Source organism: Pinus tabuliformis, chromosome 8, assembly GCF_031772625.1.
Source record: "Pinus tabuliformis cultivar Carrire ecotype Pingquan chromosome 8, CPIR1, whole genome shotgun sequence".
In the NCBI taxonomy this organism is placed as follows: Eukaryota; Viridiplantae; Streptophyta; class Pinopsida; order Pinales; family Pinaceae; genus Pinus; species Pinus tabuliformis.
Genome location: NC_142294.1, coordinates 1,682,848,377 through 1,683,136,734, shown reverse-complemented (window position 1 = coordinate 1,683,136,734; position 288,358 = coordinate 1,682,848,377). Strand labels below are relative to the sequence as shown.

The 288,358-nt window shown below is 37.7% G+C and overlaps 3 protein-coding genes and 1 pseudogene across 4 annotated transcripts; 1 reads left to right on the top strand and 3 right to left on the bottom strand.

Annotated features, from left to right (window-relative positions):
* The first annotated feature begins 101,627 nt into the window (after positions 1-101,627).
* LOC149242704 (uncharacterized) lies at positions 101,628-102,311 on the top strand. Its single transcript, XM_089370954.1, has one exon. It carries the CDS (start codon positions 101,628-101,630, stop codon positions 102,309-102,311), a length of 684 nt encoding a protein of 227 aa, XP_089227080.1.
* Positions 102,312-122,345: 20,034 nt separating this feature from the next.
* LOC149242702 (uncharacterized) lies at positions 122,346-246,440 on the bottom strand. Its single transcript, XM_089370953.1, has 11 exons — positions 244,567-246,440; positions 214,028-214,073; positions 213,863-213,928; positions 189,120-189,577; positions 167,404-167,786; positions 144,185-144,323; positions 143,761-144,057; positions 143,510-143,659; positions 142,396-143,311; positions 141,861-142,005; positions 122,346-123,424 (listed from the first exon to the last, which is right to left on the bottom strand). Exons 1-11 carry the CDS (start codon positions 245,521-245,523, stop codon positions 122,965-122,967), a joined length of 4,017 nt encoding a protein of 1,338 aa, XP_089227079.1. The 5' UTR covers positions 245,524-246,440; the 3' UTR covers positions 122,346-122,964.
* Positions 123,387-125,337, bottom strand: LOC149242703 (uncharacterized). Its single transcript, XM_089374308.1, has 2 exons — positions 124,856-125,337; positions 123,387-124,765 (listed from the first exon to the last, which is right to left on the bottom strand). Exons 1-2 carry the CDS (start codon positions 125,196-125,198, stop codon positions 123,678-123,680), a joined length of 1,431 nt encoding a protein of 476 aa, XP_089230434.1. The 5' UTR covers positions 125,199-125,337; the 3' UTR covers positions 123,387-123,677.
* LOC149242701 (uncharacterized) lies at positions 228,753-271,605 on the bottom strand (annotated as a pseudogene). Its single transcript, XR_016246663.1, has 5 exons — positions 271,206-271,605; positions 268,509-270,057; positions 253,225-253,302; positions 242,922-242,984; positions 228,753-229,278 (listed from the first exon to the last, which is right to left on the bottom strand). The product of XR_016246663.1 is annotated as an uncharacterized LOC149242701 (transcript).
* Between the last annotated feature and the right edge of the window lie 16,753 nt (positions 271,606-288,358).

The window sequence follows — 288,358 nt, the reverse complement described above, 5'->3', positions numbered from 1 at the left end:
ATCGCTTCACCGTGGAGGAATCACCCAACCACTCAACGCTAAGATATCACGTTTAACGACGCCAGAACACGTCTCTAGCTTAGACCTCTATGTGTTTGCGTTATGTTTCAATGCGTTGTTATGTAAATTCAATTTATTTTAAGGTTGATCTTGTTTAGCAGTTTGCCTTTATGGATCACCACGAGATGTATAGTAACAATCCTAAATGCAGTCTAAGATGATAAGCAAGCTTTTCAATCTTTCAACTTTGAAAACCTTAACTACTGAGGGAAAAGAAAGATAACACCTTTTCACACAGATCATAGAGCACACACTAATGCATTTTTTCTAAATCAACATGCAAGCTGTCATAATGTACATGCACAATGCAAGTATTTCTTTTCTCTTTCTTAATGTTGGTGCAATACAAAAAGAAAGTTGTTGTATAATTTTGAATTCAATTTCAAGTGAAAGAAAACAAGCTTGTCCAAAATCAAAAGACACCTTAAGATTTACTTGTTCCGACACTAGAAATATATAAATTCAAACCATATGACGAAAGCAAAAGCTCAATCAGCTATGAACAGCAAACAAACTAACTCTTAAGATCAAAACGACACTTTATCACAGGTCTAGATCTAAGAGGCCACAGCAAGACTAGTTCACTTTCATTATGGGAAAATGTAAATGTACAAGAAATACACAAAGAACAAACACAATTTCTTTATACAACCGAGGCGGAATAGTGGTAAGGAAAGATGGTTTCAGATAGGCCCACTGACTGGTAACAAACAGCAAAAACAAGAGTGAAAACAGGGCAAGAAACAGCAGGAAACCCCAGTAGCACTAGGCAAGACTGGTCCAGCGCAAGTGGTACACTGCCTGTTTTACCTTCAGCGCAGGTAGCCCCTTCGGGAACTGCGCTGAAATGCAGACAGCCTTTGTACAGCCTGCACTGAAGAACGAAACTTTCGTTTCTCTCAGTTTCCGGGTCACAGATTGCTCAAGAATTCACAGTTTTTGCTCAAATCAGAAGCTATCAGTCAAGGACACACTAAGGGATGACAAGGAGGATGAAAAGCTATCACTAAGAGTTTATTAGAGTCTTTGTGGATCAGCTCTTCAAATCATAAACTTGCCCAGAAACTGAGCTAGAATAGCTGCCCTCTACTTTGCATTTGAAAGATTCAAACACAGTTCGATTCGGTACTCCCTTTGTTTATGAAATGAATAGCAAAAACACAAACAACCAACAAGATACGATCCCCAGCGGAGTCGCCAATTTGTTGTTGGGAAAAGTATCCAATACGGAATGACCCTATCCCACTCTAAGGGTGATAGTACCTCTGCAACAACTGAATGCAAAGCTATTCAAGATTACTTCTTTATGAGATGAGAGAGAGAAGAGAAAGGGGATCTACTAACCATTATCTTCCATTAATGGTCGATCCAATCTTCCCTCTTTGCTGCTTGCTCCTAGCTCCTTACTCTTTCACCGGCCCAGCTACACAAAGATCATGTAAAAGCACAAGAAAAGGAAACTACAAGAAGCATACATCCATAACTGATTCAAGGATTAGAATAAATCAAATATACAAGCATCAATTCACCATAGAGACACATGCATATAGAAGAACCTCAAATACTTTATTAATAGAAGAAGTAAAGTTCTGAGAGTGTTACAACCATAATAGGCTCAATCCAGCAACACCTCCCAGCAGAAAGAAATCTCCTCTTCACCTCCTTCAAAGCAATCACCCAATAGTTCTATCCTCAAACCAACAGCACTTCCTTACTTGCACAAAATTCCAGCCTCCATAGACCTCATGAGAGAGCTCTATATATAGAAGTTTTGGAGAAAGCATGAGTCAGCTTGAGATTGACATGAAGCTGACTAGTGTCCTCTCCTACTTCAGTTAATCTTCAGTTCTTGAGTCCACTTGGAGTCTCTTGCTTCCACTTGGAGATCTAGATCCTCTTACTCATCACAAGGCGAATTCCTTGATCCAAGTGTCATTTTGGAAGCTTCTTGGGCATTTGAAACCTTGCAGAATGACTGTGCCACTTGGCCAATCTCGCCCAGCGCAGGTAGCCTTCATTGATTTTGACATTCAGCGCAGGTACAGAGTGGAGCAGTTGACATTCAGCGCAGATGCTCAGTGGAGCAGCTGACATGATCCAGAAATAGCTTATTTTTTAGTGTTTTCAGGTGGAGAACTGATTTTTCAGTGCTGTGGTTTGCTGACCTTGTTCCTCTAGGGGTAAGAACAACATGTTTAGGGACTTTGGATCCCTCAGATTATTGACATTTCATGCTTCATGTTGTTAGGCACAAAAATGTCTATAACAGGTACCCGGATAATCCTTCCGTGAAGGAGTATGCTTCCTGCCCACCCACATTTCCTAGTACCTCATCCGTAAAAGGTGTTGGAAACAGATTTTTAACACAAGCATCATTGAGTTTCCACAGATCTAAGCAGATGTGGATCTCACCCTTCTGTTTCTTCTCCTGCACAACCATAGGACTTACCCAATTGGACTCCTCAACTAGTTCAATTATTCTTATTGCCAGCATCTTGTCCATTTCTTCGCAGACCTTGGCTTTGTATTTTGGATTCAGTTGGTAGGGTTGTTGTTTCACTGGCTTTGCATTTGGCTTCAAAGTTATTTTCATCATTCTTAAGTCTCCTAAAATCCCCTTCAGCTCCGTAATCTTTGTAGGTAATAAATCTTGGTATTCACAAAGCAATTCGATGACTTTTTCCACCGTGGCATCGTCCCAATAGTCCCCAAGCGTGGCATATTTGGGCTCTTCCTCTGTTCCGATATTTACCTGCTTTGTTTTCAAGGGCGTTGTGATGTCTGGATCTTCTACCTCGGGACCGCGCACCTCTCGACTCCCTTCGGATTCTGGTATATTGATGTTACGTGGGTCATCCTCATCATCTTCTATTTGTACATTATAACATGCTAAGGCCTGGCTCAGCTGTCGCGACCAGTCGGACAACACAACTTCTTCTCATTCTGACAGTGTTCTGAAGATGGCGGATTTTACTAACTGTAATGCGTTTTCGACAGTATCCATCCATTGATCTTCAAAGAGAAATGTCGTCAGAAACCCTTCACGCAGGATATCCCACTTGCCGGTGCCATGTCGGAGCTCTGTTTCTGTATACTAGTTCCTTGGAATGACATCCAAGGTATGATAAAATAAGTGCACCCATTCTGGTTGAGGCTCTGCACCATAAGCTTTGGTCCATTTGCTCAGGTGTATGTGCATATTCTCTCGTCCATCATATTTCTCCATTATTCGGAGCGCTGGCTTCCCAAATCTTATCTGCATCATGCGCTTACAGCTTCGCCAATCTTCGAAGGTTCCTTCATGGGTACCCCACCATCGTGCCGGTGTCATGTGCAATGCCCATTTGAGCGCATCAAACCGTTGGTACTTTGGTACCGTGCTTTCGAATTCAACGAGGAATTCATCCACTTCTGTCAAGCCATCATATATTGGCAGTTCGCGATTCTGAGCTTTAACGCAATACAGGGATTTCATCATCATATTACAGTGTAGCGTGGTCACCCCGTTCACCCTGTTTTGCCATCACTCATCTTCTTCGTCTGAATCGCTGGTGCATGAGCTGGCGTAATCCCACGAGGGTCTCCTCTCCTCCTTTTGCCCCTGTACAGCAACTTTGTAGATACAATCCAATGCATTGTCCCTCTCATCGTTCCACACAGTTTTTGCATAGAGTGGCCCTTCTGTGTGATCGAGCAGAATGACTACCCGGAGCGACTTCTTCTCAAATATCATCTTCCTCTATTTGAGGTCAATAACCCCATTCATGTTAGTGGCCCAATCTATCCCTAGCAATGTAGGATATGGGCTACTTTCTTCCATGATTTCAATAACTTCGAAATCCGTCCAGGTGTTAGTGTCAGTCTTTGAAGCCTTCCTCCAGTGATCAAACATGCTCTTACAAAGTGATTATAAGGTGTCAAGGTCAAATTTTGTCATTTCAGTGAGTCTTCAAGTAAAATTTGGTCACTAGGTATTAGGTATAGGGTTTGTTTTCACTCATTTCAATTTTTTCCAAGTTTCAGTCCATATCACCATTCGGGCGAGTGTACCATCATTCAAAAAGTTGTCATCATCATTTCAGGTTCCAATGGGTCATTTTACACCTTGTTTGTGCTTCAGTTGTACTTGGGTAAGGCTCATTTCCCTCTCCTAGGGTTTTGAAGGTAATTTCTCTTGGATGGTCAAATCATCAACAAAACTTGTATCCTAATGTTCATACACCTTCCCCTATCCTTAATGTACCTTATTAAACACTTCCCATCATTGATATCCCTCATTTTCCCACAAACCCTAGTTTCTTGCTACAATTTGATAATTTTCTAGGCTAACCCTGTGTTTTTCCTTTTTGAACCCCTTCCCCTCACTCAACATTTGAAATTCCACTTTCCCCTACTTCCTAACATCCCTCCCTACTTTTCAAAACTTTCTCAAGAATTTAGAAGCCCCTTATCCCCTTCATTTCACTTCATTTCGACAAATCCCCTGTTCCACACATCGGGATAGGTTTTACTCAAATGATGTTTCTGAGCAAGGAAAAATGAATTTGGAAAAAGTGAGAGATTTTTTTGTCCATAATAGGCCAAGGAAGAAAAACCTCCTTCACTTTTTACACAGGTGTCATGGTTTTAGAGAAATGTCAAAAATATAGTTGCCTCAGGAGAGTTGCTGCACCTCTGGAGTGACCTTAGGAAAATCAAGATTTCTTCTAGATTGGTTAGCCAAATGACTTTCTTGATGTGTGCAAGGATAACTATACACAAATATATTTCCAATGAGCTATCATGAGCTCAATTTGGAGTTGAGGAAGACCTTCAAAGGTTGACTGCAACAGCACTCTGCACTTAGGCAGCCTCATTTTGCACATTTTGACCAGTGTTGGGAGATTTGAATTTTGACAAGGCAAATGAACTCCAAATTGAAAAATTCAAGATTTTTTGGAAATAAAACTCAACAATATTTCCAAAAATCTATCTTGCACCCAATTTTGACACCGGGAAGGCCTCCAAAACCGGGTCTGAAAGCGGCGCTACGTATTAAATTTGTGGTGCTGCACATTAAATTTTTTGCACAGGGATTTCCAATAGGTGCGTAGCGCCACTGGCACTACGCTTTTGATGGGGAAATCCTCTTGAAAAAAGGCTTACATATTTGGAATCAACATGGAAAAATAAGTCGACTCAGAAATATTGAGAAATTTTGCACAAGGTCTTGGTCACCAAAAGGGCAAAAAACACCCAAAAAGTGCCCTCTCTACCACTTTTTTGCCACACAGTAACCAGTCTTGGGAGAATCAACTTTTTGAGGGGGAAATGAGCTTCAAATAAGAAAAATCAAATTGTTCCAGAAAATGGACAGGCAGGGCTTTCCAACAAGCCAACTTTCACCTGATTTGGACACTGGGAAGGCCTCCAAAACTGGCCCTGAAATGGTGCTACGCATTAAACTGATTTTGCCAGTTTTGCTTAAATTTCCGGATTTTTCCTAGTTTTCTTGGAAATTGAATTTTTCCTCATTCCTTGGTAAATGTATGCATGGTAAATGATGTATTTGATGTAAATATGGATGAAAAACACCTCATAGGGTAGATACATCAAGTTTCAAGTGGTTTTGATGATGAATGAATTGGTTTCCTAAGTTTTAGAGGCAAGTTGTTCCACTGCCTACTTTTGTGTTCCTAGTTTAGATATGGTTGAAACCACCCCTCTTCTCATGGATTCGACCCCTGATAGCTAGCATGAATGGTTTGATGCCTATATTATGTACTTTTTCAGTCATTTGTAAAGGTTGGACTCTTGTGGAAGCTCTAAACTCTATTGTGTATCTCTATAGCAGTTTGGCAAGGAATAAAACCTTGTTTTATAGCTATTTTTGTGGGATTCTTGTGATATTGAGTTTATGTATAGTTTATTCTTTGTAATGAGTTATTTTGATGTTTTATATGTATCCACATCTCTCTCTCTTTTCTAAACTAAATGAATCAAGGTGAATAGACAAAATACACTAGTTTACAGTGCTTTGTCTTGGGAATGTATTTGGTTTTTTGTGTTTTCAACGGTTTGAAGAGGATTCATGTTCTTCATGCCCTCCTTAACTCCTCAGCTGTCTTAAACTACCATCTCAATCCATTTCTAGTACATAAACCCTTGTCTACATCGCCCCACAGAACATGACTGTATCCCTGAGTTGATTTCCCGGACCCAATCTGCCTTCTCCAATTGATCCAGCAACCAAAACCTAAAAAACAAACCAGAAACCCTAAGCTACTATACCTAACCTAAAATATATATTCAATTTAGTCATCTCAAGTCAGAATCGCAACCATCCTACCTGAGATTGACAAGGAGAGAGCCCTCTCGCGACCTGGTAGGGCTAGCTACCAGGTTAAGCGTGGTTTGTAGTTATCTTAGGATTGCCTCCCTTTAGCCTGAGGTTGATCTAGGCTCTAACATAGTAGCAACCATACCGGGGAACATATTTTTATGTTCCTTAGCAAAATGTAATCAAGTTCAGATCTGATTGTTGATGGTGAACAACGATTAGACACAGCAAGGCTGAAATCATTCACCTGGCGACTCCAAATCAATTTCGAGATTAGATCCAAGGACTCCACTGGAGGATGAACCTGACCAAAGAAACATGAAAGGAAAATATGGAAAGATCAGGTATTCAAGTTGGAATTTCATCCAAGACATTATGTTCTTTGTTATAAATTATTTCTTCTCTTTTCCTGAGAACGTCAAGAAGGCTTTACAAAGTATATTGTATTTGATACAAGATCCTAGACCTGCATTTGATTCTTTCCCTTTGAAGATTGTGAATACCAAATATTTGCATGCCTTTGATATTGATCAAGACCGTTCTTTCAAATCTTATGATGACCGTATTCAAACTGATGAGCCTAAAGAGACCAAGACTGATTCTACACCTTCTGTACATACCCCTATACCTTGTAAAATTCCAGATAGATACAAGCCTTTGATTTTACCTCCTATATATCATGCTTTCCCTAAAAATGATTACCTATATCTACCAAGATTTTATGGTGAATGTGACAACATCACTACTGAGAGACATGTATTGAATTTTTAGTCTTTTCTTGACCTTTTTGAAGTTGATGAAGAGGATGTCAGTATTAGGCTTTTTGCTCTTTCTTTGCAAGGCAAAGTCAAGAGTTGGTTCAAAACCCTGCCTGATGCAAGCATCTCAGATTTCCAACAGTTCGTCAAAGTTTTCCTCGATAGGTGGGTGATCAGACAAAACCCTTTCTTGATTCTATAAGAGTATAACCAGTTGAAAAGGCATCCATGAGAAACAGTGCAACAATTTTCTGCCAGGTTTAATCAAGTCTATTTTTTGATGCTTGTTAATATAAGACCTCCTCCTGGATCCACTCTCTTGCACTACCCAGATGCTTTTGATCCGGAAATGGAGTTTCAGCTGAGGGAAAGGAACCTTGCAACACTTGAAGAGATGCAAAATAGTGCAGTAGATGTAGAGGCTAATTTGTTGATCAGAAGGGCAAAGTTGAACGAAGAAGAGGTGAAGAACATAGATCCAAAGGAATTGACATCTTTAGAGGTAAAGCTCGACATTTTGGTAAGTGTAGTGGAAGAGATGATGCAAAAGATCACCACAAGGAATGAGTATGATGTTCAAGACCATGGCCCGCTAATCAAGGAAAGACAAGTGGCTGATCCAAAACATTTTCTTTCTTATCCCAGTTGCATAGATTAGATAATGATAGTTTTATAGATCATGTTGGCGAAGAGAGATCTGTTGATATGACATGTATGCTTGATGATGTGTTTTATACTGATGATTTGCCTCAGTTTGATCAGTATGATGATGATTATGTTCTCCAAATAGAAGCTAGTCGTGTAGACAAATTAGCAGCTAGTTTGTCGAAGGAGGAAGTTCATTTTCAGCAGCTTGAATACAGTGATCAGCCGTTGTATATCAGCTATGGAAATGAGGAAGAAAGTGCAAAAAAATTTGAAGTAAGTGAATGATCTTTGCCTTTTTGTTTTGTTTCATTTCAGATCATCAGAGACAACTTTCATGTTATCAGAAATCAACCGTCAATAAGTTTCGATCTTGACCATCTAACAGGAAATGAAATCCTTGTTCAAGACTTGTCATATCGAGATTTGCAGCCACCGAATGACATTGATTGTCAAGTTGTAGACGAAGACTTTGAAGCTAGAACATATGATCAAATGATGCAATATGATTCTGTACCTTTCTGTTTTGAATCATTTCAGTTTTTGAAAGGAAATTTGCATAGTATATCTTCAAATGAGCAACCTGTAGAAAATCATGCAATCTCATTAGAACCAATAGAAAATGGGTTGCAACAGTCTTTTCAAGTTTTTCGCGATCCAATAGCTGATGTGTTGGATGATGTCTGCAGTCAAAGTCCTTCTCCACTAGCTAACTATGAGATTGAAACAAGTATTGATACAAACTTGATCCGACAGCTGGTTTCTTTGTCAGTTTCAGCAGGAGTCTCGTCACAAAGCTCAGATGAAAGTTTGCATTCATGGTATGAGGAGAAGCAAAGTAATCCATTGGATGAGCTAAGTCCTAGTGCACATGAATTTCAAGATCCTTATGCAGTATTTTTGGAGTCAGATAGAGAATCCATATTATTCAATGGATCTGTTTACAAGTTTTCATGGAAGTTGCCTTTCAATAGTTCTCTCTTGTTGTTCATAAGAAAGCGCTTGCGGAGAATTCAAACAACAGCCAGAATTCTAACTTGGTTGCATTGGTTGTTTCGTTTCACATGATCAAGTGATGAATGGAACAGTTAGATTAGGTTTTATTGAATAAGCTTCATTTTGATTATTTTTCCATTTTGTCAGTTGCGTTTTAGTATCGAGTCAGTTTTTTTAGTTGAGTAAAAGTCAAGTTGTGTCGTCAAGTCATCAGTTTTTAGCTACGCATTTCAGTTTGATTTTTTGACTCCATTGCCCAATGGATAAGGCTACTAGGTCTACGGTGTTCTTGGCACCTCCAAGGAGCTACCATCCCCATTGGAGCCAATGTTAGTGTCAGCCTTTGAAGCCTTCCTCCAGTGATCAAACATGCTCTTACAAAGTGATTTTAAGGTGTCAAGGTCAAATTTTGTCATTTCAGTGAGTCTTCAAGTAAAATTTGGTCACTAGGTATTAGGTCTAGGGTTTTTTTTCACCCATTTCAAAGTTTTCCAAGTTTCAGTCCATATCACCATTTGGGTGAGTGTACCATCATTCAAAAAAATTTCATCATCATTTCAGGTTCCAATGGGTCACTTTACACCTTGTTCGTGCTTCAGTTGTACTTGGGTAAGGCTCATTTCCCTCTCCTAGGGTTTTGAAGGTGATTTCTCTTGGATGGTCAAATAATAAAAAAAACTTGTATCCTGATGTTCATACACATTCCCCTATCCTTAATGTACGTTATTAAACACTTCCCATCACTGATATCCCTCAAATTCCTCATTTTCCCACAAACCCTAGTTTCTTGCTACAATTTGACAATTTTTTAGGCTAACCCTGTGTTTTTCCCTTTTGAATCCCTTCCCCTCACTCAACATTTGAAATTCCACTCGACAAATCCCCTGTTCCACACATCGGGATAGGTTTTACTCAAATGATGTTTCTGAGCAAGAAAAAATGAATTTAGAAAAAGTGAGAGTGGTTTTTGTCCAAAATAGGCCAAGGAAGAAAAACATCCTTCACGTTTTACACAGGTGTCATGGTTTTAGATAAATGTCAAAAATATAGTTGCCTCAGGAGAGTTGCTGCACCTCTGGAGCGACCTTAGGAAAATCAAGATTTCTCCTAGCTTGGTTCACCAAATGACTTGCTTGATGAGTGAAATGATAACTAGACGAAAAGACATTTCCAATGAGCTATCATGAGTTCAATTTTGAGTTGAGGAAGACCTTCCAAAGTTGACTGCAACAACACTTTGCATTTAGGCAGCCTCATTTTTCACATTTTGACCAGACATGGGAGATTTGACTTTTGATAGGTAAAATGAACTCCAAATTGAGAAATTCAAGATGTTTTGGAAAGTAGACTCAATAATATTTCCAGCATGCTATCCTACACCTAATTTGGACACCAGGAAGACCTCCAAAACCGGGTTTGAAAGTGGCGCTACGCATTAAATTTGTGGTGTTGCGCATTAAATTTTTTGCATAGGGATTTCCAATAGGTGCATAGCGCCACTGGTGCTACGCTTTTGATGGGGACATCCTCTTGCAAAAAGGCTTACATATTTGGAATCAACATGGAAAAATAAGTCAACTCAGAAATATTGAGAAATTTTGGACAAGGTCTTGGTCACCAAAAGGGAAAAAAACACCCAAAAAGTGCCCTCTCTGCCACTTTTTTGCCACACAGGAAGCAGTCTTGGGAGAATCAACTTTTGGAGGGGAAAATGAGCTCCAAATCAGAAAAATAAAATTGTTCTAGAAACTAGATAGGTAGGGATTTCCAACAAGCCAACTTTCACCTGATTTGGACACCGGGAAGGCCTCCAAAACTGGCCCTGAAATGGTGCTGCGCATTAAATTTTTGGCACTACGCATTAAACTGATTTTGCCAATTTTGCTTAAATTTCCGGATTTTTCCTAGTTTTCTTGGAAATTGACTTTTTCCTCATTCCTTGGTAAATGTATGCATGGTAAATGATGTATTTGATGTAAATATGGATGAAAAACACCTCATAGGGTAGATACATCAAGTTTCAAGTGGTTTTGATGATGAATGAATTGGTTTCCTAAGTTTTAGAGGCAAGTTGTTCCACTGCCTACTTTTGTGTTCCTAGTTTAGATATGGTTGAAACCACCCCTCTTCTTATCGATTCGACCCCTGATAGCTAGCATGAATGGTTTGATGCCTATATTATGTACTTTTTCAATCATTTGTAAAGGTTGGACTCTTGTGGGAGCTCTAAACTCTATTGTGTATACTCTACAGCAGTTTGGCAAGGAATAAAACCTTTTTTTATAGCTATTTTTGTGGGATTCTTGTGATATTTAGTTTATGTATAGTTTATTCTTTGTAATGAGTTATTTTGATGTTTTATATGTATCCACATCTCTCTCTCTTTTCTAAACTAAATGAATCAAGGTGAATAGACAAAATACACTGGTTTACAGTGCTTTGTCTTGGGAATGCATTTGGTTTTCTGTGTTTTCAACAGTTTGAAGAGGATTCATGTTCTTCATGCCCTCCTCAACTCCTTAGCTGTCTTAAACTACCATCTCAATCCATTTCTAGTACATAAACCCTTGTCTACCTTGCCCCACAGAACATGACTGTATCCCTGAGTTGATTTCCCGAACCCAATCTGCCTTCTCCAATTGATCCAGCAACCAAAACCTAAAAATCAAACCAGAAACCCTAAGCTACTATACCTAGCCTAAAATATATATTCAATTCAGTCATCTCAAGTCATAATTGCAACCATCCTAACTAAGATTGACAAGGAGAGAGCCCTCTCCCAACCTGGTAGGGCTAGCTACCAGGTTAAGCGTGGTTTGTAGTTATCCTAGGATTGCCTCCCTTCAGCCTGAGGTTGATCTAGGCTCTAATATCGAGTACTTGTGCCATCAATATCTACTGTAATTCCTTGCAACCTTCCCATGGGCAAGATCTTCTGTTGATTGGCCATCTGCAATTGAATAGGTGACCATTGTAGTGTAGGCTTACCCATGTGCTCCCACGTCTGTTTAGGTAATATGTTTGCATCCGAACCTAGGTCCAGAATGACCTGATCCATCTCGTAGTCGCCAATCTGCACCGTTAATCGCATCTCCCGACCCATTCGCGATGCATGTCTTCCTAATTTCCGAACCGCGCGAGGTTCACCCCACCCTGTGCACCTATTAATCACTTCTTGTAACCCTCTAACTGCCCTGTTGTCGCGAAGCAGTTTTATGCATGTCTCTAAGAAGGTAGTCAGCATTGAGGAATCCCTATCCGGCTCAGGTCGATCCCTACTACCTTGGGTAGAGACACTCGTGAAGCTTTCCCTAGCTTCCATATTGGTCACCCCATCATCCTCTCCTATGGCTACACCGCTCCGTAATACCATGTTTATCTTGGGTTCATCGTCGCATGGTTCAGATCTCATCATCTGTACGTTTTGCATTGTTGTAGGAGGCGCTGCCTTTTTGTCGCGGATCTGTGCTATCAACATGGGGAAATCTAGCAGCTCATGATCGAATTGCTCACAATAAGGGCATGACACTCAGGTTGGATTGGTACAATCCTGCGCGTAATGTCCTGGTCCCCCACAGTTGTAGCAGATTAGCTGCCCGCGACCCCTTCCTGGTCCCATTCTGCCTCGTCCTCGACCGCATCCTAGGAACCCACCACGTGCAAATGTTGCAGCTGAATCCTGACCTCGTCCCTCAGTCTGCATTCTGTAGGTCGGTGTCTGGTCCATCAACATTTGATAGATATGACAATCTCTTTCTTCGTGACCCACATATCTACAAAAGTTGCAAAAGAGCTGCTGGGGGGTCTGGTTGTATCTTGGCAATAGATGACAGTTATCAGTATTGTGCTTCCCTCCTACCTGACAGATTGCGCACTAGAGCGGGGCAATCGCGCTCAGTCCTGCCTGTACCTCTAGTCGCAAGGGTATTGGCCCCCTTGTTACCGCAAAATTCACTGAGACCGGACAGTGGTCTTTATCGTGTCCTTGGCTCCTACAGTTTATACACCATACTTCTTCCCAAAATTCTGGGCACAGTATCTGGTCTTGTTTTAACTTCTGTATTTCTAAACATAGATTTTGGACCTATGCTTGGATTTGCTGAAATCCCAACCCTGGGTCCTATACCGGGGTTTCGTGCAGCTGCATTGCTGCCTCCAACGCTTCCGCTTGGGTTGAGATCTTCTGTTGTGACAAGGCCAACTTCAGATATGGCGTTAGTGATGCAATGAACCAAGCGTGGTGTTGTGCATCCATCAGGGTCATGTTGGCTTCGCGAATAGTGCTTTTCAACCTCTGATCCAAATCCCACGGGGTCTACCCAGGCATCATCATGACCCACAGATCTACAAAAGTTGCAAAAGAGCTGCTGGGGGGTCTGGTTGTATCTTGGCAATAGATGACAATTATCAATATTGTGCTTTCCTCCTACCTGACAGATTGCACACTAGAGCGGGGCAATCGCACTCAGTCCTGCCTGTACCTCTAGTCGCAAGGGTGTTGGCCCCCCTGTTACCACAAAATTCACTGAGACTGGACAGTGGTCTTTATCGTGTCCTTGGCTCCTACACTTTATACACCATACTTCTTCCCAGACTTCTGGGCATGGTATCTGGTCTTGTTTTAACTTCTGTATTTCTAAACATAGATTTTGGACCTATGCTTGGATTTGCTGAACTCCCAACCCTGGGTCCTATACCAGGGTTTTGTGCAGCTGCATTGCTGCCTCCAACGCTTCTGCTTGGGTTGAGATCTTCTGTTGTGACAAGGCCGACTTCAGATATGGCATTAGTGATGCGATGAACCAAGCGCGGTGTTGTGCATCCGTCAGGGTCATGTTGGCTTCGCGAATAGTGCTTTTCAACCTCTGATCCAAATCCCACGGGGTCTCACCAGGCATCATCATGATTTCTTTGAATCCCACAACCGACTGTGCTTCTGACTTAGGCCGACTAAACTCCTTTTTTAATTTAGTATGGATGTCCGCTATCCCCGCCATTGGGTTGATGCTTGAATACTTCATGTACCATGTTAGCGCGCGATCCTGCAGTGCGCTGACTAAGATGGCTTTCTTGATATTATCATCCACGACCTGCTGCGCGTTCCATACTGATGTTAGTACAAACCAAAATTGTTCTGGGTCTTCGCCTCCTGCTCCTTTGAACACTGGTAACTGAATCGTGTTTTCCATAGTTACCCTTGTTCGTCCCTGATCCTTTTGATTTTCCCACGCTCCCTTCTATCGAATCCCCGCACTTCACACCAGACACCCCTTATGCAGATCCCGGCCCCGGAAACGGAAACATTTTTTGGCTTATATGGGCTTCACCCAGGTTCTGAAGAAGTATTTAACCCAAAAAATCCCATAGCTACCGGCCCTTTTGGCAACAGCCCGCGGAGCGTGGATTGAGGTCTCACCCGAGGTAGCAGGGGAGGGTGCTGGAACCAGGTTTCCACACCCTAGGGATGTCTAGGTGTGGTCTTGAGGTTTCGCGCACTGGTTTACAGCTTTGCGTTGCTCGGTTTTCACACAGATCCAGCTCAATTATCTCTTTCTTATTAGTGCGCTTCTCTTATTAGATGAAGTAGTTACCAATTACCAAGGTCTTTAAGCAAACATTTAATCAACACAGCTGATTTTCACATAAAAATGATCCCAAATTTACATTCATTTAAACCATAAACAGATTAAATCAAACAGATATTATGACAGCTCAAAAGAAACACAGGATTTCAGAAGAAACTTATCTTTATTTCCACTTTATTTTTAATACATCCAGATCTGCCCTGCGCACTCAGCTTTGGGGGTCTGCGCACACAGTTGTGGACTTTCCAGGCCTCTGCACACACAGCTGTAGAGCCTCTACCTACTACCCTTATCCCTCGACTCGAACTTACAGACACTTTCAATATCTCTACTTCAAGTATGCATTACATTTCATACTCTCCAGAACTGCCTTTCCTTCATAGAGCCATGCTCTATTTATACCCTTCCTTGGCCCGCGACCCCTGCACGAGCCGACCCTATTAACATTCCTTTACATTATTTTCGGGCGGACTACCCTTTGACTCAACCTATTACCATTCGCGCTCCGCATATTTCGGAGTTTTTACAATAATTTATTCCTACTTTTTGGGCTTTCTACCCCAAATCCGTTACACAGGACCTCTGCTACCCAAGGACCACTGCAGGCAACACCACACTACTAGACCTCCCACTAGTTCCTCCAATAGTTGGAACTGGTTTAACTGACTTTAACTTAGTTAAACTGAATTAATTAATTACAACTCAAAATAAACTCAACCAGGGATCCTATAAAGTAGGATACACTCTTCATGACTCAAGTTAGACCCTCAAATCGAATTAATTGAGCCAACTAAGTCAAATTAACTTAGTTAATTAATACAAGTTTTCGTGAGATGTGGAATTACAATTTTATTCCTAATTTAACTCAAGGAAGAAATTAAAATAATATTTTCTTGTTGCATTTTCAACACTCCCTCTCAACAAGAAAGGGATTATTTGTTACCCCAATCCTGCCTCAATGAAACTCGAATTTTCATCTTGACAAAGCCTTTGTCAAAAATATCTGCATCTTGTTCCTCTGTAGGAATGTACTCTAACAACATGATTCTCCTCTGCACACAATCTCATAGATGGTGATACCGAATGTCGATATGCTTAGACCGATAATGAAAAATTGGATTCTCAGAGAGTTTGATACAACTATGATTGTCACAATAAATCACTTAAATATCCATCTGCTGACCAAATAACCCAACAAGGATCTTCCTCATCCAGATAACTTCACAAGCTTCTTGACTAGCAACCATGTACTATGCTTCTGCTGAACTGAGTGCAATTGAACTCTGCTTCTTGTTGTACCAAGAAACTGATGTTGACCCAATACTAAAGATTCCCCGTGATGTGCTCTTCTTGTCAGATGGACTCCCTGCCTAATCTGTAACTCTGAAGCCTTGAAGCTTCACTCCCTATGTCCGCCTGTAGCAAAGACCAAACTGAGTGGTGCTTCTAAGGTATCTCAACACATGTTTAGATTCCTTCCAATAAAGTCTGGCTGGCTTAACCATTACTTGACTAAGCTAGTTAACTACAAAATATATGTATGGTCATGTGTTCACCAAATACATAGGTGAACCCACAAGCTACCTATAAATAGTAGCATCCACTACCTCACTTGAAGTAGCATCTTCCTTCCTCCAGTTCATTTGCCCTGAGAGACAAACAATTCCTCATCTCCTTTCCATACTTCCATACTAAGGAAATAATGTGTGAGCCCCAGGTCCTTCATCTTGAATTCTCTTACAGGATCCTCTTTTCAATATTTTACCAGCTTCTCATCACATGTTAGAATTAAATCATCGACATATAATACTATAATCAACAATTTACCTTCAACCACAATATGGTAAAGGTTTGCATATGTTTCACTTTTGGTGAATCCCAACCTCATGAAATAACTCTCAATCCTAGTCTACCAAGCATGGGGTGCTTGTTTCAATCCATACACTGCTCACTTGAGTCTGCACACATGTGAATCTTTGTTGAAGGTCTCAAATCCTTCCGACTGCTCAATGCACACCTCTTCCTCAATCACATCGTTGAGGAATGTTGTGTTCACATCTTCCATCCCATTTTCATTGAAGGTGCTAGAATAGATATGATTGAAGAGTACCTTGATACTGGAGCAAAGGTCTCCTCGTAATCAATTCCCTCCACCTGAGAGAACCCTTTTGCCACAAATATGGCCTTGTGTTTCTCCACACTCCCATTTGCTGCTTACTTTACCTTGTAAATCCATTTGGAACTCACCATTGACTTGTATGTTGGTCTTGGGAACACTTCCCAAACACTGTTTCTGATAATGGAGTCATACTCCTCTACCATGGCATCAACCTGTATTGGTTGTTGCACTGCTTGCTCAAATGAGGATGTCTCACTCTCTCTCTCATCAAAGCCATGTATCTAGTGTACCGATCTGGTGGCCTCCTCTACTTGCGCTGTGATGTGGGTGCTCCCAAATTCTCTCTAGCATCATGCATCAATTTTTCAGCCCCTCTAGTGTGCTTCCTTCCATATCTGGAAGCCTTTGCATGAGTGGGTGATTCCACTCTCTGCTCCTCTACATGTGGTTGCTCCACATCATTCTGAGGTTCTTCCTTTGGAGCTAAAAGCTCCTCATCTGCATGTAACTGAAGCTCCCTCTCAATTGAGCATCTCATTGTATTCTCTTCATCAAACTTCACATCTATACAAATCATTGTCATCCCGTTAGATGGAAGGTACACTCGATAGTCGTGAGGTGTATTAGTGTACCCCACAAATATGCCCAACTCAGCTATTTGTTCTAGCTTTTTCCTTTCATTCTTGGTAACATGACAGTGAACTAATGAACCAAAGATACTCAAGTGTGCCACATATGGTTTCTTAACTGAAAAAGATTCTTCTCATGTACTCATACTAGAATCCGATGAGGACTCCTGTTTTGCACATATACATATGTGTTGCATGCTTCATCCCACAACTGCAACGATAGGCTCTGATCAAGTAACATCGCCCATGTAGCTCCCACAATATTTTTGTTTTTCCTTTCAACCACCCCATTCTATTATGGTTATGGGGTGCTATTAACTCCCGTCGAATGCATTATGATGCACAAAATCTCTTGAATTCATTCCACATATATTATCTACCATTATCGCTCCTGAGAGCCTTCACTTTGCTGCCAGTGTCTTTCTCAACAAGTGCTTTAAATTCACAAAATTTAGCAAATGTCTGATCTTTCTTCTACATGAAGAATATGTAGCACTTATGAGAGAAATCATCTACAAATATTACATAATACCTGTACTTGGGCGTCGAGGCTGTCAAGAATGGTCCACACACATCTTATTGAACTCTTTCAATGATCGCTTGCACTCAACTATCATTATCATGAAAGGTAGCTTTGGTGTACTTCCCCAATGCACACGCTCTGCATGTATCTCTTCTCTAATGCACCCTTGGGAAGTCTTGTAGAAATATGTTGCATGATCTTCAAAGATCTGTGATGCAAGTGACCCAATATTCTATGCTAAAACTCATCGATGTCTTGGCTTTGCACCTTCTCTGCTTTTGTGCTCAAATAAACACATTCTTCTACATCTAATTTTTAGAGGTTCTTCACTTGAACCCTAATCCACTTCATTTGTCCTGAGTTTATGTGAAAAAAGAAAGCTTTCCTTTTCTAAATATCACATCGTACAACTGAAACCAAATTCTTCTTCAAACCTGAAACATACATGACATATTTTAATGTGAGAGGAGAACCAGACTCCCTCTGAAAAGTAAAATTACCAACGTTGGCCGCGCTATACCTTCCATCACCTCCCATTACGATTTTCATCTGGAGGTCCTTCTCCTCCAAGTCGTTGAATAATTCTTTGTTTTCGGTCATATGGAATGAGGCTCTACTATCCAGATACCACAAAATACCCATCACTATGTCACCATGCAAGTGATGAGGGTGAAATCCAACTCGAATTGTGAAGCAAGAGCTTCATCTGCCACTCCTCCTAAGGGCTTCTTTCCGACCTTCTTGCACGGACACTTAGAGTAATACTTTCCCAACTCATGATGGTGAAAACATTTAATCTTCGGCAAGTCATTCTTCTTGTTTCCCTGACTAGAATTTGATTTAGAATGGGATGACTTCCCTATCCCTTTCTTTACTTTTCTAGCTAAGGCACAGTTCTCCTCATCATTATGCTTGGATGAGGATCCATATCTAGCATTCCGCTGATTCTCTTCTTTCACCAAGTCGGACCACAAACGCTCCCACTCTGATAACTTTTCCCACCCATTTACCAAGTCCTCGTAGTTGTGCCAACTCTTGGGAAGTAATAGAAGTGCTAGGATGACCAGATAATATTCAACAACTGTAACATCAACACTTCCAATATCATCCCGACATTGGGCGAACTTGGTCAAGTACTCTGGTATTTTATTTCCCTTCTACATGATTTTTTTTATCTTTTCCTTCAGTGCCAGTTTCCTGTGGTCACTGTTGTTTTGAAACAAGTTTTTCAAGGCCTTCCACTTTACATATGGAGTCTCCTTACCGTGGAGGTATGAGACAATATAATCTCGAACTCCTTCTAGGATAATCCTTCTCGCCTTTGCAACATATTTTCTCCACTCTACTAGATCTTGAGCATCAATTGTTGGATGCTTAGGAATACATTTGTCTATGAATTCCTTAAGCCATTGTCTTCCAATACTACCTCCATGTTGTCCTTCCAAGTAATATAGTTTGAACTAACCTCAAGGGCATATTCAAGTCTCAATCTCTAGAACAACATCCTCCCAACTCTGAAGAATGATACTGCAAATTAGATTTCACCTGTAAAAGAAAAAATCATATTCTCCTCTTCTAGATTGATTTCTTCTTCGATACCATGTAGAATTTCCTTTTAGATTCGAGCTTATAATTGTAATTTACTAAAACAATAAAATTGAGTCTGCTCTACTCGTCAGCGGAAACAACTAATTGATTGTGAAATCACGAAGCATACAAGAGAAATAATTCGATCAACACATTACATAATGATTTCTTGGGGAAAGCCACAACTAAAATACCTACTATCTGTATATTGCATTAGTCAAGAAATATGAGAAGATTACAATGCTTTCCCGAAGCCCAAGCAACCTCCACACTTTCTCTATCTATCTCACTGCTTTCTGGACAAGCCCGGGCAAATACTTAATCAATTTCTCACTTTCCTAAGTCCCTATTTCCTTGCGATGTTTCCTTGGGAATTATCCCCCTATTAATTAGGGAAATTCCTCAAAGGAATCGTGAAATCCATCATAGTCCTTCCTCTGACTGCATGCACCACCTGTACAATTCAGAGGATTATGCAACTGATAGTACACTATCCCTAAACACCAATATCAATTGGGTAGCTCTCAAATCTGACATGCATGAGTTATTTATGAGTTAATCATTAGTTAATTGGTTGATCACTACAGGAAACACCACACTACTAAACCTCTAACTAGTTCCTCCAAGTTAAAACCTGTTTAACTGACTTTAACTCAATTAAAATTGAATTAATTAATTACAACTGAAAATAAAATTAACTAGGGCTTCTATAAATTAGGAGACGCCCTACATTACTCAAGTTAGACCCTCAACTCGAATCAACTAAGCCAACTAAGTCAAATTAACTTATTTTACTAATGCTATTTTATTAAATAATTAACTTATTTGTCATGAGATGTGGAATTGCAATTTTAATCCTAATTTTTTTTTTATCGTTAAAACTATGCTACGCTATTATTTACATTAAAACAGAAAACGGTTACAGCCATGAAGTCCTGTGCCAGAGGCCATGGATGGCACTCTGGACTTACAGCGCTCAAAAAACCACCCGTTTAGGGTCCATAGCACTCGAATGACTACCCACGCAGGGGCCTTGACATGAAAACTTTTCATCCACACAGTGGCAGCAACCTTGAGACCAAGCGCCCACGCAGGGGCACTTCCACAGAAATTGAAAGCCCACGCAGGGGCGCTACCACAGACATTGACTGCCCACGCAGGGGCTATAAACCTTAGAACATCAATGAGGGCAGAAGTGGACAAGTAAAAGAAAATTTTCATCAGACACCTTCGCAGGGGCGTGGAGACACCCTGAGCAGTAGAATTCACATACAAAACAGAGACATTCAGAACTCCACCCTGAGCAGTAGAATTCACAGACAAAACAGAGACATTCTGAACATACCAGCTGCCGTAGACAAAAACAGAGCATCTAAGACAAGGAGGAGAGTGAGTGAGCGGTCGATTAATCGTCCGGCTCCTCCTCATATATCCAGCACAATCCTTCCGGGGGGGCAATCTGCCTTAGCTTTCTTTGACGAGGGCTCTGGCTGAGACGCTGGAGGGTCAGTGTCTGGTCTTGGGCAGTCCTCCGGCAGTCCTTCAGCAGCTCTGGAACTCTCGGCCTGATGCAGCTGTGGGCAGGGCTGCTCCCCGACCTCCTCCACCGGTTCTTCCAGAAAAAGAACAGATACATGAGCATTGATGCACGAATTGGCCTGGGGGCTATTGATGGAAAAAACCGCAGTTCCAAACGCTGGGAGAGGATTGGAACCCGCTTCAGAGCTGCCAGCATCCATGAATTGGCGCGATTGCAAGGGGTTGGCTTCTTCAACTCGGTGACATAAACAGCGGCAGCAGCGAGAAGAGACATTCTCCACAGATGGGCGCGAAGTTCCGCCTCTCACTGAGCCTCTACGGCTGATGATGCATTGTCTGAGCTTGACCATGGTGGTCTTATATGCCAGATAGCGAAATGGAGCAGGGTGAACAGACACACACCCGTCGCCCACACCAACAGGCTTGCTCCCAAATCCAATTGCAACAGGGGTGCCTTGAGCCAGACCTCCGAAAATTGACACTCGAAATCCCAATTCCCTCCACTGTAAATGATCCACATCAAAACATTCCTTATCTGCATTGTATTTATGCCTCTCTGCCATGTCTCGGCCCTCTCCCTCCATAACTACACACAGCAACCAAGACTATGCTCCGGACTAGGCATTAATTTGTCGTCCCTTCCGTACTCAGCACCCACGCTTGCAGACCCCGCCGGCTGCTCGCAGTGAATGCTCGCCTTAAACCTGGTACCGCCCATGGTGACCAGGTGGTGGTCCCATGTCCTCTCCCGTGGCACCCGCATCCGGGGAATTTTATTCCTAATTTAATTCAAGGAAAAAATTAAATTAGGATTTTCTTGTTCCATTTTCAACAAAGGCTCAAGTATGCAATCCTATAAAAATTTCCTATGAACTTATTTTATGTTGAAAAACGTTGCAAGTGTATGAAGGAAAATGTTTTATCTATATCCAAAATTAGTAGCAAAGCAACCTCGACCTTATCTTGCAGATAACTTCACTTTTCCACCAACACACCTACATGTGTGGGAGAGGAACAAGACAAAAGTGAAGACAACTTGAGAAAGCGGGTTGTAATAATTTAGTAGTGATGGAGGACAATGAGTGCGAAGGGGTAAGTGAGGGCCAACTCAGTTAACTCAGAGAACTTTGAGTTTATTTTGCATTCTATGAAGAAAGAGAGAAAATTTTGAAAAAAAAAAGAAAAGAAAAAATAATGAAAAAATCAATAGAAAAATAAAAATAAAAGAATAAAAGTGTGGACCCACCACCTCTTGGCATACAAGGAATAACTGCTACAATATTCAGGTTGGTTGCTACAAGAGAAAATATAGCTACTAGAGGAAGAACAATTTTGCTACAGGAAGGACAAATTTTCTATAGGAAGGAACAAAGCTACTACAAGAGATAGACAGATTGCTATGGAAGTTAATAGAGGGCTACAAGAGAAAAATTTTGCTACTAGGGTGTTGGATAATGATTAATTAATTGCTACAAGGTACAAATAAACACAACAAAGCTGCAAAGGATTTTCTATAGACATGGTAAATTGTCCAAGGGTGAAAGGTATCCAAGTCACCTGTTTGGTCATCACACAATTCCTTTCTTTTGCTTCAGTTTATTGACCATCATTTCTCCCTCTGTAAGAAGAAATATCTCTTTGTTAAGTGTTTTAAATTCCATAATTTAATGAACAAAGAGAATTTATATTGCTAGTTAAGGGTGTTCATAATAATTTGATGGATAGTATGACGTGTCATGGCCAAGAAATTGTATCAACAGTAATAGGCTTGAACATCAATGAGAATGATATTGGTAATGAGGTAATGGATGCCAATAAATCCTTCTTTTCACAAGGAGAAGTGCCAGAGGAATACCAAGAAGAGAAACCTAAAGCAAGTTGTTTCCCTCACAAATAGAAACCATTACAATTAAAGAATCACATGAGAAAAATAAGTCACCTAAACCTATAGTATAAGTTCCATGGGAAACTGAGATAGGGGAAGAATAAAAATATGAGAGTAGAAAGAAGAGCAGTAGTAGGAGCAACACATGGACCAACAAACAGAGAATGAAATAAGCCAACATACATGAATAACCATGGCACAAGGAGGATGAATAGGTTGCTCAGAGGATGAGCAACAATTTCAGTAGGGGGGTATGATGGGCCTCCAAATTAGACACAAATTAAGGCCCATCTAACCTTTATTAGGCACATGAAGCCAATATTAAACCTCTCCTTCTACACTTAATAATATTTTTTTAGCTTTAATATGTTCTTAGGAAGGTTTAGAGATAATTGCATATTATGTGCCTAATATTATTTATTTTTGTAGAATATTGTGAGAATATTGGGCAGATTATGAAGATTTGGAGGAGGAGATAATCTAGGGACTTTCTCCCTACTATAGGAGGACCAATATTGGATAATAAATGAACAAAATATCATGAAATTATTGACAAATTTTGGAGCTCTAGTGATTGAGAAAATCTAGGAATGTGTTCCTTGTCATTTAATGCAAATTCCTAGTGTTGGGAACCAGATCCACTATTTGAGGGATTTTGGAGGGGAAAACTTCCTCCTTTCAAGGAGAATGCTTCCCCATCAATTTGTATAAGTACCAATTCTAATTTTCCTCTAGAGGCATGTATTTCTTAGTCTTCTTGTGGAGAAAACTTGTTATTTAACAACTCCACTTTCATTTCTAGCAGGGATGTACTTGGATTGATTCAAATAATGAAGTTTGGTGCCATTTTTAGCTTCTAAAGCTTGGTTTCCTTCATAGGACTCTTGTAGAATTTCTTTATTTCCTTTGAATATCGTTTTCTCTTGCATCTCTTATTTTTGCATTTACCATTTCATGCTTCTTTTGTTGTATGTCATATTGGTTAAATAAATGAAGTGAGTTTTTTTTTTTTCTCAGGTTATTTATAGAGTATCAAGCACGATTCACCCTTATAACAATTTTGAAAAGTAATATTCATCATTGAGCTACTTGGATTGGTGTACTAGTCCATAAATATAGAATTTATGGAAGTCCCTTGTAGAAAAATAGTAGTAATTTTCTGTTATTTTTTATAACATTTTAAGGAGCTTCATTTGAGTTGATTCCACTTGTATTGGGTCATAAAAAAATTCAAGTTAATAAAAAAATTCACCACATATCATTTACACTTGATTAGGTTAGGCATTTGGTAAGTTAACTAGATCACTAGTTCTTGAATTTCCAGTTTTTAGAGTAGTAATTTTCTGCTATTTTTGAGCACGTGTTAATAGGGGTATTTTGGAGAGATTCCACTTGGAATGAAGTCCTAAGACATCCTAATTAATAATAAAAAAATTCCCATCCTATTTTCATTTTATTTACTTGGGAATTTGGCAAGTTATCTCCTCCTGTAGCAAAACAAGGCCTCCTCTAACACCTATAACACTCATGTAGCGTGTGTAAACTTGACCAGATTTGCTCCAAAAGATTTCATTTGTCTCTTAGGATTGAATAATGATCCCTAGGATCTAAATCCATGATTGGGGAAGAATAAAAACCACTTAATACTTTCCTTTTTACAAAGTAGATTAGGCCTTATTTCTTTGAATTCATGCTCTTAGGATTTCAAATACAACTTGTTGTTCTTGCATAGGATTAGTTTCTTTTCAAGGCAATTTTTTACATTCTACAATTAGAATAATGATTGTCATTGTTGCAAATAGCACAAGGTTTACATTATGCAAATAGACAAGTACTTTTCATTCCTGCAAATAACATAACCTTTACCTTCTTGCAATTATCATTAGTGTTTAAATTTTAGCAAGTAACATTTCCATTTCTGCAATCAGTTTAGGCTTTGATTTCATGACATTCACTCCATTACATCATATCAATGAGAAAATGACACATTGTATGTTGCACATATAGTGCCGGCACCTCTTAGGTTTGTACGAACCCCGGGTTGATAAATAAAGTTGGTAGCCTTGAGAGTTGCAACATTCTCGTTGCAATACTGAGGCTCATCACTTTTTGGCACTGTTTCCAGGGAGGTGTCAAAGTGTGCATTATTTTCTTCCATAGTTGATTCATTTCTTTTACTTAATGCAAGAACAAAAAAAATCATTAGGCATATTTCATTTTAAAGACAAAAAAAATTACATTTCTTTAGCATTCTTATTCATTTTTTTTATTAAAAAAAATGTCTCCAACACCAAATCCCCCCATTTGTTCATGTGGTGCAGTAAGAACCACATCACCATCCACTTTTGTAGGTAGAAGAAGAAGAGGTGGCAGAGAAGGTATAAGAAATGGATGGAGATGATGACAATGAAGAAGTTCCTCTTGGATTTCTCATTCAAGATATTGATATCAATATTCATATGAAGAACATCCCTCCATCTTTCATTCCCAACTTCCATGGTATGAGGTTAGAGGATTCGGAAACCTTTCTCTTTGGATTTTAAATTGTTTGTAGATCTTATGGTTACTTATTAAACACTCAAAATTTGAGTTTTTTTCTGAAAACATTGAAGGATATAGCTCTTAAACGGTTCATGAGTTTAGGGACTAATTCAATAAGATCGTAGAATGATATGCAAAATATCTTCCTAGAAAAATATAAATACCATGATCTTAGGGAAGAAATATTTAGAATGACTCAAATAGAAGATGAAAGCCTTGAGGAACTAATAGATAAATTCATCTATAATGTTAAGAGGGAGAAATTAAATCATTTAGGATATGACACACTAAAACTCCTCTTACTTAGAACAATTAGGGATGAGTGGATTGATCTTCTTGAGCTCATGAGTAGAGGTGATGTATACATATTATCACATAAAGTAATTTGTAAGACATGCAAGTTGTTGAAGAAAGTGTAACTAGGTTCGGTCTTCATAAATGTACTTTTACTATTTGTATTTATTCAAGAAAAGAAATATTATCTTTGTTATATTTATCAATGAGTTTCTTGCTCATTGAAATAGCCTGTATAACACATGTTAAAGTGATATAGGTAAGTCAACGAGTCAAAAGAAATTTTGAAGACCCTTAAGGGCATGGTACACCATGTACATATGACCAGGAGCTCAAAATTATGCTCAAAAATCAAAGTGTCAGAATTTTGTTAAACTTAGCTTCAGATCGAAGTGCTCGTCATTCTAATTCCAACAGTGTGGACGATACTCAAATCCAAGCTTGTATGAAGAAGTTAAATCAAGTCAAATTACAAGTTTGACTTGTCTACATGGCAGGATTGGATGATGTGGCAAGGTCTTTAGCGAATGAGGAGGTGCCAACTGGTAGGCCACCATTGGCCCTAGCATATCACAAATCGCAATCACAGGCAGAAAGGTGTTACAGAATCGGCCCTCGAGCAGAGAAGGGTTGTGATGCGATAAATCACAAATCGTAGATCGGCAAAGTGAAGAACTACAAAAATTCCCCCCAGCGTACTCAGGTTGCGATGAATCGCAGATTGTAATCACACTTCACAAAAAATAGAGGCCTGTTTTATGACTACCTGTTGGTTCTCCGTCGATTGTGATAAGTTCCCAGATGTGATATATTTATCGGTTCCATTTTATAGTGTTGTTAGGTCCACTGATATAGCAATCGCAAATTGCCTTTTATTCAAAGACCATAAGGCCGCAACACTTGTCGATTCTGATTTACAATAAGATAGGATGACAGGTTATGGCCCGCTGCACAGTAAAATTCTCGCTCGGTTAGCAAATTTTAGAGCGAAAATGTGGGTCCCTATTAGTTTTGGAGCAATTTGTGGAATGAATAGTGGGAGAACTAGGAGAAGTCATAATTTCTCCAATTTTCCACCAAGTTGGTTGCAAAAAGAGGTTAGATAGCCATTTTTGAGGATTTTAAACTCAGTGAGATAGGTTTCAGAGGCATTTGAGCATTATAAACACACTTTTGTTGTAATTTGGAGCATAATAGAGAGGCCCAAGCATTGGAAGCTGGACCAAGGAGACGTAGTCTAGGAGGGGTGAAATCCTCATCAAATATCTGTGTTGTGTGTTGTATTTTGATGTTCTTTGTTTTTATTTTTCTGTTGTTTAGCATATGTTTTATGATAAATTGTTTATAACATTTACATAAGAAACTCTCATGGGAATCAGTTAATTAAGCCAAAATGTTGAATCCTTAAGCACTTGATAAGAAAATGATAAGCATATTGGGTTTTATTCTGAATGGGTAATTAGCATAGTATTACTAATATTCTCCATTTCAGATCAACGTATTTGTATAAGAGTCAAAGAATGTCCCTCCAAGAAAAGACAAGTCCTCTCCATGCAGCGATATCATCAAAGGAGAAAAAATGATGAAGGAAACTCAAGTCGGCCTATAGTCATCATGTCGGCCTCAAATCGGCCTAAAGGAGGGACAATCCTCTATATATATAGACTATCCACTCCCTAAAATGACAAGTAATCCACCTCTGAAATCAACGAGTAAGGAAGACCGAGAAAAGGTTGAAAAGGGACAAGTATATGGAGCCTCTAGTGCAACGAAGAAGTAGAAGTCATCACTGAAGGTTGAATGACAGTTTCTAGGGTAAAACATAGTCACACGTGTGAGAAAAGGAGGCATCTCTGCAGTCATAACAACAACAACATAACAATATCATACTTCTCATTGTTTGGGATTGAAACTTAGGCCTATAATTCCTCCCACTTGAGAAAATAAGAGACTCCCTCAATTGAAGAAGATAGGAACCAAATACTCAAGGAAGCCTCCCACACGTGTGATAATTTAGGGCTGCGGGAAATTCATATCAAGTCTGCAACTACACCTTGAAGAAGGAGCTCGGTTGGTCAATAGGAAGGAAGGGATTATCACAAGTAAAGGGTCTCACTAAAGATCAAGGATAAATGTCTCTTCTAGAGCAAGTGCAACAAGGACTATCAATAGTTGTAAGAAGAACGAAGTGTCGAAAGAAGGAGGATGAAGTGTCAAGGAGAAAAGTGCAGGAAGGAGGAAGGACTTGACTTGTGCTTGGAGGATATTCTTGTCAAGGGTCTAGGGTTTTTCATTGATCAATAGAAGCTTCAATAAGAGAAATTTATGAAAGGGTTTTCCTCTCAAAGAGAGAGAGAGAGATTTCCCTGGAAGAGAGCCAATATCTTATGTTCTTGTTTCTTATGTTTTGATAATAGTTTCATCAAGTAAACACACATACACTAATAAGAAGAGAAGAATATTAAGCTAACAAGTTGAATTTTAAAATTGATTCACCCTTGATTCTTCATTACCCTTGATTCTTCAACATGGTATCAGAGCTAAGGTTACACATCAAGGAAAGGGCATCTCAAGAGCACTCATAAGGTGACTCATCTAAGAAGGACATCTCAAGAACATCTACAAGGTTGAAGCATCAAGCCAAGAAGTCTCAATCACATCAAGGAAAAGAAAGGTCTATCATCTATCATTCATAAAGGAAAAGCACTACAAAGTCAAGTCATCAAGCAAGTCCATTTGGAGAAAGCAACTTCAAGAACATCAAGATCGAGGGAAGGCAAGCCATCAAGTCTTAAAAGAAGAAAGAAATTCCACTACATCTCAAACTCTATAAAGTAAGTATATGTCCGCTTCTGAATATACATCAATGTCTTTTTACAAGGAAAGCAACAAATTGGTTGGGACCAATAACTTCCTTGCATGGAAAAAGAGGATTGATTTACTTCTCGAAGAGAATGAACTTCTAGATCATATCAAAGGGAGTATCACTATCCCTGATAAGGAACAAAATCAAGCCTTAGCCAATTAAAATAAGGATGAGACAAGAGCTCAAAGGATTCTAATAGAATCTATCAAGGAATCTCTCATTCCTTATGTCTCCAAATTTGAGACATCAAAATAAATATATGATAAGCTAATAAAGCTATTCTTGGTAAGCACGACTGGAGAAGTGATATCTCTACAAAATGACTTGTACAAGATGAAGATATCAAAGGAAGGAATATATCCCTACTTCATGAAGATCTCTAAGATTAGGGATCAACTTCAAGAGATAGGATAAGTCATGTCTAACAGAGAAATGACAACTGTAGTACTCAATACTCTACCTGAGGATTGGGAAAACTTCACATCAAGCATATATACCAAGAAGGAATCTACCCCACTAAGTGAATTATGGTCTCTATGCAAGATAGAGGAAACTATACTCAAAGAAAAAGATGATGTGGGATCAAAGGAGCAAGCATTTGCTACCATGGTCAAGAGAAATGGAAAATTTGGTCCACGAAGATCAAGCAATAGAGATATGTCCAAAGTTCAATGCTTTGGATGCCAAGAATATGGACACTACAAAAGGGATTGTCCTCAACTTAATAATGAAAAAAACAAAAAGAGAAAAATGGAAGAATCTCATGTAACAGAAGAAGTGAAAGAATAAGACAAGAAGCATAAAAAGGAAGATCCTCCAGATCTGTACTATGACTAAGTCAACCTCTTTGCTTAAAGTATTCTTTCAAAGTTTTGAGTAGTATAAAAGCATATAGAAATATAATAGATTGCATGGTTAAATATATCTTCTATAATATAGGAGCATGGTGTATATATAGCTCAAGATATTCATATAGAAGGAGCACACTTATTATAGGACCTCATCCACAATGAATAATTTACCATGATTAAACTTCTTAGAAGGCCTCCATCATCAAAGGAAGAAACATTTTCAAGATAAGGGTCTTCAAGATCCACTGATAGGATCTTCAAAATAAGGTTCATAAATAAAATAAAATGTTTCATTGGGATTTCCCTTTATGGGATTCAATAAAGTATGATATGTAGGTAAGAAAAGATTAAGCAAGAAAGGCTACACCAATCAATAAGAACCATCAAATGAAGCCAAGATGATCAGAGGAGAATCAAGATGAGGTATCTATGCATCAAATTTAATTCATGTCATCATATATATTATTGGGTCATGGGAATAGTTCTATGGAATGATCAAGTATAAAAGGATCTCTTTCAGCAATGAAATTCTCGAAGGCATGTACTACAATCTAATGAAGGTTAACATGAAGAAATGATCTCATAAGGAGTATGCGGTTATTGACTAATCCAAGAAGCAGGTAAAGAAGAAGTGCTTTCATAAGGAGTATAAGGTTGTTGACTAAACAATCAAAGAAGAAGCAAATGAAGAAAGAGATCAAACATGTAAGAACACCATGGACATGAAGAATCATTATCTGACAAAGATCCAGTATAAGACATTTCCTGAAAGAAGGCATGACAACTCTGACAAAGGAAGGTAAAATATCAAAGGACCCTTGACACCTATGAAGGCCTTGGAGATATTAAGATACATATAATTGATTCAATGCTACAAAGATGTCATGATGAAGAAGTCATCCAACAAAATCATTATTTGATGTTGAAGCAATATCAAGATGTCGTCATGAAGAGCTACTAAATCAAAGTATAGGAATAATCAAGTACAACTAATCATCCATGTGAAAACTATTTTGAATCATAGAAAAGATGACCAAGGAGTAGCCAGATCACAATAGGACCTGATATATATCAAGAAGGTCACTTTCCATGAAGGGAGTAATGACATGACAAATCCGGAAGGAAAGTGATCAATGGTTGGTGCCCTACCAAGAAGAAGTTAAAACAAAGACTTCATGACATCGAAGGAAAGAAGGAGATCAAGCAGCTGAAGGAACCACAAAGAAGTTGTTGATGGACGCACAAGTCCCTAGCTAAGAGGGAGCTCTAGCAAGTTACCAACTACAAAGGAGCTTGGGAAAGTTCCTTGTGAGAGGAAACTTGGGCATGTCTTCCTCAATTAAGAGGAAGAGATAGACACAACATTCTTGTCTTCACTTGGGAAGAAACAATGGGAGGATTGGGTAATCATCTACCATATGATGCTCTTTGAGGATGTATAGGGCATCCAAGAGAGGAGTAGGCAAGAGGAACGATATTCTTTGAGGGTTAGGAGCCCAAGATAAGAATATTCCTAGAAGGTCATACTTAGTGAACACTCAGGTGGGTATGTACCTTGAGAGACATGACTAAGGTGTTTATAAGTCATTGGTCTCGCCAGAATTGTGCTCTAATCTTATGAGAGATAGATTTGTTAGTCAAGGCCTTGCTATGAACAATGTTAGTTACTATGATGTTATAACAGATGGATTTCCAATCCGGTTTCTCTTACATGAATTCTTCAAGATTTAAAAACAGCCAAACACCTTGTAATGATTTATGAATACATCCCTAGTTAAGAGGGAGTGTTGAAGAAAGTGTAACTAGGTTCGGTCTTCATAAATGTACTTTTGATATTTGTATTTATTCAAGAAAATAAATAAATATATATATTTATATTTATATTTATATTTATCAATGAGTTTCTTTCTCATTGAAATAGGTCTAGCACATGTTAAAGTGCTATAGGTAAGTCAAAGAGTCAAAAGAAAGTTTGAAGACCCTTAAGGGCATGTTACACCATGTACATATTTGTATAAGAGTCAAAGAATATCCCTCCAAGAAAATGCAAGTCCTCTCCATGCAACAACATCATCAAAGGAGAAAAATGATAAAGGAAACTCAAGTTGGCCTACAGTCATCATGTTTGCCTAAAGGAGGGAAAATCCTCTATATATAGAGGTTGTCCACTCCCTCAAATGACAAGAAATCCACCTCTGAAATCAGCGAGCAAGGAATACTAAGAAAATGGTTAAAAAGGATGAGTATAAGGAGCCTCTAGTGCAACGAAGAAGGAGAAGTCATCATTGAAGGTTGGAGGATGGTTTCTAGGGTAAAACCCTATCACATGTGCGAGAAAAGGAGGCATCTATGCAGTCATAACAACAACAACGTAATAGTCTCATTTTTCTCATTGTTTGGGCTTGAAACAAAGGCCTATAAGGCCTCCCACTAGAGCGAAGAAGAGACTCTCTCAATCAAATAAGAAGGGAACCAAATACTCAAGGAAACCTCCCACACATGCGAGAACTTAAGTCTGCAGGATAGTCATATCAAGTCTGCAACTACACCTCCCCGGATGCGGGTGTCAACATGCCAGGCAGTGAGGAGCCACATGCCAGACATGTGCCACCTCGTGAACGCAATGGGAGTTTAATGCCCCTCGCCGCCGAGGAGTTAAGATGGGAGGCGCAGAGCAGAGCTCTTAATGAGGAAGCAAGGTACTATGGCGAGTCTGCAGAGAGCAATTAAAGCGGGCAAGAATCGAGGGAATGTCTGTAGTTTTAAGTATGAAGGAATGTTGCGGTTTCAGACTCAGAGTGCAGAACACGCAGTTCAGATCTCTGAGGGTAAGTGTCTCTTTAAGGATTCTATTCTTGCTGGTAGTGACGGCATTCAAATTGCCAAAGAAAACTTCTTGCTTTATATTCGAGGGATTGCTACTTTTGTGCGGCTGAGCTCTGTCATGGAATAGTTTGGGGACGAAATTCAGTTGGCGGGCGACTCAAACCAGACAAGCCCTCAAGCGTTGCCCGGTTACAAACCGTTGGGGTCCCTACAACCATGGCACGACCCAGGGAGAGGATGCCAAGTAGAAGAGGTTCGGGGCGAGGTGGTTCTTCACGTCACCCTACTGCGGATGCCCACCATCACTGTTGCTGTTGTTATTGCTATAGAAGGGCAGGGGCCACTCCTATACAGGCCAGTCAATTCATGGAGGTTGGCAGTTCCAATGCTGGATCGCACCTTCTCCCAGCGTTTGGCTCGGCCATATTCACCCTTGGCAGCTCGAGGGACAATTCTGGCATTAACGCACACATATCGGTTCTTTTCACTAAGGCTCCTCCGGAAGATGACGAAGGAGCGCAACCGGGAATTGCAGAGGAACACCCAGAGGGCAGTGGGGAGAAACACCCAGTTGTGCAAATGGAAATTGCAGAGGAAGCGCCAGCGAAGGAACCTGAGCAGACCCCTATTCGACCTCAAGAGCAGAAGGCGTCGACATCCATGCAGAACCCCATGGAAATGTGGGAGGGCTACCCAGAAGGTCACGGGTGGTGCAGAATTATTGAGGAAAAGCTAGAGGAATAGCTTCCAGCGGCACACTCTGTCAACCATTTCTCTCATTCAGGTCTGGTATAGGTCCTTGGTCTCTGTTGGGGTCTGGATTAGGTTATATATCTATGTTTGTGTCTCTCTAGTCCTTGTTTATGTCCATGTTTACTATAGTCTGGGCAGCAGGCCTTGCAAGGATACTGTTACGAGTCTTTTGATGCCCCCGCGAGGGAGAAACTTTGTTCTGAAGCCCCTGCGCGGGATATTTTGGTATGGTCTGAAAACAATTCTGTGTTATGTCATGTTGGTAGCGCTGCCCTTGCGAGGGCGAATTCTGAGTCGATAAAAGCCACCCAAAGTGCCACGGTCGGCCCTGGGCAACCTGTATTTTTGAATGTAATGTTTTCCTGTACATAATATAATAGAATAGATATCTTTACCGAGAAAAAAAAAAAGTCTGCAACTACACCTTGAAGAAGGAGCTCGGTTGGTTAAGAGGAAGGAAGGGATCATCACAAGTAAAGGGTCTCACTAAAGATCAAGGATAAGTGTCTCTTTTAGATCAAGTGCAACAATGACTATCAACAGTTGTAAGAAGAACGAAGTGCCGAAAGAAGGAGGAAGAACTGTCGGGGAACACAGTGTAGGAAGGAGGAAGGACTTGACTTGTGCTTGGAGGATATTCTTGTCAAGGTTCTAGGGTTTGGAATTAATCAATAGAAGCTTCAATAAGAGAAATTTACTAAAGGGTTTTCCTCTCTAAGAGAGAGAGGTTTTTCCCTGCTAGAGAGCCAATATCTTGGGTTCTTGTTTCTTGTGTTTTAATGGCAGTTTTATGAAGTAAACACACATACACTAATAAGAAGAGAAAAAGATTAAGCTAACAAGATAAATTGTAAAAGTTCTTCACAAATTGTTATCAAGTCTAGAATAATCCTACTATACATAATTTCCCTTGATTATTCAACACAGGGGCATATAGAGGAAGGGAAAGAGTAAGTAAATCAACATCAAGATCAGTAAGTCAAGCTAAACTTGGAAATTTGCTTGATAACTTTAAAACATAATTTCTTAGCAATCTAAGTGAATAAGTAGAAATGTTAATAATGTAAGATGAGAAAAAAGAAGATGTTCATATTGATATTTGTGTTGTCCGTGCAAAATCACATGCTGTTAAATATTTCCCATCATTACCAAGGTTAAAGGAAGTTTACCAAGAGGAAAATGGAGCAAGTCAATCACCAAAGCAATTTATGTTATTTAGCTCCAAGAATACCATAGTAACCTATTCAACCTAATATGATGCAAGAGCCTAATTCACAATTTCAAGTTTATGCACATCCATCTCAAATTAATTGCCATAGATCCTTTCCTTGACAACCTTGGCCATCTCAACCCCAAAACCAATCTTGGCAACAAGGTTAGCAATAACTTTATGATATCAATCCACAATATCCTCAATATCCTCCATATCCAAATCCATGGTATCCCTACCATCCACCTCCAACACAACCACAACCTCAACCACACCCATCTCAAATATCCACTCCAACTAAACTACTTGTACAATCATTTCTAACCCAAATAGTCTAGTAACTCAACCCAATTACATTGTTGAGGTACAACACTTCCAAACAACTCCTCTTGAATTAAAATGGTATTCATTTTAGCTTAGAAAGAGCATTGGAAAAAATATATTTTCCTAATGGCATTGAAGAACAACATCTAGAAGAATCATGTATCACATTTTATGGAGAGTAACCATTGGAGCATGGGATTGAAGAGTTTCTGTTATGATTACCATTAGATCCTTTATGTGTGCAAGGGAATAATCAGCAAAAAATATAAGATTTGAATGGAAAATAAAAAGAAGACATGAAGAATGATCTAGATGAGCAAGCGAACCAAGGGCATAAAAATTATATTGAGGTTTGGTTTCATAAAATTAACAATATGGAGCATCACTCTCTTCTTCAACAGTGCTTGATATCATCAAAGTCAAAGCATTTTATCTCTAATATTCAGGTACATGTCAAAGCATATATTTCGAGCCTACATATGATTTTATCTATCATCTTGATGTGCACATGGCTCCATTGCAAGTATTCCTATACTTGAAAGAAATTTGTATTTTCAAGCAGAGTAGGATAGAAAAAAGAAATGAAAAATAAGAGGAAAAAATAAAATTTGAGGTGAAAAGCTCCTTTGAGGTGCCTAAGATTGAATCATTGATTGAAAACCTTGATGAGGCGTTCAATGGGTTGGAAAAAAAAAAAAAAAAAAAAAAAGACCCTAGGTGAAAACCTCCTTTGAGGCGCCTATGCAGACCTATTAGTTAAAAACCTCATTGAGGCAGCTATAAGGCCTAAAAGAAAAAATGAAAAGAAAAAAAATATATAAAAAAATTCCATGTATCTCTCTCTGATGAATGCAGGTGCTCTCCAACATTTGCAAGCAACAATAATAAGTTAGCACCAAAAAGAAAAAAAAATGATCAAAAACCTAGTCAAATAAAGTCAAACGTGGGTTTCTCCTCCTTTGCTCAGATGCTCCAACAAGACCAAGGCCATGTCAATCTATTGCCCTCATCCATTTCCAATATCCACCCATCATTTCCAAGCCTTTCCCATTCATTTTCATCATTGTCCTAAAATGCTACAGGAGGGTTATGTTTTGTTACAGGAGGCCAAAATACACATCGCAGAAAATTGTTTTTACCATATATTGAAAATTGTGCATCCATTGGCTGAGTTGTTTCATGGGAAGATGTATATGGATGATGATAACATGTTCAAGCAATTTCAACGAATTCCAGTGCACACATTTCGATAAATAGACCTCCATCACCTACAACCATTTTTATTTTTTCTCGATATTTGTGCATCCATTTGCCAATATATTTTATGGGGAGGTGCATAAGGATGATGGAAACATTATAAAAAAATTTCAGGTCAATCCAGTCTACCATTTTAGAGATATGGATAAAACAATTCTGCTACAAGAGACTATCCTGAAATGCTACAGGAGCAACCATAATTGCTATATGAGGGACCAAAATTGCTACAGGAGTGTGATCAGAATAAAGAGAGGGTTCAGATCCTATGTTTTTCTTGGGGTAATGAAGAAATAAGTCTACCATACCTCCATCATCCATCCTCCACACCATTTAGTCACTTCTCCATCCAAAAATTCATCTCTATCCATGAAAAATCCCCATTTTCACCCCTTCTTTCATTACTTTCACCACAACCAAGGTTTTTGATCCTTGTCCATAGATTGATCATGAATTATCAGTGTTTTTGGAAGCATTATCTGAAGGATATTTTTGTTATAGAAGGGTTTTTGTGACTGCTACAGGAAGAAATACATTCCTGTAGCAGCCTGCAATTACCTTACAAGACCACAATTGAGAGCACCAAAATGAAGAACCAATCATCATGAAGACATTGGAGAGTCATTTCCTCAAATTTTGGGCAGCTACAGGACCTCTACAGATTGCTACAAGATCACTATTCATCTCCAACAACAACACTTGATCCACCATAAAAAAACCTATGTTGACAAGCCTCTATCAATTAAGTACATGTCAAAAAATATTTCCAGAACAAAGCCAATGCACAGAGCAACAAGCATGGGAAGATAACACCACAAGGAGGCAAAAAATCAACCATTATTCCTAAAGCAACATACAAAGGCAATGATCTCTTAGAATATGCTCAAGAACATCCTCACTCATGTCCAGATCTACCATGCAACCATCAAAGGATCAACACATCAACAAGAAACCTCTGACAACAGGCATCAATGATGAATTAGGCCACCATGCAACACCTGCAACATAGTCTTTGGCTCTAGCATCACCTGCAAAAACACACATAGGGTAAGGTTGTAGAAATTCCTTTAGATTCAAACTGCTAATTGTAATTTACTAAAACAGTAGACTTGAATCAACTCTACTCATCAGCGGAAACAATTAATCGATCGTGAAATCACGAAGCATACAAGAGAAAGAATTCAATCAATACATTACACAATGATTTCCTTGGGAAAGCCACAACTAAAAACCCCTACTATCTATATATTGCATTAGTTATAAAATACGAGAAGATTATAATGCTTTGCTCAAGCCCAAGAAACCTCTGCACTATCTCTAGTTGTCTCACTACTTCCTAGACAAGCCCAGGCTAATACTTAACTAATTTCTCGCTTGCCCAAGTCCCTATTTCCTTGCATTATGTCCTTGGTAATTAGCCCTCTATTAATTAGGGAAAGTTCTCAAAGGAATTGTGCAATCTAACATAGGCCTTCCTCTGACTGCATGCACCACCTGTACAATTTAGATGATTATACAACTGATAGTACATTGTCCTTGAACTCCAATATTAATTGGGTAAATCTCATATCTGACATGCATGAGTTATTTATGAGTGAATCATAAGTTAACGGTTGATCGCTATAGGAAACACCACACTACTAAACCTCCTATTAGTTCCTCCAACAGTTGGAACTAGTTTAACCGATTTTAACTCAGTTAAAATGAATTAATTAATTACAACTCAAAATAAACTCAGCCAAGGCTCTTATAAAGTAGAAGACACTCTACATGACTCAAGTTAGACCCTCAATTCAAATTAACTGAGCCAACTAAGTCAAAATAACTTAGTTAACTAATACAAGTTGTCATGAGATGTGGAATTACAATTTTATTCCTAATTTAATTCAAAGACAAAATTAAATAAGGATTTTATTGTTGCATTTTCAACACTCCCCCTCAACAAAAAAGGGATTATCTACTACCCCAATCCTGCCTCTATGAAACTCGAATTTTCATCTTGACAATGCCTTTGTTAAAATATATACTTCTTGTTCCCCTGTAAGAATTTACTCTAGCAACATGATTCTCCTCTACACACAATCTCGTAGTTAGTGATACCAGATGTCGATATGCTTAGAACGATCATGAAAAACTAGATTCTTGGAGAGTTTGATACAACTCAAATTGTCATAATAAATCACTATAGGATCCATCTTTTGACCAAATAACCCAACAGTGACCTTTCTCATCTAGATAGCTTCACAAGCTACTTGACTAGAAACCATGTACTCTACTTCTGCTAAATTGAGTGCAACCGATCTCTGCTTCCTATTGTACCAAGAAACTGCTACTGACCCAATACTGAAGATTCCCCCTGATGTGCTCTTCCTATCAGATGGACTCCCTGCCCATTCTACATCTCTGAAGCCTTGAAGCTTCACTCTCTCTTTCTGTTTGTACCAAATACCAAACTGGGTGGTGCCTCTGAGGTATCTCAACACATGTTTATTTGCCTTCCAATAGAACCATTGCTTGACTAAGTTGGTTAACTGCAAAAAATATGCCCATTCGTGTGTTCGCCAAATACATAAGTGAACCCACAAGCTGCCTGTAAATAGTAGCCTCCACTACCTCACCTAAAGTAGCATCTTCCTTCCTCTAGTTCCCTGCTAGAGGAGTCTCCATGGGTTTGCTGCCCTCCATGTGCAACTTATTCAGTATATCGTTGGCATACTTTCCCTGAGAGACAAACAATTCCTCATCTCGTTGCCATACTTCCATACTAAGGAAATAATGCATGAGCCTCAAGTCTTTCATCTCGAATTCTCTTGCAAGATTTTACTAGCTTCTCATCACCTTTTATAATTAAATCATCGACATATAATACTATAATCAACAATTTATCTTCAACCACAATATGGTAAAGGTTTGCATCTGCTTCACTTTTGGTGAAGCCAAACCTAGTGAAATAGTTGTCAATCTTGGTGTACCAAGCACAGGGTGCTTGTTTCAATCCATACATTGCTCACTTGAGTCTACACACATGTGACTCTCTGTTGAAGGTCTCAAATCCTTTCGTATGGTAAATGCACACTTCTTCCTCAATCACATTGTTGAGGAATGTTGTCTTCAGATCCATCTGATGTATCTTCCATCCCATCTGCGATGAAAGTGCTAGAATAGATCTGATTGAAGAGTACGTTGCTACTGGAGAACATGTCTCCTTGTAATCAATTCCCTCCACCTGAGAGAACCCTCTGGCCACAAATATGGCCTTGTGTTTCTCCACAATGCCATCCATTGATTGCTTTACATTGTAAATCCATCTGGAACTCAGCACTGATTTGTCTACTAGTCTTGGGATCACTTCCCAAATATTGATTTTAATAATGGAGTCATACTCCTCTACCATGACATCAACCCATATTGGTTCCTTCATTGCTTCCTCAAATGAGGATGGCTGAATCTCTACATTCTCACTCATCAAAGCCATGTAGTGAGCGTGTCAATCTGGTGACCTCCTCTTCCTACGTTGTGATGTGGGTGCTCCCACATTCTCTCTAGCATCATGCATGATCCGAATTTAAACAAGAACGCAAAAAATTACAGATATAACCATATACACATAGATGCTACAAAAATAAAACCCCATTTCATTAATATCAAAGAACTCAAATATGCTTACATACATAATGGAAATAAACTAGCTCGGGCGATGGTAGCTTATCTCTGAGAAGATATGTGGCGGCTACATGCTTATGAACCATGTTACAATGAGGCTCGAAGGCCTATTTATTATTGAGAAACAATGGAAAACCCTGAACATCCAAAAACCTAACCCTAGGAGATGAAGCACCAAAACTATGGGCCTCGTTTGGGTAAATTGGTACATCAACTTCCTGAGGTTGTAATATTGGCATACGATCTTTGTTTGACACGCACAATACCTCATTAATATTTATGAGGACTAAAACTTCTTATTGGCCAACACGAATCAAAATTCCATGTTGGACCCAGTTTTCCCAAAAAACATTGTTTAGCGCCTCAAAACGGCTCCGAAAGTTTAGGACCCGAAAAACTACCAAAAATAGTAAACTTTGCTACAATTAAGGAAACTGAAAATTTGAAAGAAACAATGGTGGGGGTCCAAGTGGAATAGGAAAATGGCCACCAATATCCACCTTGATCAATGCATCAATCTGTTAGCCTCTCAAGTACGCTTCCTTCCATCTCTGGAAGTCTTTGTTATATACCTAGGGGGGTTAATATGGGGTACAAAGGGAGGTACCCAAGGTAATAATGTAATAATGGGATGGGTCATAGTAATAAATAAGGTGGTTAACCCATATCATGTAAGGGACCACAAGTAGTTAGTAATAATGTAATGGGCCCATGGTATTAGTTTGATGGTATGAGGGAACCATGGTAATGACCCATGGTATTATATGTATGAGGCCTATAAAGAGGCTAAAGACTCCACATGGAGAGATGTCAAGAATTATTGTATGAACAGGCATATGGCTTGTGGAGTGTTCTCCTTCCTTAAGGAGTGAATGTATGGTGTTGCCCTACCTTAAGGGTTTGATATTAATAAAGTGAATCATTTCTATCTATTTCGATCTTGTTATTCTTGGGTTATTTTCTATTCTCATATATTTAACAATGTAAACTTTGAAACGGGAACTGATACTGTTACCCATTTCGTAGAGATAGCAAAAAATTGACCCGATTTTGAAAAGGGGCGATGCAGAATACACATATTTTTTTTAGAACATAGTTTTTGGCACTTTAAATAACCGATACGATTACCCGTTTCATAGAGGTAGTAAAAACATGACCCGATTTTGAAAAGTGGTGATGCAGAATACAATAATTATTTTTTGGAGCATATTTTTGACAATTTAAATATTCTCATGTATCAAATATAAATATTCGTTTTTAAATGTTAGTGATTTTTATGCTGATTTTGAAACGTGTTGATGCAACGCGTTATACATCATACCTTTTTTTTTAGAGGACTTATTTTTCACACTTTAAAATTTATTATGTCCATTGTTTTTTTAAATTATGATTACTTAAAGAATTTTTAACTTGTTTTTTTTTATTTTTTTAAATGTTGATTACTTCAAGAAAGTCATATAAAAATATATATAAAATAAGACAAAAAAAAAAAATTTGTTAATAAAAAAAATTATCTCATAAACTATAAAAGAATTTGGAAAAAAAAAAAAAAAAAACATAATTTAATATATATATATATATATATATATATATGTCAAAATAAAAAAACTAAAAAAACATTAACAAAAACAATAAGAAAAAATAAAAAAATAAATGAAAACAAACTAGATTAAAAAAAAATAGAAAATAAAAATAAAAAACTAGTAAAATTAACATTAAAAAAAAACCTAAAAAAACAAAAATACGCTGAAATTTACAAAAAGAAAAACCATAAAAATACAGAAATTTTAGAAATATATGTTAAACAAAAAAAAAAAAAAAAAAAAAATTTAAAACATGTATTTAAAATTAAAAATTAAATTTTTCAAAAATCATGTATTTTCTATTTAAAAAATAAAACACAAAATTGATTAAACACACAATTAATTTTTTTTTTTAAACTTACCTTTTTTTATTTAAAACACCAAAAAAAATAATTTTTTTTATACAAATTTAATATTGATAAACAAATTTGTTTTTTTTTTATTATTTAAAAAAAACATTTATTGAATTTTTTTTTTTTAAACAATGTTTTTTGTTTTTTATTTTATTATTTTAAAAAAAACCAATTATTAATTTCTTATTTTTTTTAAACAATGTTTTTTGTTTTTTTGGGTTTTTTTTGTTTAATTTAAAATGAAAATTTTAATTAAAAAAAAAAAGTTTTAAAATGTTTATTTTAAAAAAAAAAATTATCAAAAAAAAAGTTTTTTGGGCCAGGGGCGATTCCGAGAATCGCCCCTCCACCCTCCGGGCGGCCCGCGGTGGCACGGCCACGGGCGGAGGGCCTGCACAAAAAAAAAAAATTAAATAATTTTTTTTTTAAATAAAAATTTTAAAACTCTTTTTTTTTAATTAAAATTTTCATTTTAAATTTAAAAAAAAAATAATAATAGGTTTTTTTTTTAAATAATAAAATAAAAAACAAAAAACAATGTTAAAAAAAAATAAAATTAATAAATGTTTTTTTTTAAATAATAAAATAAAAACAAATTTGTTTATCGATTAATTTAATTTGAAAAGGCATATTTTTAAATTTTTTGGGTTTTTTTTTATTTTAATTTAAGTGTATTTTTTTTTAAGTTTTTTTTAAATGTTTTTAATGTTAATTTTACTAGTTGTTTTTTTTTTTTTTCTTTTTTTCTTTTTTTTATATCTAGTTTGTTTTTATTTTTCTTCCTAATTCTTTTATATATATATATATATATATATATATATATATTAATTTTGTTTTTTTTTCCTAATTCTTTTAGGGTTTATGAGATAATTTTTCTTTTAACTTTTTTTTTTTTGTCTTTTTAATATATATACTTTTAAGTAATTAACATTTTAATCTTAATTTTAGTAGTTTTTAAATTATTATTTTTTTTGGTTAATTTTCTATGTTTTTATTAAATTTAGTATGTTTTTAATTTTCATTTTTTTTTTAGTTTTTTTATAATGTTTTTAAAATTTTTCTATTTTTACCTAAATTTTATAGTTTGTTTAATTTTATTTTTCTTTTCCATATATATATATATATATATATATTTCTTTTCTTTTGACAACTTTTTTTTTATTGTTTACAAGAATTTATTTTTTCCATTTTTTTAAATATGTTTTTTTACTATTTATTTGTTTATAATTTTTAAGTGTTTTTTAGTTAGCTTTTTTTTTTTTATTTTTTTTTTTTTTTTTTTAAATGTTTTGTTAATTTTTAAACTTTTTTGTTTTGTGTTTTTTCATTGATTTATTTATTTATTTATTATTTTATTTTTTTAATTTTATGTTTTCATTATTTGTTTGAAATTTTAATCTTTTTCAGGGTCATGATAAAATATTTTACACTATTATTTCGAAATGTTGAAATATTACCCTTAAAAAAAAAGAAAAAAAAAGTGTTATCCCAACGTTAACACTTTTTGTTTTGAAGGCGTTTTTGGGACAATTTTTGCATAAAAAATTGGTTTTCACCGCCATTTTTAAAACATGTTCAAAATTTACCCTAGAAAAAAAAATGTTATTCCAGCATCAACACTTTTTGTTTTTAGCACTGTTTTTTATGTTTTTAGGGGTTTTTTGACTAGAGTTCTCGTTTTGAGTTTACAGTTCCCGTTTCAAAGTTTACATTGTTATTTTTGGATCAGATCTATAACAAGTGGTATCAGAGCACTTTCTTGGGCAAAGCAGAGAATTTTTTTAGTTTTTACAGTATTTCTGGGGTGGCGAGTTTGCATATCAGATATCTACATTTTGGGGCAAAATCTGCAAAATCTAATTGCAGATCAGAATTCTTTGTGAAAAAATAGTTGATTTCAAAAAAAAAAAATCAGCCGAATCGGAGTCCGGATGAAGAAGATATCGCTGATTTAAAAATCAATGGTGTTGCAAACATTTTTCGGGGCAGCGAGTTTGCAGTGCAGATCTATACGTTCTGCGGAAAAATATCCAAAATCTAATTGCAGATCTGGATTCTTTGTGAAAAAATACATGATTTCAAAAAAAAAATCAGTGGAATCGGCGTCCGGATGAGGGAGAGATCGTTGATTTAAAATTAGCTTCTTCTTTCTTTCTTTCTTCTTCTTCTTCTTCTTCCTCCATTTTTTTTTTTTTTTTTTTTTTTTTTTTTTTTTTTTTTTTCAGAATTTTTGGTGACGACGGGAGAGTTGCAGCGCGGATCTGAAATTCTAGTGCCTGGATCAAGATTTCTATCACATGGGTAGATGCAAAATGGTTGTTCCATTTCTGAAAACAAGTCATAATAGAGATTCTGAGCAATATTGACGGAATTGTGGCCATTTCAAATTTTCACCAAGTAAGTGAATTTTTCTCAAACCCTCTTCATGGAAAATTTTACAGGAAAAGATGATAGCCCTACTATTGAAGAATTCATACAAAGACTAAAGTTCAAATATGGGATATTTTGGAGGTCTATAGTACCGATTAGTTTGAAAGAAGAGGCCGACATATGGTGGAACTCACTTGGCATCAAAGACTTGTCCAAATTTTCGAATGAAGAATTGGAAAAACTCCTTATGGACAAATGGTCTTGTGCTAGAAAAAAGAATGAGACACGTAAGAGGTTATTTTCTACTGGTGTCTCCTTATTGCAGGTTCATGGATTGATTCAGAAGGAGAAAATCATTTTTTCTATAAATCCGAGTTGCAAGCAAAATCTCATAAATATCAACCTGGCAAAAAAATTGCAAGTGCCAGCAAAACACATGGAGTACACATAGGTTAATAATGAGCAAGTGCAAGTTTATAAAGATTTGAAGATTTCTATGGACAAGTATGTATTGCATTCTGATTTTTATGCTTCAGATATGGCTAATGAGGATGTTGTTTTGGGATACCCATGGATGGAATCGGTGGGTACTATAAATATTAATGTGCAGAAGAAATTCCTGAAGCTCTGGTATAAAAAGAAGAAAATTACATTACAGGATATTTCTATCAATAAACAGGTAAAGTCCACGGAGGCTGAAGCAGAAGATGTTCTAGGGACTGACATATCAGATGATGAGCCATTGATGATCGACAATCAAACACAAACAGAGGCTGAAGCAGAAAAGGCTATAGGTGCTGATACATCAGATGAGGGCTCAGTGGTTGAAGTAATATTGGAAGATAAGACACCACAGCAAGCACCACAACATGCACCAGATAACAGTCAGGCTCCAGTAAAGGGTGAATTAAAGAAAAAGACATCGTGGGTTAAAACTTCAACATATCATCACCCACATCACCCCGCAAGAAAACAACCAACAAGATGGAAACCAATTAGCCACAAGGACAACAACCCCCGCATGACGGATAGCGAGGAGCGAAGATCCACCTACTACACATCAACATAGAAGAACTACCACGGTCAACTTCCATCTCAAGCGAGCGAGGCACCAGCGAGATCGAGGGTTCACCTTTCTCTTGGATGGCTAGATGCACGTGCATGGTACCAGTGGACTACTCTTTTGAGTAGATCTTATTATTTGTGTTCTTCCCATGTTTCGGGGACGAAACATGCTAAGGGGGGTGGAATGTTATATACCTAGGGGGTAATATGGGGTACAAAGGGAGGTACCCAAGGTAATAATGTAATAATGGGATGGGCCATAGTAATAAATAAGGTGGTTAACCCATATCATGTAAGGGACCACAAGTAGTTAGTAATAATGTAATGGGCCCATGGTATTAGTTCGATGGTATGAGGGAACCATGGTAATGACCCATGGTATTGTATGTATGAGGCCTATATAGAGGCTAGAGACTCCACATGGAGAGATGTCAAGAATTATTATATGAACAGGCATATGGCTTGTGGAGTGTTCTCCTTCCTTAAAGAGTGAATGTATGGCGTTGCCCTACCTTAAGGGTTTGATATTAATAAAGTGAATCATTTCTATCTATTTCGATCTTGTTATTCTTGGGTTATTTTCTATTCTCATATATTTTTGGATCAGATCTATAACAAGTGGTATCAGAGCTATAACAGTCTCTGCATGAGTGGGTGTTTCCACTCTCTACTCCTCTGCATGTGGTTGCTCCACATCATCCCGAGGTTCTTCCTTTGAAGCTAAAAGCTCATCATTTGATTGAAGCTTCCTCTCAAGGTAACATCTCATTGCCTTCTCTTCATCGAACTTCACAACTCTAAAAACCAATGTCATCATGTGAGATGGAAGGTACACCTAATAGTTGTGAGGTGTATCAACGTACCACATCTAGTTTTTTACCTGAAAAATATTCTTCTGGTGTACTCGTCCCAAGAATTTGATGAGGACTCTTATTCTGTACATATATAGTTGTGTTTCATGCTTCATCCCACAAGTGCAATGATAGGCCCTGATCATGTAACATCGCCCATACAACAACCACAATACTTATGTTCTTCCTTTTAGCTACCCCATTCTACTGTGGGTTGTGGGGTTCTATTAAGTCCCGTCGAATGCCTTCTAATGCAATTTTATTTTCTTTTTTTTCAACATATTCTCCACTGTTATCACTCCTGAGAGCCTTCACTTTCCTGCCAATGTCTTTCTCAACAAGTGATTTAAATTCACAAAATTTAGAGAATGCCTAGTATTTTTTTTGCATGAATAAAATCTAGCACTTACAAGAGAAAACATCTACAAATATTACATGATACATATGCTTGGCCATGGAGGCTATCGATAATGGTTCACACACATTTAAGTGAACTCTTTCAAGGATTGCTTGCGCTTGACTATTATTATCATGAAATTTGGTTTTGGTGTACTTCCCCAATGTACACACTTTGCACGTTTCTCTCTACTTTAGTGCACCCTTGGGAAGTCCTCTAGAAATCTATTGCATGATTTTCAAAGCTTCGTGATGCAAGTGACCCAATTACCTTGGAATTATTTTCCAAGAAATTTTGGAGATCTTGAGAAATAGATGATTTCGATGTTTGAACCTCTAGTGAGCATAATTATGCAATTACGCCCAGTTTATTTTTCTTTAGAAGTTTTTTCATGCCATTAGAGCTAGTTATATTTCCTAGTTTCCGTGTGATACCCCTTAATTCAAATTCCTTTCCTTCCCAAAAAAATTCAAGAAAAATTCTTGAAAATTAAAAGTTATTGTACCCAAAGATTGTAACCATTGGACTCCTAGTACAGCATCAACACCACCCATTGGAATGGAAAGCATTGGACTATTCAATACATATTCACCCACTGTTAGCTTGATATTATGGCACTTTCTAGAAAAAATTTATAGTTCTTCCATTTGCAACCATCACTTGACACTTTGGTGCTAGCTATAGGAAGGAATTCAATTCCTTGGCTATATTACAATGAATAAAATTATGTGTACTACCCGAATCAATCAACGCTATTACCTTTTTCTTCTTGATTTTTCCTTCTATATTGAGAGTTTGAGGAGTGGTAATTCCTACCAATGCATTACAAGATATGTTTGGATTCATTGCTTCTTTATCTAGGGTTGGTTCCTGGTGTATATCCTCTTCTTTTGATGTTTCTTGTTCCTTTTCTTCCTCCTCTTCACAATCTATGTAAAATAATTTCTTCTCAACACGCTTATGACCTTTAGTGTATTTTCTATCACAACTATAACAATGCCCTTTTTCTCTTTTTTATTCCAATTATTGTGGTCTTAACCTTGTAGGTTGTGGAAGTCTAGGAGAAACACTTACATCTTCGTAGTTGTGAGTGGCAGACTTCCTTGTTGTCATAATTTTTCTTTCAGCTTTCCTTGCCACCCGGAATGTCTTCTCCAATGAATCAAGTTCCCAAAGGAAAACCTCAAGTTTGATGCTATCCTTTAAATTCCTTATGAATACATCAATCATATGCTCCTCTGGAATATCATTTACCCTTATATTCAATTTTTGGAAATCTTCAATGTGCTCTGCCATTGAACCCTTTTGTTTGAGATTTATCAATTGGATAAGAAGGTGTTTCTTTTTTTATCCTCATAATGTGCTATCATTTCCTCTGTAAAAAATGATCAAGAGACAAGCGGTTTATGAGAACAAATCTATCGATGCCATACAAATTGATTTTGTTCTAAATATAAGGATGCAATGTGTACCTTTTGTGTGTTTGACACATCATGTAGATCAAAGAATTGCTCCATTTGTAGTATCCATGTTATGTAATCCTTGCTATCAATCTTCCTCATGTCAATATTTGGAATGTGGTTAGAATTCAACCCACTATGCCATCCTCTAAAATCATAATTTGTATTCCTTTTATCCTCATCATGATTTTCGTGGAGTACCTTATCACCACTAGGAAACATTTCTTGTAGCAATTTTGTCAAACCTTTCAAGTCCCTTTTCAAATATGTTTTTAAACCATCCTTACAACCTTCCATATTGACATTCATAATTTCTTCCATGCCGGATTTCCAACCATCCATATTAGCTTCCAGTTCATTTTTGGTTACTCTTTTTTAGAGTCAAATTTGTTGCACTTGATCTCGCAATTTTGACATATCATGATGCATTTCTTCCTCTTCTTCATGTGTCAAAGAAGAGATTTTTGGTTGCTTACTAGGTGTTTCCTTTTTTTTTGTTTCGAATTATTTTGAAATCAAACAATGATATCTATGCTTCATTATTCCCTTTGAATTACTTCAAACTATTTTTTCAAACAAAAGTTATGCAAAATTTTAAAAATACACACTTTTTTCTTGCTTTTTAGGAGCTAGATATTGAAGTTGTTGTATCTCTATAATTGTGAATATCCAAGATCTAAAATTTCATACTATAGTAGCCCTATGAGTCTTCTTTCCAACCCAATAAGTCATACCAATATTGGATTCTTCAAGAAAGCGTTATGCCCAATCTTCCATGATGACCTGATTATAGACTCGTTCAGTAGAATGACTTGTACGAATTGCCATGTGTCATTGTTCTACCTTTGGAACTGAAAATGATACTGAAAAACCTAAAGTTCGTATTATTTACGTCCCATATTACGAAATTCAAATCCGATGCTCAGAGATAGTGTTATGACAATTTTACCTAGGTCACTTGTTTGAGAGGGAATTCTAGAGCCTAGAAAAACCCTAACTTCCTCGGATAATTTCTCCGAAAATACAACGAGACAAGATCTGAAATTCGTACAAGAAGTTCACCAAGAGTTCAGCTTCATGTGGGTGAAATTTTAGCTTCTAAAACTTTGTAAAAAAAAAAGTTATAGCGAAAATTCTATAATGACCTATTTGAAGCAGCGAAACCCTAGAATCTAAAGCTCTGATGCCAAATGTTATGAAACCAGCTCACAAATAGATAGATCAACGACTTAAAAATTATCCTTTTCGAGGGGAAAACCTACTTTAAATTACATAAATGAACAATTCTTGGATGATACAAATGAAAATACCTCATTTCTATATATAGGAGTCTAAGGGGTCACAATATAATCAGAGCCTACATAACAATAATAATGTAAGGGCACAACAATAACAATAATGGGCTTCTATGGGGCACAATAATAATAATAATAAGGGGGCTACACTAGTATTATAGGGACCTAACAAAAATATTTGCCCATTTGGTTAAAAAATCATCTATTATATATATATATATATATATATATATATATATATATATATATATATTCACCAAAATTTTACCAATTTTAATAGTAAATTACATGTTTTTTTATTGAATATTCATTAAATTATATATGTATGACTTCTCAAACTAGAATAGTCACCTATGCTACTATAAATAGGAATAATATTTGAATCCTTAAAAAATACCCTTTAATTCAGGGAAATTATAGGTATGTGGAACAATTACCTGATAAAGGCTAGACTGGATGACTCAAAGAATATTATTCGAGTAACTTGAATGGTCAAGAAAAAAATTTCAAAACTCCAAAATGTCCAAGGAGCAACAAGAATCATATACTTCGACTTCTCTATCCATAAAGGGTGTACGAAAAAACACCAAAGAGATTGTAGGTGTTTTTGTTGATTTTAGGGTTTTCTCAATGTTTACAGTTTGAAATAAAGGACAAGTAAGAAATTTTGAATTATGAGTTACCCAGTAACTAAAGACAATGAACAGATGAATGTTGATGCAGAATTGAGAATGTATACTATTTTCGATTCTAGAGACAACCTCTTATTGCTACGAGACCAGTGCCTAGAACATCTAGATCTGACGTGTCTCTGATAGTTATTTAAAGAATAGAGACATCACATATAGATTTTCTTATATATTTATAGAATTTGATTGGTTCATTCATCAAAGAAAGACATAGTCCATGATTTCTTTGTACATTCACATATACATATGATACCCAGAAACATTAAGGATAAATCGAGAAGGCCAAACAACTCAAGGAATTACAGATCAATTACTTTAGTAGTAGTATGAAAGCAAACAGAAAAGAAAGAATAACCCATCACGTAGAGCTCAAAATATCAATAATTCTACACTTTTCTAAGTTAGGAAAGACATAATGGATAAGCAGAAGGAATGAATGCAAAGATTCATGGAGCGCAATTAAAGAGTTAGCTTGCAGAGACTCATACAGGAATTTGTACTAATATCTTAATTCAAATGAATCTGTAAGAAAACAGGAAACACATCTGGAAGCTACATAACGTGGAATCTGAGAATAACATGAACATTATGGAATTGTAACAGAGAGAAGACATACTGTAATCCTGGAACGAAGGAATCACCATGATTTTCATTAATAATCTCAGAGATACATTCTTCAAAAGGTAGAGACATTCTCAAATTATAACATAGAGTTTTATTTCACTAAATTTTGAACCCCTTTATCTTTGTCAAGAACTTCTATATACAAAGACCTTAAAATGTAGGCCGTTAAAGAAATATTCCTTCTTGATATTTGCAATCATTGCAAAAAATCACGTATCAAAATTAGAGCACAACCCTTCTAATCATAATAAAAAGTCTTGTTAAATTCATAGTGAAACATAAAGTAAAAATAACTAGAATGTAAAATATCAGGCCATAACTGGCATTATAAGCATGATCCTTAGGGACGTCGAGATGATGTTGATGCTTGGTGAGAAGATTTAGAACCCCATGGATGAACCATTTGAATTATTGGAGGGTTGGAAAATTGTTTGCATCGCTACCACGTCGCTGGAGGGGGAGGAGGGATAGAGTTGAACTACCGATAATGAAGTATGAGATTGATCACCCCTGCATAATCCAGTTTGCGCTGAAAGATACCCCTAACCATCTCGAGAAGGTGAAATTATTTCTCAAGGAAGTTCATTATGGTTGTTCCTTTAAGGACCAGTGTTTTCTCGAGAGTTGCACCAGTCCTGCTTTTAATCTCGGTCATTTTTTGGATGTATAATTCCTGTGTGAGCAACTCTCCATTGGCTCCCCACAAGTTAGGTAACCTGGCTTCAAGGAGCTGATTGAACTTGCCATCAAAGGTTTCCACCTCCTTTTGTAGCTTTGCTAAGATTTGTTCTGCTTTCGCTCTGGCTTCTTCTTTCGAAATAACCTTGGAAATCTCTACCATTGTTTCCATTCTATCAACTATGTCAAGTGGCCTTAACTCCTCGATTGATCTCTCAGTTAAGAACTGAATATACTTCTTAGCATATTGTGAGTTAGTGGTGCTAGCTTGCTTGCCATTCAGGAGAGAAGGGGAATATTCAACACTGAGCGTCTTTTGATCGTGTATCAAATCTATTTGTTCCCAACTTTGGTCATTCTCATGGATGATCTTATTTGAGACCACTTTCCTGGCTTCAATGAGAGTCAAGTTTCCTTCGAGTCTAGTCTTTAGGTCTCTGTTTTCTTGAGTAGCACTCTGTAGATCCCTCGTGAGATTGTCTATGTTTGCATTCGAAGCTTGGAGTAGCTTCTCTTTCTGGGCTACCTGAACTTTGGTTGCATCTAAATCATTCTGAGATTTTATCAACTCATTCTTAGATAGTGTCATCTTGGTTAATGCCTTGGAAAGGAGATATGTGGGGTTTTGAGGATCATTAGGGACGACTACTGTGTAGACATGTGAAGTGATTCTTTTATTTAAATTTTTCACTGTTAGCTCTAAGGAAATAACTTTGTCTTTGCTTTCGTTTAGCTCTTGCATTATAACTTCTTTCACTTTTTCGCTCTTGATCAACTCAGGGGTTTGGATGTGCTCACCCCCAGGCATCTTTAATTGTCGTCACAAATCCAGATTCTCCTTCTAAGTGGCCTATAAGATAGCTTCCACTATTGCATCATCTTCAAGATCCATTCCCATCTTCATGATCAGTTCTTTGTATACTTCTTTCTGTTGAAAAATAGCACAGGACCTGATCTTCTCAGTCTTTATCTTCTCGAATATTTTCTCCATATAGGCTTGACCCCGATCAATCATCTTTTTGTGCTTGTTGATGTCGTTGTAAAACATCTCTCCCACCTTCCTGTGTAGGTTGGCTTTGTTTGCTAGAGGGACACTAGTCAAATCCAGAGTCACACCCAAATCCTAGAAGTGGGGGCCAGAATGTAGTGTTTGGATGGATGGATGCTTCAATCTGATTTTAATCTCCTCCCTTTCTAATTCCATCATAGCTAATACCCTAGTGTGCCGAGGGGTGATTTTGGAGGCCATTTATTTGTGTAAATTCTCTTTTAATCTCTTGTTTCTTACTTGGATGACCATGCCCTATAACCAACCTATTATTGTAGCATAAAGACTTTCCTTAGACTTTGGGATAGCTACCTTGGTCAAGGATGTTGATGAGACCACTGGTGGTATTTCCAAGTTGACTTGAAAACCAGGATTATCATATACTTGTGCTTTAAGATGGATGCATTGTTCTTCCTCCTCCTATTCTTGTTCTTGCTTATGTTCAAGCCTTTGACTTCTAGCCATTTTATGAACTGGTCCTTTTCCCATGTCATTTGTCTCTGAAGTGTCAAGAATCCTTTTTTGTGCTTTGTCCATGCTGACTGGGGACTCGGTCTCCATATTAAGAGGCCAGGAATCAAAGTTAGCTTTCCATTCGACCTCGGGCTTAGGATCACACACATAATTTGAGGTTTTAATATTTTCCCTTCTCCGAGCAAGGAGGCCTTGGGGATCGTAATGCAAAATTTTTCCTTTCTCAAATTCCATGGCTTCGAGCAGGGCCTCAACTATTTTGAAGGCTTCTCTGGGACTTATCACGAAAGGACCTACCGGCTATCCCATTTTAAAAATGTAACCTTTCTTAGCCGGTACAAAGTGGAGCAGGTCAACACTGAGGATTTGCTTGATGAACTCGAGGGTGAATATCCTCATTGGAAGAAACACTGGAAACATGGTAAGGAAGGAGTTCACATCCATAAATCTGAATCTCTGCATGGTCCTTATAAAGGTACCAGTCTCCAATGGCAACTTCCTCATGGAGTTGGATGAGTTCCTTTTGCTTTGGGAAGATTCTTGGAGGTGGGACTCCATGGGTGATTTGGTAAGAAATAGCCATGAAGGATGAGAGGAAATGAGAGTACCCACCCAAACATGGCCTCTTCCTTACAAAGATATTCCATTCAAAGACTGAATTTCTCTCTTTATTGGGAGAAAACACATCCAGGTGGAGACATTGGAATTCCTCAATATGGGCATAGAGGAACAAGTAAAACAACAATGAGTAGTAGCGGAAGAAGGAGGAGACTCTGAAGTAGCTGAATTGGAAATGAATGGAAGTTGAAAGGTATTCTGGGATGTTCAGCTAGCATCCAGGCTGCTTCATCTTATGCAAACACCCCAAGGAAACCCCGTTTATTTTCAGGGTAGTGTCTTCACCTAATAGACATATGATGGAAGCTAAGACTGGCTGAAAAAAGGTCTTAAAGAGAGTTAATGGAAATTGAATATCTGGGGACAAGGTTTCGACCTCTAGAGCGGCAATTTACTTGAGGAATGCTTGTTGCTCTCCAGTTGGGAGTGTGGTGAAATAACTGTCTAGGGTTGCATTACTAGAGGTGTACATAGTGGGAGATGTAGGGAAATTGAGAGATCACTGGATTAAGAGGGGGGTTATCTCAAGGATTACCACCCCTCAAGTAGAAACAAAGTGTTTTTTCTCCTTTTGGTAAGAGTTTGCTAGCCAAGGTATGAATTCAGGGAGGTGATGGACTGGTGGGGCAATTTGATAGTACAACCCAGAAGTCATGACCCTAAACGAGTCCTCGTTCCTCACATGGTCGGTGAAAATTTCGTAACGGAGGTCTGTGAGTGGAAAGGGATAGACAAGGTCAGCTATTTGGGCTTCGGTGTCTGTTAAAGGCCCGACACCATGCTTTTGACCTCATGGGTGTTGGGGGTTGCAGGCGTCACGTGCTTCATCCCTCTGAATAAAACAAAAGAAATCAAACAATGAGGTCGGCGTTTCAAGCTACCTGGAGCCTGTAGGGGGAATGAAAATAACTTGACAAGGCATCTGTGACCTTGGGAGTGTGTACAGAGGAATCCTGCACTACTGTCTAGGAGAGAGGTTCTTTGACTGGGGCTGAAAGATCGTTTTCATGTGGTAGCTTTAGGGTTTTTAGAGGATTTATGCAAATGACAGGGATATATTCCCACGTGGCAAGAGATGGATGTAGGTGTGGGAAACACGTGATGGTCACAGATTGGCACAAGATGACGATGGATGAGCTTATGTACAGAGACAAGTAATTCCTAACTTCATCACTTACTTACCCATTTACCACTTTACCTAATACCTGATGTCTTCACATTGTCGAGAAAATAGGAGGATACCACCTGTCACGTGGTCCCTACCTTGTTATGGAGGAGTGTACTGTGGATTGGAAGAAACCTTTTCTAGGTGCCGAAATGGATTGGGACCATTGGGCAAGCATTAAAAATTCAACATCGAGGGTTTGTGCCTTTGTTAACCCCTTCACGTGTGTTCTACCATAGTTCCAGTTAGCTGTCAGCGGATTAGGATGGTGGGTGACCTAGGCCCTGAGTTGCATGGTTTACAAGCCACGATCAAACTTCAGAACGTTAGCTCGAACCTTTATTCATCACCTGAACCTTCTTCTATTACTTCTTCCCTTGCAGACTCGATATACATAACATTTGTGGGTTAAGGTACCTGAAACAAATCTCTCTTGCAACCCTTATATATCAACATCTCATCTCTTTTCTTGGAAGGGACCCTTGGGCGAGATGGAGATAATATTGGCTCCACCTTGGGATAAGGCATTGGATTCCAATGCGTCGAGAACCTGCAATCTCATAAATTTATTTCTTGGGCATGGTGTTTTATTCAACAAACAATTTTTTTTATGAAAGCGAATATTTAAAAGAAAACTTGAAACTTCAGAGGGTATTTACAATGCACACACCAGTATTTACAATGTGTGAGGGAGGAGTACCTTTAATTCTAAAAATAGAGTTTGAGGAACTGACCATTGACTGGTAGTTCCAATGACTCTCCTTCAAAATTCTCAAGCAGGTATGTATTATTTCCTTTCTCTTCAGATATTTTGAAAGGACCAAACCATAGTGGATCAAATTTCTCGTGCTTTTTTTTATCCTCCCTTCTAACATCCCATTGTAGGACCAAATTACCTGACTATAAAGGAAAGTCTTTGGCCTTCTTGTTGAACAAAGATTTAATTTTTTACTGATAATTTGCCAATTTTCCCCCTACTTGTTCCCTGCTCTCATGAAGTTCGACCAGTTGATTTATCATTTGGATCATGGTGTTTGGTTACTCTTCTGCTTCTTGCAGCAACTTTTCCACTGTCATTGCCAATTGGATTGGGAAGATTGCTGCCTTACCATATACCAGCTCGAAGGGTGACTTTCCAGTGGATCGTTTAGGAGTCACTCGGTTAGCCCAGAGAGAGAATTTCAATTGAGTATCCCAGTTTCTCTAATTCTATGTGATGGTTTCTTCAGCACTCTTACCAATGTTTTATTTGAGGGCTAGACTAACCCATTCCCTTGAGGATAGTAGGTAGTGGAATGTCCAATTATGATATTGAACCTCTGACAGAAACTAATCATTTAGCGGAATTAAAGACCTCGGCATTGTTTGTAATGATCTTGGTAGGGAAACCAAAACGTGATAAGATGTTTTCCTCCCTAAACTTAATCACCACGAAATTAGTAGCATTTCGGGTTGGGATGGCCTCTACCCACTTCGTGAAATAGTCTGTGGTAGTTAATATCCATTTATGTTGGCCACAAGAGGGAGGGCTTATCTTGCTATGAAATCTAGCCCCCATTGTCTAAAAGGCTCTTCCACATGTACTAGGGTCAGAGGGAGAGGGGCCAGTTTTTTCTTTTCAAAGGAGACTTGGCAATTTTCACATGCCCGGACCTGTGAATGAACTTCTCCAAAAAGAGTGGGCAATAGAATCTAGCTTTCAGGATTTTGTGAGCAGTGGTCTTCTAACTGTAATGACCTCCACAAACCCCTCCATGAAATTCTTCAATTACCTTGTGGGTTTCTCCCTCCACTAAGCACAACAACAGGATCCCCATAGGGTCCTTCCAATAGAGTTGGCCATTCGATATGATAAACTTTTGAGTTTTCAGTCTCAATGTTTAGTATTTGGACTTATCCATTCCTAGTGGACACCTCAGGAATAAGAGATAATGGATGATATTTTTATACCAAGCTGACATTTCATATTTGGCATAGATTTTTTGTTCTGAGGTTTTGATATCATTCTGTTGGACTTCTACTTCATCTTCGTCGGTTATCAGATTTATCCCCAAAGCTTGACAGTTGGATTCTGATAGGATCTTGGCCAGTCCCTGGCCTTTTATGAGCTTAGTAGGTTTTATGTCCAATTCATATTCCTGGATTTTAGCGATCTGCCTACTCCTTTTTCCCTTAGTGTCCCCTTGCACCAGGCTCTCTTTGATTGTTGTTGTTGGAACATATGTTGTAATATCTTACTGTAATACATATACTCTGAATGCCTTCAAAGCTTTGACTAGAGAATAGGCCTGTTTCTCTAAGATATTGTTTTTCAATTCGGCATCCCCCAAGACTTGGTTGAAGAAGGCAATGGGTTTCTCATAACCATCCTTATTTTTTTGTAACAAAATTGCAACAATAGTGTGAGGAGAAGAAAAAGAAAAGATATAGAAAGGTGTTGAGTAGTGAGGACTGGCTAGTGTTGGTTCTTCGGCAAAGGCTGCTTTGATCCTAGCGAAAGATTCCCGAGAAACAAGACTCCATTTGACTTCATTTTCCTTTTTCAACATATATGTAATACCCTCCACTATTTCTGCATAATTGGGTATAAACCTTCTCAAAAAATTGATTCTTCCCAGAAACACTTGGATCTCTTTCTTGTTTCTGGGTAGGGGAATGTGACTGATGGCCTCTACTCATTTAGGGTCGATTTTCACTCCTTCCTATGCCACTATGTGTCCCAGAAATTTTCCTTCACTTAAGGAAAATTGAGATTTCTTCGGATTCAGAGATAATCCATATCTCCTGCATTTTTCAAAGGTGAGTTTCAAGTGCATGATATGCTCTTCGTCAGTCTTGGAAAATACTATGATGTCATCTAAATATACCACTACAAACTTGTCTTGTTCCCCCACAAATTCTATATCCATAGCTCTTTGAAACATGGCTCTTGTGTTTATAAGACCAAAAGGCATGCAAGCATACATGAAAGTTCCCCAAGGGGTAGTGAACGTTGTTTTCTTCTCGTCACCTAGGTGGACTTCTACTTGATTGTAACCTAATAACCCATCCATCATGGACATTTTGGTTGATCCAACCACTTTCTGTAGTATGTAGTCCATATTGGGAAGTGGGTAGTTATCTTTCAACGATGCTCTGTTAAGGTTCTGAAAATCTACACATAACCTTATTTCCCCATTCTTTTTCCGGACTGGGACTAAGTTTGCTACCCATTCCAAATACCTTAGAGGCACTATGATTTTAGCTTGCAGAAGCTTCCTCACTTCCTTCTCAATAGAGGGGAGTAGGAGAGGATTAATCTGCCTGAGCTTCTGTTTACAAGGTTTCATTCCATTTTTTAAAGGGATCTTATGTTGTATAATGTTAGTATCAAACGTCTTCAAATCATCATAAGACCAAGCAAAAACATCTTTATAGACTTTGAAGAGATTTAAATACCTTTGTTTATATTGCGAGGGGATTCCCTTTGATAATTTGACCATCTGGGGTTCATCCTCTGAGCCAATATTGCAGTCTTCTACCTGTTCATCCATCCCTAGAGTTGTTGGTTTGGAGGCTACATCATTCTTGTTAAACAATATCTCAAGCGGAACTAGACCATGAGGAATGGTATTCCCCTTCAGTTGTAGGACTCTGTGCCCAGAAATTGTGTCTTCCCATGAGGTTGGCCCTTGGTCTGCCACTTTCTCCTCTTCTTGGTCAATAGTTGAGCTAGAAAATTCCCCAACTACTTCTATAAAGCATTTGATCTACTCATCATCCTCGAACACTTGCCAGTGCTTAACATTATCAGGTATAGAGGGCCTGTGCCTAACCTCCACCTCATACCTGAGAAGTGGGTTTTGAGGAGGTTTGAAGTTGCTTGTTGCTATAGCAAGGGAATCAACCATTATGTTTCCTTCCATGGGCAGAAATTGTACATTAAAATCCAAAAAGAATTTTTCTATTAAGTCCCATACCTCATTCCTATAAGTCCTCAATCTAGGGTGCTTAGCCTGGCACTGATTTCTAATCTACTTCACAACTAGATCGGAATCCCCATATATGGTCAAGCATTCAATATTCATGTTCCTTGTTGTTTGCAGCCCAAGGAGCAATGCTTCATATTCTACCATGTTATTTGTTGCTTCAAATTCCAGCTTAAATGAAAGTGGGATCAGGCTACCCTCAGGGGATACCAACAATACCCCTGCTCCATTTCCTTATTTGGAATTGGCCCCATCAAAGTATAATTTCCATACTTTGCCTTTATCTTTGTGTTGATCATCTAATTGGATCGCTAGATGTACTTGTGTTTCTTCTGAAATGATCTCATCTTCTTCTAGTAGCAGACAATAAAGGTCGCTCTCTTTCCCATATACAGGGGAATTCTTTGAGCCCTTAGCTTTGGTCATTGTTTTTACGAACCTTGACTCTTTGTACAACCTTCTTTCTTCACCTCCAAAGGTGGGAATGGTGGCATAAGTCAGATCTAACTTGATAGAACCCCCCACTTTGGAACCCCAGGACCTGGATAGAAGCATGCCGAATTGAGAAAGGATATCGGCTACCACTATATCCATTACTATGCTATTTATAGGAATCTGAGCTAGATTCACTACCAGGTCTTTTATCATTCCCGGGCATTTTACTCTCTTAGAGTTGAAGGAGTAAAGGTCCTTGTAGGGTCCGGTGATTTGTAAATCAATTTGCTCCATCACAGTTAAGGGCATGAGGTTATGTGAGGCTCCAGAGTCCAGCATATAGTTATGAAGTAGGAGGTCATGAATCACAAGGGTCACATAGAAGGGTGCAGTGGAAGGATCTATTTCTTCAACATGAGGTCCAAAAACAACCATGGGTCTTTCCTCTTGAAGGTTTAAACAGTCATGGGATGGTGTTGAGGTGGATGGAAGCATGAACTGAGAGACTTGAGCTTTGTAAGTGGGTTGTTTTAGGAGTTTGATTAGAGGAATAGGTATTTTTACCTTTTAAAGTTCCCTTTGAAGATTGACGACATACTGGTCTTTCTCCAAGCCCACAAGTTCTATTTGTTCTCTTTCTTTTTCACAGGCAGATTTCACCGAAGCTGGTGGATTATCCTCTATTTTTTCTTTAGATCATTGTCTTCCATTGTCTTCCCTTTCTCAGGGGACGTGGGAGTGCCTTGGGGAAAACTCCCTCTTGTTGGTATGGTTCCCTTGACCGTTTTCTTGAGGATTTGAGATCATACCTCCGATGTACCTATGCTTGCATGAAATCTACTAATTGTTTGCCATAGTCACCTATTTCCTCCTCATTGATTGTTTCATCCATATCGTGGTCTGTCTCATGATGAATTATGTTTTCTTGTTCCCCTTCTGAGAAGGAAGAGTACAAGTTACCTTGCATCTCATGGGTGTCTTGTGGTTGTTCATCTAGGTCATCTTCTATGTAAAATGGAGGAGGGATTTGATTGAGCTTTTATTTTCTTTCCCTTTCTAGTATCTGCAAAGGTGGGATTCTGTATTATGGATTATAACCTCAATTTGGACCTTTGGTATTATGTTTGGGGAGACTTTTGTTCTTTAGCTCAAGCTTTACTAATTTATGTGATAAGTTTTTAATCAATTTATCCATTTATTCGCACTTTAGTTATTGCGATTCTTTCACCTGACTAGAGGATGATGTTTCCTCTTTTCCCTTTTTCTTTTCCACAGGGTCAATCTTACCTCTTGACTTCCCTGCGGAAGTGAAATTTGCCTCTACCTCGAGAGCATCAATTTGGAGTTGGTCCAATGTGCGAGACTTCCTCTCTCTTAGAGTAAAACCAAATTATGACTCAAATTCTCCCACAAATACCACTCGAGTAGTAGCCTGAGGAGGTTTTATTTCAACAGGTAGGTTGTTATACTACTTGTTGAACCTTTTTATAAATTCTGAGATATCTTCATTTGGTTTCTTCTTTATAGCATTAAATTCTATGAGGACATATTTGTGATCTCTCTTTTCACCCCACTTCTGTGTGAAGGAGTTTTCAAGCTCTTCCCAGGTGGTAATGGAAGCATTTGGTAAGGCCTTAAACCATTTTCTAGCTTCACCATTGAGGGACTAAACAAAGAGCCTCAGAACAATGTCTAATTGTTCCACATTTATATTCTCTGCAAAGGCACAGAATGTTTCTATATGTCTCTGAGACGCAGTCTCATCCTCCCCATTGAACCTAGGTAAAATATTGAGGTAGTCCTAAGGCATGGCACTCGAGGGTTGAGGCAGGTCTAGAGGGGCATACTTATTCAGTAAGAAGCCCGGGACTGCCATCTATATTAATGGGGGTGGAGCGAGATTTACCAAAGATACTTGAGTTAGGATAACAAGAATAGGAGTAACTAAACTAGCAATAGTGGAATTTCTAGTGTGATGAATATGACTACTAGTGAGGACGACTTTACCTTTTCCAATTTGAGGAGGAGAAGGAAATGAAACAAATGGAGTAGTAACCGAGACTTCTTCTTCCTTGACTTCTGATGGAAGAATATGGTGTGGTAGATCATCTTCAGTAGGATATATTAGGACCTTAGGGGTAAAATCTGAACAATGAATGATGACGAAATAGTGTCGTCAGTAGTGGTGGTTTTATCCTTCCAAAATCTTCTGAAAATCAATTTATCTTGGCCAGATATAGATGGACTTCTTTGTTGCGAGGTATCTAAACAAGTGTGGGGCTTTCTAAAAGCCAAGATGATATTTGAGATTGAGATTTGTGGAGTCGCCAAGGTGATGAATATGTAATTGGGACATCTTTTCTCACCTTCAAAAGAGTGCCTCAATGTTGTATCCCAGGGGAAAATTCCTCTAATACAATCCCCGACAATGATGCCAAAAGATGTTGTCGATTCTAGAGACAACCTCTGATTGCTACGAGACTAGTGCCTAGAACATCTAGATCTGATGTGTCTCATCTCCTTCCTTATCTCATGCATCCTTTCACATTAACACCCTCTAAGAGGAGGATATCTATCCATGGCATGATTGTATCTAGGAATTTCCAAAATCCAGGACTCCAAGTATTGCTAGAATTAAGGCAACCACCACATGGGAAAAATAAAACAATAAGAGGATTGGAGGGACAAATCCTTTTCGAGTATTTGACAATTCCAATCAATTCAACAATAACTTGAAAGTCCAAATATAAACAAATATCTAAAATTACAAACTATACATACTTTAAACATGGAAAATGGGTTAATTACCATCCATAGTTTACCTCTAATTATCCATTAACCATTAGCCAATAGAGTAGTAATAGTAATAATTTTATTAGGGCTAGAAGCCACCACTGTAGATAATTGTATTTTTAAACATTTTTAAAATTTTCACATTGCATTCACCCAATATCATCGTAAGAAATTATATAAAGAGAACATTATTAATAACAATGCAGTGGAACAGTCCTAGGTCTGTCATGATATATCTGTCATAGGACTCAACATATCTCATTCATATCTCTTTCATAATATTTTATCATATCATAGATAAGAAGGCCCAAGGAGGCCATTGTCATACCCAAGAATGAAGACCCACTAGGGCACTATTACACCACAATATTGAGGCCCATTAGGGTGTTTGTGGTGTTATCATAAATAAGAAGGCCTAAGGAGGTCGTTGTCATACCCAAGAACTGAGGCCCATTAGAGTGTTGTTACACCACAATATTGAGGTACAATTTCACGGATCCATAAGATAGGATAATCATTATATCACTGTCAATTAATTACAGGTCCTGGTGTGCATTTATTTGAGGCACACAAACCCTTCCTTTTAAACTTTGAAATCCATGTAATTTGGACTATTCTTGAACAACATAAATATTGGGTTGTGTTATATTCTTTCCACGACTACCCCATGCACAGGGGTCAGTGACATTCCTTGTACGTTGCATCGGGCGCTACCGGCGGAACACAGGGGGGTATGTAGGGGGGCGGCAACCCCCCTACACGGGGTCCGCGTTAGTGCCCCGGGAAAAAAAATTGGACCTTATTTTAGGTTGGTGGACCTACCTATGGTTTTGTGCATTGATTTTGCACATGGTTTTGGGCATGATGGTTTACTGTCCATGGTATTTTGTAGATACGGTCAAGGGAACTACGGATATGTTCTAATCCAGGGTTAATGGATTGGGGTTTATGGATGCTTCGGCATGTATATATATGTACTGTAACATTGAAAGGAACATAATGAAAAATCAATCTGGTAGTCCCAGTTTTGGGGTCTAGGGGAAAATCTCTGTGTGTATTTGTTTTATGTTTTATTCACTCACCATTCTTTAGTTTCTGTTTTTAGAATTCATATGCAGATAATTTTTGTACAGGCTTAAAACCTACAATAAATATATATGTGAAAAATAAAAAATATTTAATTGTATTAATGCTACTTATGAGTAAATAAATACTCTCGAAGTAGAATCGTTTGATTTGGCCTTGAAATGAAGGTTGGGCATGCATTTTTTTGAGGTTAGCCAAAATTGTGTTTCACTAAAATGCACGCCTAGGCTTCATTTCTTGGCCAATTTGATTGATTCAAATTGTAGATTATTTATTTTATTGTTTTACACACTTTTACATTATTATATCTTTATTAACCAATAGATTAGTAACAATGCTAATTTTCATAGGGATAGAAGTCTCTGTTGTAGATAATTTCATTTTAAAACATTTTCACATTGCATTCACTCCATATCTTGATAATAAATTATGTAGTAAGAACATTAGCAATAACAATGTTGTGTAACAGTCATAGATATATCATGATATCTCTATCATAGGGAAAAACTTATCATATTCATATCTTTGTCATAACCTTTTCTCATATCACAGATAAGAAGGCCCAAAGAGGCCATTGTCATACGCACGAACTAAGGCCCATTAGGGTGTTATTACACCACAAGGCCAAGGCCCATTAGGGTGTTGTTACACCACAAGACTGATGTACAATTTTGCAGAACCATAGGATGGAATGATTATTATATCATTTCCAATTAAATACAGGTCTTAGTGTGCATTTATTTGAGGCACACAAACCCTTCCTTTTACCCTATGAAATCCATGCAATTTTGAGTATTATTGAACAACATAAATATATATGTGAAAAAATAAAAATATGCAATTGTATTAATGTTACTTATGAGTAAAGAAATACCCTCCAAGTTGAATCATTCAATTTTTCCTTGAAATAAAGGTTGGCCGTGCATTTTTGTGAGCGGGCCAAAATTTCCTTGCTTCACTAAAATGCACACCCACGCTTCATTTCTTGGACAATTTGTTTTATTCAAATTATAGATTATTTAGTTTATTATTTTAAACACTTTTATATTGTTATATATTTACTAACAAATACAGTAGTAACAATGTTAATTTTATGAGGGCTAGAAGTCCTTGTTATAGATAATTGCATTTTAAAACAATTTCAACATTTTCACACTACATTCACCCCATATCATCATAAGAAATTATGTACAAAGAAAATTAGAAATAACAATGCAGTAGAATAGTCATAAGTTTGTCATGATATCTCTGTCATAGGGCTCAACATATCTCTATCATAATATTTTCTTATATCACAAATAACAAGGTCCAATGAGGCCACAGTCATACCCAAGAACTGAGGCCTATTAGGGTGTCATTACACCACAAGGTCGAGGCCCATTAGGGCATTGTTACACCACAATACTAAGGTACAATTTCAAAAAACCATAGGATGGAATGATCATTATATCACTGCCAATTAATTACAGAACCCGGTGTGCATTTATTTGAGGCACACAAACCCTGCCTTTTACCCTGTGAAATCCATGCATTTTGCAGTATTCTTTAACAACATGAATATATTTGTGAAAAAATAAAAATATTTATTTGTATTAATTCTACTTATGAGTAAATAAATACTCTCCAAGTTGAATCATTCAATTTGGCCTTGAAATGAAGGTTGAGAGTGCATTTTTTTGAAGTGGGCCAAAATTTCCTTGCTTCACTAAAATGCACACCCAACCTTCATTTCCTGACCGATCTGATTGATTCAAATTGCAGTTATTTAGTTTATTATTTTAAACATTTTTATGGATATATCTTTACCACCCAGTAGAGTAGTAATAGTGTTAATTTTCATAGGGCTAGAAGTCTTTGTTGTAGATAATTGTATTTTAAACATTTTCACATTGCATTCACCCCATATCATCATAAGTAATTATGTACAGAGAACATTAGAAATAAAAATGTAGCAGAACAATCATAGGTCTGTATTGAGATATTTGTCATAGGGCTCATCATATCTCCTTCATATCTCCATCATAATATTTTCTCATAGCATAGATAACAAGGCCCAAAGAGGCCATTTTTATTCCCAAGAACTAAGGACAGTTAGGGCATTGTTACAACATAATACCGAGGCCCATTAGGGAAATATATGTTTTTTGTTGGCAAAGATTCACATTATATTAACATGGAAATATACATAGAGTACATGCAAAAAATCTTGGGGGGTCTTCTCCCATCACCCATCGAGGTTCTCTACCCTTGGAGAGAGAAACCAGAGAACCTTTCCAGAATTTCAAATCAAGTCTTGTGCAACACATCATCAGAACAATGTTTAAGATAAACATTACAAAATTCAAAACCCTTATTTTGTGGTGGGACTGAGCCACCGAGAGACATACCTTGAAGAAAAGATAAAACATAAAAAAAATGTTGTGTTATTATACCACAACAAAAAATGCAACTCGTCCATGAGCCACTCAATCCTTCTTCTATCCCCATGGATCTAGAACCTTTGTCCTTACTAAGGTTGTCTTCTTTCTCCTAATACAACAGGCACAAGGGTAAATAAGGAACCTAGTTTCCTTAGATCTCTTCGAACATACTAGGAGGGGTTAGCCACATCCCCCCTCCCCACAACGGTGATCTCCAAAAAAAGAAACATGACCACCACTATTGCTCTAGGTTCAGGTCCCATGCCTATCCCTGACCATTTCTCCTTTAGCCTTACTGTACCTACTCCTTCCTTTGGTGGGTAGTGGCAAAGATTTGGTCTTGCTTCCTTCTTCAAGATACTCTAAGGGTTACTAGTGTGGGGTGGCTCATAATTTTTCAACCATCCATCCCATTTCCTCAAAGTGATTCTAGCTCCTTCTACCCACCATAATAGGGATTCTTCCTAATTTCAAGTAACAGTTAGGGGTAAGGTTCCCCTGTCCTACCATTAAGCAACATTGGAAGAATCTTGTCCTATCGTTACAACTCCCAAAGTGGAAACTATCCAGCCACATTTCTTCCATATGAACTCACAAGGACTTCCTTTAAGGGGTGTTGGGATACATTTACTTTTCGGACTATAACATCATGCGAGAACCATATATGTGAGCGGAGGGTTCCCTTCCTGGTTCTGGCCACCCCTCACAACTTAACCACCTCCCATGGACGAAATCCACTTTTCTGTATCAGCTACTTCAACTCTTTTGACATAATCTCTTCTTCCATAACCTCATCACCTTATCATGGCCACTCCCTCAGGCCCCTTCTCTCATCATTTCCTCCATCTCTTTCAATTATCCTTTAGCTCTCTCATACTCCTTTGATTTGGCACCACTCTTGCTCTCCTTCTCCTCGTTCCAACTTAAACTATCCTCATCTTCTCTAATCCTCTAATACTTGAAGACTTCCTTTCACCAATTATTTCATTCCTAAATCGTCCCTTGGGTTGTATTTTATAATGTTTCACACTTCCCTCTCGTTAATCACGGTTTCTTGTGACATTGACTCAGCCATTATGGTTTTATGATCTAAATTACTCTGAGTCTGCACAAACCTAGTTTAAAATCTTCCTTCTAATAAACTCAATATGATTGTTCACATGTGCTACCTCCCTTGCCCCAGCCAGTCTTATCTTAGTTTATCTTTTTACCTTGGTATTAGCCTCATTAGTGTTCACCACCTCAGAATTCCAAGGTTTAATTTAACAACTGGAATGCTATCTTTTGCAACAAAAAATTGATTCAAAAATGCTCCTCGTTGCTTTCTTTTGCTTCAATGACAATTACAATGTAGGGAATGAATATTTTTGTGCAGCTCCAATCATGCACTCCTGACCTTCACTTGAGTTTCTGAGCTTTCACATGTTAAAGTATGACATCACTAGTGCACCTGGTCCAAAATATTGTGACTCTCGCCTTAATTTTATTGAATATTTTTCATTCAAATACCTAATTATCTTCTTAGCCTTCAGTACTTCTTTTGTACTTATTTCTTGCATAAATAAATTCGCATTTCTCATCCTCTTATCATAATATTTTTTTTGCAATTATATGAATATATTTTCATATAGAACTAACTTCTTGAATAATGTCATCCCAAACAATTTGTCCAGTCTTAATTAAAGAAATATTACCTTTCAAATTGGTTTTCAACTCTTTGATTTCATCTTGACCTTCCTTATACTTACTGATAAACTGATTGTTATTTTCAATTGCTATATTCAGTTGCCTCTCCTTTACATTGAATTGCTCCCTCACAATGACCAAACCATCTTGTGTTTTCTTTAGTTCAACTTCTGAAATTTTGAACTATGTCATGAGCTTTATCAATTTCTTTGAGGGGCATCTGATTCAACTAGAACCACAATGGTGCAAACATGATTTTTAATTGACTATTGTAGGCTCTGCACTTGTTCCTGCAAAATAACAATCTCTTTATTTCTGTCAACTAATTCTCCTATTAATAGCTCTTTTTCTTTTTCAACTTGAGCCAACTCAGTTATTTGAGCATGCTTAGTCCTAGGCAATTTTAACTTCTTCCTTAATGATAACACCTCAGATTTTGTGTTCTTCAACACGGTCTTGATGCTTTGTAAATAGAAAAGTAAAACATAGTGAACATATTGTTCATCTCAAGAAAATATAGTGACTTCAAAAAATTTCTTATTTTTATCCCATAATAGTATTATAATAGATTTTGAAATGGGTTATAAGTGTTTATATTCATCCTAAAAGAGAAATTCTAATTTTGGGACTTCATGTAATTCATTTTTGAATGAAAATATCCTTTGATCTAAATCCAACCCGTTATCCTTTGATCTAAATTGTATTTATAGGAGAGGAGAAGAAGTTGGAGATCCATTATCCATGGGATGAGATCCACAAAAATGGGGAATAGGTTCCATAATAAGTGGGATTGGATCCATCAATATTGGGATGAGGTCCAGATAGGTAGGATCTCGATTCCATGTTATTGGTATAAGATTCCTCAATAAGGCTTTTAGAATTTACTTTTTATTTTTACCCATGTAGAAAGAGTGCAGCGCCTTTTAATGTAGACAAGTGCGACAAGGTTAACAGTTTATGATGAAGAAACATGCAGTGTCACACATTTTTAATGGGAAAAGTGTGACACTAATTGAAATTACGGTTTGTTCACAATGTAATCCAGGATTGTTGTAATTCTCAGAATAGTTTTTCTTCTGGCTTTGTAGTGGATTTCTTACAAAGGTTCATCAAATAGAAAAAGATTTGTACTCTTTTTTTCATTTTCCTAAGTGTGACAAAATTACATGTAATAGTTACCCATGATCTAAGCAAAATAATTTCATTAGGAAATTCAAGATGAGCATTGGATAAAAGCATTGAATGAGGAACTAGATCATATTGAGAAAAACTTGACCTGGAAATTGGTTCTAGGATTAGTAAATAGAAATGTCATTGGCAAAAAATAGGTCTCCAAAAAAAAATCAATTGAGAATGGACAGGTGGTAAGAAATAAGGCTATATTAGTATGCAAAGTCTATGCTCAGATTGAAGCCATTGATTTTGAGGATATTTTTTCTCTTGCTGCAAGATTACATGAATTTCATTTATTTTTTAGCTTTTGTATGTTACAAATTTTTTGAAGTACATCAAATCGATGTAAAATCATCCCTTTTGAAAGGTCAGCTTGAAGAATTTTACATAGAACAACTTGAAATATTTCATCTATTAGAAAATACTAAGGAAGTATGTTGGTTGAAGAAGACATCGTATGGACTTAAACAAACACCCAAACAATGGTATTATAGATTAGACAAGTATAGAAAACAAGAAGGATTCGGAACAACCAATATTAACATATATATTTAAGTTGATAATGAAAAAAATTTATTTATTGTTGTTTATGATGATGACATCATTTTTGGTAGTGATGTAGGTTCAGTTAGTCAAAAAATTGCAGTAGATATGCAAATTGAGTTTGAGATGTATGTGCTTGGGGAACTCTCATTTTTTCTTGGATTTCATATTATTCAATTAAATAAAAGGTATATTCATTTCCGAAAGTGGGTATCTCAAATATATTGAAGAAGTTTTGGACGAAAGAATTATCTCTTGTAAATACTCCTATGGTCATTGGATGCAAGCTTAGGAAATATGATGATTCATGAGAGGTAGATACAAATTTGGTAGTATTTTACACTTACTTCCTCATGAATAGACATTATGCAATCTATTGGTGTAGTTTCAATGCATTAATAAACCCTCAAACAAAGTCATTTGTTAGCTCGCAAGAGGATTCTCACATATTTAAGAGATACAATAGACTATGGTTTATGGTATCCAAAGGGTCAATATTTTTTATTAACTACATACACAGATATTGATTGGGCTAGAAACGTAAATGATATGAAAAACACAAGAGATGGTGCTATATTTATTGGAAATCAATTAGTAGCATTGTTGAGCGAAAAGAAATCATCTATGTTCCTTTCTACTGTTGAAATTGAATATATATATAGAAGCTACAACTAGTTGCACTTGGAATTTGTGAATGAAACAAACTCTGCAAAATTTAAAAGTTACTTATGAGAAACCCATTACAATCATATTTTCTAAAACAAGTGAAATTAGAATATATAGTCCTATAAACCAACAATATCCCCATAAAGTACCAGTTTCTTAGAGAAAAAGTGGTTGATCAAATCATGAATTTAGAATATATCTCAAACAAGGAACAAGTTGTTGCTATATGCACCAAACCTCTTGCCCAATAAAATTTTGAGAACTGAAGGCAAAAGCTGAGAGTGATATCACACACTTTTCTTTATTAGATTACTTCACAAGTCATAAGAGGGTGGCCATCTACATATGTACAAATATGGCTATAAAGACTCAACAAGAACCAAATTAAGGGAATTCTATCAGCAACAAATTAATATCAACAAAATGTTATATACATTTAAGGGGAGAATGGTCAGAGGGGCAGTACCTAAGCCCTCTTCCATTAATTTCATAGGGGGAGAGTAATAAAACATTGGATAGGATACGAAATGTGTACATACATATTGAATATGTAGAGTGAGCAAGGGGGAGAGTGATCAATCATTGGCTCTTTAAAGCAATGTTTGGAGTGTTTCCAAGTGGTGGTGTTTCCATCTATGACCAACAATGTTTGGTGGACTTTCCATCAATGAAAAAGTGGGAGATTATTGAGCATGTTGGGACTTTTTGTCATTGATGTCACAAGTGGTGGTGTTGCAATCTATGACCAACAATGTTTGGTGGACTTTTCATCAATGAAAAAGTGGGAGATTATTGAGCATGTTGGGAGTTTGGCAAGTGTGTTATCATTGATGTGTTTATGTGTGTTGTTTCCTAGATTGAGGTCAAGGATGAAGGTAATATATTTTAAGGAATTTGTTTTCTTCAGTTCCTTAGCTCCAATAAGAAAAATAAGTTTTTATTTTGATATTCCTCTCCAAAACCTTTTTGATGGTATATGGCACTCGTTCTAACTCCCCATGAATAAAAATAAAACTAATGTTGAAGTTTGGAAGTTGAAGTAAGGTTCCAACAAATCATGATTCTAGTATGGGTCCCTCACTGGACAGATGCCAAATTTGAAAATGTGGAAGTGTGGAGGTAGCTATTAATGGCCTATAAAGCTTTTGGTCATAGCCCTTGGTCATAGACTTCTTATCCCAAGTACCCAAGTTATTATTAGATCACCATACCTAACGATGTGCAAATAGAAGCAATGGGTAACGAGCGATAGGTTGGAATAACATGGAAAGGAGATGATGTGGCTCAATGAGATCATGACAAATGGTGGTGGCATGTACAAAATGACATGTGGAACTCTATGGATGTCACACGTGGCAGGTGGATTTGGCCCTTTTAGGTGACCAATTGACACTTTTTGGGTCACACATGGCAACATCATGGCATGATATGTCATAGAAGGATGATGTGGCAATGACATGGTAGAGATGAGATAAAAAAATGTCACACTTGGCAGGTTCTAATTGGACCTTGAATTTTTAATGTGGTAGTCTTGGTACTTGCACCAAGGACTAGTTTTGTAAAGGTTTTTAGTGCATTTAACCCTTTAGTAAAATGATCGAGAACTAACAAATTGACCTATAAACAACATAATGCCAACTAATTGACATGTTATCAAAGCCATGGTGAATGAGGTTATGAGAGTTTCAATATGATTATAGTTTCCTTAAATGTAAATCCATATAAACACCATGAGAGGTATAGCTAATGGAGTGATTCATGAAAGAAAAGTTAGATCGTCATTGCCAATAAAAATTGCAAATCTACATCCATTAATGTGTGAGAGATATAGGGCATTGATGAGATTGTATGAATCTATTCAATTCTTCTTATTATGTTGGAAATTTTTTTATGTCACTCAAGTGTGTGATTTTTCATCAAGTCGTTGTGATGGATGTATAATAAGAAGTATTGTTTTCATATGTTTCTTCTATATCTTAAATCTAGGTTGTTTAGACTAGTCTTTGTTTAGACTAAGAGAAGGGTAAATCAATATTAGAGCCAATTTTAACTATTATAAATAATAACCAATATTTCAATTATTTAGAAATCAATCATATAAGCAACACATAGAAGCTCATAAGGACACCAGTTGTAGGTGGAAACCAATAAAGGGAGAAAACCACAAAAAAAAATATTGGAATATCATCATTACATCAAATTTACTAGCTCCAACTAGAAGGAGATGCCCATCCCCTAAATTTACAAGCACGTATTTGAAGGAAGCACCAAATTGTGTATTTTACAGTCTCCAACCTGAAGGAAGCACCAACTCCCTAATTTTTTACAAGATCCAGCCTAAATAAAACACAAACTCATTCATGTTTTACAGGCTCCAACCTAGTTTACCTAGAAGATCTTTCTTTCATAAAATTTTCAAAATTAGATCCACAAGTGTTCCTTATAAAAATTTGTTTTGTATAGTTACCCTATTCTGTGATTTAATACCTATTCCATGTCTTCTACTAGGCTACACAAACATTCTTTGGAAATCTTCTACAATTACACATCTTTAACATACTTCATTTCACCCCTTTAATTTGCTCCTTCGCGTCACAAAATATGGTAGACAGTCCTTTTCACAAACTTCATAGATGATTGAAGATTATTTCCCCCCCAAAAAATTTCCAATCTCTTTTTCAATTTTATATTTGATCAGATCGATCAATTAATATGGAAATACCAAGTCTCAACCTATATAATTTTAATTTTTTCTTACTATAAATATTTCCTGGATGACCTAGATATATAGCTTGATTCCTTGGATCTTTGGGGCTTAAATTGGACTGCATAAAACCATATTGTTAGCCCCCTAATTTTCTCTCTTTTGGCCATATTTCCCTTCCTAAATTATAACCATTTATCGTTGTTTTACCTCTCTTATACACCCTCATTTTGCACTAGTCCAAGAACGATGACATATTTCATATGAACTTTATATTTCATATTTTTAACTTAATTTAGCATTAATTAATTATTTATTACATGATTTCTTGCTTATAATCACTCTTGTAACTTATTGATATCTCCAATGTTTATTTGGTAGTCAAGTGCTTACCGTGACCGCTGATCCTAGTGCAGGATCAGATCTTGCACCGGTGCCAGCACAACGAATCCTTGCAGCAGATCCGGACCTCCTTGATCATCGCCTCGTTTTGCACAACTTCAACCATGACAACAGGATAGATCTGAAGGTAGTCAAGCTCCAGCGACGACAGCAAGGTCAATCTAAAGGCAACCAAGATCGAACTTATGAAGAATGAACAGCTGGAGATTGGCTACGGCCAGTTTTGTTGAACTGCCTAATTTTGAAGGCCGAGAAGCTAAATTCTGCATATCGGTTATGTAATTGGTTAAACGATCTTTTTGGCCTTCGGCCAAAGATCTATATAATGAAGAATGTAAATAGGACGAGATAGTTTTTGATAGAAATTTGTATAGAACAGAGATATAACCAGGGAGGCGGTAACAGACTTGTATTTTGTTATCGCTAGAATCTGGGCTGGACTATGTATTCACACATGTATTTTCATCAATGAATTAATAAGAAAGGGAGCTCCGCCTCATGTTTCATATATCGTATTTCTATGTTTGAAAGCTGATGAATTGATAAAGTACTGAGCAGCGTTTCTATTTGAAAGGGAAACGCGCTAGTTGGCTAGGGCCCAACCAACCCAACACATTTACCCTATTTTCTATTCTTGTAATTTATGCTTATATTGTCAAGTGTGATTTAATTTCCAGCACATGTATTCCTGTTTGAGTGAAAGCGGATCCACTATGTGAAGTAGTTAAATTTCATTTTCTTGCACTTGATTTCGGATTGGTTTTCCCGCCTGGTCCAAGCGGGAGAAATAAACCTGCACCAGTGCACATTGGTGTGCTATTCATTTTCCTGCACTTGATTTCAGGTTGGTTTTCCCCGCCTAGTCCAAGCAGCAGAAATAAACTTGCACCAGTGCACGTTGGTGTGCTATTCTTTTCCTGCACTTGATTTTAGATTGGCTTTCCCGCCTAGTCCAAGTAGGAGAAATAAACATGCACCAGTGCACGTTGGTGTGCTATTCATTTTCTGTAGTTTTGTTTGATTGGTTTTCCCCTCCTAGTCCAAGCAGGAGAAATGAACCTGCACACAGTGCACGTTGGTGTGATGCAGCAAGCCTTCTTAGTTTACTTCTAGTAGTTTTCTTACTTTCACCAAATACTTCATGACAGGATAAATTATATGGGTTGTTTCTCTATTTCTGCACTCTGTTAAAATCAGAAACATTCATTTTTATGTGTGCAATTTGATTTCACAGTGTAATACACTTGTAGTGACTAAACACTTATTTCAAGAATTAAATGCTAAGTGCAAGAAGCTCTGATTTGGTGGAAGAACTAGTTTCTTATCACAGGATCTGAGTGCTCTAAACCTGAAAAAGTTCAACCCCTTGCACGAAGTAAAGCGCTTTTAGTAAAGACACCATTTATACCCTCTACATAAATCTCTGTTCCTGCACAAGTGCAAGCAGACTGCGATAGTGCAGGACAGATTAGTGCAAGAAGGAAATATTTATATAAGCAGGTTTGAAGGGCCCATCTGATGAGACTGCTAAGTGTCTTTGCTAAAGAAAAACACACACTCAATAGTTAATCAATAGTTGGCTAGAGTGATTGCCCCTTTATTTCTAAATCCATTTTTGCAAATGCATTCTTCCTTGTTCCAATCTTAAATTATTTTGATGGTTCAAGTTGCCTTTTTCTTTTTAGTTTGACTCTACAATCTTTCCTTTAAAGAAAGTATGGTTTGACATTAGAAATATTCATACCATCTCTGGCATTGCCTGTGCTTCGTCTCTAAGTTTACGAATCCCCCAGGTTGACAATTTAAGTGATGAGGAGTTTGCTTAAGTATAATTCCTATACCCAACATTTTGGCGCCGTTACCGGGGAGGCAATTTGATTTGGTAAGAATTTTCTGATTATACAATAGAGGTAATTTTTCCTTTATTTTTTGCAGGAAAATCTTCTTTAAAGGAATTTTACTGGTGCTGATTGATTTCTGACAGCATTAGAAATTGTTTTGTTATTTTTCTTTCTTTTTTAAATGAATGCCTAGAAAAGGTAGGGGTTCAAAGCCCACTAAGGACCGAAAGAATTCTGAGAACAATTCTCATATTGGGTCTCCTTCTGTGAGCAAGAAGCCCAATCCAATTTAAAACATCATGCAGGAACAGTCCACCTAGATTCTGGTGACAATAGCTCAGCTGTGGTTCAGTCTGTTGGGAGCAAAAGGGAAACAATGGCAGACCATGAAGATCATGTGGAAGGGATTGGTGAAAACCAGGTAAGTGGGGAACAATCCACTTTTGTGTTTCCAATTGTGGACCCCGATACTGTGGCACAAATGAAGAATATTCCACCATCAGCTCTCCCTCATTTCCATGGTAAAGTTCATGAAGATCCTGACTCTTTTTTATTTGAGTTTGATATTCTGTGTAGAAGTTATGATTATTCAACTGATGCTCAGAAGCTAAGATTATTTCCTGTTACTCTCAAGGACTCAGCTTTACGCTGGTTTATGGGGTTAGGAGGAAACACTATAGCCTCTTGGGAACAGATGAAGAGAGTGTTTTTGTCTAAATATCAAGAATATTGAAAAACTCGGGACATGCAGGATGAAATTTTTACAATCATACAAGATGATGATGAAACTCTTGAAGATTACCTAGAAATATTTCTGTATATTTTACAAAGGTCGAAACTTAAGCTTGATTCCAGTACTATTAGAACCTTGTTCTTAAGAGGACTTACTGATAATGCTAGAAATAATTTAAATATGTTAGGACAAGGTGATATTTCTCAGCAAACTTTCGAACAAATTTGTGAATTGTGCAGGAAATTTTCAAGAAATCAGTATAGATCTGGTAGAGGAACTCGAAGCAGAAGTAAAAAAAACCGAATCTACTGATGCTATGATTATTAGACTAGAAAATAAAATGGAAAACATGAAAATTGATATAATGAATACTGTTACCAAACAGTTGGACTCTTTAAAATTTCAGCAAAAACTCATGAAGGAATAAGAGTCATTAAGTATTTTTTGTCCTAAATGTAGAGACAAGCATCCTCCTAAAGAATGTCCTCTTAATTTGAAAGAAACTAATAAGTGTGTTATTTGTGCAGAAGACCATATCATAGAAAAATGTCCCTCTATACCAAGACTTAAAGTTGTATTTACAGGGGGACAGCCTGAAGTTGAATACTTGTATGCTATGGGAGCAAAAAGAAATTGGCCTCAAGTAGGTGCAGGTATGGCTCCTGAATTTTCTCCACACTATTTTGGTTATAATTCACATGCATATTCTTATCATAACACTAATCAGCAGTGACAGTATGGGAACCAATATTAGCATGGGCAACCTTCTCAACCATGGCAACAAGGTTGGAGAGGGCCAACTCATTCTCCATATTCCTACCAACCACCCATGCAATCATATCCATCTACACATACACCTTATTCAATGCCTCAACCTCTGAGTCAGTCTACTCCACCATTACCTTTACCTCCACCTTTTCGACCTCCTCATTTGCCTGCTCAACCTATGCCCAATCCTAAAAACAATAAAGTAGTGCAAATGATCTATGTAACAAACCCACCTTTATTTTAGTACATGCTATTCCAGTTGGGGTTCATGATATTCAATTAAGATCGGGAAGGACTGTAACATCAGAAAATCAAAAGCAACCTAGAGTGATTGTTGAAGAGAGAGAAGATGAGGAAACTCTTAATCATTCTCCGAAAGCTGTCACTAAGCAACCCTTACCCTTTGAATCCTTGCCATATTCTTCCAACCAACCTCCCTTCCCAGAGAGGCTAGTAATGGAAAGAAGTGAGCCTATTTCTGAGACTAGCTTGGCATCAGAGCTTCAGAATCTTTTCATTAAGATACCTTTGCTCCAAGCCATCAAAGAGATCCCTATTTGTACCAAGATTATTAAGGAACTCTGTCTCAAGAAACCCGGGAGGAAGAGATTGGAACCCCAAACCATTCAATTTGTTGGTAGGGCAGCAGAGTTGATGACGGGATGTGTGTCTATGGAAAAATATACTAATCCTAGAAACCTTGTTATCTCAGTTCAGATTGGTAATGTCCTTGTCTCTAATGTTCTTATAGACCTGGGGGCAGCCATTAATGTCATGACTAAGAAAACCATGGATCAACTTCGGTTATCTCATCTTCGCCCTACTCCCACTATGCTTGAATTAGCGGATAGATCTAAAATTAAGCCAAAAGGAGTATTGGACGATGTGATCATCTCATTAGATTCTTGGGAATATCCTGCTGATTTCATTGTGCTTCAGCCAAAGAACCCAGTAGGAGGACATCCCTTGATCTTGGGTCGACCATGGCTTGCTACAACCGATGCATATATTGGATGTCGCTCCGGTGATATGTATATTTCGCATGGAGATTCTAGGAAGAAAGTTACCTTATACCCCCCTACCAGATCCATTCAGGACCTTCGAGATAATTTATGGTTGGATCAGAGCAGTGATGAGGAGACTTAGCCCATTTCCTTTATCCATCAGCATACTGGGTCTTCACAAGAAGATGAGATTCAAGATTTCCTGAATAATCTAGACACTATGCCTAATTTTGAGCTATTGAGCCAGATTTTCAGCCTAGATTTTCAAGATAACCATGATTCTCATTCTTTTGTACCGCTGCATTTTACCACCCCCTTGAGTACTCCTGAGCCTGATGCCACTCTTGTTGAGATTAGCCCGGTAAATCCTTGTATATTAGTTCATATTTGGACTCATCTCAGCGAGAGTAGCTTGTGAGTTTGTTGCAAAACCATCTTAGTGCCTTTGCATGGGTCTATGAAGATATGAAGGGTATTCCCCCAGAAACTTGTACACATCATATCTATATTCAGGAAGGGACCCGACCTGTCTAACAACCCCAGAGGCGAATGAATCCATCTCTGAGAGATATTGTGAAGGAAGAAGTACAGAAACTCTTGGATGTTGGTTTTATGTATCCCATTTCTGATAGTCAGTGGGTCTCTCCATTAGTGCTAGTACCTAAGAAATATGGAAGATGACATATTTGTATTGATTATGGAGAATTAAACAAAGCCACTCTCAAAGATTACTTCCTTGTCCCTTTCATTGACCAGGTGCTTGATACCCTTGCAGGAAAGAAATATTTTTCCTTTTTGGATGGCTTCAGTGGTTATAACCAGATACAGATTGCACCTGAAGATCAGGATAAAACTAATTTTACATGTCCATGGGGTACATTTGCTTATAGAGTGCTCCCCTTTGGTTTATGTGATGCCCTGACTACCTTTCAAAGGGCAGTCCTGGCCATTTTTTCTAATCTAGAATTTGTAGAAATTTATATGGATGACTTTTGTGTGTTTGGTGATTCTTTTCTGGAAACTCTCAAAAATCTGGAAAAGGTACTTCTTCGTTGTTAGGAAGCCCATCTCGCCTTGAGTGACAAGAAATGTAGATTAATGTGCAAACCGGGAGTGGTACTTGGCCATTTGATTTCTAGTAAAGGTATCCAGGTTGATCCAGCAAAGATCGAAATCATTCTACATCTTCCTGCACCCAAAACTCAAAGGGAAGTAAGAGGTTTTTTAGGACATGTTGGTTACTATAGGAGATTCATTGAAATTTTTTCTAAGATAACTGCTCCTCTTTTCCGAATTCTAGCTAAGGATAGTGAATTTTCTTGGACCACAGCTTGCCAACAGTCTTTTGAAACATTGAAGGAAAATTTAATACATGCACTAGTTTTAAGAGGTCCTAACTAGTCTCTGCCTTTTCATATTTCCTCTGATGCTTCAAATTTGGCTATTGGTGTAGCTTTAGGACAAGAGGAAAATAAACAATCCTATGTTATTTATTATATTAGTAAGAATTTGTCTTCTGCTGAATTAAATTATACAGTTACAGAGAAAGAGTTTTTAGCTGTAATTTTTGCAATTAATAAGTTCAGGCACTATATTACAAGATATGAAGTATTTGTACATACTGATCATTCCACGATTAAATATTTGATGAATAAACCATTAACTAGTGGTAGAGTGACTAGGTGGTGACTATTGTTGCAATAATTTAATATTACTATTGTTGATAAACCAGGAAAATCTAATGTTGTAGCAGATTTTCTTTCTAGATTAGATAATCCTGGTGAAGAAACTCCTGTTAATGATGATTTTCTGGATGAACATATTTTTGCTATGTCAAAAGATTGCCCGTGGTTTGCTGACATTACTAATTGCTTGGTTACTGGGAAAACACCACCCCACTTGTCCGCTCGTGAAAAGTGGAATATTGTTCAGAAAAGTGGTGCATATTCCTGGATTCAAGGAGATCTCTTTTACACTGGTCCGGATCTGATTATCCATAGGTGTGTAAGAGAGGAGGAAGTGTTTAACATATTGAAATCTGCTCATGATGAACCTTGTGGAGGCCACTTCGCTGATAAGCGGACTGCATATAAAGTATTTCATACTGGTTACTTTTGGCCTTCCTTGTTTAAGGATGCCAAATAGTGTGTCAGGCATTGTGATAGCTGTCAGCGAATGGGCCAGCCTAATCAAACCAATGAAATTCCTTTATGCCCCCAAGTTATGATTGAGCCATTTGAAAAATTGGCTATTGATTTTGTAGGGCAATAAATCCAACATCATTAAGTAAAAGGCATATCTTGGTTTGTACAGATTTTGTTACGAAATGGGTAGAAGCTAAAGCTGTTTCTTTAGCTACAGAAAAATTTGTTGTTGATTTTCTTTTTACTGAAATCTTTACTAGGTTTGGTGTGCCTAGAGAAATTGTTTCTAAAAATGGTATGCAGTTTATTTCTAATCTGGTACAGGGTGTGATGGAGAAATATAAGATCTGGCACAGGAAATCCACGCCGTATCACCCACAAGCAAATAGCCAAGTGGAATCCACAAACAAAGTGATCGAGTCCATTCTGAAAAAGACAGTAAATATGCATGGGAAGGATTGGGCTGAACGATTACCAGAGGTTTTGTGGGCATACAGAACCACTTGGAGAAATAGCACGGGACATACACCATATGAGCTGGTATATGGCAAACAAGTTCTGTTACCAATTGAATTCCAGATCAAAACTTTCAGAACTGCAGTTCAGTTAGGACTAGATCTCTCTGAGGCACAACAACAACGTCTTCTCCAATTAAATGAGTTAGATGAATTTCGTAGGGATGTTGTTCAGCAGAACATACTAATTCAGCAGCAACGTAAAAGGTGGCATGAAAATTCTATTCAAAAAAATCAATTCCAACTAGGTGATTGGGTGCTCCTTTATGATTCTAGATTTAAAATCTTTAAAGGAAAATTACATACATGTTGGATGGGACCTTATGAAGTGATCCGAGTATTTGAGAATGGAGCAGTAGAATTTAAAACTATTGATGGACAAAATTTAGTATTCTTGGTAAATGGACACAGGTTAAAGAAGTATTTTCAGCCACCTACCAGGAAAGATTTTACACAACAAGTCCAACAACAATTTGGGACGGTAGTGGTAAATGGTAATACCAACCTTTTGAAAACATGAATTCTCTTTCTTCTTTAAAAAGAAAAAGTAACTAAAAATTATTTTCTTGTAATTATGAAAATCAGTTCGCTAACATGATTGCAGAAGGATCAACCTGAAAATCAGCCTGCTAGCAGGAAGATCAAAAGTTTCTAATAAAAAGAAAATGTTGCTTGCTCTTTAGATATTCTAGCGACTACCAAGTAAAAGCAGGTTCAACAGAACCAACCTTTATACAGTTGGGGTAATTAGCATGGATATTTTTACTCCAGTAACGCTTAATTTTCGCTGCAGTTATTTTTTCTTGCACCAATGCAGGCAGACCTTCCAGAAATTTTTCTGCCTTTCTTCATATTCCAATTTTGTAATATCCCCTCAGTTTTCTTCTTCAGTCCCAGAATGATTAACATTCCCACATTCTTCTAAATTTACCCTGTCTGCTTCGGAGAAATCCCACTTACCCTTGAACTTTTTTTCCCTATCCCAATTCTATTTATTCCCTCTTTTGGTACTATTCCTGGAATCCCTGTAATAGAATCCCTTCCCATTCTGAAATCTCCCTTTTCCCACTTCTTTATTTCCTCATGAATTTATTGCAGGATCTCGCGCACAGAGAAAAAGGATATGCTCTGAAGCATCAAGAAAGGGTGAAGCAAATTTTTAGTATAAGTTGAGGAAGTCATGTGAAAATCCAGCCTATGTTATTTAAATTCTCTATTTTTAGATATTATGCTTGCACTAGTGCAAGCATGTTGTCCTATATGATAAAGAAGGCAGAATGGTACCAGTAGAATAGCATAATTTAAGCGGTGCAAGCAAACCAGTGCAAGCATGCACCCTGTTAGAAACATAGTACAAGTTATTTTTTCCATAGCATACGGCATAGGAAAGTGGTCATCATGGAAATTTATATGAATTCCTTTCATTTAGCCGACGAGTACTTATGCTATCATACTAACTAGGAGAAAATTATTTAAAGTACAAGGTGTTTTTAAGTTAGAAATGATGATAATTTTTTTAATGAATGCTAAGTTCTCTTTTTGAATTATGAAGGAATGAGGAAATGTTTTAACCGTTGCTTGGACATAATTACCCCTCTCTGCCATAATATTAAACGTCCTTCACTCGTAATGATTACCTCACCTAGCCGTTAAAATGCTGCCGCAAGTACCAATTCGACCTGACATCAAATTTTTCATGCATCTACGATGAATGAACGAGTGATAAGGTGGAAAGGATGGTGGAAAATTAGATCTCTTTATAAGAACCGATTTCCCCAGTATTGCAAGTAGAATTCTTAACTGTTCATAATCGTTAAGCAGCGATGTCACCTGTTCGGAACGAACCCTCGTCTCTCAGTAAGGTAGAGCAGACTGCCGAGTATTGCAATAGTCTTGCACTATTGCGAGACTTGGGTTTTCTTCAGTTTTTGCAGAAGTTTGACGGGCACGATAAAGAAGTGGCGTGATAGCTTGCCAGGAGTTTCAGAAACGGCCGAGTGAAAATTGGGCCTCTCAAATTCAAAGTCACAAAAGAATTTATAGCAGCAGCGACGGGCTTGGAGAACACTGGTGAACATTGGTTTAAAAATCAGAAGCTAGAAAGGAAGTGATGGCAGCGTTTCGTCACTGATAAGAAGATAGAGGTAGACTGGAAGGTAGGAGTTCCGCATAGTGCCCTGCTGGGTCAGTGGAAAGACCTCCTTTTCATCCTACAGAAGTTTGTGACCTGCGAGGGAAGATACACCCGCACCTTGGTATACCATTTTAGAATGCTGCAACATTTTGAAGTCGGCCGGCACGTCCAGTGGAGGATGAATTTCCCTTATTTTCTACTTAAGAGCTTGGAGAAAATGGCTAAAAGTGTGCAGGATGGACGGGCAGACCAGGTCGACACAAGGCTATATCACCACAGCCTGATAAAAATTTTGGTCCTGAAACAGCTAGAAGTGAAAGGTATGACATGGGAGGCATTGTTAAAACAGCTGCACAAAGGGACAGCCACTGGAAAGGAGATAGAGGACCCCGCCAGCACAAGCAAGGGCCCAAGTAAAAAATGAAAAGGGGAGTCCTTCTTGCACCAGTGCAAAAAGGAAACGATCTGAAAAAGCAGAAAAGGCCTCATCTTCAAATAAGAAGACAGTTAGTGCACCAGTTGAAGAGACCCCTTCTACGCCGCCAGTACAGACTCAAACTCCCAAAAATGACAACCTGACAGTCCTTGCGGACGCAACAAAATTTGCAGAGGTCGAAGACGATGCTCTGTTGGTTGATTTCATCAAAAAGCCCCGAAAAAAGAATAAAGTATCTGATGTAGGCAAAGAACCACAGTCCCCATAGGGCGTGGAATCCCCTCCTGCACCAGTGCAAGAAGAAGCACCAGTGCGAGAAGAAGAACTGGAAAAAGAAGCATCAAACGAAGAAGCAGAAGAAGAAGAGACGGGAGGAGAAGAATCAGACGACGAAGAAGCAGAAGAAGAAGAAGAAGAAGGAGGAGAAGAATCAGATGATGAAGAAGCAGGAGGACAAGAATCTGAAGAAGAAGAGGTAGAATCCAAAAAAGAAGAGGCAGAACCTACAGAAGAAGAAGTAGAAGAAGAAGAAGCAGAAGAAGGAGAGGCAGAAGAAGAAGAACCAGAGGATGAAGAACCAAAAGAAGAGGGATCAGAGGGAGAAGATTTTCCTGATGTAACCATGGCGGATATTGAGGTCCCTGAGGAAGACACAGCCCCTACCAAAACAGAAAAGGAAAAAGATTTGGTAACTCCTGTTGCTCGAGTAGTTGAACTAGAGCTTCAAGTGCAGAACTTAGAGCAGCTTGTAGCCAAAGCACAGGAGGATAAAGAACAAAGTAGAGGAGAATTGATGGCGGAGATCCAGAAAAAGAAAAGAGAAGTTAAAGTCTGGAAGTACTGAGCTGCGCAATGTTTCAAGCGACTTAAAAAGGTGACAAAGAAATTAAAGAACATCATAAAGAAGAAGTCTGAAACATTGCAGCCTGATGATAGTATGCTAGAGCAGGATTGAGCTGGAATGCAAAAAGTTTTGAAGCTTTTTGCAGAGGTAAAGATTTGTGTGAGGACACACAATAGTTTAGGGAGGGAGGATGTTAGCCCCCTAATTTGCTCTCTTTTGTCCATTTTTCCCTTCCTAAATTATAGCCATTTACCGTTGTTTTACCTCTCTTATACACCCTCATCTTGCATTAGTCCAAGAACGATGACATATTTCATACGAACTTTATATTTCATATTTTAAACTTAACTTAGCATTAATTAATTATTTATTACATGATTTCTTGCTTATAATCACTCTTGTAACTTATCGATATCTCCAATGTTTATTTCGTAGACAGGTGCTTACCGTGACTGTTGATCTTAGTGTAGGATCGGATCTTGCACCGGTGCCAGCACAACGAATCCTTGCAGCAGATCCGGACCTCCTTGATCACTGCCTCGTTTTGCGCAGCTTCGGCCACGACAGCAGGGTAGATCTGAAGGTAGCCGAGCTCCAGCCACGACAACAAGGTCAATCTAAAGGCAGCCAAGATAGAACTTATGAAGAATGAACAGCTGGAGATTGGCTACGACCAATTTTATTGAACTGCCTAATTTTGAAGGTCGAGAAGCTAAATTCTGCATATCGGTTATGTAATTTGTTAAATGATCTTTTTGGCCTTTGGCCAAAGATCTATATAATGAAGAATGTAAATAGGACGAGATAGTTTTTTATAGAACAGAGATATAACTAGGGAGGTGGTAACAGACTTGTATTTTGTTATCACCCGAATCTGGGCTGGACTATGTGTTCACGCATGTATTTTCCTCAATGAATTAATAAGAAAGGGAGCTCTATCTCATGTTTCATAAATTGTATTTCTGTGTTTGAAAGCTCATGAATTGATAAAGTATTGAGCAATGTTTCCATTTGAAAGGGAAACGCGCTAGTTGGCTAGGGCCCAGCTAACTCAGCACGTTTACCCTAATTTTTGTTCTTGTAATTTATGCTTATATTGTCAAGTGTGATTTAATTTCCAGCTCATGTATTCATGTTTGAGTAAAAGCAGATCCATTGTGTGAAGTAGTTAAATTTCATTTTCCTGCACCTGATTTCGGATTAGTTTTCCCGCCCTGGTCCAAGCAGGAGAAATAAACCTCCACCAGTGCACGTTGGTGTGCTATTCATTTTCCTGAACTTGATTTCAGATTTTTTTTCCCCGCCTGGTCCAAGCAAGAGAAATAAACCTGCACTGGTGCACGTTGGTGTGCTATTCATTTTCCTGCACTTGATTTCGGATTGGTTTTCTCGCCTGGTCCAAGCAAGAGAAATAAACCTACACCAATGCACGTTGGTGTGCTATTCATTTTCTACAGTTTTGTTTGATTGGTTTTCCCCGCCTGGTCCAAGCAAGAGAAATTAACCTGCACCAGTGCACGTTTGTGTGATGCAGCAAGCCTTATTAGTTTACTTCTAGCAGTTTTCTTGCTTTCACCAAATACTTCATGACAAGATAAATTATATGGGTTGTTTCTCTATTTCTGCACTTTGTTAAAATCAGAAACATTCATTTTTATGTGTTTCCATTTGATTTCACAATATAATACACTTGTAGTGAGTAAGCACTTATTTCAAGAATTAAATGCTAAGTGCAAGAAGCTCTGATCTAGTGCAAGAACTAGTTTCTTGTCACAGGATTTGAGTGCTCTGAACCTAAAAAAGTTCAAGCCCTTGCACGAAGTAAAGCACTTTTAGTAAAGACACCATTTATACCCTCTGCATAAATCTTTGTTCCTGCATTAGTGCAAGCAGACTACGATAGTGCAAGATAGATAAGTGCAGGAAGGAAATCTTTATAGAAGCAGGTTTGAAGGGCCCATCTAATGAGACTGCTAAGTGTCTCTGCTAAAGAAAAACACACACTCAGTAGTTAATCAATAGTTGTCTAGAGTGATTGCCCCTTTATTTCTAAATCCCTTTTTGCAAAAGCACTCTTCCTTGTTCCAGTCTTAGATTATTTTGATGGTTCAAGTTGCCTTTTTCTTTTTAGTTTGATTCTGTAATCTTTCCTTAAAGAAAGTAGGTTTTGACATTATAAATATTCATACCATCTCTGGCATTTCCTGTGCTTCATCTCTAAGTTTAAGAATCCCCCGGGTTGACAATTTAAGTGTTGAGGAGTTTGTTTAAGTATAATTCCTACACCCAACACATATGATGTGACCATATTCTATAAAAATCTAGATCCAAGACCTTGTGTGCATTGTAAATTACAGTACACATATTATTTTTGACTTGGATTACAACCTTTAGCACCAAAATTTATTATTTACCCCATAGGACCAAGAGCTGGTACCACATGCTAAAACAACTAACTATGACACCTAAATTTTGACCATATTATGAAGCTCAACAAAAGGGAGTTGTATGGGACAGAAGCCCCATTGAGAAAGAGAAAGGGTTACAAATGTTACAGTAAAAGAATATGCAAAATAACAGACTGCATTGATGTGAAGGTACATGAGGAATTGCCTCTCAAAATAAGGTAGCTGAGATTTATCATCCCACCTGATCAAACTAATAGTGAAGATGAAGTAAAACAACTTGAAGAATCAAGAGAAGAGGAAGAATCACAGGCATAATTATCTCACCCAAAAACTCCCTCAAGGTATGTACAACATAATCATCCCACCAATTAGATTGTTGTAGATGAGGAAGTAGAGATTTTGACTTGAAGAAGATTAATGAATTTCTTGAGCCAAACACACATTGCTATGTTATCCATGATTGAACCAAAATATTTTCGTTCGGAAAGTCAATATGAGTATTGGATAAAAGCTATGAATGAGGAACTGAATCAGATTGAGAAAAATCAGACTTCGGAATTGGTTCCAAGACCGATAAATAAAAATGTCATTGGCACAAAATGGGTCTTTAGGAAAAAGTAAAATGAAAATGGATGGGTGGAAATAAATAATGCCATATTAGTATGCACACGCTATGCTCCGATTGAATGAATTGATTTTGATGATACTTTTTTTCATGCTACAATATTATAGGAAAATAAAGTGCTTTTATCTTTTGTTTGTAGCAAAAGTTCTAAAGTATATCAGATGGATGTAATGTCAACATTGTTGAAAGGTGAGCTTGAAAGAGAAGTTTACATAGAACAACCTGAAGGATTTTATCTATCCAAAAATACTGAGGTATTATGTAGGTTAAAGAAGGCATGGTATGGACTTAAATATGCACTCAGGGCCCGGTATTCTAGAATAAACAAGTATCTATAACAACAAGGATTTAAAATAGGAACAACTAAAAGTAACTTGTATATTAAAACTATGAACGAAAATATTTTAATTAATGTTGTTTATGTCGATGAGATCATTTTTGGTAGTGATGCAGATTTACTTAGTCAAAAATCTATGGCATATATGCAAATTGAGTTTGATACTTGCATGATTTGGGAACTCTCATTTTTTCTTGGATTGGATAGTATTCAATCAAATAAAGGTATATCCATTTCCTAAGGCAAGTATCTCAAAGAAATGCTAAAGAATTTTGGGATGGAAGAATGTTATATTGTCATCACTCCTATGGTCATTGGATGCAAGCTTAACAAAGATGATGAGTCACCAGACGTAGATAAAAAATTGTATACATCAATAATAGGTAGTATTTTGTATCTAAATGTCTCACAAATAAATATTATGCAATATGTTGGTGTAGTTTCAATGTATTAGTAAACCCCCAAACAAATCCATTTGTTAGCTCCCAAGATGATTCTCAGATATTTAGGAGCTACAATGGACTATGGTCTATGGTATCCAAAGGGTCAATATTTTTCATTAACTACATACACAAATGCTTATTGGGGTAGAAAACTAGATGATAGTAAAAGCACAAGAGGTGGTGTTGTCTTTCTTGGGAATCACTTAGTAATTTGGTTGAACAAATAGTTATCATGTATCTTCCTTTCTATTGTTGAAATTGAATATATAGTAGCTACATCTAATTGCACTCATATTTTGTGGATGAAACAAACTATACAAGATATGAAAGTTACTTAAGATAAACCCATTCCAATCATCTATGATAACACAAGTGCAATTAGGATATCCAAAAAATCCTATTCTTCATTCAAAAACCAAGCATATCCCCCTAAAGTACCATTTTCATATGGAATAGGAGGTTGATGAGATCGTAAGTTAGAATATATCTCAACCAAGGAACAAGTTGTTGTTATCTTCACTAAACCTCTTGCACAATAACCTCGTGATTATTTAAGGAAAAAATTGGGAGTGATATCTCACTCTTCTCTTCATTATTTTTCATCACAAGCAATGGGGAAACCATCTAAACATGTACAAATATGGTTATAACCACTCAAGAAGAAATAAGTTTAGGAAGCCTATTAACAACAAATTAATATAAACATCATGTTATATCCTTTTAGCAGCAAAATGGTCAGTGGGGGGGTAACTAATCCCTTTTCCATTGATTTCAAAGGGGGTGAGTAAGAAAAAATTGGAGATGTGATGAAATGTGTGCATAGATATTGAATATGGAGAGTGAGAAAGGGGGAGAGTGATCAACCATTGGCTCATCAAAAACAATGTTTGGAGTGTTTCCAATTGGTGGTGCCATCATCTATGACCAACAATGTTTGGTGGAATTTCTGTCAATGCCAAAGAGGGAGATTATTGAGCATGTTGGTATTTTATGTCATTGATGTTAAGTTTAAAGTTCAAGGGGTCTAGCTTGGTAAGTGTGTTATCAATGATGTTTTGTATGTCTGTTGTTGCCTAGCATGAGGTAAAGGACGAAGGTAATATCTTTGAAGGAATTTTCTTCTTCAGTTCCTTAGCTCCAATAATAAAACTAGGTTCTTAACTAGATATTCCTCTCCAAGGCCATTCCAATGATATATGACACTCCATATAACTTCTTGCGGATAAAAATAAAACTAAGGTTGAATTTTGGCATTTCAAGAATGGTTCCAACTGATCATGATTTCGGTATGGGCCCACCATTAGACCAAAACCAAAGTTGAAAAGGTGGAAGTACAGAGGTAGCGAGTAATGGTTGGTAAGGCTTCCAGTCACAACCCCTAGTCATTGGGTGCTTGGCCTAAGAAATTTATTACTTACCAAATTATCGGGCCTGATGATGTCTAAACAAAACCAATGGGGAATGGGTAGTAGGCTACCATGACATGACAAGGAGATGATGTGGCCTAATGAGATGATGACACGTGGTGGTGGCATGTATAGGATGGCATGTGGCACCATACAAATGAGACACATGGTAGGAAAATTTAACCCTTTTAGGTGACCAAGTAGCTCTTTTTGAGTCACACATGGTAGCATCGTGGTATGATAAGTGGCAGAAAGATGACATGAAATATTATGTGGCAGTGACATGATAGAGATGATGCAACAAAATATTACATGTGGCAGGTTCTGATTTGATCTTGAAGTTTCAATGTGGCAGTCTTGGGACTAGCACAAGGGTCTAGTTTTGCAAAGGATTTTAATGTATATAGCCCTTGGATAAAACAACCAGGATCTAACAAATCAACCTAAAAACAACAAAATACAAAATTCCAAGTCATTCGGATTTCTAGTGATCCAAGAGGCTGGTAGTTTGTTGATTTTCAAGTTTTAATTTAGAATGGGTCCCAATTAAAATATTAAAAGAGATTGAATACATGGATATTCAGAGTCTCTGAAAAATCTAAGGGCATTCAGAAAGGACCGAATTTGTATTTCGAGCACAAAGGATCACTAAGCCATCTAACTATAATTTAATGATCTTTTATTAAATTATATATTTCATCTATTAAATAATAAAATAATTATAATCTCTTTAATTTAAATAAATTATTTTATTTAAGACATATTATTAAATCTACTTAATTACATTCTATTTAATCTTTAAACTTTGGCGTGCTCAACTCCAGAAATTTTCTTGGTCATAATGGCTCTTTCTATTCAAATTAAAAGGCCCAACAGGGTCGACTTAACCTTAACTTAAACGCCCAATGGCGCCGAATTTTCCAATTTAAAATTTAACCTGAAGGATTGGGTAGGTATAAGTATATCACCATTACCATTGAATTGGTGCATATTATCTCTGTTTATTTCTGCATATTATCTCTGAAATTTCCTTGTAAAATCTTAGAACTATTCTAGCAGGTTGGCCTCGTGGCCAGTGTTCGCATCTGCAGAGATGCCATGACCAAGACTTCTCTAGGGTATGGCTATGTCAATTACAACACACCTGAAAAATGAAAGCGATGCTTTACGCAGCTTGAATTTTACACCCCTTAATGGAAACCCTATTCGGATAATGTACTCACCCCATGACCCCAACATCCGCAACTCTAGATCCGCAAACATATTTATTAAAAATCTTCACAAAGCAGTAGACAATAAAACCCTCTATCACAAATTATCTGTTTTTGGACCCATTCTCTCTTCTAATATTGCAACAGATGCATCAGGGCAATCCAAAGGATATGGGTTTGTGCATTTTGAGAACGAAGCAGTAGCGCAAAATGTAATTAAATGTATGAATGGTGAGTTGATAAATGATACACAGGTTTATGTTGGAGATTTGGAGATCCCAATTACAGGGACAAACATGAGGCTCCTTACAAGGATGAGGCACGAGGAGAAAGAAGAACTTCGTGTTAATAACCAAAGCATAACTCAACCTTTGGAGGTTGTGCACGAACATTGATTTGCAGGCTCGAGATACACTAAAGGAGAGTGCTTGAAGGTGTCAGAGTCGTTGGAGACATCGACAAAATCGTCGAGGAAAGAGAATGATGGGAACACATCCCCATCATCCCACGATAGTGCCCATTATAGGGACAGAGCTGAGGCAATGTGTCATCGTCATACTGACATCAGAGAAAGCAAGGGAAGGTATAACCACTTTTGATCTTCGAATGTTCATTTTGATTGTGATCATGTTGTTAATAATGAAAGTAAAACATGGCATCGAAAAACATTTACCTTTTGTGGATTCCATAACCATACCTTTTCTAAGTGTTGGAAAAGGATGGCAGCACTCAAAAAGATGCGGCGTGAAAAACCCTCGTAACAACAGGTTAAGAAGATATGGAGGAAGAAAACCTACTGTAGTCATTGCGACAGAAATGGCCATCAAAGAGCCACTTGTTTGAGGCTCCATCCAGAGCAGCACCTTAAAGACAAAGCATCAGTGTGTGAACCAAGAAGAGCAGTTGTTCGACAAGCAAAATCACCTCAACGAGGTGACCCATTCACCTTGATAAGTGAAAAATGGTTTCTAGACATGTTGTCGTTTCATGGTCATTCTTTTGTAAATCATTTGTTGCATTTTAAAGTGTAAAAGTGATGATGTGTTTTCCATCACGTGTTCAGCAACAATGATGTCTGGTCATGTTTTGAGTCGTATTTTACACTTTGAAAGTGATGGTATGTTTCCATCACTTGTTGAAACAATAGTGTTTGGCCTTATGTATGTAAATCATGTGTTGCAGTGATGATGTGTTTTCCATCACTCTTTGAAGCAACAATGATATGTTGGCCTTGTTGTCATAGTTGGGGTATTACGTCCATCTTGTTGTAAACTTGACCACCGAGTATGTGTTATAAACTCGTGGCAGATGTGGGATGTTTGGGTCATTAGTTGTTCATGTCATTCAAGCATGTAACTTGCGAAAAAATGTACTACAGGTTGCAGAGGTAGCAGGTGTCCACTCGTCACTTAAGGCTCCGAAGAACAAAGGTGAAGGAGATAGAAGTGAGAACATTTCAGAATGCTTGTGATGTAGACAGGGTACAGAGAAAGTTGCAGATTAATTTTCATGCTTTTGGAGGACCAAAAGCTCCTCAGTGGGGAGGATTGATCCAGGTGGCTCCAGAGAGACACACAGGACAAAGAGGGATTATGAACGCTCAAAAATCAAAGTGCTCAAAATGACTTCGACCCAGGACCAAAGCATGTATCTCATCGTCCTGATTGTGGAGGTGCGAACAGTTCGTCATGTAGAAATTTGTAGAATTTTTCTACAAATCAGTAAACTTTGATACCATGTAGAACTTTTTCTACAAATCAGCTAGCTCTGATACCATGTAGAAATTTCCCACCTGTAGATCAACCTGGTAATGCAATGTACTAAACCAAAACATTTGATCTACTTCTAAAAACAATTTAGCGGAAGCTTAATCAACCATGACCAACATCAATAAGAACACATATAACTAATAAGAAGGAATCAATCACACATAACACAGAATAATTTACCTGGGGAAAGCACTTGCCTAAAACCCCATCTCTGTATCATCGTAGAAGTGGAAACATAGTCCGGATTACACAAAGCTTTAGCTCGGAAGCTATCTAGCTCTCATTATAATCCCTTTGCTACTCATATACAGTCAAAGGCTTCTCATAAACCTTCTCCTTTGCCCTCCAAGCCTCATATTTCCTTGTGTAGTTTCCTTGAGGTCCAATGTTGCCACCTATGTGAATTGGCCTCTTCACACACTCACTAACCTCTGATCTAACTGCACAAACTTGAAGGAGATAAATCCTCATCATGGATGAGCTTCCTTTATAGGAAAAATATTCATCCAACTGATAATACATTGTCCCTTCTCTGATCTCAACTAGGTCTTTGTCTGAACTGACATGCATGAGTTATTTAAGCTATAATATTCAGTTATCTGAAAATACCAGTTGTTACATGCATGCAAGCATTAACAAAATAAATCTCATTAATTTAACAACTTGCTAAATTAATCTAACTCGACTTGACTCAGTTAACTGAGCCAACTAATTACAACTCATCCTCATCCTTTAACTGATGGATAAATTCCTCAATTAATAGATAAATTGTTGCATGTCCTCACATAGACTTCAAGTTTGATTTTCCTTAACTAGTTAACTCAAGATGAATTAATTAATTAATTTTCAAACTGCTGTTAATATCAAATTCGAATTTACTTTCTATAGATAGACCAGGGACTGCTATAAATAGGAAGGGACCCAGAAATGTTATTTTTAGAAGATGTTATTTTTAGCAGTTTCACCTCTCACCCAAGGTGGCCAGAATCCAAGTTCAAAAATGTTTTTGTTAACAATTTATCAGAGTCAATGAATGATGAGGATTTGAGGAAATACTTTGATGAGTATGGAAAAATTATCAGTGTGGCAGTCATGAGAGATGCTGCAGGAAAGTCAAAGTGTTTTGGATTTGTCAATTTTGAGAATGAAGATGATGCACTTTGGCAATATAGAACCAGTTGGCAATATAGAACCAAGAGTTTGTGTGGGTGTCCCTATGTACAATCGAGAAGTTATGGGTATGGAACCCACAGTTTGTCTCAGTGTCCCTACATACAATCGCCAAGGTCCTACATCATATCATCCAATTGGCATGGTGCCTACTCCCAAAGGTCCTCTATCATATCATCCAATTGGCATGGTACCAACTCAGAGGGGTCCTACATCATATCATCCAATTGGCATGATACCACTGGCTCCCAGACATCCTACATTATATCATCCAATTGGCATGGTACCTACTACTTTTACTTGTGTTCCCATGTACAATCTTCCAAGTTATGGACAATACCAACTGATGTTTAATGGCCAAAGGCCACCTACATCATAGTTACTTTTCTTCTTCTTAGTGGTTAGTTATATTTTGATTGTGATATATATATATATATATATATATATATATATATATATATATATATATATATATATATCATTTAGTTTGCTTCATTGATTATGGTCATTGCTCTTAAAAATTGACATTTAAACGTGGCCTTGAGACTTGGATTTATTTCTTTCATATAAAGAAAGATAGTAAGGTTATGTTTTTATTTTGCTATCAAAACATATAGAGATATATTAAGGAATGAACAAAAATATGGATTGAGATCACCATTGCATATGCTAGTAATATTATTTATCAATTCTTATCAATCTTGCAATAATAACCTGATTTATCTTTGTGTAATGTTCATAGCACTCCCAAATTTCTTTTCTAATTAGTAATGTTCATAACGCTCCAACTTGATACTGATTTTAGAATTTGATTTAGTGTTAACTAGAAAATAGTGCTTTATTATTAGTTGGTTAGTCCATAAGTGTGTAGTTTATTGGTTGTTTGCTTGCAAGTACACTCAAGGATTGTTTGTGCGTATGTTGATACTTAGCCATTTCAAATTTCAATCTAAAAATCATTAGTATTTTTGGGAAATTTTTGTTTAAAAACTTTTGATTGTCTTATTATATTTAAGTGATGATTTCTAGATTAGTTTATTTATAAGTTTACATGATAAAATAGATGAACTTGAAAAAAAAGATGCATAATCTTAGAGTAAACTATGCACATTCCTAGCTTTAAGAATTTTTTTAATTTTTGGGTGGTTTTTTGTGTACCATTTTGGTGGTTTTCCACACATGGTTTTAGCTTTTAATGGTTTTGTGGTTCATGATGATTAAGCCCGTTGTTTTGTAATCTTGGTTAAGGAGTTACACTTTTATTTTATTATGCAGTTATTTTATACGCATATCCTTTTGCAACATTGTAAAGAACAATAAAAATATTTCTACTCTTCCAATTTTTGGGTTTCTAGGGAAAATTGTCCATGTTAATTTTTGTGTATCATTGCATTTCTTTTTTATTAAGAATAAAAACCAACATTATATTACAACTACGGTTATTTTTTTAATTTCTTAGGATGATCCCAGTGTATTGATGAGTTGTCATTTAAATTTAACCGATTTTTAATTATTTTTGTGATCCATCTTCATCTGAAACTTTAATTATCCTTTCAATGTGTTCTTAATATATTCATATTTCCATTAGGATATATCTTTCTGGAGTTGTTTGATTCATATTTCCATTAGGATATATTTTTGTTTCTAACTTGTATATTTTTACTTAGTCATGCATCTACTTCAAATTCACAAGGATTGTGTGTCAACTATGATATTTTCCTGACCCAAAGATTATTGATTTTTGATATGATGATGTATTTATCCCCTAAATTTATAAAAAAATCATTTTATCTTCAAAATTTGCAGAGAATTTTTTTTCCATGCAATCTAGAAACTACCTATATTCACAATTTTGAAGGGAATTGTAAAAAGATGATAATTCATAGCTTATTTAAACTATGACATTTCCATGTATAGTTTTTGGTTTTTTATTTCACTACATATTAGAATTATCAATCTATACTAAAATTATTGAATACAAAAGTTTTCGTAAAAACATATTATTGCCATTGGATTTTATTTTTATGTAACAAATTCTAGTTAATAGCTAAAATTAACCTTACTGATTATTTTAGGCCATTTTCAAAACCAAATGTAGTTGTATATCCTTGGGATGAATATGATTCAAATTATAATTTACATCACTATTCAATTTCAGGGATATTAATATTTTGCGGATCCTCATCCTCTTCTTCAGCAGTGACGTTATAGCGTTCCAGCGCGTGACTCAGCTGAGTATCCCACTCAGGCTAAATCAGGTCCAAGGGATCCTGTGGTATCCTAAAGATTGTTGCTTTCACCTCTTGTAGTGCCTCATCAATACAATCAAAACTGTCTTCAAAACTGAATGTCATTATGAATTCCTCGCGCAGAATATCCCATTCACCTGTACCATGGCGAAGCTCTGTTTCTACGTAACAGTTCATCAAAACGATGTCCAGGGTGTGATAGAACAAGTGCACCCATTCGGGTTGGGGCTTTTCTCCATAAGCCTGAGCCCATTTGGCCAAATGCGCACGCAGATCATCCTGCCCGTCATACTTGTCTGTCATCCACACTTTCGGCTTCCCAAAGCGTGTTCTCATCATCCTCCTACATTCGTGCCAATCATTAAAGCTTCCCTTATGCATACCCCACCATCTTGTGAGCATAGCGCGCAATGCTCAGTCTAACACCTGGAAGCGTTACTTTTCTAGTACCTCCCTTTCAAATGCATCCAAAAAGATATCTACATCATTTAAGCCATCATAAGTGGACAAATTCCTTACCTCCGACGACACACAGCACAGCAACCGGGTCATCATGTTGCAGCTCAGTGTAGTTACTTCATGTAATTGATTCTGCCAGCTCCCTAACTCTTCATCAAAGTCTGAGGTACAGAAACTCTTGCGATCCCATGTAATTCATCCATCCGTTGTTGGATTCACCCAATCTTGGTATCACACTGTTATCTTATAGATACAGTCTAGATCGTCATCGCTCTCATAATCGCAGACTGGTTTAGTATAGCGCGTTCCTTTAGTAGGATCTAGGGGTACTATTACGCTTAGTGATTTCTTCTCAAATATCATCTTTCGCTTCTTTAGGTTGATTAACCCGTTCATATCAATAGCCCAATCAATTCCCAGGAGCACAGGATAGGGGTCGTTGTCATCCACAATTTCTATTACTTCAAAGTCAGCCAGTGCGTTCGCACCTTTAATATCTACAGTCACCCCCTGCAGTCCCCCCATGGGGATGATCTTTTGCTGGTTCACCATCCTTAGCTAAATTGGAGACCATTGCAGCGTGGGTCTCCCCATCCGTTCCCAATTCTGCTTTAGTAGGACACCCCAGGTCCAAAATAGCCTGATCTATTTCAGACTCTCTTATCTGTGTGATTAGTCTCATCTCCTGTCCCATCCTTGTTTTATGGTTACCAATCTTTCGTACTACGCATGGCTCACCCAGAGCGTTTCTGGCACATCTATTTATGAGCTTTGGTAGCCCCTTCACAACCCTGCTATTGCACAATAACTTCATACAGGTTTCCAGGAAAGTTGTAAGCATATAAGGGTCCATCTCCTGATCAGGTTTATCCTTGCTTCCTAAGGTGGAGGCCTCAGCGAATTTCTTCTTAGCTTCCATGAATGTTTCACGTGCGCACTCACAATCGAACTCAGCCTCCTTCACCAAAGCTTTGCGAACCCATGCACTATCTTCGGGTTGTTTCCCCTTGTCATCTCCTGTTGTGATTTGACTTCGAAGCACTATATTCACGTTTGGATCCTCTTCACATAGCTCAAACCTCATCATCTGCAGGTTTTGAGCCGGTTGAGGTGGTAGCGCCCCTTTGTCACGTATCCTTGCTATTAGTGTGGGACAGTTTTCCGTTTCATGATCAAAGAGGGTGAAATATTTGCACGACGAACGTGTTGGGTTAGTGCAATCACGGGTATAATGTCCTGGTCCTCCGCAATTGTAGTAGATCAACTGTCTCTGACCTCTACCAGGTCCTCCTCCGCCTCGGCCTCATCCGCGCCCCTGAAAGCCTATCCGTGCCATCCCCGCGCTCTGATCAGGGGCTACGTTTTATGCCTAAACCCTATAGGTGAGAGTTCTATCCATCATCAATTCATAACTTCTACAATTACGCTCATCATGTCCTACCGACCTACAGAAGTTGTAGAACAGTTGTTGTGGCCTTTGTACAAACTTCTGCAGCAAATGAAAGTTATCCATGGCATGTTTTCCTGCTACCTGACATACAACACACCACAATGTAGGCCCTGCACTTGGTCATGCTTGAGCTTCCGGCCTCAAAGGCATCGGTCCCCCTCTTGAAATGTAGTTCACAAAGACCAGGCAATGGTTCTTGTCATGCCCCTGACCCTTGCATTTCAGGCACCATACCTCTTCGCGCACCTCTGGCTGAACTGTTTTGTCATGCTTCAAACTTTGCATCTCAAGGCAAATATTTTTCAACTGGGCATGGATCTGGTGAACCCCCAGATTTGGATCTTGCATCGGTGTTTCATGTAGTCTCATTGCAATCTCTAAGGCCTCCTCCTGAGTTGTTATCTTCTGTTGCGATAGCGCAACCCTTAGGTATCGCAGGAGCGAAGCCACAAAGCACTCGCGATGTTGTCCGTATGTTAGGTTCATATTAGCTTCAAGAATCTTACACTTCAACCTCTGATCTAATTCCCAAGGTGTCTCACCTAGTTGCATCGCGATTTTCTTGAACCCCACAATCGATTGTGCCTCAGACTTAGGCCTACAGAATTCTCTATCCAGTGTTGTCTGGATGTCTGCCACTCTGGAATTCTGGTTATCATTAGAGTACTTGATATACCAGGTTAGCGCACAATCCTGCAGAGCACTAACCAATGTTGCCTTCTTCATGCGATCATCTGTAATGCCCTGATCTTCCCATATGGCTTTCACAACGAACCAGAATTGGTCTGGGTCCTCATTTCCCGAGCCTTTGAACAAAGGAAACTTCACTAAATTTGCCATATTGAACTACGGTGGAGGTAGAGGTGGTACGGGTGAAGTCCCAGGCGATGGTGGTGAAGTTGTAGGTGGTGTGGGTGGGGGTGGCAGTCACGGGAATCCTTGTCTTATGAACTGAATATCACTTCGTGAAGAAGCCTGCGCTACTCCCTCTTCGTCACCTCACGGAGGTGAAATCAATGGACTATATTCAAGACCCTTTCTTCCTTCATTCTTGTAAGTTTTTCTGCTTCACGTAGCTCCTAACATCAAGGTAGCTGCATAACCCATTTTTCGCTCAATAGCATTTTAATCCAGGTATTCAAATATTTCAAGTACTTACCTCGTGAACCTTTGAAAAAGCATTACTCCGCCTCGATGTAGATGACTGAGGTGTCGACCACAAATTTAGTCACAAATCTTCCTATGATGCGATGGAGCCAATGATCGACAGCGCGGGCAATCTTTTCCTCAGATGCTTCCAATTTTTGTACTAGCTCCAAGGTCCAAACAATAGGACTGTCAAGTCTCCACCTTCCTTGGCTATCTGCTAGCTTCGCGATCGACTCGTATAGCTCAACCGGAAAGGAGCAGAAAAATATTCCGTGGAACTTTGTATATAGGTATCTGTCCAACCACTGTTCCTTTGTCAGTCGTGGGTTTCTGTCTCCTACGCCGCGAATTCGTGGATCTTCCTATCCAACCAGTCTTTGATCTCTTTCTTAGTTGGATTCCAGTGATAGGACATCACACATCTCTCATGCAGATTTTGGTCCCGGCAATGGAACCATTTGTTGGGTTATGGGGGTCAAGCCCAAGTTCAGTGTTAATTATCCAAACAAATCCCTACACTACTGGTCCTTTCGGCATCAACTCGCGGAGCGCGAACCGAAGTCTCACCCGAAGCAGTATGGGGGGATGTTGGAACCAAGTTTCGCACCCTAAGATGGTTTTGATGTCGTTTTATTCCTTCTATTTATGCCTTCACGCAGGTTACTTATATCTAGGGCTTGCAAGACTAGCTCGCTATTCCATCCTTCAGTACCTTTGCGAAAGGGTGCGATTGACCTTCGCGCAGCCCTAACCTATGGCTCAAGTACTTTCACATTGCTCTAGTAGCGTACCATGAAAATTTCCAAACTCATCCAAGTGTCTTACTTATTGCATTAAGAAATCATAGTTAGCACCGTGTAAACAGATGTTCTTACTTGCGTTCACTTAACCAACGTAATTACATACATTCACGCATCGTATAGAATTATAAAAGAAATTCATACATAACATGTCAAGATGTATTAACTAGAACAAAGACACAGAATTTGCAGAATACTTCTCTTTATTGATATCTTTTAAGTGATTACAGACTCTATCCACCCTGCACACACCGCTGTAGGGGTCCACGCACTCAGTTGCAGACTTCCACCCTAGGCCTCTACGCACTCAGCTGCAGAGCCTCTACCTATGCTACAACCCAAAACTTAGACTTCTTACTTCAGAGCTATGACTATCTTACTCAAAACCCATTACTCTAAAACTACTTAGAGCTTAGCTCCTTTTATATAATCCCATGGTCTGTGGATCATGGGTAAATCTCTTACAGCTGACTTTACTTTACAAAAACAAGGGTGGACAACCCTTTATGACTCATGACACCTTCGCGCTCTGCGACCACAAAATGCGAAGTCTTTACAAGTTTATTACAAAATTTGACCAAACATGGGATTTTAGCCCCAAAACTGTCCTTGGGGCATCCGTTCCCAACAAAGACTACTTGGGAGTGTATGGGAAATCTGAAGTTACAGTGGTCTCCAATTCAACTACACATGGCAAACCAGCAAAAAATAATTCCAATGGGTGCTTGCATGGAGTAACTGTAGATATTGAAGACGCAAGAGAAGTGGCTGATTTCGAAGTTATCGAGATCGTTGATCACAGTAATCCATACCCAACATTGTTCGAGATTGATTGGGACTTTTACATGAATGCAATCATTAACTTAAAGAAGCGAAGCATGGTATTTGAAAAGAAATAGCTTTGATTAATTGTCCCGTTGGATCCAGATAAAGGTGCGCGATACACAGAACCGAATCGTGACTATTATGAATATGAAGACATTGAGCACATATATAAGTTAACTACGCGAAATGAAGATTGGATCAATCCCACTGCGGATGGAAGGATCATCTAGGAGAAGGAAAGTTCCTTCCAATCAGACTCAGACAAGGAGTTATAAAATTAGTAGAATCGGTTGCATGAGGTCTCTACAATGTGATGTAATCAGCTTACAAAATCACTATGATGTGTATCTATTGAGGTACGTAAGTTACCTTATTATGATGGCTTGGATGATATCAATATATTTCTTGACCATTTTGAAAAGGATGTACCAGGGGAACATTGGTTCCAGGCCTTAGATCTAGCATTGAGATCTACGCCTGCAAGATGGTGGGGTACGCACAAGGATAATTTTTCTGACAAGAAGGAATATCGTAAAATGATGCGATTAAGATTTGGCTATGCGAACACTCGACTCACTGAAAAATACACAGGGAAGGATGATCCACGTGAACATCTTGCGAAATGGACTCATACATGGGGTGAGATACCTCAACTTGAGTGGGTGCATATCTTTATTCATACCCTGGATGTTATCCCAAAGAACTGGTATTTAAAGATGTAGCTGCGACACGGGACCACTGATTGGGACGAATTGTAGGAAAGTTTCTTGCTGACATTCAGTTTCGATGATGGCTTCGAATGTATCAATGAAGCGCTTCAGGAAATTAAAGCAACAACCTTCCGAGTTCCCATAGAGCCTATCACATGGGTACAGCCACAACATGCTTCAGAATGTTACAATGTCACAGTGGAGGAAGGTGATGAGGATCCGTGGAATATTAATATCCCTGAATCATAGGGAAAGTGTGAAGTTGGTGGACCTAATGCAGAGATCCCTGATATTTCACAACTAGTGCATACAAAATAGGTAAACATTGGTTCAGAAGCATAACCAAAATTTGCAAACATTAGCGACTATTGGGATGAAGATACAGTGGATAAGGTCACTGAATTATTACATGAATATCAGGATTTATTTCCAACTAAGTTCTCTGACTTGAAAGGGATAGTAGGAGATTTGGGTATGATGAAGATCAATCTGAAACCTGATGCGAAGCCAGTTAAGCAATGCCCATATCGGTTGAATCCCAAATACAAGGAAAAGGTAAGGAAGGAACTCGATAAGATGCTCGCGGCCATAATAATTAAGCCCATAGAAGAATACGAATGGGTCAGTCTTATGGTGGTCCAAGAGAAGAAAACGAAGGGGGATATCAAGATCTTCGTAGATCTGTGGAATTTGAATGATGCATACGTACATGATCCATTCCCTACGTCGTTTACAGATTAAGTTCTCAAGAATATTGGCGGACAGGAAGCTTATTCATTTAATGATGGATTCTCGAGATACCACCAAATTAAGATTGTGTCAGGTAATAGAAGTAAGCCTACCTTCGCTATAGAATGGGGGTCGTTCCAATATACAGTCATACCTTTTGGACTAAAAATTCTCCTACTATTTTCTCAAGGGTGGTTGTCACAGCATTCAAGGAATTCATTAATGAGTTTTTGGAAGTCTACTTCGATGATTGGACAGTGTTTGGGATGGTCAAGAAACATGTCTCTAGTCTATGCCTGATGTTAGATACATGTACGAAGTATCATATATCCTTGAACTTGAACAAATACATTTTTTGTGTACCTTATGGAATATTGTTAGGCCATGTTGTCTATAAGCAGGGATTGATCATAGACCCTTCTAATATCGGCATAATTATCAATCTCGAGCCCCCTAGGAACGTAAAGCAACTACGCATGACATTGGGTCATACTAGGTCCTATAGGAAGTTTATTAAGGCATGTGCACAGATCACTGCACCCATGGAGAAGTTGTTAAAGAAGGATGCTACGTTTTGCTGGGACGATGATTGTCAAAAGAGCTTGGATACTCTGAAGGAAAAGATGGTTACAGCACCAATCCTAGTAATATTGGATTTGGAAGAAGGAATTTCATGTGCATGTGGATGCATCTTGCATAGTGTTGGGAGTTGTCTTAACTCAACCAGGAGTAGGAGATATCGATCACCTGATTGCCTTCGCCAGTCAAAAACTATCTAAGGCCGAGAAGAACTACTCAACCATAGAGCACGAAGGATTGGCCATTGTTTATGCACTACATACATTCAGGTATTATCTGCTAGGTGTGCACTTTAAGATGTACATGGACCATTCTGCTTTGAAGAACCTAGTCATAAGCCTATGTTGTGGGGGGGGGAATCTGTAGGTGGTTGCTCCTTTTCCAAGAATATAATTTTGAAGTGATATTGAATCTAGGGAGATTGAATGTCAGACCGGACCACCTTTCTAGGATCGATAATGGTGAAGAACCTACAAATATTGATGAAGGATTACCTGACACGCAACTCTTTGCTATCAGGAATGTGAATGAGAATTTTGCAGACATTATTCTATTTTTATCTACTCACATAGCTCCTAAAGGTTATACGACACAGCATAAGAAGGAATCAGTTTTCAGGGCTACATATTTTTCTGTGATTGCAGGGCAATTGTTTAAGAAGGGGTCGAGTGAAATTCTATGCCGATATGTGCCTGAATATGAAAGACATAGTATTTTAGCTGAAGCACATGTTGGTGTCATTGGAGGACACTATGCAGGCAAGGAAACTACATAGAAGATCCTATGATCAGGATTATGGCAGCGGACGGTACATAAATATTCCAAGGAATATTGCAGTACGTGTGATGTGTGTCAAAGGACTGGGAGACCATTGCGAAGGGATTGAATTCCATTAAATCCACAAGTCACACTACAAGCATTTGATAAATGGGAAATTGACTTTGTTGGACCTATTCAACCACCAGGGAAGAAGACAGGAGCACGTTATATTATCATTGCGACGAAGTACTTAACCAGGTGGGTTAAGGAACAGCCTATGAAGGATTGTAGTGCAGACACTACTATGAGGTTCATATTCAAGTTTATTTGTCAAGGTTTGGATGCCCGAAGATTCTGATGAGTGACAGAGTTTCACATTTTTTGAATGAGACAATTACGACTTTAACAGAAGAGTTCCATATCTACCATCAGAAGAGTACGCCATACCATCCCCAGGCGAATGGCACTATTGAAGCTTTCAACAAGATCTTGGAAAATACCCTCTCAAAGGTCTACAATGTTAATATGAATGATTTGGATGTGCGCATACCAATGGTTCTATGGGCATATAGGACTACCTGTAAGAAATTGACTGGGAAAACAACCTTTCGACTAGTTTACGGACAAGAAGCATTAATTCCAATGGAATACATAGTGCCTAGCCTACGGATCACAACAGTAACCGAGATGGCATATCGCGACATGATGGAGGAATGCCTAGCACTGCTGCTTGCATTAGAGGAAGACCACTTTTTGGTTGGCTTTCATCAGCAGGTACAAAAAGCTAAAGAAAAGGCATGGCATGATCGTCACATTAAGCAGTGCACTTTCAAGACTAGCGATTTGGTCCTGATGTATGACAACAAGTTTACCAAATTTTTGGGGAAGTTTCATATGCACTGGCTAGGACTATATGTAATTAAGGATATTTCGGATGGTGGCACAGTTCAGCTCGCGAAGCTGAATGGGGAATTATTTACTGGTAGGATTAATGGAAGAAATTTGAAGGTTTACAGGGATGATCCCACCCCTGTGCAATGACCGTAGGAAATTCTTAGTACTTATGGAAGTTGAAAGAAAATGCAAGACTATAAACTACTCTTTTGAGGAAAAAATTTATCGAAGAAGGAAGGTTGCGCAATGTTTTGGAAGATGGTGCAGGTGGAAGCTGCGATGAGGTAGTTGTGCGAGAAGGGGGATTTCTGCACATCCTACCCAAAAAGTGATTGTTGGAACAACTACAGTTGATTTGACAGCGGTTTTTTCGTTAAAAGGAGCAGGGGAAATGCATTTAAGGCATAAATCTAGGAAAATATGCCGCCAAATTCACATTTATGAGGAAGATTTGAGGGGGAATGGACATTTTGAATTTTAGTTGGGTTATAAGAATGGCACCCCCCTCCACATTTAAAATTTTTTCTCTTTCAGAGAGCTTATGTTGTGATTTTGCGCCTAATTATGAGTCACACGAATTGTTGGATGTCTGGGTAGAATTGGGCAAAATTAGAAAGGGAATTCTTGCAGAGAGGCCTTGGACATATCATGACTATTACACAGCCTGCCCATACTACAACGTCGAGATCCCCTAGATGGCAGCCTGTTGCTTCAGTAATAATAGCTAAGAAGCAGAAAAAGTCACAACAGACCCTGGTTCGGCAATCATTGTGGAAAGTAAAAACTGAGGGGAGACAAAAGGGTAAGATGGATAAGAAGAAACAACTCATGGAACCACAGGACTTGGATGTGGAGGAGTTGGTCGGTGTCTTTGAAGACATCAACACAGAAGATGTAGAACTTGTTGCCAGGTTTCCCCCGTATATGCCACCATGGAAGTCAACATCCAAGGTCATGAAGGATCTAGATGTTTTTAAATATAATGTTTTCACTTCATTGTTACCTGAAGACATACCTATTAAGGGCGAATTGTTGGATCGAGTACTGTCCCTAAAGATGGAAAACTGGGATTTAAATTATCGCAGTAAATATCCCCAGTTTGAGCCCAGCCAATACCTCAAATCCGTCTATTATGAAGAAGCAGGTGTCACATGCGTTGAACCTATGAAGTGGGTTGCTGGAATTGAGCACGCGGGTTTGTTGAACATGTTGTATGTTCCCCATTTTGGGCGTAGTATCATCAACACTATTTGTGTGTGCCAATTGTTGGTGTTGGTCCATGATAGGTGCCTATGGCTGGGAGAGCCCATCCCTTTTGATGTGATTCTGATAAGATGAATTACCACGATGCCCTGTTAGGGGGGGAATCCAAATGATGCTTTTGTAGGCAAGTCACAAGAGAAGAAACTAGCAGATCAAATGAATAGTGACTTTGGCCTGATCAAGAAGTCTTGGGGCTACGTTGTTAGCTCTATCAACGATGAGGTTGTGCGGTTTTCCGCCTCTATTTTGGCAAGGAATATTATGTGAAAGTGTCATGTAGATGAAGTGTCATCCCCTGTTGTGTCCTTGGCCGCACAGTGCAGCCAGGGGGTCCAGTTTAACTGGGCAAGGTCCCTGTGCCAGGAATTCCTAGATGACTGCCGTGAAGCACAGGAGGAAGGAAATTCGTTCCATTATGCATGGATATTTCTTCTAATTGCGTTAATCGCTTAGAAAGCACCAGAGGAATCACAGTTCCCTGCGGTGGACCTAGATATCTGTGAAGATGCTCGATATGCCTCATTATGGACATCCAAATACCATACAAGGGCCATGGAGAATAATATCTTTTGGGTTTTGTTCGAAATAGAGTTGCGCATGGTGATTAATCAATGGCCACAGTTATCACCTGCCCTATTTGATCAATATTGTGATGTTGCGAAGTTTAAGGTTAATTTTCACAATGTCTATATCTGTGCCAAGAAGGATGTGACAGAAGAGTGGCATGCACTTCCATTCCTGGTAGCCGAAGGACATATTTTTGTTATCGTCAATAAGTGGTCAAGCAATTGGCTCACCTTGGCTGAGCCAACGACAGTAGCATGTAAAAGCAAGATCGTTGCAGAAACTGAGGCCGAGAAGAAGGATCCCATGAAGGATCCCAAGAAGGATTCCTAGAAGGAGCCTAAGAAATTCAAGATTGACCTAGAAGAAACCATTCTGCCAGAGACTAAGTGCACAGTCGGCACAAAAACTCGCGAGGAACAAGAGAGTGTCGAATACCCTTTTGTGGGAACGAAGGACTTCAAGTCTCCATTCATTATCAAGAAGCGGCAGAAGCAGAGCACTAGTGGTGCACAGAAGAAACAAAAATTGGACAAGCCCACCCGTGTAGAGTCACTGACCCATATGGAGGGGGATCTTAATGAAATTGGGGATATTATCCGATCTGCGATGGAAGACATATGGGGGAACATAGAAGAGAAATACCAGTCTGTCTTGACAAAAGTCTAATAGGGCCTTCAGGAATTGAAGGTGCAGACTAGTGTTCTACAAGCGAGCATGGGTCAAGCAAGAGTGGCTCAAGACAACCTAAAGCAAGCGAGTGTGATAGCCTTATAGGCAGAACTTACCACATACCTCCGCATAGTGCAGTTTCCAAAGGGATCATTACAAGTTGATACTTCAGAAGACAGGGCGTGCCTCCTACATATGAATAACTTGAGCCTGAACCTTGCAGCGCTCCCCACTCAGGCATTGCATGAGCAACATCAAGGAGTCTCGGATGAGCTTAGGGTTTGGGAACAGTAGGCATTACTGGTTATTATTGAATTCAAGACTACCAACCAGCAAATGTTTGAGGAAAATGCACAAGCACTCAAGGAATGAGAAGAGGTCATTGCGCGCAGTCAACAGCTAGAGGTGGAAAAAGTGTAGGTATGTAGTGACCTTCCAGAGTTCCAGATTTCAGCAGAGGTAGCTTCAGCCGAAAAATTACAGAAGTTGGCAGCCGCAGTCAAAGAATCTAAGGATGAGGTAGGAAAGGTGTGGTTTGAGTTACAGTTGCAGATCTCCGAGCTTTGGATGAAGATGTAGCCTGCCACCCCTCCAAAAGTCCAAAAGCAGTGCGAGGTTGTTATTAAAGATGATATGGAAATTCTTACCGTTGCAATTAACGATAGCAACCAAATTTTTTAAAGTACAATGGAAATGTGGGCCTCGATGCAAGAGGACCCACTTCTGCAGAAACTTGAAGTTGACATTCACGAAAATCAACTGCAGTTTGATGAGATCGGGGCGACAACGCAGACCTTAGCACTTGTGCAGAGGTTCACTAAACTCCAAGAAGGGATTGATGAGATACGTTAGAAGGCCTCTATCATTTCAGCAAGGACGCAACCATGGGTCAACAAAGCAAGTCAATTTTCACAGAATATCCAGAGAAAATTAAAATCCCTTCAGCAGACGCAAAGGACGATGATTTTAGCAGTTGCAGGGCCAACTATAGAAAAGTTGGTCGAAGATGTCTGGCAGACCACCGCGCAGAGTACAACAGAACTTCAAGCCTTGAAGTCCGAATTCAGTGGTCTCAAAGCACTCGTTGAGGATATACCAGGGGAATGACTCGAGGACGAGTCACATCTTTGTGTTGGGGGCCTATTGGGACAGGGTCCCCTGGGTCAAGTTTTGATAAGATATTGTAAAGTTTTCGCAATTTGAGGAGTGGAACACAAGTAGCGCAAGTCACTAGGAGTCAAGGGGCTTTAAGAAGGTCAAATCCCCTTAGTTTTTGTATTTTTTTAAGATCTGCACATGGTTTGCAGACCATGGTATTGTAATGGGAAAAGTATATAAAAGGGTGTCTTAGCGGGTCTAAGATAGAATCAATGAATAGAATGGGATTTTGATATGTTTTGAGTATGTAAAGGTACGATATTTCTGTATTTTTGGTGAAGGGGAAGGCTCCTACAACTGAGTGCGCGAAGACCTTGGTAAATCCTAGCTGAGTGCGCGGGCCCCTGCAGCTATGTGTGCAAGATTAGGAAGTTTGTATAAGGAAGATATGAAGTAATAAAGAATATTTGAAGCAATTTTGTGTCCAACATATATACTTGTGTGTTTTTTGTATTTATGCGCAATTGAATGCCATTTATCTCTATTTTCGTCTTAAGTGCTCTGCGAAGATCCGGATCTATTGTTTTATGTTATTTTGTGCATGACTAGACGTTTAACGAAGCTCATAACTCTGTTTAACTGAAAATCACTTTAAGTTTGGGGATTTCATGGATAAGGGTTCGCAAATGTTAGATCAGGCTTGAAACTGAAGAAACGCCCTAACCCCACGTCACATAGCCTTCTAGATGCAAAAACATTGTTCTAACATCCCCCAATACTGCCTCGGGCGACACTGTAGCCTACACTAAGTGGGTTGTTGCCGAAAGGGCGGTAGTGTAGGTTTTTGTTGGTTAACGCATCTAATCTAAACCTGGGTCCAAGCCCCCTCAAGCCAACAAAATTTCCTAGGTTAATTTCTAATGAACGCTAGTGTTTCTATGTTGTTATTGACCCCAAACATATTCTTTAACCATTTACTCATTGGTGCTATGAAATTAAATTTATCCTCATATTAAAAATGTATTTTACTTCATTGGAATTAGGCTATTCACCCACATAGTGTTTGAATTTGTTAAATTGTTCCTCTATAATTTATGAGATTCTTTGCATAAATTTAGGTAGAAGTAAAAAGTAAATATGTAGTATATTCTTTATATTTCCATAATTAGACATATTTAGCAAAAATTACTTCCCACCATAATTTATGGAATTCTTTGCATAAATTAGGTAGGAGTAAAAAGTAAATATGTTGTCACATAAATATTGTAACAACCCAAAAATTTAACACGTGTTTTTTCTTGCAAGATCTTTTGGCTCCGAAACCATGTTGAATTATTTCTTATTTCCAGATCTTGGTAATTATTGCCTTATAATCAATAATTACACTTGAAAAAATCTCAACCTTAATTGCTATTTTACGATTGAGTAAACATTAGTAGATTGATATAAGATATATGAGATATTGTTGATGTTTTATTATAATTGAGGATCCCCGTATATATACATAGTCGAGGTGTCTTGTCATGGATAGACATGTCTTTTCTCTTTTTTTTCATTATTAATTAATTACTTATTATTTATATTTATATATTATATTATATATATGATATAATATATAAATATATATTATTATACATAATAAAATATATATTATACATTGTTGTTCATTGTTGTTTGGAAGGAAATACCTTCTGCTGCTTTATAAAACATCAACAGTTATGGAGTCTACCATCCAAGCAATTTATCAACTGCTCTCTATTAATTAGCACCACAGGTCTCACCTCTCTCTGAAATTGATCACAGTGTTTCACGCAAGGCCCAACAGGGGTATTTCTCAGTTTTAGGAGTCTGGATCCACTATTTAGGAGGTTTATCAGCATTGTTTTCAAGGCAACCATTGTAAGATCATGTAGCCCATTGTCAAGGGTGTTTCTCAGCCTCACAACAAGCACCACAATGGTTCAACTCACCCTATCAAGTGGGTTATCAGCCTACAACAAACATCTGAGTGGTTTATCATCCCATTCAACAAGCACTAAGTGGTTTATAGCTTACTAAGTATGCACTTAGTGTTTGATCAACTTAGCAAGCACTCGTGGTTCAATGCTCCTCTAAGCCTCCCACTAGGTAGTCAAGCTTGGACATACACATTCCAACAACCTCAACACATTAATTAGGAGAAAAAATCCTAATTTCAGAGCACATGACTTATTTGCAACTCCGACATTGCTCCTATGGTCCATGTCCAATGTCCCAAAATTCTTTCTCTACCATCACCTCTTATTTTTTTGCTAGATTTTTCTTCTCACTTCCTATTTTTCCTTGAGTCCCTTCATATACTGCAAGATTGCCCCCGCTTCTCTTCCCTCATGTTGCAGAACAAGAAACATGGGCACTTTCCCCCTATCCAATCATGTCTTTTTCATTTGTTAGGTGGTGTGTCAATATGTTATGCCACCAGCTACCACTCTTCCACTTCCCCTCTCTCCCTCATGCTTGGATACATGTGTCCCTCCCTTTAGGCCAACATTTCATATTTTCTACTATTTTCAAGAAGGAAATTTTTTACAGAACTTGTCCTAGCTAGTCGTGGCTTCCACATTGGTCGTTACGATTATGATCACATATACGAAAACAGGGGTAGAAAGGTAGGACCGTTAGATTTTCCATGTGTTAGATGTATGGACATGCTAATCTTGGTGTCTCGGACTTAGAACGAGATAAAATTTACCAATCGAAAGCTCTTGACAAGTAGAAGATGATGGACACCTTAGAAGTGGGATTTAAAGCGATTAAAAGAAAGAAAAAAATTGATATCTCATTTCCTTACTCAAACATTAGGGACTAGGTATGCTTCTTTTTTTTCTTTTTTTTTCACAACTGGTTCACGGATACCCATGGTCAGTGGTTCTGCTACGTCCAGGATCGAACAATGCTAGGGTGGACCCCACCCGAAGGGAGTCACACCCCTCGGCCTATTGACTGATCTGACCCCAAGAGCTTTCGGGTTTCGACCCTGTGACCTCCCATTGGCGAGGCCCAGGCTTGACCGATTGAGCTAACCCTTGGGGCTAGGGACTAGGTATGTTACATATATGGCAAAAGACTAAATCAAAAACAAAGCTCTCATATCAAATGTGACAGCCGAATTTGGTTCACCAATTAGACATCCAAAATATTTAGATTATAAATATATCCATTTAAGATAACTAAATAATATATAAATGTATGAGTAAAAATGATATATAATATTATAAATGAAGATCTTGTTGAAAATATGAGGTGAAAGTTCCCTTTTGTTTAAGCTCACATATTTTCATTGGATCATGTCCTTTCACAAATATAAGTTATTATTATTTATGTTCATGCCTAGTTATTTAAGTATTCTTAAATTTCACAATGAATTGAAATTTCATTAAAATCATCCAAATTTTAAATAAAAGGTATTTTCAAAGTCACAACCATGAGTATTAAATTAATAATTTCCATCATTAAAATAAAACATTTTCATCCGGATTAACAAAAAAGAAAATTACAAACTATCCACAAATCCTACAATGCTATTTTCCAGAGGCTCAATTATAAACTTCCCTTGCAACAAAATGAATAAATAAAAAATGTTAATTATTTTGAGATTAATATACCGATGCCAATTTAATTTCTTCAAAAAATATCTTTAAAAAGCAAGTTGTCTGTATAAAAAAAAACATGAAGAATGGATAAAACATCGAAGGATACAAAACATCAAGATACATAATCACAAAATGCAACATTAAATACCAATAACCTCTCATGTATTCAATCAAATAAGTACATGTATCCTTTTGTTTATAGCATTTTAATCCCAAATTTAAATTTCCTTATGATGGATACATTTAAGAAGGAAAAATAGCATCATTGCAAAAATGTTTGTGACAAAGGTATCTTAAAATGTAAAATACTAATTAACCTTAGTTTTTGTGTTTGTGTGAAAGATACCTTGGGAACCAATAGCATGTGGTTTCCATCATTTTACATCATGGATACTCAGTCATATGACTCATTTCCTTAATTGGGAATTTTGTTCCACATTAATACTCCACTTCTCCACTTCTTCCTCTTGGAACCAATAATTTCCTTCTCACAAACAAACAAACTTTATTCATGAAAACAACATAAATGAACAAACAATTCCATGGCTTCCAAATACCATAGTGACGTTATATGATATCAATCATGATAACATTTATGATGATTTTTTTATGGGAATAAAAAACATATACTTTCTTCATATGACTAAGGTTTATTGAAGATGTCATACACTTGCACTAGAGTGCAAAGACAGTGGCATTGTCACTACAAATTACATATCCAAAGAACCATTAAGTTATCACTTCAATTGTGCTTCAAGGAAGATTTAAAAACATTAATAAATAAATAAATAAATCATTGTTAAAAATAGCAATAAGAAAAACTTGATTTAATTTGTCCTTGAATTAAATTAGGAATTAAATTGTAATTCTACTCTCATATCAACTTGTAACAATTAACTAAGTTAATTTGACTTAGTTGTCTCGATAAATTTGAGTTGGAAGTCTAGCTAGAGTCATGTAGAGTGATCCCTAAATTTTAGGGGCCTAGGTTGAGTTATTATTGAATTGTAATTATTTAATTCGGTCTAACTAAGTTAAATTTAGTTAAACTAGTTCTCATTGTTGGAGGAACTAGTGTGTGGTCAAGTGAATTAAATTGGATTTAATTCACATGTAATGATCAATCCGATAACTGATAATTCACTCAAAAATAACTCATGCATGTCAGTTCAGAGGAAGACCCCGTTGAGATTAGAGTTTAGGGACAGTGTACTATCAGTTGTAAAATCATCTAAATTAAACTGGTGATGCAAGCAATCAAAGGAAGGCCTATGGATGGATTTTGTAGTTATTAGTGAGGACTTTCCCAATTAAATATGGTCTAATTCCCAAGGGAATAGCGCAAGGAAGTAGGGGATTCGAACACAACAAATATGGCTAAGTATTGGCTTGAGCTAGTTTGTGAAGCAGTGAGATAGATTTCACTTGTGCAAAGATTGTTTGGGTTGAACAAGCATTGTATTTTATTTTCAGATCTTTTAGTTAATGTAATATACATATAGCGGAGATTTTTAGCTGAGGCTTTCCCCATAAAATTATTGTGTTATGTGTGATTGAAATTCTTCCTTTTCTGCTTCATGATTTCATCGATTAATTTTTGTTTCTACTGATGAGTAGAGTAGATTCAAGTCAATTTTTTTAACATATTACAATCTGCAGTTGAATCTACAAGAAATTTCTACATGGTATCAGAGCTTAAATCACTATAGAAGAGGATAATACGAATTTGTTGTGCAGGTGAAATCGAATTTGTAGTGTCATACTTCAGATTCAGCAAGATGTCGTTCTATGATTTGACACTTAAGTGTGCGCTTGAGGGTAGCTCGAATTACATAGCTTGGAAGGACAGGATGGAGGTAGTGTTGGAAGACAACAGACTGAAGGAATTCATAGATCATAATATCTCGAAGCCTCTAACATCTGATGCTAAAGATATGGAAGAATGGATAAAGTGTGTGGCAAAGGCGAGAAGGATTATCCTAGAAGGAATTTGAGATCATGTTGTCTCGAATCTCCACGGTAAGGAAACTCCATTTGCAATGTGGAAGGAATTGACGGGCTTGTTTCAAAATAGAAGTGACCGTAGGAAGCTGGCACTGAAGGACAAACTCAGAAAGATCAAGATGGAGAAGGGCAACTCAATTCCGAAGTACTTGACCAAGTTCACCCAATGTTGGAATGAGCTTGGAAGTATCAGGGTTACTATTGCAGAAGACGATCTGGTGAGCCTAACAATTCTAGGACTTCCCAAGAGTTGGCACAGCTACCAGGACTTAGTTAATGGGAGGGAGAAGCTACCGGAGTGGGAGCGATTGTGGTCTGACTTGGTATAAGAAGAGATTCGGCAGAACACTAGAGATGGATCCTCATCCAAGAATGATGATGAGGAGAATTGTGCCCTAGCTGGAAAGGCAAAGAAAGGGAAGAGGAAGTCATCCCATTCCAAATCAGATTCTAGTCAAGGCAGTAAGAAGAAGGACGTGTCCAAAATTAAATGTTTTCACTGTCAGGAGCTGGAACACTATGATATAGAGTGTCCACACAAGAAGGTCGGTAAGAATCCCTTAGGAGGAGTGGCAGGTGAAGCTCTTGCTTCACAATTCGAATTGGATTTCACTAGCATCGCTTGCATGGTGTCATCAGTGATGGGTAGTGTGTGGCACCTAGATAGTGGAGCCTCATTCCATATGTCCAATAATAAAGAGCTCTTCAGTAACTTGGAGGAGAAGGACCTCTAGATGTACATCGAGATGGGAGATGATGGGAGGTATAGTGCGACCAGCATCGGTATTGTTACCTTTCAGAGGGAGTCTGGTTCTCCCCACATATTGAGAGATGTCATGTATGTTCCAGGTTTGAAGAAGAACTTGGTTTTTGTTTCCATGTTGGAGGATCATGGCTATGATGTGATATTTATCAAGGGAAAGGCTTTACTTCGTCACATAGCCATGGGACAGGTGAAGAGGATCAGGGTTCAAGTGAATAACCTCTACAATTTAGAGGTAGAAGATTGCGCTGCTTTGAGCACTAAAGTAGAGAAGGTGCAGAGTTGAGACATCGGTGAGTTGTGGCATAGAAGATTTGGTCAATTGCACCACGGAGCCTTGAAGATCATGTAACAAATTTCTACAAGACTTCCCAAGGGTACACTAGAACTGAGAGACACATGCAAAGGGTGTACATTAGGGAAGTACACCAAAGCTTCCTTTCATGACAAAGACAGTCGAGCGTAAGCAATTCTTGATCGAGTTCACTCAGATGTGTGTGGACCATTCTCAACAGCATCCACGGCTGAGCATAGGTATTATGTAATATTTGTTGATGATTTTACTTGTAAGTGTTGTATTTTCTTCATATAGAAGAAATATCATGCGTTTACTAAATTTTTTGAATTTAAAGCACTTGTCGAGAAAGACACTGGAAGGAAATTTAAAGCTCTCAGAAACGATAACAGTGGAGAATATGTGTCGAATGAATTTAAGAACTTTTGTGCATCAGAAGACATTCAATGAGAGTTGATAGCATCTCATAACCCACAAAAAAATGGGATGGATGAAAGGAAGAACAGAAGTATTGTGGGAGCGGCACGAGTGATGTTACATGATCATAGCATATTGTTGCATTTGTAGGCTGAAGCATGCAACAGAATTGTTTATTGAAGAACAAAATCCCTCATGAATTCTGGGGATGAGTACAACAAAAGAGGCTTTTTCAAGTAAGAAACTAGATGTGGCACACTTCAGGATCTTCACTTCATCAGTCTACTATCATGTTATCAAGGATGCATGGAAAAATATAGATCCAACAACTGAGTTGGGCATATTTTTGGGGTACACTGATACACCTTACAACTATCGGGTGTACCTATCATCCAACAGAATGACAGTGGTTCGTAGAGATGTGAAGTTCGATGAAGAGAATGCCATGAGATGTTCCCTTGAGAGGGGGCTTCAGTTACATGAAAATTAGGAGCTTTTAACTCCAAAGGAGGAACCTCAAGATGATGTGGAGCAACCACATATAGAGGAGCAGAGAGTGGAAACACCCACTCATGTAGAGACTTACATAGATGTGAGAAAGCGCACCAGAGAGGTTGACATATTATTGCATGATGATAAATAGAATGTGGGAGTACCCACATCACAACGCATGCAGAGGAGGTCACCAGAGAGGTACACTGGCTACATGGCTCTGATGAGGAAGAGTGTAGAGATTGAGCCATCCTCATTCACAGAAGCAATATAGTAACCAGTGTGGGTTGATGCCATGGTTGAGGAGTATGACTCCATTATTGGAAACAATGATTGGGAGGTAGCCCCAAGACCATCAAACAAGTCAGTGGTGAGTTCCAAATGGCTTTACAAGGTAAAGCAAGCAGCAGACGAGAGTGTGGAGAAACACAAGGCTGGATTTGCGGCCAGAGGATTCTCTAAGGTGGAGAGGAAATTGATTATGATGATACCTTTGCTCCTGTAGAAAGGTACTCATCAATTAGATCTATTCTAGCACTGTCAGCACAAATGGGATGGAAGATACATCAAATGGATGTAAATACATCATTCCTCAATGGCATGATTGAGGAAGAGGAGTATTTTTTAGCAGTCAGAAGGATTTGAGACCTTCAACAGAGAGTCTCATGTGTGCAGACTCAAGCGAGAATTGTATGGACTAAAACAAGCACCTTGTGCTTGGTACACTAGGATTGACAGTTATTTCACCATGTTGGGCTTCACAAAAAGTGGTCGAACCTTTACCATATTGTGGTCGAATGTAAATTTTTGATAATAGTATTATATACTGATGATTTAATTCTGACAGGTAATGAGAAGCTGATCAAATCTTGTAAAGAGGAACTTGTAAGAGAGTTCAAGATGAAGGACTTGGGGTTGATGCATTACTTTCTTGGTATGGAAGTATGGCAAGGAGATGAGGAATTGTTTGTCTCTCAGGGCAAGTATGCCAACGAGATACTGAAGAAGTTCCACATGGAGAGAAACAAACCCATGGAGACTCTTCTAGCTGGTAACTGGAGGAAGGAGGATGTTACTTCAGGTGAAGTAGCAGAGCCTATTATTTATAGACAGCTTGTGGGTTCACTTATGTATTTGGTGAACACATGACCAGACGTGTTTTGCAGTTAACCAGCTTATTCAAGCCATGGTTAAGCCAACCAAACTGTAATGGAAGGTAGTAAAACATGTGTTGAGATACCTCAGAGGAACCACTCAATTTGGTCTTTGGTACAAACGGACAGAGGGGGTGAAGCTTCAAGGATTCAGAGATGCAGATTGGGCAGGGAGTCCATCCAACAGGAAGAACACAACAGTGGGAATCTTCAGTATTGGGTCAGTGGTAATTTCTTGGTACAGCAAGAAGCAGAGATCAGTTGCACTCAATTCAACAAAATCAGAGTACATGGCTACTAGTCAAGCAGCTTGTGAGGCTATCTGGATGAGGAAGATCCTTGTTGGGTTGTTTGGTCAACAGATGGATCCAATAGTGATTTATTGTGACAACCAAAGTTGTATCAAACTCTATGAGAATCCACTTTTTCATGATTGGTCTAAGCATATTGACATCTGGTATCACCATCTACGAGATTGTGTGCAAAGGAGAATCATGTTGCCGGAATACATTCCTACAGAGGAGTAGAATGTAGATATTTTGACAAAGGAATTGTCAAGATGAAAATTCAAGTTTCAGAAAGGCAGGATCGGGGTAGAAAATAATCTCTTTCTTGTTGAGAGGGAGTGTTAAAAATAGCAACAAGAAAATCCTAATTTAGTTTGTCCTTGAATTAAATAAGGAATTAAATTGTAATTTTATTCTCATGGCAACTTGTAATAATTAACTAAGTTAAGTAGACTTATTTGGCTCAGTAAATTCAAGTTTGAAGTCTATCTAGAGTCATGTAGAGTGGCCCCTAATTATTTAATTCAGTTTAACTGAGTTAAATTTAATTAAATTAGTTCTAACTGTTAGAGGAACTAGTGAGTGGTCAAGTGAATTAAAATGGATTTAATTCACATGCAGTGATCAATTAGATAACTGATAATTCACTCAAAAATAACTCACGCATGTCAGTTCAGAGGAAGACCCAGATGAGATTAGAGTTCAAGAACAGTGTACTATCAATTGTAAAATCATCTAAATTAAACCGGTGATGCATGCAATTAAAGGAAGGCCTATGGATGGATTGCGTAGTTGTTAGCGAGGAATTTCCCAATTAAATATGGTCTAATTCCCAAGGGAATAGCGCAAGGAAGTAGGGGCTTGGCAGGGAACAAATATGGCTAAGTATTGGCTTGAGCTAGTTTGTGAAGCAGTGAGATAGATTGCACTTGTGCAAAGATTGTTCGGGTTGAACAAACATTGTATTTTCTTCTTAGATCTTTTGGTTAATGAAATATACATATAGCAGCAGTTTTTAGGTGAGGATTTCCCCAGAAAATTATTGTGCTATGTGTGATTGAAATTCTTCTTTTTCTACTTCATGATTTCATTCAATCAATCGTTTTAACATATTAAAATCTATAGTTTGAATCTACAAGGATTTTCTACAATCGTTACATGCTTAATCAATAATAATTTGTAATTTAAAATAAATCAAAACAATAAATAGATTTTTAATAATACTTATTGAAAGTATACAAGTTCCTTCACCTCTCAACATAATGAAAAAAACATGAACTTTGAATACAACCTCTTCCTAAATTGTTGCAATATTCCTATGATTTATGAAAAATTAACCATTCTTATATGTTAGAATATCAAGAAGTACAAATTCCAAATTGTTCTTTTCTTTTAAAAAACTAAACGATACTCAGCCATAAAATTTTGTATATATTCAAAATACCCATTTGAAGGAAACATGGGCACTTCCCCTCATTTTGAGGAATGTTTTTAGGGTAAACTTTGCTGGTTTACAAACAATGCAACAACTATTTGTTGCATATCTAATTGAGGATTTGAACTTGGGTTGCTGAGACTCAAATATCTACCTCCACCAATCAAGGTAATTGCCCTTGACTTGCCAGAGCCATAATATGAAAATACAGAAATTAAATTAATTGGTATCAACTTTTAAGGGATTCTCAAGACATGTCATTTTCTTATAGCTCTCTAAAAGTCATGTTATATAAACTTTAGCACTTTGAATTTTCCTAGTAAACTTTCCAACAAGTTAGAAAGCAATGCTAATTTCATCCTCTTAACAATTTACCCTTGGTCCAAATAGAGAATTTTAGTGTATTCAACCATGCTTTTAAAGCCTTTCTGTTTAATTGTTACATTGTAAACATATAAACATTAATTTGCCTTAATAAAACATGTACCAATATTATAGTGAGTGATCAATTGGTTAGGAAAAGAAGATGGTATGAGGATTGTATAAGTTGGAATTGTTTTAATTTGGTTGGGGTGAGAATGTCATAGATTGTTCCCCAAAAATTTCATGTGTATTGATTCTCTTTGTTCGTAGGAGGATTCACACACAACCTTCTATGCATGTATCAATTATCTAATCGTCACTTTGTACATATCATAAAAGGCCATCCAACCTCAGCCACATAAGAGAAACCAATAATACTATGGCATAAACATATCCTTCTAAAACTTGTTAGTAAAGTCAAACAAATATTTAGTTTTATATGTGAGGTAAACACTACTAGATTTTTAATTAATTCTTGTTGTCATATTTTGTCTACAAGAAATTTAAGTTGGATTTTGAACACAATTGTGACCACAAAAAATGAATTCTAATAATAACCACGTGCAATCCCTACTCTAATAAGTACATTTGCAGGCATCTTATAGCAAATTAGAAAAATAGTGTTTACAAAAAAGCCTTGAGAAAGTTATTTGTTGTACAGTTCACTTTCTAATAATTATTGAGAAAGTTATTTGTTGTCAAGTTCACCTTCTAGTAATTCATCGTTGATGTGACTAGTCCTCATTCAATATGGGTGCACTTGTTTTTAAAGTGTCTACATTCTCGTTGAGATAGCTACTTCATCACAAGTTTCCTTTTTAATTTTACATGTAGGTGCATGCTTTCATATATGATATCTATCAACAAAGAGTTGCCTAAGTTTTTAAAACCTACCTTGATAGTTTAATTTATCAAAAAATGCATTTTTATGTTTGCAGATGTTATGCTCATTCAAGTATAGAATATGAAAAGATTGTATTATGCACAAACTCGTTTGTGAAAGAAACCCTATCACAGAATTTATTTAATGCAATAATATAGGGCATTGATGACAGAAAGCAGATCAATGTATAAGATAGGAAAATATAACATTATGCACAAACTCATTTGCCAAAAAAACATTGTCTCAAAGTTTCATTGAAATATTATTAATCCAACATTGATGATAATAGGCTATCGCATGAAAGATTTTACTACAAAAATCAGAAAATTGAATATATTAAATCCTATTTCCAATTAATGATAGACAAGGAAATTTTCTCATTTGTAAGAATCCAAATAAAGAAACTAAGATTTTACTACAAAAATCAGAAAATTGAATATATTAAATCCTATTTCCAATTAATGATAGCCAAGGAAATTTTCTCATTTGTAAGAATCCAAATAAAGAAACTAGCGTACGTTTAAAATGGATAGCTCACATTGGAGTTTTTTACATGTCAAATATTTTTAAATGTTTGATCAAGCTCCTCTTTGAGACATAATTCGGAGGTGAAACTAGAACTTTTACTTCTTATCTTGCTACATAATTTTATATCATCAACCTGGCTTGATGTTGGACTGAACAATTAATGTTTTTTGCTCAATTTTTGAATATATCCACCAGAATTGCATTATTATTTTTGCTGGTGCAATTCCTGATTTGTGTCATTTTATGTTGCATTCGTTGCCCATAACATTGTACTATCCTCTCCTCTCTGGCTTTCTCTCATTCTGAATCTCTGTGTGGATCATAGCATTAACCAGGTTGCAAATTTGACAATTTCATGGGACACTTAAATTAGAGTATCTTTAGACTTAACAATTGAATCTGCTGGAGGAAATTGTCCAGAACAATCTTCTACATCAGAAGGTAGTCAACAGCCTTCTGGTGTTGAAAATGTAGGTATAGATTCATGGTGTTCCACTTCAAGAACAAAAGTGGCCTTTTACTTTTTTGCGAAGTTGACAGAGTCTACAGATTTAAATGTGATTGAGGTGCCTTATCCAGGGCATTGATTGACTAATCAACAGGTAATTTCTTGCTGAGAGTTGTAACCAGAGTTGCCATGAATTTGACGGACATTATGAAGCTCTTTATAATTGTCGAATTCCCCAACTTGTGTAGATAAGACTGGATGAATCTCATTGTAACCTTATCAAAAAAATTCTTTAACCATGGCATGTAAGTGTAGATACCAAAATATGATAGAAACAATCAAAATCTGATAGAAAATATAGGGTCCTTTATGTTGTTCAAACAATTATTTTGACTACAAAAAAATTTCCACACAAACAGAATATATTCTGAAAAGAATTGTAAAATTTAGCAAGCAAGTTTAGTTCTTATTTTCGATATAGTTCTTATTTTCGATATAGACAACAGATCAGTTCCTGTCGTTCATGTCGCCTTATTCTTGAAGGACGCTTACCTTTAGTTCTTGCAGATGCGATGCTGCAGCCTGACATTTCACATTAAACAAACACAAAATTTCATATTTTTGTCCCAAATAATATTATAAATAAATAAAGTTACACTATTTCTGAGATCCCTAAGCTATTGGAGCCAAAGTTCCCCGAGCCACACCACTGAGGGCTGAAACGGCAATAACTTGGGATTGCAAATCATAACTCTGGTGCAATATGCAATAGATGACTTCCACAGTTCTCACTTCCAGCAGAGACTATTATTAACAGCATGACACATTTACAACTACTGACAACAGCAAATTTCAGTATTCTAGTCAGAATGGAAGCTTAGACGTAGCACTTCAATTAAGCCATGCAGAGGAACTTAAACTAATTGATCTTAACAGCATGTGAGAAGTAGATCCAATGTGTGGTTTCCGTTTAAGCATTAGGTACTGCCATTCGAGCTTCATATGTGCAAGCAACTGATTAGGAAGTGACCCTAGTCAAAAAAATTTAGGAATATAGCAGAAGAAGCAGAGAGTTTCTAAATTAGAGGATGGTTAAACCAACAGCTCATGCCACAGCTACAAAGTACAGTCTGCATACAGTAAGATTCAGCAGACCTGATAAGGTCTGATCTCATGTTGTTGCTGTAGATTAATTTACCACATAGCCTCTGAAATACATATTGTTCTGTTGTGGTCACCAACAACCCCCCCTCTTTGCTTAATATTAGCAATAACATCGAGCAAAGGGGGGACCCTGAACAAAAAATCAAAAAATATTTTGTTAAAATTTTTGTATTTTTCTCCCTAAGGCTTAAATCGCATCGCAAGGAGAGAGTGAAGCGCGCCCCAAGCACAAAAAGCAAAACTGCGAAAGAGAGACGCGATGTTCATCGCATCGCATGCATTCCAAGCGCTCTTAAAAAGGAGATCTTCAAGAAACGCCGATCGCCGATATGCGACATCGCACATCGCAAACGTCGCACTAAGCAGCATAAACCATGGAATGAAATCTGCGATCAGCGATCTGCGATCTGCGATATCAGTGAACCACGATCTGCGATATGAAAAGGCTCATCACAAGAATTCTCCGACGTACACGATAGACCCAAGATTAAGCGCGCGCATTAAAGGAAATTAATGACCGCATGCTTGAGTATCAAGGAATGATTGCATCGCATTTATCGAAGAGTCAAGTCATGATGAATGTCAGGATTATGCATTCATTAGAATTTAATGCTTTCATGTCAATCTTTTTATTTCCCTTCTTCTTTGCGTAAACTGCAAGACACACAATTGATATAAATCTATATGCAGGAAACATCCAAGGAAAAGGGGAAAGCGCCAATCAGATAACAGAGAGAAGATGCCTCCGCAAATGGATGCGGCATGCAGCAGGACCGCGGATTCCAGACTATCAGCCAACCGGCACTGATGAAATTAGACTATCCAGGACTCCAAATCAAAGGCGCACAAAAGCAGCGTATTCACAAAAGATCCTGAAACTCAGACTTGGCAAAGCAGAGAAAGAAGCGCAAGAGAAGGAAGACGCTCCAGAAAAGCCTGGAACAAAGAACGGAAACAATTCTCGAAACAGGGGATTGTCCATACAGCGCGACTCCTAACCCACTCAGTCATTCGCACGACCAGAAACCAAAACAGCAACAGCAAAATCAGTTCGAGAATAACCTGGGTTGTGCTAAGTATACGCGCGGCGAATACACCCAGCTAGAGAAAGGTTTTCGAAAATATCTTTTGGTCTGTCAGAAGGAGGTGCCAGCTCTTCTTATTTCCACTTTTATCTCCCGAGTGAAAGAAGAAGGCTGCCAGCCGACTCTTCCCAGGAAAACGTTGCAATGTTTACAGCACTAAGGAGAATATACAGAAACGGTCAGAAATTAGATTAATTTTTAGAAATAAATTTGCTTTTAGTAACAGAGCGGTCATTTGAAGCCGGTCCCTAAATTTGTGTAACTAAGATTAATTAGTTAGTAGTATTTAACCCTTCTCATGGCATTTGGAGAAGGGTCCGGAAATCTATCAAAAAACTTGTCCTCAGAACATGCACTTCTGCACCCTCGGAGGAGGTTTTTGATGAATGGATGGATCGAGATTTATTTATGTTTGCATTTTAATGTCTGTTACTGATGTTGCACTTCTGTACTCTTAGCAGATATTAGAACAAGTAGAAATAAATCATTATTGCTTGAATTTTATTAGTGAAGTCAGCCATAAATGGTACTTTTATCTCTTGACTAAATTCTGCTAGTATTCCTAAAGTGATATGCAGTTGAGTTCTTTATATGTTACTGTATGAATGTCTGTATTACCATTTGGCACTTCTGTATGGTGGGGTCATTTATTTATGCTTGACATATGAAAAACTAATTATGCGATATGCTGTTCACAACTGTTCTGCCTAACTTCTTATGCAGAGTGGTTTATCTTTATTGATTTATATTCTGATAATAGCTGAATGATCTTTATTACCAGTTGTTGTTTGAAATCTTTCTAGATCGCATAACAGAAGAAAACACCCCGGGTTAGCGTAGATTAGATGTATTGTTTTCCTTCATTAGATTACATTAGTATAGAAGTAGTTTAGCAGTTAGAATTAAGATTAGCTTAGAAAACCTTTAGATCAATACCATCGAACTCTACACACACACGCACACCCTTCACATTGGGAAACTGGTCCCATTACCCCCAGTTGGACCCGCTACTCCAAACGGGCAAGGAGCCGCCAACCAAGTTCCGGACCGGGTGGGTATCCCCCTTGTTGTCGACCCGATTTCGGGGCCCTCAACATGTTCATACAGTCAGACGATGTTCAATGTGATAACATCAATCCCAGTGAGGTAAGTTCCCATGTTAAGTTTTAAGACAACCAGATGCCATGTTGCCAGGTCACTGCACGTATGGTCTTATGTCCTATTATAGCGAGTCTGGATAAACTAATTATATGACATCACGAAAAGTTGTCAAATTCTCAAACAACCTCTAGCACCAATATGAAAGGATCACTACAGACTGTTAAAAGGTTGTCACATGGTACAAAATTACGGAATGCAGTTGACAGCTAATTTAATCGACTGTTTTATTGTACCTTAAAGTTTTAAACTTCCCATAAGCAATTCAATAACCACTAAACTTCCCATAAGCAATTCAGCAATAGCGATTCAATAACCACTAGAGCAAACCATGAGTAAACTCTACATCAATTCACACCCATAACAGTGCTTCATAGTATTTATCTCAACGCTGGTGACTTCTATACTAGTAGGTGCTATTACAGTGAGTCCATCTATTTTACCTAAATTAGAAATTGTGACTATTGCAAGCAAATAGTAACATTAATTTCCATAAAACAATTGCTCAAGAGCACTTCAGACGGACCATTCAGCTAATGTAAACTGCAGCAAAGTCAAATACATTGTATAGTATTTGAAAGCCTTAACAACTTTGCCATCACTAACAGCATATCAGATGAATTTGTAACTCACCGTTGTTATTATTTGCAAGCTCCACTTTATCAATGTGAAATGACAACTCCCAAACCATTTTAGCAAACCAATTCTAGATTATATATGTGAGCACTGCCATTGTTATTTACCTGGGGCACTACACCCGTCGCAAGTACACACCAACTGGTAAGCGAAACCCATTTCCAGACTGAACAACTAGTGCATCTAATAAAGATGTGTCACCCAGGTGACTAAACACCAAATCAGATGTGTTTTCATATTTAACACATAGTGCAACTTTCTGGAAATTTCACTTGGATGATTTCATCAATACAGCCACCAAGCCTGTTTCAGATTGCCTGCCTAGCCTATAATTACCAAAGTTACCCCTGCACTTCATAAATTGCAATTTACTCCAAATTACTAAATCTTGCTAGGTGCATTTCAGCAATATCATCACAGAGGATGTTATTTGTGGCTGAATATGTCACAGCACCAATATCAAACTTTTTTGAAGTTGTCATGAAATATTCTATTGGCTTTTTCGGGTGTGCAGTCCTTGCATAGTGCATCCATGATGGTGGCATATGCAATCATATCAGGGACAAGACCGTTATCTTTCATCTGTTTGAATAATTTTATTGCCTCCTTCAGATTACCCACTTTGCAGAGTCCATTGATCAATGCGGTGTATGTGACAACATCAGGGCTCTGACCTTGGCGTTGCATCTCATAGAAGATATGTGTCCTATTATGCTTGCAAAACCAATGTATTAATGTACGATACATAACTAGGTCAGGCTTGCAGCCTTTCTCTGGCATCTCTCGAAGAAGTTCCCCTGCCTTCTCCAGATTACCCACTCTGCAAAATCCATTTATAAGCGTACTGTATGTGATTTCATTAGGTGGATTGCCTATTTCACCATAACATATAATAACCTGAGAGCTTCTTGAAGCTTGCCTTCTTTGCAAAGGCCATCCATAACAGTAGTGTACGTGATAACATTCGGATTACACCCCTTATCTAGCATCTCATGAAGCAATTTGGTGGTCTCCTGTCGTTTCCTTGCCTTACATAAACCATCGATAAGTGCAGTGTATGTAACAACGTTAGAGCAAATGTTTCTGCTAGACATTTCATAGAAAAGCTTCTTTGCCTCATCCAACTTTCCTTTATTACATAAACCATGAATAAAAAAGTTGTATGTGACAAATTACAATATTGGGGCATATGTTCCTCCCTGACATTTCAGAGAAGAGCTTCCTTGCCTTATCCAACTTGCCTTCCTTACATAAACCATGAAGAAGTGCATTGTATGTGACAATATTGGGGCATATGTTCCTCCCTGACATTTCAGAGAAGAGCTTCCTTGCCTTATCCAACTTGCCTTCCTTACATAAACCATAAAGAAGTGCATTGTATGTGACCGCGTTAGGTGATATGTTTTTTGCAGACACATGAGAGAAGAGTTTCGTCGCCTTGTCCAACTTGCCTTCTTTACATAAACCATCAATAAGCGCACTGTACGTGACCACATTAGGGGATATTTTTTTGTCACGCATTTCAGAGAAGAGCTTCCTTGCCTCATCCAACTTGCCTTCCTTACATAAACCATCAATAAGCGCACAGTACGTGACCACATCAACTTGCCTTCCTTACATAAACCATCAATAAGCGCACAGTACGTGACCACATCAGGGGATATGTTTTTGTCAGGCATTTCAGAGAAGAACTTCATTGCCTTGTCCAACTTGCCTTCCTTACATAAAACATTAATAAACACATTGCAGGTGACAACATCATGGGATATGTTTTTCTCAGACATTTCAGAGTAGAGCTTCCTCGCCTCAGCCAACTTGCCTTCCTTACATAAACCATCAATAAGCACACTATAAGTTACAACATCAGGATCAGGGCATGTGTTTCTCTCAGAGATTTCATAGAAGAGCTCCCGCGCCTCATCCAACTTGCCTTCTTTACATAAACCGTTAATAAGTATATTGTATGTAATAACATTGGGATTACAACCCTCTTTTATCATCAGATACAATAGTTTCTTTACTTCTTGGAGCTTACATTCTTTGCATAGCCGATCCATGAGCGCGCTACATGTGATTATGTTAGGCTCATGGCCCTTTTGCAGCATAACAGCTAACAACCCGAACGCCTCGTAGGATTTCCCGGCCTTGCAGAACCCATTTATTAGGGTATTATAAGTAACAAGGCTAGAAGCTTGTTGTTTGCTCCTCATTTGTTTGAAAACCTTGATAGCGTCCTCGACTCTGAATTTCCTGCAAAACCCTTTGATGAGGATATTGAAGGTTACGACATTTGGAACATACAAATGCGCTTCCATTCCTTCAAACACTTTCAATGCATAATCCATTTTACCTGTTTCACAATGACAATTGATGATAATGTTCAAAGTTATGAGATCTGGAATAATGTCGCGTTCAATCATAAGTTTGTAAACAGAGAACACTGACTCATGTTGATTCAGTCGAAGTAGGCTACTTAACAAGACATTGCAGGTGATTAGAGAGGGGATGGATGTAGATTTAGGTGAAAGCAGGTGCTTGAAGGTGTCCAGTGCCTCTTGAAGTTTGTTGGTGCGACAGAGTGTTTTAATGCGCGTGTCTGCAGGGGCGCTCAAAGTGCGGAAGGAAAGTCGATGAATGGAGATGTTGTGGGTGCAGAGGGAGAGCATTGCGTTCCTCGTGCTAGTGAGCCCCATGTTGAGCGAGCAGAGAACCCAGAAACCTGAGAGAATATAAATGTGTTCGTGTGACAGCAGCTACTTCTGTGAGTTGAGAGTGCAATGCGAGAGTAAATTGAGAAATGAAATAATTTTATCTCCGTGAAACCCTAATTTATGTGAGTTGAGAGCAGGGGACATCATGTGGAAAGAAAATTGAAATTTTCTGTATCGAGGAATATGTTCCCATTTGAAAAAGTTAGAGTCAGTAAAAACAAAGATTATATTGGAAAAGAGAAATTGTAAATTAAAATTAAATTGACTGTGGAGAAATGGGAATAAGCATATGGATAATCCCCCAATTTACCACGGATTTTACAAACCATACCATAATATAGGTCAATACCAACAACATGCCCAACGTTCAAATTACATGAAAATAATAATGAATAATAAAATATATATATATATATATAAACATTTTCACTTAGTGAAATTATATAAAAATAGAAATTAAACTAGAAAATAAAAATAATAATTAAATCAACCTAGATCCATCTTAACTCTGAATCTATTAAGCTCGACAGATCAAATCTCTCGAGGTGCAAACCCTTTTTCAAGTTTTGCACTTAGGAAAAAAGTTTGCACTGTTAGAAAACTAATAAACTTAAACAGCGATTCTGCATGCGGAAAGAACTGAAAAGAATCACTGAAACTTAATGCCCAGGGATACGAATTACCTCTAGCCATTGGTGAAACTGTTGATGCAATTTCTTTCTGAAACACCACGCTCCAGCTGTGCATGCAAAAAGAATTTCTTTTTGAAACACCACGCTCCAGCTGCGCATGCAAAAAGGAAATAAGACAACTAATCTGAAGGCACTTCCAAGCTCTGCTATCTCAGCTAGATGGTGTAGAACTAAAGGGGATTGAGATAGGAGCTTGGGGACCAAACAGATGAACATATAGCTAAGATTCCATCAAGCTTCTAAAAGCTATGTGTTAGAAAAACCACAAATCAAGGTAGAGATCAGATCAAAGTGATGGACCACTTTAGTAGCTCCCAATTATAAATTTAGTAATTGCAGTTGATTTTCTTAACTTAAGGAAACTACTGCAGTTGGTTTCCATAAGTTAAGAAAAGCTGCAATTCCATAAATCAAGGCAGCTTTTGTGCAAAATTAATGGAGCTTAACATTCTCCCACTTGGTCCATACTTCCAAACTTAATGTCTCAACTTAAAAACCATTGATAATCTGTATTAAGTAATAGATACATGAATCATGGCGATAAGTCCTCTAATGACGAGTATTATCTTCCATGTATTACTATGCATTTATTCTTATTCTAATTTATGTGGCAACAATTTCTTAATGAATAAACCTTATGTTTATTCTTGGTCCTTCTTAAATGAATTTTCTCAAATCAACTTAAGGTGCACATAAATATGAGAAAAAACATCACAATAATTAAGAATTTCATTAACATTGTCCATACAATGAAAAACTGCATAATGGAACCAAGTCCCATATTCAATACATGATCCTTGAATTTAAACGGTGGCATGCCCTTAGTCAAAGGATCAGCGATCATTAACTCAGTGCTGACGTGCTCAATGACCACTTTATTTTCTTTAACGCGTTCCCTTATAGCTAAATACTTAATGTCGATGTGTTTATTTCGACTCCCACTTTTTTAGCCATAAAACCAGCAGCTGAATTATCACAATATATTCTCAATGGCTTAGATATAGAATCCATAATTCTAAGCCCAGAAATGAAATTCTTAAGCCATACACCATGTAAAGTAGCCTCAAAACAGGAGACGAACTCGGCTTCCATAGTGGAAGTGGCAATCAAGGTCTGCTTGGCAAATGTATCCTGATGTTGATTTGCGTGAATCAACACATTCAGCAAAGTCAGAATCTTAGTAGCCAATTACTTCCAAGTTGTCCGTCCATCTATACATAAGCATGTAGTCTTTGGTCCCTTGAAGGTACCTCATTACTTTCTTTGCAGCTCTCCAGTGGTCTAAACCTGGATCACTCTGATATCGTCCCAACATTCCCACAACAAATGCAATGTCAGGTCTTGTGCAGACTTGAGCATACATTAGGAATTTCTGATCTCTTAGGTCTAGTAGATCTTCTTAATGTTGTACCATCATCTTCCTGAGAAGTATGTGGTTCAACTTGTTGTTCAAAGGTTCTTGGCAACTCTTGAACTCCTTGATCTACTGGAATATCGTCAGCAGCTTGTGGAACTTCAACAATTGGTTGTTCAACACCAATTTGTACTTGAGGGGTTCTATGAATAATAACAAATCTTTCACTTGAAGTGGAAGGTTGAGATTCTGAATGATCTTTCTCAGAAACTATGTTTTTGGTTTGATCGCTCCCACTGATCAAGTCATTTTCAAGAAACTTTGCATTTCTTGATTCCACAATCCTAGTGTTGTGAGATGGACAATAAAATCTGTAAGTATGTATGATTTCTAATATGTCTGAACTCCTATTGGCACCTTTCTTTGACTTGTTGGTCTGCTTTCCCTTTATGCAGTCCACACAAGTCTCAAGATCAGTAAAATCTAGAGTATTAAGTATTCCTTCATTTACCAATCTTTTAATTCTATCTATGGAGATATGACCTAGTCTCCGGTGCCATAATTTAGAGGAAACTTCATTAATAACACATCTTTTAGTGCCAGTGTGAACATGCATTGAATCATATGTGACTTTGTTTTGTAAATTAATGCAGTAAAGACCATTAGACAAAATACCATTCCCAACATAATCAGATTTATAGAATAGACTGAAAGATTTTTCTGAAAAGTTTAAGGAATATCTAAAAGGTACAAGCCTTGAAATTGAAATCAAGTTTCTAGAAAAACTTGGAACATAAAAGGTCTTTTCTAACTCCAAAACAAAACCACTACTTAAAGCTAAATAACATGTTCCTATAGCTTCCACATGCGAGCCCATTTTGTTTCCTGATAAGATGCTTTGCTCACTTCCCACTGGCTTCCTTAGGTTTTGCAAACCTTGCAAGGAATTCGAAATGTGAATTGTTGATCCAGAATCAATCCACCATGTGTTTAACCATATTAGATTCATAACAAACAAATGAGATTATTTCCTTAAGTTCGGGAATGTCACAACGAATTTCAGAGAAATTTGCAGGTTGTACTGCTGCATCAAAATAAAGAATCACATGCTTATGTTGAGGCTTAATAAACTTTCATGTTTTACCAATGTAAAACATGCTAAAAAGAATTGAATCAAATGACATGAAAATTGCCTGTGGGCTAAATTTTCAATTCAAACAAATTCAATAAAACTTTATGATAAAACTTATTAATTCATAACTCCTATGGGTAGGTTATGAAATTTTATCCTAATTAATCACATAAATATAATAAAAATTCCTGTGGGATAAAATTTATTATATTCAGTGTAATTAATTACAATTTGATTGTAAATCATGCTTAAAAGGAATTGAATCAAATGACATAAAAATTGTCTGTGGGCTAAATTTTTAATTCAAACAGATTCAATAAAACTTTATGATAAAACTTATTAATTCATAACTCCTGTGGGTAGGTTATGAAATTTTATCCTAATTAATCACATAAATATAATAAAAATTCCTGTGGGATAAAATTTATTATATTCAGTGTAATTAATTACAATTTAATGTCTAAATAATCTTTATGTGATCTTGCCAATCAATATATAATTTTATTTAATTAAAGATGTTGTGGCTATTCTCTAATTAATTAAAATCATATGGATCACTAGACATTATTTTGTTGCATAAACAAAACTTAACCCGGAGATTGACTGAAGCAGCGTTGTTCTACTTTGCACTTGCATAGAAAATGCAGTTCGAAGGCTAGCTGGCTTGACTTCAGGCTCCGTCCTTAAGTTCAGCGTAAATTTTACAATGAATATGTAATCAATTATAAAATTTACAGAGTGCCATTATTCGATAATGATGGGATCAGGAGACGCAGCTAACGAATTCAAGAACCATCATATAAGCATATATTGAATAGCATGGCACACGCTAACACACAAATTGTGCAAGTCTTTAAGGCTGCTAACTGCACGAAGTCTTGCTACATAAAGACATCCATTTGAAAATATGGCCAAGTTTACTCTTCCATAAAAATAATTATCAAATAATAAAAATGCTCTATCACCTTAAAAAGTTAAGGAGCACTGGCTCTTACCACATGATCAAAAAAAAAAATTGTTCTTCAAAAAGTGATATAATTAAAAAAACTTCATATAGCACTTTTAAAGATCTCGTGTTTATTTTTATCAAAAGGAAACCTCTTAGGCTATAATCCCAATAAGCGTCCACAATTGAAAAAATCCATTTGAGCTTAACATTAAATAAATAAAGAATGGACTCCATGTCATAGATCTCATGCCGGACCCGGGGCTTCAGGGCAGGAGATTATCATATCATTGGGTTCTAAAAGCCTCCAAACAGTTCCAATTATAAATTATAAAACTGCAAATTTGAAATATTCAAAGACTAAACTATTTCAAATATTCAAATAGTGAAATTGAACAGCAGAAATTATTATGTTTGAAACTAAACCCTTAAGCAAACGCTTCGCCAAATTTGATAGAATTATATCAAAAGATTTATATCTGGTAATTTCTGCCGAATAAAATGATCATAATTAAAATCAGGCAGTGTTAAATTTCAAGAACAGTGCGCCAGATCATTTATGATGTGCCGAATAAACATAAATAAATAAAAAATCTGCTTGGCAAGGGTCAATAACTCTCAAGCTACGGATAGATGCCAAGCCCATTGACAGTTACGAGTTCTATTCCACTGGATATCAATCTCCCAATATGGCATAAGGATACGACCTACTACTGTAACTGTACATGTACCCAGACGGCACCACAGTTGCTACCCACGAATCAAAATACAAATAATTCAATGAGTCCCTCAACTTGGTATGATCTTATGACAAAAACGAAGAATTGAACTTGGGATTGCAATAGGGTACAAACCTATAATCTAAATCATCAAGTCCAAATGATGCTACGGCCGAATATTCAAGTCCAAATGATGCTACGTATGCCATCAAAGTCTGGCTTGAGGCCCAATACTTCAATCTTCAAGTCCAAATGAAGCTACGTATGCCATCAAAGTCTGGCTTGAGGCCCAATCTTCAATTTTAATCATAATCATTACCACATCAAACTAGCAACCGAATACATACGCAGAGCTCTAAAGTGTTTGTAAACCAGAAAGGACGAAAATATAAATTCTGGCCTATAGATATGCATGCAAACAACTAAAAATCAAGACAAGCCGAAATTACTCACAAACATAGGGAAAACGAAATTAACCCATTAATGAAACAACTGCAACATATATGTTCTGCATCGGGTTAAATCGGAGGGCTCATCCATGAGCTCAGAACATGTCGATGAATTTGATCAACAGCCAGCCAAAATAAAATATAAACGCGTTGATTCGCAGTGAAAATTATACCCAAATAAAAAATTAATTTGACTTAACATACGTCCATGTATTCTAAACAGAAGTATCGCACTGCAGAGTAAACACGCAGAATCACGAAATAAATCATGTGTTCAATATAGTCTAGCTTTCGCTCTAAAGCTTCTGCATCTAGCCTTAGATCTGATAAATAAGTAGAATTCAGGGAATTGAATTTCATGGCTTGAATATTACATTTAAAAGAATCAGATGCAGAGCTTATCTAATTTGTAACACGTTCTAGAAATTAAATGCCAGCAATAAAGAGGAATATTAAACAAATTTCTCACCAAAGGCTCCTTTGGAGACAAGGTGACACTGGATTCAATCCAGATTTTGAATGCAGTTCCGGCTTTGGACAGTCGAGCATGGCGCTCCAACCGAAACCCCGCTATTTATAACCATAGAATCCAAAATTCCAGTCATTTCTTCTTTCAAATCAGGCAAAATAATAGAGCAAACGCCGTGACAAAACAAAGCGCTGAACCTTTCGGAATCCTAACTAAAAGGAAGGGTCAACCATGCTTAACAGGTCACCAAAAGTGATTCGAATACTGGGGCAAGAATATGAAAGAACAAGTGCTCAGAGGATTCGAATCCAGGACCATTGAGCATGAAAGAATAAACACTCAACATCGTTATAATGCAATTTACACTCTTATCTTGACGGCCTTCACGTGCCTGGGTATCGAAGCTTTTTCATCGATTTTTGAATTTCATATTCGAAACTCTTTACAGGCCTCGGGATTATATGAAAAACGCAACAAAATCATTTATAGAGGTACAGAGTCGCACTTCAAAATATTCGAATCTCACACCAAGACAGAGGTAAACCTTGCTCTGATACCAACTGTTAGAAAACTAATAAACTTAAACAGCGATTCTGCATGCGGAAAGAACTAAAAAGAATCACTGAAACTTAATGCCCAGGGAAACGAATTACCTCCAGCCATTGGTGAAACTGTTGATGCAATTTCTTTCTGAAACACCACGCTCCAGCTGCGCATGCAAAAAGAATTTCTTTTTGAAACACCACGCTCCAGCTGTGCATGCAAAAAGGAAAGAAGACAACTAATCTGAAGGCACTTCCAAGCTCTACTATCTCAGCTAGATGGTGTAGAACTGAAGGGGATTGAGATAGGAGCTTGGGGACCAAACAGATGAACATATAGCTAAGCTTCCATCAAGCTTCTAAAAGCTATGTGTTAGAAAAACCACAAATCAAGGTAGAGATCAGATCAAAGTGATGGACCACTTTAGTAGCTTCCAATTATAAATTTAGTAATTGCAGTTGATTTTCTTAACTTAAGGAAACTACTGCAGTTGGTTTCCATAAGTTAAGAAAAGCTGCAATTCCATAAATCAAGGCAGTTTTTGTGCAAAACTAATGGAGCTTAACATGCACCTCAAGAGCGCTTGATATATCCGAAGTTGGATCTAAACTGGTTTAAAATCAAATATAAAAAAATAGATAAGTGAATATATTGGGTTAAGATTGTTATTTCATGTAAAGTTGTTGTTTATATGTATTGCAAATTGTACATGATATGAAGTTTCAATTTTTTAAAAGAAATTGAAATACACTTACATACATGATCAATCTATATATATCTTTTAAAATAAATGGATAGAATTATTTTAGGAGTTAATTATAGTTGTGTTGATATATGACATTATAATGTTGGGACATCTTTTGGTACTAATCACATCCTATCTTTTAAAATAAATGAACAAAATTATTTTAGGAGTTAATTATAGTTGTGTAACATTATAATGTTGGGACATCTTTTGGTGCTAATCACGTCTACTCAGTTACCATTAGTGTAATTATTTATTAATTTATTCTTATTTATTTATTTAGTTAATCATAACTTGAAATAAAATAAATAACTTAATTGTTTCTTAGTCAAAATTTGTTAGGGAGAGTCATCATATATTTATTGTAATCATATAAGGTATTATTTTATTTTGATAAATATATTTTTATATGGATTTAGTTATAAATTAGTTAGAGTCCTCACCATCCTTTTTTCCTGAATTGACTTCTGTAATTCATATTACATTAAGATGATGAACCACACTAATTGGTTGGAGCAAAAATTTCTCCTCAACCTTATTGAATATTTTATATTATCCATATTACATTAAGATGATGAACCACACTAGTTGGTTCGAGCAAAAATTTATCCTCATCCTTTTTGAATATTTTATATTATGGGTCAAAGCTAGCCATTATCATCTCTTTCCATCGCTATCACTATTTATTTTGTTACCTAGAGCAAAAATTTATCCTCATCCTTATTGAATATTTTATATTGTGGGTCAAAGCTAGCCATTATCATCTATTTCCATCGCTATCACTATTTATTTCGTTGCCTAGATCTACTCTGCATCTGGTCGTGATGATGATTTCTCCTCATCCTTATTGAATATTTTATATTGTGGGTCAAAGCTAGCTGTTATCAGCTCTTTCCATCACTCTCCAATTCCATTGCCTAGATCCCACTTGCATCTTGTCCTGATGATGAACCACACTAGTTTCCTGATGATGAACCCCCACACCGGTTGGTTCAAAAGGTCTCAACAAAATACTCTCGATTAGTAATGAAAGATATCCCAACATTATAATTGTGGATCACATAAGCCTAAATTCGGAAAATATAACACTATGATAATAAAAAATATATATTAAAAACCCACTATTTTTTTATATATATAATCACAATTTTTTATCAAGCTTTGATTTTACCCATAATTATCATTGCTTGAAATCCAGGAACAAGTTCCATATAGAATAATGCACATCAATCCATACTAAAATTTAGTTTGTATAACATAAAATTATCACAACCACATTACTAAATGTAGTTGATATTAATTTCATTAATAATTTCATATTAATTTTCACATTAGTATTCAAATCAATATTAATATTAAATTTAATGTTTATTAATAATTGATAATAATATCCCCGGATGCGGGTGACACGACTGTGGAGAAAGGAACGCCACCTGGTCACCATGGGCGGCCCCAAGCATGAGACGGGTATTAATTGCAATCCGCCGCCCTGGATGGCAAGCGTGAGAGCAGAGGTGCGAAGGGACGGCAATTCATTGCCTTGTCCGAGCTTCATTTACTATCTCAGGGTGCAGTTATGGCATACGAGAATCGAGAGAGAGCAGAGGAGCATAAAAATGGCAAGAATGTGGAATGTTTTGCATCGGATCGAGTTCGGATTTTGGAATTGGGTTTTTGGTCGTCGGCTCTCAGAGCTCAGGCTCAAGAAATCCCTTCGGCTGCAAAGGAGGGAGACGGCGGTTTCACACCCTCCAAATCCTTTTCCCCTGCTCTGTTACGCTTACCTGCCTTCAAGGAAAACATGGTCAAGCCTCGACAGCGTCTCAACAGCCGTCGAGGCTCAGGTAGAGGTGGAACTTCACGTCCCTCGGTCGCAAATCCACCCTCACGCTGCTGCTGTTGTCTGTGCCACCAGGTAGTTGAGGCTCATCCCATCCAGGCGAGCCAGTTTATGGATTATAGTGCTCCAAATTCGGGCTCTGCCCCGCTACCTGCGTTTGGAACAGCGGTATTCTCCTTCAGCAGTGCCCAGGGCAACTCTAACATCAATGCTCATGTCTCGATCCTATTTCTGGAAGAACCGAAAGAGGAAATTGGGGAGCAACCCCGCACACAAGTTCATCTGGCTGAAAGCTCCAGGGTTGCGGAGGGACGGTCAGAGGAGCGCCCAGAGCCGGACGTCGTTCCACCATCGACTCAACCGGCGTCTTCTTCAGGCAAGGCCAAGGTCGATTGGGGCCCTCCCCCAGAAGGTGCGTGCTGGATTTATGAAGAAGAGCCGGATGAATAGTCGTCTGCTCGACCAAGCTCTTTCCCTCAGACAATGCTCAGGTTTTTCTTCGAATTGCCACTTTTGTCACAATGGCTTAATGTGTGTTTTGGGTGTCTTTGTTTGGCTCGAGAATTATACAGTTCAATGTCTGTCTACGCCCCTGCGAGGGAGCTTGATGAAGGTCTTCTTTTTCTCTTATTTGCTCCTGTGTGGGCTGACTAATTTTGCTTTCACTATTCCCCAATGGTTTAAAGCCCCTGCGTGGGTAACCCGTCTCAGTGATGGTGCCCCTGCGTGGGTGTTTAGTCTCAATGGTGTTGCCCCTGCGTGGGTGTTTAGTCTCGGTGGTGTTGCCCCTGCGCGGGTGAGAGGTGGAGGGAACCCTGTATGGGTGGTTTTTGATCACTGTCAGCCCAGAGTGCCATCCTTGGCCTCAGGCAACTTGAACTCATGACTGTATCTGTTTCTCTGTTTCTGTATATAATAGAATAGCATAGTATTAACGATAAAAAAAAAAATGATAATAATAATATTGTTATAAACTTAAAATAATAAAAAACCAATATTATTAAAATCTTAAAGTAATAAAACCTAAAACGTAAGTAAATTTAGCTAAAGAAAATTACTAACATCATTTAATATTGTATTAATCTTGTTTTTAATAATATTATTTTTAATATTAATTTGAATGTTGTTATTATTATTAGTTATATTATTAATGATATTATTTAATAATGATGGTATTTATTATAACTTAACATTGGAGTTGTCTATAATGCGACTTTTTGAGATTCCGGTGACGGAATCCGGCGGAAGAAATTGAGATGAAATCATGATTTGTTGCAGTTAAAATGGTTTTTTAACTGCATATTCGGATTCAGCACCCTGAAAAACCCCTGGGACGGTTTCATTGTGCAGAAATTAGCTATCAAACTTGGATTCCAATAAATTACTGCCGGATTTTCACCGGAAAAAATCGCCGGAAAAGCTTTCAAAAAGTCGCGTTAAAGACTACTGCCTTAACATTATTATGAAACTTAAATTTATAAAAAACTAATATTAAAAAAAGTTAATTTATAAAATTAGTAATATTACTTTTCAAGTCACACGAAATGAAACGGGTGATACCAAATTCCAACACCATGTTTCATAAATAATTTTTAAATAAAATACAAGATAACCATGTTCCACAAATGATTTTTTAATAAATTAAATAGACAAGGAGACTTACTATTGACAAAACTTTTGATATTGTCCATTGATTCATATATTAGACGAAGAATGTTTGTTTGGCTTGCAATCTCAACTATTCATTTTATTGACAATATGTAAGCCCAATTCCAATATAGACCACAACGTAATAGCCTGGGCATTTACCTATAGTTGTAGATCATAAAACTCCGATGTGTGCTTAAATATTTGCATATTACCACATTCCATGGCCATGTTCCAAAAAATTTGTTTCAGAACATAACAGAAAATTAGCAAATGGATACTTCAAGTTCACGTTTCATTGTCTAAATGATGCATATATACTCAAAGTCCCTCATCTTGTCCTTGAAAAAAACAGTGTAGAATATACTCCTCAGATGTTGACGTAGACATTTTTTGGATAGCTCATCAACAACAGCATTATGCTCACGATATAGGTGGGAGAAAGTCAAATCTAGACATTCAACCTGAATCTCTTTGATACTATGCAACTAGTTTATGGGCTTGTGGTGTTCAAAAGTTGTATGACCTTGAACCCAATCTATGGCCACCTTTGAATCTCTTAATACCACCAAATTGTCGATGGAGAGCCATTTTGAACAAGATAGTACTCCCCAAAGGGTAATGACCTTTGCACAAATGTTAGTACCTTCACCGTAATTCCACATAAAATGAAATAAAGTTTTGGATTGATAACAATATATACCTCGCACCCATATTTCCCTCTGTTGGTCACCCCATCAAAAAAGTCGACAAGGAATATGTCCCATATGTTAATGAGGTGAATACTTCTCTTGTGCTTCTGATTAGCCATTCAGCCATACTCATTGAAGCATGCAGCAATGGAATAACAACACTGCTAAATATCCCAACTTGATCCCTCGAAAATATCGGCATTCCTGTAGCACCAAATTCCCCGAAAAATGAATAAAGGAACACCACTCTGTAACACCCTCCTTCCACATTTACCAAGTAACCGGCCAACCGGGGTAAACATGTGATGAAAAGTTATTATGATATGATTTGACCGTGCCCATGTCCGTCAAATCCCGAAATATTCCAAGAATCTGCGATCGACTTAAGCTCACCGAAGATTACCTCGACCCAATAGCAAATATGAAGATTTAATGCTTCCAATTAGTTTGCCAACTAGTTGCATTGACTCCAGGCTTAATCATAAAAACACGATGAACGAGCTAATGAATTACATCTAATATTGTGGATATGGAAAGACCCGCAGGGCCTTAATAATTTCTTGGTGCATTTCATAATAAAAAAATAAATGTAGTAGCACATCAATTGTATAAATCCATAGCTCAAAGGAAGGATGATCGCGAGTAAATATAGGGGTGAACTTACAAGGCTTGAGCACAAAATGGAATCGGATGAAGGGCTAATGGTGTCAACGTGCAAAAAGATCATGGGTCTTCTGAGCATCTAGAGCACCAACAAGAAACGAAATTTTCTGAATTATGACAAACATAACTTTCACAGGATAACGGTTTCTCAATGTGATGTACAAACACTAAATACTGAAGATGAACCTAATGAAAGGACAATACTGAACAGTAAACAAAAATTGACAAGTACCAAAAAATACTAAACTATATCTAGCAGAAACAGAAGGCAGAAAGGGGCAATGCTGAACAGCGAATAGAAGCTGGCATTACAAGGTAATCATTGCTTGAGGTAAAATGAATAGTTATCAAGGGCCGAGGGGTTTAAGAAGCCCACCTGAGAGACACAAACAGAAAATGTTTGCCCAAATCAACATGGAAAGAGCATCTCAATTTCACCACAGGAAATAAAGGCTGATGGGATTTCAAGTTACTAGTTACAATGAGATTCATCCAGTATTATCTAAACAAGTTGGGGAATTTGACTATTATAAAGAGCCTCATAATATCCATCAAGAGGGAAAATATGTTCCATTAAAGGTCTGGTCAACCAGCATGTCTGTTCTACATCAAGACACTGTTGGGAAATTTGTCATGACATGTACACACCATCATTTTAAGGAGAGGATCATTCTCACATGAAATTTGTGTCCTCGATCCTCTTGGTCTACCCGTATGACCTGCAATTTATTTTTTCTTAATAGAATTGGAAGTATATCATTCACCTGATCTTGCTTTGATGTTGGCAATGCTTGGTGTGCTTTAAATGTTACCTTGTTGCATGGCATCCTTTGTATGCATTTTCTATGGTTGAAGTGTAACTGTTTTACTTTATTTCTTTTCTTCTACTTAAATATTCATTCCTCCATGATAAGAGTCTGAGTGGCACATTAAAAAGTACTTTTGTATGCACTGTTGAAACGTGTTTGAGATATAAAATGCAGAGTGCATTTTTATCTACAGCTTGGAAGTAGCTCTAATTTATAATGCATAAGGTCACTGTCTTTTGATGTTTAGCCTCCTTGTAACATTCATAGTCAGACTAAAGTTTAAACCACAAAAAGATATTATAAGATTTCACCATAATTGGGCACTTCTCAGTGATGCATATTTACTTTGATAAGCAACTTTAACTTACTATTAGAAGGGAGAAATGCTTTCTGGAGGCACTTCAGCGCAAAATAGGTTAATTTCATGTCTTAGGAAGAATGATTCGAGCTGTATGATGACCTGAATCCCTCAAATGAAGATACCTCTTTGAGACATAATTCGAAGGTAAAACTAGAACTTTTAATTATTATCTCGGTACATACGTTTATATCAACCTGGCTTGATGTTGGACTGAACAATTAAATGCTTTTGCTCAATTTTGGAATATATCCACCATTATCTTGCTACATACGTTTTTATCATCAACCTGGCTTGATGTTGGACTGAACAATTAAATGCTTTTGCTCAATTTTGGAATGGAGTTGTCTATAATGCGACTTTTTGGAGATTCCGGTGATGGAATCCGGCGGAAAAAATTGAGGTTAAATCTTGATTTGTTGCAGTTAAAATGGTTTTTTAACTGCATATTTGGATTCAGCACCCTAAAAAACCCCTGGGACGCTTTGATTGTGCAGAAACTAGCCATCAAACTTGCGATTCCAATAAATTGCTGCCGGATTTTGACCGGAAAAACTCACCAGAAAAGCTTCCAAAAAGTCTCATTATAGACAACTGCTTTTGGAATATATCCACCATAATCGCATTATTATTTTTGTTGGTGCAATTCCTAACTTTTGTCATTTTATGTTTCATTGGTTGCCCATAACATTGTACTATCCTCTCCTCTATTTTGAATCTCTTTGTCGATCATAGAATTAACTAGGAGGGCCTAACATGCAACTTCTTCACTCATTATGCTATCTGTAGGTTTGGACTAAGTTGCAAATTTGACAATTTCATGGGACACTTAAATTAGATTATCTTTAGACTTAACAATTGAATCTGCTGGAGGAAATTGTCCAGAACAATCTTCTACATCAGAAGCTAGTCAACAGCCTTCTGGTGTTGAAAATGTAGGAATAGATTCATAGTGTTCCATTTCAAGAACAAAAGTGGCCTTTTACTTTTTTGCGAAGTTGACAGAGTCTACTGGTTTTAAATGTGATTGAGGTGCCTTATCCAGTCAACTGGGTGCATAAGCCAAGCTAACATTGTCTGTTCAGGATCCAGGGCATTGATTGACAAAGCAACAGGTAATTTCTTGCTGAGTTGTAACCGGGGTTGCCATGAATTTGACGGACGTTATGAAGCTCTTTACAATGGTCGAATTCCACAACTTGTGTAGATAAGACTGGATGAATTCCATTGTAACCATTGTCAAAAACAATCTTTAACCATGGTATGTAAGTGTAGAGACCAAAATATTACAGAAAATATAGGGTCTTTTATGTTGTTCAAACAATTATTTTGACTATAAAATATTCTCCATACAAACAGAATATATTCTGAAAAGAATTGTAAAATTTAGCAAGCAAGATTAGTTCTCATTTTCAATTTAGAAAACAGATCAGTTCTTGTCGTTCATGTCACCTTATTCTTGAAGGCCACTTACCTTTAGTTCTTGCAGATGCGATGCTGCAGCCTGGCATTTCACATTAAGCAAACACGAAATTTCATATTTTTGGGCATTTCACATTAAGCAAACACGAAATTTCATATTTTTGGATCCTCTTCATATAGGCAGGGCGTAGCTGCCCCCTCCTTATATGTTTTAATGAAATCTCCCTTTTGGTACAGCCTTGTAAAGTTTTGACACATCTCCATCAAGCTTCTTGATCAACTGATCCTGGAGATGTATTATATTTTGTCTCTGTTATCTTTCATGTGCATTTCTGAACTGGTCCGACATTATGTTTTCTGCTAAGGATGATAGACATTATCTGCCTGTATGGGAATCTGTCTGTATTATTATGAAGAGGTCTGGACATATCCATGCCAAATCAGTCATCTTGAATTATGTATTGAAGATCTTTATATACTCCTAATATAAAGCTATGCTGTTTTTTTCTCTGAAAAAAAAAATAAATAAATAAAGGTACACTATTTCTGAAATCCCTAAGCTATTGGAGGAAAAGTTCCCCAATCCACACCGCTGAGGGCTGAAAAGGCAATAACATGGGATTGCAAATCATAATTCTGGTGCAATATGCAGTAGATGAATTCCACAGTTCTCACTTCCAACAAAGTCTAATATTAACAGCATGACACATTTACAAGTGGTGACAACAGCAAATTTCGGTATTCTAGTCAGAATGGAAGCTTAGAGGTAGCACTTCAAATCAACCATGCAAAGGAACTTAAACTAATTGATCTTAACAGACTGTGAGAAGTAGATCCAATGTGTGGTTTCCATTTTAAGCATTAGGTACTGTCATTCGAGCTTCATATGTGCAAGCAACTGATTAGGAAGTGACCCTAGTCTAAAAAATTTAGGAATATAGCAAAAGAAGCAGAGAGTTTCTAAATTGGAGGATGGTTAAACCAACACCTTTTGCCACAGCCACAAAGTACAGTCAGATTCAGCAGACCTTTCTGGATAAGGTCTGATCTTTGCTTCCATAATCTCATGCTGTTGTTGTACATTAATTTACCACATAGCCTCTGAAATACATAGTGTTCATACAGTCAGACGATGTTCAATGTGATAACATCAATCCCAGTGAGGCAAGTTCCCATGTTAAGTTTTTAAGACAACCAGATGCTATGTTGCCAGGTCAATGCACATATGGTCTTATGTCCTATTATAGCGAGTCTGGATAAACTAATTATATGACATCATGAAAAGTCGTGAACTTCTCAAACAACCTCTCGCACCCATATGAAACCCAGAGTGAGGATCACTACAGACTGTTAAAGTTTGTCACATGGTACAAAATTACTGAATGCAGTTGACAGCTAATTTAATCCACTGTTTAATTGTACCTTAAACTTCCCATAAGCAATTCGGCATTAGCAACTCAACCACTAGAGAAAACCATGAGTAGACCCTCCATCAATTCACACCCATAACAGAGCTTCATAGTATTTATATCAACGCTGGTAAGTTCTATACTAGTAGGTGCTATTACAGTAAGTTCATCTATTTTACCTAAATTAGAAATTGTGACTATTGGAAGCAAATGCGAACTGTGACTATTGGAAGCAATTGCTAACACTAATTTCCATAAAACAATTCCTCAAGACCACTTAAGACAGACCATTCAGCTAATGTAAACTGCGGCAAAGCAGATACATTGTATAGTATTTGAAAGCCTTAACAACCTTGCCATCACTAACAGCATATCAGATGAATGTGGAACTCACCGCTATTATTATTTGCAAGGTCCACTTTTCAATGTCAAATGACAACTCACTAACCATTTTAGCAAACCAATTCTAGTTTATATATGTGAGCACTGCCAATGTTATTTACCTGGGGCACTACACCCGTTGCAAGTACACACCAACTGCTACGCCAAACCCACTAAACAACTAGTGCATTTAATAAAGATGTATCACTCACTAAGCACTAAATCACATGTGTTTTCATATTTAACACATAGTGCACTTTTCTGGAAATTTCATTTGGATGATTCCATCAACACAGCCACCAAGCCTGTTTCAGATTGCCTGCCTAGACTATAATTACCAAAGTTACCACTGCACTTCATCAATTGCAATTTACTCCTTATTACTAAATCTTGCCAGGTGCATTTCAGCAATATCGTTACAGAGGCTGTTATTTGTGGCTGAATATGTCACAACACCAATATCAAACTTTTTTGAAGATGTCATGAAATATTCCATTGGGCTTTTTCGAGTGTGCAGTCCTTGCATAAGATAAGATAATTATATTTTAGTCCAACTAATGACCACGAAGTAGGTCAAAGAGACTATTGAGTACAATGATGTCCATAAAATGTGGAAAAACCAAACAATCTTCTGTAAAAACAATACAATGGATGAATATAAAAAGTACAATGCAAGAACATAAAAAATACAATGTATGGAATGCCCTGACAGAGAAAATCCAGGGGCTAATGGGTCCGAGGATCAGACCCATCTCTCTCAAAACATGAAACGACTGAATAACACTGAAAAAAAATCCACAAAATTTACTGGCCCAGTGGGAGGTGGGTGGGGACTGTCCACTAACTCATGGATGCTCATTGTGCATCCATTACGGTGGCATGTGCAATCATATCAGGGTCAAGACGGACCTCTATCTTTCATCTGTTTGTATAATTTTATTGCCTCCTTCAGATTACCCACTTTGCAGAATCCATTCATCAATGCGGTGTATGTGACAACGTCAAGGCTCTGACCTTGGCGTTGCATCTCAGAGAAGATCTGTTGAGCTTCGTTGGTCCTATTATGCTTGCAAAGCCAGTGTATTAATGCACGATACGTAACTAAGTTAGGCCTGCAGCCTTTCTCTGGCATCTCACAAAGAAGTTCCCCTGCCTTCTCCGGATTACTAGCTCTGCAAAATCCATTTATAAGTGTACTGTATGTTATTTGATCAGGTGGAATGCCTATTTTCGCCATAACATCTAATAACCTGAGAGCTTCCTGAAGCTTGTCTTCTTTGCCAAGACCATCAATAACAGTGTTGTATGTGATAACATCTGGATTGCACCCTTTGTTTAGCATCTCATGAAGCACTCTGGTGGCCTCATGCCATTGCCTTTCCATACATAAACCATTGATAAGTGCATTGTATGTGAAAAGGTTAGGGCATATGTTTTTCACAGACATTTCAGAGAAGAGCTTCCCCACCTCAGCCAACTTGCCTTCCTTACATAAACCATCAATATGTGCATTGTAGGTACAAAACATTGGGGCATGTGTTTCTCCCAGCCATTTCAAAGAAAAGCTTAGTTGCCTCATCCAACTTGCCTGCATTACATAAACCATCAATAAACACATTGCATGGGACAACCTAGTGGATGTTTTAGTGGATGTTTTTCTTGGACATTTCAGAGAAGAACTTCCTCCGGTCAGCCAACTTGCCTTCCTTACATAAACCATCAATAAGTACATTGTATGTGACAACATCAGGGCATATGTTTCTTCCAGACATTTCAGAGAAGAGTTTCCTTGCCTCATCCAACTTACCTTCTTTACATAAACCACCTGTAAGTACACTATATGACAACATTAAGGTACACGTTTCTCTGGAACATTACAGAAAAGAGCTTCATTGCATCGTCCAACTTGCCTTCCTTAAATAAAGAATCAATAAATGCACTGTATGTGACAACATCAGGGTATATATTTCTCCCATACATTTCAGGAAAGAGCTCCTTGCCTCATCTAACATGTGTTCCTTACATAAACCATCAATAAGCTAACTGTAAGCGAACTGTACGCCTCATCCAACATGTGTTCCTTACATAAACCATCAATAAGCGAACTGTACGTGACCACATTAGGGGATATGCTAACTGTAAGCGAACTGTACGCCTCATCCAACATGTGTTCCTTACATAAACCATCAATAAGCGAACTGTACGTGACAACATTAGGGGATATGTTTTTCTCAGGCATTTCAGAGAAGAGCTTCATCGCCTCGTCCAACTTACATCAGGGGATATGTTTTTCTCGGACGTTTCAAAGAAGAGCTTCCTTGCCTCATCCAACTTATGTTGTTTACATAAACCATCAATAAGTATATTGTATGTAATAACATTCGGATTACAGCCCTCTTTTATCATCAGATACAGTAGTTTGTTGACTTCTTGGAGCTTACTTTCTTTGCATAGCCGATCCATGAGCCTGTTAAATGTGAATGTGTCAGGCTCATGGCCATTTTGTAGCATAACAGCTAACAACCCTAATGCCTCGGGATTTTCGGGATTTCCTGGCCTTGCAGAGCCCATCTATTAGGGTATTATATGTAACATGACTAGGCTTTTGTTGGTTGGGTTTCATTTGGTTGAAAACCTTGATAGCGTCCTCCACTCTGAACTTCCTGCAAAGCCCTTTGATGAGGGTATTGAAGGTTACGGCATTTGGAACATACCCATGTGCTTCCATTCCTTCAAACACTTTGAACGCATAATCCATTCTACCTGTTTGATAGTGACAATTGATGATAATGTTCAGAGTTATAAGATCTGGGATAATGTCGGCTTCAATCATAAGCCTATAAACAGACAATGCAGATTCATGTTGATTCATGTTTATTCCGTCGAAGCAGGCTACTTAACAAGAGACTGCAGGTGATGAGAGTGGGGATGGATGTTGATTTGGTGAAAGCAAGTGCTTGATGGTATCCAGTGCCTCTTGAAGTCTGTTGGTGCGACAGAGTGTTTTAATGCGCGTATCTGCAGTGGCGCTCAAAGTGCGGAAGGAAAGACAATGAATGGAGGTGTTATTGTTGCAGAGGGAGACCACTGTGTTCCTCGTCGTAGTGGCGGCCATGTTGTGCGAGCAGAAATGTGTTTGTGTGACAGCAGCTCCTTCAAACCCTAATGAAGAATGAGATTGAAACCCTAATTTGTTGAAGGTTTTATTTATGTGAGTCGTAGATCATAAAACCAATCTTGATCTCGATCTACTAAGGGTTTAGAGGAATCAAATTTTTTTCAGAGTAAAAGATGTTTGAATCTCAAGAGATTGGATATGGGGCTTGGTATATTGAATTTAAGATGGATCTAAGATGGGTTAATTTCCCCTTTTAAATAGGCGATATTTCACATGAATACCATAGGTAAATACCATTAATTCTCAATATCATAGGTCATTTTTATTTTTATTTCTATTGTTATAATCATTTTTATTTTTATTTTCATTTTAATTTTTATTTTTATTTTTACCAAGTTAAAATGTTTAATTTACATTACATTAATTTTTTAATTTAATTTAATTAATTGATTTTTATATAATTTGACTTAGTCATAATGTTAAATATTACATTACAACATCTCTACCACACTGGGCTAGAGTTCCTCTTGGTTAAATATTTCACATTACCACATTTTATGGCCATGTTCCAAAAAATGTGTTTTAGTCATACAAAAAACATAACGAAATTATCAAACACATACTTAAAGTTCATGTGACATTGCCTAATTCATGAATATATACCATAAGTCCCTTGTCTTGTCCTTGAAAAAAAACAGTGTAGAATATACTCCCCGGATGTTGATATAGACCTTTTTTGGATAGCTCATCGACAACAGTGTTCTACTCAGATATATGTGGGAGAAAGACAAATCCAGAAATTCCCCCTCGAATCTCTTTGATACTCTACAACTAGTTTATAAGCTTGTGGTGTTCAAAAATTGTACGACCCTGAAACCAATTTATGGCCACCTTTGAATCTATGAATACCACCATATTGTTAATGGAGAGCCATTTTGCGCAAAATAATACTCCCCAAAGAGAAATGACCCATGCACAAATGTTTGTACCCTGACCGCAATTTCACATAAAATGAAAACAAAGTTCTGGATTGACAATAATATATACCCCACACCCACAGTTCCCACTATTGGTTGCCCCATCAAAAAAGCCAACAAGGAATCTATCCCATATGTTAATGAGGTGAATACATCTTGTGTGCTTCTGATTAGCCATTGAGGCATACTCATTGAAGTATGCAATAATGGAATTACAACACTGCTAATATCCCAACTAGATCCCTGGAAAATATGGACATTCCTCTAGAGCCAGAATCCTCAAAAAAGAATAAAGGAAGGGAACACCACTCTTTGTATTCCATGAGCCAATTTTGGACACAAACATCAATGTAAACAGTGTCCCAAGTTGGCTTCAACATTAGAATATTCACTACACCCAACCAGGTAGCAATTGCAAGTGGGCATTGTAAAAAAAGATGAGCCACATCTTCACTAGCAGAGGCGCACAAAACACACATTCCTGGTCCATAGAAATGATGTTTGCATAAATTTTTCCACACCGGAATCTTATTCCGCCATAATCTCTTCGAGGAGACACCCTTCTATAGAACAAAAGTGATGTGGTAATAGGTCTTGTGTGCATAAATCTGCCCATTTTTAGTACAATCATCCCATATGCAGGTTTCCCTCTTTGTCTTTTAATGTTAAGCCATCCATGTATAAGTTTTGTATGTAAGAATCCCATTGCACAACCAACACACCATATAGACCAAGTTGTTTAGAGTTGCACCATGAAGGATATGAATAGGGTGAACTAGGATACAGAAAGCTCTAATTTAAATAATATATCCCCATGTTGTGTATATGTCAAATGAGATGTACCAACAGAATGTGGTCCCCCTCAAATACCCTAATGGGATTTAAGACTATTTCCACCTTATTTCCAGCCCCAACATACCATTTAAGATTTCTAATCAGTCAATTTTTTATTTTAATCATACTAGACCAAATGCATGAGGGCATTTTTTAAACCACGACCCCAATCTGAATCAATGCCCACAGAGACAATATTTTTAAATATTTTGCAACTATAATACTCTGCCAAATACCATAACCATTGAGAGCATGCTAAACGTTCTTTATCAATAAAGCCCAACCAAAATATTCAATATTTAAAATACCTCAACCTCCATCCTCCTCCCTTTTGGAGATGCTTTCCAAGCGAGCAAGATGAAATTTTGGTGGGCCCCTTGAACCTGCCTCAATAAAATTAGAAATAATTGAATTGATCTTGTTGATAATAGCCTTTGGCAAAATGTAGAGGTGCATGCAGTATACATAAATACTTTGTAGGACTGATTGAACAAGAGTCAGCCAACCCCCCAAAGTAAGTCATTTATGTGACCACGGAGACACCCTTCGCTCGATATTTTTCCATTAATCAATTTCAATCCTTAATTCCATATTTATTAAGCTTTAGAAAAAAACAGAAATACTTGAAACCTTTGTCTAATGGTGCAACATTTATCCCAAAGATGTTAGAAATATGCATGACGGATGGGTCATCTCGGGAGGCAACAATTAATGTTTATTTTATTGTATTCATGAAAAGACTTGATGCCTCACCAAATGAGGATACAAATCTAATGCAAATAGGTCCATCCCAGAATAGATATCACTCCCATAAGTAGTACATCATCCACAAATATAATTTGAGTGATTGATATATTACAAGTAATCGAAAAACCACACAATAAACCCAATGTGAGTGCCTTAGAAATTGTCTTGCTCAAACCATCAATGATTAGTAAAAATAATAGAGGGGATAAAGAATATTGTTGAGTCCCAAACTTGCATCTTCCCTATACACCTTTTTAGCCTTTTTCTCCAGTTACCTGAACCACCAAGTTGTCAAATCATTGCATATTAATTTAAAAAGATCATATAAAATGGTTTCCTAACTATGTCTTGTGACTGCTGTTTGATCTAGATTTTTTGCTCAGTCAGCTGCGGAATCTTGTCACTTTCTGCAGCCAGCTCAACTTTCCACAGCCTTTTTGTTGAAGTCTATGTTACAGGTGTCTACTGGAGAATCCAGCCACATGGGCGAGCTGCAAATGATGTGGACATGGAACGTGTCCCCTTGGTTCAGTCGAATCCCTCACAAAAGGCCATGGTCAAGGACAGTCAAAGCGGTGGTCAACCTAAGAGTTTTACGGTATCAGAACTCTGTTTTTCACCACGTGAAGACTTGCGTGGCAAATTCCTCAATCTCAGGAGGCGTGCTAACACCTGTGGACTGCTCCGTGAACCAAATCTAACAGCCACCCTCCTTGGATTTAATTGTCACGGCTACCATATTGCTAGATTTCCGGATGTGGTTATTCACGTGTCTGTTTATCAACGAAGATTTTAGGAAGTAGTTGTATCATCCTCAGTTATAAATAACACGTTATCATACGCATATTAGCTAGCTTTTTTGTATGTAATTTTGACTGTTTTACGAACCCACTGTGCCGTGACTTAATACTTATGTTATGACTGCATTTTAATACATGAGAAGACAGTGTTTTTAAGTTCAATTTGTGACTGATTGCTGATTGACCGAGGTTGCAGAGGGCCCCTGTACACCAAGGTTCTGTAATTACTGTATAGTTTCATGCTTTCTTCCTTTATGTTACTGATGCCATAATCATTTGCTTGTATATATTACACTATTTATGGTATTCATGTTAGTTGTTGTCCATAGTTTCTTTTATGCTTTCTAATGATTGTTAACTGATCAGTGTTTTTCTTTCAGGTTCTAATAGACAGCCCGGGCAATTGCACATAGCTTTTAATGACTAATGACATGAAATTATCTTGTCCTTCTGCTGATTTATTTTCTTAGTTCTAATTCCAGCACTGTTTTTTCTTTCAGTTTTGTTTTGTTCATTTACTTTTCTGCAAGATCGATATTAGACTACTCATGTCATTTTCAGTTACCTCCTATAGCCAGAGCGAGTCGAATGGTGAGGGATTGGAGTATGCGTAGTTTGATATTAGTTTGTTTTTCTGCAAGTTAGTGATTAGATTACTCATGTCATTTTCAGTTACCTCCTATAGCCAGAGCGAGTCGAATGGTGAGGGATTGAAGTATGAATGTGTAGTTTGATCTTAGTTTCATTTTATGCAATTTAGATATCATATTACTCAATTTGTTTATGATTACCTCCTATAGCCAGAGCGAGTCGAATGGTGAGGGGTCAGAATATGAGTTGATGTAATATGATTTAGTTTACTTTGCTTACAGTTTTTGAATTGCTTTGAGTTCAGTTTTCTTTTTATACAGCAGCAAGGATACTGGGTTTCATAGTCACTAGCTCACTATTTGGTTTAATTAGAATTTAGGTGCATTTTTATTTTCTCTTAGTAATTGATTTCATCATTGCAAGTTTGAAAACCTTTTTGAAAACTTTGAAGTTTGGAAATTATTTTAAAGGTCACCATTGCCTTGAACACTTATATCCATACTTGACTTTTAGAATTGCCATCTCACATTAGGGAATCAACAAAAGATAAACCCAAAAACAAACCAAAAATCAAAAACGACAAAGAAGTAAGAAATCGGTTGTTTTGCATATATAGTGCACTTCACTTCAGCAATTTACGACTCCCAGATTGACAATTTATATAGCAATTTAGGACACACTAAATTGACCAAACAAATACCCTCAACAAAGGTCGTGGGAAGCAATGAAAAAATTAGATGGAGCACCATTAATAAGAATTTCATAATTAACTAGAGTAACACAAGCCATGATCCAAGCAATATTCATCACATACAAGCAAATTTTATGTAAGACCAATCTTAAGAAATCCCAATCAACGAAATCATATGCCTTGATCAAATCCAGTTCCATTAACATAATTGGTTTTTTCTTTACCTTGATGGTACGGATACATTCTTGTGCAATCGCCACAGCGTCTTAAATCAATTGATTCTCCAGGAACCCAAATTAAGCCTCTTAAATGCACCTGGCTAAAGTATTATTTATGCACATAGCAATAATCTTGGAGATGAGCTTATAGAGTGTATTACAAAGAGAGACAGGAAGGAAATCCGCAAACGAATCTGGCACCAAAAATTTGGGGATCAATGCAATAAAAGTAGAGTTGATGGCCCTAGAAATATTTTCCAGGAAAGGAAGAGATCATTCTTTCTAATAAAGAAAAGAAGTATCGTCATTGAGATGAACTCTTACATCTTCAACAACTAGTTGGGAACTGTGATAAGGAGCATAAATAGACATTTAACCCAGGAGAAACAAAAAATGTACCCAAAACTAAACACCAACTATTCCTAAACTCTATAAGGATTAGATACTACAGGGACTTTAATTACTGAGGTATCCAAATCCAAAAAAATTATAGGCAATACATAAACAGCCTCAAGGACACAAACATTGACTCACAAAAAGAAAAGTCAAAAGACTAGACCACTAATATCTATACATATAAGCAAAAATGACTAAGAAAATTGGAGAGGTAGAAGCTAATGGTTAGGAGGGGCCAGAAGGCACCCTCTCCACTGAAGTTGGTTGTCCTAGAGTTTTTCCACAATGATTAAATCTTCATCTTCCAGTAGGCCTCTTTTAAGTTTTGGATAAAGCATTTGCCCTACAAATCAGCTCTTTACGAACATGTTGGAAAGAGAGATGTTGAAAGTGTTCTTTCAAGAATTTAATTCTCTCCTTCCTGCAAAAAATATCAGTAACTTTAAGTTGATAGCTCCCTTTAATCCACCCTACCACACACTGAGAGTCTCCTTGAACATGAAGTGAAACCACCTTAATGGAACCAATGGCCAAGGGCCCACCAAGAAATTATATTTGCTTTTGTATTGGAACCCATCCACATGTTCATATAAATATGCAATGCGGTATTTCCATAGAGATTTATAATAGCTCCTCCATCGAAGACTCCATTTTGTTGTGCTCCATCAAAGAATCCAGAGTTATACACAGAAAAAGCCAAGGGAGAAGCAATAAGGCGTTGTGTTGTAGGTTTTTTCTATCTCAAATAGTCATGGAAAAAACCGAGAATCTAGGGCAAGATCTCGTGGATGTTGATAGGGCGGTTTTCAAAGATCAATTTGTTACGCGTTTTCTGGATTTCCCAAGCCACATAAAATGGAAGGGATTTATGATTCCACATATTTTAGTCTCACCAAGAGATTTTTGTCTCCAAGTAACTCAATGGACCTGAAAGTCGAAAGTTGAGGCTCACAAGGACTTCCTACCACAGAGTAACAACGAAATCACATTGGAAAAATAGATGTTCATTTGTTTCTGGACCTCGCTTACATAGAACACAAGCATTAGGCCCCATGAACCCACGACGAGATAGGTTGTCCCACATTAGAATCATGTTTTCCAACACCAAGGAAGTAAAACATTTAATTTTTTGAGGAATGTCCCAACTCTAGATTTTATGACTCTACCATTTCACCTATGGGACAATGTTTTTTGGTGTGATCATTGCATAGGCTAGATTGGGTGAAATTTGACCTGTTGCTAGATTCTTTTTCCAAACAATGGCATCCTTACTATCATTAGGAATGAGACCACCTTGGGACAATTTTAGGATGAAGCCCTCCCACTCCTTTGCTAGATTACCCTGCACACCCATATTCGTTGAAGTCTTACATCTGCCATTGAAGTTGACTTTGGAGCCTAGCATAAATGTGTGATTAAGCATTGTTATGCCATCTGCATTAATTTGATTAATAAGATCTTGTGACAATATGAAGAAAAGATGTTCCTCCAATGAATGGTTCCACTCCTAGCTTGATGTTATTACCATCATCAATATCCCACACCAACCATCCTTTTATCCAAGGCATAATAATTACCAAACCTTTCCAAATATTCGATCCTCTTTTGTAGGTTGAGGATTGATCCATCCAAAGCCATTTTGAAAGGGTCAATCTTTCAAGTATTTGTCAGTGATTATTGAGCTCTAAATACCTGTATCGGTGATCACTTGCCACAAAATTTTCATTGCCATTGTCGAGTCGAACTAGTGAAGGTTCTTAAAGCCCCATCCTCCATAGGATTTAGGTTGAGACAACATCTCCCACTTCGCCAAGTGAAATTCAACTTGATCTTTCTTCCCCGCCCACAAAAAAATGAAAAAATCTTACCTGATTCTATTGATTGCAAATTTAGGGACCTGTTGTGGCGAGCAACAACCCCCTTCTTATTTAGTGTTATCACTAATACTAAATAAGTGGGGACCCTTATTCAAAAATTTAAAAAAATCGATTAATGCCTGTATTTCCTTTTTCAATAAAACTTACTATCATAAACTTAGGAGAATACCCTCAAACATCTAAAAAGACTTAAGTTTTATGGTAGGTTAAGAATAAAATCACTCCTTAAACACGTCGCATCGCAAAAAGGGTAAAGGATACATTCTCACAAGCGGAATTCTAAAAATGCGAAATTGCGATGCGAAATCACACATTGATAAAACCTCATCGCATCGCATGCCTTAAACCTCACCTGCGTTGAAGTGCCTTAAAACGCCGATATGCGATGGCGCATCTCGCAAATTGCATTTTGCAGAAAACACATTAACAGATGCTTGCCGCACGTAAGGGAACTGCGATATTGCAATATTGCGATCTGCGACACTGCGATCTACGATACTGCGAAGCAAATCACAAAATCGCCTTATCGCAGATCTGCACGGCCCATTGTTTGAGAAAGTTTTTCCATAAACCGAGGCCTGCTTATGCGCATTTATGTTAATTAACGAGTTAGTTGGCAATCATTAATGAAATATGGTTTGATCTTCTCAAGGAGCCAGTTCACGTAAGGTGATATCTTTTATATGTTTTTCGCATTTAAAGCTTTCCCGTCACCTTTTCTTATCATCGTTCTCACCTCATTTGTAAACTGCAGGAGCGAAGAACTAAGAAGTATACAGAGCAGAGTTCAAGATATTATGGGAAATAAGGGTAAAGCTCTCAGTACTGAAGATAAAGAGATGACTCCCTTGTACGCAGACACCACCTGCAACAAAGATGTCGGTATCACTACTTGGGAAGGCATGTATAGTTTACTTGAGGAAGAAGATCCCAAGGTAATGGAGGTAACAGCCACTGCAGGCTCACATGGGTCTTCTGAGGCATCAATTACAGATCTAACATGTTCATTCTTGCATAGGATAGCGGCAAGACCCAAAATTCTCCCGTATACAGACATGGTTAAAAAGAGTACTAAATAATGTTGATATCACGTATAAAGAAATCAAAGCTCAGAACCAAGAACGTATAAAACCATTCTTTCTACAAAATTTAAGCTTTATATCCTCTAACAAAACGCGCAAGAGGCGAAAATCGCATCAAGGAAGCCCGGATCAAGAAACGGAGGCATCGCCAGGCAAAACCCCTCAAGATGGAAAGCCTCAAATTGCTCAGTCACCTGTAAGCATGGGAATTTGTAGGGAAAAAGCGCTAAAGACGGAAAGTAAAATTGGAACTCAAAACCAGTAATATTTATCAGGTATATCACCAAGCAATATGTAGATATCTACTAAATGTGCAGCGTCTACAAACAAGTTGAGGACATAAGGCTCAAGAAAAGGCAGAATCAATCCAAAAGTTAACCAAGTTGAATTGGGATTCTTACTGGGTGTACTTGGTAAAACCACACAGCCAGTGCATGAATCTCAAATGTGTCATCAATTCTGCCGAGAAGATGGCACCAACTCTTACCGATTCCATTTTCGCAGGACAGCTAAAATCGAAAGTCGGCCAGCGAACTCTCCTCAAGCAAATGTTGAATGCTTGTGACTTCAAGGAGCAGATACATAAATAGTTAGTTAGTAGTTTTAGTTTTAGATTCAGTTTTAGTTTTAGTTTTGCTTTATTTTTGCCTGAAATGAGGATGGTCATTAAACCGCATCCTACATTTTTGTAATAATTATTTTTAGAATTAGTTAGTAGTATTTAAACCCTTCTCATGCATTTACAAAAGGGTCCAGAAATTTATCAAAAACTTGTCCTCAGAACATGCACTTTTGCACCCTCCGAGGAGGTTTTGATGAATGAATGGAACAAGATTTATTGATATCTGTGTTTAATATCTACTATTGATGTTACACTTCTGTGCTCTTAGTGGATGTTGGATTAAGAAGAAATAGATCATTATTACTGGAGCTCATGAGTAGAACTAGTTATAAATGGTACTTTTATCTCTTAACTGTTTCTGCTTGTGTTATGGTGATATTCATATTTAATTATCTATATATGAATGCTTAAATGCTTGAGTTATCATTTGGCACTTTTGTACGGTGATAGCTATTTATTTATGCCTAGTATATGAATAGCTTACTATGCGATATGTTTTTCACAAGTGTTTCATCTAAATTTTTATATGAAATGGTTTATCTTTATTGAATTCTTTTCTCATAGCAGTTGAATGATCTTTATTACCAACTATCATTTGAAATCATTTTAGATCGCATAAAGGAAAGATTACATCCCAGGTTAGTTTAGAATTATATATTTCTGTTTATTAGATTACAATTGCATGTTGATAGATTAGATTTAGAATAAAGAAAGCATTTTACTTAGGAATCATTAATTAAGAAATATCAATTCTCAACACACATACATATATTGGGAAACTAGTCCCATATCCCTAGTCGGACCCACTATACCAAACGGAAAAGGAGCTGCTAACCAAGGTCCGGACCGGGTGGGTATCCCCCTTGTTGTAGACCCGATTTTCGGGGCTTCAACATATTTGGTGCTAGAAGGAGGGCCTGAACTGTGAATGGAAAGCAAGTCTAAATCTAAATACCATTATGAGAGTAAATCACCCTCACCATCTCCCCTGACTTCTCCATCGCACTTAGAATCTTTAAATCTTGAGCCAGAAGTCGAAAGAACAACAACCACTGCCACAAACCCTGATATTTCAGAGAAATCTACTATTGAACCTCCTGAAGTTGAATCTTTGATTCATAAACTTCAACGATTTTCAATATCACCTCAAAGATCTGATAAATATCAAGGCAGTGTGACTTCGCAATATAATCATGCTCATCCTCTCACCAGATTAAAAAGTGAAAATTTTGGTATTGAGCCAACTGAGTTACGTCTACCTACAAGGAAGAGAGCCAGGAAATCACTTAAAGGGTCTGATAGTGAGACTCTTTTGTCATCATCATCCATCTCAACTTCCCCACTGCCAAGTCAACCATCCACTCCTCCACTTCAAATCATCGTCCATCAGACCACTGGAACTTCAACATCTCCTTCTCAAACATCAGGAACTGTAATATCCTCATCTTCCCAACCGCAAGGATCATCTTCTGCGCTTTCCTCTATTAGCAGTTCAGTGATGGCCCAAATGCCATGGAATAACCTAGGGGCAGTCTTAATGCCTGCGCCCTTGAGTCAAATACCGGCCCATCCTGAAAAATGGCTGCCTAAGTTTAATCTTGAAGCAGGCATGCTAGCAGAAGAACACATAAATAATTTTATGTTATCCATAAATCTCAACGGGGTCACTAATGAAGACGTTGTTGTTCGGCTTTTCCCTTACACGTTGCAAGGAGCAGCTGGATCATGGTATTTCTCATTACCATCCGGGTCTATTACTAGTTGGGACATCTTCCAAGAACAATTCTTGACTAAGTTTGGTGATGACAAGTCCACTGCAACATTAATCAATGACCTGTCTAACCTTAGAGCTGAGTCAAAGGAACCTATTAAAGATTTTAACTCGTGTTTTAATAAACTATTGAACAAAATTCCTACTGCTTCTAAACCCAACGAAGAAGTGCGAAGTGAATGGTATATCTCTGCCTTACCATCAAACATAGCAATCTTCGTGGATAGAGCTAACAAAACAACTTTAGCTGACAATATGAAGGAAGCAATAGCAGTAGAGAAACGTATCATAGCTCTAGAAAAGAAAAACGCCGTTGAAGAATGTAAATCCAAAAAGGTTTCTTTCAAAGAAGATCCAAAGAAAAAACAACCCAAAGACCCATTTGATTTAGAAGGATTACAAACAGTTTTGAAAACCATGTCTAACGAAATGGTTGATATAAAGAAGCAAGTAGCGGAGACTTCTTCTAAAAAACCTTACAAGCCTTATAGAAGAAATCCTTTGACTGATTCAAAGCCTCCTAACGCTATTACAAGTGTTGAATCAGAAGAAGAAGAAGAGGAAATTACTACCGACGTACCTACCGATGAAGAAGAAGTTGTAGAATTACAAGGTATGTGGGATTTCATCCTCCCCGATGAAGAGGATCAAGAGGCATCGCCAGTTAGTACTCGAAGTAGAAATCAACTCGATCCTCCTCAATCTACTCTGAAGCCAAAGAGTGCAAGCTCAACGCCAAAGGATAAAGTCGCAACCAAGAAAACGACATCCAAAGCGACTCAAACAAGCCCAGTCCAAACAGATTCACCAACTCCATCGAAAACATTGATTGTTTCAGATGAAATGGAGTATAACATCATAGAAGACATGAAGAAGACTAGGGCCAACATCACTTTTTATGAATTGAGCAAGTTAAAACATCAGTAAAAGCTCCTTTTGAAAGAATTGCATGCAGTACCAGTTGCACCATTGCCCGCCGCTGTAATCTCGCAAGCTTCCCATGAGATGAGAAGACCTCAAAAATATTGTGATTAACAAAGTTGATCCAAATGACATCGCTCTAATTGGAGGAAGGTCAAGATCTCATGCTCTGCCATTTCTTCTTACTTATGAAATTTTCAATAATTTGCATAATTGTTTAGTGGATTTAGGAGCCTCATCCAATATTTTACCTAAATCAGTTTGTGCAAAGTTGAATGTTCAACCTCAAAAATCTATTGTGCGCATAGTGCAGCTGAACCGGTCGCAAATTGAAGTAATCTGTGAATTAAATCAGGTTACCATAAGACTGTCATCTAATCCAAAGGTATGTCAAGTTATCGATATTTCAGTTGCAGACATTCCAAAATTCTATGGCTTAATTCTTAGTAGGGATTGGTCAGAAAATCTTCATGGATACTTTGAAACCGATTGGTCGCATATGTGGCTCCCTTACAATGGTAAGCCAAATCAGATAAAGGTTGAGCGAGAAAGACATCAGAAATAAATAGTAATAGAATTGGAAGGAGTAAACGAACCGGTAGCATACAACAATAATATAATTGGCAACTATTCTGTTGATTCTTTCCTAGGAAATTTTAATGCTCACACTTCACCTTACTTAGAACATTTTGTTTTATCTCAAGTAGAAATTTTTTCTCAAACAGATAGTTCTAAATGTATTAATTTTATAGATAATCCTGTAAATAAATCTTTATTTTGGAAGTTATTTTTTGATGGTTCTAAGTCTAATGAAGGAGCAGGAGCAGGATGCGTATTAGTTAGCCCAGAAGGAAACAAAACTATGCTAACTTGTAGACTCGAGTTCGATTGCACCAATAATACTGCAGAATACGAGGCTTTAGTCCAAGGATTATACAAAGCAATCGGATTGAACATCAAATATCTACAAGTCTTCGGAGATTCTGAAATTGTTATCAGACAGGTACGGAATACTATACATTGTCTATCAGGTCATTTAAAGCATTACCAATCTTTAGTACAAGATCTGACTGAACATTTTATAGCATTTAATATTTCATCAATTCCTAGAATCCAGAATGCTAGTGCCGACCTCTTAGCAAACATGGCTTCCAAGCTCATTCCCTCAGAAGACTTTAGCCCCGATAGATTTTCAATCGAATTAATCTTTAGACCCTCGATTCCTGATAACATTACAAATTGGAGAATTTTCAACGATGATCCTGATATTGTAAGCTTCCTCACCTCTGAGGGATCTTATACTAATCAGATAATTGATGAGGACCAACATGACAGACAATTGCAACAAGATAGCACTAATAATGTTATGCCAAAATCAATAGTCAAATTAGAAGATCTATATGATTTAAAAGATCGATCCAAAAGATCTACCAATTCATAGCTTCAAAGTTCAACTCTGAACTATGATTAGTGAATCTAGGAACTGATACCAAGCCACAGAATATCAACCTAGGCCTTGGCCTAGCTCCTGAAGAAAACTTAGCATATGTTCGTCTCTTGAAACAATACAAAAGTGTCTTTGCTTGGAACTACGATGAACTTAAGACTTATGACACTTCTATCATCCAACATACTATCCCAATGATAAACGATGAAAAACCTGTCCAGCAGAAACTGAGAAAGATACATCCTAATTTAGAAAACCAGATCAAATCTGAGCTTAATAAGCTATTGAAAGCCAAAATCATTTTTCCCGTACGACATTCTCAATGGGTTTCCAATATGGTTCCCGTTAGAAAAAAGAACGGAGACATTAGAATTTGCATTGACTTTCGAAATCTGAACAAAGCCTGCCAAAAAGATAATTTTCCTTTGCCTCCTATGGAGCAAATATTGCAGGCAGTTGCAGGATCAGAATTAATGTCCTTCTTGGATGGTTTCTCCGGCTATAACCAAGTTTTGGTCCATCCCGATGATCAATTAAAAACCACATTCAGAACCAAATGGGGTACTTACGCCTATCAAAAGATGCCTTTTGGTCTGATTAATGCTGGTGCCACATTCCAAAGAGCCATGGACATCACATTTAAAGGATTAGTAAACAAATCGGTAGTAATCTACCTGGATGATATAACTATATATTCAAAGAAGCGAGGCAATCATATCAGAGATTTAAAACAGATCTTCCAACGGTGTCAAAGGTATGGAATTTCGCTTAACCCAAAAAAATCATTTTTTGCATTAAGTGAAGGAAAACTTCTTGGGTTCATAGTGTCGAAATCTGGAATCCATATTGATCCTGACAGAATCAAGGAGATTTCCGAAATACCTTTGCCTCACAACAAGAAAGCTATGCAATCTTTCCTTGGCCAGATTAACTTTGTAAAGAGATTTGTTCCAAATTTTTCAAGAATCGTATCTCCTTTACAGGCAATGATTAAAAAGAACTCAAACTTCAAATGGGGCCAAGACGAATATGAAGCATTTAATTTGATCAAACAAGCAATTGTTAACGCTCCATCTTTAGCAACTCCCAATTTTTTCGATCCTTTTATTTTATATACATTTGCATCTGATAAATCATATGCTGCGATACTCACTCAACCAAATCAAGACAAGGCAGAAGCCCCAATTGCTTTTTTCAGCTCAAATCTACAAGGGGTTGAGTTAAACTATTCAGATGTAGAGAAAGAAGCATTTTCTATTTTCAAAGCGATAAAATATTTCAGACCCTTTCTGCTTAAAACCCATACAAAGATCATAGTATCGTTTCCAGTGGTAAGAAATATTTTAGTACAGAAAGATGTGGGTGAGAAAAGAGCCAATTGGGTTACCGCATTACAAGAATATGACGTTGAGATTAAACCAACAAATATTGTTAAAGGTCAAGGCTTTTTCAAAATGATGGCTGGAGCATCACTTATTTCCGAAATACCATCTACAGAGATACAAATGTGCGAGGTAAGCCTAAACGATGTTGATTCATTATACGCTGATATCATATTCTATCTAAAGAACGGATATGCCCCTTCAAACCTCGATTATACAAAGAAAAGAGCTTTAAGGTTGAAGGCTAAGCAATATCAGCTCGTGAACGATGTACTTTTTAGGATGAATTATGATTCTGTTCTCCTTAGATGTCTTGAGAAATCTGAAGCTGAAAAGGTTTTGCAGGAACTCCACGATGGACCAGTAGGTGGACATTATGCTGGTGATACTACTGCACATAAAATCCTCCGCACAGGCTATTACTGGCCCACATTATTCAAAGACGCGCATAGCTATGTAAGAAAGTGTCAAGTTTGTCAAACTGCTGCTGGAAGACAAAAGAAGCCATCATTACCTTTGCAGCCAGTCAACATTGAACAACCTTTTGATCAATGGGGATTGGATATAATAGGTGAGATCGTTCCGCACTCTTCTAAACAGCATAGGTATATCCTTACAGCTACATACTATTTTACTAAATGGGTAGAAGCAATTCCTCTCAAGACAGCTAATGCCGAACACATCATTGAATTTATAGATCAGTTCATAATCACCAGGTTTGGTTTACCCTCTGCTTTAATGTTTGATAATGCATCATATTTTTCTGGCAATACTATGACTGAATTTGCACTCAAAAGAGGTTTTAAGCTTAAGTACTCTGCCAATTATTACCCACAGGGGAATGGGTTAGCTGAATCTACGAACAAAAACTTGATTAGGATCATTAAGCGAACCATTGACCAGAGTCATAAAAATTGGCACAAGTCTTTAATATATGCTTTATGGGCGGACCGAATAACACAGAAAGCCTCTATTGGCACTTCTCCCTTTAATTTAGTTTATGGGAAAGAAGTGGTTCTTCCAACTCATCTAGCAATTCCCTCTTTGGCCTTAGTTCAATATATTGATGAAACACCAACTTCTTCCTTACAACTAAGGCAGTTACAAATCCTTAAGCTAGAAGAGCAAAGAGAGCAGGCTAAAATAACTCATGCTCATCACCAAGCATTAGTAAAAGCTTCTTTTGACTCAAACATGATGTCCATAAAAGACTTTCAGATAGGGGATCTAGTTTTAAAATGGGACAAGGCTCACAAAGAAAAGGGCAAACATACAAAGTTTCAACGAATGTGACTTGGACCTTTCCAAATCACAGAAATCATAGGCCCATCTACCTTTATGTTATAGGATTTAACAGGGAAAAAAGAATCTTTACCCGTTAACGGGCAGATCCTCAAAAAATACTTTCCATAGGAGATCGTTCTTCTATTTTGTAAATAAGTTTTTCTTTATTTCCATAATAAAACCATTTGTAAATGGTTACATTTGGAATTCACGAAAAGAAAAAGTATTTCTTTTAGATTTTGTTTTGTTTTACTTGTATAAATAGAAATAATCTAGAAATTTGGTCATTATCATTGAAAGATACAGTCAAAAAGCTATAAGCCTGAATATGATACTAGTTTCAACCTTGTAAATTTTGATAAAAAGCTACCTTTAGTGGGAATTTGTTTTATATCAGTCCAATGAAAGGCATCAATAACAAAACAAAGATTCTCTGTAGAAAAGCTCTTTCCAAAAACTCTACCATTGTCGTCCAGAGCTATTCTTAAGGAAACAATGACTTCCTCCCCACTTAAGGAATCACAAGCTTCAGGGAATAATCCAATGATATACTTTAAAACTTAAAGAATAAGAGGTCTCATCACGAGCCGACTTATCATGATCATAGATATTATAACTTGCTGACTTTGCCAAAACTGCATACCACAACAGGGCAATGACTCAAGATTGTTGCAATCAAAAGACAAGGGGTCTCATCACGAGCCAGCGTGTTCAACAAAGCTATAAATCAAGTGAGTGGCATTGTCATAATTTGGCTATCAAACCAAGGCATTGTTCTTTAAGGACTAAAAGAAAATGAAAGCAATAAGTGTAGATATGGATTTCTCTTTGAAAATTTTATATTTCTCCAAGTGGGATACAGGATCATTGCTGGGTAACAAGTAACCCTGTCGAGGCTATAAACGCATGCTGGCAGCAGTGGCTCTACCTACGACAAATGAGCATATTTAAAATTGATTTACAGAGAAGGCTTTGTTTTTATCTTTATAAACCAAGTAGTGACTGATGTAAATACAATGACTAGCTCCAGGAAGTAAATAAACAAAGTTGACATAGACAAAACAAACTATCATTGACGGCTGAAAAGCATAGTGTATTTTATCTTTCTATAATAAAGTTTGATTTTCTAGAAAATTTCTGTTTTGGAAGTTTAGGAAATTCAAAAAGAAAAGTAGAGATAATTGGTTCTTCCAAGTGAATCGCCAATTGTTGTGGCCAGCAACAACCCCCCTTCTTATTTAGTGTTATCACTAATACTAAATAAGTGGGGACCCTTATTCAAAAATTTAAAAAAATCGATTAATGCCTGTATTTCCTTTTTCAATAAAACTTACTATCAAAAACTTATGAGAATACCCTCAAACATCTAAAAAGACTTAAGTTTTATGGTAGGTTAAGAATAAAATCACTCCTTAAACACGTTGCATCGCAAAAAGGGTAAAGGATACCTTCTCACAAGCGGAATTCTAAAAATGTGAAATTACAATGCGAAATCACACATCGATAAAACCTCATCGCATCGCATGCCTTAAACCTCACCTACGTTGAAGTGCCTTAAAACACTGATATGCGATGGCGCATTTTGCAGAAAACACATTAACGGATGCTTGTCGCACGTAAAGGAATTGCGATATTGCGATATTGCGAAGCAAATCACAAAATCGCCTTATCGCAGATCTGCACGGCCCGTTTTTCGAGAAAGATTTTTCCATAAACCGAGGCCTGGTTATACGCATTTATGTTAATTAAGGAGTTAGTTGGCAATTATTAATGAAATATGGTTTTCATCTTATCAAGGAGCCAGTTCACGTAAGGTGATATCTTTTATATGTTTTCCGCATTTAAAGCTTTCCCGTCACCTTTTCTTATCATCGTTCTCACCTCATTTGTAAACTGCAGGAGCGAAGAACTAAGAAGTATACAGAGCAGAGTTCAAGATATTATGGGAAAGAAGGGTAAAGTTCTCAGTACTGAAGATAAAGAGATGACACCCTTGTATGAAAACACCACCTGCAACAAAGACGCTGGTGTCACTACTTGGGAAGGCATGTATAGTTTACTTGAGGAAGAAGATCCCAAGGTAATGGAGGTAACAGCCACTGCAGGCTCACACGGGTCTTTTGAGGCATCGATTACATATCTAGCATGTTCATTCTTGCACAGGATAGCGGCAAGACCCAAAATTCTCCCATATACAGACATGGTTAAAAAGAGTACTAAATAATGTTGATATCACGTTGTTACACAGTAATTTGTCACCATTGGTCACCGTCCCTGTTACCCCTTTCCCGTACTTTGGAGGACTCATTCCGGGACCTGTGAGCAGTGACATAACTTAAAAACACTTGCATTATGTTCCCCTCAGTATGGACTTCATGTGCCCTGAAGACACCTCCTGCAAAATATCCCTGAAAAGTGCCCTTTTTCCATTAGCGCGGGTCCACAATGTACTACCCGCGCCAATGAAGGAGATCCTCAAAAGAAGGCGCGCCCATTGGCGCTCTGTCTTAGAGTAACACCCGCGCCAACCAAGTTTGGAAAATATTTTTAACAAACGCGCGCCCAGATGTTTTTTCCCTTCAAGTCATGAAGTCTTTTGAGGATAAAGTTGATCTTCTAGATGTCGAGACTCATCATCTATCCTTTACATCTATCCACAGCGGCTTTTTGGAGATAATGCCAATCCATAATGGGTGTCTTGATGCATTGTATCTCTTCCCCTTCTCCATCTATAAAAGTCTGTCCTCATGCATTTGACAAGCTAGTTTTTGAGTAGTGGTGATAGTGCTAGTTATGATACCGCTTGTCTTGAGTGATAGTAAGAGTCTTGGAGCATAGGGAGGTTATGCTGCCGGAAGTCTGAGCTGTGTATCCATAAGCAAAGAGAGAGAAAGGTCTATTGCAAGGCATATGTAGTTGCTCGCCCAGCCAGAGGAGAGATTCAACGTCAGAACATTGGTTGTATTTTTCTCTGTTGATTATTCATTAATAAACGACTATCATTATGGTTTCGATCTTATTGTTCATCATGATAATGTTTGATCTATATCTTTTCTGACCGATATATAGTTGTATTTAGTGGATTTTATGCTGGTATTCGCTTCGTTCTTTGCATGTGCAGGTGTCCATTCGCGGAGATCGTGAGGATCGTGACCTGCCGGAGCAAGGGAACGGGAGTATCAACTCGTCTACGACACTAGCGTTGGACTCCAGGTTGGTTCTCATAATCCACTTTCAATTTGCAACTAGGAACTTGCATGGTAGCGTTGATTGATTGTTGCTAGACCCATTTTGGGCTAGTAGGATCGCCTCTGTCCGCAGAGGGGATTACCTCTCCAACACACGTATAAAGAAATCAAAGCTCAAAACCAAGAACGTATAAAACCGTTCTTTCTACAAAATTTAAGCTTTATATCCTCTAACAAAACGCGCAAGAGGTGAAAATCGCATCAGGGAAGCCTGGATCAAGAAACGGAGGCATCGCCAGGCAAAACCCCTCGAGATGGAAAGCGTCAAATTGCTCAGTCACTTGTAAGCGCAAGAATTTGTAGGAAAAAAGCGTTAAAGACGGAAAGTAAAATTAGAACTCAAAACCAGTAATATTTATCAGGTATATCACCAAGCGATATGTAGATATCTACCAAATGTGCAGCATCTAAAAACAAGTTGTGGATAGAAGGCTCAAGAAAAGGAAGAATCAATCCAAAAGTTAACCAAGTTGAATTTGGATTCTTACTGGGCGTACTTGGTAAAACCACATAGCCAGTGCATGACTCTCAAATGTGTCATCAATTCTGCCGAGAAGATGGCACCAGCTCTTATCGATTCCGTTTTCGCAGGACAACTAAAATTAGAAGTCGGACAACCAACTCTCCTCAAGCAAATGCTAAACGCTTGCAACTTCAAGGAGCAGATACATAAATAGTTAGTTAGTAGTTTTAGTTTTAGATTCAGTTTTAGTTTTAGTTTTTCTTTATTTTTGCCTGAAATGAGGATGGTCATTTAAACCACATCCTACATTTTTGTAATAATTATTTTTAGAATTATTTAGTAGTATTTAAACCCTTCTCATGCATTTACAGAAGGGTCCAGAAATTTATCAAAAACTTGTCCTCAAAACATGCACTTTTGCACCCTCCGAGGAGGTTTTGATGAATGAATGGAACAACATTTATTGATATCTGCGTTTAATATCTACTACTGATGTTACACTTATGTACTCTTAATGGATGTTGGATTAAGAAGAAATAGATCATTATTACTGGAGCTCACGAGTAGAACTAGTTATAAATGGTACTTTTATCTCTTAACTGTTTATGCTTATGTGTTATGGTGATATTCATGTTTAGTTATTTATATATGAATTCTTAAATGCTTGAGTTAGCATTTGGCACTTTTGTACAGTGATAGTTATTTATTTATGCCTAGTATATGAATAGCTTACTATGCGATATGATTTTCACAAGTGTTTCATCTAACTTTTTATATGAAATGCTTTATCTTTATTGAATTATTTTCTCATAGCAGTTGAATGATCTTTATTACCAATTTTCATTTGAAATAATTTTAGATCGCATAAAGGAAAGATTACATCCCGGTTTAGTTTAGAATTAGATATTTTTGTTTATTAGATTACAATTGCATGTTGATAGATTAGATTTAGAATAAAGAAAGCATTTTACTTAGGAATCATTAGTTAAGAAATATCAATTCTCAACGCACATACACATATTGGGAAACTGGTCCCATATCCCTAGTCGGACCCACTATACCAAACAGAAAAGGAGCTACTAACCATGGTCCGGATCGGGTGGGTATCCCCCTTGTTATAGACCCAATTTTAGGGGCTTCAACAGGGCCTTAGACAATGGGAGCTAGTAAACCAATATACTCTCCAATACTAATTTTACAAGTGTCTTCCGACCACCTATCAAAAACCACTTGTAGCAATAGTTGTTAATGCCTCACACACTACGTTTAAGAAGCCAATTCTAGTCTTCGACCAAATAACAATTAGGCTTGATTCGATAACCGAGATAGGTAAGTCATTGCTCCAAAGATGCCATTTTGAATGGGAGAAAGATGATAATCCTCTCGGAGATATCAGTTGTGGCATTGTGCATATAAAAGTAGGACTTACCTTGGTTGATTAACATTCTAGTCGCCACAAAAAAGGAGTCAAAAATAGAGTTGAAGATCTTGCATTCTCTAACCGATCCCTCTCCAAAGATCAAGACATTATCCACAAAGAGAAAATGAGTAAGAGCTATGTTTTTGGAAATCTTAACACCCTTCAAGGAACCATTAGACTTGGCCATAGATATCATCCCACTTAAACCTTCAATAAAATGAATAAATAACAGCGAAGACAGGGAACATCCCTGTCGCAGACCCCTAGAGGCTGAAAATAAGGCAAAAGGTGAACCACTAACTAGGACTGCAAAATTAACAAAGGAAATACAACACATAATTGAGTTTGTTACCTGCAATTCAAAGAAAACATCTAATAGGAGTCCTAGAAAACCCCAATTTACCCTATCATATGTTTTTACTAAATCCACCTCTTTTTTTTTGTCAATCAGCAGTTTTATATTAATTCATAAAATACATAGGATACAAAAAGGTCTGCACGCACATACAAAGCCAAAACATACCCGCATGCTCAAAATGACTATAAGCAGCTGAAACTTCATCTATTAAACCTGAGGCTAACCACGCAGAGCTGCCTAAAGAGGGGCTAAAATCAGAAAAAAGCCACCACCCTAGGCTGTTGGACAATAGTTCCAAAAAGAAAGAGGGCCTGGAGGACCTCTACAGCTACGACAGAGAGATACAAAACCAAAAGAGAAACAGGAACAAAGAAGCTATTACAGCTTCAAAATCACATACTCTGTGTTGGGCGCACTTGGGCCGGCCATTGCGGTCAAATTCTCAGGCTGCGGAATCCTCTAAGGAGTGGGGCGCTTCACCTGGCTGGTGTCAGTTGCCTCCTCTGGTACTTCCATCGCAGCCCTGGATCCCTGACGAGCAGAGAGCCTGAGGATACTAATGAGGACACTCAGCGTTTGCGAAAGGATTCTGACTTCCTGAGTCAGGGCACTGAAATTGAATTCCATGGCATCAAGTTTAGCCAAATTCTCTGTAGAAACGAGAGAGATGGCCTAGTGAGCTCTTTTAATATCTTCAGCCTACGCGCTAAGCGCTTTGGCCAACATAGTTTTCATTCTCCACATTTCTCCTTGGGTTCAGACAAATTGAGTTGCTCTTGTAGTCATTGTGCCTGGCTCAGCTAGCCAGTCCATTTTCGTCTCCAGAGCTTGCACGCCCAAACATTCTTCCTCCTCTGTAACCGCGGCTTCAAGCTCCTTGATTTTGCGTTTTTCTTTCTGAGTGGTTCTAGTTTCATAAGCCTCCTAGGCTTTCTGCATGTCCCAGTTAGCATAAACATTCCTACTACCCTCAAAAACCATAATGTTATTGCAAGTCGAGGAAACAATGAAAACCCTAGTAGCACTGTGATTGCTAAGAAGCGAACCAAGAGAGAGTCGTGTTCTGATCTTCTGGTTGGATGCCTTAGATATAGCTGAGGGTGGAAGGGTCTGGCGTGGGATCTCCCACTTCGCCGTCAGAGATATGTTGTTCCTGCCATAATAACTACCATTCCGGTTTACCACCCCCTGCTCATGATGCGTATCCAGAGCCTTAATTCCACCACGCTTGAGGCTATTGTTTTATAGCCATGTGTCCTCCCCTTCGTATTGCTGACGGCGCCGAACATATTTTTTGTTTATTTCCCTCCTCGATCGATGAAATCTGTAATTGTGTATGATTTCCCACTCTTCCTCATGAACTCCATGGGCCTATCGCCCGTTGTTCCTACGTTTGGCTATCTTCATTCGCTACTAAGGCGTGACCCCTTGTACTACCACACCCCTCCTCACAATAACAGATGTCTTGTCTCGAAATATGTAAACACTTATCCTGAAGTTTTGTGCATGTGACATCATGCCAGCAGGTGTCCGGGTAGGTGAAGTGGTGATCGATCCCATAGTTGGCCAGACAATCAGCCACCGTGTTTGTCGTTCTTCTTACTACTTGTAGGATGATTCTGTCAAGGCTTGAGAGGTGCTCTGCTATGAGCTCTGTGACCTTGGCCAACCTCCAATGCTTCATTACCTTACTCGGTTTCGACCCCATCTGCATTCTCCTTGCGGCATTGATAGCCAAAAGAGAATCCCCTTCCACCATTGTAGCTCCTGTTCCCAGGCGAATTAGAATTCGTAACCCTTGTTCCAAAGCCACGAATTCCATCTCATTGTTGGTGCCTTCACCCAACGATTGACTGAAAATATGTTGAATTTCCCCTTTGTAATCTCGGAGGACACCTCCTATACTTGCCAAACCAGGATTTCCACGAGAAGCCCCGTCAAAGTTGAGTTTGTGAAATCCTGTTGGTGGTGGTGACCAAACATTCATGGAGGGGCCTTGTTGTTGTCGTGGTTCAGAAGAAACAAAGATGGATCCTGTCTCAATTCCAAATGCCTGCAGAATTTGTAAGTCAGTCACTGAGAAATCCTTGTTCTGTTCTGCTTTCCATCTGGTAAGAACCGTTTCCCTCATGTTTTGCAATATTGTGGCTTTAATAAACTCTATGGTTTTAGCTTCATTTTGAAACACTCTTATGTTTCGTTCTTTCCATACCATCCACACTAGAAACCCAGGGATTAATTTTTGGCATTATGACACAGTTTTAGCGCTATGACACAGGTGTTGTACTTGATGGCAACTCACTCAAATGACAGATCACAGTTCAGGCTCTCAGAATTAAAGAAAAAGAGATATACGCAGGTTCCTCTTAACCAAGTTGCATATACACGCGGGTTAAACGATAAAAAGACGCGTATATGTATGCACGCACTTTCATGCAAGGAAAAGTGCATACTTGTGGGAAAACTTGGTTTTTGGTACTTGGTATTTGGACCTATGGTTTTGGGACCATGGTATCTCGTCCAAAGTGTTGATCCCAGGTATTTGGACCCAGGTATTGGTTCTAAGTGGTTTTGGACCATGGTATTGAGTAAGGCCTAAGACTATAAAAGGGGAAGGAGATCATTAGGCAAAGGTATTCACTCTAGCATTGAATATCTAATGAAGAGCAAGATCTAGAATACTGGTCATTGGGTTATGGTGCATAGCTGGATCTGAATCAAGGAGGAACCTGAGCGCAAGGAGAAGGATAAGTTCTATTGATGGGTCAAGATCCTAAGGCTTGAAGAGAAGTATCTTTGTGTGATTTTGATCTGTTATATTTGGCGCATGACTTGATCTATAAATCTGATAATCAGGGTATTACTAATTTTTGAATAACTGAAAAGGGTAAGATTATCTTTTATAGATCTGTAGGCAGGTTCAACGAAGAAAAGGCGCGTATACACGCTGGTTCGGTAATTCAAAATTTCGTATACACATGTTGGCCTTATTATAGAAGTGTATTCAAGCATGTTCTACATATTGAAGTAGCGTACGTCTCAGGAAATATGTTTTAGCTACTTCTGCAGTGTTCTGGTTTCAGGATTGGTTTCTGGTTACTGTTACTGTATTCTGGTTACAGTTTTCAGAGAAGTAATTGTTTGATTCAGTTTGATTGGAGCCAAGGAGATTGGCTGATGCAGATATATTTGATGTTTGATTGATGTTATTTATGGATCCAGTCTGAAAATTTATGAAACGTGGTCGCTGGAAGAAAAGAGAAGGTTGTAGCCTTCTATAGGTCAGCATCTACGTACTAGTACATCAGCTAGTACAAGAGCTAAGGGGGTTGTAGCTCCCTTCCAGGAGAAGCTAGAGAATGAGAGAAGGTTGTAGCCTTCTGTAGGTAGAAGCCTGCGTACTAGTATAATACTGCACCAGTACAGAAACATTGTAAAAGGAAGTTTCTAATTGAAAGAAGATAGAGATGAATTGCAGCAGGTGGTTTTCACCCACATTGGGTTTCCACCTTATATCTTGTGTTCTTGTGTGTGACTGTCTGCTCTGTTTTACTATTCCTGGTTACTGTTTATATGGTTCTAACACACAGATTAATGATCAACATCTGAAGAATAAATTAAATTATAATTCTGCAGGTTATACGCCAGTTTCCTTAATTACAGTTGCGTATATACGCAATTTTCACTAACTGAATTAGCATATACAAATTTGATTATGAAATGAAAAATAATTGACTTGATAATACTGATTCACCCCTCCTCTCAGTATTATTTCCAACAATTGGAATCATAGCAAGTCCTTCAGAAGAAGCTTGATCGCTTGAAGGAAGATCTATCATCATGAGCAACTACGAAAAGGAGGCATCTATCAGGCCACCAATCTTTGACGGGAGCAACTTTGTCTATTGGAAGGTAAGAATCACAACCTATCTTCAATCTCGTGGTACAAAAGTTTGGGATATCGTGGAAGCAGGATACACATTTCCATCACCAACTCCTACAGACACGACTGGTAAGAAGTAGTACGAAACAAATGCAAAGGCTGTCAATACTCTATTGGGGAGTTTATCTCAATCAGAATTTGTCAAGGTTATGCAGCTCAAAACTGCAAAAGAAATATGGGACAAGATAGTTCTGAGCTATAAAGGAGATGATCAGGTAAAACGTGCAAAACTACAAACTCTCAGAATTCAATATGAAAATCTCAGAATGCACAATGATGAAAGTGGCTAATTATTTCTTACGAATAGATGAGATTGTTAATCGCATGAAAAACTTGGGTGAAGAGATAAAAGAAGTTACTTTGGTTGAAAAGGTTCTAAGATCATTGTCTTTTAAATTTGAATCAAAAGTTTCTACCATAGAAGAAAAGCATAATCTACAGAGCATTACCATGTCACAGCTGCACGAAATCCTAACTGCCTTCGAAATGAGAAAAGGGGGACCATCAGACATGAGAGAAGCTGCATTCAAAGCCTCAGGAAAAGGAGAATACAATGATTCAGGACATATGTCAGAAGGAGAGGAAGAATCAAACTTTGTCAAGAACCTTCAACGAGGTTCTAGAATATTCAGAGGTAAGCTACCTTTTAAATGCTTTGCTTGTGGAAGAGTTGGTCACTATGCAGCCAAGTGTCCTCATAAAGATAAGCTTGAAAAAGGTAAGGAACCAGTTAAATGGAACAGAAAACAGAATGTAAGTAAGAAGAGCTATTATACACATGAAGACAACGATGGATTTTCAAATAGTGATGAAGATAAATAATGTAATGATTATAGACTTGTGATGGCTTTTGAAGATGATGATTTCTTGGATGTTATAGATGAAGACGGTCTTTATGAAGAAATTTCTAAACTTAAAATTTGTTTAGAAAAAAAGAATATGATTATAGATACTCTGACATTCCAACTTGCTGAAAGGGAAAAACACAATGAAAAGTTAGAATGTGAAATTGTGGGACTTAGAAAAGATATTGAGAAAAAAAAATCTCTTAATCTTAGATTTGCTAAAGGATTTGAAACTTTAGATGAGATTATCAAAGTGCAACATTCTCCTCTAATCAAGACAGGTCTTGGATATACTAAAGAAGCATCTCAAGCACAGAAGCCATCCACCTCCAAAAGTTATCTTGATGCAGCAAGGAGAAGTGAACAGATCGACAATCGACAACAAAGGCATAAAGCAGATCACCAGGTAAATCAAGGATAATTTACTTCAAGGATGAACAGAGATCACCAAATAAATCAGGGGCAATCTACTTCAAGGATGAACAAAAGCTACAACCAACCGCAGGTAAATCATTCTCAATTTACCTCAAGAATGGATGTCAATGGAAACTACAATCATTTGGTCGGTAGGTTTGATAATCACAGGAAATTCTTCAATGGCCAATGTTTCTCTTGGCATAACTTTCGACACAAAGCTGCTCAATGTGTTGCCTACAAGACCATCATGACTAGAGAAGCACGAAAACAAAGGAGTATGACTGGGATCATGAGAAGGACCTACAATAACTTTTCTGCTCTTGAAAATGAAATAGAATGTTCTATTTGTAACAACTTTGGTCATGAAGATTCTGAATGCAGGAGTAGGTTTCGGCAAAACAACTCAGAAGGAGCAAGCTTCATTGAGTCCCAAAACATGGAGAAAGAAAGAACCACAACCAAAAAGATGTGGTATAGCCTTATATGCGGAAGGGCAGGAAAATCAATGGTACATTGACAGTGGATGCTCGAAACATATGACAGGTGATAAAGAAAAAATTCAATCATATAGTGCCTTAGAAAAGGAAAGGAATGTCTCATTTGGAAATGACACCCCTGCTCTCATAAAAGGTAAAGGTTCTATTCTTTTGAAAGAATAGGTCAAAGCTGGAAATGTTATGTATGTTGATGGCTTAAAGCATAATCTATTGAGTGTCAATCAAATGTGTGATCAAGGAAATGAGGTAATATTTCGATCAAATGGATGTATTGTTCGTGAGCTTGATACAGAAGAAACAGTGATCAAAGGCATAAGAACTCCAAATAATTTATAAATACTCAAAGGAGGACAACAACAATGCTATCTAAGCAAGAATGATGAACACTGACTATGGCATAGAAGACTGGGGCATCTAAGCTTCTCTCAGATAAGGAAAGCATGCAAATATCAGGCGGTTCGTGATCTCCCTGACTTCAGAATTCCAGACAATACAATATGCAAATCATGTCAGTTTGGTAAGCAAACCATAACTAATTTCCTTGAGAAGGAAGGATCAGCTAGTATGCCACTTGAACTTGTCCATACTGATTTATGTGGTCCATCAAGGAAAAAGTCACCTTGTGGAGAGGAATACTTTATATTGTTCATTGACGACTTTTCCAGGATGTGTTGGATAGGACTTCAGAAGCATAAAGATGAAGCCTTCAAAAAGTTCAAAGCTTTCAAAACCTTGGTTGAAAATGAATCATATCGCAAAAATCAAATGCCTCAGGTCTGATCGAGGAGGGGAATTTACCTCAGATGAATTTTTCAATTTTTGTGAAGAACATGGAATAAGAAGAGAATTCTCTACTAAAAGGACTCCTTAGCAAAATGGAGTAGTGGAAAGGATGAACAGAACGGTTCAACAAATGGCTTGTGCTATGCTTAATGAGTCTGGAACTCCCACAACCTTCTGGGGTGAAGCTGCATTCGCTGTCGTTACTATTCTCAACAAAACAAATGTCCGTGTGAATAGAACTAAAACTCCTCATGAACTGTGGTATGGTAAGACTCCTACTGTTAAATACTTCAAAATTTTTGGAAGCAAATGTTACATCAAAAGGACTGATGAAAACCTTGGCAAGTTTGAACCTAGAGCAGATGAAGGCATTCTTCTTGGTTACTCTTCCAAAGTAAAGGATATAAGTGTTACAATAAAATACTTGGAAAAATTGTTGAAAGTATTGATGTAGTGGTTGATGAAGCAGGAAATAATCCAAGGCAGGTAAAATCCGAAGATTTCGAAAATGATGAGGACTATCCTTCAACATCAAATCAGACTAATGATGAAGAAGAAACCTATGAGGCACGAGAAGAACAGGTAAGGGTAGAAGAAAAGACTCCATCCAGGTACATCCAGAAGAATCATCCAAAGACTCAAATTTTGGGGCAGAAAGAGGCAGGTGTACAAACAAGAAGAACTATTTCAGAAGCTTCAAGCTATCTAGCGTTGCTTTCATCCATTGAACCATGAATTGTAAGTGAAGCATGCAAAGATGAATGTTGGGTCAAGGCCATGAATGAAGAACTTGAGCAGATTGAAAAGAATAGCACTTGGGAGTTGGTTCGTAGACCAAATGATAATAATGTCATAGGGACAAAATGGATATTCAAAAACAAGCTGAATGAAAATGGAGATGTTATTAGAAACAAGGCAAGACTTGTTTGTAAAGGGTATGCTCAACAAGAAGGTATAGACTTTGAAGAGAATTTTGCACCAATTACCAGACTTGAAGCAATAAGAATGTTTCTTGCTCTTTCTAGCTTTCAGAAGTTCAAAGTATATCAAATGGACGTAAAATCTACCTTTCTAAATGGAGACTTGGAAGAAGAAGTCTATATTGAGCAACCAGATGGGTTTATCCTTGGAAATGATCCAAAACTTGTATGCAGACTCAAAAAGGCTCTCGATGGCCTTAAATAGGCTCCAAGGGCTTGGTATTATCGTTTGGATAAGTACCTCCATCAACAATATTTTTCAAAGAGATCAACAAATAGCAATCTATATATAAAAATTGATAATGATAAGTTGCTAATACTTGTTGTGTATGTTGATGATATCATCTTTGGTAGCAATGAAGAAGACATGAGTCAAAACTTTTCCTTGGTGATGCAAAAAGAATTTGAAATGTCCCTACTTGGTGAGCTCACATATTTTCTTGGTTTACAAGTCCAACAAAACAAAGATGGTATTTTTCTATCACAAACCAAGTACCTCAAGCAGATCTTGAATAAATATGGGATGGAGGATTCGAAACCAGTATGTACCCCTATGGTAACAGGATGCAGCCTCAGCGCAAATGATGAATCAGCAGCAGTGCATCAACCAACCTATGGATCCATGATTGGTAGTCTGCTCTATCTAACATGTACCCGACTAGACATCATGCATGCAGTGGGAATAGTTGAAAGATTTCAGGAAAATCCCAAGGAAACTCATCTTCAGGCAGTTAAAATAATTTTCAAGTATCTTCAAGGAACTCAAAACTATGGCTTATGGTATCCTAGAGATACATATCTCACACTTCATGCATATACAGATGCAGATTGGGCACGAAGCATAGATGACAGAAAAAGCACTAGTGGTGGTGCATTCTTTATGGGTTCGAGATTAGTATCTTGGTTCAGCAAGAACAAAGCTCAATTGCATTATCTACAGTTGAAGCAGAATATGTGGCTGCTGCATCTTGCTGTGCACAACTCCTTTGGATGATGCAAGCTTTGCAAGACATTCAAATCACTTGTACTCCACCTATCTCCATTTTATGTGATAATACAAGTGCAATCAGTATTTCAAAGAATCGAGTCATGCATTCGAAGACCAAGCACATACCTATCAAATATCATTTTCTTCGGGAACAAGTGCTTGAACAAAAGGTCAAATTGGAGTATGTTCCCTCCAAGGAACAGGTTGTTGATATATTCACCAAACCACTCCCAAGGAGACATTTGAATACCTCAGACAGAAGCTGGGAGTAGTTGATGCATCATCTTGCTGTTGAAATTATCTGTTTCAAAGAACAATGGTTGTACGTGAGTTTGATAAAGCGTATCCGCGTACATACACTGATTTCTGTGGATGCAGTCATGTATATGTTGGATTGAAGGAAATCAGTGGGCCAGACTCAGGATGAAAAGAGTATGATATGGGTCTAACAGAGACCATCTGGCACAAGTTCAAGGGGAGCATATACTGCATTGTTGGCATTATCTTAGAAGATATTGGTTCAATTTCATAGTTGTTTTTGGTTTCAGGTGGAACAGGTCTTGAGCGAGAACATGGTTGCTAGTCTGAATGATGATTGGTAGATGCTGCTGATGATAGTTGCGGATGACTATCATAGTCTTGTTGTAGATATTTCGTCTCTATGTCATGTATTTCTTTTCTTATCAAGGTCATGTAATGGCCTACTTTGGTTTCCCCACTATGCCTGGGATGGATGATGTAATTTTTTTGTTTTATCATGTGTAAACTTTTGGTGTATCCCCACTTGGTTGGGTGGATGAGTAAATATTGGTATATCCCTGCTTGGTTGGGAGATGGATGTATGTATGAGTCTTTGGTGATAGCAAGGTCATTTATGATGTATAAGGTCATGTTTCTTCTTGTCGAACATCTTCTTCTAGACCTTGCCTACAGTCAGGGGGAGGATGGACAGCACAGCAGAGTAGATATTTCAGCATGTACTCAGGGGGAGCATAACCCTTTGCACTTGATGACAAAGGGGGAGAATGAATTTGAGTGACTTGGGGTTGCCATCAAGTCCAAAGGGGGAGATTTTTGGCATTATGACAAAGTTTTAGCGCTATGACACAGGTGTTGTACTTGATGGCAACTCACTCAAATGACAGATCACAGTTCAAGCTATCAGAATGAAAGAAAAAGAGATATATGTAGGTTCCTCTTAACCAAGTCGCGTATACATGCGGGTTAGACGATAAAAAGACGCGTATACATATGCACGCACTTTCATGCAAGGAAAAGCACGTACTTGTGGGAAAAATTGGTTTTTGGTCCTTGGTATTTGGACCTATGGTTTTGGGACCATGGCATCTCATCCAAAGTGTTGATCCCATGTATTTGGACCTAGGTATTGGTTCTAAGTGGTTTTGGACCATGATATTGAGTAAGGCCTAAGACTATAAAAGGGGATCATTAGGCAAAGGTATTCACTCTAGCATTGAATATCTAATGAAGAGCAAGATCTAGAATACTGGTCATTGGGTTATGGTGCATACCTGGATCTGAATCAAGGAGGAACCTGAACGCAAGGAGAAGGATAATTTCTATTGATGGGTCAAGATCCTAAGGCTTGAAGAGAAATATCTTTGTGTGATTTTGATCCGTTATATTTGGCGCATGACTTGATCTATAAATCTGATAATCTGGGTATTACTAATGTCTGAATAACTGAAAAGGATAAGATTATCTTTTATACATCTGTATGCAGGTTCAACGAAGAAAAGGCGTGTATACACGCTGGTTCTGTAATTCAAAATTGAGTATACATAGGTTGGCCTTATTACAGAAGCGTATGCACATAGGTTCTACATATTGAAGTAGTGTACGTCTCATGAAATATGTTTTAGCTACTTCTGTAGTGTTTTGGTTTCAGGATTGGTTTCTGGTTACTGTTACTGTATTCTGGTTACAGTTTTCAGAGAATTAACTGTTTGATTCAGTTTGATTGGAGCAAAGGAGATTGGTTGATGCAAATATATTTGATGTTTGATTGATGTTATTCATGGATCAATTCTGAAAATTTATGAAACATGGTCCCTGGAAGAAAAGAGAAGGTTGTAGCCTTCTGTAGGTCAGCACCTACGTACTAGTACAAGAGCTAAGGGGGTTGTAGCTCCCTTCCAGGAGAAGCCAGAGAATGAGAGAAGGTTGTAGCCTTCTGCAGGTAGAAGCCTGTGTACTGGTATAAGACTGCACCAGTACAAAAACATTGTGAAATGAAGTTTCTAATTGAAAGAAGATAGAGACGAATTGCTGCAGGTGGTTTTCACCCACATTGGGTTTCCACCTTATATCTTGTGTTCTTGTGTGTGACTGTCTGCTCTGTTTTACTGTTTTGTTTATTGTTTATATGGTTCTAACACACAGATTAATGATCAACATCTGAAGAATAAATTAAATTATATGTCTGCAGGTTATACGTGAGTTTCCTTAATTACAGTTGTGTATATACGCAGTTTTCACTAACTGAAGTAGCGTATACAAATCTGATTATGAAATGAAAAATAATTGACTTGATAATACTGATTCACCCCCCTCTCAGTATTATTTCCAACAATTGGAATCAGGGCAAGTCCGTCAGAAGAAGCTTGATCGCTTGAAGGAAGATATATCATCATGAGTAACTACGAAAAGGAGGCATCTATCAGGCCACCAATCTTTGATGGGAGAAACTTCGTCTATTGGAAGGTAAGAATCACAACCTATCTTCAATCTCTTGGTACAGAAGTTTGGGATATCGTGGAAGCATGATACACATTTCCATCAGCAACTCCTAGAGACACGGCTGGTAAGAAGTAGTATGAAACAAATGCAAAGGTTGTCAATACTCTATTAGGGAGTTTATCTCAATCAGAATTCGTCAAGGTTATGCAGCTCAAAACCGCAAAAATAAATATGGGACAATATTGTTCTAAGCTATGAAGGAGATCATCAGCTAAAACGTGCAAAACTACAAACTCTCAGAATTCAATATGAAAATCTCATAATACACAATGATGAAAGTGTGGCTAATTATTTCTTACGAATAGATGAGATCGTTAATCGCATGAAAAACTTGGGTGAAGAGATAAAAGAAGTTACTTTGGTTGAAAAGGTTCTAAGATCTTTGTCTTCTAAATTTGAATCAAAAGTTTCTACCATAGAAGAAAAGCATAATCTACAGAGCATTACCATGTCACGGCTGCACAGAATCCTAACTGCCTTCGAAATGAGAAAAGGGGGACCATCACACATGAGAGAAGCTGCATTCAAAGCCTCAGGAAAAAGAGAATACAATGAGTCAGGACATATGTCAGAAGGAGAGGAAGAATCAAAATTTGTCAAGAACCTTCAACGGGGTTCTGGAAGATTCAGAGGTAAGCTACCTTTTAAATGCTTTGCTTGTGGAAGAGTCGGTCACTATGCAGCCAAGTGTCTTCATAAAGATAAGATTGACAAAGGTAAGGAACCAGTTAGATGGAACAGAAAACATAATGTAAGTAAGAAGAGCTATTATACACATGAAGACAGTGATGGATTTTCAAATAGTGATGAAGATGAACAATGTAATGATTATAGACTTTTGATGGCTTTTGAAGATGATGATTTCTTGGATGCTATAGATGAAGAAGGTCTTTATGAAGAAAAATCTAAACGTAAAACTTGTTTAGAAGAAAAGAATATGATTATAGATACTCTGACATTCCAACTTGCTGAAAGGGAAAAACATAATGAAAAGTTAGAATGTGAAATTGTGGGACTTAGAAAAGATATTGAGAAAAAAAAAGCTCTTAATCTTAGATTTGCTAAAGGATATGAAACTTTAGATGAGATTATCAAGGTGCAACATTCTCCTCTAATCAATACAGGTCTTGGATATACTGAAGAAGCATCTCAAGCACAGAAGCCATCCACCTCCAAAAGTTATCTTGATGCAGCAAGGAGAAGTGAACAGATCGATAATCGACAGTAAAGGCATAAATCAGATCACCAGGTAAATCAGGGACAATTTACTTCAAGGAAGAACATAGATCACCAAATAAATCAGGGGCAATCTACTTCAAGGATGAACAGAAGCTACAACCAACCGCAGGTAAATCATTCTCAATTTACCTCAAGAATGGATGTCAATGGAAACTACAATCATTTGGTCGGTAGGTTTGATAATCGCAAGAATTTATTCAATGGCCAATGTTTCTCTTGTCATAACTTTGGACACAAAGTTGTTCAATGTGTTGCCTACAAGACCATCATGACTAGAGAAGCACAAAAACAAAGGAGTATGACTGGGATCATGAAAAGGACCTACAATAACTTTTCTGCTCTTGAAAATGAAATAGAATGTTCTATTTGTAACAACTTCGGTCATGAAGCTTCTAATTGTAGGAGTAGGTTTCGGCAAACAACTCAGAAGGAGCAAGCTTCATTGAGTCCCAAAACATGGATAAAGAAAGAACCGCAACCAGAAAGATGTGGTATAGCCTTATATGCGGAAGGGCAGGAAAGTCAGTGGTACATCAACAGTGGATGCTCGAAACATATGACAGGGGATAAAGAAAAACTTCAGTCATATAGTGCCTTAGAAAAGGAAAGGAAGGTCTCATTTGGAAATGATACCCCTGCTCTCATAAAAGGTAAAGGTTCTATCCTTTTTAAAGAAAAGGTCAAAGCTGGAAATGTTATGTATGTAGATGGCTTAAAGCATAATCTATTGAGTGTCAGTCAAATGTGTGATCAAGGAAATGAGGTAATATTTCGATCAAATGGATGTATAGTTCGTGAGCTTGATACAGGGAAACAATGATCAAAGGCATAAGAACTCCAAATAATTTATACATACTCAAAGGAGGACAATAACAATGCTATCTAAGCAAAAATTATGAACGCTGTCTATGGCACAGAAGACTGGGGCATCTAAGCTTCTCTCAGATAAGGAAAGCATGCAAATATCAGGCAGTTCGTGATCTCCCTGACATCAAAATTCCAGACAATACAATAAGCAAATCATGTCAGTCTAGTAAGAAAACCAGAACTAATTTCCCTGAGAAAGAAGGATCAGCTAGTAGGCCACTTGAACTTGTCCATACTAATTTATGTGGTCCATCAAGGAAAAATTCACCTCGTGGATAGGAATACTTTATATTGTTCATTGACTACTTTTCCAGGATGTGTTGGATAGGACTTCTGAAGCATAAAGATGAAGCCTTCGAAAAGTTCAAAGCTTTCAAAGCCTTGGTTGAAAATGAATCAGATCGCAGAATCAAATGCCTCAGGTCTGATCGAGGAGGGGAATTTACCTCAGATGAATTTTTCGATTTTTGTGAAGAACATGGAATAAGAAGAGAATTCTCTACCGCAAGGACTCCTCAGCAAAATGAAGTAGTGGAAAGGATGAACAGAACGGTTCAACAAATGGCTCGTGCTATGATTGATGAGTCTGGAACTCCCGCAACCTTCTAGCTTGAAGCTGCATTTGCTATCGTTACTATTCTCAACAAAAAAAACATCCGGGTGAACAACATTCAAACTCCTCATGAACTGTGGTATGGTAAGACTCCTACTGTTAAATACTTCAAAATTTTTGGAAGAAAATGCTACATCAAAAGGACTGATGAAAACCTTGGCAAGTTTGAACCTAGAGTAGATGAAGGCATTCTTCTTGGTTACTCTTCCCGAAGTAAAGGATATAAGTGTTACAATAAAAGACTTGGAAAAATTGTTGAAAGTATTGATGTAGTGGTTGATGAAGCAAGAAACAATCCAAGGCAAGTAAAATCCAAAGATTTTGAAAATGATGAGGACTATCCTTCAACATCAAATCAGACTAATGATGAAGAAGAAACCTATGAGGCACGAGAAGAACAGATAAGGGTAGAAGAAAACACTCCATCCAGGTACGTCCAGAAGAATCATCCAGAGACTCAAATTTTGGGGCAGAAAGAGGCAGGTGTACAAACAAGAAGAACTATTTCAGAAGCTTCAAGCTATCTAGAGTTGCTTTCATCCATTGAACCATGAAATGTAAGTGAAGCATGCAAAGATGAATGCTGGGTCAAGGCCATGAAAGAAGAACTTGAGCATATTGAAAAGAATAACACTTGGGAGTTGGTTCCTAGGCCAAATGATAAGAATGTCATAGGGACAAAATGGATATTCAAAAACAAGCTGAATGAAAATGGAGATGTTATTAGAAACAAGGCAAGACTTGTTTGTAAAGGGTATGCTCAACAAGAAGGTATAGACTTTGAAGAAACTTTTACACCAGTTGCCAGACTTGAAGTGATAAGAATGCTTCTTGCTCTTTCTAACTTTCAGAAGTTCAAAGTATATCAAATGGAGGTAAAATCTGCCTTTCTGAAAGGAGACTTCGAAGAAGAAGTGTATATTGAGCAACCAGATGGGTTTATCCTTGGAAATGATCCAAAACTTGTATGCAGACTCAAAAAGTCTCTCTATGGCCTTAAACAGGCTCCAAGGGCTTGGTATTATCGTTTGGATAAGTACCTCCATCAACAAGGTTTTTCAAAAGGATCAACAGATAGCAATCTATATATAAAAATTGATAATGATAAGTTGTTAATACTTGTTGTGTATGTTGATGATATCATCTTTGGTAGCAATGAAGAAGACATGAGTCAAAACTTTGCCTTGGTGATGCAAAAGAATTTGAAATGTCCCTGCTTGGTGAGCTCACATATTTTCTTGATTTACAAGTCCAACAAAACAAAGACGGTATTTTTCTCTCACAAACCAAGTACCTCAAGCAGATCTTGAAGAAATATGGGATGGAGGATTTGAAACCAGTATATACCCCTATGGTATCAGGATGCGGCCTCAGCGCAAATGATGAATCAGAAGTAGTACATCAACCAACCTATAGATCCATGATTGGTAATCTGCTCTATCTAATAGGTACCCGACCAGACATCATGCATGTCGTGGGAATAGTTGGAAGATTTCAAGCAAATCCCAAGGAAACTCATCTTCAGGCAGTTAAAATAATTTTCAAGTATCTTCAAGGAACTCAAAACTATGGCTTATGGTATCCTAGAGAAACGGATCTCACACTTCATGCATATACAGATGCAGATTGGGCAGGAAGCGTGGATGACAGAAAAAAGCACTAGTGGTGGTGCATTCTTTATGGGTTCGAGATTAGTATCTTGGTTCAACAAGAAACAAAGCTCAATTTCATTATCTACAGCTGAAGCAGAATATGTGGCTGCTGCATCTTGTTGCACACAACTCCTTTGGATGATGCAAACTTTGCAAGACATTTAAATCACACTTCATGCATATACAGATGCAGATTGGGCAGGAAGCGTGGATGACAGAAAAAAGCACTAGTGGTGGTGCATTCTTTATGGGTTCGAGATTAGTATCTTGGTTCAGCAAGAAACAAAGCTCAATTTCATTATCTACAGCTGAAGCAGAATATGTGGCTGCTGCATCTTGTTGCACACAACTCCTTTGGATGATGCAAACTTTGCAAGACATTTAAATCACTTGTACTCCACCTATCTCCATTTTATGTGATAATACAAGTGCAATCAGTATTTCAAAGAATCTGGTCATGCATTCGAAGACCAAGCACATACCTATCAAATATCATTTTCTTTGGGAACAAGTGCTTGAAAAAAAGGTCAAATTGGAGTATGTTCCCTCCAAGGAACAGGTTGCTAATATATTCACCAAACCATGCCCAGGGAGACACTTGAATACCTCAGACAGAAGCTAGGAGTAGTTGATGCATCATCTTGTTGTTGAGATTATCTATTTTAGAGAACAGTGGTTGTACGCAAGCTTGATGAAGCGTATCCGCGTACATACGTTGGTTTCTGTGGATATAGTCGTATATATGTTGAATTGAAGGAAATCATTGGGCCAGACTCAAGATGAAAAGAGTCTGATATGGGTCTGACAGAGACCATCTGGCACAAGTTCAGGGGGAGCATATACTGCATTGTTGGCATTATCTTAGAAGATCTTGGTTCAATTTCATATTTGTTTTTGGTTTCAGGTGGAACAGGTGTTGAGGGAGAACATGGTTGCTGGTTTAAATGATGATTGGCAGATGCTGCTGATGATAGTTGCTGATGACTATCATAGTCTTGTTGTAGATATTTCGTCTCTATGTCATGTATTTCTTTTCTTATCAAGGTCATGTAACAGCCTACTTTGGTTTCCCCACTATGCCTGGGATGGATGATGCAATGTACTTGTTTTATCATGTGTAAACATTTTTTGTATCCCCACTTGGTTGGGTGGATGAGTAAATATTTCTATATCCCCACTTGGTTGGGAGATGGATGTATGTATGAGTCTTTGGTGATAAAAAGTTCATTTATGATGTATAAAGTCATGTTTCTTCTTGTAGAACATCTTCTTGCAGACCTTGCTACAATCAGGGGGAGCATGGACAGCACAGCAAAGCAGAGATTTCAGCATGTACTCAGGGGGAGCATAACCCTTTGCACCTGATGACAAAGGGGGAGAATGACTTTGAGTGACTTGGGGTTGCCATCAAGTCCAAAGGGGGAGATTGTTGGCATTATGACACAGTTTTAGCGCTATGACACAGGTGTTGTACTTGATGGCAACTCACTCAAATGACAGATCACATTTCAGGCTCTCAGAATGAAAGAAAAAGAGATATACGCAGGTTCCTCTTAACCAAGTCGCATATACACGCGGGTTAGACAATGAAAAGACGCGTATACGTATGCACACACTTTCATGCAAAGAAAAGCGCGTACTTTTGGGAAAACTTGGTTTTTGGTCCTTGGTATTTGGACCTATGGTTTTGGGACCATGGTATCTCATCTAAAGTGTTGATCCCAGGTATTTGGACCTAGGTATTGATTCTAAGTGGTTTTGGACCATGGTATTGAGTAAGCCCTAAGACTATATAAGGGGAAGGAGATCATTAGGCAAAGGTATTCACTCTAGCAATGAATATCTAATGAAGAGCAAGATCTAGAATACTGGTCATTGGGTTATGGTGCATACCTGGATCTGAATCAAGGAGGAACCTAAGTGCAAGGAGAAGGATAAGTTCTATTGATGGGTCAAGATCCTAAGGCTTGAAGAGAAGTATCTTTGTGTGATTTTGATATGTTATATTTGGCGCATGACTTGATCTATAAATCCGATAATCTGTGTATTACTAATGTCTGAATAACTGAAAAGGGTAAGATTATATTTTATAGATCTGTAGGCAGGTTCAACAAATAAAAGGCGCGTATACATGTTGGTTTAGTAATTCAAAATTGTGTATACGTAGGTTGGCCTTATTACAAAAGCGTATGCACGCAGGTTCTACATATTGAAGTAGCGTACGTCTCATGAAATATGTTTTAGCTACTTCTGCAGTGTTCTGGTTTCAGGATTGGTTTCTGGTTACTGTTATTGTATTCTGGTTACAGTTTTCAGAGAAGTAATTGTTTGATTCAGTTTGATTGGAGCAAAGGATTGATTCAGTTTGATTGGAGCAAAGGAGATTGGTTGATGCAGATATATTTGATGTTTGATTGATGTTATTCATGGATCCAGTCTGAAAATTTATGAAACGTGGTCGCTGGAAGAAAAGAGAAGGTTGTAGCCTTCTATAGGTTAGCACCTATGTACTAGTACATCAGCTAGTACAAGAGATAAGGGGGTTGTAGCTCCCTTCCAGGAGAAGCTGGAGAACGAGAGAAGGTTGTAGCCTTCTGCAGGTAGAAGCCTGCGTACTGGTATATGACTGCACCATTACAGAAACATTGTAAAAGGAAGTTTCTAATTGAAAGAAGATAGAGACGAATTGCAACAGGTGGTTTTCACCCACATTGGGTTTCCACCTTTTATCTTGTGTTCTTGTGTGTGACTGTCTGCTCTGTTTTACTAATCCTGGTTACTGTTTATATGGTTCTGACACACATATTAATGATCAACATCTGAAGAATAAATTAAATTATAAGTCTGCAGGTTATATGCGAGTTTCCTTTATTACAATTGCGTATATACGCAGTTTTCACTAACTGAAGTAGCGTATACATATCTGATTATGAAATGAAAAATAATTGACTTGATAATACTGATTCATCCCCCCTCTTAGTATTATTTCCAACATTAATTTCCATAATGTATTGACTGTTTGGGTTTTGGAAAAATTACTCCGCCAATTTGCTATGCTTTCCTGTATTGAGTTTTTGTCCCTGTCCGTTCTCTTAAATATGGTTTCCATCCAGTTCCATAGGATTTCTGTCCATTTACAGATATTGAGGAGGTGATTCATGGATTCCTCCTCATTTTCACACAGGGGGCAGCATGAGGGGCCTATGAACCCTTTTTTCCGAAGGTTCTCCTAGGTAAGAGTTCTTCGGTGCATCAAGAGCCAAAGGAAGGTTTTAATCTTCGGCCAAAGTTCAGCATCCCAAACTTTACTATGCCAATTGACTTTTTCCCTTTGATTGTTTTCTTCGATATAGACTCTTGCTTCTTTGAGGGAGAAATTACCCCCCCTCGAGCTTGCCCTAACGCAGTTGATCTACATCATGAGCATTTCTTATCTTCGTTTTAGTTAGCTCTGTTTTCAGTGCTCTCAGAATGTTTTCCTCTTCTTCTGGCTGCCATGTGTCGTTAAAGATACACTGTTTCCATGCTTGATTAGTATTGCTAGGTTCCCAGTATTGATTCACGGTTATCCTTCCTAGCTCCTGGTATCTTCTCTGAATGGTGAGGAAATCAGGGCTTTCAAGCTTAGGTAATCACTGCCAAGAATCCTCGCAGAATAGGGCAATCTATCCATATCGAACTTCCCAAAAACTCTATTCCTGAATTATGCCTCGATTAGTTCTTGCAAGGTTCCAGATTGGAGATCCGTCTGGGGGTTCTTGCATCCTGATCAGATTCTGTGGGCTATAGTGAATAACATACTTTGCTTTCCAATGTTTGGCCCAGGGTATGTTCAGTTCTTTGACCCATCTCCACCATAACTTGGCTCCACAGGCTCAATTGACGGTGTAAGGGTCCTGAAGATTTAACCCACCCAGGTGTTTGGGTTTGCAGATTTTGTCCCATGCCATTAAAGACCACTTCTGTTTAACTGAGTTACCCGACCAAAGAAAAGCTTTCTGGATGAGTCAGATTTTCTGAAGCACACCTTTAGGTGCTGGGAGAATAGAAAGCATGAATTGAGGAATAGCCTGGAGGACGGATTTGGTGAGGACTAGGCAGCCTGCAAAGTTGAGGGTCCTATGAGTCCAATGTTGACACCGTTTCTCTAGATTGGCGATCATTTTTTCCCAATGTATTTTTTGCCAGGGTTTGTCTGTTAGCGGAATGCCTAGGTATCTTGAAGGGAGGTTACACCTCTTGAAACCGAGGACATTAGAAAGATTTTTCTGGACTGCTAGATGCGTATTAAAAAAGAATATGGAAGATTTAGCTAGATTAAGTTCCATACCTGAGGCAAGGCTGAAGCGATTGAGAATGTTTTTGAAACCAAGAGCTTCTTTGATAGAGGGTGTGCCATGCAGCATTGTGTCATCAACAAACTGTTGATGTGTGGTTGCAGGGCTTGAGGGCAGGGGTTGGAGTCCCTGAATAAAGCCATCCTCTTTTGCTCTTCTGATCAGCTGGCTAAGACCTTCCATTAGTATTACAAACAGAAAGGGGGACATGGGATCCCCTTGTCGTATACCTCGAGATGGTGTGAACTGGGTTTTGGGAGCTCCGTTCACCAGAATGGAAAATCTGGTAGACTTAATCAAGGCTAAGATCCATATTATCCACTAATTCGCAAAGCCAAAGGCATCCAGAATAGCCTCCAAATAGTTCCAGCTGACTTTATCATAAGCCTTTGATAGGTCCAACTACATTAGCATGCCCGCTTTTTTCTGAGTTTGGAGAGTATGAATCATCTCTTGAGCTAGCAGTATGTTGTCCATAATCTATCTCCCTTCTACATAACCAGATTGTTCTTCCGAAATGATCCCTGGAAGAATTGGTTTTAGTCTGTTAGCTATGACTTTAGATATGATCTTGTACAAAACATTGCACAATGCAATTGGCCAAAACTTCGACGGAGTGTTTGCTTCCTCCTCCTTTGGTATAAGGGTTATGAACGTAGAGTTGAGGGATTTTAGGATGGAAGAGGAGCGTCGGGAATCCTCCACCACTTCCCAAACCTCTGTTTTGATTATTTCCCAACAGGCTTTGTAAAAGTCGATGGTGAAACCATCCGGTCCTGGCGCCTTACCATTTGGCATATCTTTCACTGCTTCTTCCACTTCTTCCAAGGTGATTGCTCGATTTAAAGCCTTGTTTTGATCCTCTGTGATGAGCTTAGGAATAGAAGTCAATAGGTCCCTAATAGCTTCCTCTCTATCAATGTTGGGTTCCAGAGCAATTTGGCTAAAATGATTTATGAGAAGGCCCGAGATTTCATGATGAGTTTGCACCGAGGTTCCCTGATCATCCTTTATTCTTAATATTTTATTAGCACTTCTGTGATCAATGGCAGATCTGTGAAAAAATTTAGTGTTCTTTTCACCTTCCTTAAGCCATTGAATTCTAGATTTTTGCTTCCATAGAGTTTCCTCCTGTTGGCATCTGATCTGCCAGTCCTGCATGAGTTTTTGTTCTATATTCATTGTATCTTGATTAATATTTCCCTAGATCCATTCCTTGCAAATTTGTTCCAATTTCTCTTCCAACTTCTTTTTTTCTTTAAATATGTTGTCGAAGACTTCTTGATTCTAGGATTTTAACCTGGTTTTGATATGTTTAAGTCTAGCTTGGAAAATGTACATTTTAGTACCTCTTATACCTGTCAGTTCACTCCACCATTGTTTTATTTTTGATGTGAACTCTGGATGATTGAGCCAAAACTTTTCAAATCTGAAGGGCTTATTCCTTGGTGTGCCTAGGATGGACGCATTCATTATTATGGGCCAGTGGTCCGAACCTCCACTTGGTAGTATGTTCGAATCCACAGTAATCCCTTCCAGAAGGATGGTTTCTGTCACTAAGAACCTGTCTAGTCTAGAGGCGATTTGCCTATCACCCCCTCTTTTATTGTTCCATGTGAAAGCTCCGCTCTTGGGGAAGATGTCCACCAGCTTGGTTGATTTGATAAAGTCTTTGAAAGCTTCAGTATCCCTATTGAGCGTTCTGATGCCTCCTTTTTTTTCCGTAAGTGAAGTGATCATATTAAAATCTCCTCCGAAAATAGCTTTTGCTTGGGGATATCTCTGCTGCAAGTTGGATAGAGCTCTAAGCCATAGCAATTTTGCCTCTAGTTTCTGAGGGCCATAGACATTTGTGCAGAGATAGGTGGTTGGATTCCCTACCATTTGGACTTCTATTGATATATGAGATCTGGCAGCTTCAGAAGATATAAGCTGGAGAACCTGAGGATTCCAAAGAATGGCCAGGCCCCCTTCCCATCCATTGCTTGTTGTTTCTAGGTATTCCATTCATTTGCCCAATTTTTTACTGATGTTTTCCATTGTTTTGCTGGAGCATTTAGTTTCTTGCAAAAAAATCATATCTGGTTGTTCTTTTTTGACTTTTTTCTTTAATAACCATGCTTCTTTACGCTGTTTATCCCTCTAACATTCCATGAAATTACTTTCATAATCAACAAATTTTTAGGAGGTGAGTGTGAACGCCTCAAGGGCTTTCATCTTACCTGAGTTTAGGAGCATTTGACCAAGTTCTTGTAATGCTTCATTGTTTGTCCTTCGTCCTCATTTTTTCCGGTGCTTTGAGTTGGTTGTAGTTTGATGCAGTCCCTGAGCTCTCACCCCTAGACCTTTTGCTGTTCCCAAACTCCTTTTCTACATATCCAGTTCTGCTTTTTGTCTTGCTATGAATAAGTTGTTGATTATGTTCACCTCCTCTTCCGATATGTGTTCCATGCCTTTCTTTTTCCAATTTTCTACCATGTTTGGTAGATCCATACCTTCCTGTTCAAGAATGTCACTTAGTTCCATATCCTCTAGCCCTATTTCACTAGTCATCATTTCTGAGTCTTCTTCTAATCCTTCTGTTGGTCCTTGATTAGTTGGGATGTTGTTTTATGGAATGGAAATGGGTTCTTGTATTCCTGGTGAGGTTGTGTTCTGGCTTCCTCACAATGTCTCGCGCTCTGGATTGGTGTCCTCTGAATCCGTCTCTGATTCCAACACCTCAAAAGCATTGTTTGTGCTTCTGAAGGAGGTACTTGCTTTATTTTGTTGTTTTTTGTTTGCTCACTGTCTGGTCTAAGGTTGAACAACAACCTCCTTATTCTTACCTCTGTTTTCCTTGGGTTTATCCATTGTTCTATTCATTAGGCATTCTCTGATCAAATGTCCATGTTCATGACATTTCCTGCAGCGAAATGGGATCTGCTCATAGTCTATAGCTTGAAAATACACTTCATCTCTGTATTCCAACCATAGGCCCTCATGTAGAGCTCCCGAAACATCCATCTCAACACAGATCCTGGCACAGGAGGTGTATCTTTTCTATAATGTTGCCTCTGAAGATTTGATGAAGGTGCCTAACTTATTGCCTATCTGTTCAAGTGCTGCATGTCCCCAGTAGTCAATCGGTAGAGAAAACAATCAAATCCAGACCGGTACCTGTTTGAAGGTTTCCTATTCTGGTGCGAAGTTGGGCTTCCATGGTCTCATGTAAAGACCTACTGAGGCAAATAAATATGGGCCTCCATCAAAAATTCGATCCCTGTCCTCCAGATTGGTGAAAACCACTGTGAAGAATCCTTTGGCTCCTAGGTGGAGTGTTACAACCCCTCTGGGTTTCCATTGCTGCTTGATCCACAAGCACAGGGATCGTTCTGTTGGCCAGAAACTCATAAACTTGTAGATCACTGCATGTTCTGCCATGTGGTCTCGATACGCCTGTAGTTCTGGGTCAGAGATTATTACCTGTAGGGTTTCATTTGCTTTAGGCTTGCACGGTCCCTGGTTTTCTTTCTTCTTGGCTCCCGTCATTGTTCCTTCCTGTCCTGCCTTAGCTTGGTTTAGATCCTCCTTATCTCTTGATCGTTCATCCTCAAGCTCGTTTTCTTGTGAAACCTGTTCTAGGGATGGGTTTTTCCTGTCTCTGTTAGCAGTATTATTGCCGCCAATGATTTCTTTTTGTTTCTGGGTATCTTTGCCCTCGCTGTTTAGCTTTCCTTTGTTGGTCGGATTCTCCTTTCCTGACTTCTCAGAGCCTGAGATTTTCACCCCATCCAATGCAGTTTTATCCTTGTGCATTGTTACTTGTTTGTAAGATGGGGTCCCGTTGGACCCCGCATTTTTCATCTGCAGGGTCAGAACCTGCCCTCTTGTGCGAAGTTCTGCCGCTCTGGAACTGTCCTCCTCAAGAGTTGGTACTACGGCTGCAGCTTGAACAGATCTTCTTCAAACCTTAGCTGCCAGCGCTCGACCTCGTTCACTCTCAAATAGTGCTAAGTATGCACTTACCAAATCCACCTTGAGAATAGCAGTGTTGCAATTTTTTATTTTAATGGAAAGGATGGCCTCCTGAGCCACTCAAATAGCATCATGAATAATTCTACTAGAGAAGAATCCAAACTTCTCCAGAGAGATGTTAGAAGAAAGAACATTCATCAATCTATTTGAAATCACCTTGGAGATCACTTTATAAATAAGATTGCACAAAGAAATTGAATGAGAGTTGTCAAATGAAGCAGACTTTGAGATTTTTGGAATAAGAGCTAAGAACGTAGCATTGATTTCCCCTGAAACCTAAGTTACCAGTAATTCGCACCTCTTCAACAACTTTTAAGAGTTATGAACTGATCAAATCAAAGAAGGCTAAATAGAACTCAACAGACCAACCATCCTGCCTAGGACTTTTATCTCTGGCAAAAGAATTGAGAATCATTTTGATTTCATCCATGGAAATAAGTTGACCAATCCTTGATAATTCCTCCCGTGGGAAGAATTTAGGAAAAATTTTGAGGGCTTTCAGTTGTTCCTAAGTATTGTCACCACCCGGATATTTAAATAAACTAGAAAAGTGAGCCCTAGTTTCCATTTCGAGATCCAGTTGTGTGTTCACTAGATTTCCTTCACCGTCGAGAAGGTCTCAGATGGCATTCATATTCCTTCGATGGGAAGTATATTTAAAAAAAAAAACTTGTGTTTCTATCACTTTGTTTAATCCATATGGCACGACTTTTTAAGCACCATATTTCTTATTTTCCTTCAAGAATGCTTTCCTTCTCAACCAAAGAGCATAGGTTACTTTTAATATCATCCGAGAAAACTGAGAAAATAAAATTAGAGCATTTGTTATTAATCGTTTCCTCTAAATAATTTAACTCATTTTGTTGATCTCGGAGATGTTTTCCAACCCTGCATAGTTTGACATGTTTTTTAATATAAGACATTTTGTAATATCAATTCTCCATTGCAGAAGACTAGAGAGGATTACATTTCAGCCAATAATCATAGGCTAAGGCTCGAAAGAAACCCCCTTTTAACCAAACATAGTTAACTTTAAAGGGAGTCCTCTGTTTCGACAAATCAAGGTTTAGTTGAATGCCAATCAGAGAGTGGTTTGAGATCCAATCATGGTGAATCCAAGATCGATATCCTCCAATTTTAGAGACCAAGGAATTGGTTAAGAGAAATCTATCTAGTTTCTTAGCAACTCCCTCAGCCTTGGTTCTACCATTCCTCTAGGTTCATCCTAATGGACAAGGGCAAATGTCCACTAAATTTGCATTTGCAATCAACTAAGAAATCATGGGAATACTAAGATATGAGTGACAATCTCCTACCCAAAATTCGTTGATAGAGGTGGTGAAATTTAAATCACCTGTCAGAATTAGATTTTGAGCATTGAATAATCCACTCTGGACAATATGGTTCCAAAAATATTCTTGGTACTGATATGGGCCATAAAAATTGACAATAATTACTTGACCATCAAAACCCCTGAGAGTGCCTTCCAAAATTATTCCACTCGTGGAGGAGAACGATTGAAGAGAGTCTTCCCTAGGGTTCCAAATCATCAAAAGACCCTGAGAGCGACCAACCACATTAGCAATGAAAATACACCAGTCTGAGCATATATTTATAAGGATTTATTTGGCTTTATCTGCAGATACCATGGTTTCCTGAAAAAGGATGATTGATGGCCTTTGAGACAATACTAGTATGCAGAGGGCTTGGTGCTTGGGAGGCCCCCCAACTCCTTTGATGTTTAAGGAGATAATGATCATAAGAGACCCTCAATAGGGGCATAGATTCTCTAAGGGCCCTAGAAATATCCATAGGATAATTAAAGTCCTAAAATAGACCTCTGTGTGGATAAATGTCTCTGGCTAAGTCCTTTTAATTGGCCTCTTCTTCCTAATTGAGACGTTCTAAAAATTGGGAGTAGTTTTTAGAAGTGAGGTAGAGGCATCACAAGGACTAGGGTAAGTCAGAATGGCTACGAAGTTGAGGGAAGACAAGGATGAGAAATCCAGGGATAATCCCCTCTCATGGGTCTAGATAAAGCTAAAGAGGAGCCTACATGGGGGCAAAAGATGAAATCTTGCAAGAGGTGTGAGACTCCTCCACCATGCGAAGTAGGTCATGACCCATGATGTCAAAGAAATGTAAAAACAATTACATTGTCCAACCATTTGGACCTGGACTCTTGTCTTTAGAAAAAAAATTAAAACCACCTCCACTTCCTCGAGAGATATAGGCGAATGAATACGTTGATTATCCTCTATGGTGAACATATTAGGATACATATGGGAATTATCCAATTGGTTATCAAGGTCCACATCCACCTTGGCTTGATACATCTTCGAAAAATATTCAACAACCCCTTGTAGTTCCGGAAGAGTTACTAAATGCTGACCCCCAACACCAAACAACCCCCAAATAGAATTATAACTACATCGATTAATTGCATATTGGTGGAAGAACTTAGTGTTTTTATCTCCTCCGGACAACCAAATGACATGACTCTTAAGATGACATTCCTTCCCATGGAGTGCAAGAATCTCCCACTTGTGACATTCTAAAGCCATAATCAACACCTTTATCTTTTCCAAAAAGTAACCTAGAGTAGATGGATCATGTAATTAATTAATTTTTTTATCTATCTCCCATAGTTCTAGTGAGTACTTCTTCTCTTTGTGTCTTTCCCACACATTAATAATGTGCTTTAGATCATAAAGCTTTGGTCGAACAACCTCCATTTTTGAAAAATAGGGTTGTTGACAAGTAAAGACTAGAAATCCTAAACCAAAACATTAAATTTCTTATCTTGCAACCATGTGTGGTTAGATTTATTTGGGATACCATGCCACAAGGGCACACAAATTCCCTTTGATTAATTGTGCATAGTATGTTTGATGTATGAAATCCATCTCTTTGATATGTGTGATGTCCAGGGGAGCTAGAGGTGGGAGCAAGCGATGGAGGGTGTCTGCATTGACTTTGGTTGTAGGAGTTGGCATATACTTATGGATTCAGAGTGTTGTTAGTATAATAGTTTCTCATGACAAAGTGATCGTCAGATCGTTTTTTATCTAGGTTTGAAGTGACTGACTCCACCATTGGTTTTTCCCGTCTTCGGGAAGATGGGTTTTGTGAACCATTGAAGTATTTTTATTATTATTTACTTTAGTTCGACGAGTCTTCCTGGTTATAGAATCATGTTATATATATATATATATATATATATATATATATATATATATATATATATATATATATCCGTTGATTTTGAAGTCTCTTTTGTAGGTCTTGTTTAATGGTGTTATTAGGGGAATTTTGAGGTCTAAAATGAGCCTCCTAAGGAAATTATAAAATAATAGTGGAAATAATAAAATAATATTAGATTACATCATCAAATTTTAGAGGAAAAAAAGAAAAAATTACATTTTCAACTCGCATTTTCAACTTATCTCCTTATGAGTTTACTCAAATTTCAAGTGGGAACACTCGTTGGATGTAGAATTTGATTCTTCATCCAATGAGTACTTTCGATGGACCCTCCTACATGAAAAATGAGAAATACATGAAAAACGTGATTGCAATCACGATTTTTCATGTATTTCTCATTTTCTGTGTAACATGGACCATCAAAAGTATGCAACATGGGTACTCCTTGGATGACGAATTAAATTTTGCATCCAACGAGTACTACCGCTCGAAATTTGAGTAAAACCTTAGGGAGATAAGTTGAAAAATTTATTATTTTATTATTTTTTAATCTTTTAATTTTTTACCCAAAAAATGGTGAATCATCCCCCATAGTTGACATCATCATCTTGAATCCTATTGGTTCTTATAAAGTTTATTTTGGTTGCACATTTTTCTTAGGAGGCCCATTTTAAACCTCAAAAGTTCTCTAATGTGTGTTTGAGCATAGTCACCCTCTACGAAATAAAATTATGATATCAAGATGATATTTCCTATGTAAATTATGGATATCTAATGTGGCGGTTCATGTCAACATCGATTATATTGTGAAGTATTGTTTCCCTGGTTTTTTTTGTTTGCAGAGCGCCACTCTATAGTTGGTAGGGTGGGGATATCTATCAGTTTATATGACTTGCTCCCCTTGATCCAGGTGGCTCGAGAGACACTCAAAGGACAAACAAGACTCATAATAGGTCTAAATTCAAAGTCGTCAAATTGCTCTCGAACTAGGACTAGATCGAAGTGCTCATCACCCTAATTTCAATGGTGCGAACACCACTCTAATCTGAGTTCATATGGAGGAGCTAGAACTATTCAAAGCTCGGGTCAAAGTGGACGAGTGGCAGGGTTAAGGAGGCTATCACTATCACTCTTTCCATCGCTATCACTATTTGGACTCAGCATCTGGTCGTAATGATGATTTCTCCTCATCCTTTTTGAATATTTTATATTGTGGGTCAAAGCCAGTCATTATCAACTCTTTCCATCGCTATCACTATTTATTCCGTTGCCTAAAGTTGACTCTGCATCTTGTCCTGATGATGAACCATACCTGTTGGTTCGAAAGGCCTGGACAAAATACTCTCGATGTGATTAGTACCAAAAGATGTCCCAACATTATAATTATGGATCACAGAAGCCTAAATTTGGAAAATATAACATTATGATATATATATATATATATATATATATATATATTAAAAAAACCCACTATTTTTTATTAATAGATTTTTTATATATATAATCACAATTTTTTATCAAGCTTTGATTTTATCCATGATTTCCATTGCTTGAAATCCAAGAACAAGTTCCATATAGAATAATGCACATATATCCATACTAGAATTTAGTTTGTATAACAGAATATTATCACAACCACATTACTAAATGTGGTTGATATTAATTTCATATAAATATTCACATTAGTATTCAAATCAATATTTAACAATATTAATATTAAATTTAATTGTTATTAATAATTGATAATAATAATATTGTTATAAACTTAAAATAATAAAAACTGAATATTATTAAAATCTTAAAGTAATAAAACCTAAAACGTAAGTAAATTTAGGTAAGAAAATTACTAACATCATTTAGTATTGTATTAATGTTGTTTTTAATAATATTATTTGTAATATTAATTTGAATGTTGTTATTATTATTGGTTATATTATTAATGATACTATTTAATAATGATGGTATTTATTATAACCTTAACATTATTATGAAACTTAAATTTATAAAAAAACTAATATTATAAAATGTAAATTTATAAAACTAGTAATATTACTTTTCAAGTCACACCAAATGAAATGGGGTGATGCCAAATTCCAACACCACATTTCATAAATAATTTTTTAATAAATTACAAGGATAACCATGTTCCACAAATGATTTTTTAATAAATTAAATAGACAATGAGACTTACTATTGACAAAACTTTTCATACTATCAATTGATTCATGTATTAGACTAAGAATATTTGTTTGGCTTGCAATCTCAACATTCATTTTATTGACAATATAAAATCTGTAATCCCAATTCCAATATAGACTGTGACGTAATAGCCTGGGCATTTACCTATAGTTGTAGATCGTAAAACTCTGATGTGTGCTTAAATATTTGCATATTACCACATTTTATGGCCATGTTCCAAAAAAATTGTTTCAGAACATAACAAAAAATTAGCAAATGGATACTTCAAGTTCACGTGACATTATCTAATTGATGCACATATACTCAAAGTCCCTCATCTTGTCCTTGAAAAAAATAGTGTCGAATATACTCCTCAGATGTTGATGTAGACCTTTTTTGGATAGATCATCAACAATAGTGTTATGCTCACGATATAGGTGGGAGAAAGTCAAATCTAGAAATTCAACCTAAATCTCTTTGATACTATGCACCTAGTTTATGGGCTTGTGGTGTTCAAAAGTTGTATGACCTTGAACCAAATCTATGACCACATTTGAATCTCTTAATACCACCAAATTGTCGATGGAGAGCCATTTTGTGCAAGATAGTACTCCCCAAAGGGTAATGACCTTTGCACAAATGTTAGTACCTTGACCGTAATTCCACATAAAATGAAATAAAGTTCTGGATCGATAACAATATATACCTCACACCCACATTTCCCTCTGTTGGTCACCCCATCAAAAAAGTCGACAAGGAATTTGTCCCATATGTTAATGAGGTGAATACTTCTCTTGTGCTTCTGATTAGACATTGGGAATACTCATTGAAGTATGCAACAATGGAATAACAACATTGTTAAATATCCCAACTTGATCCCTCGAAAATACAGGCATTCCTGTAGCACCAAATTCCTCGAAAAATGAATAAAGGAAGGGAACACCACTCTGTAACACCCTCCTTCCAAATCTAACCAAGTAATCGGCTAACCGGGGTAAACATGTGATGAAAAGTTACTATGATATGATTCAACCTCCTAAGTCACCTTAAGCAAGTGGAACCAATGGAAACACACCATACAGACCTTCCACGTCAGCAACAAGATCCTCAGGAACCATCCCAACCTCTCACGCAACCAGCCCCTGAGTCCCACTACGTTTCTTGACCAATTAACCACTCGACTCTCCCATGATATGGGCATGCCAACTTCCAAAGGGCTCTAGATGCTCCCATAACATGGCATGCCAATGTCCAAGGACTATTTTTCTTAGTGTTGTGCCAGCGTCCCCAGGATTTGACCCACTTTTTCAGGCCCAGATCCCAGGTCACTGCCCATAATTCAATGACACTTCCAGGATCTGTGATTTACATAATAACAAGTCTTACAAATCAAAAACTAACTCTGGGACTAGGCCTGACCATCCCCAACCGGGACTGACATTCTGTCAAACACTTGGCATCAATGCAATCTACAGGAAATGAATACAAGACAGAGCATAAATCACTGATAAATCATATGATACTTAACAAGAAGGATCACCACCCTCTTCCCTTAACTGTTTTGACATCAATTAGGTCTTGCATCCATTATCCTTTCAATTACAAGTAAATACATGAAATAATGTTAATTTTAGGTATGTTCTATGCTTAGAGCAATTTATTTCAATTTTCACAATTAGCTCCATATCTTTTTTAGATTAGCAATCACATCAACATTAAATTAAACTGCAGATAGAACATAAACATAAATTGTAGAAGACAAGCCAAGACAGGAGGACACAAGATGTGGCGCTAGCCAAGGACAAACCCCAATGTGGGGAAACCCTTGATCAATTCTTCTTATATGTTCTTCAATAATTCAACAGAGAGAGAGAGAGAGATAGTACGTTTACAACAGAAGCCAACACTTTGACTTATCTAGATAAGAGCATAGATCATCTCTAAGAAGATGATACATGAGATCAGTTGAAGACATGTTGCTTCAACTAATTCTCCAAGGTGACTCCTTCACCTATCGTTGTGTTTCATTTCGTCATCATGCTGCACCTCACCGCGTTGCACCATGTTGCACCCATCATCACTATGCTGCATCTCATCATGCTTCATTAATCATGATAGTACCCATCACTATACTGCATTATGTGCCATTGTTGCACCATGTTTCCATCCTGATGTGTTGGTTGTACCTTGCTTGCTTGTTGTCCCTTGTTTGCTTGTTATCCCTAGCATGTTTGTTGTCCTTAGCATGCTTGTTGTTGCATGCTAGTTGTCCCTTGCATGCAAGTTGTAACATTGCATGCATGGAGTATTTGTTGCTAAGTACCATACAACTGTCCCAATGTTAGTTAGTTGTCCCTTGCATGCTTCTCTCCATCGAAGATAAATGCTCCAGCTGTTTCGACAGTTCCCGGCAGTTCTGGAAGTTCCAGCTGTTCCCGGCAGTTCCAGCAGTTCCGATTGTTCCCGACAGTTCCGGTTGTTCCCGACAGTTCCGACAGTCCCGACAGTTCCTGCTTTTCCGGCAATTTCGGCAATTCCGGCATTTTCGGCTTTTCCAGCTTTTCTAGCAGTTCTAGCTTTTCCAGCTTTTCCCGCTTTCCGGCTTTTCCGGCAATCCCGGATTTCCTGGCAGTTCCGGATTTTCCAGCAATTCCGACAGTTCCTTTCAGCATTTCTGGCAGTTCCGGTTTTTCTGACAGTTCCTACTTTTACGGTAGTTCCAGATTTTCCATATTTTCCGACATTTCTGGCAGTTCTGTCTTTTCCGGCATTTTAGGCTTTTCCGGCATTTCCGACTTTTCCAGCTTTTCTGGCAGTTCTGGCTTTTCCGACATTTTCAACTTTTCCGGCTTTTCTGGCAGTTCCAGCTTTTCGGCAGTTCTTGCTTTTCCAGCAGTTCCGGCTTTTCCGGCAGTTTTGCCTTTTCTGGCAGTTTCGTTCGGCATTTCCGGCAGTTCCGGATTTTCTGGTAGTTCTATCTTTTCAAGAATTTCTGGAATTTCCGGCTTTTCTGGCAGTTCCGACTTTTCCGACATTTCCAGCTTTTCCGGTAGTTCCGGATTTTTTCCCTTTAGATCAGGGAAACGTTATTCCTTACGATCTCTCCTCCTACTAAAACCCAAAGACAAGTAGAGAGAGGAAGAGATCCCAAATGTGTTGAAATGACTTGAAGGCCACTTCTATTTATACTAAAACGTTGAGCACATGTGGGGTTTATTTGGTTGTTGGCCGACCTTGACGAATTGTCTTATAATGCAAAGAAATTCATAATTCCATGAATACTTATCAGAATCGGATGATCTTTAGATCAATCCTACACTTCTCGATGAGAGGGATCCAAGACAAATATCAGCTACCATAAATAAGATGACCCACATGGATTTAGGCCCTAGTTGCCAATTTTAACACTCCCTCTCAACTAGGGAGAACTCCATCCGTTGATCCATATGTCCGACTGTACTATCTCTGCCATCAGTGCCCTGCACTGCTCTACTCTGCTCTGATCTACTGAGTTCTACTCTGCTCTGCTCTTCTTTGATCTGTTGAGCTCTGCTTTGCTCTGCTCTGCTGAACCATGAAGAAGAAGAATTGATCGAGAATGTATCATACCATTCTCTACTGACCCAAAGTCAGTTTCATCTGAAGAGAGTGCGTCAAATTACTCTTACTGGCCCGAAGTCAGTTTTATTGATCCCAGATCAATATCACAAGAGAGTGTCTCAAACCACTCATACTAATCCCAGATCATTTTCATTGATCCCAAATCAATGTCACAAGAGAGTGTCTCAAATCACTCACACTGATCCAATATCAGTTTCATTGATCCCAGATCAATGAAGGTCATCCTAGCATAAGGAGTACAGTAGATGAAGCGATGCGTCCATCGACAGTACTGCTATGGTCCCTATCCTCATTTCCCTGCTCATTGATAAGATGAGAGGTACTTCCCATGAGTCCCAGATTGCATGGCTAGGATGCCTTGACAGGAGAACTAATCATCATGTCCATAAGAGAATGAATCATCCTGTCAATGGATGCCACAGAGAACTAATCATCTTGTTCCACAGTCGCCACAGAGAACAAATCATCGTGGCCCACAGGAGAACTAATCATCATGTTCCATAGTCACCACGGAGAACAAATCATCCTGGCCCACAGGAGAACTAATCATCCTGTTCCACAGTTGCCATGATAGAACTAATCATCCCGACCCACAAGAGAACTAATCATCATGTTCCACATTTGCCATAGGAGAACTAATCATCCCAGCCCACAGAAGAACTAATCATCCTGTTCATAGCGCACCACCAAGGGAGGGCGAGTCGCCCTTTGGTCGTATGTTGCTCCAGTAAGTACCCCAAGCCCCCTAGATCTCCTAGAGCTCAATGCATGCAACATGCAGGACCCTTATAAGAAGTTCTCTCAACGGCTCCAAGTCGTTCGGGAAAGTCACAGATTTGACCTTTCCCCGAGGCTTTGACAAAATGTTTGCGACCTTTACATCAGTCTCAATGCGATGGAGCCTCCTCACTCATCGACTTACCATATCGCAGATAAGGCAATATCTGATGTCTATTTGCTGGAGCAATCATCAAATACGAGATTCCTCAATAATCGAATCCCCCCTTTGGTTGTCACAAAGAATCACAATGGTATTCATCATGTGTACAAACAACTCACTTAAGAGCTTTTGCAACCATGCAGCTTCACACGAGATCATACTCGTAGCTATGTATTCGATCTCAGCGGTGCTTATAGCAACCGACTTCTGCTTCCTACTCATCCATGATATCGAAGTAGAATCCAAAGAGAACCAGCACTAAGAAGTGCTCTAGTGATCCTCCACACTGCCTTCCCAATCAGCATTCGAATAATCATGCAGTTTCATATTTCCAGCAGTGTATCTCAATCCATAGAGAGATAGTGCCCCGAAGATATCTCAAAAGATTCTTGGCACCAATCCAGTGAGGCTCAACCAAATATGAGCTCACCATGCTAACTGCAAAACATATCTCCGGACGGAAGTTCACCAAGAACATCAACGTGAATGAGTTATGAAACTCAGAGGCATTTCCCAAATCTGGTCTGACATCACTACCATATAACTTCTGAAAGTTAAGATCCTCGAGGTAATCATAGGCTTGCAGTTTATCATTCCATATCTGGAATCCAACTCCCTCTTACTTCTGCAAATGAGAGGGTCTGCACCTTTCAGAAATAGGTCATCCTCATAAGGTGCCGGTACGAGAGGTCTATAATCCACAACCTTCGAGTAATGGTTTGGATTGGTTTCACTCCTAGTGAATCTCAACTTCATCGGACAGTTATCAATCCTCTCATACTACGCCCGGGGTGTTTTGCTTCAAGCCATAGAGGGCTTTCTTCCACCTGTATACATGAGATTCCCGATCATGAATCTCAAACTCCTCGGGTTGTTCCAAACCTGTGGACCTGCTGCATGAGGGGAATTGTCCCCTTATAAGATTTTCCTTCGGTACATCTCAGACATGTACCTTCATGCTCTACTTGAATTTAGACATCCCTTTCCATTGATGAATGCCACCCTGAAACCTTTGACTTCCATTTCCAAGATGGACACCAGGTTCTTCTTACGATCAGGTACATAAAAGAGATTCTGTAAATGAATTGAGTTACCCTTATTCAATTGAGAGTTAACATTCCCTATACCCTTTCCAGGATAGGTGGCATCGACTCCAAGTATAATCCCACGATTGTTTCCATCTCTGCCAAATTAGAGAGTGCACCCATCTATCCACTGAAGTGCCTTGAAGCACTACAATCTATAAGCCAGATTCCCAAAGAATCTGAGGGAGAGGGCCAATACAAGATAACGCTTCTTTATCTTATGAGAAACAACATTTGATTCTTCATACCTGGGGTTCCTTGCTTTCTATGAAGATTCGGCCATTTCCTTGATGACCTGCATTACCTGTCATTCCTTTGATCATTGAAGATGTCCCTGGAATGATCAAGTCATGTGTCTCTGCCATTTGGACACTCCTTCGCATAATGGCCAAACTAGTTATCTTCCTTTCCTTCCACCCTGAGATCGGGTCTTCCAATGAAGTGATCTTTAGGTATGCCATATTTCGCTGCGCCATTCTGATAATATTCTCTGCTTCGATTTCACCCTTGGTGAATTTGAAGAGGGATGAGGAATCCACTGATCCTTTTGTCCTTTCCCAACTGTCTTCGGTGATTGCTCTTTCACTCTTGTTTGGGCATTGTCTTCACCTCAGCTTTGATACCATGTTAATTTTAGGTATGTTCTATGCTTAGAGAAATTTATTTCAATTTTCACAGTTAGCTCCATATATTTTCCAGATTAACAATCACATCAGCATTAAAGTAAACTGTAGATAGAACATAAACATAAATCGCAGAAGACAAGCCAAGACAAGAGGACACAAGATGTGGCGCTAGCCAAGGACAAACCCCAATGTGGGGGAACCCTTGATCAATTCTTCTTATATGTTCTTCAATAATTCAGCACAGAGAGAGAGATAGTACGTTTACAATAGAAGTCAACACTTTGACTTATCTAGATAAGCGCATAGATCATCTCTAAGAAGATGATACATGAGATCAGTTTAAGACATGCTGCTTCAACTAATTCTCCAAGATGACTCCTTCACCTATCTTGTGTTGCATTTCGTCATCATGTTGCACCTCACCGTGTTGCACCATGCTGCACCCATCATCACTATGTTGCATCTCATCATGCTTTATTAATCATGACTGTACCCATCACTGTACTGCATTATGTTCCATTGCTACACCATGTTTCTATCCTGACCTATGTGTTGGTTGCACATTGCTTGCTTGTTGTCCCTAACATGCTTGTTGTCCTTAGCATGCTTGTTGTTGTATGCTAGTTGTCCCTTGCATGCTAGCTGTAACATTGCATGCTTAGTGTATTTGTTGTTAAGCACCATACAACTATCCCAATGTTAGTTAGTTGTCCCTTGCATGTTGCTCTCCTTCAGAGACAGATGCTCCGGTTGTTTTGATAGTTCCCGGCTGTTCCGGCTGTTTCCGACAATTCCGGTTGTTCCCGGCAGTTCCAGCAGTCCTGGCAGTTCCGGATTTTCCGGCAATTCTGACAATTCTGACATTTCCGGCTTTTCCAGCTTTTCTGGCTTTTCTGGCTTTTCGGCACTTCTAGCTTTTCCGGCACATCCGGTAGTTCAAGATTTTCAGGCAGTTCCGTCCGGCTTTTCCGGATTTTTCAGCAGTTCCGGCTGTTCCAGCTATTCCGGCTTTTCTAGTATTTCTGGTTTTTCTGGCTTTTCCGTCTTTCTGGCAATTCCAGCTTTTCCAACTATTCCTGCAGTTCCAGCTTTTCCATCTTTCTGTCAGTTCCAGCTTTTCCAACTGTTCCGGTAGTTCCATCTTTTCCAACTTTTCCAGCAGTTCTGGATTTTCCAGCATTTCTAGCTTTTCCGGATTTTCCGACTTTCCTGGCAGTTCCGGCTTTTCCAGCATTTCCGGCTTTTCCGGCAGTTCCGGCTTTTTGCCCTCTGGATCAGGGCAACATTATTCCTTAGGATCTCTCCTCTTACTAAAACCCAAAGACAAGTGGAGAGAGGAAGAGATCCCAAGTGTGTTGAAATGACTTGAAGTCCACCTCTATTTATACTAAAACATTGAGCACATGTGCGGTTTATTTGGTTGTTGACCAACCTTGACGAATTGTCTTATAACGCAAATAAATTCATAACTCCATGAATACTTATCGGAATAGGATGATCTTTAGATCAATCCTACACCTCTCAATGAGAGGGATCCAAGAAAAATATCAACGGCCATAAATAAGATGACCCACATGGAGTTTGGCCCTAGTTGCCAATTTTAACAAATAACTATGGAAATAACCAATCATATAGTCATGCTTATAACCGGCATTAAACAATGAAAATTACAGTGAGATAATAGCCATTAAATCCACATATGAATAAGTACAAAAGCACGAGAACTTATCTTTTATTAAACATAAGCAAATCTGACCAGGTTCAGGACTTCCATGTACCACCTGACCGTAGACATGGCTGAACCAACTCTTTCTTTCAGGTCAATCACCCCCATACCATATTCCAAGCATGAATTTGGGATCTCATGAATAAACCAATCCAAAAACAACCAAGGGAATCCAGAGGTTAAACCACCTCCACCCTCACCAAACCGTGATCTCACCAAAACCAGCACCGAGATCACAAAACCAAGCTAAGCTAGGAATGCCACTGAACTCCATCATTATCCTTGAGGAATTTTTCATCTCATTGTCTCTTAGGCTTTACCGCAATCCACACCGGATAACCACGAGCAATCCCTACTCCAATAAGTACATTTGCAAACATATTACAGAAAATTAGAAAAATAGTGTTTACAAAGGAGCCTTGAGAAAGTTATTAGTTGTCAAGTTCACTTTATATAACTCTTGAGAAAGGTGTTTTCTATTAAGTTCACTTTCTAGTAATTCATAGTTGATGCTAATAGTCCTCATTAAATATGATTACACTTGTTTTTTTTAAGCTTCTACATTCTTGTTGAGGTAGCTGCTTCATCACAAATTCCCTTTTAATTTTACATGTAGGTGGATTCTTTCATATATAATATGTATCAACAAAGAGTTGACCCAAGTTTTTCAAGCCTACCTTGATAGTATATTTTACCAAAAAACACACATTCTATGTTCACAAATCTTATTCTCATTAAAATATAGAATATGAAATATTGCATTGTGCACAAACTCGTTTGCTAAAGAAATGTTGTCACAAAGTTATTTAGTGCATTAATACAGGGCATTGATGACAAAAGGTAGATCAATGTATAAGAGAGAGGAAGATAGCATTATGCACAAACTCATGTACCAAAAATACATTGTCCCTAAGTTTTATTGAAATATTATTAATCCAACATTGATGATAGTAAGTCGTTGCATCAAAGATTTCACCAAAACAAAATCCAAAATTTGAAACTATTAAATCCTAATTCCAATTAATGGCAGCCAATTCCGAGGAAATTTTCTTATTTGTAAGCATCCAAATAAAGAAAATAGTGTACATTTGAAATCGATAGCTCACATTCAGACGTCAAATATTTTTAAATGTTTGATCAAGCTCCTCTCAAGCTTGCACTGTAGAGAAGAGAATCTAGCAAGTTGTCTTTAAAATAAAAATTGGTTCTATTGCTCTCAATCCAACTCAATGCTTCAAATCAACCATTGCCAATTAAATGCTTCAAAACAACCATTGTCAAAAATATTGAACCTGGTGCTTCACATAATGGAAGACATGTCATTTGAAGCCATAACCAACGATTCGTTCTTCATATACATCATTGGTCAACAACATGAACTAATGAAGATTACCTGGACCCAATAGCAAATATGAATATTTAATGCTTCCAATTAGTGTGCCTACGTTGCCAACTAGGTTGCATTGACTCAAGGCTTAAGCATAAAAACACGATGAACGAGCTAATTAATTACATCTAATAATTTCTAGGTGCATTTCATAATTAAAAAATAAATGTAGTAGCGCATAAATTGTATAAATCCATAGCTCAAAGGAAGGATGATCACAAGTAAATAGAGGGGTGAACTTACAAAATAGCTCGAATCATGCTTGATGTTGGCTTGAACAATTAAATGCTTTTGCTCAATTTTGGAATATATCCACCAGAATCACATTATTATTTTTGTTGGTGCAATTCTGACTTTTGTCATTTTATGTTGCATTCGTTGCCCACAACATTGTATTATCCTCTCCTCTATTCTGAATCTCTTTGTGGATCATAGGATTAACCGGGAGGGCCTAACATGCAACTTCTTCACTCATTATGCTATTTGTAGGTTTGGACTAAGTTTCAAATTTGACAATTTCATGGGACACTTAAATTAGAGTATCTTTAGACTTAACAATTGAATCCGCTGAAGGAAATTGTCCAGAACAATCTTCTACATCAGAAGCTAGTCAACAGGCTTCTGGTGTTGAAAATGTAGGAATAGATTCATAGTGTTCTACTTCAAGAATAAAAGTGGCTTTTTACATTTTTACGAAGTTGACAGAGCCTACTAGTTTAAATGTGATTGAGGTGCCTTATCCTGTCAACTGGGTGCATAAGCCAAGCTAACATTGTCCGTTCAGGATCCAAGGCATTGATTGACCAAGCAACATGAGGTAATTTCTTACTGAGAGTTGTAACCAGGGTTGCCATGAATTTGACAGACATTATGAAGCTCTTTATAATGGTCGAATTCCCCAACTTGTGTAGATAAGACTGGATGAATTTCATTGTAACCTTGTCAAAAAAAATCTTTAACCATGGTATGTAAGTGTAGAGACCAAAATATGATAGAAATGATCAAAATCTGATAGAAAATATAGGGTCTTTTATGTTGTTAAAACAACTATTTTGACTATAAAATATTCTCCATACAAACAGAATATATTCTGAAAAGAACTATAAAATTTAGCAAGCAAGATTAGTTCTCATTTTCAATCTAGAAAACAGATCAGTTCCTGTCGTTCATGTCACATTATTCTTGAAGGACACTTACCTTTAGTTCTTGTAGATGTGATGCTGCAGTCTGGCATTTCACATTAAGCAAACACAAAATTTCATATTTTTGTCCCAAATAATATTATAAATAAAGGTACACTATTTCTGAGATCCCCAAGCTATTAGAGGAAAAGTTCCCCAAACCACACCACTAAGGGCTGAAAAGGTGATGCAGCCTAAACCGCACATACCCACAGTATGCATGTAGAATGCATGTCACATACATCCCAAGAATTCCAAAATTCCTTACTTGGTAAAACCTTCACAAGTCAAGGTTTAATTCTCCTTCAATAAATGCCATGCGGAAACATTTCATTTAACTATCCCAAGTCTAAACTTTATAGACCTTTGAGCAGAATCTTATAAATCCTTCCATAATATTTGTAGCTTGGCTAAAACTCAGACTTAGACCTTCATTAATTAATCCCGACATTAACTGTAATACATTTATTCCGCTCATTTCTATTATAATTCCCATATAATAGAAATATTTCATAACCACACTTAAACCTTACCTTTCTGCCATTCCATAAACCTTTGCATGTATATCGATGCTCTCTTTAGCACATTCAACCTCTGTCGTCGATCTCATTCCTTAATCTGACGGTTATCGCGTCACCCGGTCGCCAACTAGCTTGGAAGATCTCCACCTTTGATCAATCCCGCTCGATCCAACGGCTATCGTGCAATCTTGCGTGAAATCGTGCACGACCGATATCAGGTCGAGAGCGCGCGAGAAAAGTAGTTTAATCGTGCTACGTGTCGTCCGCTAAGGGTAATCGTGTGAATTTGTAGAATACCACTTACATCTTTTAGGGCACGCGAAAAACTGTTTACCACCTACGAAGACCGCTCCACTATTCTGCATGTGGTTTTAATTTCCGCCATTCATTTTTTTGACTTTATCTTGCGTGACTTAATCTTAGTCGTCTATCCCACACAATCTCATCCGTTGATCTAACTTATCCAATGGTTCTTGTGCACTGTTACATTCTTTTGTTTCTTACTGTGTAATAGCTCATTCGTTCGGCTTTCTACCTGTGTATTTGTTCTCGCCTTCTGGTCTTCACTTGTTTTGATCTTGATCTCCACTCTGTTACTTCATTTCTTCGCACCTTTACGCTTCCTTCATAAATCCTTAGGTTTTAGGAAACCCTATAGTTATACCTTCGTTGTAACATTGAAGGTTTTCTCCAATACTATCTGTGTGTAAACCCGTAACACTCTTCTTTGTCTTCTTCACTGATTCTGCACACTTGCAAACCTATGTTACACAGAATTACTCTATTTCACACACAATTTATCATTGGATTACTCAATACAATCAACTCATACTTAGAAATCGAGCTATCTGTATTAATGAACAAACATTTACACAAGACTTTCTTTCTCGACCTGATCTTCTATATCAGTGGCCTTTCCTTTCCTTCCCGTAGGCTTACAGTCAACCCTATATAATCTCTAAACTCTAATTCTCACTCTAAATAACTGAATAACTGACTAACTAACTCTATGCCTTTTTGGCTTACATTTATACAAAAGGTTTTGTGAACCAATTCTGGTTCAGATCCTTAATCTGTTGAATTAAATCCCGAATATCCTCTAAGTCCACTTTTGACTCCACTAATCCCTAAGAATCCTCTCTAGTTCCACAAACCATGAAACCAATTTCTAATCTAATATTTACAATTGATTTCCAAATCTCTCAATCCTCACTAATCACTCATCATCACTCATGTTCTCCTACATTCGAGAGCATTTACAAATATCCTCACAATATCTAATTAATTCATATTCCAATCACTCAAAACATTAATAATTACTTTAATTTGATACATAGGAATCCAAATTCCTTGAAAACACAAGAGCCCCTAAGTTAACTAGAATATAATGAAATTGCTAAGCTAAATGCTCCTGCATCAGACTCCCAAGGTTAAAATAATCATGATCTCCTGATCATTTGCTTTCAACCTTTGTCTTCCTGGATCCCATAGTTTGTTCTGTAATTTGTCTTTGGTTGTTATTATTGTTGTTTGTTGTTGTTCTCCATGTAGTTTTTAACCCCGTACAGAAATTACCAGCATACGAATTCTAAAAAAAAAAAAAAAAAAAATCCCCTGGATCCCAAAACCGGGACTACAAGCTTGATTTTTCATTATATTCCTTTCAATGTTACAACACATATTTATACATGTCGAAGCATCCAATAGGTAGGTCTGCCCAACCTAATATAGGGTAAAAAACCCATAGAGTGGGGTTACCTGCACCCCTCAAACCCCCTGTGACTCCCCCGCTGCGCAATCAACGCAACGAAAGGGGGACTCCACCCCTCTTCTAACCCCCCAGTTAACTACGTGGACTAGTCGTGGAAAGAATATAACATAACGCAACATTCTCCCACTTGTTGTTTTCTTTCCACAGGGGGCCACAAGAGAGCTTAGTCATTTATCCAGCCCTGCAACGCCCATTGTTTCTCTACACCAAGAGAACTTCTCAGAGCTCACAGATTTTGTCAATGCATCTGCAATATTCTTCAAAGTGTGCACCTTTACCAACAACACCCTTTTGTCTTCTATCATATCCCTCACAAAGTGATACTGGACATCAATGTGCTTGGTCTTTGAATGATATGCAGGGTTCCTTGTCAAGAAAATTGCACTTTGGCTGTCACAGTATATCCTTATAGCTCCCTGTACTAACCCCATACTTGAACAAAATCTCTACAACCAAACTGTTTCCTTGCTTGCATGAGTGGCTGCCATGTATTCTGCCTCTATAGTTGATAGTGCCACTATAGATTGTTTCTTACTCATCCAACTGACTGCACCTCCAAATAGGTTAAACACATACCCACTTGTAGATCTTCTTTGATCCAGATCTCCAGCCCAGTCTGCATCAACAAAGCCACGAATATCCAACACTATGTCCAATCCTGGTCTTCATTGGTAGCACAAACCATAATCATTAGTGCCACGCAAATACCTGAAAACTTGCTTCACTGTTGTCCAGTGCTCCTTCCCTGGTTTTGACATAAACCTGCTCAATACTCCCACTGCATGTGCAATGTCTGGTCTAGTACAGACTATTGCATACATCAGGCTACCGACAACACTTTCATATGGAACACGGGACATGTCCTCTTCCTCTTCTTGTGTCTTGGGACACTGTTCAGTAGATAACTTCACACCTACAAGAATATGAACCTTCACCGGATTACTATCCTGCATATTAAACCTCTACAGTATTGTCTCAACATACTTCCTTTGGTTTAACCAGAGCTTCCTCTTTCCCCGATCTCTTTTAATTTCCATGCCCAAAATATAGGTTGCAGCACCAAGAACTTTCATGTCGAATTTGGAGGACAATTGGGTCTTCAAATCCTGGATAATTTCTTTGTTATTTCCAACCAGCAACATATTATCCACATACAAGACCAGATAAATAACACGGTCACCAATTAATTTAAAATACACACAGTGATATGCTTTGCTTCTAGTGAAGCCAAGTCCCCGTATAAATGCATCAAATTTCTGATATCACATCCTTGGTGACTGTTTTAACCCATACAGAGACTTCTTTAACTTGCATACCAGTTCTTTCTTACCCTTCATCGCAAAGCCTTCAGGTTGCTTCATGTAGATTTCCTCTTCCAGATCTCTGTGAATAAATGTTATCTTCACATCCATTTGTTCTACCTCAAAATCAAAAGCAGCATCAACAGATAAAAGTAATCTAATAGAAGCTACCTTGGAAACAGGAGAAAAAATATCACCAAAATCAATTCCTGGCACTTGGGAATAACCTTTTGCTACTAACCGAGATTTGTATTTCTCCACCTTTCCTTTTGCATTTGTCTTCTTCTTGAATACCCATTTGCTGTCAATGGGTTCCCTTCCAGCCAGCAACTCCACCAGATCCCAAGCCTCATTTTTGTGCAAAGATGACATTTCATCAACCATGGCCTCTTTCCAGAGTTTTCCATCCTCTGAATCTACTGCTTCCTTCACAGTTTTGGGATCATCGTGAGTAATAGATAAAGAAAAATTTGAATAGAAAGCAGTGGACTATACCTTTCTGGCTGCCTTCTTTCTCAAACTGATGTTCTCACACCCGGAGTTTTTGGCTCTTCATCTTTTGATTCCTCCTCTGTTGTAGAGTCTTATTCTTCCTCCTTTAGCTCAAACTCCATCTTCTCATGTTCCTTTGGTTGGAATTCATGTTTAATAACATCTTTTACCTCTCTGAACACCACATCTCGGTTCCTTGTTACTGGGTTCCAAAGCTTATAATTCTTTAAACCATCCTTATACCCAATAAAGATTCACTTTTCAGATTTACTATCCAACTTGGTTCATTTCTCCTTTGGAACATGTACATATGCATCACATCCAAATACCCTAAGATGTGAAAGAGAGTGTTTCTTACCAGTCCATACCTATTGTGGAGTCTTATCCTCCAACGCTGATGAAGGTGATCTATTGACCAGGTAACATGTTGTCTCCACCACCTCTGCCCAGAATTCCTATCCTAACTCGACACCACTGAGCATGCTTCTTGCCCTTTCCATCAACGTCTTGTTCATTCTTTCTGCAACTCCATTTTACTGATGTGTATATGGATTAGTCTTCTATCGTACTATACCACACTTCTTACAGAATTCTTCAAATTCCTTACTACAAAACTCTCCACCGTTCTCTGTCATCAACACCTTTATCTTCTTCTCTGTCTGGTTTTCCACTAGAGCCTTAAATTTTTTAAACCTGTCAAAGACTTCAGATTTCTTCTTAAGGAAATATATCCATGTATTCCTTGAGAAGTCATCTATAAATGATACATAGCACACAGACTTACCCAGTGATGGAACCTTCACAGGTCCAAACACATCACTGTGCACAAGCTCTAATATTTGTTTCGCCCTCTACCACTAGAGGGGAAACTCACCTGATTCTGCTTCCCATATACACAATTTTCACAGAAATCAAAACCAGAGAGCTATTACTCATACCTTCTACCATACCTTTACCATGAAGTATTCAAAGGCCCTTCTCTCCAATATGTCTAAGCCTTTGATGCCACAGCATGGTCTTTTCTCCAGAGGCCACTAGATTTTTTGCTCCACTTTCAGGAACCATAGAGTTGTTGCACCCATCAACAACAATGCTACCTTGCAACTTGTACAGAGTTCCAATCTGAACTCCCCGCATCAATACCAGTGCTCCTTGAACCATCTTGTAGGTATCCTTCTCGAACACTGTTTTTACACTTGCATCATCCAACTTGCTTACGGAAATTAGATTTCTGGCCAATGCAGGAATATGCAGAACACCCGGAAGTGTTCTAACCCTTCCACCTTGCAACTTTAACTTTACTTTTTCGTGACCAACGATTCTAGCCTTCCTATCATCCCCTAAGAAGACATCACCACCATCGTATTTCTCATACTCGCAGAACCACTCTCTATGGGGAGTGAAGTGAAATGATGCACCTGAGTCAATCAAACATGCCTCATGATCTACATGTGTACTTGAAGAAGCAAAGTACACATCCCCACCTTCATCTGAAGTGGTTTTCGCCTTTGCAAAAGGAGCACCATCAGATCCCTTTCCTTTATCAGGAACTTTAGATTTACAGTCCCTTTTGTAGTGCCCTTCCTTTCCGCATTTCCAGCACACCACCTTTACAGGTTTTCCTGGAGATTTAGATCTCCCTCTAGATTTAGATCTCCCACTCGATGACTTATTTGTGTTTATGTTCTGGGACCGTCCTCGTACAAACAAGGCATCACCATTCTAGCTCTCCATATTTTTCCGTCTCATCTCCTCCGTCAGCAAGGATGAGACTATTTCATCAAACTACAAGACAGTTGTATTGCTACCTATTGCAATAACTAGACTATCCCATGAATCTGGAAGAGAACACAACAAACTGATGCACTTATCTTTATCTGAAATTTTAATATCAATAGATAATAACTGACTTACCACAGTATTAAATGTGTTCAGATGCTCTGTCACCGAGTCTCCATCTTTCATCCTCAATTTATACAGCTTTTTCCGCAGGAATAATTTATTCACCAGAGACTTAGATTGGTACAAAGTCCCTAACTTGTCCCATAAAGCCTTCATTGTAGCTTCCCCTCACACATTCAGAAACACTGAATCTGAGACACACAATCGTATTGTGCTCTTTTCCTTCTGATCCAACTTCTTCCATTTTTCATCGGACACTCTCGTTGGTTTAGTACTCGGATCTACCACGATCCACTTATCTTTATCTACCAACAAATCCTCTATCTTGAGTTTCCACAGCTCAAAACTCTGACAATTAAAATTCTCAATCTCTATCTTTCCACTGCTCGCCATCTTCTTTCACCACTAGAATCGATCTCGTAGATCTCCCACTGAACAGGGTTTACCACAGGCCCGAGCAAAACCCCTCAGCAACGAAGGTGTCCCCTTGAAGCCAAAAACAACTCTGATAACAAATGCAGGTTTTAACCCCGTAGAGAAATTACCTACATACGAATTCTAAAAAAAAATAAAAAAAATCCCCTGGATCCCAAAACCGAGACTACCAGCTTGATTTTTCATTATATTCCTTTCAATGTTACAATACATATCTATACATGCCAAAGCATCCAATACCATGGACCGAAAACCCTCACATCCAAAACCATATGCGAAAAACATGCACAAAACCATAGGTAGGTCCGCCCAACCTAATATAGGATCCAAAACCAAAATTTTCTGGGGCGCTGCCCCGGACCCCATAGAGTGGGGTTACCTGCACCCCTCAAACTCGCTGTGACTCCCCTACTACGCAATCAGCGCAATGAAAGGGGGGCTCCGCCCCCTTTCTAACCCCCGGTTAACTACATGGACTAGTCGTGGAAAGAATATAACACAACGCAACACTCGAGGTCTCCACACCTTATGTTGCTTTGCCCCACTAGCTATGCTCTCACAGTCTGTTGCTGTCTTTTTCTTGTTGTTGCTTGGCCTTCTTACTATTGCTTTCTTCTGGGGCACCTTCATCATCAATCTTATTATTCTTTCAATCTCTATGTCCAATTTATATTTTGACTGATAACTACTTTGCCATTTGTTGTTGTACTCTGTCCACTCATCTTCAAATTGTCGTTTATTGTCTTCTCTTTGAAGTTGTTGGATCCTTATTACCGCCCTTTCATCCATACCCTCTTGTTTGACAATCCTCAGTAATTGTCCTTCACTTCCTTGACTGATTCTGACAATCAATTTAACTTCTTCAAGCATGATATCTTCATGCTTTTCATTTCCCTCATCAGCATGTTCATCCTGGCAACTTCTAGTCTTCTTTAGTTTTAAAACTACCTCTTCAACTTGAAACATGTCTGTCTCATTTTCATCAAATCCTGTAATCATAAAACAATTATCAGAATTAAAAATATAAGGCCTCATTACCTTTTCCTTCTCTGGCAACATCTCAGTATGTTGCTCTGAGTTTTCCTTCAATTCCTTTGTCAACACATCAGTATGTTGATTTAAACTCTCCTCCATATCATTTGTTTCAATGATATCTCTCTGCTCTGGTTCACAATAATGAACTCCTCCTTCTGTAATGTCAATTTGCTGAACTTTCATTACCATTCTCTTTTCCTTATGATTGTCATTCATGACAATTTCTATCTTCCTTTTTCAGCAATTTATCCCGAGTATATATCCTTTGTTTTTCCAACTGCCTTCTTTGAAAGTCTAATTTTCTAAATAACTCAATAATTTTAATTGGAGTAGAATTTGGAAATTTCATATAATTTTCCATGCCTTCCTTTGTTATTGACCAATCATCAGATTTCCTTTCTCCCTTTGCTAAATCTTTTGCATAGGCTTCTTCTTTCTTCAATTATGTGATTTTCTTTTCTTTGTCTTGAGACAAATTTGCCTCCCCTTCTTCTTCAATAAACTTTGTCTTGTTGTCTCTCTGTAAACCTTCTTCAAGAGCTATCCTTGCCCCATCATCTGCATTAATATTCTCCTGCATTTTTTCTTCATCAATAACATTAATCAAATTCATTAGATTACCTCTCTGAGACAATATTCCTTCATTCTTCATCAAAATAAGATTTTGATCTTCCATCTCTATGACAACTTCAAATGAATGTCTTCTCCCATTAAGTAACTCATTCATAGACTCTTTCTACTGTAACCAATCAAATTCTTCCTCTTCTCAGAAATTTTCTTTGTCACGTTTTACTTCAATATCTTCATCCATCCTGAAGACATCTTCACAAAGTTGCCTTTCTCCTGCAATACCTGCAATCATACACAAATTATCAGTTTTAAAAACATAAGACCTTGTGGTCTCGCTTGATGTTTCAATCATCATATCTCCTTACTGTCTTGAATTCTCACAATAATTCATAAGATCTTTCATAGATATCCAGTCTTCATCTTCACCCTGTTCAGCTTCACAAATGGAAACATCCATTTCCAACTCAGCTTCTATGAGTTTTTCCACCAGCCACTTCACTTGCTTATGTTGTAGCCTTTTTTGTAACTTAGACCACTTCACTATCTTTTTCCTCAAGACCCAACCTTGTCTTTGATTTTCCTCTAGTAGCATCCTTAATACATTGAGTTGTTCTTTTAACTCCGCAATCTCCTTGTCACACTCCTCTTCACTCGTTCTCTTGCCATTTGCCTTGGCATCCTCCTTCTTCACTTTTCTTCTGTTGTGGTCTTCCTCTGAACCTCTATTACCTCTGTTATGGCTATCAGTAGTCATCTCCTTCTCTATCTTCATGAGTTCCTCACTCACTTACTATGAGTTGTATTAAAGCCTCTACAACAGTAAGTCCTCCCTGCTGCCACTTACCTCACCAAGCTCTCCTCTATACTTGGTCTTTTGGCAAGCACTTGGTTCTCTATTCTCTCGAACCTCTTTGAGCACTTCTCTCTGCTCCTTCTAGGCTTCAACTCATCTGCACCTTTTAAGAACACAATTGTCCTCTTTATCCAACCTCTCTTGGAATTCTTCAAGGTTCTGCCACATTCTGCTTTCATTCAGAAACTTTTACCAAATTCTTTCATCCCTTAGAAATTCTACCCACATCCTCTGTGGAATTTCCTTTATGATCTTTCCATGAGATGCAACAATACCTCTACAGTAACAAGTCCCTCTTGCTACATGATACCTCACCAAGCTTCTCTTCTCTGAGATCAGGCCTTTGGCATCTCTCGGTTCTCTCCTCTGGAACCAATTGAGCACTCCTTGCTCTAGGTTGCTGCAATCTTCTCACCTTCTTATGCCGCTACCTTCAAGACCTCTGCATGATCTTGTTCTACTATTCACGTGCACTTTGAATGGATTGTTCTCTGTTTCTTTGCATCTGCAATTTTTGCTACACTTTATCTCTGTGTGCCCACTGTTTGTCAGATTTAAAATTTGATCTCCTCTTACCTGCATCCACACCTTCAAAACATAATTCTATTTTAAGTTTCTAAAAGAATTCTTACAAGAAGAATTTCGTTGTTCTCCTCTGATACCAAATGATGCAGCGTAAGCTGCACATATCCACAGTATGCATATACAATGCATGTTGCATACATCCCAGGAATTCCAAAATTCCTTACTTGGTAAAACCTTCACAATTCAAGGTTTAATTCTCCTTCAATAAATTCCATCCGGAAACATTTCATTTAACTATCCAAAGTCTAAACTTTATAGACATTTGAGCGGAATCTTATAAATCCTTCCATACTCTTTAGACCTTGGCTAAAACTCAGACTTAGACCTTCATTAATTAATCCTGACATTAACCATAATACATTTATTCCACTCATTTCTATTATAATTCCCATATAATAGAAATATTTCATAACCACACTTAAACCTTACCTTACCACCATTCCACAAACATTTTCACGTATATCGATGCTCTCTTTAGCGCATTCAACCTCTATTGTCGATCTCATTCCTTAATCCAACGGTTATTGCGTCACCCAATCACCAACTAGCTTGGTTGATCTCCACCGTTGATCAATCCCGCTCGATCCAACGGCTATCGCACAATCTCGTGTGAAATCGTGCACGAGCGATATCAGGTCGAGAGCGCGCGAGAAAAGTAGTTTTCTCGTGCTATGTGTCGCCCGCTAAGGGTAATCGCGTGAAATTTTATAATACCACTTACAACTTTTAGGGCACACGAGAAACTACTTACCACCTATGAAGATTGCTCCACTATTCTGCACGTGGTTTTAATCTCCTCCATTCATCTCCTTGAATTTATCTTGCGCGACTTAATCTTAGCCGTCCATCAAACACAATCTCATCTGTTGATCTCACTGATCCAATAGTTCCTGTGCATTGTTACGTTATTTTGTTTCTTTCTGTGTAATAGCCCATTCATTCGGCTTTCTGCCTGTGTATTTGTTCTCGCCTTCCATTCTTCACTTGTTTTGATCTCAATCTCCGCTCTGTTACTTCATTTATTCGTGCCTTTACGCTTCCTTAATAAATCCTTAAGTTTTAGGAAACCTTATAGTTATACCTTCACTGTAACATTGAAGGTTTTCTCCAATACTGTCTATGTGTAAACCCGTGCACTCTTCTTTGTCTTCTTCTCTGATTCTGCACACCTGCAAACCTATGTTACGTAGAATTACTCTAATTCACACACAATTTATCATTCGATTACTCGATACAATCCACTCATACTCAGAAATCGAGTTATCTGTATTAATAAACAAACATTTACACAAGACTTTCTTTCTCGACCTGATCTTCTATATCAGTGGCCTTTCCTTTCCTGCCCGTAGGCTTACAGTCAACCCTATCTAATCTCTGAACTTTAATTCTCACTCTAACTAACTGACTCAATGCCTTTTTTGCTTACATTTATACAAAATGTTTTGTTAAACAATTCTGGTTCAGATCCTTAATCTGCTGAACTAAATCCCAAATATCCTCTAAGTCCACTTTTGACTCCACTAATCCCTAAGAATCCTCTCTAGTTTCATAAACCATGAAACCAATTTCTATTCTAAGACTTACAATTGATTTCCAAATCTCTCAATCCTCACTAATCACTCAGCATCACTCATGTTCTCCTACATTCGAGAGCATTTACAAATATCCTCACAATATCTAATTAATTCCTATTCCAGTCACTCAAAACATTAATAATTACATTAGTTTGATACATAGGAATCCAACTTCCTTGAAAACACAAGACCCCCTAAGTTAACTAGAATATAATGAAATTGTTGAGGTGAATGCTCCTGCATCAAAAGGCAATAACATGGGATTGAAAATCATAATTCTTGTGCAATATGCAGTAGATCAATTCCATGGTTCTCACTTCCAGCAAAGACTATTATTAACAGCATGACACAATTACAAGTGGTGACAACATCAAATTCCAGTTTTCTAGTCAGAATGGAATCTTAGAGGTAGCACTTCAAATTAGCCATGCAAAGGAACTTAAACTAATTGATCTTAACATACTGTGAGAAGTAGATCCAACGTGTGGTTTCCATTTTAAGCATTAGGTATTGTCATTCGAGCTTCATATGTGCAAGCAACTGATTAGGAAGTGACCCTAGTCCAAAAATTTTAGGAATATAGCAAAAGAACCAGAGTGTTCTAAATTGGAGGATGGTTAAACCAACACCTTTTGCCACAGCCACAAAGTACAGTTAGATTCAGTAGACCTCTCTAGATAAGGTCTGATCTCTGCTTCCATAATCTCATGTTGTTGTTGTAGATTAATTTACCACCTAGCCTCTGAAATACATAGTGTTCACACAGTCAAACGATGTTCAATGCGATAACATCAATCCCAGTGAGGCAAGTTCCCATGTTAAGTTTTAAGACAACCAAATGTCATGTTGCCAGGTCAATGCACATATGGTCTTATGTCCTATTATAGTGAGTATGGATAAACTAATTATATGACATCATGAAAAGTCGTCAATTTCTCAAACAACCTCTAGCACCCATATGAAACCTAGAGTGAGGATCACTGCAGACTGTTAAAGTTTGTCACATGGTACAAAATTACTAAATGTAGTGGACAGCTAATTTAATCGACTGTTTAATTGTACCTTAAACTTCCCATAAGCAATTCGGCATTAGCAACTCAACCACTAGAGAAAACCATGAGTAGACCCTCCATCAATTCACAGTGCACACCCATAACAGAGCTTCATAGTATTTATATCAACGCTGGTAAGTTCTATACTACTAGGTGCCATTACAGTAAGTTCATCTATTTTACCTAAATTAGAAATTGTGACTATTGGAAGCAAATGCTAACACTAATTTCCATAAAACAATTCCTCAAGACCACTTCAGACAGACCATTCAGCTAATGTAAACTGCGGCAAAGGCAGATACATTGTATAGTATTTGAAAGCCTTAACAACCCTGCCATCACTAACAACATATCAGATGAATCTGCAACTCACCGTTGTTATTATTTGCAAGGTCCACTTTATCAATGTCAAATGACAACTCACTAACCATTTTAGCAAACCAATTCTAGGTTATATATGTGAGCACTGTCAATGTTATTTACCTGGGGCAATACAGCCGTTGCAAGTACACACCAACTGCTAGGCCAAACCCATTTCAGACTGAACAACTAGTGCATTTAATAAAGATGTATCACTCACTAAGCACTAAATCAGATGTGTTTTCATATTTAACACATGGTGCACTTTTTCTGGAAATTTCAATTGGATGATTCCATCAACACAGCCACCAAGCCTGTTTCAGATTTCCTGCCTAGCCTATAATTAGCCTATAATTGCAATTTACTCCCTATTACTAAATCTTGCCAGGTGCATTTCAACAATGTTGTCAATCCTCAGAGAGGGTTGCACCCAAAGATGGCCTACTACCCTGAGCACTTCTTGGAGTTGAGAGACGGGCTTATTGTTCGACCCCAATATACTTTTCACCATTGGATGCATGCTCTTCGCATTCCTCTAGGCCAGTTCAGAGTAGGTTCTCATAGACTTCGGGTAGAGACGAACCACCGGGTGGATGGACCAGACAGAATCTGCAAGGTATGTCATCTATAGGAAGTGGAGACTAAGGTGCACTTATTCTTGGATGCCCTGTCTACTGCGAGATCAGAGGAAGGTTTCATTGCTTGTTTAGAGATTCTCAGATTCTCAGATATAGTAGTTTCTTGACTTCTTGGAGTTTACTTTCTTTGCATAGTCAGTCCATTAGAGTGTTAAATGTGATTCTGTCAGGCTCATGGCCTTTTTGCAGCATAACAACTAATGGGATTTCCCAGTCTTGCAGAGCCTGTCTATTAGGGTATTATAAGTAAAAAAATCAAGAACTTGTCGTTTGCTCATCGTTTGATTGAAAACCCTTAATAGCGTGCTCAACTCTGAAATCCCTGCAAAGCCTTTTATGCTTCCAACATTCGAAACATACCCATGTGCTTCCACTCCCTCAAACAGTTCCAATGCATAATCCAATCTACCTGTTTCACAATGACAATTAATGATAATCGTCAAAGTTATCAGGTCTGGAAGGATGTCAGCTTCAATCATCAACCTATTTACAGACAATTTTGATTCATGTTGAGTCCGTCAAACAAGGTTACATAACAAAAGATTGCAGGTGATGAGAGCGGAGATGGATATACATTTAGGTGAAAGCAGGTGATTGAAGGTGTCCAATGCGACTTGAATTCTGTTGGTGCAACAAAGTGTTTTAATGAGCATGTCTGCAGTGGCGGTCAAAGTGCGGAAGGAGAGTCGATGAATGGAGATGTTATTGTTGCAGAGGGAGAGCATTGCGTTCCTCGTGGTAGTGGCCGCCATGTCGGGCGAGCGAGGAGGACCCAAAAACCTGCGAGAGAGAAATTTGTAGGTGTAGAGCAGCTCCTTGAAACCCTAAATCCCGGTGTGTATTTATTTGAGTTGAGGGTGCATTGTAGGAGTCGTCTAAAAACGCGAAGGAATTGCCCGGACAGTCAAAAGTGGCCGGAATCCGGGTTAAAAAATTCAAAAAATCTTTGTAGAGACAATGTTTGAATCATGTTTTTTGATGGTGGAAATGGATTCAACACCATCAAAATCAAAAAAGTATAAAACACCTAAAATTTTGAAGTTTAACAACTATAACCTGGATTTACAAAAATCCTTGCCAGATTTTCTCTAAATATAACCGAAATTTCCATAATTTTCCGAGCAATTCCTCCGGCTAGTTAGACTACGGCGGCATTGCACGGGACATCCCTTTGTCTGAGATGAAATTTTATGATGTTACAAATCGAAAAAGTTATCAACTCCTTTTACTTAAAATTACTTTTATATTTTTTATAATAATTTTTTTTAATTTAAAATATATAATTTTTCATGATAAATTCTCATATGTTTTTTTGTTCCATAAGAAAATTCAAAGAGAATTATAAATTTAAAACAAAAAATATATAAGTAACCATAATATATAATTGATGATGAAGATTTTTCCATAATTATGTATTTGAAGATTTCTCAATAACTGTGGATTTTCATTGAACAAAGATTTATCTATAAATATATATATATTTTTATCAAACATAAAAAATTATCAAAATGTTATTATATATATATATATATATATATATATATATATATATAAAGGAAGTTAGATAAGATAAGATAATTATGTTTATGTCTAACTAATGATCACAAAGTAGGTAAAGGTAATGTTGAGTACAATGATGTCCATACAAAGCAGGAGAACCAAGCGATCTCCTAAAAAAGATACAATGCATGAAGTAAATCAACATTATAAAATTCCATGTAATAAATGTTAAAAACAATAACCATGGATGACTGGGACACGTATTCCAAGCTGAATGTTGGGCAAGACATCATGGGGGGTGTTCATTTGATTGTTATGGCTAAAGAAATTGGCAAAGGCAATGGCTAAGGCGTTAAAAGGCATTTTGACACATTTATTTATTAAAATAATGTAAATTAGGAGAAAAAGAAGGTGAAAGGTCACAGGTTGCATGTGAAGAGGAAAATGAAGGAAAATAATGGAAAATGAAGAAAATAGAGGCATCATTCATAAAAAGGCTTATGAGGATCAGTTGGTAAGCTTTTGCCAATTCAATTTTGGAGCTCTCTAATTATTCTTTCTTTCTCTCCCATACTCTTGGCTACTTAGAGTTTTCTTGGAGCACTCTTGGAGGCTGTGGCATACTTGGATTCTTAGAGCAAGAAGGCAAAGGAAGAGCAGGAAAGTGCAAGAGGGCATCGGCATCAGCAACAACAACTACATCATATTTTCTTGCAAGTATCGAGTTGCATGTATGGTTTCTTCCCTAGTTTTGGCATGCATTGCACGTGTATGTGATTTCTTGGTTGTGATCTGTCATTGGCATGGAGTATTGCCTGGATCGGCAGTGGATTGCCTAGCCTTGCCATTTCCTGGATATCCATGGTAATTGTGGGTTTACTTTCATTGCTTTGTTTTGGTTGGTTCTCATGTTTCCTTAGCTTGGGTTGAGTTATTAGTCCTAGAAGCCCTTGGTTGAACAAACGCTCTGGAAGCCCTGTAATGGCTTGGGTTGAAATACTAGTCCTAGAAGCCCTGGTTGAACAAACGCTCTGGAAGCCCTGTAACAGCTTGGGTTGAGCTACTAGTCCTAGAAGACCTGGTTGGACAAACGCTCTGGAAGCCCTTGGTGGGTTGAGTTACTAGTCCTCGAAGCCTTGGTTGGACAAACGCTCTGGAAGCCCTGTATAAGTTGTGGGTTGAGTTACTAGTTCTGGAAGCCTTGGTTGGAAAAACGCTCTAGAAACCCTGCATAAGCTATGGGTTGAGTTACTAGTTCTAGAATCCTTGGTTGGACAAATGCTCTGGAAGCCCTGGAAGGCTTGGATGGAGACCAATCTGATGATGTTTTTTGGTGATGTCCAATTGTGAGGTGGAATCATTGTTTCATGGGTTGAGATGGATAGCCTCTGAAAGCCCTGGATGAGTTTTGATTGATGTGTTCTATGAGATCCCACATTCATGCTTGGAATATGGCACGGGGGTGAATGGATGAAGAGAGATTTGGCTCAACCATTCTACGGCTGGGTGGAACATGGTAGTCCCATCTCCGCTTGGTTCATTTTATTCTTTAATGAGAAATCCATTCCCTTGATTTTCATGTGTAAAGGTACTGATGTATTTATGGATTTGATGGTTGATATGTTTATTGTATTTTTGTTCCTATTATGCTGGTTATATGCACATTTCGTAACAGCAGCGATGTATGGCTCTCAGCATGTTTTTACTTGTATATGAATGGATAATGTGTTTATGAATTAATGGAGGATAATGCAGCAAATGGCAAGAGGGAACAATGGTTCATAGCGATTCTCAGATAAGTATCAAATCCCTACACTTAATTTTGTTTTTTACACATGTAGGTTACATGTTGATGATATGTTTGACGAAATGTCTATCATGGCTAGTAGGGGCCTGGTGATGATCTTGTTCATATTATTGCTTTTGCATCATTGTTTCCTTGCATCGTTACTAATTCTAAGTGATCATTCCATTTTGGGCAGTGTCCCGGGCTCTGGGCCAAAAAAGGTGGCTCAAATCCCGGAATGCTAGCATTAGTGCTGAGACTAACTCGCCTGGGCAGTGTTTGGGAAGTGTTATAAAGCACCTGGGCAGTGTCTGGGGAGCGTTAGTCCTGAAACTAACTCACCTAGGAAGTGTCTAGGGAGCGTTACCATGCCCTTAAGTCTCTCAAACAGCAGTGGGACCCAGAGATAAGCAGTCTAAGTGGTTGATTTGTCTCCCGAAGGTTATTTGGATGATGTTGGATGACTGTATGTGATGTTCCGTCGATTCCATTTCCTTAAAGTCACCAAGGAGGTTGAATCTTATCATAGTGGTCACTCGTCGCATGTTTACCTCGGCTGGCCAATTGCTTGGGTAGATGTGGGAGGAGGGTGTTACAAACATCTAACCCTAGCAGAGAAGATCCAGGAGCTAATGAGTTTGAGGATTAAACCCATCTCTCCTAACATTCGAGGTTGAATGAAGAACAGTGAAGAAACTCAACAAAGTCTGTTGGCCTGATGAAGAGCCGATGGAAAGTGCGGATTGTCCACTAAATTGTTCCTTGGGGGGTTCGCTCATTACTGAGGTCTGGAGGACCTAGTCCATCTCCTAGGAACATATTTGCTGCTGAGATCTTGTGTGGTGGGGTGAGGTCCCACGAATCCTCATTGATATGGAGTCTAGATACGTACTGGTATCAATTGGTCTCTTGTTGCCTCTGTCTGAAGGTAGTACCTTGAAAAATGTCGTGATCCTCTGTGTGGGGTCTGGTCTGATGGGAGGCTGAAGAATATGCGCATGGAACCTAAGAGCCTCTTGCATATATAGGGCCAGACATATTTGATCGTGATACCTGAAAAAGTCGATGAGGGTCCGAGAATCTCTGAACAAGCAATGAAACCTTCCTCTGATCTCATAGTAGACAAGGCATCCAAGAATGAAGTGTACCTCGGTCTTCACTTCTTGTAAATGACATACCTGACAAATTTTGTCTGCTCTATCCACCTGGTGGTCCGTCTCTACCCGAAATCTATGAGAACCTACTCTAAACTTGCCTAGAGGAATGCAAAGAGCATGCATCCAGTGGTGAAACATATACTAGGGTTGAACAATGAGCATGTCTCTCAACTCCAAGAAGTGCTCAGTGTAGAAGGCCATCTTTGGGCGCAACCCTCTCGAAGGATTGACCCAGGTGACCTAGATGAACTGCTTGTAGTTGTCCTCCCTGATGATCTTGTTTAGCTCATGTCTAGTAGGTAAATGGTGACCAGGAGAATCTAAGGAATATCAGAAAGGAGGTAGGCAAGGCAAATGAATTCCCACTCACTCTAAGAGATCTTAAAATCCTATAAACTAACATCTGGCCCGGCCTGAGGGAGTAGAATAGGCGATAGTCTCAGAAGAGAAATATGCCAAGGATAATGGTACCTACTCTTTATTGAGTCTGCAAAGCTCTAGACACGATGCAAGAATGAAACCAATCTAAAGATTGTCTCAAGCAGAAAGGGTTTAGCTCCAAACTCTGCAAGGATGATGTGTTGTGGTACTGTCAATTTGCATCTAATGATGCGACAGAGAAAAAGAATCTGGACTCTCTTAGCTGAAGCCCAACCTAAATCAAGTAAAGGTGGTCCCCAAATCTCTGAGTCATATAGAACAGTGGGACGGATCAAGGTGCCCATGAAGCTCATCTTCGATGAGACGTCCTGGAAGAGAAGGGCTAAGGATCCATATCCTTTGTTGATTTGAGGCTGAAGCGTAGGTCGCAAACTGAAGGGAGGACCTAAGAATTGCACCCCCAAGTAAGTATATGTGTTGGTGATCTCAATCTCCTCCCCTCTGAATAGGAAGTGAAGATCTAAGGTTTTATTCACTCAATTGAAGATCATAACCTTGGTTTTACCTAGGTTGATCGTCAAATGTTGATGATCACAAAATAGAGCAAAGGTATCCACCTACCTTTGTAACCCGTCTGGGGATGAGGAGAGGAGGACCACATCATCAGCAAAGAGTAGAATAGATATCAAATCTTGGTGAAGAAGGCAACCATCATTGTTATGGATATGCTCGTGTAGAAATGCCTCCAACTCATCAATATAGATCCTGAACAGGGTAGGGGACAGTGGACAACCCTGTTTAACCCCAATAGTGCTTCAGATGAAATCAGACATCCCATGAGCCGCGTGAAGACGACCAAGAATGGACTCATATAGGCGCATAATAGTGGTCAATAGGGTTGCATACATTGTGGAAATCTGCATTCTAAAATGGAATAGGTGTTAATTATGCAAGTCATTACTTTTTATAAAAATGTGTTTACATCTCTATCCCACTTTGTAATAGTTGAGATACCTCTAATTATTTTATTATTTAAGTATGTTTAAAATTAAGTTATTGCACCATTATTATAATAATAATATATAAAGAAAAAATAGTGATGCATTGACACTAGTTCATTATTTCTTTAATTTAATTTAAAAGAAAACTATTACACCAATACAACAAAAGAAAACTGTAACATCAATATATAAAAAAATCATCATACAGGAATTAGATAACATTAACCATGTGCAAATCTATTTACATTGTTCATACAGAAAACTATATATATATATATATATATATATATATATATATATATATATATATATATATCCAACATATTCAAATGTCAGAAAAGGAAGTAGTTTTTAAATAACAAACATGAAAAATTAGATATGTGAATATGTTGTCCCAAAGTTGTTATTTCGTGCATGGTCATATCTTTGATGTTGGTTGAATGGATGTTAAAACTATAACATCCTCTTCTTTTCAACAATAATTACATTTTGGATTTCAGACATCTGCGGTTCATTTCTTTTAAGTTGAATCTCGTAGTACCCGCAGTAATGATCATACTTGTCAACTTTTCAAATCCCAACAGGGATCCATCATCAGGAAAATTATTGAATGATGATAGAAGAAGAGCTTAGTGAGAGGCCACTCTTCTTGCTATCTTTATTCTGAAATTTTTGAGTAAAATGGTCTCATTCCATGTATCCCCTCCATACAGGAATATAATTTTGGATTTCAGGCATTTATGGTTCATTTCTTTTAAGTTGAATCTCGGAGTACCCACAATAATGATCATACTTGTCAAAGTTTCAAATCCCAACAAGGATCCATCATCAGGAGAATTACTGAATGATGAAAGAAGAAGATTTCTCTCACTAAGCTCTTCTTCTATCATCATTCAGTAATTGTCCTGATGATGGATCCTTGTTGGGATTTGAAACGTTGACAAGTATGATCATTATTGTGGGTACTCTGAGATTCAACTTAAAAGAAATGAACTACAGATGCCTGAAATCCAAAATTATACCCTATATGGAGGGGATACATGGAATGAGACCATTTTACTTGAAAATTTCAGAATAAAGATAGAAAGAAGAGTTGCCTCTCACTAAGCTCTTCTTCTATCATCATTCAGTAACTGTCCTGATGATGGATCCCTGTTGGGATTTGAAACGTTGACAAATAATTACATTATTGTTACTAACACAATATATATAAATAAAACCAACTTAATGTGCGTATATGATGTAAGGCATCTATATATGGCTACCTGATAGACTAATTTTTGCTACAATTTTAAATTTTTATAAGTTACGACTAGATGTACATAGTCACAAAATGGATAAGATGTATATCTCAGATATATGGTTACAAGACATAAATTTTGATCATAGATTTAAATTGTATTAGCTATCAAGAGGAATGGATAAGAACATGGCATATATTGTATCTATAAACATCGTTTTACTAATAGAAAATATGTTGGTTTTTTTCTTATTGAAAAACAAAAAAAAAACAACTTGCAACTTGCAACTTTATTTTTGTAAATTAATGCTTTGTAATGTCAAAAAATCAGGATTAATCCTCCTCAAACCATCACCATTAGTTGGCTTACATATTTCCATACAGCCCTAGATACAAAATTCACAAGACTAAACACCACACCATGGCCACAAAATTCATAAGACTGAACACTACACCATGACCAACACAGAGTAATAAAAACTAAGTACATCATAAAGCCAAAAGCCCTTTTGACTAGGAAAAACCAAAACACAAAGAACGTAGAACTACAAATCCAACCACTAGGAACTTTAACCATTATCTGAAGAAGATATTGTTGTTGGTACCCTCACACTCAAATCTAGAGGATCTAGCGAATTCCCACTATCAAATTCACATGCAATGTGCCCCTCCACATGGGCAAGGCAAGAATAAGTCTTGTCCAAGCATACGCATTGATTCATGAGCATTCTTTTTTTGTACTCCGAGACCGCTCCACTTGCTTGTCTTTCAGGAACAAACCCAACAATGTCTTCATTTGCTAGTGCAGGGCCACAAAGTTCTTATATTGCTTCTTCCTGCCCCTTGTGTGCCCAATATTAAGAAGCCAAGTCGGCATATCCTCTAAGATTTCTAAATCTAAGTGGGATTGTCTCTCCACACCAGCTTAAGTCTAAATTTTGTGAATTTCCTTCCTTGTTTCTAGCAAAATTGCATTGAAGTAAGTGGCAACCGAGTCATGAAAGAAAAGCCTCACTCCTCTCTACCCTCTTGGACCATTGCCCCCTCTCCCTACCTACAATGAATTCGTTGATGTGATGGCATGACAAAGACCGGGAGAGCGCACCTGGAGTACCTACTATGTATACCTCTGCCTGCAAAAAAACAAGAGAAAAGACCATACACATACATCACAGAACCAAAGCTCCAACCCACTATATCATCCCCAATGCTCATGACACAGACCTTAGACTCAATAGAAGCACCAAAGTGTTGGACAGAGGTCGCAGTGGCCTCTACAGAGGGTCCATTCTCCAACACCATTAAACAAATACTCATATTCACACAAAACATAAGACCCTTGACACAGAAGACTCTCAAACACCCAAGAAAACCAACCCATGGGAGCCCTTCAACCACACTGAACAATTCACGTGACAACAGACACCATTATTTACACAAATTATATCCCACGCCCTAGACATTACCAATTGACAGAAACCCAAGAACAAAGGACGCGAAATGGTTGCCAAGCCAACCAAAAGGCTCTCATGCCTTCAAAAAATTCCATGTATACCCATAACTTAATGATGCAAATTTAGTTTTTGAATAAGAAAACTTCATAAAACAACATCTCTAATGTATTCAATCAAAGATGCAAATTTATCATAAAGTTTATAGTATTCTAATGCTAAAATAAGTTTTTTTTATGATGAATATATTTAAGAAGGTAAAGTAGTGTTATCATACAAACATTTGTGTTAAAGATACTTTAAAATGCTAAAAAAGCAATTAACCTCATTTTTGTGTTTAAAACACCTTGGGAACCAACAAGGTGCGATTTCCATAATTTTAAGTCAAAGATACTCTCACATATTCGTAATTTGGGATTTTGTTCCACATTAATCCTCCATTTCTTCCTCTTGAAACCAACAATTTCCTTCTCACATATAACCAACATTCATTCATTAAAGAACATAAATCAACAAAGATTCCAAGGCTTCCAAAAACCATAGAGAGTCGATAACATCAATCATGACAATATTTATGATGACTTCTTGATGAGAAAAGAAAGTCTATACTTTCTTCATATGACTATTATTGTTTTGGATGTCACACATTTGCGCAAAAAAGAATAGACAATCCTATTGTCACTACTAAGAATAGGCCATCCAATTAAAAACATTTGATTTTACCTCACAAAGGAATACCAAAAGTGTTGACTTTGTATATATCCTATTAAACAAGCCTAAAATCAAAATTACTTTGCAAATCATAAGAAAATGTTAGTGAAAGCATGTTCATTGTTAGCTTCAATATGTTCCTCCATAGATGACTTTATCTCTTGAGCCAAGCATTCCATTTCCACATTTCCAAGGGCTTGTTGAACAAACTCTTCTTCATTTCCCTCATCTGGAGATGACCCAATCGACATCCTTTCAAAGAAGTTGTTGATTGCAAACTCCTTATCAAATTAATAACCAAATGATACATCTTGTTGCATTGTGCCTCCAAATTTTCTGTCTATCTTTTCTACTATATCATTATTTCAAGAATTTATGCATACCCTTATTTTTATTTCTTGTCAACATAGCATTCTACTTGAAACATAAAAGATGGAAGTCTAATTGCAAACCAAAAGGCTCTCATGCCTTCAAACAAAATCCATGGATACCCATAACTTAACAATGTAAATTTAATTTCCGAAGAAGAAAACTTCATAAAACAATATCTCTAATGTATTCAATCAAAGATGCAAATTTATCGTAAAGTTTATAGCATTCTAATGCTGAAATAAGTTTTTTATGATGGATATATTTACGAAGGTAAATTAGTGTTATCATACAAACAATTGGGTGAAAGATACTTTAAAATACTAAAATAGTAATTAACCTCAATTTTGTATTTAAAACACCTTGGCAACCAACAAAGTGTGATTTCCATCATTTTAAGTCAAAAATACTCTCACATATTCATAATTTGGAATTTTGTTTCACATTAATACTCCATTTCTTCCTCTTGAAACTAACAATTGCCTTCTCACATACAACCAACATTCATTCATTAAACAACATAAATCAACAAAAGATTTAATGGCTTCCAACGAATAGCATCAACATGACAACATTTATGATGCTTTCTTGATGAGAAAATAAAGCCTATACTTTCTTCATGTGACTAAAAATTATTTTGGATGTCCCACATATTGCCACTACAAATTACATCTTCAAAGTGATATAAGAAATATCAAGTGATAACTTCAACCATAATGCAAGGACAAAACATTTATTCATTCTCATGGTAAGTTATGTTTACTTATCAAAAGAAACACGCAATAACCCATAACTTCTTCATATGACTAAGATATTATTGAAGGTGTTACTCCCTTGCACAAAACTGAATAGACAATCTTATTGTCACCACAAATTACATCTTCAAAGTGACATAAGAAACATAAAGTGATGACTCCAACCATCCTTCAAGGAAGAAGCATTCGGTCCTTCCAATGGCAAGTAATACTTATCTTCTGCATCGTTGAAGATCATATTTAGCTTTGGTCAGACTATTAATTAATGTGATAGGGAAATGAAATATTTGAAAGAAATAAGCCATATGCATTACAAATAAATGTTATCAAAATTGGACCAGTCATCAAACCAACAGGCCCCTAGGACTGGGAATCGATTGAAACTGCACTGAAACCAGTAAAAAAAAAATTGGACCAAAAAACCGGTTAACCAAAAACACATTTAATATTCAAATTTAAACAAACATACAAAAAACTATGTATTAATGCTCATCCATATAAATCCAAACCATTTATACACAAATAAGCAAATGTTCTCATTTATATAGCATGTAAGGGTGCAAATAACCAAAATAACACTGAGTGCAATCCATCTCTGAACCGAAAATACATCAACAAAAAGGCCCTAGATGGCCTCTAGCATCCAAAAAAAATCATGCTACAACCAATTCATACATATCATCAAAATCTTTGCCTATATTGGAATCTTCATCATCAATATCACCCTCTAAGCACTAAAATAAGATAGAAAATGCTTAGAATGTCAATTCAAGATTTTGTTTGAGTGATGGGCACATTTTTAGTAGGATCATGATAGAGGAGTTCAACAATCAATACTACTAACATCAAGATATATAGAGGGATTGGTGCTCTTAATTATATGCTAGTTCCATACCCTCATACATGACAAAATCCAATCGAAACATTGCAATCCCCGAATCCTGAAAAAACTGTTTAGTTTGCTAGATTTTGAGTGGAATCTAAAATTCTACTTTCTCCATTCAATGAGTTTGGAACTACTCTCAGACACCCTGAGTCATTTCATGGTAATGTTAAAAATTTAAGTAAAATGATGAATCTTTCATTTTCATCATTTTACTTTAAGAATTTAACATTACCATGAATTGCATAGCAATAGCAAGGCCATAGGCTTGAATATTAGGAATTTGGTCAAAACCTAGGCTTCTCCAATAACAAATCATTACTTTAAAAAAATAATTGTTTTCAAAGGGTCCTTGATAGCATTGTACAAGACCGATCCATACAAGAATCAGTTAATTGTTTTTAAAGGGTCCTTGATAGCATTGTACAAAACCGATCCGTACAAGAATTGGTTGATTGTTTTCAAAGGGTCCTTGATAGCATTGTACAAGACCGATCCGTACAAGAATCGGTTGATTGTTTTCAAAGGGTCCTTGATAGCAGAGTTGCAATTTGATGGGCATTTTTCCCGTCAAAGCCATTTTAGTCGTTAAATACGTTGAAAATTTTTAAATGACCCTCTGGCATAACATGGTTTGAAGAGTGAAGAACGTGTTTTTGACGGCTTATAATATTTTGAAAATTTTATTAATATATTATCTGGACATTTCGCTCCTAGAAACTTTGCAATATTAGAATAGAATATAAGTCTCTACCCTAAATAAGAAATTGAAATATGTCCTGTACTGTAAGTGGGCGAAGTGTTTGATCATCAATTGGTTTACATTTTAGAAACCTTAAATAGCACTCTGATCATACTTATAATGATTGAACTTTACAGTAATGATTATTTTTAAATGTTATTTTTTAATAGTTGTTTTTAAATGCTAATTTTTATATTTATTTTATATAAATATATTAGTTTTGGTTTGAATTTATGAATATATATGTAATAATAATTATTTTTTTATATGTGGTCGTGTACTAAATTTATATTTAGAAAAGTGTTTATTTATATATATATATTTATATGAGTTAAAATTATATATTGAGATTATTTTGAGTCATTTTTTGTTTAATTTATTAATAAATATAATCATTATTATTATTTTTTGTGTTTGATATAGAAAATTAAAATTTAGAAAAATGTTTATTTTATATATGTGTATTTTTTTAAATAACCATTATTATTAACTATTTTAGTTTTTAGTTTTTTTTAGAATTAAGTAATTTATTTTTTAATGAAATTGTAGTTTTGTGTTGTTTAAATCACCTTTTTCAATGTATAAATCAATTTAGTAGGTTTAAAAATTCCTCAAATATTAAACAATTAGAATTTAATAAACACAATTTTTGTTTTCTTTATGATTTAGTTAAAAACACATTTGAAATATATTTAGTGAATTTCTCTCCATAATAATTTAATATTTTTGTCTCTTTTTTTCTTTTTTAACATATTATGGAAAATGAGTATGTTTTCTTTATGATGTTTTAGTAAAAACAATAGCCAATTGTTCACCACAATATTTTAATATTTTCTATCTAGGTTTTTTTTAACATATTGGGAAAAAATTATAATTCAATTGTTTAACTCATATTATGGATAATGTTTTTTTTAACATATTGGGAAAAAAATTATAATTCAATTGTCAAACTCATATTATGGATAATCATAATGCAGGTTGACTCACCATAGTTATTCCAGAAAACCATGACCCTCCAATGCAAGTTGACTCACCATAGTTATTCTAGAAAACCATGACCCTGGAATTACCCTGAAATGCCTCTACATCTACGTCCATTAACTTGTTTCTTTATGTCTCATGAACTCAAACTCTTAGCCAAACAAAAACGATTTTAAGACATACTCTAGACATAAAAAAAAAATTGTCAATAATTCCACTTTATAAACACAATTATTTTATAAAATTTGTAAAAATTGTGTATATATTTAACTAATGTCCTAATTTTAAGACATACTCTAGACCTAAAAAAAATGTCAATAATTCCACTTTATAAACACAATTATTTTGTCAAATTTGTAAAAGTTGTGTATATATTTAACTAATGTCCTGCTTTTAAGACATTGTGTAGACCTAAAAAAAAATTGTCAATAATTCCACTTTATAAACACAATTCTTTTATAAAAATTGTAAAATTTGTGTATATATTTAACTAATGTCATTGTTTGTGTTTTACTCCTCTATCCATCACTAGCAATGTGTTTTATGAAAGGCCTATTTGAAATGTTTTTTCCATGATGAGATCTCATTGGGTGCTCGATCTAGTATGATTTAATTCTCGTAGGTGTCACCTAGACGTTCACTATGTTTTTTTCATGATGAAATCTCATTGGGTGCTCGATCTAGTATGATTTAATTCTCGTAGGTGTCACCTAAACGTTCACTATGTTCACCTTAGGGAAAAGGGGGGAAATACATATTTCATACTCCTTGGAAGAAATGTCATTCAATAAATCACAATTTGTTTGATCAGGGTAAGTTGGATTAGAATCGAAGTCCAAATAGTTTCCCTGAAATTCAATGAACATGCATTTATCTCTTATGCAAAAATCATTAACATATTTCATACTCCTTGGAAGGAATGTCATTTGATCAGGGTAAGTTGGATTAGAATCCAAGTCCAAATAGTTTCCCTGAAATTCAATGAACATGCATTTATCTCTTATGCAAAAATCATTAACAATCCCACTTGAATGAAACAAACAATCATTTCTTGAGTGTGCTAGTACATCATTGAACCTACGTAGCCCAAAACATTACATAGTTGAAAGCACAAAGCCTCTTCCTTGTCATAATGAATTTGGACCACAATCCTACTTGTTGCCACTTGCTCTCTCTGAGTGTATTCACCACCCATCTTTATTGGCTTATTTGGGTTGGGGGGCTATCACAGTGTCAATAAGCTTACCTTATGAAAGTTATCATATGTCACATGTCACCTATGGAACAATGGAAGTGTCGCTTCAACTACAGTCTGCACCAGATCTTTAGTGTCTCAACATATCACTTAAAAGCTCTGAAAGATCGGCTCATGAAGAACAACATCTACTGCCACTTATGAAATATTAAAACACTTTTAATACATTGTGCTTGCTTGACTTCAAACTCTCCATCGTGGACCTCCATATTGATTCCATGTTATTATGATTGTGGAGACGATGGGGGGATAGACCATCTTATAGTTTTACTTTGTTGGTCATCTTATATGTCACATAAGATCTCCTTAGTCATATCTTATATATACAAATGCTATGCCATGTCCTAGTCTAGGACATTTGATTTCAGAGTTATGAATATTTTATTGTGAGTGTTCCATATAATTTCAAACCAAGATTCAGAATTCAATAAGTCATTTGTTTGTTATGGTCATTTTGTTTTTTCTCATCTTATCATAAAAATGTGAAATTTTTTAACATAACTATGTTATTGAAAGGTAATTTTTTAATAAAACCTTTATTGGTAAAGGGTTAATTTATTATAAAAGCATCACCCTTGAAGGGCAAAATTTTAAACATAATGGTTTTGAAAGAAAGAATAAAGACCTAAAACGTCAAAAAAATGTATATGACAAGTAAAGAGAAATCGAAATTCCAACCCTGCTTGATAGCATTGTACAAGACCGATCCATACAAGAATGGGCCGATTTAGTATTGAACTAGCCAAAAACCGTATGGTTCACCAGACCAAAACAGTTTTTCCCTCTAACTAGTTGAACTGGCCAGTTCTGACTGGTTTGGTCTAGTTCTGATAACATTGTTACAAATTAGACTACTTTCAAGACACAGTCAAAATGCGGCATGCACTTTATATCTCAAACATCTTATAAGGGTACATATAAGAGTAGCTCTTAGATGTGCCACTAAAACGCTTATCACAAAGGTATGAATACCTAAATAGGAGAAAAGGAATAAAAACTATAACTATAACACTTCACCCACAGAAAATGTAGAAATATAGGCTGGCATGCAGCAAGGTAACTATAGAAGCACATTAAACATTGTCAACATGAAATCCAGATCAGGGAAACGATATACTCCCAATTAGATAAGGAAAAAATGAAGGTAAACAATATACTCCCAATTCGATAAAGAAAAAATGAAGGACAGGATGGAAGAAACATGCAAAATATTACTAAACCAAGAAGATCAAGGAACAACTTGGTGCGCGAATGATCCTCTAAGAAACAATGGAGGGCAAGATGGAAGAAACATGCAAAATCTTACTAGACCTAGAAGATCGAGGAACAATTTGATCTGTGAATGATCCTCTCCTTAGAATTATGGTATGTACATGTCATGACAAATTCCCTGTCAGTGTCTTTATGTAGAACTTAGATTCTAGTTGACCATGCCTTTCGATGAACACAATTTCCCTTTGCGTTTTTCGGATAAAGCAAGAGTGAATGAAGAAACACACAAAATCATACAAGTTATAAGGGTACACCGAGACAATCAAGGAACAATTTGGTGAGGGAATGCTCCTCTCCTTAGAATTATGGTATGTACATGTCACAACAGATTTTTGTCAGTGATCTTTACAATGACCACACCTTTTCAGAAACATACTTTCCCTCTAGGTTTTGCTTGACGGCGATTGCAAAGTTGGAGGCCCTATGTTTGGGCATCCAGGTGGAATGGAGACGAAATTGAACCTACCTGCCCTTGCTACCAATGTAAAAACGTCGATCGAAAAAAGGGACCAATCTCTAAATGATGTCCTCTTCGATTGAGACACTTAACCATGTCAACTTGTAGATCAATATGATTGCTCTAATATCTAAGAAGACAAAGATCAAGATAATAGTTGTTTTAGCAGTTACAATTTGGACAGCAGAGTCTAAATATTGAAGTATTTGAAGATGTCTAATAAAAAATTGCATTGTAACCAATACATGTCTTGACACTTATTAGTCCTCATCCTACTACCCAAACATACTTTCAAGAAATGGCTGCTGGAATTAAGGGATGGAACCAGATGCTAAACAATGTCTTATTTATTGCTTGTTGCTAATGCTAACCAAAATTGAACCTGCTTGCCCTTGCTACCAATGTAAAAACGTCAAATGAAAAAAAGGGCCCTGTCTCTAAATGATGTCCTCTTTGATCGAGACGCTTAGCCATGTCAACTTGTAAATCAAGATGATTGCTACAAGATCTAACAAGACATAGATCAAGATAATAGTTGCTTTACCTATTACAATTTGGACAAAAGAGCCTAAATATTCAAGTATTTGATGATGTCTAATAAGAAAATGCATTGTAAGTAATACATGACATGAGACTTATTAGTCCTCTTCGTATACTGTAACAGGTACAAAGCACTACCCAATAGATCTAGCATTCGGAAAAGTAAAACATGTCACAAATTATTTCACACGGATTCAAGAATCACGCATTCAAAACCATAAGAAAAAAAAAAACATGCCAAAGCAAGCTGCAAACAAATCTCAGCTTGGGACATAAAATTGCCAGAGGTACCGATCACAAAGAGAATTGGCCTGCCTAATTGGTATGCCAAACAAAATTGAAATTTTATAAAATTTCCAAGGCAAAATAAAGATGATGCAATTGACAACAATAATAGCCAAATAGTATGAACAGTTAAGCATCAATTGCTTACATGAGAAGTAATCCGGTGGGAAACCAACACTACTCCGAGGGGAGGGATCACTAATGCATGACTAGAAAGACCTTGCCAACAAGGGTTTTATATAAAGACGCCCTAGGCATTGACCATGATGGTAGACTTCCCGAGTGGGGATGAGAACTAGGAGTTGTTGGAGAAAATTGGTGACTCGTGCATTGGAACTAACGTGCCAGTTGAGGATGATAGAATTTAAAGATGGCACCATAGTTGCACGGTCCTTCTCATTCTGCATGCAGTAAATAATGATAAGGTCAAGAATACATGAGCAAATTATCCTTTTAAGAGATTCCATAATAGGATGTAATCAAAACTAAAGATAGCACATGCCACAAATGGTTAGAGTTGAAGGAAGCTATGGATGCAAGAAAACCGATTGAGTAATCTTTAGAAACAGTATTAATGGCAGGGCTATATTTCTCCTGGCATTCATTATAGAACTCAAGTTGCATTTCAAATCAAAACCACGTGTAGAACATAATTATGCAATGGGTAAAAAGACAAATGTGATAATAAAAAGGAAAATCTTGACATTAAATGTAAACGAGATCACTAAATTGATGCAAACAAAAAAGATCCACTACAAACCAAGAGCAGTGAGCGGTCCAAGATGTTGGTAATTTGACAACAAATTAATGTAAATGTAAATTTGGATAAATTGTTTTAGTTATTGACAAGTCAGTTTCATACCGAATCAATAGTTATGTAACTAAGGAGGCTCATATAAAATTGATGAATGCCCGAACTATTGTAACAGAGAATCATTTCATTGATTGAATAGAAATTCCAATCCCTTGCCCCGTGGATGTTTCCTTGACACTCTGTCAGGGTTTTACCACGTAAATCCTGAGTTATTACTTGTATGGTTGTTGTCGGTTTCATTTCTTTCTTGTTTTATAACCTCCATTAACTACAAATGGTATCAGAGCAATTGAGTTGAGTTTTGGAGGCGAATGCGTATCAAAGAAAAAAAAAATTGTGTAATCCCCTGCAATTAAATTTTTTGAAGGCTGTCAAGGATGTTGCGCCTGTTGCTGGCTTATAAACCGTGAGGAGGAGCCCGTGGAGTGTTCTACGCTGCCATACATAACCCTCTTCCCTCTGCGTGGACTGAGGAGGCCGTCACCGTTGTTGCCCGTTTAGTGCGTAGCAAAATCGTGGAGAGTTCTACACTGCCAAACCAAACCCTCTGCACTTTGCGTGTTGTTCTCTGCGTGGACTGAGGAGGTCGTCACCATTGCTGCCCGTTCAGTGCGTAGAAAAATCATGGAGTGGTTCCATTGGCCGAGGCCCTCGTGCTTTCTAGAACCTGTCTAGTGGTTGCATGGTTCCGTTGTCCAGAACCTGTGTGCCGACAAGGAGAAGCGTCGACCAGGCTGCATACCTGTTGCTGGCCACCTACGTGTTACCATTGCATCAGAGGTTGCGCTGCGTGAACATTACCCATCAAAGAGAGATCATCTTGGAAGGTCGGGTATTTTTTTTCAAAATTTGTGAATAAATTCAAGGTTTGTTGAAAGATTTCTTTGAATTGAAGAACAAAGTTTTTTCCAGGGAACTGAAATTAAACAAAAGGGATTTTTTTTCAAAAAAAAAAGTTGTAGGTTTTCTAAGTCAATTTGGAAAATTTGGGAAAGTAAGATTCTGAATTTGAAAATTGAAGTAGGAAAAATTTTAAAAAAAATACTTGGAAAATACTTTGTTGGAAGAAGATAATCCAAGAATTTTTTTTTTGGAAACCCTAGTTGAAAGACCGAAACCCTAGGAGGAAAGAAATGGCCAAGATGTTTAATAAAGCCTCTGATTGTTACAGTTGTGATAGCAAATACACTAAAGGTCATAAGTGTGCTGAGAAGAAATTATTCTACATAGATTGTGAATAGGAAGAAGAAAATGAGCAAGAAAGGTCAAAAAAAGAGGATATACTATAGGAAAAAAGCCTAGATAAAGAAGAAATGAATCCTTGTAATGCATTGGTGGGAATTACCACTCCTCAAACCATGATGGTAGAAGGACAAATCAAGAAGAAAAAGGTAATAGTGTTGATTAATTCATGAAGTACCCTCTTCAGTCCATAAGTTGAAAGCCTTGATTATATAATGACCTAATTATTCCAAGGTATGAAGTAACTCTCCTCATTAATATATGTTTAATCATTCATTACATATTCATGTTATCTTTATAATTAATCTTTGGAGAAATTAACCAAGTTGCTAAGTAACTGTTGAACTGTCTAAAGTCTACAGAAATTATAGTTCGTAGTTGCTGCAACACCAGAAATAGCAACTACGCAGTTGCCACAACACCAGCAACAACAACTATCTAAAGCAGGGAAAACGTTATTTTGCAACAACTGGAACACCGGAAATGACAAGCGGAAACAACAACTATCAGAAGATCGGCAGAGTTCCATGCTGACACAGCACGATCAGCAACTGTCCAAAAAGGGTAAAACACAGTTACAGTTGCTGAAACACCAGGAACAGCATGAGTTTACTAAATCAGCAACAATGGTGAAGCGGCAAAGGATAGTACGAGGATTCCAAGAAGACGGTTGAGGTTTGTTTACCAGCTGTGTAACAGTAAGAGACCCAAGAAAGAATACACCGTCACACTGTTGTAACGGCATCCTGTAACAAGGATGGATTTCTTATTTTTGACAAAAAGGTTAAACTGAATGAACCATGACGGTCTATTGTAATAGATGTCTCCTCTATAAAGAGGAGACATCTACATTAGAAGGGGGAGAAAGAAAACAAGTTGTAAGGGAGAAATTCATCGGAAAGAGCAACTTTGCTCTATGGAAACTAAAAGTTAGGGATTTGTTGGCGCAACAAGGGTTGCACAAAGCTTTCAAAGGGGCAAATAAGAAACCTGCAAGAATCTCTGATTCAGACTGGGAGGACTTGGATGTTCGAGCTCTCAGTACCATCAGGTTATTCCTGGCAGATGAAGTTCTCTTCAACATTGTTGAAGAAAGTACAACTTCAGGGTTATGGGAAAAACTGGAAAAACTATATATGACAAAGTCGTTAACAAATAGAATTTATTTGAAAAAGACAACTGTACAGTCTTCGAATGAAGGAGAGTTCAAAAGTTGCAGAACATTTGAATGTTTTTAATACACTTATATGCCAATTATTAGATATGGAAGTTAAAATTCAAGAAGAAGACAAAGCTATAACCTTGTGTTCTCTGCCCGAGTCATGGGACCACTTCATAACTTCAATCAGTTTGAGCACCGCTGATTCTTTGAAATTTGAATCAGTTGTGAGATCTCTCTTGTTTTAAGAAGTACGAAGGAAATCCAATACTAAAACAGGTGCATCATAAGCCATGATAGCTAGAGGACGGTCAAAGGAAAGAGGAGAAAAAACAAGGGGGTCTTTCAGATCTAAATCAAAGGGAAAGAAGTGTAAGGCAAAATGTTGGCACTGCAATAAAATTGGACACCTGAAGAAAGACTGTTGGAAACGATAAGAGTCTAATAACCCGAAGAAGGAAGCAAATCAGGTTGATTCAAGTATGATAGACGAAGTTTTATCTGCTGAAGAATTATGTATGATAGATGAAACTTCACCTGTATGTAATGTCTCTTAGGGTTTAGAACGCTGGTTGTTAGACTCTGGTGCTTCTCATCACATGTGTCCACACAGAAATTGGTTTACTTCATATGAAGATGTAAATGGTAATTCTGTGTTTATAGGTAATAATGTAACATGTCAGACTGTTGGGATGGAAAATATCAAGATTAAAATGTATGATAACACAGTTACAACATTAACTAGGGTTAGACATGTACCTGATTTGAAGAAAAATTTGAATTCTTTGGGAGTGTTGGATTCTGATCGTTATAAGTTTACAGGTCAGAATGGAGTGTTGAAAGTCTTTAAAGGCGCCCTCATTGTTATGAAAGCAGAAAAGGTATGAAATCTTTACAGACTCAAAGGAAGTACTCAGGTCAGTGAGACAGCGATTGTGTCAGAAAAAGAAGGAGGTACTCGCCTATGGCATCAGCGATTGGGTCACATGAGCGAGAAAGGTCTTCAGGTACTGATGAAACGTAAATCACTTCCTGATTTGAAATCCTTGAAGTTGGATTTCTATAAACATTGTGTGTATGGAAAACAGTATAAACAGAGATTAAAAACTGGGAATCATAATAGTAAAGATATTTTAGACTATATTCATTCTAATCTGTGGGGACCATCTCCTGTTGTATCATATGGAGGTGCTCTATATTTTTTAATGTTTATTGATGATTTCTCCCGTAAAGTTTGTGTCTTTATGCTTAAAAAAAAAGTTGATGTATTCAATGTCTTTAAACAATTTAAAGCAATGGTAGAGAAAAGAACAAGCAAATCAATTAAATGTTTGAGAACTGACAATGGTGGTGAATTTACTTCAATAGAATTTGAACAATACTGTAAGGATGAAGGAATTGTTAGACACAAAACTATTGTTTATACTCTTCAGCAAAATGGTGTTGCTGAACGTATGAATCGGACTCTTGTGGAAAGAGCCAGAAGCATGATCAGCAATGCTAACTTGCAAAAGGAGTTGTGGGAAGAAGCAGTATCCACTGCTTGTTATTTAGTTAACAGATCACCTTCAATAGCAATTAATTGTAAAATTCCTGAAGAAGTTTGGTCAGGTCAGTCTTGTGATTATTCACAATTAAGGATATTTGGTTGTGATGCTTATTCTCTTATTCCTAAAAATCAGCGTTCAAAATTACATCCAAAATCAAAATGTTATGTCTTTGTTGGGTATGACTATGCAGTGACAGGATACAAGTTGTGGGATCCTACATCGCGGGAGATAGTCACTAGTAGAGATGTAACATTTGATGAATCTTCTCTTTTAAAATCAAATGTTGAAAGAATTGAACAGGTACAAGTATCGCCAAATCAACAAGTTGAGTTGGAGGCTAGATTTTTTGGTGATGGTCAAAAGGAAGAAGAGGCTTCTGGAGAAAAAGGTGTTGAAGATACAAAAGAAGCTGTTGAAGTTTCTGAACCAGTTCAGCAACCAGTCACTCTAAGAAGGTCTACAAGGGAAAGAAAAACTCCCAAAAGGTATGAAGATTCTGCTTCATCTTTTGCTTTGATTACTGAAGATGGGGAACCTTCTTGTTATCAGGAAGCAGTGGATGATACGGATAGCGAAAAATGGAAAACAACTATGGAAGAATAAATGGATTCCTTAGCCAAGAACAATACCTGGGATCGTGTAGAACTTCCTGAAGGGAGAAATGTTGTTGGATGCAAATGGGTCTTCAAACTGAAACAGAAAGTTGATGGAAGTATCGAAAGGTATAAGGTGAGACTGGTAGCAAAAGGGTATTCTCAGGTTGAAGGTATCGACTTTCATGAGATTTTTTCACCAGTTGTAAAACTTGTTTCTATTCGTACTGTGTTGGCACTAACTGCATTATTTAACCTTGAGTTAGAACAATTAGATGTTAAAACAACTTTTCTACATGGTGATTTGAATGAAGAGTTATATATGGAACAACCAAAAGGTTTTGTACAAGGTCGCAGCAGAAGATTAGTTTGCAAGCTCAGGAAATCATTGTATGGTCTGAGGCAGTCTCCCAAACAATGGTACAAGAAGTTTGACTCCTTCATGGTGAGCCAGAACTTTATTAGAAGTGAGTATGATCATTGTGTATACTTCAAAAGTTTCAATGGCATATTCGTTATCTTAGCTTTATATGTTGATGATATGCTTATTGCAAGCAAAAGCATGGAAGAGATCAACAGGTTAAAGGCTCAGCTCTCTAGAACGTTTGATATGGACGATCTTGGAGCAGCAAAACATTAGTTGGGCATGGAGATACACAGAGACAGGAAAAATAGTAAGCTTTAGTTATCACAGCAGAAGTATGTGGAGAAAGTACTTGAAAAGTTCTGTATGAACAATGTGAAACCTGTTAATGTTCCATTAACTTCCCATTTTAAGCTTTCTTCGGTTTTGAGTCCTAGAACTGATGAAGAAAAACAGTATATGTCTCATGTACCATATGCAAATGTTGTAGGCAACTTAATGTATGCGATGGTATCTACAAGACCTGACATTTCACATGCAGTTGGAGTTGTCAGCAGGTTCATGGCAAATCCAGGTGAAGAACATTGGCGAGCAGTGAAATGGGTGCTTCGATATCTAAGAGGCACAAGTGACCATTGCATCATCTTTAATGGTAGTGAAGAATCAGTCTATGGATATGTAGATGCTGATTATGCCGGTGATTTGGACAAAAGAAGATCTACTACAGGTTATGTCTTTACTCTTGCAGGTGGAGCAATTAGTTGGATTTCAAAGCTTCAAGAAACAGTTGTGTTGTTCACTATCGAAGCAGAATATATCGCTGCTTCAGATGCCAGTAAAGAAGCAATCTGATTAAAGGGTCTACTTGATGAGATTGGAAGGACGCAGGAGAAAGTGAATGTACTTTGTGACAGTCAAAGTGCTATTCACTTGGCTATTTATCACAGCACAACCAAGCACATTGATGTAAGGTAAAATTTTCTGAGACATGTGATTGATGGCAGAAAAGTAGCTCTTCAAAAGGTCCATACACGAGAGAATTGTGCAAACATATTCACAAAGCCAATTACAGTAGAGAAGCTGCGATGGTGTTTAGCTTCTCTTGGCTTGCAAAAAAGATGATGAATGGGCATCGGCAAAGGATTAGGAAAATTGTTGTCAAGGTGGAGTTTGTTGGTAATTTGACAACAAATTAATGTAAATGTAAATTTGGATAAATTGTTTTAGTTATTGACAAGTCAGTTTCATACCAAATCAGCAGTTATGTAACTAAGGAGGCTCATATAAAACTGATGAATGCCCGAACTATTGTAATAGAGAATCATTTCATTGATTGAATAGAAAATCCAATCCCTTGCCCCGTGGATGTTTCCTTGACACTCTGTCAAGGTTTTACCACGTAAATCCTGAGTTATTACTTGTATGGTTGTTGTCGGTTTCATTTCTTTCTTGTTTTGTAACCTCCATTGACTACACAAGACATTCATACCTACCCATCCTAAACTTCGTTCTTTGTATGGAATTTCCATGTCGCACCAAATTTGCAAGTTCTCGTCTGGATTATATAAAATTACAATATGATAGGATACAACAAAAACATAAAGAAATCCAGAAATTATCTTTCTTTATTGGAATTCTCACATTTCAATAAGAATCCTATGATGTAAAATAATAAAATTGGATTTCATTTTGAATGAAGAAAACAGATCAATAGATGATCAATACCTGTCATTCCTGTTGACTAATTCTTGAAGGACTCTTATCTTTAATTCTTGTAGATGTTGCTCCCTGGCATTTCACATTAATCAAACCAAACATTTCAATTTTTATCCCAAATAATATTATAAATATATACTAAGCTATACTAATTTTGAGATCCCAAAGCTATTGGAATCAAAGTTCCCCAAGCCACACCCATTGAAGACTAGAAACGAAAAAACACGAGATTGCAAATCATATGTCTAGTGCAATATACAGTAGACAAATCTGACGGTGTTCACTTCCAGCAAAGACTATATTATATTCACCAACTAGTGGCAGAAGCAAATTTCTGTATATTCTAATCATATTTCCTGTAAGAAGCAATGCTTAGACTAGTATTGCACATTGGCCATGCAGAGGAAGTTAAACTAATTGATTTTAACAGCCTGTGACCTGTGAATCCAAATTTCTGTATATTCTAATCATGTCCTGTAAGAAGCAAAGCTTGGAGCTAGTATTGCACATTAGCCATGCAGAGGAAGTTAAACTAGTTGAACTTAACAGCCTGTGAGAAGTGAATCTACAGTAAGGTTTTAATCATTGTGTACTGCCATTCGAGTTTCATATATGCATGCAACTAATTAGGACAGTTAAATCATGACATAGCCACAGAGTAAAGTCTGCATAGAGTAAGATTGATCAGACCTTTTTGGATAATGTCCGATCTCTGCCATCATACTGTGAATAATGTCCTATCTCTGCCTCCATACTCTCATGCTGTTCTTGTCGACTGTTTTGCCACGTAGCCTCTAAAGTACATAGTGTTCATGCAGTCAAACTACCTTCAATGCAATAATACCAAACCTAGTGAAGCAAATCCCCATGTTGCCAGGTCACATTTATTACAGTGAATCTTAATAAATTACATGACCTCAGGGAAAGTGATAATTAATGTCAAACTCTCAAACAAAATTAATTACTGAATGTGTTTGACAGCCGATTGATCAACCATCTATTTTAGTTTTTCCCTAAAATTAACCATGAACAATTCAGCAATAGTAACTCACCAACTGGTAAAGCAAGCCATGAGTAGACCAAATCCAGATCATCAATTTTCACACATAAAACTGACTTGATAGTATTTTATATGGCTGCCGGCAAGTCTTATACTAATAGGTGCTATTACAGTAAGTCCATCGGTTTTGCCTACATTAAAAGTTGCGACTATTGGAAGCCATTTGCTAAATACTAACAATGATAAAACGCTTCCTCAGGACCACTTCAGACAGACAATTCAGACAATATAAACTGAAGAAAAGTCTAACGCTTTGTATAATATTTTTGAAATCCTTTATCAATCTATTAACCACCTTTAAAACTGTCATGACTAAGAAAATATCAGATCAATTTGTAACTCACCACTCCTATGATTTGTAACGTCCTCTCCTAATATTAAACACCTCATGCACTCTTATTGAAATTCCACGTGTACCACTTGATCAACTCAGCCACCATACCTGTTTCAGATAGTGCATTATTACTCAAGTCATCCTTGTACTTCATCAACTGCAATTTACTCCCTTTTACTAAATCTTGCGAGGTGCATTTCAGCAATATCGTTACAGAAGCTTTTTATTTACAACTTAATGTCACAACACAAGTATCAAACTTTTTTCAAGATCTCATCCAATATTCTATTGGCGTTTTTGGGTGTGCCTTCCTTGCATAGTGCGTCCATGATGGTGGCATATGTAATCATATCAGGCCCATGACCTCTGTCTTTCATCTGTTCGAATAATTTTATTGCCTCCATCAGGTTACCCACTCTGCAGAGTCCATTCATCAATGTGGTGTATGTGATAATATCAAGGCTCTGACCCTGGCCTTGCATCTCATAGAAGATCTGGTGAGCTTCGTCTATCCTATTATGCTTGCAAAGCCTGTGTATTAATGTATTATAACTAACTAGATCAGGCCTGCAACCTTTCTCTGGCATCTCTCGAAGAAGCTCCTCTGCCTTCTCCGGCTTATCCGCTCTGCAAATTCCATTTATAAGTGTACTGTATGTTATTTGATCAGGTGGAATGCCTATTTTCACCATAACATCTAATAACCTGAGAGCTTCCTGAAGCTTGCCTTCTTTGCCAAGACCATCAATAACAGTGTTGTATGTGATAAAATCTGGATTGCACCCTTTGTTTAGCATCTCATGAAGCACTCTGGTGGCCTCCTGCCATTGCCTTTCCTTACATAAACCATTGATAAGTGCATTGTATGTGACAAGGTTAGGGCAAATGTTTCTGCTAGACATTTCATAAAAAAGCTTCTTTGCCTCATCCAACTTGCCTTTATTACATAAACCATGAATAAGAGAGGTGTATGTGACAATATTGGGGCATATGTTCCTCCCTGACATTTCAGAGAAGAGCTTCCTTGCCTTATCCAATTTGCCTTCCTTACATAAACCATGAAGAAGTGCATTGTATGTGACCACATTAGGTGATATGTTTTTCTCAGACATATGAGAGAAGAGTTTCGTCACCTTGTCCAACTTGCCTTCCTTACATAAACCATCAATAAGCGCACTGTACGTGAACACATCAGGGGATATGTTTTTGTCAGGCATTTCAGAGAAGAGCTTCCTTGCCTTATCCAACTTCCCTTCCTTACATTGGGATTACAACCCTCTTTTATCATTAGACACAATAGTTTCTTGACTTCTTGGAGCTTACTTTCTTTGCATAGCCGATCCATGAACGAGTTAAATGTGGATGTGTCAGGCTCATGGCCATTTTGCAGCATAACAGCTAACAATCCGAATGCCTCGTGGAATTTCCCAGCCTTGCAGAGCCCATTTATTAGGGTATTATATGTAACATGACAAGGCTCTTTTTGTTTGCTCCTCATTTGTCTGAAAACCTTGATAGCGTCCTCAACTCTGAATTTCCTGCAAAACCCTTTGATGAGGGTATTGAAGGTTACGACATTTGGAACATATAAATGTGCTTCCATTCCTTCAAACACTTTCAATGCATAATCCATTTTCCCTGTTTCACAATGACAATTGATGATAATGTTCAAAGTTATGAGATCTGGAATAATGTCGCCTTCAATCATAAGTTTGTAAACAGACAACACTGACTCATGTTGATTCAGTCGAAGTGGGCTACTTAACAAGACATTGCAGGTGATTAGAGAGGGGATGGATGTAGATTTAGGTGAAAGCAGGTGCTTGAAGGTGTCCAGTGCCTCTTGAAGTCTGTTGGTGCGACAGAGTGTTTTAATGCGCGTGTCTGCAGGGACGCTCAAAGTGCGGAAGGAAAGTCAATGAATGGAGATGTTGTTGTTGCAGAGGGGTAAAACAGTGCGAAACACGCATATTGATTTCCAATGAATGAATTAAATTAATTACATGAGCATAATGTAGCTCAATAAGTAATACAGAGATATTTACAGTGATAGAAACATCAAGTTTCTATTTAGGAAATAGAAACAACCAGTTTCATCTAAGAAACTGCTAAAATGATAAAAATAGCAACAGCTAATAAGAATGAGCATTAAACACTAAATAGTATTATTCTAATACCCTCCCTTAATGCTCAATATATTTACAACGCCAATAGAGTCTAGACCCTCTGAATTTTACAAATTTATCAGGACCAAGAGGCTTGGTGAAGATGTCTGTGGGCTGCTCTGTTGTGGGAACATATCGCAACTGAACAGATCCGTTTTCAACAAGTTAGCGAATGTAGTGGCAATGGGTTTCCACATGCTTTGTTCATTCATGAAAGACTGGATTCTTGGCAAGTTTGAGCACTCCCTGATTATCACAAAACAAGGGAGTAGGACCTGTCTGGGAAACATGCATATCCGCAAGCATACGTCTAAGCCAAACTGCCTCACAAGATGCCTTAACTGCTCCACAATACTCTGCTTCTGTTGAGGAGAGAGCCACTGCCTGCTACTTCTTACTAGTCCAGGTGACAGCACCGGATCCTAGACTAAACACATACCCAGCGGTAGATTTTCGGTCATCAACCGAACCGGCCCAGTCAGAATTTGTGTAACCACTGAGTATAGGATCGGAACTTCGAGTGTATAGGAGTCCATAATCAGGAGTGCCACGCACATATCGTAGCACACGCTTTGCTGCTATCCAATGATCAGCCTCAGGAGCTGACATGAAGCGGGAAATGTAGCTCACTGCAAAACTGATGTCAGGTCTAGTGGCAGTAAGGTAGATGAGGCTGCCTACTAATTGCCTGAATAAAGTTTCATCCACAAAGTGGGAGGATGACTGAGCTGAAAGTTTGAGTCCTGGTTCCATAGGAGTCGTGGCCGGTTTGCAATCCTGCATTCTGAACCTGTCCACAAGATTTTTTGCATACTTGGACTGAGAGACAAAGATGTTGTTCTCAGTCTGCCAGACTTCAACCCCCAGACAGTAATGAAGAAGTCCCAAGTCTGTCATATCAAAGGTGCTGCATAAGTCTTGTTTGATCCCATGGACCAAATGTGCAGAGCTACCAGTAATGATAAGGTCATCCACATAGACAACTACAAACAAAATATCATCACCAGTATGCTTGATATATAGGTTTGCATCAGATGGGCTCTGCTGAAAGCCATGATCTGTCAGGTACTGATCAATTTTCATGTACCAAGCCCGAGGAGCTTGTTTCAATCCATAGAGTGCTTTAGCTAATCTACACACTTTCTGTTCTTGACCAACAATCTTGAATCCTGGAGGCTGCGTCATGTAGACTTCTTCCTGTAAGTCACCATTTCGGAAAGCACTATTTACATCCATCTGATGAACTTTCCAATTGAACTGAGCTGCTAGAGCAAGGACAAGCCGTATGGTACTCATCTTGGCTGTAGGAGCAAAAGTCTCCTCATAGTCGATGCCTTCCTTCTGTGAGAACCCTCGAGCCACAAGACGAGCTTTATACTTGTCTAGGGTTCCGTCAGCTTTGTATTTCACTTTATACACCCATTTGCAGCTGATGGGCTTTTTCCCTGCAGGAAGATCAGAAAGGGTCCACGTGTGATTCTTCTGAAGACTCTGGAATTCAGCTTCCATAGCCTGTTCCCACTCAGATGTACCCTTAGCCTCTGAATAGGTTTGAGGCTCAAAGATACTGTGAAGGTTAGCCATAAGAGCAAAATTTACTGTAGACTGTTGTTTGCTCTTATGTCTAGAAGTTCTACCTTCAAGGAGCTCATCATCCTGGAGATCACCAATGGTTTTAGCCCACCATTTTGGCCGAAGAGTAGAGGAACCAATATCGGGAGGAGGTGGAGAAGGCTCAAGAACAATAGGTGCAGCAAGAGGAGGGTTATTTTCCGGAGAAAGCTCAGATAGTGTATTATCAAACACTGATGCTGCATCATCCCTCCCATCAGGTGGACCGACCGGAAGAAGAACATTGTGAGGTTGATCCTCAGAACACTGCTCAGAAGAAGAAGACTGAAAGAATCCTCTGTCTTCATCAAATACTACATCCCGACTGAAGCTAAGACGACCAGTGGCTATATCTATTAGTCTATAGGCCTTGTGATGATCACTGTACCCTGTCATCATGAGTTTCTGGCTTTTGGAATCCAACTTAGAACGCTTAGCAGCTAGAATCCAAACATATGCAACTGAGCCAAATACTTTGAGGTGATTGATCGTAGGCTTACGGCCAGACCAAACCTCTTCAGGGGTCTTCCCCTTAACAGCCTGAGTGGGTGATCGGTTAAGAAGATAAACAGCAGTAAATACTGCTTCAGCCCAAAATTTGTTCGGAACACTCCTGTGTTGTAACATGGGACGAGCCATTTCAACAACCGTGCGGTTGCGGCATTCGACAACACTGTTTTGCTGAGGAGTGTAGGGTGTAGTTAACTGGCGTTTGATGCCATGAGTATCACAGAAGTTGGAAAAAGCAGAAGAACAAAATTCCCCCCCGTTATCTGTCCTAAGAGTCATGATATTACAGCCAGACTCTTTTTCAACTAAGGTTTTAAACTTCTGAAAGGTGCTAAATGCATCAGATTTATATTTTAGAAAATACACCCACATCTTTCTACTAAAATCATCTACAATAAGCAAAAAATATTTGCAAGCAGTGATAGAAGATGTATTCATAGGACCACAAATATCAGCATGAATTAACTGGAGTACCTTAGATGCGCGCCAAGATTCTCCATCCTTGAATGAAGACCGATGTTGCTTGCCAGCTTGACAGGCGCCACATATGCCCAACTGCTGAGTCTGAATATCAGGTAACCCTGACACAAGTCCCTCCCGAGAAAGTTGAGAGAGTTACTGCATGTTTAGATGCCAATATCGCTGATGCCACAGAGTGCTGATTGGAGAAACACGAGCCACTAGAGCCACTTCTGGAGAATCACCAGTGTCAAGAAGCCTGTATAAACCATGATCTTCGAGGCCAACAGCGACCGTAAGACTAGTCTCCCTGCCGATAATAGCGCACTTGTGCGCACTGAACACTACATCAAGCTGAGGAGAGTTCCTCATAATCTGGCTGACAGACAGCAGATTAATTTCCATACCAGGAACATAGTACACATTCAGGAAGATGAGTGTGCGCCCACCAGACTGAATCTGAACTGTACCTCTGCCAACCACTGTGTACTTTTCACCTCCGCCAAATACCACAGAATCACTGAAAGGTGAGAAGTCAATAAACCAGTCACGCCTGTGAGAGAAATGGCGTGATGCACCAGAGTCAATGTACCAGGCAGAAGACGGGACATGATCTGAAGACTTTTTAGCCATAAAGGCATAAAAGGCAGAATCTGTCTGCTCGGAATGTTCTGCAACATTTGTTGTCTGATGGGGCCCTCCCTGTTTCTTTTGCTCAGAAGCAATCCTCTGTCGGCAATCTTTCTTCATGTGCCCAAACTTGTGACAGTAATTACACTGCACACTTTTCTTTCTAGTCGGATCAAACGGCTGCGAAGAAACTTTCAGCTGAAAGGACTGAGGGGAGTGATATTTGGCAGCAAAGGCATTTTCAGAGGACACTGATGAAGCACCACTACCAAACTGTTGTTTCCACCGATCCTGCTGCAGGAGTTTGGTGCATAACTCTGGAAACTTCAGATCAACATTTGTGGTGGTAATGTTGAGTGTTTCTATGAAGTGTTCATAAGATTTCGGTAGACTTTTCAGAGTAATGACTACCATATCTTCTTCCTCCATGGTCCGACCAATGGCTTCGAGCTGATCTCGAATGTCTTTAATCCTGTTAAGATGTTCCTATAACGACATATGTTCGTCCATCGTGATGGAGAACAGCTGATTTTTGAGAAAGAAGGCTCTGCTCTTGTCGGATGTCTCGTGCAATTCCTTAAGATGTTGCCAAATTTCAGCAGTTGTTTTGCCGGAAGGAATCTGCGGTAACTGATCATCAATTACAGAAAGTTTGAGAAGCATAACAGCCTCTCGATTTCGATCATCAAACTTATCTTGATCGTTACCAGTTGTACCAGGACGGAGCTCTTTGGCTAAAACAAGCTGATCAAGACGCCTATATTCAAAAATGGTCAACATTCTCTGTTTCCAGATGTTATAATTTGTGCCATTAAAGCACTAACTGCCTTCCAACATCAGATTGGTTAGCAAAGCCATCTGCACGTTTCCCAAGACAGAAAATACCAAAGAAATCTGGCACAGATTTTAATGCAGATGCCGGCTGAGTTTGGACAAAAATCTGACAGGTGCTGGTGTAATAGAAAATATAACCAGAAATTGGTCTGAGGAGCGGGTTCAAGAAATTATATATATAGCATGATCGTTTACTAAAATAACTTACTCGGCAAAAATCCCCACAGGCTTTCAGCGCTACCCGAAACACAACAAACGCTACCCAAAACACAGCAAACGAAGATACACAAACGCTACCCGAAACACAGCAAACGAAGATACTCACACCTGATATGTGTTACGTTATCTGCTGTAAATGCTCCACCACGCTGCAGACTCTCACACGTCTGCGTAGAAGAAATATAAATAAAGAAATTCAGAAAAAATTCCGTTGTTTCGTTACGCTGTTTCTTTACGCCTTTATCGATGGTTGTGCCGACAAGAAGACGGGCAATAATCTCTGCGCGGTTCCAAATACTTCCGCGATGGCTTCTCAGTCACGGTTCAGGGCATCGGGGATGAAATCGAACCACGATGGAATTTGCAATTTGACAAAGAACTCTCTATATTACAACAAAGATATTAATTTGGATGGGCGACGTGGACAAACAGAAGGGCTATGTCGTCGATTTCTTATCAATTTCGCTGCATGCCGTCTTCAGAGATCTCGAGGCATACCAACTTCCTTGCATTTATGCGCAGATTGAGACGGCAGAATCAGATGGCTATGGAGATGAGTTGGAGGACCAGGATTCAACACACGATGAGTGTCGCACATGCACGATGGACACTGTATTCTTATATTACTGTATTCACGATGGATGCTATGAATAGATCCGCGTTACCAATGGAAGCTACAGATCAGTAGCCACTGTCAGATCTGAGATATAAGGATCAATGCGTCCGCTTTCTTATCGATATGTTGTTTGTTGTTTCTGTCATGACCACGCGTACCCTTCGTCTCGCATTTCTGTCACTTTCCTTGAAATCACGCTGAATCGTTTAATGGAATCCCCAATCAATCGATTGCAGGCACGTAGTTTCCACGAAATTGCCCAGATCCGAAGACACTCACAGTGACCCTAATAGAAACTGACGAAGAGAAAAAAAAAAAAAATCTCCACAGAAGAGCAATTTCGAAATGAAGTACTGAATTTTTCAAACTATGAAAAATTATTGAAAAAAAAAAAAATCCATGTGCTCTGATACCATAAAACAGTGTGAAACACGCATATGGATTTCCAATGAATGAATTAAATTAATTACATGAGCATAATGTAGCTCAATCAGTAATACAGAGATATTTACAGTAATAAAAACATCAAGTTTCTATTTAGAAAATAGAAACAACCAGTTTCATCTAAGAAACTGCTAAAATGATAAAAATAGCAACAGCTAATAAGAATGAGCATTAAACACTAAATAGTATTATTCTAATAAGGGGGAGCATTGCGTTCCTCGTGGTAGTGGCCCCCATGTTGAGCGAGGAGAAAACCTGAGAGAATAGAAATGTGTTTGTGTGACAGCAGCTACTTCTGTGAGTTGAGAGTGCAATGCGAGAGTAAATTGAGAAATGAAATAATTTTATATCCGCGAAAGCCTAATAATGTGAGTTGAGAGCAGGGGACATCCCTATGGAAAGAAAATTGAAATTTTCTGTATTGAGTAATATGTTCCCATTTGAAAAAGTAAAAGTTAGTAAAAACAAAAATTATATTGGAAAAAAGAAATTGTAAATTAAAATTAAATCGACTGTGGAGAAATTGGAAAGGAGTCAGCCGCTGCACGATGAGCGGGAAATAGGCACCGTTTTGCACAGTTTAGTTTTATAAGTCAGTAGTTTAGTTCTATATGTGCATTAATACAGGGCATTGATGACAAAAAGTAGATCAATGTGTAAGATAGAGGAAGATAGCATTATGCACAAACTCATTTTTCCAAAAACATTACCCTGAAGTTTTATTGAAATATTATTAATCCAACATTGATAATAATAATAGGCTGTTGCATGAAAGATTTCACCAAAACAAAACCCAAAATTTGAAAATATTAAATCCTAATTCCAATTAATGGTAGCCAATTCCGAGAAAATTTTCTTATTTGTAAGCATCCAAATAAAGAAAATAGTGTACATTTAAAATGGATAGTTCACGTTTACATGTCAAATATCTCCTCTCAAACTTGCACTGGAGAGAAGAGAATCTAGCAAGTTGTCTTTAAAATAAAATTGGTTGTATTGCTCACAATCCAACTCAATGCTTCACACCAACCATTGTCAAAAATATTGAACCTGGTGCTTCACATAATGGAAGACATGTCATTCGAAGCCACAACCAACGAGTCATCAACTTCCCAAATCTAGGTCAGTTGGTCAACAACATGAAACAATGAAGATTACCTCAACCCAATAGCAAATATGAAGATTTAATGCTTCCAATTAGTTTGCCTACGTTGCCAACTAGGTTGCATTGACTCAAGGCTTAAGCATAAAAACACGATGAACGAGCTAATGAATTACATCTAATATTGTGGATATGGAAAGACCCGCAGGGCCTTAATAATTTCTAGGTGCATTTCATAATAAAAAAAATAAATGTAGTAGCACATAAATTGCATAAATCCATAGCTCAAAGGAAGGATGATCGCAAGTAAATAGAAGAGTGAACTTACAAGGCTTGAGCACAGAATGGAATCGGATGAAGGGCCAATGGTGTCAACGTACAGTAAGATCATGGGCCTTCAGAGCAACTAGAGCACCAACAAGAAACGAAATTTTTAAATTAAGACAAACATAACTTTCACAGGATAATGGTTTCTCAATGTGACGTACAAACACTAAATACTGAAAGGACAATACTGAACAGGAAACAAAAATTGACAAGTACCAAAAAATACTAACTATATGTAGCAGAAACAGAAGGCAGAAAGGGGCAATGCTGAACAGCGAATAGAAGCTAGCATTACATGGCAATCATTGCTTGAGGTAAAATGAATAGTTATCAAGGGTCGAGGGGTTTAAGAAGCCCACCTGAGAGAAACAGAAAATGTTTGCCCAAATCAACATGGAAAGAGCATCTCAATTTCACCACAGGAAATAAAGGCTAATGGGATTTCTAGTTACTAGTTAACAATGAGATTCATCCAATATTATCTAAACAAGTTGGGGAATTTGACTATTATGAAGAGCCTCATAATGTCCGTCAAAAGGGGAAATATGTTCCATTAAAGGGCTGGTCAACCAGCATGTCTGTTCTACATCACGACACTGTTGGGAAATTTGTCATGACATGTACACACCATCATTTTAAGGAGAGGATCATTCTCACAAGAAATTTGTGTCATCGATCCTCTTGGTCTACCCTTATGACCTGCAATTTATTTTTTCTTAATAGAATTGGAAGTATATCATTCACCTGATCTTGCTTTGATGTTGATCAATGCTTGGTGTGTTTTAAATGTTACCTTGTTGCATGGCATCCTTTGTCTGTATGCATTTTCTATGGTCGAAGTGTAACAGTTTTACTTTTTATTTCTTTTCTTCTACTTAAATATTCATTCCTCCATGATAAGAGCCTGAGTGACACATTAAAAAGTACTTTTGTATGCACTGTTGAAACGTGTTTGAGATATAAAATGCAGAGTGCATTTTTGTCTACAGCTTGGAAGTAGCTCTAATTTATAATGCATAAGCTCACTGCCTTTTGATGTTTAACCTCCTTGTAACATTCATAGTCAGACTAAAGTTCAAACCACAAAAATATATTATAAGATTTCACCATAATTGGGCACTTCTCAATGATGCATATTTACTTTGATAAGCAACTTTAACTTACTATTAGAAGGGAGAAATGCTTTCTGGTGGCACTTCAGCGCAAAATAGGTTAATTTCATGTCTTAGGAAGAATGATTCGAGCTGTGTGATGACCTGAATCCCTCAAATGAAGATACCTCTTTGAGACATAATTCGAAGGTAAAACTAGAACTCTTAATTATTATCTTGTTACATACGTTTATATCATCAACCTGGCTTGATGTTGGACTGAACAATTAAATGCTTTTGCTCAATTTTGGAATATATCCACCATAATCGCATTATTATTTTTGTTGGTGCAATTCCTGACTTTTGTCATTTTTATGTTGCATTCGTTGCCCATAACATTGTACTATCCTCTCCTCTATTCTGAATCTCTTTTTGGATCATAGAATTAACTAGGACGGCCTAACATGCAACTTCTTCACTCATTATGCTATCTGTAGGTTTGGACTAAGTTGCAAATTTGACAATTTCATGGGACACTTAAATTAGATTATCTTTAGACTTAACAATTGAATCTGCTGGAGGAAATTGTCTAGAACAATCTTCTACATCAAAAGCTAGTCAACACCCTTCTGGTGTTGAAAATGTAGGAATAGATTCATAGTGTTCCACTTCAAGAACAAAAGTGGCCTTTTACTTTTTTGCGAAGTTGACAGAGTCGACTGGTTTTAAATGTGATTGAGGTGCCTTATCCAATCAACTGGGTGCATAAGCCAAGCTAACATTGTCTGTTCAGGATCCAGGGCATTGATTGACCAAGCAACAGGTAATTTCTTGCTGAGTTCTAACCAGGGTTGCCATGAATTTGACGGACATTATGAAGCTCTTTACAATGGTCGAATTCCACAACTTGTGTAGATAAAACTGGATGAATTTCATTGTAACCTTTGTCAAAAACAATCTTTAACCATGGTATGTAAGTGTAGAGACCAAAATATGATAGAAACGATCAAAATCTGATAGAAAATATAGGGTCTTTTATGTTGTTCAAACAATTATTTTGACTATAAAATATTCTCCATACAAACAGAATATATTCTGAAAAGAATTGTAAAATTTAGCAAGCAAGATTAGTTCTCATTTTCAATCTAGAAAACAGATCAGTTCCTGTCGTTCATGTCACCTTATTCTTGAAGGACACTTACCTTTAGTTCTTGCAGGTGCAATGCTGCAGCCTGGCATTTCACATTAAGCAAACACAAAATTTCATATTTTTATCCCAAATAATATTATAAATAGAGGTACACTATTTCTGAGATCCCTAAGCTATTGGAGGAAAAGTTCCCCAAGCCACACCACTGAGGGCTGAAAAGGCAATAACATGGGATTGCAAATCATAATTCTGGTGCAATATGCAGTAGATGAATTCCACAGGTGTCACTTCCAGCAAAGACTATTATTAACAGCATGACACATTGACAAGTGGTGACAACAGCAAATTTCGGTATTCTAGTCAGAATGGAAGCTTAGAGGTAGCACTTCAAATCAGCCATGCAAAGGAACTTAAACTAATTGATCTTAACAGACTGTGAGAAGTAGATCCAATGCATGGTTTCCATTTTAAGCATTAGGTATTGTCATTTGAGCTTCATATGTGCAAGCAACTGATTAGGAAGTGACCCTAGTCCAAAAAATTTAGGAATATAGCAAAAGAAGCAGAGGGTTTCTAAATTGGAGGATGGTTAAACCAACACCTTTTGCCACAGCCACAAAGTACAGTCAGATTCAGCAGACCACTCTGGATAAGGTCCGATCTCTGCTTCCATAATCTCATGCTGTTGTTGTAGATTAATTTACCACATAGCCTCTGAAATACATAGTGTTCATACAGTCAGACGACGTTCAATGCGATAACATCAATCCCAGTGAAGCAAGTTCCCATGTTAAGTTTTAAGACAACCAGATGCCATGTTGCCAGGTCAATGAATATATGGTCTTATGTCCTATTATAGCGAGTCTGGATAAACTAATTATATGACATCATGAAAAGTCGTCAACTTCTCAAACAAGCTCTCGCACCCATATGAAACCCAGAGTGAGGATCACTGCAGACTGTTAAAGTTTGTCACACGGTACAAAATTACTGAATGCAGTTGACAGCTAATTTAATCGACTGTTTAATTGTACCTTAAACTTCCCATAAGCAATTCAGCATTAGCAACTCAACCACTAGAGAAAACCATGAGTAGACCCTCCATCAATTCACAGTGCACACCCATAACAGAGCTTCGCAGTATTTATATCAACGCTGGTAAGTTCTATACTACTAGGTGCTATTACAGTAAGTTCATCTATTTTACCTAAATTAGAAATTGTGACTATTGGAAGCAAATGCTGACCTAATTTCCATAAAACAATTCCTCAAGACCACTTCAGACAGACCATTCAGCTAATGTAAACTGCGGCAAAGGCAGATACATTGTAAAGTATTTGAAAGCCTTAACAACCTTGCCATCACTAACAGCATATCAGATGAATCTGCAACTCACCGCTGTTATTATTTGCAAGGTCCACTTTATCAATGTCAAATGACAACTCACTAACCATTTTAGCAAACCAATTCTAGGTTATATATGTGAGCACTGTCAATGTTATTTACCTGGGGCACTACAGCCGTTGCAAGTACATAACAACTGCTAGGCCAAACCCATTTCAGACTGAACAACTAGTGCATTTAATAAAGATGTATCACTCACTAAGCACTAAATCAGTTGTGTTTTCATATTTAACACATAGTGCACTTTTCTGGAAATTTCATTTGGATGATTCCATCAACACAGCCACCAAGCCTGTTTCAGATTGCCTGCCTAGACTATAATTACCAAAGTTACCACTGCACTTCATCAATTGCAATTTACTCCCTATTACTAAATCTTTCCAGGTGCATTTCAGCAATATCATCACAGAGGCTGTTATTTGTGGCTGAATATGTCACAGCACCAATATCAAACTTTTTTGAAGATGTCATGAAATATTCTATTGCGCTTTTTCGAGTGTGCAGTCCTTGCATAAGATAAGATAATTATATTTATGTCTAACTAATGACCACAAAATAGGTCAAAGAGACTGTTGAGTACAATGATGTCCATAAAATGTGGAAAAACCAAATGTTCTTCTGTAAAAACAATACAATGGATGAATATAAAAGGTACAATGCAGGAACATAAAAGATACAATGTATGGAATGCCCTGACAGAGAAGATCCAGGGGCTAATGGGTCCGAGAGGATCAGACCCATCTCTCTCCTAACATGAAACGACTGAATAACACTGAAAAAAATCCACAAAATTTACTGGCCCAGTGGGAGGTGGGTGGGGACTGTCCACTAACTCATGGATGCTCATTGTGCATCCATTATAGTGGCATGTGCAATCATATCAGGGACAAGACGGACCTCTATCTTTCATCTGTTTGTATAATTTTATTGCCTCCTTCAGATTACCCACTTTGCAGAGTCCATTCATCAATGCGGTGTATGTGACAACATCAGGGCTCTGACCTTGGCGTTGCATCTCATAGAAGATCTGTTGAGCTTCGTTGGTCCTATTATGCTTGCAAAGCCAGTGTATTAATGTACGATACGTAACTAAGTTAGGCCTGCAGCCTTTCTCTGGCATCTCACAAAGAAGTTCCCCTGCCTTCTCCAGATTAATTGCTCTGCAAAATCCATTTATAAGTGTACTGTATGTTATTTGATCAGGTGGAATGCCTATTTTCGCCATAACATCTAATAACCCGAGCGCTTCCTGAAGCTTGTCTTCTTTGCCAAGACCATCAATAACAGTGTTGTATGTGATAACATCTGGATTGCACCCTTTGTTTAGCATCTCATGAAGCACTCTGGTGGCCTCCTGCCATTACCTTTCCATACATAAACCATCGATAAGTGCATTGTATGTGACCACATCAGGGGATATGTTTTTCTCGGACGTTTCAGAGAAGAGCTTCCTTGCCTCATCCAACTTATGTTGTTTACATAAACCATCAATAGGTATATTGTATGTAATAACATTCGGATTACACCCCTCTTTTATCATCAGGTACAGTAGTTTGTTGACTTCATGGAGCTTACATTCTTCGCATAGCCGATCCATGAGCCTGTTAAATGTGAATGTGTCAGGCTCATGGCCATTTTGCAGCATAACAGCTAACAACCCGAATGCCTCATGGGATTTCCCGGCCTTGCAGAGCCCATCTATTAGGGTATTATATGTAACATGACTAGGCCTTTGTTGTTTGGGTTTCATTTGGTTGAAAACCTTGATAGCGTCCTCCACTCTGAACTTCCCGCAAAGCCCTTTGATGAGGGTATTGAAGGTTACGACATTTGGAACATACCCATGTGCTTCCATTCCTTCAAACACTTTGAACGCATAATCCATTCTACTTGTTTCACAGTGACAATTGATGATAATGTTCAAAGTTATCATAAGCCTATAAACAGACAATGCAGATTCATGTTGATTCCGTCGAAGCAGGCTACTTAACAAGAGACTGCAGGTGATGAGAGTGGGGGTGGATGTTGATTTAGGTGAAAGCAAGTGCTTGAAGGTATCCAGTGCCTCTTGAAGTCTGTTGGTGCGACAGAGTATTTTAATGCGCGTGTCTGCAGTGGCACTCAAAGTGCGAAAGGAAAGATGATGAATGGAGGTGTTATTGTTGCAGAGGGAGACCACTGTGTTCCTCGTTGTAGTGGCAGCCATGTTGTACGAGCAGAAATGTGTTTGTGTGACAGCAGCTCCTTCAAACCATAATGAGGAATGAGATTGAAACCCTAATTTGTTGAAGGTTTTATTTATGTGAGTTGTAGATCATAAAACCAACCTAGATCTGGATCTACTAAGGGTTTAGAGGGATCAAATTTCTTTTCACTGTAAAAGATGTTTGCATCTCAAGAGATTGGATATTTGGGGCTTGGTAGATCAGGATTTAAGATGAAACTAGGATGGGTTAATTTCCCCTTTTAAATAGGCTATATTTCACATGAATACCATAGGTAAATACCATTAATTCTCAATATCATAGGTCATTTTTATTTTTAATATTTTATTTCTATTATTATAATCATTTTTATTTTTATTTTCACTTTTATTTTTATTATTATTTTTATGGGTTATTTTTATTTTTACCAAGTTAAAATGTTTAGTTTACGTTACATTAATCTTTTAATTTAATTTAATTAATTAATTTTTATATAATTTGACTTAGTCAAAATGTTAAATATTACATTACAACATCTCTGCCATAATGGGCTAGAGTGCCTCTTGCTTAAATATTTCACATTACCACATTTTATGGCCATGTTCCAAACAATGTGTTTTAGTCATACAAAAAACGTAACAGGAAATTAGCAAGCACATACTTAAAGTTCACGTGACATTGCCTAATTCATGAATATATACGATAAGTCCCTCGTCTCGTCCTTGAAAAAAAACAGTGTAGAATATACTCCCCGGATGTTGATGTAGACCTTTTTTGGATAGCTCATCGACAACACTGTTCTACTCAGATATATGTGGGAGAAAGACAAATCCAGGAATTCCCCCTCGAATCTCTTTGATGCTCTACAACAAGTTTATAAGCTTGTGGTGTTCAAAAGTTGTACGACCCTGAAACCAATTTATGGCCACCTTTGAATCTCTGAATACCACCAAATTGTCGACGGAAAGCCATTTAGCGCAAAATAATACTCCCCAAAGAAAAATGACCCATGCACAAATGTTTGTACCCTGACCACAATTTCACATAAAATGAAAACAAATTCTGGATTGATAATAATATATACCCCACACCCACAGTTCCCACTGTTGGTTGCCCCATCAAAAAAGCCAACAAGGAATCTGTCCCATATGTTAATGAGGTGAATACATCTCGTGTGCTTCTGATTAGCCATTGAGGCATACTCATTGAAGTATGCAACAATGGAATAACAACACTACTAATATCCCATCTAGATCCCTGGAAAATATGGGCATTCCTCTAGAGCAAGAATCCTCAAAAAAGAATAAAGGAAGGGAACACCACTCTTTGTATTCCATGAGCCAATTTTGCACGCAAACATCAATGGAAACCGTGTCCCAAGTTGGCTTCAACATTAGAATATTCACTACACTCAACAAGGTAGAAATTGAATGTGGGCATTGTAAAAAAAGATAAGCCACATCTTCACTAGCAAAGGCACACAAAACACACATCCCTGGTCCATAGAAATGATGTTTGCATAAATTTTGCCACATCAGAATCTTATTCCACCATAATATCCAACCAAAACACTTGACTTTTAATAGACAGTTCCATTTCCAGATTTTTCTAATAAACCTCGAGGAGACACTCTTCTGTAGAACAAAAGTGATGTGGTAATAGGCCTTGTGTGCATAAATCTGCCCAATTTTAGTACAATCATCCCATATGCAGGTTTCCCTCTTTGTCTTTTAATGTTAAGCCATCCATGTATAAGTTTTGTATGTAAGAATCCCATTGCACAACCAACACACCATATAGACCAAGTTGTTTAGAGTTGCACCATGAAGGATATGAATAGGGCGAACTAGGATACATAAAGCTCTAATTTAAATAATATATCCCCATGTTGTGTATATGTCGAATGACTTGTACCAACAAAATGTGGTCCCCCTCAAATACCCTAATGGGATTTAAGCCTATTTCCACCTTATTTCCAACCCCAACATACCATTTAAGATTTCCAATCAGTCAATTTTTTATTTTAATCATACTAGACCAAATGCATGAGGGCATTTTTTAAACCACAGCCCCAATCTAAATCAATGCCCACAGAGACAATATTTTAAATATTTTGCAACTATAATACTCTGCCAAATACCATAACCATTGAGAGCATGCTAAAGGTTCTTTATCAATAAAGCCCAACCAAAATATTCAATATTTAAAATACCTCAACCTCCATCCTCCTCCCTTTTGGAGATGCTTTCCAAGCGAGCAAGATGAAATTTTGGTGGGCCCCTTGAACCTGCCTCGATAAAATTAGAAATAATTGAATTGATCTTGTTGATAATAGCCTTTGGCAAAAGGTAGAGGTGCATGTAGTATACATAAATACTTTGTAGGACTGATTGAACAAGAGTCGGCCAACCCCCCAAAGTAAGTCCACGGAGACACCCTTCGCTTGATATTTTTCCATTAATCAATTTCAATCCTTAATTCCATATTTATTAGGCTTTAGAAAAAAACAGAAATACTTGAAACCTTTGTCTAATGGTGCAACATTTATCCCAAAGATGCTAGAAATATGCATGATGGATGGGTCATCTCGGGAAGCAACAATTAATGTTGATTTATTGTATTCATGAAAAGACTTGATGCCTCACCAAATGAGGATACAAATCTAATGCAAATAGGTCCATTCCAGAATAGATATCACTCCCATAAGTAGTACATCATCCACAAATATAAGTTGAGTGATTGATATATTGCAAGTAATCGAAAAAACACAGAATAAACCCAATGTGAGTGCCTTAGAAATTGTCTTGCTCAAACCATCAATGACTAGTAAAAATAGTAGAGAGTATAAAGAATACCCTCAACAAAGGTCATGGGAAGCAATGAAAAAATTAGATGGAGCACCATTAATAAGAATTGCATAATTAACTAGAGTAACACAAGCCATGATCCAAGCAATATTCATCACATACAAGCAAATTTTATGTAAGACCAATCTTAAGAAATCCTAATCGACGAAATCATATACCTTGATAAAATCCAGTTCCATTAACATAATTGGTTTTTTCTTTACCTTGACGGTACAGATACATTCTTGTGCAATCGCCACAACATCTTAAATCAATTGATTCTCCAAGAACCCAAATTAAGCCTCTGAAATGCACCTGGCTAAAGTAGTCTTTATCCACATAGCAATAATCTTGGAGATGAGCTTATAGAGTGTATTACAAAGAGAGACGGGACAGAAATCCGCAAACGAATCTGGCACCAAAAATTTGGGGATCAATGCAATAAAAGTAGAGTTGATGGCCCTAGAAATATTTTCTAGGAAAAGAAGAGATCATTCTTTCTAATAAAGAAAAGAAGTATAGTCACTGAGATCAACTCTTACATCTTCAACAACTAGTTGGGAACTGTAATAAGGAGCATAAATAGACATTTAGCCCAGGAGAAACAAAAAATGTACCCAAAACTAAACACCAACTATTCCATCAGCTACAGAAGGATTAGATACTACAGGGACTTTAATTACTGAGGTATCCAAGACCAAAAAAATTATAGGCAATACATAAACAGCCTCAAGGACACAAACATTGACTCACAAAAAGAAAAGTCAAAAGACTAGACCACTAATATCTATACATATAAGCAAAAATGACTAAGAAAATTGGAGAGGCAGAAGCTAATGGTTAGGAGGGGCCGGAAAGCACCCTCTCCACTGAAGTTGGTTGTCCTAGAGTTTTTCCACAATGATTAAATCTTCATCTTCCAGTAGGCCTCTTTTGGATAAAGCATTTGCCCTACAAATCAACTCTTTATGAACATGTTGGAAAGAGAGATGTTGAAAGTGTTCTTTCAAGAATTTAATTCTCTCCTTCCTGCAAAAAATATCAATAACTTTAAGTTGATAGCTCCCTTTAATCCACCCTACCACACACTGAGAGTCTCCTTGAACATGAAGTGAAACCACCTTAATGGAAGCAATGGCCAAGGGCCCACCAAGAAATTATATTTGCTTTTGTATTGGAACCCATCCACATGTTCATATAAATATGCAATGCGGTATTTCCATAGAGATTTATAATAGCTCCTCCATCGAAGACTCCATTTTGTTGTGCTCCATCAAAGAATCCAGAGTTATACACAGAGAAAGCCAAGGGAGAAGCAATAAGGCGTTGTGTTGTAGGTTTTTTCTATCTCAAATAGTCATGGAAAAAACCGAGAATCTAGGGCAAGATCTCGTGGATGTTGATAGGGCGGTTTTCAAAGATCAATTTGTTACGAGATTTCCGGATTCCCCAAGCCACATAAAATGGAAGGGATTTATGATTCCACATATTTTAGTCTCACCAAGAGATTTTTGTCTCCAAGTAACTCAATGGACCTGAAAGTCGAAAGTTGAGGCTCACAAGGACTTCCTACCACAGAGTAACAACGAAATCACATTGGAAAAATAGACGTTCATTTGTTTCTGGACCTCGCTTACATAGAACACAAGCATTAGGCCCCATGAACCCACAACGAGATAGGTTGTCCCACATTAAAATCATGTTTTCTAACACCAAGGAAGTAAAACATTTAATTTTTTGAGGAATGTCCCAACTCTAGATTTTATGACTCTACCATTTCACCTATGGGACAATGTTTTTTGTGTGATCATTGCATAGGCTAGATTGGGTGAAATTTGACCTGTTGCTAGATTCTTTTTCCAAACAATGGCATCCTTACTATCATTAGGAATGAGACCACCTCGGGACAATTTTAGGATGAAGCCCTCCCACTCCTTTGCTAGATTACCCTACACACCCAGATTCGTTGAAGTCTTACATCTGCCATTGAAGTTGAATTTGGAGCCTAGCATAAATGTGTGACTAAGCATTGTTATGCCATCTGCATTAATTTGATTAATAAGATCTTGTGACAATCTAAAGAAAAAAAAAGATGTACCTCCAATGAATGGTTCCACTCCTAGCTTGATGTTATTACCGTCACCGATATCCCACACCAACCATCCTTTTATCCTAGGCATAATAATCACCAAGCCTTTCCAAATATTCAATCCTCCTTTGTAGGTTGAGGATTGAGCCATCCAAAGCCATTCTGAAAGGGTCAATCTTTCAAGTATTTGTCAGCGATTATTGAGATCTAAATACCTGTATCGGTGATCACTTGCCACAAAATTTTCATTGCCAGAGTCGAGTCGAACTAGTGAAGGTTCTTAAAGCCCCATCCTCCATAGGATTTAGGTTGAGACAACATCTCCCACTTCGCCAAGTGAAATTCAACCTGTTCTTTCTTCCCTGCCCACAAAAAAATGAAAAAATCTTACCTGATTCTATTGATTGCAAATTTAGGGACCTTAGACAATGGGAGCTAGTAAACGAGTATACTCTCCAATACTGATTTTACAAGTGTCTTCCTACCACCAATCAAAAACCACTTGTAGCACCAGTTGTTAATGCGTCACAGACTACATTTAAGAAGCCAATTCTAGTCTTCCACCAAATAACATTTAGGCTTGAGTCAATAACCGAGATAGGTAAGTCATTGCTCCAAAGATACCATTTTGAGTGGGGGAAAGATGATAATCCTCTCAGAGATATCAGTTGTGGCGTTGTGCATATAAAAGTAGGACATACCTTGGTTGATCAACATTCTAGTGGCCGCAAAAAAGGAGTCAAAAATAGAGTTGAAGATCTTGCATTCTCTAACCGATCGCTCTCCAAAGATCAAGACATTATCCACAAAGAGAAAATGAGTAAGAGTTATGTTTTTGGAAATCTTAACACCCTTCAAGGAACCATTAGACTTGACCATAGATATCATCCCACTTAAGCCTTCAATAAAAAGAATAAATAACAGCAAAGATAGGGGACATCCCTGTCGCAGACCCCTAGAGGCTGAAAATAAGGCAAAAGGTGAACCACTAACTAGGACTGCAAAATTAACAAAGGAAATACAACCCATAATTGAGTTTGTTACCTGCAAGTCAAAGAAAATATCTAATAGGAGTCTTAGAAAACCCCAATTTACCCTATCATATGTTTTTACCAAATCCACCTTGAGAATAGCAGTGTTGCACTTTTTTATTTTAATGGAAAGGATGGCCTCCTGAGCCACTCCAATAGCATCATGAATAACTCTACTAGAGAAGAATCCAAACTTCTCCAGAGAGATGTTAGAAGAAAGAACATTCCTCAATCTATTTGAAATCACCTTGGAGATCACTTTATAAATAAGATTGCACAAAGAAATTGAACGAGAGTCGTCAAATGAAGCAGACTTTGAGATTTTTGGAATAAGAGCTAAGAAGGTAGCATTGATTTCCCTTGAAACCTAAGTTACCAGTAATTCGCACCTCTTCAACAACTTTTAAGGGTTACGAACCGATCAAATCAAAGAAGGCTAAATAGAACTCAACAGACCAACCATCCCGCCCAGGACTTTTATCTCTAGCAAAAGAATTGAGAATCATTTTGATTTCATCCATGGAAAGACCCCGAGAGTGACCAACCACATTAGCAGTGAAAATACACCAGTCTGGGCATATATTTATAAGGATTTCTTTGGCTTTATCTGCAGATACCATGCTTTCCTGAAAAAGGATGATTGATGGCCTTTGAGACAATACTAGTATGCAGAGGGCTCGGTGCTTGGGAGGCCCCTCAACTCCTTTGATGTTTAAGGAGATAATGATCATAGGAGACCCTCAATAGGGGCATAGATGCTCTAAGGGCCCTAGAAATATCCATAGGATAATAAAACTCCTCAAATAGACCCCTGTGTGGATAAATGTCTCTAGCTAAGTCCTTTTAATTGGCCTCTTCTTCCTAATTGAGACGTTCTAAAAATTGGGAGTAGTTTTTAGAAGTGAGGTAGAGGCATCGCAAGGACTAGGGTAAGTCAGAATGGCTACGAAGTTGAGGGAAGACAAGGATGAGAAATCCAGGGATAATCCCTTCTTATGGGTCTAGATAAAGCTGAAGAGGAGCATACATGGGGGCAAAAGATGAAATCTTGCAAGAGGTGCGAGACTCCTCCACCATGCGAAGTAGGTCGTGACCCATGATGTCAAAGAAATGTAAAAACAATTACATTATCCAACCATTTGGACCTGGACTCTTGTCTTTTGCAAAAATTTTAAAACCACCTCCACTTCCTCGAGAGATATAGGCGAATGAATACGTTGATTATCCTTTGTGGTGAACATATTAGGATACATATGGGAATTATCCAATTGGTTAGCAAGGTCCACATCCACCCTGGCTTGATACATCTTTGAAAAATATTCAACGACCCCTTGTAGTTCCGGAAAAGGTATCATTTTCTGAGACATGTGATTGATGGCGGAAAAGTAGCTCTTCAAGGGATTGTGCAGACATATTCACAAAGCCAGTTACAGTAGAGAAGCTGCGATGGTGTTTAGCTTTTCTTGGCTTGCAGAAAAGATGATGAATGGGCATGGGCAAGGGATTAGGAAAATTGTTGTCAAGGTGGAGTTTGTTGGTAATTTGACAACAAATTAATGTAAATGTAAATTTGGATAAATTGTTTTAGTTATTGACAAGTCAGTTTCATACCGAATCAGCAGTTATGTAACTAAGGAGGCTCCTATAAAACTGATGAATCCCGAACTATTGTAACAGAGAATCATTTCATTGATTGAATAGAAAATCCAATCCCTTGCCCCGTGGATGTTTCCTTTACACTCTGTCAAGGTTTTATCACGTAAATCCTGAGTTATTACTTGTATGGTTGTTGTCGGTTTTATTTCTTTCTTGTTTTGTAACCTCCATTAACTACACAAGACATTCATACCTACCCATCATGAACTTCGTTCTTTGTATGGAATTTCCACGTCGCACCAAATTTGCAAGTTCTCGTCTGCATTATATAAAATTACAATATGATAGGATACAACAAAAACATAAAGAAATCCAGAAATTATATCTTTCTTTATTGGAATTCTCACATTTCAATAGGAATCCTATGATGTAAAATAATAAAATTGGATTTCATTTTGAATGAAGACAACAGATCAATAGCTGACCAATACCTGTCATTCCTGTTGACTAATTCTTGAAGGACACTTAACTTTAATTCTTGTAGATGTTGCTCCCTGGCATTTCACATTAAGCAAACCAAACATTTCAATTTTTATCCCAAATAATATTATAAATATATACCGAGCTATACTATTTCTATGATCCCAAAGCTATTGGAATCAAAGTTCCCCAAGCCACACCCATTGAAGACTAGAAACGAAAAAACACGAGATTGCAAATCATATGTCTAGTGCAATATATAGTAGACAAATTTGATGGTGTTCACTTCCAGCAAAGACTATATTATATTCACCAGCTAGTAGCAGAAGCAAAATTCTGTATATTCTAATCATATTTCCTGTAAGAAGCAAATCTTAGACTAGTATTGCACATTCGCCATGCAGAGGAAGTCAAACTAATTGATTTTAACAGCCTGTGACCTGTGAATCCAAATTTCTGTATATTCTAATCATATGTCCTGTAAGAAGCAAAGCTTGGAGCTAGTATTGCACATTAGCCATGCAGAGGAAGTTAAACTAGTTGAACTTAACAGCCTGTGAGAAGTGAATCTACAGTAAGGTTTTAATCATTGTGTACTGCCATTCGAGTTTCATATATGCATGCAGCTAATTAGGACAGTTAAATCATGACATAGCCACAGAGTAAAGTCTGCATAGAGTAAGATTGATCAGACCTTTTTGGATAATGTCCGATCTCTGCCATCATACTGTGAATAATGTCCTATCTCTGCCTCCATACTCTCATGCTGTTCTTGTAGACTGTTTTGCCACGTAGCCTCTAAAGTACAGTGGTCATACAGTCAAACTACCTTCAATGCAATAATACCAAACCTAGTGAAGCAAATCCCCATGTTGCCAGGTCACATTTATTACAGTGAATCTTAATAAATTACATGACCTCAGGGAAAGTGATAATTAATGTCACACTCTCAAACAAAATTAATTACTGAATGCGTTTGACAGCCGATTGATCAACCATCTATTTTAGTTTTTACCTAAAACTAACCATAAACAATTCAGCAATAGTAACTCACCAACTGGTAGATCAAGCCATGAGTAGACCAAACCCAGTTCATCAATTTTCACGCATAAAACTGACTTGATGGTATTTTATATGGTTGCCGGCAAGTCTTATACTAATAGGTGCTATTACAGTAAGTCCATCTGTTTTGCCTACATTAGAAGTTGCGATTATTGGAAGCGATTTGCTAAATACTAACTCCGATAAAACGCTTCCTCAGGACCACTTCAGACAATCTAAACTGAAGAAAAGTCTAACACTTTGTATAACATTTTTGAAATCCTTATCAATCTATTAACAACCTTTGAAACAATGTCATGACTAAGAAAATATCAGATCAATTTGTAACTCACCACTCCTATGATTTGTAACGTCCTCTCCTAATATTAAACACCTGATGCACTCTTATTGAAATTCCACGTGTACCACTTGATCAACTCAGCCACCATACCTGTTTCAGATAGTGCATTATTACCGAAGTCGTCCGTGTACTTCATCAACTGCAATTTACTCCCTTTTACTAAATCTTGCGAGGTGCATTTCAGCAATATCGTTACAGAAGCTTTTATTTACAACTTAATGTCACAACACAAGTATCAAACTTTTTTCAAGATCTCATCCAATATTCTATTGGCGTTTTGGGGTGTGCCTTCCTTGCATAGTACGTCCATGATGGTGGCATATGTAATCATATCAGGCCCATGACCTCTGTCTTTCATCTGTTCGAATAATTTTATTGCCTCCTTCAGGTTACCCACTCTGCAGAGTCCATTCATCAATGTGGTGTATGTGATAATATCAGGGCTCTGACCCTGGCCTTTCATCTCATAGAAGATCTGGTGAGCTTCGTCTATCCTATTATGCTTGCAAAGCCCGTGTATTAATGTATTATAACTAACTAGATCAGGCCTGCAACCTTTCTCTGGCATCTCCCGAAGAAGCTCCCCTGCCTTCTCCGGATTATCCGCTCTGCAAAATCCATTTATAAGTGTACTGTATGTTATGCCTTCTCCGGATTATCCGCTCTGCAAAATCCATTTATAAGTGTACTGTATGTTATTTGATCAGGTGGAATGCCTATTTTCACCATAACATCTAATAACCCGAGAGCTTCCTGAAGCTTGCCTTCTTTGCCAAGACCATCAATAACAGTGGTGCATGTGATAACATCTGGATTGCACCCTTTGTTTAGCATCTCATGAAGTACTCCGGTGGCCTCCCGCCATTGCCTTTCCTTACATAAACCATTGATTAGCACACTGTACGTGACCACGTTAGGGGATATGTTTTTGTCAGGCATTTCAGAGAGGAACTTCATAGCCTCGTCCAACTTGCCTTCCTTACATAAACCATCAATAAACACATTGCATGCGACAGCATCATGGGATATGTTTTTCTCAGGCATTTCAGAGTAGAGCTTCCTCGCCTCAGCCAACTTGCCTTCCTTACATAAACCATCAATAAGCGCACTGTACGTGACCACATTAGGGGATATGTTTTTGTCAGGCATTTCAGAGAAGAACTTCATCGCCTCGTCCAACTTGCCTTCCTTACATAAACCATCAATAAGCGCACTGCATGTGATCACATTAGGGGATATGTGTTTGTCAGACGCGCTAAATGTGATTATGTCAAGCTCATAGCCCTTTTGCAGCATAACAGCTAACAACCCGAAAGCCTCGTAGGATTTCCCGGCCTTGCAGAACCCATTTATTAGGGTAGTATAAGTAACAAGACTAGGAGCTTGTTGTTTGCTCCTCATTTGGTTGAAAACCTTGATAGCGTCCTCCACTCTGAACTTCCTGCAAAGCCCTTTGATGAGGGTATTGAAGGTTACGACATTTGGAACATACCCATAAGCTTCCATTCCTTCAAACACTTTGAACGCATAATCCATTCTACCTGTTTCACAGTGACAATGGATGATAATGTTCAAAGTTATGAGATCTGGGATAATGTCGGCTTCAATCATAAGCCTATAAACAGACAATACAGATTCATGTTGATTCCGTCGAAGCAGGCTACTTAACAAGAGATTGCAGGTGATGAGAGTGGGGGTGGATGTTGATTTAGGTGAAAGCAAGTGCTTGAAGGTATCCAGTGCCTCTTGAAGTCTGTTGGTGCGACAGAGTGTTTTAATGCGGGTGTCTGCAGTGGCGCTCAAAAGCAAGTGCTTGAAAGCATCCAGCAGGGGTTAAATTTGACGCCCGTATGCAAGTTTTTGGCGATTTTACACGTAAAATACGATTTATTTTAAAATTTAAACGTCATCTCTAACTTGCAAATAATTTTCGAAAACGTCATTTTGACGGGCATATTAAAAACTGACAATTTCAGTTATAAATGCCAAGACGGCGATGGCGTGGCACGCATTATTGATTGATTTAATTGGGCAGCTGCCGCAGCGGGCCGGTGACCTCCAGGCAGGGGTAAACTGCTGGTAAGTTTCCGCGGTCATTTGGAAACTGCTGGTAAGTTTTGACCACCTCCAGGCAGGGGTAAACTGCTGGTAAGTTTCCGCGGTCATTTGGAAACTGCTGGTAAGTTTCCGGTCAAAGTCCGTCTCGAAATGATCAACTAATGAGAGCAGTCTTTGAAACAATGCTTTAGTGTCTCTGTTAGCAGGAGCATGCCCCACTATTCTATCCGCCACTTTCTTAGGCAACTGATCCCAATGGTGGCCAAAATAAACCATTTCGAAATTAAATAAATCATCTATACTCTCCTCAAGTAAAGGAAAAGGAAAAGCATAATCAAGATAGAATTCCTGATGGCCATCAAACATAACAAGCAGCAGCGTGTTGAGAGGACGACCAGATATATTCAGTGGCTTTCCTTCTCCATTAGTGAGCATGCTATCAAATTCTGATTGGAACTGCTTTAGAAGATTCTCCTCATTTGATAAACCCTGAAGAGAAAGCTAAAGTGAGTGGAAAGGAAAAATAATGTATGCTTTGCAATTTTTTCCCTGTGATATGTTTTAGGATCTAAACATAAAAAGAGTTAATTATAATGTGGGAACAGAAAACATGTTTGAAAATGTGGATCACCTCCTTTGTATACACAGCACAAGACCATGATTGATTGCATTGTTGTGCTTGAATTTTCTCCCATCTTTCCTCCAACAACTCGCTTCCTGCTATGCGCAAAATTTGTAGCATCTTCATCTTTAGCATGCTGTCTATCCATTTCCCTTCCAACTTAGAGCAATTTCTTACATCCAGAACTTCCAATGAGGTGAGGCATTGGAAATCCTCAGGGAGCTTCTTTAGCTTGTCGCAGCCTTTCAGTGATAGAACTCGCAGTGCTCCAAGTACTTGAGTTGGCAGAAACTTTCTGGCAGCTTCTGTAGACTCTGACAACCGGTCATAATTAGCTTTCTTAAACTTGTTACTTCTCCAAATCGCTCCGGAAGCTTCTCTAGATGGTCGCACTCAGTCATGTCAAGATGTGTTAAAGTGGAGAAGTTGCAAAACCCATCGGCCCTGTATAATGTAATCACCAGGTTATATTTTATGCCGAGTAATTGCAGAAACAAAAGAAAAGAGAGTCAATCTAGGTTTGGTGTCGAATTGCATTTTAAATGGTCAAATTTGTGCTTATTTTGAATTTTTCCAGATATTCGCCTGTGGGCAATTATGATTATTAAATGTTTTAAATAAAATAGTTTATAGATTATATTCCTTAAAAGAAATCATATAAATTTAAATTTATAAATTATTTGCATTTATAAATTATTTGCGTTAAAATTAGTTTAAAATTAAACTGTAATTAAATTATTTTAGTGTGGTTTTAAATAATAACTAAGTTTTAAATTACAACGATTTTTCTTAACCTCAAATGCTACAGGAGTGCCAATTTTGGCTCTCATTATGAGTTTTTCCAATCTGTGTTAGTTTAGTTTAGTTCAATTTTAATGCTTGATAATTTGTTTTTTAGTTTACTTTGTTTTAGATTGTATTTTTGTATTTTGCTTTCTTCTTTGCCTAAAGTGTAGAAAGTGTAGAATTCATGTAAACAATTTCTTAATTTGATTATGTATTCATTATTCAAATTTAACCCCTGGCTACCATTGTCATTGATTATTCACAACTGGGAGGGATGAATAATTTACTTGCCATGAATACCAGCAGTGAATATCAACATTATTTCACAAAAATTACTATTTGTGGTATACTGCATATTATTTTTTGTTGTTTCTATATATATTTCCCTTCTATTTTATCACTATTTCCATTTTAAACAAAAAAAACTTAGAACATTTGAACAATCTGGAAAATTTGTTGAAAATTTTGATCAACAGGTCTCAAACAAAGTGTAGCAATGAGACTTGAGCCGAATGGTACAACAAAGAATGGAAAATTTGAACAATTATGAGTACAATTTGAAATTAGATGAAACTTGTACAAATAAATTTTAAAAGTCATATGATGGGCAGTGTAAAAATAAAAACGTCACAAAAAAATTCCTTGACGGGTAGGGCCACCCGTCAAATTTAACCCCTGGTATCCAGTGCCTCTTGAAGTCTGTTGGTGCGACAGAGTGTTTTAATGCGCATGTCTGCAGTGGCGCTCATAGTGCGGAAGGAAAGACGATGAATGGAGGCATTATTGTTGCAGAGGGAGAGCACTGTGTTCCTCGTTGTAGTGGCCGCCATGTTGTGCGAGCAGAAATGTGTTTGTGTGACAGCAGCTCCTTCAAACCTTAAGGAGGAATGAGATTGAAACCCTAATTTGTTAAAGGTTTTATTTATTTGAGTTGTGGATCATAAAATCAATCAATGTAGATAGTACCTCTAGATCTACCAAGGCTCTAGAGGGGTTCAAATGTCATGGGTAAATATCATTAATTCTCAATATCATAATTGATTTTTTTATTTTTTTTCTATTATTATTATCCATTTTATTTTTATTTTCACTTTTATTTTTATTATTATTATGGGTTATTTTTATTTTTATCAAGTTAAAATGTTTAGTGTACATTACATTAATCTTTTAATTTAATTAGTTAATTTTTATATAATTTGATTTAGTCAAAATTTTAAATATTACATTACAACATCTCTACCACAGTGAGCTAGAGTGCCTCTTGCTTAAATATTTCATTTTACCACATTTTATGGCCATGTTCCAAAAAATGTGTTTTAGTCATACAAAAAACATAACAGGAAATTGGAAAACACATACTTAAAGTTCACATGACAATGCCTAATTCATGAATATATACCATAAGTCCCTTGTCTCGTCCTTGAAAAAAACAGTGTAGAATATACTCCCCGGATGTTGATGTAGACCTTTTTTGGATAGCTCATCGACAACAGTGTTCTACTCAAATATATGTGGGAGAAAGACAAATCCAGGAATTCCTCCTGAATCTCTTTGATACTCTAAAACTAGTTTATAAGCTTGTGGTGTTCAAAAGTTGTACGACCCTGAAACCAATCTATGGCCACCTTTGAATCTATGAATACCACTAAATTATCAATGGAGAGCCATTTTTGCGCAAAATAATACTCCCCAAAGAGAAATGACCCGTGGACAAATGTTTGTACCTTGACCGTAATTTCACATAAAATGAAAACAAAGTTTTGGATTGATAACAATATATACCCCACACCCACAGTTCCCACTATTGGTTGCCCCATCAAAAAAGCCAACAAGGAATCTGTCCCATATGTTAATGAGGTGAATACATCTCGTGTGCTTCTAATTAGCCATTGAGACACACTCATTGAAGTATGCAACAATGGAATAACAACACTACTAATATCCCAACTAGATCCTTGGAAAATATGGACATTCCTCTAGAGCCAAAATCCTCAAAAAAGAATAAAGGAAGGGAACACCACTCTTTGTATTCCATGAGCCAATTTTGCACGCAAACATCAATGGAAACAGTGTCCCAAGTTGGCTTCAACATTAGAATATTCACTACACCCAACCAGGTAGAAATTGCAAGTGGGCATTGTAAAAAAAGATGAGCCACATCTTCACTAGTAGAGGTGCACAAAACACACATCCCTGGTCCATAGAAATGATGTCTGCATAAATTTTGCCACATCAGAATCTTATTCCACCATAATATCCAGCCAAAACACTTGAGTTTTAATAGACAGTTCCATTTCCAGATTTTTCTAATAAACCTCGAGGAGTCACTCTTCTAAAGAACAAAAGTGATGTGGTAATAGGCCTTGTGTGCATAAATCTGCCCATTTTTAGTACAATCATCCCATTTGCATGTTTCCCTCTTTGTCTTTTAATGTTAAACCATCCATGTATAAGTTGTGTATGTAAAAATCCCATTGCACAACCAACACACCATATAGACCAATTTGTTTAGAGTTGCACCATGAAGGATATGAATAGGGTGAACTAGGATTCAGAAAGCTCTGATTTAAATAATATATCCCCATGTTGTGTATATGTCGAATGAGATGTACCAACAGAATGTGGTGCCCCTCAAATACCCTAATGGGATTTAAGCCTATTTCCACCTTATTTCCAGCCCCAACATACCATTTAAGATTTCCAATCAGTCATTTTTTTATTTTAATCATACTAGACCAAATGCATGAGGGCATTTTTTAAACCATGGCCCCAATCTGAATTAATGCCCACAGAGACAATATTTTTAAATATTTTGCAACTATAATACTCTACCAAATACCATAACCATTGAGAGAATGCTAAAGGTTCTTTATCAATAAACCCCAACCAAAATAATCAATATTTAAAATACCCCAACCTCCATCCTCCTCCCTTTTGGAGATGCTTTCCAAGTGAGCAAGATGAAATTTTGGTGAGCCCCTTGAACCTGCCTTGATAAAATTAGAAATAATTGAATTGATCTTGTTAATAATAGCCTTTGCAAAAGGTAGAGGTGCATGCAGTATACATAAATACTTTGTAGGACTGAATGAACAAGAGTCGGCCGACCCCCCAAAGTAAGTCATTTATGCGACCACAGAGACACCCTTCGCTCGATATTTTTCCATTAATAAATTTCAATCCTTAATTCCATATTTATTAGGCTTTAGAAAAAAATTGAAATACTTGAAACCTTTTTCTAATGGTGCAACATTTATCCCAAAGATGTTAGAAATATGCATGACGGATGGGTCATCTCAGGAGGCAACAATTAAGGTTCATTTTATTGTAGTCATGAAAAGACTTGATGCCTCACCAAATGAGGATACAAATCTAATGCAAATAGGTCCATTCCAGAATAGATATCACTCCCATAACTAATACATCATCCACAAATATAAGTTGAGTGATTGATATATTGCAAGTAATCGAGAAACCACAGAATAAACCCAATGTGAGTGCCTTAGAAATTGTCTTGCTCAAACCATCAATGACTAGTAAAAATTGTAGATGGGATAAACAACACCCTCGACAAAGGTCATGGGAAGCAATGAAAAAATTAGACGGAGCACCATTAATAAGAATCGCATAATTAACTAGAGTAACACAAGCCATGATCCTAGCAATATTCATCACATACAAGCAAATTTTATGTAAGACCAATCTTAAGAAATCCCAATCGAGAAATCATATACCTTGATCAAATCCAGTTCCATTAACATAATTGGTTTTTCTTTACCTTGATGGTATGGGTACATTCTTGTGCAATCACCATGACGTCTTAAATCAATTGATTCTCCAGGAACATGAAGTGAAACCACTTTAATGGAAGCAACAACCAAGGGCTCACCAAGAAATTATATTTGCTTTTGTATTGGAACCCTTCCACGTGTTCATATAAATATGCAATCTAGTATTTCCGTAGAGATTTATAATAGCTCCTCCGTCGAAGATTCCATTTTGTTGTGCTCCATCAAAGAATCCAGAGTTGTACATAGAGAAAGCCAAGGGAGAAGCAATAAGGTGTTGTGTTCTAGGTTTCTTCTATCTCAAATAGTCATGGAAAAGACCGAGAATCTAGGGCAATATCCAGTGGATGTTGATAGGGTGGTTTTCAAAGATCAATTTGTTACGAGTTTTCCAGATTCCCCAAGCCACATAAAATGGAAGGGATTTATGATTCCACATATTTAGTCTCACCAAGATATTTTTGTCTTCAAGTAACTCAATGGACCTGAAAGTCAAAAGTTGAGGCTCACAAGGACTTCCTACCACAGAGTAACAACGAAATCACATTGGAAAAATAGATGCTCATTTGTTTCTAGACCTCGCTTACATAGAACACAAGCATTAGGCCCCATGAACCCTCGACGAGATAGGTTGCCCCACATTAGAATCATGTTTTCCAACACCAAGGACGTAAAACATTTAATTTTTTGAGGAATGTCCCAACTCTAGATTTTATGACTCTACCATTTCACCTATGGGACAATGTTTTTTGGTGTGATCGTTGCATAGGCTAGATTGGGTGAAATTTGACCAATTGCTAGATTCTTTTTCCAAGCAATGGCATCCTTACTATCATTAGGAATGAGACCACCTCGAGACAATTTTAGGATGAAGCCCTCCCACTCCATTGCTAGATTACCCTCCACACCCAGATTCGTTGAAGTCTTACATCTGCCATTGAAGTTGACTTTGGAGCCTAGCATAAATGTGTGACTAAGCATTGTTATGCCATCTGCCTTAATTTGATTAATAAGATCTTGTGATAATCTGAACAAAATATATATATATATATATATATATATATATAATAACAATAATAACAATAATAATATACAATAAATAATAAAAAATAAAAAAAAAAAAATAAAAAATAAAATTAAAATTAAACAAATAAAAATAAACAAATAAAATAAAAAATAAAAAATGTTCCTCCAGTGAATGGTTCCACTAATAGCTTGATGTTATTACCATCACCGATATCCCACACCAAGCATGTTTTTATCCAAGGCATAATAATCACCAAACCTTTCCAAATATTCGATCCTCCTTTGTAGGTTGAGGATTGAGCCATCCAAAGCCATTCGGAAAGGGTCAGTCTTTCAAGTATTTGTCACCGATTATTGAGCTCTAAATACCTGTATCGGTGATCACTTGACACAAAATTTTCATCGCTAGAGTCGAGTCGAACTAGTGAAGGTTCTTAAAGCCCCATCCTCCATAGGATTTAGGTTGAGACAACATCTCCCACTCCACCAAGTGAAATTCAACGGATCTTTCTTCTCTGCCCACAAAAAAAATGAAAAAACCTTACCTGATTCTATTGATTGCAAATTTAGGGACCTTAGACAATGGGAGCTAGTAAACCAATATACTCTCCAATACTGATTTTACAAGTGTCTTCCTACCACCAATCGAAAACCATTTGTAGCACCAGTTGTTAATGCGTCACACACTACATTTAAGAAGCCAATTCTAGTCTTCCACCAAATAACAATTAGGCTTGAGTCGATAACCGAGATAGGTAAGTCATTGCTCCAAAGATGCCATTTTGAATGGGAGAAAGACAACAATCCTCTCAAAGATATCAGTGGTGGTGTTGTGCATATAAAAGTAGGACTTACCTTGGTTGATCTACATTCTAGTGGCTGCAAAAAAGGAGTCAAAAATAGAGTTGAAGATCTTGCATTCTCTAACCGATCCCTCTCCAAAGATCAAGACATTGTCCACAAAGAGAAAATGAGTAAGAGCTATGTTTTTGGAAATCTTAACACCCTTCAAGGAACCATTAGACTTGGCCATAGATATCATCCCACTTAAACCTTCAATAAAAAGAATAAATAATAGCGGAGACAGGGGACATCCTTGTCGCAGACCCCTAGAGGCTGAAAAGAAGGCAAAAGGTGAACCAGTAACTAGGACTGCAAAATTAACAAAGAAAATACAACCCATAATTGAGTTTACCTGCACGTCAAAGAAAATATCTAATAGCAGTCTTAGAAAACCACAATTTACCCTATCATATGTTTTTACCAAATCCAACTTGAGAATAACAATGTTGCACTTTTTTATTTTAATGGGAAGGATGGCCTCCTGAACCACTCCAATAGCATCATGAATAACTCTACTAGAGAAGAATCCAAACTTCTCCAAAGAGATGTTCGAAGAAAGAACATTCCTCAATCTATTTGAAATCACCTTGGAGATCACTCTATAACTAAGAGTGCACAAAGAAATTGAACGAGAGTCGTCAAATGAAGCAGACTTTGAGATTTTTGGAATAAGAGCTAAGAAGGTAGCATTGATTTCCCCTGAAACCTAAGTTACCACTAATTCGCGCCTCTTCAACAACTTTTAAGAGTTATGAACTGATCAAATCAAAGAAGGCTAAATAGAACTCAACAGACCAACCATCCCGCCCAGGACTTTTATCTATCGCAAAAGAATTGAGAACCATTTTCATTTCATCCATGGAAATAAGTTGATCAATCCTTGATGATTCCTCCCTAGGGAAGAATTTATGAAAAATTTTGAGGCCTTTGAGTTGTTCCTAAGTATTGTCACTGCCCAGATATTTAAATAAACCAGAAAAGTGAGCCCTAATTTCCCTTTCCAGATCCAGTTGTGTGTTCACTAGATTTCCCTCATTGTTGAGAAGGTCTCATATGGCATTCATATTCCTTCGATGGGAAGTATATTTTTGAAAAAAAATTGTGTTTCTATCACTCTGTTTAATCCATATGGCACGACTTTTTAAGCACCATATTTCTTATTTTGCTTCAATAATGCTTTCCTTCTCAACCAAAGAGAATAGGTTACTTTTAATATCATCCGAGAAAATTGAGAAAATAAAATTAGAGCATTTGTTATTAATCATTTCCTCTAAAGAACTTAACTCATTTTGTTGATCTCGGAGATGTTTTCCAACCCTCAATAGTTTGACATGTTTTTTGATATAAGACATTTTGTAATATCAATTCTCCATTGCAGAAGACTAGAGAGGATTGCATTTCAACCAATAATCATAGACTAAGGCTCGAAAGAAATCCCCTTTTAACCAAACGTGGTTAACTTTAAAGGGAGTCCTCTGTTTCGACAAATCAAAGTTTAGTTGAAGGCTAATCAGAGAGTGGTCTGAGATCCAATCATGGCGAATCCGGGATTGATATCCTCCAATTTTAGAGACCAAAGAGTTGGTTAAGAGAAATCTCTTTAGTTTCTTAGCAACTCCCTCAGCCTTGGTTCTACCATTGCTCCAGGTTGATCCCAATGGACAAGGGTTAATGTCCACTAAATTTGCATTTGCAATCAACTAATAAATCATGGGAATACTAAGATATGAGCGACAACCTCCTCCCCAAACTTCATTGATAGAGGTGGTGAAATTTAAATCACCTATCAGAATAAGATTTTGAGCATTGAATAATCTACTCTGGACAATATGGTTCCAAAAATCGTCTTGGTCTTGATATGGCCCATAACAATTGACAATAATTACTTGAACATCAAAACACCTAAGAGCGCCTTCCAAAATTATTCCACTTGTGGAGGAGAACGATTGAAGAGAGTCTTCCCTAGGGTTCCAAATCATCGAAAGACCCTGAGAGCGACCAACCACATTAGCAGTGAAAATACACCAGTCTGGGCATATATTTATAAGGATTTCTTTGGCTTTATCTGCAGATACCATTGTTTCCTGAAAAAGGATGATTTATGGCCTTTGAGACAATACTAGTATGCAGAGGGCTCGATGCTTGGGAGGCCCCCCAACTCCTTTGATGTTTAAGGAGATAATGATCATAGGATACCCTCAATAGGGGCGTAGATGCTCTAAGGGCCCTAGAAATATCCATAGGATAATAAAACTCCTCAAATAGACCCTCATGTGGATAAATGTCTCTGGCTAAGTCCTTTTAATTGGCCTCTTCTTCCTAATTGAGACGTTCTAAAAATTGGGAGAAATTTTTAGAAGTGAGGTAGAGGCATCTCAAGGACCAGGGTAAGTCAGAATGGCTACAAAGTTGAGGGAAGACAAGGATGAGAAATCTAGGGATAATCCCCTCTTATGGGTCTAGATAAAGCTGAAGAGGAGCCCACACAAGGGCAAAAGATGAAATCTTGCTAGAGGTGCGAGACGACTCCACCATGCGAGGTAGGTCGTGACCCATGATGTCAAAGAAATGTAAAAACAATTACATTGTCCAACCATTTGGACCTGGACTCTTGTCTTTTGCAAATTTTTTAAAACCACCTCCACTTCCTCGAGAGATATAGGCGAATGAATACATTGATTTGTTAGGCCAGGGTAACTCCAGAATGATCGGAGGAAAGAACTGATGTTTTTTTTTCATTAGCTAACATATTATTTATATACATACATATGATGGATCAGTTCATCTTCTAGATGACTGTCCAGTTCACCCATCCGTTTCGGATTAGGTGTCAACATTCCCCCCCTTAATCTGAAGGGATATTGGTGAGTCCAAGCATCATTCTGAATCTTTCAAGCTTTTCTCTTCCAAGCGCTTTGGTGAAGATGTCTGCAATTTGCTCGTTTGTGGAACAATGACGAAGATGGATTGTTTTGGCCTCAACATGATGTCGGATCAGATGATATTTAGTATTGATGTGCTTAGTACGATCATGGAACTTTGGGTTCTTGGCCAACTTTATTGCAGATGTGTTATCAATCATGAGTGGAGTTGATTGTATTTGTTTTACCTGCAAATCTTCAAGAATTTTCCTGAGCCACACAATTTCTTTCGTTGCTTTAGCTGCTGCCACATATTCTGCTTCTGTTGTGGAATCTGCTGGTACTGATTGTTTGCGTGATCTCCAGGAGACAGCTCCTGATCCAAGACTCATAGCATATCCTGAAGTAGATACCCCAGTTTCTTTGTCTCCATCGAAGTCTGAATCAGAGTATCCAATCAAGTTGAAGTCGTCCACCTGTGTATACTTGATTCCAAGGTCTTGAGTTCCCTTCAAGTACCTTAGAACTCTTTTTGTAGCAGACCAATGTCCCTCACAAGGCTTTTGCATAAACCTGGAGAGGATTCCAACAGCAAATGAAATGTCTGGTCTGGTAGTAGTGAGGTAGATGAGACTTCCTACAAGCTGTCTATACTTTGTTGCATCCTCAAATTCCTTTCCTTCAATAGATGTGAGCTTCAAGTTTTGTTCCATTAGAGTACAAAGGGAATTGCACTCTGTCATGCCAAATCTATTTAACAAATCTCCAATGTATTTCTTTTGAGAAAGAAATATGGACTTTGGATGTTGGGTTACTTCAATGCCAAGATAGTAATGAACATAGCTCAAATCAGTCATTTCAAAAAAATTTCCTAATTCTTTCTTTATGGATGCAATATAGCTTTCATTGTTCCCTGTCATTAAAAGATCATCTACATATACCACTAGATATACAACTGTTTTGCCAACTTTCTTGACAAATAAAGTTGCATCATCAAGATCAAAATGATTGAAGTTGAGTTTCAGAAGATGCTCAGTTAGTTTTTCATACCAGGCTCGTGGTGCTTGTTTGAGGCCATACAAGGACTTCACAAGTTTGCATACTTTGTGTTCATGTCCTTTCATATCAAATCCTTCAGGCTGGGACATAAAAACATTCTCTTTTAGATCTCCATTCAAGAATGCAGTTTTTACATCCATTTGATGGACTTTCCAACCGTTCTGAGCAGCTAGTGCAAAGAGTGTCCGGATGGTTGCCCATTTTGCTGTGGGGGCAAAAGTTTCCTCATAATCGACCCCTTCCTTCTGTGCAAAACCTTTTGCCACAAGCCTAGCTTTGTGCTTGTCAAGTGAGCCATCAGCTTTGTACTTGTTCTTGTAGACCCACTTGCAGCCAATTGGTTTGGTTCCAAATGGAGGATCAACCAGCTTCCAAGTGCCATTCTTTATGAGGGCATCATACTCCTTCTGCATCGCTTCTTTCCATTCATCATGAGAAGCAGCTTCTTTGAAGGAAGTTGGTTCAAAATCTGTAGACAAGTTCAATTCAAAATCATAAGTAACATCCATATCAACAGGTGAATTAGAGTTATCTACATCACCTCCATCTTGTCGGTTTGTATTTCTGGTTCCTGTTTTTCCAATTTCATCAGGATGAACACTTTCAAGTGTCTTTGTCAGCCACTTTGGGGGACCTTTCTGAGATGGTTCAGGCTGTTCTGTTGATTGAGTTGGGACTGAATCAAGATTAAGTCTCCCAATTCTATCAATTACATCACTTAAAGCATCATCTGTTGTTGGAGTGTCATGCAGGGGAGATTGTTCTTCAGAAGAAGATTCCACATGCTGATCTAGTATAGGAATCCCCCCTTCAAGATGTGGAATCTGATTATCAAACTCTTGAAATTATTTCGGTTTTGTGAATTTATCCAAGCGATCAAGTTGCCGCTCAACAACACTGTCAGATTTGGATGATTCAAGAAAAATGACATCTCTAGATAAAACAAACTTTTTATTTACTTCATCATAGAGGCGGTATGCTTTAGATGTGTTTGAATACCCCAGGAAGATACACTTACGACTTCTAGCACCAAGTTTGTTTCTATGTACCTTTGGTATTAAAGCATAACAGGTGGAACCAAAAATCCTGAGATGTTTTACCGAAGGAACATGTCCATACCACAATTCATAAGGAGTCTTGTTTCTTATAGCACTAGATGGACATCTATTCTTTATATATGCAGCACATAGAACAACATCAGCCCAAAACATTGTCTTTACATTTTTGAAGAAAAGCATGGATCGTACCATATTCAAAATTGTTCTGTTCATTCTTTCAGCTACACCATTCTGTTGAGGATTATAAGGCACAGTTGTTTGATGTTTAATCCCATGTTGGCGAAGATAGTGTTCAAATTCATTTGATGTATATTATTTTCCATTATCAGTGCGAATAGACCCAATATGAGATTGTGCATCATTTTCAATCCATTTATGAAAATTCTTGAATGTTTGAAAAGCATCAGATTTGTTCTTCAATAAATAAACCCAAGACATTCTGGTGTAATCATCAATAAATGTCATGATATATTTATTTCCATTTGCAGAAGGAACAGGCATTGGACCACATAAATCTGAATGAATAAGTTCAAGCTTCCTATGTGCTCTTGAATGTGAATCATGAAAAGACTGTTTGCTATGCTTTCCTAGAATGCAAGCATCACATTGCTTATGTTTTCTCGGAATTGTAGGCAAACCAGCAACACCATTTTTCTTCAACAAGCGGAGACTGTCATAGTTTAAATGTCCAAATCTAGCATGCCATAATAAACTTGATGGAAGTGTACCTTCTTCATGATGAGAAATATATGAAAAATGTTGTGCATGAGCAGAGGTTCCTTGCAGTTTAAGAAGTCTTTCTTCTTCTATACCCCTCATGACAAGTGAATGGTCATATGCCTTTCTTACCTCAAGCTTTCCATCAAACATATGAATGGAGTGACCTTGCTGGCGGATGTGGACCAGGACAACAAGTTTCTCTTGAGCTATGGGAGATATAGAACATGATCTAGAAGAAAGTCTGGAAGACTAGGCAGTTTAAGCCCGATTGTGCCAAGCCCTGATGGCTTGATTTTTGACTGATCTGCAAAGTATACTGCTCCATCAACATTGTCAGTGAAATCTTCAAAAAAATCTTTCCTATGAGTCATATGACAGGTTGCTCCTGAATCAAGCAACCAGTCATTTTTCGAAGAAGCAAGTGAAGCATTAAACAAATCTTCATTTACTCCAATGTTACATTGTGCCTCAATATAGTGAGTGGATTCAGGTGCTTTACCTTTGTCTGTGTCATCAGTTTTACCTTTCTGCTGGTTTCTTCTCTGCTCAACCTTGTCCCATGGTAGCTTGCATGTAGAAGCATCATGTGATCCATTTCGTTTGCAGCGAATGCAATGCAGATCTGCCTTTTCTGCTTGAGAATGTCTGCCCCCCCTGCCTCTGAAGTATCTTCCTCTTCCTCTTCGTCCACCTCTTCCTCTTGTAGAATCTTGATCAGGATGCTTTTCTTTATGAGCAAGGCAAACAGTCTCTTCAGAAGATTCAGGGACTGTTTTCTTTCCAAAGGCTTTCTCTCTTTCAGCAAACTTTTTCACAAGAGACTCAAAGGTTATGTCTTTAAGATTTCCATTTGCTTGTAAAGACTCAAGATAATTAGAGTAGGTAGGATAGAGTGCTTTGAGAAAGGCAATAAGAGAGATATCCAGCTCAACCTTAGTGGCTTTAATATCATGCATTATAGACTTTATTTCAGATGCAAGAGCAAGGGGATCATTATTTTTCAGTTCAAGAGTGAAGAGTTTAATCATGAGCTGAACAACTTCAAGTGCAGAATGTGAATCATAGAGTTCTTTCAGCTTTTGTAAAGCTTCAAAGGCAGTGGAATAGGATGAAATATGACGACTTACTTCTTCATTTACAGATGCTGCGATCAATGCATAGGCTTTGCTGTTCTTGTTTTCCCAAATGACAAGTTCTTTATCTGATGTAGGCTGCACAGGGTCTTTGTCTTCTTCTCCGACACACACTCCTTTCCACAACTCATTGTAGATGAGGGTGTGTTTTACCATCCGAGACCATTCAGAATAGTTCTCCTTGCCAGTGAGAACTATTCCTACCATAGAAATGATTGAATGCATTCTGTAAAAAAAAATACTTCTGCTAAAAAAAACTTCTACTGATGTACAGTGAAAAGAGCAAATACTTTACTGTTTCTTCAAAGCCCTCCAAAGATCCTCATAAATTCATAAAAAATTTCAATGTATTGTAAATACACCAGCATGCAATCAACGCACATACAATCTTAGTTGCAACATATATAAATTCAACGCACAACAACATGGACCATCATATACCATTCAAGGCAGCAGAATCTATTACTGTAAACGCACTTGTTTTTCTACAAGTCCGAAAGGACTTCTCCACAGAACCGAATCACCACAGGATCAAAATCTGAAAGAGATCCTCGCAACATAGCCACATGTACAGTGTTAAGTTGACTTGACTTTTGTTGTCAACACACTGCATCTCTGCGCCATTCAACTGTTCTTGAACAAAAGCGACATCAATTCATTTACATGCACTCTACCCAATAACTATTTCTTCATAAAAAAAACGACTTCTCAAATTCTGCCAGCCTCAACTCGCAGATTCCATCACTCCACAAAATACAAATTGCACAAAACTGCGTCTCAAATACAAATTGCACAAAATGCAAACTGCGTCTCAAATAGTTGGTAAACTCAAATCTGTAGCATAGCTTGGCTCCTTATCAAACTGCGCCACTGTCTCACATTAAAAGTCGTGCGGATGCAAACTATATTTAATAAGAGTTTGTTTAATGCACACAGCATTGGCATTACAACGAACAAAAAATTGATAAAGGTTTTCTACCTTAAGTAATCGGTTTCACCTTCAGAGTTCAACCCAAACTACGCTTTCCAGATAGCAGGTAGCCTCCAGATTCGTCACAACAATTGATATGCAGTTCTGTCGGGCTTTGGGAGAAGAAAAGAGGCTATGGCATATGCCTTTTAGAGACAACTTCAAACTCTTAAGCAGCCAAAAACATCACAATGAGTTGGACAAAGAATGAGCGGATACCATGAGCGGATTGTTAATTTTAAACGTCTTTAGAACCACAGTGGGCAACAATGAATTTCCTTTTAGTGCCCCGTTCCTCCATCACAACGACATCATCTCTAACTTTTTGAAATAGTGCTGGCAAATTTTTCAACACAGTATCAACAAAGATACATCAAAAATCTCGATTAAAAGGTATTTGGTGTTAAAGAACTTGAAGCGTCAGGCATTCACGCGAAGAGAGGGGCAGCAAAAAAAAAGGTATAACAACGCTTATGCTTCTATGCATTCAATGTAAAAAACGCATCAACGCTCAGGTGCATTGCACATTCAGCAGGGCAGAGGGCGCAGTGTCAGGATAGAGGCAGCGCTGGTGCGCCAGAGAACATTATGGGCAGATGCGTTGGCAGTGCTCAGGGCAGAGAATGAAACGCATGACAGAGGCAGCGCTCAGGTATGAGCAGCTCTCAGGACAGCAGGAGTTACAGCTATTTCTGGGACCTGCGCTCTGATACCATGTTAGGCCAGGGTAACTCCAGAATGATTGGAGGAAAGAACTGATGTTTTTTTTTCCTTAGCTAACATATTATTTATATACATACATATGATGGATCAGTTCATCTTCTAGATGACTGTCCAGTTCACCCATCCGTTTCGGATTAGGTGTCAACATGATTATCCTCTGTGGTGAACATATTAGGATACATATGGGAATTATCCAATTGGTTATCAAGGTCCACATTGTTAGATGAGCCAAGGTCCACCCTGGCTTGATACATCTTCGAAAAATATTCAACGACCCCTTGTAGTTACCGAAGAGTTACTAAATGTCGAGCCCCAACACCAAACAACCCCTAAATAAAATTATAATTGCATCGATTAATTGCATATTGGTCGAAGAACTTAGTGTTTTTATCTCCTCCGAACAAGCAAATGACATGACTTTTAAGATGACATTCCTTCCCATGGAGTGCAAGAATATCCCACTTGTGACATTCTAAAGCCATAATCAACTCCTTTATCTTTTCCGAAAAGTAGCCTAGAGTAGATGGATCATGTAATTCCTTAAGGTTTTTTATCGATGTCCCATATTTCTAGTGAGCGCTTCTTCTTTTTATGTCTTTGCCACACATTAATAATGTGCTTTAGATCATATAGCTTTGGTCAAACGACCTCCATTTTTGAAAAAAATAAGGTTGTTGACAAGTAAAGACTAGAAATCCTGAACCAAAACATTAAATTTCTTATCTTGCAACCATGTGTGGTTAGATTTATTTGGGACACCATGCCACAAGGGCACACAAATTCCCTTTGATTAATCGTGCATAGTATGTTTGATGTATGAAATCCATCTCTTTGATGTGTGTGATGTCCAGGGGAGCTGGAGGTGGGAGCAAGCGATGTAGGGTGTCTGCATGGACTTTGGTTGTAGGAGTTGGCATATACTTATGGATTCAGAGTGTTGTTAGTATAATAGTCATTCAGGACAAAGTGATCGTCAGATCGTTGCTTATCTGGATTTGAAGTGACTGACTCCACCATTGGTTTTTCTTGCCTTCGGGGAGATGGGTTTTGTGAACCATTGAAGTATTTTTTATTATTATTTACTTGAGTTGGACGTGTCTTCCTGGTTATAGAATCATGTTATATATATATATATATATATATATATATATATATATATATATATATATATCAGCTAGTTTAGAAGCCTCTTTTGTAGATCTTGTTAAATGGTGTCATTAGAGGAATTTTGAGGTCTAAAATGAGCCTCCTAAGGAAATTATAAAATAATAATGGAAGTAATAAAATAAGATTACATTACATCACCAAATTCTAGAGGGAAAAAAGAAAAAATTACATTTTCAACTTGTCTCCTTATGGGTTTACTCAAATTTCAAGTGGGAACACTCGTTGGATGCAGAATTTGATTCTTCATCAAATGACGGATGCAGAATTTGATTCTTCATCAAATGAGTACTTTCGATGGACCCTGCTACACGAAAAATGAGAAATACATGAAAAACGTGATTGCAATCACAGGTTTTCACGTATTTCTCATTTTCTGTGTAGTATGGTCCATCAAAAGTATGCAACATGGGTACTCCTTGGATGAGAAATTAAATTTTGCATCCAACAAGTACTCTCGCTCGAAATTTGAGTAAAACCTTAGGGAGATAGGTTGAAAATACAAGTTGAAAAAATTATTATTTTATTATTTTTCAATCTTTTAATTTTTTACCCAAAAAAATGGTGAATCATCCCCCATAGTTGACATATCTTGAATCCTATTGGTTCTTATAAAATTTATTTTGGTTGCACATTTTTCTTAGGAGACCCATTTTAAACCTCAAAAGTTCTCTAATGTGTGTTTGAGCGTAGTCACCCTTTACGAAATAAAATTATGATATCAAGATGATATTCCCTATGTAAATTGTGGATACCTAATGTGGCGGTTCGTGTTGACATCAATTATATTGTGAAGTATTATTTCCCTGTTTTTTTGGTTTGCAGAGTGCCACTCTATAGTTGGTAGGGTGGGGATATCTATCTGTTTATATGACTTGCTCCCCTTGATCCAGGTGGCTCGAGAGACACTCAGAGGTCAAACAAGTCTCATAATAGGTCTAAATTCAAAGTGGTCAGATTGCTCTCGAACTAGACTAGATCGAAGGGCTCGTCGCCCTGATTCCAACATTGTGAACACCACTCTAATATGA

Coding starts and splice junctions, on each gene's coding strand:
- LOC149242704 (XM_089370954.1), top strand. CDS start 101,628: ATGAGTGACAGAGTTTCACATTTTTTGAATGAGACAATTACGACTTTA.
- LOC149242703 (XM_089374308.1), bottom strand. CDS start 125,198: ATGGGGCTCACTAGCACGAGGAACGCAATGCTCTCCCTCTGCACCCAC. Junction 124,766..124,855: donor CAATTGTCATTGTGAAACAG/GTAAAATGGATT, acceptor TCCTCATCAAAG/GGTTTTGCAGGAAATTCAGA.
- LOC149242702 (XM_089370953.1), bottom strand. CDS start 245,523: ATGCCTGACAAAAACATATCCCCTGATGTGTTCACGTACAGTGCGCTT. Junction 144,058..144,184: donor ATGGGTATGTTCCAAATGCC/GTAACCTTCAAT, acceptor ATACCCTAATAG/ATGGGCTCTGCAAGGCCAGG. Junction 142,006..142,395: donor CAAACAGATGAAAGATAGAG/GTCCGTCTTGAC, acceptor ATCTTATGCAAG/GACTGCACACTCGAAAAAGC.